This window comes from Nuphar pumila, chromosome 8 (genome assembly GCF_984573655.1).
Source record: "Nuphar pumila chromosome 8, dmNupPumi1.hap1.1, whole genome shotgun sequence".
Classification (NCBI taxonomy): domain Eukaryota; kingdom Viridiplantae; phylum Streptophyta; class Magnoliopsida; order Nymphaeales; family Nymphaeaceae; genus Nuphar; species Nuphar pumila.
The window spans coordinates 19445910-19734267 of record NC_143256.1 but is presented as its reverse complement, the minus strand read 5'-3'; the positions used below and the strand labels follow the sequence as shown (position 1 = coordinate 19734267).

The following is a 288358-nucleotide window of genomic DNA, read 5'->3' as shown; positions in this document are numbered from 1 at the left end:
AACCCTCTGCGTAGGGTTAACATTTGATGTAATAGATCGCTCCCTTCAGGAAAAGCACATCATAGCTATTCCCACCCAGGCCAACGGGAGCTAGAAAGACTACCTCATTTACAGAGAGAGTTTACGACAAACTCTTTTTCCTCTTTTTAAAGCTAACACCGAGGTTTTGACGCTCTTACCTGACTGACCTTTCTTTGCATTGCGAAGCTAGTGACTGTTTTCCTGTTTCGCTTGCTCTTTCCGTTCCAGTTTCACTCACCTTTTCTTTGATGAGCCGATCCTGAAAACAAACAAGGAACCGACTCGAGACAGACCTGACATGCCGATAAAGAAAGCCAAGATCGATTAGAAAGGCTCAACCCTCTTCATTGCCCTTTTTACGCCCAAAAAGGACAGGTACCCCTCAAAGGTATAATCACTCAAGAGGTACCTTTCCCTCGGTTTTCTGTTCTCGAGTTTGTCAGGCACCTTTCAGGCACATCTATAAGCCAATCATCCCACGGCGGTAGCTAACGCGCCATTTTGTTGGAGGAACTGCGCCTTGAGTTCCCTCTTGAGGTCATCCCAATAGCTAACAGAGACCCTTCTGAATATCTTCCTAACGAGTCCTCCACCAACGCTTGGCAAAACCCGTGAGGTACATGGTGGCGGTATTTACAATCGCATCATCCGACCCCTCAAAGCTCGTCAGTCTTTGTAGAAATCCCAAAGGACATTCTCTAGTCCCTTTGCATCCCGGGTTGGTGCCATTGTAGCACCATGGCTCGGGGACTCTCACTCGTGAAGAGTCTCCTTGACTAGTCGCCCCACTAGCCACTGCCCTCTTTAGGACAGTTCACTCAGCCACAATCTTTTTGATCTGGGCCTTCCTCAATGGGCGCTCTTCGTGTCGCTGCCCAATGGAATTCGTCCGCCAAGTCTTGGATAGCCTTCTCAGAGGCATCCATTCTTGCTCCCAAGCCATCACTGATCCGAAGACTCGATTTCCTCCACTCGAGCCTCTAAGCGGGTGACTCTTTCCCGAGTACCGCTGTGAGAAGTGTGCTCTCCAACAGTACACCTTCCGATGCCATATCTCGTATCTTAGGGACTCTAAACTCAAGCTCTGATACCTCAGTTGGTCATATGAGCTCGGTCTTTCCAAGGCGCCTCAAGCCTTCTTTTTTCTCACCGCCGAGCAGACCAGACCCTTTTGAATCCCAAATGAAGACTGCTCTCTGACGCCTACCGAGCACCTCAAAAGGTACCAATCGATTTTGGTCAAGTGATCACCGAGGAGAGGTCAAGGATCAATTCCAATGTTAAAGAAAAAAAAGCACTAAACGATGATTTTCCATCTTCCTTTACCTTTAGACGTAGGGATTTATCCTTCTACGTTCCAGTCGTGCTTCACCATAAGGAATAAAGCATGCAGTAGGCTTTAGGCTCCGCCCTAGTTGAGGCCAATCATTCAGATTGATGGGGGTAAACCAATGAGTTCGTATATCAATGAACTTTATAGAAGAGTTATCTATCGGAACTTCACTCTTACCGATCTATTAACAACAAGTAGATCTACGCCAGGTCCATTAGTACTGTGTCAGGAAAAGTTGGTACAAGAAGCTGTAGATACACTTCTTGATAATGGGATCCGCGGACAACCAATGAGGGACGGTCACACTTATAGTGTTTACAAGTCGTTTTCAGATGTAATTGAAGGCAAAGAGGGAAGATTTCGCGAGACTCTACTTGGTAAACGGGTCGATTATTCGGGTTGTTCCGTCATTGTGGTGGGCCCTTCGCTTTCATTGCATCGATGTGGATTACCTCGAGAAATAGCAATAGAGCTTTTGATGATGTAATTCGTGGTCTAATCAGACAACATCTTGCTTCCAACATAGGGCTTGCTAAAAGTCAAATTCGGGAAAAAAAACCAGCAGCAGCAGCTATTAGGTAGGGGGTGAGTGGGAAAGACTTCAAGAAGTTATGCAGGGGCATCCTGTATTGCTAAATAGAGCACCTACTTTGCATAGATTAGGCATACAGGCGTTCCAACCTTTTCTTAATAGTGGAGGGACTTTCTATTTGTTTACATCCATTGGTTTGTAAGGGATTCAATGCAGACTTCGATGGAGATCAAATGGCTGTTCATGTACCTTTCTCTTTGGAAGCTCAAGCAGAAGCTCGTTTACTTATGTTTTCTCATACGAATCTCTTGTCTCCAGCCATTGGGGATCCCATTTCCGTACCAACTCAAGATATGCTTATGGGGATCTATGTATTAACGATGGGGAATCGTAGAGGTATTTGTGCAAATAGGTATAATCCATGTAACCCCAGAAACTACCAAAATGAAAGAATTGATCAACCACTATAAAGGCGTTAAGTATAGGAAAGGGAAATAACCCTATTTTAGTAGTTCCTACGATGCACTTGGGGCTTATCGGCAGAAAGGGATCGATTTATAGAGTACTTTATGGCTACGGTGGCGACTAGATCAACGTGTCATTGCCTCATCTAACGTAGAGAAGTTCCCATCGAAGTTCAATATGAATCTTTGGGCACTTATCATGAGATTTATGATCACTATCGAGTAGTCAGAAGTGTAAAAAAAGGAATGCTTTGTATATACATTCGAACCACTGTTGGTCATATTTCCTTTTATCGAGAAATAGAAGAAGCCGTACAGGGGTTTTGTCGGTCCTATTCCTATTCATACGGTACCTGATATGTGATATCCCTCGGAATAACGTCCGGTCTGGTTCAACCGGTATCAACATTCCTTCATTTGTAAGTGAATCAAGATCGAGGAAAGGAAGTCTTAGTATCACTGACTCAAACCCATTGTCGAATCCTACTCATCAGAATATGGAGGTACTTATGGCAGAACGGGCCGATCTGGTCTTTCCCAAGAAAGTGATAGATGGAACTGCCATGAAACGGCTTATTAGCAGATTAAGAGATCATTTCGGAATAGCCTATACATCACACATTCTGGATCAAGTAAAAACTCTGGGTTTTCAGCAAGCCACCGCTACATCCATTTCATTAGGAATTGATGATCTTTTAACAACACCTTCGACGGGATGGTTAGTCCAAGATGCTGAACAACAAAGTTTGATTTTTGAAAAGCACCATCATTATGGGAATGTACACGCGGTAGAAAAATGACGTCAATCAATTGAGATATGGTATGCTACAAGTGAATATTTGAGACAAGAAATGAAGACCTACGACAGGAAGATACTGATCCTTCTAATCCAGTCCCGTTCCCTGAGATCGACCCAAACTCCACTACTCGTGCGAGCCGGTTTTTATTTTTGGTGTCTGACTTTCACGCTGTTTTATACAAAAATATATCTTTTCAAAAATCATTTTCTTAAAAAGAGACATCATTAGTCTTCAAATTAGGCATGTTTCAAAAATCATTTCTAAAACCCTGGTTTTTAATACTGTTTTTGTAATTAGTCTAAATTTCTAAGGGTATTTTGGTCCTTTTGCATTCAATTATGTAATTTTTATTTTATAATAAGTTTAGCTTTATAGTCTATTAAATCATGCACTTTCATTTAGATTATTTAGGGATTCTATTTTATGAATGCATGAAAAGGCTTATTTTGGATAATATCCTTCAATTTCTAGATATTGTTGGATAAATCCTGAAAAGCCTACATATTTCTACTAACCTGTTTGTTGATTTTGCAGAAAAGTTCAAGACTTTATTTTGCTCGTTTCTTTCTCTATTTTATTATTCAATTTCTCAATATAAATTATAATCAAATACCAAAAATAGTGAAAATTTTCTTTATTCATGCATAGCTTAGGATTGCATAAGCATATAGTTTATTTTCTTATTATTAATTGCTATTGTTTGTCATGCATATGCACATTTCAAATTCTACAATGGTGAAACACGAATGGCATATGCACATTCTTTTAAGAAATTAATAAACTTAGTGGAATTTGTATTTGTAGTTATAGTCAATATACGAATGAAATTCAAGTTTTATTAATCTCTTTTAAGTTACAAAAGCCTAAACACTTAGGTTATTTTCAAAATCATTGCATACTTTCAAAATCTTTTTCCAAAATCTTCCTCTTAGGATTTAAATAAAGTATATTTAAAACATATTTATGGCCATAGTCATGAATATGTGGCAATTTTTTCTCATCTAAATTCTATAAGGCACAAAAAACCCCTTTTCCATCAAAAGAATTTTATAAAATAAGGGAATTTATCAAGGATTTTCTCAAATCTTTCAAAAGAGAATTTTATAAATTGCATCCATGCATCATTTAGACTTAGGTTGAATTATGCATGGACCCACAAGACCACACAACCAATCATTTGATCCTTTTTCAGAATATCTCAAATTATTTTCTCTAAATTTCCTTTTAAAGTGTTTCTCAACAATTTCAGGCATGCATCATGTTTTCATTAACTCTCTTTCAAAATCATATTATATGTGTGTTTGATTCTTTCTGCATTCTAGGACTTAGAATAATCTCTTAGGCATTTAAATAAAACAAGGCATATCATTCAATTCTTGGTTCGATTACCCCTAGTTAAGGCGCCAGGAACGGTTGAACCTCGTACCGACAGGAGGGTCCCTTCTCTCAAGTTTTCCTGCATTTTTCAAAATGGAGGCAAGTTTTCTAAAAACTTTTTCAAAAGGTCAGTTGAATTGCAAAAGTAAAATTTTGCATGATAACATGTCTAAATGGGACATGATGTCATTGATCCTCATTCTTATCATAGAAATTTTTGACGTTTAGGGGATTGATTTTATGAGACTGTTTCCACCTTCGTTCGAGAATGTCTATGTTGCAGTGGATTACGTCTCTAAATGGGTAGAGGCCATCGCCACTAAAACTAATGATCATAAGGTAGTGCTTAAGTTTATTAAGCACAACATTTTTAGTCAGTTTGGTGTGCCACAAGCTCTCATTAGTGATGGGAGAAAGCACTTCAAGAATGTGCAGATTGCTTCCCTTCTAAGGAAGTACGCTATCACCCATAAGATACCCACCCCCTACCACCCACAAATGAGTGACCAAGTGGAAGTCTCAAATAGGGAGATCAAGTGTATTCTTGAGAAGAGGGTTAGGCCAAATTGCAAGGATTGGTCCCAACAATTAGATGATGCCTTGTGGTTCTATCACACTACATTCAAGACTCTCATTGGCATGTCGATCTATAGGTTGGTGTCTGAAAAGCCATGTCATTTGTCAGTCAAGCTAGAGCATCGTGCATACTGGGCCATTAAGAAATTTAATTTTGATATGGCTCAAGCAAGAGTAGAGTGTCGGCTACAACTCAACAAACTGAAGGAACTACGAAATGAGGCATATGAAAATGCCAAGATCTATAAGGCTCGGACGAAAGCATTTCACGATAAGCATATTCAGAGAAAATTGTTCAAGGTAGGTCAAAAGGTTTGGCTTTTCAACTCGTGACTCCAGTTATTCCCTGGCAAGCTTAGATCTAGATGGGACAAACCTTTTGTGGTTTAGGAAGTGTTTCCATATGGTGAAGTGTTGATACATGATCCTCGTATGATGGCCTCATTCAAGGTTAATGGGCAAAAGCTAAAGCCCTACTTTTTGAATGCCTCGATGGAGCATAAAGCTGAGGAGACAAATCTCATCGAGTGCCAGGACTAAGGCAAGTGATCTTATCGAGTGCCAGATTTCATCATAGCTTAGGAATAAGTGGTTTGTATCTTGTTCTTTCTTTTCTAGATAGGTTTGTAATAAAGTCATGTATTTATTGCATGGATTTAATGTGCTTTTTATTTTCTATGAGTCTTCAGGTTATAGGATAGCATAGAGCCATGATGAAGCAATTTCAAGGCCAACTATGCAGGAAAACCCTGCATCTGAGCATGCAGGGTAGTGGTGCAATGATGAGGTGTTTATCAGCTTGCAAGGGTTTTAGAGCTTTCACGATCAGGTCATATCCTTCCGTCACTTTATTCTTTTAGTTATTCAGTAGTGCATTTATTCAATCTGCATATATGCATGAGGGAGTGCCACTGAGAACAGTGACATTCAAGCATGGGGGAGGGTGTGTTTCAACCTGTTAAAAATTTTTGATCTTGTGGACATTGCTTATAGTAGAATTAGAATTTGAGAAAGCATGCATAGTCAATAATTAGTAGTTGTTGAGGGTCAAAGTGTCTAGTTGATAATTCCATAGCAACATGTTGAGAATTTTCATGGTAGACCTGAATGAGTGAGTTATTTGCATGTATTTTTGAAGCCAACTTTTGTATATAATTGTCTTAGGTCCACCAGTATTCACTTATTTTCTTATGCACATATTTTAGTATAAAAATCTTACACCATCAAAAAAATTTAAGTGAAAAAGAAGAATAAAAGAATATATGTTAATTAGCTTATTTATTTACTCTAATAAGGGAACAACCTGTACTAAGTAGCTAGGATTCAGCAACTTAGAAACTGTTTAAGTTCACGCAAAAAGTGCAAGTGTGGACCTATTAGACTTTGTGGTCTAGTTTGTATTCATAGCCTATGAGGTTCGAGTAAGTAAGCCCGAAGGGTGTTTTACACCTGGTGCCCTAAGGCCATCTGATATGAGCCATCGGCCCAAAGCTCGCTATAAAGACCCCATAGAAAGCCCAAGGGGTGCAGACATTGCACATGGCCATGAAGAAAATGAATAAGAGTAAGTTTATCCTGATTCGAAGCTTTATTGATTCAAGTGATTAAGTCTGAGGTGTACTCTGTATCTAGTACCCTAAGGTCATCTGGTCTGAGAGTCACTGACCTAAAGCTCGCTACAAGGGTCAATAAGAAAGCCCAGTGGGTTAAGGTAACAGTCACTTTGGCTTTAAATTATGTTGGTGCATTGCTTGAAAATAATTATTCGTGTGCATGAGAAAATATGTGAAGAAAAGGGAACTTGGGCAAGGATGTGTTTTGAGTTGTTTGGATAAGGTACATGTAAGTATTTGCTTGTTTTAGGAATATTTGTGAACTTTTTATATTGTGTGGTGAAGAATTGATATTAGACACTCAGACAATGCATAATACTGATTTATTGCTATAGCAAGCCTCTTGAAATTCTAAGATCACTAAAAAATATTGATATACATGACAAAGATGTTTATGGGTAGCATCACTGAAAACCCTCACCAGACCTCACTTGTTCACTGAGGTAACCAAGGGGTTTAAAGGGATTGTTGCATATGCTAAATGCAACAGTGATTCCTACAAAAGTGAGTCAAACTAGTTAGGTGTTGTATATTAGTTTTTTTTTATTTATGATTATGATTTAGTATGCAAGTCCTATTTTGTTTCTAGCTTAGAATTAGTTTGCTTGAGGACTAGCAAATAAGCAAGAATGGAGGTATTTAATAATGCATAAAATACATATCATTTTTAATCATGAATTTATACATTTATATTTTAAAAAGTAGTTTAGAACCCATGTTTGTGGTTTCAAGGTGTGAGGGAGCGGTGGTTCAAATTTCATCCAAATCGGGTAAAAAACAAGCTCGGTAGAGCCATTTTAAGGTATTTGGAGTGAATCTCAAGAAGATTTGAGTTAAGATCTGACCCAAACCTCTAATAATGGATCTTGGATCAGATTCATAGACTATCCAACCCATGATATGGCCGTCCTTAGTGCAAAAAGTCCAAAAAGCCCTCTTAGGTGGCGTCAACCTTGTTTTTAAAAATAGTTTTAGTTTTAGGTATTTTTTTAATATTATTTTTTTATAATGTAGTATTTTAATAAATTGGAACTGATTTTTAGTATAAATAGGAGAATTGGGGTTAAGGCCTAGCATCTTTTGTTCAGGAAAACCCGCCCCCTTCTTTCTTCTACTCCTCTTCAAGATTTTCCACCATAGTTATCTTTTTCTACCGTCTTTCTTCTTTTTCTTCTTTATTCTTCCCCGTGGCATCATCCTTCTTCCTTGTATACCCATGTATCTCTTCTCTCACGCATGGAGCAACCTTAGAAGGGCATGGAGAGCTGCACATAGCAAGACGAGATCGCTCTAGCCTCCCCAATCTGTTCGCAAACTAGCCACAGGTAAGTTCCTTCTTCTACCTCTTCTTTAGTTTTTTTAGGATTTTTTTTTGCATATAGATCAAATTTTTATTTAATTTTTCTTGCATATCTGGATCTACTTTCTATGATTTTTGTGTATTAAGATTGTTTAGGGTCATTTAGATTAATTATTTTATGTTTTAAAATTTTTATGTTAGCAGAAAAACTCTTTTCTTCACCAGTCGAATTTTCGGTGTCAAACCTGAATTTTTTAGTCTAATAAACAGATTGTTTTTGGCCAATCCAGAAAGTGTTTAAGGCTGAAATTTTAGTATGTGTTAGTTGCACGTGTCTAGAGTATACCCTTCAAAATTCAGCTCAATCTGATCAGAAGTTGGGATTTTACAACCATTTTATCCAAGCCGGTTTTTCTGGTTTTGCAGAAATCCGACTTCTGTTTTCAGTTTTGGTTGGAGCAATTTTTGGAATTTAATTTTTATTTATTTTATTTTTTGTAATTTAGTAATTTAAGTTAGTTTATTTCTATTCATTAGTTGGTTAAATTAATTTCTAGCAAGTTATTTCAATGTTTTAGGAATTAATTAGTTTAGGGTTTTATTGTTAATCGGGTAGGACAATTTAGTAATTCTTCTTAGTTCTAAGTATAGTTTAGTGTTTACTTTTATATTTTAGTTTAATTAATATAATTAGGATAGGTTATACTTTGTTTTTTATCAAAAAAATAGAGGATTTGATTTGTTTGAATTTAGTTTAATTAAGTCCTTTTTCAAGCATAGTTAGTAGCATAGTTTCAATTGTTTTTAGTTTGAGTTTAAAGTAGTTTAAATTATATTGTTTATTATATTTATTTATTGTTACTTTCTTGCTTTTTAATTGAATTAAATCAGTAATTTGTTACTTTCTTTTTAAGCTTCTTTTAGTTTGATTTGAGTTGACTAACAAGGTGTTTGCATAGTTCGGTTGGTTCCCGTTCTTAGTTTTTACAGGTGTTGACTGGCGACGCGACCCTTGGTGGGAAGCGAAAAGGCTATTTCAGGTAAAGTAAGTGAAGATATTTCAAGCTAAGGGTTGAAGCTAGGTGAGCTCGAGCATTAGAAGATTGTTTTTGTTTTCTTTAGAATAGGGCATTAGGCCAAATTTATTTTATTTTGGGTTGTATAATTGTTATTTCTGCTCGAACCATTGTAATAGGTTTTTACGTGGTTGTTTACAGTTCTTTTATTTTATTTGAGGCAATAAAGGTATTCTTTTGTTTAGAGTACAAAAGTTTTTTTTATCTCATTTCCTATGTTCGACCCGGACTTCACCACTAGTGTGAATTAGTATTTATAATTTGGTGCACAGTTTACACTGACATTTTCATTAAAAATATCTTTGAAAAATGCATTTAAGAAAAGTGGTACCACCTACCATACTCGTCACCTGAGGTTAGAGTTTTTGAATTTTTTGAGGAATGACCTGATGAGCTAGTCATTTCATGCATAATAGTACTTTTGAGTGGCCGAGACCCTAGAGGAAGACAAAGTATAGGTGGCCTAGAAGATGAGGTGATACACTAATACCACTAGTTTGCGAGGACGAACGAGACTCAAGACTAGAGGATGTCTCAAAAGCATTAACAATGCACTTTTGGTCATCCACCTTTGTGAACCCTGATGTGACCCTCTCGAAGCTGAGGTAGACAGAGACAATAGTATAGTGTCAGGCATAGTTTGAGAGGCACAGTTTGATGGTGGTGGACTAGCCAGAAACTGCACTGATAGGTACTTTCATAACCAACCTGAAGTGGGAAGTTCATACTGAGGTGCAAGCAAGACATTTGGTTAGCCTCTACCAGGTATTCGAGTTGGCTCGTTTGGTAGAAGAGAAATTGCAAAGAACAATATCGTCGTGTGTATTGCATTTTAGCCCAGACCCAAGTACCGATGTGATACTTAGTTGTCTGTACTTGTAAGTACATGGACATGATGTGATTGTGTCTCATACCTAAAAGGTATTAGAGTTTTAGTTGTGAGAGCTAATAACGAGAGGGTACAATGTATGATGGTTGTATGTCATGTGTTTTGTGGTGGTAGTTGTCTTGGCCAAAATACTGGTACCGTGATGGTACGATACATAAAACGTTAGCTTGAGGTACCTTGACCATGAGAATAAAATGCATTGATGCATGTTATGCTATAGTTGTAAGCTTGTGCTAATTGATTGCCATCATCAAATAAAATAAACCTTTATAGGTTTATCTTCACCTAAATTGAAATGAATTGCACTCCTCTTTATGACCTAAGTTAAAAATTCAAGTTGAAACTATCTTAGAGTTAGCAGAATTAGAGTGGCACAGTAGACGCATGATTATTGCTCTGAAATTTTTTGGCACCATTACCTTTATGGTGAGAAATTTGAGGTCTCCTCTGATAATAAGAACTTTGAATTTATATTTTCTCAAAAGGAATTAAAATTGAGATAGAAAAGATAGCAATAATTTTTGAAAGATTGTAATACATGAGATACAAGAAAAATATCCCTATATATTTGGTTGAGCGTATAGTTAAATTTCGAGGATGTTTTTTTTTTAAAGGGGGTAGAATATAACATTTGAAAATTTTTGATGTTAAATAAATTCTAAAAATCAAGTCTTTATGAATCCTGATCCAATATGGATATTACTCAAAGTCTAAAAAATCCTTATTTGAATAATTATTGGATCCAAACACTGATTTGAACTCATATATGAATCTTTGATGAATCCAAATAGAGAGTTTTCAAAGTCCGCAATTCAAAGACATATTCATAAATAATTAAATTATCAAGGACAAAATGATAATTTGTCACTCTAGTGGCATATTCAGGTAAATTTTCCAACTATAAAGGGGTAAAAAAGTATTTTTTATATAAGAGGTATTTTTAGAGAATTAATAAAATTATCAGGGGTAAAATGGTAATTTTCTACCCTAGTGAAATGTTTAGGTAAATTCCTAAACGATTGAAGGGTAAAATAATATTTTTTCCTACCCAAGTGGTAATTTGGTAATATGGGATCTAAATAAGGACAATTTAGGTATAAAATTAAAGTATTATAATATGATTTAATATTTTATTAATATTTTTAAATGATAGAACATGGTTTTCTGAAATCCATGTTCTTAAAACCATGAGAAAACATGGTTTTTCGATACCATGTGCTCTAGAGACAGTGCCACTCGCCCTCTCCCTCTTGCTAACACTTCTAAAAAAAATGACACCTACGAGGGCGTGGGCCCCACAAGGTGGGGCACCACCTCCTCTGGCGTTATAAGTAGCCCCCCACACCATCTCTCTCTACATCAAAATCCCTCTCTCACTTTTGTCTCTAGCCCCTTTTCTCTCATATTCTCCTCCTTCTCTCTCTAACCCCAACCCGTTCTCTCTAAAAATTCTAACCTAAACCTTTGTTGAATTTCTGATATCTTCCATCAAAAGTCTTTGATCCCCTTGCATCTACCCAACTACGGTCTTCAATTCTTCGAAGAAGTGCTGACAGCACAGAATCGACTTTTTAAGTCCAATTATCGGAGGTTCTGCTCAATTCAACAGAAATTCTAAAATCCTACCACGGAAGCGCTCCCTGAATTTCTATAAATAAGGTAAGTGCTCATATAGACCCTAGCATGTACTCGTAGGACCTTCTATCCCTTCCCTAAACCCTTAGAATTTTTTTTATTTAAATTAAGGCAATTTTGCCAAAATTTAATCAAATTTTGCCTCTATACAGGAAAGGTTCTATTAAAATGTTTATAATATTTTTAAACATTCAGAACTATTATAGTAGTAGCTTTGGCAAAAAATTTATAAATATTTTTTAAATTCAAAATAATTATAGCAGTAGTTCTGGCTAAATTTTTATAAACATTTCTGAAATTTTGAATTATTAAAATCAGAGTTCTTGCAAAAAATTTATAAACATTTCAGAAATTTTGAATTATTTTAGTAGTTATGTCAAAAATCTTGTAAATATTTTAGAAAATTCAAATTTCTATAAAGATAATTCTGTTGAAAATTTCAGAACCCTTTCTAGACATTTGAGCCATTTTTCAGAAAAATCTCAATTAATTTTTTTATGACAAAAAGTCATGTTAAAATTTTTATAACTCGAAATCGAGTTTAGGATATTTTTTTAATATTCGAGTCATTACAAAGGAAACTCTGTAAAAAAATTATAACAAATAAGGTCATTTTAAAACAGCCTTTAGATTTTTCGTATAAATACAATCGGGGTTCTTAAAATGATTTTTTTAGGACAAGTGCTACCTGCAAAATTGTAAAAAAACATAATATAATACAATTTTTACCAAAATACTACCAACAGTTGTCATTTTGTCCCACCTTGATACACCAGTTATTACATAAAAATCAAGTAAGTTATTGTACCAAAAGCTTGTAATTTTAAATGTCAAATATATTCTAGATACTTGTATGAGAATTATAGATGTGAATTTATGTTAGCATGAATAGTTGCATACCCTTTAATCCATGTTTGCATGCTTTGAACCATGTTTATCTACATTAAATCCTATTTGCATGCATTGATTCATGTTAGTATGTTTGAATGCTTGTTATAAAGATTGTTGTTTGATAATAAAATTAGGGTTTAATGAAACCCCACAAGCTTTGAATTAAAATGATGAAATTGTTGTTTATGAAATAATTTATTTGGTTAGGCTATAGCTAAGGTTCAAGTAACATTTATTGCCATGCAGCATATTGATGAATGTATAGCATGTGATTATTGTTCAAAAATATCATTGTACTAAAATTTCTCTTATATACAAGTTGTTAAATAAATCATTCTTACATATAAACTAAAAATATTTTTCTGCTTTCATAGGCGAAGTGCTTGTATATATAGAGCAATATTGAATGTGTTGAAAAACCTAATGAAAATACATGGAATAATACAGTTTTGGCTTACCTTAGAGAGGGTAGGTGATACAAGCCTCTAGTGACATATGAAAATATTTTTGGGAGCAAAACATTTTCATGGGTCTCTAGTCACTCACAGGTTTTGGAAACCAGGGTAAGTGATCACCCTAACTTCTGCAGAAGTTAAGGATGCATCTGAATCAACGTTTTAGTGGCCCTTGGAGGATTTCTTCCAATTGCAAACCGTTCTCCTTGGGATTCATACACTAGTCATTTGGGGCAATTAAAATACATATGACATAATAAACCCTCATATGGTCTTGGTTGTATGACGATTAGTGGTATGCGAGTACCCGCAGGGTTAATAAATATTGAAACAAAATCTCTAATATTTGAATAACTAGCAAAAAAAAAACAGACAATGTCATTGTTATTAAATGTATGAATTGTTGTTTATATTAAATGTATGAGTGGTTATTTGCATGATATTGAATACATTTGTACTTGTTTTTGCAATATAATCTGAATCTGAATTGCATAAGTATAGTTAAATTATGATTCCTGAATATGTTTTGATATTTTAAGTTACCTGAAATTGGTATTTACTTACCATGCTATCACAAGTCTGCCCCCATGTTATGGAAAAATACAGGTTCAGTTACAGGACATCTTACATGATAGTGAATATTGGATGAGAATGACATCAAAGAATCCGAATTTCTAAGATCCTGAGAAAACTTTAGAATTTTTATTTTTCAATCATAAATGCTTAATTGTCCAAACTTTTATGAAGGACTTTGTATATAATGCATGTTTGAATTAAATCATGCATTTATTTATACTTTGGTTCTTAGAATGTAACATACTCAAGGTTTTAAATCGAAGTTTAAAATCGATTTCGTTGTTTATTTTAAAAGATTTTTATTTTATTTTTATGTATTGTTCAAAGGTTAAAAATCTTGGGACATTACATAAGGTCACATACAAATGTATATAAAGGTCTAGAATATGTTCTAAACACTGAAAAAGACTATTGATGATAAGGGGTTATCATTTTAGGGAATTTGGGTATTTGGGATACCCGGTAGGATGCAGTTTTGGGTTTCAGGGTCTAGAAAACCAATAAAAGTTATTCTAAGGCTAAGAAAAAGTTGTAGAAGTACCTTAGAGGTTTGCAACAAGTTGTGATAGAGTTCTCCATGTTCTGAAACTTAGACACATGATTTGCAATGTAGAAACACCACTTGGCTTGTTATAATAACAAAAATGCACGATCCAGGACACTGGGAGAGTTTGTGCTCAAGAGAAGGATTGGACGTCTAGCCCTAGGAGGCCTGATATGCTGATAACCATGGGGACCAGAGAAGTCGTAAGAGAGGGTAGTGAAAATAGAGAGGGAAACATGAAAGAGAGAAGAGAGAGAGAAAGATATTAGAGAGCGAGAGAGAACGACTAGAGAGAGGTTATGAGAACTTTAAATAAATTCATCAATGCTCAATAAAGCTCTCCAAGACCTCCTTATATAGAAAGAGTTGATAACGAGTCCTAATTATACAACCTTCATCTAATTAGAAAAGCTAAGAAACCAACTAAGTTAAGACTCCTACTTAACTATAAATTCTACGCTAATTAACCAAATCAAATAAGGATTCTTAAAAATAATTAACTAATTAACTTCTAGAAGAGCAGAAGTCCCCTAGGACTCTTCTAGATTCACGCCCTCCTCGTGTGAGCCCCTTTGCTAATTGGCGTGCCTCTTGGTGATGCCATGTGTCCAAATCCTCTTTCTGGCTAAGACTCTGAACAATTAAATTTTTCTTAATTAGAGAAGCCATATTAGTTGCCATGTCATCAACTTGAGACCCACACAGTGTTGGTCGACCCTCATAGGGCTCTAGAGGTAGCGTATGCATCCTAGAGGTTGTAACAATTACCTTTGGTGGAATGATCCTACAACATGAGCCACCACTCGACCATCCAAATGACCCAGTTCCAGACAATCTATGGCATGATTCCTTCTACCATCACAGCTGATGTGGGAGGGGTTGCGTGAGATACCACAGTAGAGCGAGAGATGATGTTACGTGATGAGCCTCTATGGATCCTCTGATAGCTTATGACCATAACCCAAAATCGCATGAAACAAGCACATGATAGGTGACACAGACCGAGGGTACTTGAGGTAGGTGACTTGGTCTTACTCAATCTTTCTCCCTTCAGTCAAATGAAAGTTCATCAGGCTTGACAACACAAGCTCGCCCATGGGTTCATGGGCCGTACTCAGTGCTAGAGCGCATCAACCAGGTAGCGTACTGACTCAACTTGCCAGAGGGGATGTATGACTCGTGACGAAGGTACTAATCCAATGGATCAAGAGCAGAGTGGATGAGGAGACCTAGGTGGTTGAGGAAGAATTTTTGCAGTGTTACCCAGACTTCACGCCCTGAGGACAAGGCGGTTTTTCAGGGGTAAAAAATTGCTACAGATCGAACTGGATCCCATTATTTTTGTTTGGATCAATCAGATTCAGTTCTTATCTTTTGGACCCGTGTGTATCTGAGTCATGTATTTGCTTTAGTTTTAGACTTGTTTGCTTTGGTTTGGTTGTTTATGTGAGATCGGATCCACCTTGGACTGATCCATATTTGCTTTGGTTTAAATTTATTTATACTAGATCATATCGACATTGAACCTGATCCACCCTTGAACTATATATTGGGGACTTAGCCCCATAATGAAGCTTCTTGGATGTTTTGGGGGAATTTTTCTTATCTGAGATCATCTTTTCCATTTCTGCAACTTTTTCATTTCTTGAGGGTACAATATAGGCCACTGATCCCAAGATCGATGCCCTATCACACTGCATAACACTGTATCCAAAACAATTGTTTTTTCAGAAAATGACTTCTCCTAATGCAAAAAAAAGTATTCATTGCACAGAAGGCGATAGTGCTATTTTAAAAAAATATGCATGTAGGCACAAAAATGCATTTGTGGGAGGTACTTGCATTCTAAAGATTGGTATGGGTTTGATCAACGATGAGAGTGCATATAACTTTTATAATTTATATCCATAAAATCAAGGTTTAAGTGTTCTAAGGCAGAACCAAGGTTGTTAAATGCGATGAGGTGAAGCGAGGCGTTGAGTCTGCGCTTCGCCTCTGAGGCGAGGCGTACGCCTCTCACAACTGGAATAGAAGTGAAGCGGTGGGAGGGGAGGCAGTAAGAGAAGGACCACCCGCCCAGCTGGTACGGAAGCGAGGGATATGCCGGTCGTCCGGTGGTCGGAGAAGACCGAGCAGCAGCTGCAGCACAGCAACTCCGGTGGTCGGTGGTTACAACTGGTCGGAGGTTGATGAGGGGGCGCATCACAGCAACACCTCAGTACCTTGAGCGTGCGCCTCACCTCTGAGGCGTACGCTTCAGGTACTGAGGCGTACGCCTCTCACAACACTGGGCAGAACTTTTATAAGAACGAGAACGTTGTAGTGACGTATAAGGAATTCAGGCATAAACATATTTCAAAGTCGCATAACAAGTATTTACAGCTATCACAAATAAAATTGGAGTTAGTCGTAGTAACAAGTATCCATGATATTCTTAAAATACCATGATTATATTGAGACATTTCCATAAACCATCATCCCCAAAAGGTCTATCATATTTTTAAAATATCAAAATTTCATTAAGGTATTGCTGCTCTCATAAAAAAAGTGAAGATAATTTCAAATGTATTCACATTTTTATGCACTTTTTATATTTTTATTTTTATATATGCGAATATTTTATAGAGGTGTCACCTGAAAACCTTTTTTAAGTGATTGCATAATTTTCCCTCAGAAAAAATATGAAAACCCGTTGTGTACAACTTTTATTGCCCATTATTGTTATGATTCTCCTTCAACTAAGTAGATATTTGAATTTTTATTCACCTGTAATTTATACAAAACTTCATATAATTAATAGAATGCCACTTAGTTGCTTAACAAATTCACCCATACATCTTGATGCATCCATTTAGAAACAATAAAAAAATGTCAACAATGTTGAAACTTTGACCTATTGAAGATAGAATAAAAAGAACAAAAAAGAAAATTCACAAAAAATAAAAAAAAAACTTCTGATATTGCACCTACAATGCTGAAAGGAAAGAAAATCAGGAAGATCTAAAACCATGTCTTTGATCCCTCGATCTCTGATTGAAATATTATGATGGAGCCCTCTTTCGAGTTCTGGTGCTGCAATGATAACGTCGATGGAGGAAGGAGGAGTTATGGTGTTGGCATCCGAAAGAGGAGGAGGAGGACCTCTGATGATTGTGGACGGTAATGATGCAGAAAAGGGAAGAAGACGAACCCTAATAGAGAGAGAGAGAGATGAGCTGCGGTAATGATGCAGCAAAAGGGAAGAAGACGAACCCTAATGGAGAGAAAGAGATGAGCTGCGGTAATGATGCAGCAAAAGGGAGAAGACAAGCCCTAATGGCAAGAGAAAAAGAGAGGTGAAAACCCCAAAGGACTTCCATCTTTTGGGCATAGTGACAAACGTTTTTATCAGCCAAATCTCGTTTTGCAAAAACTCGCGAGAAATTGAAAAAATTTCATAAATCTCGCATTTTTTCGGCAAAATCATGGCAATAAAAAAATAAAATAAAAAAATAAAAATTAGTTTTATAAGAAAATATTAATGAAATTTATTTAAAAATAAAATACATGGTTTTCTCGCGATAAATAACTGTTTAAAATGTAAATATCGCATTTAAATCATGGTATTTATGTTTTTCATAAATCTCGCGATATTTTGAAAATCTCACGAGAAATTGCAGTTTTAAACTTTCAGGCAATTTCTCGCGATGTTTGTCACTATGCTTTTGGGCTCCAAGTTTTTTTTTATAAGTTTTTGAAATGCTGTTAACGCCGCTAATGACTGGCTGGACAGGACACGTGGCATGCATCAAGGAAAGCAGCCAATGGTTATGATCATTCGAAGAATTACCTTATCTGTTTCTGTGCCATTAGGGCATTATATAGAAAATAAAGAGGGGGTCCTCCTCTTCACCCCCTTCGATATGTGACTATTCGTCCTTTGAAAACGCACATTCTGTTTAAGTGAAATTATTACCCTATGTCAAATAACTCGTCTTCCACTGCACTTTGTTTTATGAAGGCATGTATGGGTTACTTTGTTTTTTGTTTAAATATTTTGAACTAAATATATACACTTTCATATAATAAATTTATAATTTTAATATTTTAATTAACCTGAGATTTTCCTAAGATTTTTTGAGAGAACAATTTTTTTAAAAATATTTCACGATTTTCCCATGGCAAGAAAATCCGGAGAACAAAATTTGTGACTATGCTCAAAACCACACCTAAGTTCATCTACTACTTGGATTATACATATTCAACCCGATCATAGTGACAAATATCACGAGATTTATGAAAATCTCGTGATAATGTCGCGAGAAATTGCCTGAAAGTTTAAAACATCAATTTCTTGCGAGATTTATGAAAAAAATAAATAAATATCATGATTTAAATGAGATATTTACTTTTTAAACTGCTATTTATCATGAGAAAACTGTGTATCTTTATTTTTAAATAATTTTTATTAATATTTTCTTATAGAAATAATTTTTAATTTATTTTTTATTGCCAAGATTTTGCCAAAAACCGCATGAGATTTAGGAAAATGTTTCAATTTCTTGCAAGTTTTTGAAAAACGAGATTTTGCTAATAAAAACGTTTGTCACTATGAAGCCGATTAGCTAATCAGACCTACTTCGACAAGTCCAAGCCTAATGTTATCTAGACAACAATATGTTTAGTTATCTAAAGGGCACTAGACCAAGTTGCTACAGGATTTGAGTTGAATCTGTCTATCATCGCCTGGATTCAGGCAATCATTGCCTATCGTAAGTAAGGTTGTCAATGGGTCGGGTTTGGTTCAGACCCAGGTGGATCCAGACTTGAACCAGATTTTCAGGTATGGTATTAGGTCCAGACCAGGTCTAATCGGGTTCACTATAAGAAAAATCATACCTGGACTGATAAGAAATACATGAACCCCGGCGATACCCACTAAAACCATATTTTTTATCATTTTTACATTGAAAAAATGCAGATTTTTAGCGAAACTTGGGTTGGGTTCGGGTTTGGTATAAAATTTTACAAACTATACTCGGGTCCATGTATTAATCAGACCTTTAGTTTCAGACTCGGGTCTTAATCAGGTCTTATTATTTATCACCATACCATAACGCTATAGGGTTTGGTTCAAGTCAGAGTAAACTAGGCCCGTTTACACCCTTAATCGTAAGGTTGGAAAATCAGTTGAAAGAAACAAGGTTGATGTGTTCGAGCTCGCTTATTCTTGGGGCGAGTGAGCCAAGCAAAACAAACCCTCAAGTTGGTTCATTTAAAAATAATAATAACAATAAAAGATAAAAATCACTTGTTTTAAACTCTAAACTTATTAAGCTAAATCCAACAATACCTAGGCCACGTTTGCAATGCCATTCATTGTACTTTCTGAATCTTTTTGCCAATGATTCAGACGTACCGATATGTGAATCATTTTGAATCAGTCAAAAATAATAATAAAATTATTAAGTGTCAATCATATTATGACAGATGTTAAAGCTATTAAAATAATATTAAAAAATAATTATATGTATTTTTTTTTATTCATTAAAGTTTTTACTTGGGTTAATCAAATTGCCCTAATCATGAATTAACTTTGGGTTGTTCATAAGCTAACACTAATTCATGTTTTGAAATTATCATTTTACCTTTATATGTAAGATAAAAATTACTAATTTATCCTTATTTTAGAGGTTTGACCATAAGACTTAAAATGACACTTGAATTCATGACCTCTTTAACATAAAAGAAAGTGTTAACCATACCAAATACACAAATTATGACAAATAAAAAAAAATTATATAACTATGTTTAAATTCTAGCAAACCAATTAACCCACTAATGACCCAACCTATTAATAGTACAGCCCGTGTTTAGGATGCATAAAGTTTTAAGTTTTGGTTGTGTTATTAGTGGGTTATGTTAACAGGTTTTAAGGAGAGGGTTGTGTATGTTCACCCCCGATGATTCACTGAATCCCACGTCTGTGTTCGGGGGGTCGAATGAGTGCCACGTATTTATGCACATGGGGCTTGTATGCCCGTGTATGTTGACATACCTTTGCATCGGACTCTGGTGCTGTTGCAAAGACTTAATCACCCTTACTTGCTTTTCTTGCCCTGAAATGACGGTTCGATGAAATGACAAAAATATCCTCCATTCAAAAGCTGTGAAACGATCGTTCGAGAAAAGGACAAAAAAGTCCTCCATCCAGAAAGTTTGATGTTAACTATTTAAAGTGGAGATGTTCCCTATTCATTAAACTCATGCGCCATCTGCTGTAACAGTAGCTCCCATTATCAACCCAAACTTTGCCTTCGTCTCCAGTCGAGTTTTCCGCCTTGTTTTTTATCTTGTTTTACAACACATTGTCGCCTTCTCGTGCTTGCCTTGTGTTGCAAAACATTCATGTGTCTTCTCTTTATTTTTGCTGTCGTTAGGCATCATGGAAGAAAGCAATGATGCACAAACATTCCAACAAGTGTCAGTAAGGCAGCGTGAGTATCTTTTCATCTCATCATGCTATCGATGAAGAAGGCATGTCGTATGGTGTGCCATTAAGGCATTGTTTGGTTATTGCAGGTAGATCATGTTCTTACGATGGTTGGAAACTTATCGATATTTGTAAGACGCTGGGACCTGTTGACAAGAATGCTTGTTTACAAATGCTAGGAAGGGTCTCTACCCCATCAGGTATCCTACATGAACTCATTATATGCATTGTATCGATTTGTTTGCTATTATGCTCAATTTCTTTCTTATCGATTTGTAATTTATTGTGTGATATATTTATCGACCTTTTAGATAGTATGATTTTGATTGTCGAGTTGTAAGTTATTATGTTGAACTGCCGTATCGATTTTCAATATCTTACAAATCGATATACATGTATTATATGTACTTCTAAGATATTTGTACACAGACTTTGAAAACGTGTGCTTGCAGAAACACATCTTTACTTGCATGTGGGGGGGAGGAAGGGGGGCGATTTTCGCAGGCATGTCGTTGCTCTCTCAGCGACTTCGATTGGACTCGCTTTTGAGCCTAGTGGATGTAATGAGAGCGTTATCGTCAACACACATGTACGACATGTGTATTACAATTGGCATGGTAAGCGACAACTCGATGCTCAGTATAAGCAAACATCAAACCGCACTTGCTTTGATACTGTCATTCATTAAATTGTTGCTTTGACTTGCTTAACCTTATCGGTATCCGTTGTTATATGCATCCTGATTAAATCGTAGTAAACGTATACGCTTGCTAACGCAAATTGATATATTGCTTACAAAACATTTCACTATCTTCTCTTCTTTTTCGTTGCTTGTAGGCATTATGGAAGAAAGCAATGATTCACAAACATTCCAACCAGTGCCATTAAGGCAGCGTGAGTAGCTTTTCATCTCATCATGCTATCGATGAAGAAGGCATGTCGTCTGGTGTGCCATTAAGGCATTGTTTGGTTATTGCAGGTAGATCATGTTCTTACGATGGTTGGAAACTTATTGATATTTGTAAGACGCTGGGACCTGTTGACAAGAATGCTTGTTTACAAATGCTAGGAAGGGCCTCTACCCCATCAGGTATCCTACATGAACTCACTATATGCATTGTATCGAAAAACCCTTGTTTTAGTAACATACTTCCGTTTTTGTGAGATACATTTTTGTTAGTTAATATCGATTTGTTTGCTATTTTGATGCAAACACATATTGATATATTGCTTAAAACATTGTAGAGCTTATCATCAGGTTGTAATAAAGATGATGTAGCTCAATCAATCGAAAGATCTGGAGAATTGAATATCTATACTATTGACGCAACCGAAGAATTGAACATTTGCACTAATGATGCACATGAAAAGAAGGGTGCAGTCATTAGACCCACGCTTGACTTGAATGTTCCAGTAGAAGAAATGCAATTCAATAATGAGGTAGACTACCATGACAGTACGCATAATAAAAGTGTAGGCACCGGGAATGTACATAGAAGTACACTTGACTTGAATGTTACAGTAGAAGAAATGCAAGTCAATAATGAGGCAGATTTTGATGTCAGTACACACAATAAAATCATCGAAACTGGGAATGTACATGGAATTACACTTGACTTTGTTCCTGTAGAAGGAATGCAGTTTAATAATGAGGAAGCTTCATATAAATTTTACAATGATTATGCCTTAAAAGTTGGCTTCAGTGTGAGAAGGTTTTCCTGGTCAAAAAATGCACAGGGTGTCGTGGTTAGAAAGACATATGTTTGTTCCAAACAAGGTTCGAAGAAATCAATGGGAAATCCAACAAGGAGCATGCCAGAATCAAGATGTGGATGTCAAGCGAGAATGGTTTTGAGAAGACATCCGAATGGAAAATTTATCGTGCGTACTTTAATCAGTGATCATAATCATGAGTTATATGCATCATGTATGACTCCTATGCTAAGGTCACATCGTAAAGTAATTGTAGCGCATGCGGCAATGACTGAAATAGCCGATAGCGTCGACATTGCACCAAGGAAGACATACAATTTGTTTACCCGCATGGATGGTGGTCGCGAAAATGTGTCATTCACACCTTTGGATCTAAGAAACCACTTGAGAAGGGAGAAGACAGAAAACATGAAGAACGGAGAAATATGTTCTTTGGTTCATTACTTACAGAATAAATCAAGCAATGAACATGGTTTCTTTAGTGCAATGCAAGTGGACGAAAATGGATATGCTCTAAATATGTTTTGGGCAGATTCAAAGTCAAGAGTGGATTATGAATGCTTCAATGATGTGCTTGTGTTTGATACTACAATAAAGATTAATACTGAACAGTGGCCATTTGTGCAGTTTGTCGGAGTGAACCATCACGCACAGAGTTGTATATTAGGTGGGGCGTTTTTGTATGATCAGACCAAGGAAAGCTCTGAGTGGTTGTTCAGAGTATTCACACAAGCAATGAACGGGAAGCATCCTGAAACTGTACTTACAGATGGTGATCACGCAATTGCGGGTGCAGTGCTTCATGTGTGGTCAGATGCACATCATCGCCTATATTTGCGGCATATATTTCAAAATGCAGCAAGGAACATAGGACACATATTTAATCAGAATACAGGGTTTGACAAAAAGTTTACAAGGTGTGTACTTCATAGCGTAGACGAGGTCACCTTTAAGTCAGATTGGGAGCAAATGATTAAGACATACGACCTTATTGACAGTCTGTGGTTACAAAATTTATATGCAGAAAAAGAGAAGTTGGCATTGGCATATGAAAGACAATACTTTTGTGCAGGTATGATAAGCACACAAAGAGTTGAATCTATGCATGTCACGCTGAAGAAGACCCTGTATTCATGTTTAACAATATTTTATTTCATGGAACAATATGATTTATTTGTAGACGGTCTAAGACAAAGTGAGCTTGAACAAGACGTGAAATGCTTCAATACAGGACCTCTAACTCTTGGCATGAAAATATCGATGCGACCTGCAGGTATGTATACACTTACTGTATTTGAATGGATCAAGAAAGAGGTGTTACATGTCATGAATTGCAAAATAGAAGGACTCGTGCAAACCGAGAATATGCACAAATACCATATTTTATGGCAGGGCGAAAACCATCACGAAAGGCAAGAAGCACATGTCACGTACAATGTTGACAACAGAAGAGTTGAATGTTCGTGCAAAATGTATGAATTCAAAGGTATTCTATGTTGTCATGCATTAAAGGCACTCAATCAAGAGAAGATACAAGAAATACTTGAGTCTTATGTAATGCGAAGATGGAAGAGACGCGCAAAGATTAAAATGCTCGTTATGGACAATGCGAGTAAATCTGGTGTTGACCAGAAGTGCCACATAGCCTCTCGTTACCAACAACTGTGTAGGTCATTCATGCATGTTGCTGATTTGGCATCGAGAAATGAAGAATGCTATGTATCTGTGAGAAAAGCTGCAATGGAGTTACTTGAAAACGTGGAGTCAATTCACCTTAAGTCTGTTGCAGCGAATGAATACCAGTCGAAGATAATGGGATCGAACAGCGTAGGTGAAAATCATGTTTCGCTTGACACTCCCGAGAAGTTGCACCGAAGCGTAAACATTATCTTCAACAAGTCAGTAGTGAACGTTGTTGATTATGATGGACATATTCATGAAGCGAAGGGTATCAAAAGAAAACCTGTCTCTAATCGCAGTCGTCGGAGGTCAAAGGGTGCACTAGAATTGGTTGACAAGAAAAGGACTAAGAAACAACCAACCTGTAATAAAAAACAACAAAGCCCTTCGAATGAACAGGTATGTAAGACATTATATTGCTTCTCATTACGTGAAGGTTGTCAATATCTAACTCGTGTAATGTCCAACATGCAGCAATACCCTACAGAAGTACCAGCAAACGTTGAAACCTTCATTCCTCCTGACCAGATTTTCGGCAAGGATCGCTTTAGTTTTACAAGTCTATTGGTATGTAATCAATGTGGTGAGGAGGTATGTATTTCTTGTGAAACTTAATGCAGTGTCTTATATTTTGTCTATCATGACAGACTCTGATGCATTCGACAGATGGGTATGGGACACATGAATCTCGTGTGGGCTATTAGTGTAGTTATCATGCCTCTTTGCATGACCCGATTTCAACATTGTCGGATTTGTTACGAGTTTATAGTGATTTGTCATCGACGACTTGCGGTCCGTGCTTGTGTTTTTGCTTAAATCGATAAATAGCGATTTGTAGCTTCTGTTGGAAGTCGATTCATGACATCACTGAATGGCGATTTGTGGTTATCGTTGAATAGCGATATGTGTCATCGCAGCATAGTGATATGTGGGTATTGTTCGAATGTCAATCTAAGCGGGCTGAGAAAGGTTGTTCAAGTAAGTTTTTATGGGGCATTGATCAAGGTTGCGATTCATTTTATGATCTGAGTAAGCTATCACCACGCAAATGAAATCTTACTTAGATCATGAAATGAAACGCAACCTTCATCAATGCCCCAAAAAAACTTACTTGAACAACCCTTCGCATCCCGCTTAGATTGACAGTCGAACAATACCCCCAAATCATTATGCTGCGGTGCCAAATATCGTTATTCGACGATAACCGAAAAATCGTCATGAATCGACTTCCAGCAGAAGCCACAAATCGCTATTTATCGATTTAAGCAAAAATACAAGCACGGACCACAAGTCATCGATGACAAATCACTATAAACTTGTAACAAATCCGATAATGTTGAAATCGGGTCATGCAAAGAGGTATGACAACTAAACTAATAGCCCACACGAGATTCCTGTCTAGCTGACACCACAATCGCTTTCCCGCGATAACCACAACTGGCTATGCAGCGATTACGAAGTCTACTTACGCAGCTCCAAGCGATTGCGAGAAATCGAACCTTGCATTTCAACGGCGCCATTCCTGGACGAAGAAAGATCAACCATGGAACAAAGAAGGAATTCCGGTCAATTTACCAACGTTAGTTGGTAAAGCTATGATTGTAAATAAAAGGCGTCGATTCAACTTCTTATGCAGCAATTCTTTCGTGTTCCCAACACCTCCAATTGTTATCTTGTGAAAACTTTTAGCCATATGTTGTAAATAAAAGGCTAATCAATGTGTCGTTTCTCTTCCTCACTTCATTTCTTAATAGGTAAGTAAACCTCTTTGTTTGTTACAGGGTGAACTTTGTTCGCTTTAACAGTGGAAGTGCAAGTGTGAGTGGTACTCCATAATTTCTCACAATCGCTTTGGAGTTTTTAACCTGGGATCAATCAGATCCCTGTGGTTTTTATCAACAAACGTTCATTATCGCTTTATACTAGTATCGTTTAACACCGCAACTCGGTGTTGACTAACACCGTTTACAAAGGCCGAGTATTACAGCACAAATCGCTTTTCGCGATAACCACAACTCGCTATGCAGCGAATATGTAGTTGAATTACGCAATTCCAACCTATGACCATAAATTTTGGATTTGTTGTACATTATTCATTGATCATGTTGGTTGAGCAGTAGATCTTTTGGGTCATAAATAGTCGCACAAGTACTCGACGGTGTGATTATCTTCAACTTCGTGAACCAGCAACAATCAAACCGACGGTTACTTCATAAACCTGGACTCCCCCCCCCCCCCCCCAACGTAGAAAATTGTGGTTGGTGAGGCAGACGAAGACAACTACACGACCAACAATGGCGAATCATGCGTATATTGTCTTCACATCGTCTCCATTTTCAGCAAAATCCGTCTCTTTCAAGCCGTTATTTGCAATTTGTGTTATATACTATGTAATGTAATTTACATATCGTTCATTGCAATGTCCTTATTCATTTCAGTAGAACATCCACCGACGAAGTTGGGCAAAAACTTAGTCAATCACTCGTGGAGGACATCAAACGAATGCGCAAAGAATTCTCAGAATGCAACATGATCAGTAATTTTGTTCGTATGAAACTAGTAGGAGTTGTCTATATACGTAAGTCATGTGTACGTGCGTTAACAACACCATATTTGCTGCAAACAGACTATATCCGATTTCATCAGTTATATTAAAAGCAACGCACCAAGCCAGACTATAAGCATCGTCAGCCCGTATTTCATGGTATATCAGTTGTATTTTATGTTGCTTTTGGTTATTGATTAAGTCTGATTGATTCGTATGTTAACGTTGTTGTTAGCAATGTTTCGGTATGCAGACGATCTTACGCCGTTTTCCATACTCCAGTGGATTTAAAGACGACCTACCTTATTGGGTTAACGGTAATCATTGCAGAGACCTTTTGTCAAGTGAAAAGGTAAGCAAACAAACCTAGAGTGCAAGGTTACAACATGACAGTGCTAACAACATTTTTTCGATCCATTTGCAGATATTGATTCCTACACTCTGGCAATCAGAAAAGCATTGGGTCTTATATGTGATGGATTTACACGAAAAACAACTTTGGTGTTACAATTCGTTGGAAGTTGACAGTGGTTTACGGCTAGACATTTCCCATCTCGTAAGATTCCATCTATATGAGTATCGTGTCCTGTACTGGGGTCATGAATTTACTTTGGGTCGTATTATTCTCAGATCGGTTTCGTCCAAGCCATTTTGAGAGTCGATGTTAGCGAGTGGATCTATCGCACGGCATACCATGCTCCATTACAAGATAATGGTGTTGATTGCGGCGTATTTGTAATAAAGTACATTGAAGCGATATACAATGATGCAGAACCCTGTTTTGACATTGTATGTCATTTCTTGTCCTCTGTTATTAGTGATTAAATTCATGTCTATTGATTCCACATTATAATTTGTTTTTGCAGGTTGATATACCTGGATTCCGCGAAGAACTTTGCCAAATATTGACGTCCTTCCTAATTGTGGAGGCGAAACAAATAGAGCTGTCACGAGGATGTAAAAGGCAGCGACCAGCGGTGCCCAACACGCATGATTGACAGTCTTAGAATTAGATTATGATGTATGCAATGAACGAAGCCTTGTAATGTTCGAAATGATAATAGTCAACATCGTTATGAAATGTTTGATGTGTAAACATCGCCTTATTGCTGACACGCACAAAATGAAAATCGCAGAAAAGACTCCAGATGAATGCGATGAACAAGAGCCAATAATGTCGATTTCGTAATTACAAATAGTACACAGCGATAAGACGGGTTTGCTGTTCAGAAACGGTCGTCTAACGTCAGCTTCACTACTACTACCATGAAATGTTGTGTAAGAATTTGTAAATTTTTTTAATTTCAAACGACTATTTACTTTAATTATGATATTGCATACATATGAAAAAAGTCTACATCGATACAACAACCGCGTCGAAGCGACTATACACTCGATTCAAGAACAAGTCGCTTTTGCAGGAATTGTCGGTTTGTCGGTTCCTTATTCGCAAAGCAAAATGGAACACATCCTTAACCTGTGTAATATGTCATTCAAATATTAATGAAACGTCCTATCACCCTCTGTCAGTTTTCAAATTAATACGACAGTTTTAATAAACAAAGAGCAAATCTCACATAAAATACCCTCCGCATTAATGAATTTGAACAATGGCATGTCAGAGAGCTATTCTCAAAACTAATCAATGTGATGGGATCTAGTAGTTCAAATCACGGTAGCACGTAGCGGGTGGGTTTTATTGTAGAAATATTTTTTGGTCTTATATAAAACCACAACTTTGTTCAAAGCGAACATTACGTGCCTTTGTTACTAGGAATCGCGGTAATCCATTTCCACACTTTTCGTTCACGGATTGCGAGTTATACAATGATTTCAGAACAACAACAAAATATCTTTCGTTGTACAATATTTTAAATTACCGAAGACCAACATTACCAAGATTGGTTAAGCGCATACAACACAAAACTATGTCTCTATACGATTTAGTTTTCGTAGATGTAGCAGTACAACGATTTACATGAGTATGTTGTAATGTTCAAATTATATTTCAACGGAGATAGATTTACAATATTTGTAGTCCTACAAAATTTGCCTACCGGAAGATGAACCCCCGTCAACGTAACCGGGTTAGATGAACCCCCTTCACCGGAACGACCGCTACTCTGAAACCTCCTCCTTGCGAGAGGAAAAGGGCGCGGTGGAGCTCCTGATGGTCACCCTCGGCGTGGAGACCGCGTCCCTCGTCACCGCTGACGACCGCAAATTAAGTGCTCGCGACTGCACCGCCGGCAGCTCCATGTCAGCCAACTCCACCTCTGTCGACTGCTCCTCACCATGTTGCGACTGCACAGCCGTAGTTGGGCGAGAACGGTGATGGTGGAGCTCGTTAGGTTGTAAAGAGAGAGCAATAGATAGGTTTCACATTACATATTTTGTCTCCTGTTCTTTTTGAACTCAATCAAATTTCCGCATATTTCCTCGCATAAATCTGGTATATCTTCCTGCAACAAAAATATGTAATGTGAAACCAATATATAACAGGAATCCCCAATATTAGCGGATGCAAAGTTCATACAGCGATGAAAACAACTTCTTCTCCTTTGTATATTGCTTCAATGTGCTTCATTACAAATATGTCACAATCGAACCCATTAGTTTGTACAGGAGCATCGTTGGCACAAAGCAACATCCACTCGGCAATGTCGACACCCAAATAGTCCTTCAGGAATCCCGCCTGTAATAAAGGGAAAATATAGTATAGTCCGGTCCACCACAAATAGCTACGCTTCACCTATGAGCAGAAGCTTACCAAATGCATAGTGTCACGTTCTACGCCACTGTGGCAGTCCAATGAGTTGTAGCACCATAGTTGTTTTTCCACAAAATTCATCTCGTATAAGACCCAATGTTCTGGAGTTTGCCACAGCGTAGGAAGTAAAATCTGTGAATCAATACAATAATTTATAATTTCATAGACAGATCCTGATGGGGATGTAACGACTAAACCTTGGAGAAGAGGTTTGCTAACTTACCTTATCAAAATTCGCAAAGTCTACGAACTTTTCACCATTGTTTCAACAAGGTAGTGCATCTGCGAATCCACTGGTGTATGGTTTTCGCCGGACGTACATCTATTGCACGAAATAGTAAGGTTTAACCACCAAGAAAAGTGAGTAAGTCATAAAAGCAAATAAAACAATGACAGACCAGACATACCATGGAATAAGGGGTGATGATGCGTACTATATTGCTAGTTGTGTTGCTTTGAATATAATTGACAAAATCATACATTGTCTGGTTGCAAAAATTTACAAACTTCAAAACATACAAACCGAAGACCTAGTAAATGATAGTGGTTGCGTACGTACAAAATTACTGATAGTGTTCCCGTCTGCAAATTCATCTTGCATCTGCTCGATGTCATCTAGGACCTCGTTAGGGAGTTGCCGCCCACCTTTATTTGTGGATGTTGCACTGAGTGCACCATGAGCGTAGTATTCAGAATTCGCCATTCAAATTATTTTCTACAGTAAACAACAAAAGACGAAATACGACATGAAAAGGCAAAATTATACGTCTTAAGCGCTAAAGCTGGTACTGTGGGAGTGGTTGTCTTCTTCGTCAGCGTCGTGGCTGGTCGTATTGCTCCCATCGTGCTCTCCTTTGGCGCCATGACTGGTCGTATTGCTCCAATCGTCCTCTTATTTGGCGTCATGCCTGGTCGTACTGCCCCCATCGTCCTTTTTTTTGGCGCCATGCATGGTCGTATTGCTGCCATAGTCCTCTTCTTCGGCGCCATGCCTAGACGACGATATCGATGTCACCTTTGCAACGCAGATACGGAATCGACGTCGTCAGTCAAATATAAAGGAAACGACCTTTAACATGCCGCCCTTTTTCGAAAACCGCCCGCAAACTAGATGATTGTGTTTTAAATAATTAATAATACATCATTTCACATGTCGCCTTTGCTCGATAAATGCCTGCAAATTAAATGATTGCGTTTTAAATAATACAAAATACGTCTTTTCCCATGTCGCCCTTTTTCGAAAAAACCCGCTAATTAAATTATTTCGTTTTAAATAATTAAAAATCGTTGTTTTGAATACCACCCTTTATCGAAGACAACCCGCAACTTAAATGATTGGGTTTTAAATAATTAAAAAACCGTCGTTTCGACTTCATATTATAACAATGGTTGAATGGGAGATTGACCCGACCCGAACAAACCCGTTTTCCAGGTATGAATAATCTTTGACGATTACTCAATTGATTAACAAACATGGATACAGCGATATATTCATGCCAAATATCGTAGCCGTTGTCAGCTTTTTAACAACGTTCATTGTCGCTTTATACTAGTATCATTTAACACTGCAAATCCTTGTTGACTTACAACGTTTACAAAGGGACAAGTCATTGCTGTTTGCGTTGTTGACCTCATGAATTGAAATCCTCGCAAATGAGCAACTTCTGACAGAGAACAATATCGTACCGATTTTGGTTGGCCGGCATCCTATTGCGTGATTGCAATCTACTTACAGTTTACTTATGATCATCAGTAGCGATTTCGTCGCATCAATCTTCTCTGATAGCTATTCACTGATGTCAATTAAAATGTCAGAACTCGTTAAATTATTGTTCACGGCCTACATCACAAATCCTTTTTGCGATGTATTTTCGAAGGGGAGACAAATATAGCGATTGCTGGGCAGAAATGCTCTATCATAACGATGACGACCTTATTTAATTCAATGCCACGCATTCTGAAGAACAGACATCTATTTCTGATTAAAATTTATTTATTTACGAGATCCATAGACGAAACGTGTCTGTTACATGTAATAATAAAGAATTAAACAATAAAAGAATGTCAAGTTACGACAATTAATTATACAATTACAACAAATAGTTATTGTGATAAAAAAGAATGCCCAGGGTTTATTACTAGGCACTTGACGAATCAGATGAAATATCATACACTTGTCTCTCTGTTTTTATTGGTGGACCCTCTATCCTGGGTGGCCTCTGGATTGCGTGCATCTTACTAAAAAAGCTGGTCATCATCTCCACAACTGAGTTCAATTGTATCACCATATTGCTAACTGCTGTCCTTAATTTCTTATTCTCCCTCTTCATAAGATTGAACCTTGAGGTAGAGACAATGTGCTCTTTTGTAGCAATTGTTCGCTCCTCATCGCGCTTTGTTGCTGAGGGAATCGTTGTTGTAACAAAAGAGAGACGATATTTTGGTTGTAGAGGTTGGGCTGCAACATAAGAGGGGGCAGTAGGGATGCATGGGTTCCCAATTTTATCAATCGACAGATTTCGGCGCATTGGTTCCCAATAGCGTTCAAAATAGAAGGGATCAAATTGTCGTCCGTTACAATCATACGATACGGCAGAGACACCACCCAAGTTCCAAATGAATAATTCATCCATGTAGAGTTCGCGCCAATTCACGTTCCTGCACCCACCACTATTTAACTTTCTTCTCACTTCCAAATGCATATTTGGGATGGACTGGCCTAAGCCAAATTGTAGGAGAACTCAACTATCATGCTGCAACTCGGCTTCATAATTGCAAAACAGCCACAAATTGCGGTCAGACAATCTAGCAACCTCTGCAACAACGTCTTGGTCATCGGCCTCCCCATCTCCATAAGGTCTCCACAAAACCTGTACATTGCTAATTCTTTTTAATAACGAGTGACAAATATATTACAATTTACTTAAGCATGATATGACGACAACAATATGTACTTCGAAAAACATTCTTGTAACGATGATTACTTAATAATGCTAAACATTACAACGATTTATAATACTCAATGATAAGTAAACAATTTTAGAATGTTTACCTCATTCAGTTGCAACCCATCTAAAATAGACTTAGCATTATGCACTGTGACGTTTATTCTAGCCCACCGACTGATTTTTGGAAAACCACAACTTGCAGGGGCAGCACGTGGATGCAATGAGATAATATGTTCACACGCTCAAGCCTAACAAAAATAATATTATTAGTAACACTACAACCTTCAATGAAATTAGTCTACAATTACTAACTATGCAATCAACAAATACCTGAACAAATGGCCAGAATCCCCCAACTGTTTTCGTACCATTACTCGCACGGTAGAGTTGATTGTACAAGTGTGCGAGCATAGCGGCACCCCAGACATAGTTGTCGACTTCGTCTAAGTCTGTCAGGTACTGCAGCCACATGGAACTTATTCTCGAACCAGAACAATCGGAAAATAATGTAAGAGCAAAAAAATAAAGAAGGAAGCTGCGCAACTCTTGGTCAGCTGTTTCATATGCACAAGTAGCACAACGACCTTCCCATTTATTACGGATAAATGACACTTTCATTGATGTGGACTTCATTCCACCAGAAATACATTGACTCCATTCGTCTATCGACATTCCCAAAAGGGCCGTGCATTCTTCCCTTGCATTATAGTTTGAATGTCGTAATAGGACATCATTGTCATCTCACTTAAGGTCAGTGATCCTCGCCACATCTTCTAGAGTCATGGTCATCTCAAAAAGAATCAAACTGAAATGTGTTAGTCTTATCATTCCACTTATTTACCAGGTGGGTCATGATATTCCAGCAAGTTTCAAAATATTGTTGGTCCAAAAGGGCACCGAAGTGCATATTTCGTAATCGGTCCTTCTGATATGCACTCAGCTGACCATACCATGACAGAACTACAGGCCATTGACACCGGCCTCCGAGCTTTTCACCTGGTGCTCTCCTTCTCTTGTGACCTCCCTGTAACAAAAAATAACATATTATTTATACCAATTGTCAATTAGTTTCATTTGTACTTATAAATATTATTCTACTAACGCTATAAATAATATTGGTTGCACACAGACTATCGCAGTAATCGCTATAGATATTAATACCTAACACAGTAATCGTTGTACCAAAATCGCTAAACATATTATTAAATCTTCAAAAAGAGGCCGAATTTATTTACCTTGGTCACTCTGTTCTCCTGTTCTCCCTCCAACCTAGGCCTTTCTGGTGGGTCCACAGTCTCTAACTGCCTTTCAATCTCCATCTCTACCGGCTCCACCATCGCCTGTCTTTCTCTAGCCTTCCTTTTCTCGTACTTCTTCTCCTTCATTATTCTTTCCTTCTTCTTCCTTTCGCTCTCCTTCCTTTCCTCGTCCTCCTTCTCCTTCCTTTTCTCGTGCTCCCTCTCCTTCCTTTCTCTCTCCTTCCTTTCCTCGTCCTCCATCTCCTTCCTTTCTCTCTGTTTTCGCTCCTCCTCCCTCTCCTTCTTTTCTCTCTACTTTCTCTCCTCCTCCTTCTCCTTCCTTTCTCTCGCCTTTCTCGCCTCCTCCTTCTCCTTCCTTTCTCTCGCCTTCTGTGCCTTCTCCTTTCTTTCTCTCTCCTTTTTCGCCTCCTCCTTCCTCTCTCTCTCCTTTTTCTCGTCCTCCTTCTTCTGTCACACTTCCTCCTCCTGCTTCTTCCTCTCTCTTTCCTTTTCTTCCTCCTCCTTCTCCTTCCGCCGCCTTTCTTCCTCCTCCTCCTTCTCCTTCCAGTGCCTTTCTTCCTCCTGCCGCCTTTCTTCCACCTGCTTCTTCTTTTCACTTTCCTTTTCTTCCTCCTTCTCCTTCTCCTTCCGCCGTCTTTCTTCCGCCTGCTTCTTCCTTTCCTTTTCCTTTCGTTCCTCCTTCTCCTTCCGTCGCCTTTCTTCCTCTTCCTCCTTGAAATTTCACTAGAGGGGGGGTGAATAGTGAAATACGATAAAGATCGATAAAATAAAATAATCAGGCAATAAGGCACAACACATAAAACACAAAATTTATACTGGTTCGGTCAGTACCCAGACCTACATCTAGTCCCCAAGCAAACCACTTGAGCTTTCCACTATAACATCCGAGTCACCGCATAAATAGTACAACACCCTCTTCCTCAGAGGTCTTCTTCTCTCAACAGGGAAGGACAACACCTTCTTTCACAGAGGTCTTCTTCTCTCAACAGAGAAGGACAACACCCTCTTTCACAGAGGTCTTCTTCTCTCAACAGAGAAGGGCAACACCCTCTTTCACAGAGGTCTACTTCTTTCAACAAAGAAGGAAAACAGTGAATAACTGCGTTACAATACTTCCTATAGAACCTTCAGAATGATATGAATGCACGAATGAAGGATTCTCAGAATGTTCTGTTTGTCACTCAGAGGATACTCTTTGTCAAAGAGCTGGACTTGACTTTTTCTATTTTCTTTCTTTTCTTTTTTTCTTTCTTTTTCAAGGCTCTCTTTTCAAATAATTAATAGAATTTTTCTCGTTGTAAGCTCACACGTCTATTCCATTCCATTGTTGAATAGTTTATTTTAGTGTGTTTATATAGCTTTAAAAAAGTAGTAGTTACATTTTGAAATCGTAGCCTTTTTGAAATGTGAAATGTTATGTCATTTCAAAAACATCTTTTAGAGAAATTCGAGAATGCCTTTTTCCATAAAAGTAAAATATAGGGTACATTAGTCGTTGTAATATTTTAGGTAATACATATTTTATGTAAAAAGTCTATTTCTTACAATAGTACATTGAATGTTGGATTGTAGTTTTGTCTTTATTCTAATTAATGATTTGAGGTACATAAGTACTTCTTTACTTTAAATGAGTGTAAGTACAATGAGTGCTTTGAGATATTTATTTGTACATAGTCATGTCAAGTGTTTTCTTTATGTTGTGTTTTTCAAAGTCTTTAGAGAGAATGAGGACTACAAGAAGGTCAACATTCTTGAGAAGGATATTAAACAAGGATTTCTTACAGGAGGTATTTAATGCTTGTACAAAAAAAATGATGACTTCAAGTAAGTCGACATTCTATGGGTTTGTAAAAAGGTAACTAGAGTCTTTTCAAAAACCTTTATTATATTTGTTTTCTTTGTGTAGCCGATTTTCATGTTTTGTCTTTTACCCATATTTGAAATCATTTCTTTAAAGAAGGTAACTAGAGTCTTTTCAAAAACATATTATATTTGTTTTCTTTGTGTAACCGATTTTTATGTTTTGTCTTTTACCCATATTTGAAATCATTTCTTTAAAGAAGGTAACTAAAGTCTTTTCAAAAACATATTATATTTGTTTTCTTTGTGTAGCCGATTTTCATGTTTTGTCTTTTTCCTACATTTCTTTTCATGTTGTCTTGTATATAATGTAAGGTACAATTATTACATGTCAAAATACCTTTTTCATAAAGGGTTGTAAGAAGGTACAATTATTAGTTTTCAAAAAGGAGCTTTTTGAAACTATCGTATACTTTTATGATATAGTTTTTATGAATGAGTATGTAATATGCAATATGCATGTTCCTGAAGGTTCTGTTACATATGACTCTAAAGAAGAAAAAAATCTTCATCTTGAGGTAGCCGATTTCTTAAGTTGATCTTTAGGAATGCATGGCTCATCAAGCTTTTTCTTCAAGGAGTATGATTGGACTAGTTGTACTTGAACAGGAAGTCTCCATCCTTTTTGGGTGAGATATCCTTGCATCAAATACTCGTTAGATTTATGGCAAAACATATTCAGTCATAATATAACATTTTTCAAGAGGACATATTATCATATCTTATAAAATCAAATACGACAGTGTATCATATTATGTGACATCAAAACAGAATTTCTCAACATTCTCCCCCTTTTTTATGATGACAAAATATGCTCCCCCTGTCAAAAAGACATTATGCATAGAAATAATAATATGATAAAATATTGAAAAATGTTTAAAGAGAGTATTTCTCCAATAATGGAGACAGGATTTCTCCCCCTTTGTCATAGACAAAAAGGAAGGGATCAGAGTAAGAGAATTATTACAGACCAAAAGTAATTAAAAGTTATTACAGACCAAAAAAAATAAGTTTTATCCTGAAGGTGGAGGATGTTGATGTGTTCGGTTGACTTGATCCGACTGGAGGGTTCGTAGAGTTTGCTGCAACAAGGCTTGATGGCGAAGAATACGATCCTGAGAGCGTTGGACATCCATCAGAGCAGGGAAGTAATTGAAGGTGGATGTTGGATCTTCTTCATCAGAGCCGGGCATGTGCAGGGACCTTAGATTGAAGGTGGTAGCATCGAGGACCTGAGAGGGATGGAGGATAACTTCGTTGTGAAGGGGTACTTTGAAGTATTTGAGAATGGGAGTTATGAAACACCCGAAAAGAAGAGGCTTGAATTTTTGATAACGAATAAAAAGGTCGAAAAGAATGGAGGACCAGTTTATTGGAGTAGAAGAAAAAATTACGTAGATAAGAAGAGAGATTTTTCGTGGAACTAATCCCTTGCGAGGAAGCTTGGGATAGATGTTGTGGAGAAGAATCTGGGCAAGTAATTGAGCATGAGGTTGGAGATTCCTCATGTGCCAGAGAAGTTGGTAGTAGTTGGTGCAGAGAAGAATTTTTCGAAGTACCGATCGTTCGATTGGTACTATGTTGTTGAGGTCGGTGGCGGTGGAAGGTAGGTTTAGAATTCTACCGAGGTCGGAAGCATCGAAAAACATCAGCTTTCCTCGAACTTTACTGGTGATTGTAGTTTGTTCATGATCAGTAGAAAAGTTTGTATAGAATAGTCGAACTAGTTCAGGATAATAGGCAGCGTGGGATGAAGATCCTAGTAGATGTTTGAGTTCGGGGAGATAGTTGTCTAGGTCAAATAACATGAAGTCTTCATAGTGAACTAATTTTCCTTCATGAATGGGTCGAGAGCAAAGTAAGTTGTAGTCATGAAAAAGATCGAGATACCTTAGATCTGCAGCAGTGATTGTAGAGTTTGAGGAAGAAGCCATTGTAAAAGGATGTTGAGAGGGACGAGTTTGAAGGAATGTATGAAGATAGTGAGCTACGAGTGAGATTGGTGAGGAATGAACCAAACGGTTAAATAGAATAGAAAAAATAATTGTGACAATAATTGAATGACAATGAAAGTGAATGATTTTTGGATTGTAGTTTGAATAAGGAAATTCGTGAGTTGTAAGTGAAGGGGTTTGTGAATGACAAATCAAATCAATGGTGGAAGATAGTGTATCATATTGGTATGTAAGTTAAAAAAAGACATAGATTTGAACAAATATACTATGGGAGAGTGTATCGAGTAGTGAGAAATGTCATGAATTGAGTATGGAGTGTCATATTAAGGAGAGTGAAGAAAATAATGGCCTAATAAAACAAACAACTTTTTCTATATGATCTTACTTGATGTGGAAGCATTCCAAATTCGTGAAGAGTGATTTTGGAATAAGACAAACATAAAAGAGAGTGAGAGGCAATAATGTGTTAATTAATAAGTATATATTTTGATATGTGTGGAAAAAGAATGACTAGACATAAAGTTATGATTGATATAAATTATTGTTTATTTGATAACCATATTTTTAAAGAAACTCGAGTTGAGGAAGTTCATAGAGAATAGAGTTAAGTTTTAAATGAGTCACAAACTCGGTTTGACAAGAATGGAGAATCAATTTGTATAAGAGAGGGAAAGTACTAAGGGTACTTAAGAGAATAAAAGTAAAGGACACGGTTTTAATGAGTCTCTATAGGATGAGAGAGTGATGGTCACAGATAAAAAGGAGCTTTGTATAATGTAGAGAGAGAGAAAAAAAATGATACGAATATGTAGAGAAATGAGAAAGGACAACTATTACTTGATTTAGATATGACATAAAGTGGAGTTAAAGTTTTGCTTGAGGACAAGACTTTAATGAGTCTCGATTTTAGAGAGATATAAAATATATGAAAGAGTCATGGTCACGGATGGAAGGTCACTTCATATGAGATAAAGAGAGAAAGAGGTAATAAAAAGGTGGTACAAGTAGTATTAAAAACAATAGAGGACAAGTTGTCGAAAAAGGAGAGTGACTAGTATTATTTCATAAAAGATGCGAAGGATGAAAAGGATGATAATAGATTATACTTAAGCTATGAAATAACTGATGATATAGTAAAAAAAATTATGTGAAATATAATCACTTAAAAAAATAATAAAAAGGTTTTTAAGATTTTTAGAGAAGTATATTGATAAGAGGTTTTGAAAGGGAATATATCACATGAATATAGTCAATGAAGGATAATAATTAAAGTTATGAGGAATATAATATCACATTTGGAGGTCGACTAGCTTATCGTATGAGAGGTTGTCACAAGAAGACAAAAGAGATGAAAGATGTGAACAATGTTATGATAGCTTTTAATATAATTAGTTTTTATGGATATGAGTGAAAGGAGATAGGACAAGAAGTCATTATGAGAGTGTACTTGAAAGATGACAAGTTCAAAGACATAAAGAATGTGTCATGATGAATGTGTTTCTATGAGTATTGAGAGTATACGAAAATATGGAAACATAGTTTGACTTTGAATAACAAAAAATCGATAAGAGGAAAATCCTTTTAAAATAAGATTTTAACAAAACTTATAAGAAGTAATAATCTTAATAAGTGTGATTAATTTATAAGTCACTTAGTTTGCATATTCCGAGTTCTCTTCTAATTCGTGTAAAGTCTTCATGTTTTAATGGTATAGTGAATATGTCTGCTAACTGTTGATTAGTGGGTATGAATTCGAGTTTAATAATGTTGTTTAAGACTTGTTCTCTTAAGAAGTGATGTCTTATTTGAATGTGCTTAGTTCGTGAGTGCAAGATAGGATTTTTAGATAGGTTTATAGCACTAGTATTATCACAGAAAATAGTTGTGTTTTCAAAATTTAAACCAAAATCTTTTAAGGTTTGTTTCATCCAGATGACTTGTGTACAGGCTAGGCTAGCAGCAATGTATTCGGCTTCAGTAGTTGATAAGGATACACAATTTTGTTTCTTACTGAACCATGAAACTAGTGAGTGCCCTAGCATGTGACATGTTCCACTTGTGCTTTTTCTGTCAGATTTACTTCCAGCAAAGTCAGCATCATTGTATGAGATTAAATCAAATGTAGAGGATTTTGAATAGAATAATCCAAAATCAACTGTGTCTTTTAAATATCTCATAATTCTTTTTGCAGCTTTAAGATGTGATTCTTTTGGATTTGACTGAAATCTAGCACACAAGCAAACACTGAACATAATATCTGGACGGCTAGCAGTTAAATAGAAAAGTGATCCTATCATACCTCGGTATACCTTTGTATCAACAGACTTACCATCTTCATCTTTGTCCAAAACAGTAGTAGTGCTCATAGGAGTAGATTTTGAAGCAGTTGAGTTCATGTTGAACCTCTTTAGAAGTTCACGAGCATACTTAGACTGATTGATGAAAACTCCATCCTTGGTTTGCTTAATATGCAGTCCAAGAAAGTAGGTGAGTTCTCCCATCATACTCATTTCAAATTCTTTCTGCATGGACTTAGAAAATCCTTCACAAAGAGTGTTGTTAGATGATCCAAAGATGATATCGTCTACATATATTTGAACAATTAGGGTATGATCATTCACTATTTTTACAAATAATGTAGAGTTTGTTTTGCCTATAGAAAAACCAGTTTTTAATAAGAAGGTTTTAAGTCTATCATACCAAGCACGAGGTGCTTGTTTTAAACCATACAAAGCACGTTTGAGTTTGAAAACATGATCTGGATATTGTTCATTTTCAAATCCTGGAGGTTGTTTTACATAAACTTCTTCATTTGTAAAACTATTTAAAAAAGCACTTTTAACATCCATTTGATATAATTTGAAATCCATATAGCTAGCATATGCTAAAAACATTCTAATAGATTCAAGTCTAGCAACAGGAGCAAATGTTTCATCAAAATCAATACCTTCCTCCTGGTTGTATCCTTGAGCTACTAGTCTTGCCTTATTTCTTATAACATTACCTGTTTCGTCTAGCTTGTTTTTGAAGATCCATCTTGTCCCAATGATTGGATGATCCTTTGGTCTTGGTACAAGATCCCAAACTTCGTTCCTTTGGAATTGATTCAGTTCTTTAGTCATGGCTAGCATCCAGAACTCATCGATGATGGCTTCATCAATCTTCTTTGGTTCAAGTTGAGAACTGAATGTCATATTTGCAATCCGTTCTAGCTGAGCTCTAGTCTGAACCCCCTTTGTCAGTTCTCCCAAAATCTGCTTTTGAGGATGATCTTTGATATCGACAAATGTTCTTTGATGATCATCTTCATTAGACTTAGCTGTGTTATCTAAAAATAAATCTGTACCTTCAACATCATCATCGTTAGTTTGCTTATGAACAGATTGATCAATAGATTCACAGAAACTAACATGCATAGATTCTTCAATAGACTTAGAACTCTTATTGAAAACCATGTATGCTTTACTATGACTTGAATATCCTAAAAATATGCCTTCAATAGATTTAGCATCAAATTTATCTAGGCTATCTTTTGTATTTAGGATAAAGCATTTACAACCAAAGACTTTGAAATAGTCTATCCTTGGAGTTCTGTCATAGAATAGTTCATCGGGAGTTTTGTTTAATAAGGGTCTAATGAGAACTCTATTTGTTATGTAGCATGCAATATTAACAACTTCTGCCCAAAAAGATTTAGCAAGATTATTGTGTTAGAGCATAGTTCTAGCAGATTCGTGAAGGGTTCTATTCTTTCTTTCTACTACACCATTTTGAGGTGCAGCTCTAGGAAAGGCAAAGTTATGAAAAATACCATGCAAGTTACAAAAATTTTCAAAAAGTTCATTTTCAAATTCTCCTCCATGGTCACTACGGATTTTAACAATAGAACAAGATTTTTCATTTTGTAATTTTTTACATAAAATTTCAAATTGACAAAACGTATCACTTTTGTTTTTCAAAAATATTACCCAAGTAAATCTTGAGTAGTCATCTACAATGACAAAAACATATTTATTGTGATTATGACTAGCTACCCTAGAAGGACCAAAAAGATCCAGGTGGAGAAGCTCTAAAGGTCTTTTACTTGAAATGATATTTTTTTATTTGAAAGATGATTTTGACAGTTTTCCTAATTGACATGCATCACAAAAGTAATCCTTTTTAAAAGATAATTTGGGTAACCCACGTACTAACTTATCTTTAGCTAATTTAGACATGTATTTAGAATTGACATGACCCATTCTCATGTGCCATAGATGTTGAGAGTCATTATTAGCTATGAGGCAATGTTCTGTGATGTTTTCTAGGTACAGTTCATATATGTTATTCTTTCTTATACCTTTTAAGATAATATTTTCGTTGGTGTCTGCTATAAGACAAGCATTATGATTAAAGCTAACATTATAACCTGTATCACACATTTGACTAATACTTAGAAGGTTATGTTTTAAGCCTTTAACCAGGAGAACGTCTTTGATAAGAGGTTTATCTATATTTCCAATATTACCAATACCTATTATCAAACCTTTGTTGTTATCTCCAAAGGTGACGGTTCCTCCTTCTTTTTTATGAAGAACAACAAAGAGGTCTGAATGTCCAGTCATGTGTTTTGAACATCCACTGTCTAGAATCCATCTGTTCTTCTTGTTTGGAGCCTGCAAATCATTAAGTAAAATTTCTTTTTGGTACCCAATCGGGTCCTTTTTTGTTAGACTTTGGAACCCATATCCATTTGGATTTGGGTTTGTCTATAGCATTAGAGGAGTTCAAAAAATTAGAATTATAATACTCCTTATTTGGTTCAGAAGAACTTTTCACAAAAGTGGTCTTTTGATTCATACAAGAAGGCTTGTTGAAATGGGAGTAGCCAATACCATTCTTGTAGAAAGAGACTTTTTGAGAGGATAGGAGTTTATCCAAGTTCTCTTTTCCTTTAGTAAACTTGAAAACCGTTTTCATAAGGTTCTCAGTTTTACTTTTTAATTCTGAAATTTCTACTTGCAGATTTTTAGTCTTGGAGCTAGTAGAAGAGATTTCAGAAGTAATAAGAAGATTTTTCTTTTGCAACTCAGAATTTTCAATACTGAGTTTTTCATTTTTCAAGAGAAGCTCTAGATTCTCAGATTTTAACTGTTTATTTTTTAGAATCGTTTTCCTTGATTCTTCAAAAAGTTCCTGAAAAGCATTTTGAAGATCTTCAAAGGAGAAATCAAGAGATTCACTTACAGAGCTTTCTGCCATGAAGCACATGTTGGCGGTTTCTGCTTCATCATCATTTGACTCTTCACTGGTGGATGGTTCTGAATCATCCCATTGAGCATGCAAAGCCTTTTTCTTGAAGAACCTTTTCTTTGGTTCCTCAGTCTTGGATTTTTTTTAAGAAGAGGGCAGTCACGTCTCAGGTGACCTGGCTTATTACACTGGTAGCACATAGAATCTTCTTTTGGGTCTTTTCTTTCTTTGTGCTTATTTGGAAGTCGGTTCCTTCTCATAAAGCGCTGAAATTTTCTGGTAAGTAGCGCAATCTCAGTTTCTTTTTCTGAGTCTTCATCCTCAGAGAGGGCTGGGAAGGCTAGAGTTTTCTTCAAGGGTTGTTCTTCTTCCCTTCTTTGTTTCATGTGGACTTCATAGGCCATAAGATTGCCTATTAAGTCGTCCAGAGTAAGCTTAGATAAATCTTGAGCTTCTTCAATAGCTGTAGTCTTTTTCTCCCAATCAGTTGTGAGAGATCTCAAGATTTTCTTCACCTTTTCTGTCTGGGAATATGTTACACCCAGAGATTTCAGATCATTGGTGATGTTGGTGAATCTGATAAACATCTCTGTGATGGGTTCATCTTTGTTCATTTTGAACAACTCATATTTTTTGACAAAAGATGAGATTTTGGCTTCTTTCACTTTGTTGGTTCCTTCATAAATAACCTCTAAAGAATGCCAAATATCATATGCAGATTCACATATAGATATTCTATTGAATTCGTTCTGATCAATGGCACAATATAAGGCATTCATAGCCTTTGCATTTAGGTTTGCCATTTTTTTTCTTCATCAGACCATAAGTTATAGTCTGCGGATGGAGATGTGTATGAATGCTCAACAATTTTCCATACAGCAAAATCTATGGACTTGAGAAATATAGCCATTCTGCACTTTCAGTATCCATAGTTGGAGTCGTTGAAGAAAGGAGGACGAGATGCGTGTTGACCTTCAATATCACAAGCATAAGAGGTAGATGTCATTTGTGCTGGAAGACTTGTTATGTCGAAACCAGCAAACCTGCTCTGATACCAAATGAAATTCCACTAGAGGGGGGGTGAATAGTGAAATACGATAAAGATCGATAAAATAAAATAATCAAGCAATAAGGCACAACACATAAAACACAGAATTTATACTGGTTCGGTCAGTACCCAGACCTACATCCAGTCCCCAAGCAAACCACTTGAGCTTTCCACTATAACATCCGAGTCACCGGATAAATAGTACAACACCCTCTTCCTCAGAGGTCTTCTTCTATCAACAGAGAATGACAACACCCTCTTTCACAGAGGTCTTCTTCTCTCAACAGAGAAGGGCAACACCCTCTTTCACAGAGGTCTACTTCTTTCAACAAAGAAGAAAAACAGTGAATAACAACGTTACAATACTTCCTATAGAACCTTCAGAATGATATGAATGCACGAATGAAGGATTCTCAGAATGTTCTGTTTGTCACTCAGAGGATACTCTTTGTCAAAGAGCTGGACTTGACTTTATCTCTTTTCTTTCTTTTCTTTTTCTCTTTCTTTTTCAAGGCTCTCTTTTCAAATAATGAATATAATTTTTCTCGTTGTAAGCTCACACGTCTATTCCATTCCATTGTTGAATAGTTTATTTTAGTGTGTTTATATAGCTTTAAAAAAGTAGTCGTTACATTTTAAAATCGTAGCCTTTTTGAAATGTGAAATGTTATGTCATTTCAAAAACATCTTTTAGAGAAATTCGAGAATGCCTTTTTCCATAAAAGTAAAATATAGAGTACACTAGTCGTTGTAATATTTTAGGTAATACATATTTTATGTAAAAAGTCTATTTCTTACAATAGTACATTGAACGTTGGATTGTAGTTTTGTCTTTATTCTAATTAATGATTTGAGGTACATAAGTATTTCTTTACTTTAAATGAGTGTAAGTACAATGAGTGCTTTGAGATATTTATTTGTACATAGTCATGTCAAGTGTTTTCTTTATGTTGTGTTTTTCAAAGTCTTTAGAGAGAATGAGGACTACAAGAAGGTCGACATTCTTGAGAAGGATATTAAACAAGGATTTCTTACAGGAGGTATTTAATGCTTGTACAAAGAGAATGATGACTTCAAGTAAGTCGACATTCTATGGGTTTGTAAAAAGGTAACTAGAGTCTTTTCAAAAACCTTTATTATATTTGTTTTCTTTGTGTAGCCGATTTTCATGTTTTGTCTTTTACCCATATTTGAAATCATTTCTTTAAAGAAGGTAACTAGAGTCTTTTCAAAAACATATTATATTTGTTTTCTTTGTGTAGCCGATTTTTATGTTTTGTCTTTTACCCATATTTGAAATCATTTCTTTAAAGAAGGTAACTAGAGTCTTTTCAAAAACATATTATATTTGTTTTTTTTATGTAGCCGATTTTCATGTTTTGTCTTTTTCCTACATTTCGTTTCATGTTGTCTTGTATATAATGTAAGGTACAATTATTACATGTCAAAATACCTTTTTCATAAAGGGTTATAAGAAGGTACAATTATTAGTTTTCAAAAAGGAGCTTTTTGAAACTATCGTATACTTTTATGATATAGTTTTTATGAATGAGTATGTAATATGCAATATGCATGTTCCTGAAGGTTCTGTTACATATGACTCTAAAGAAGAAAAAAATCTTTATCTTGAGGTAGCCGATTTCTTCAGTTGATCTTTAGGAATGCATGGTTCATCAAGCTTTTTCTTCAAGGAGTATGATTGCACTAGTTGTACTTGAACAGGAAGTCTCCATCCTTTTTGGGTGAGATATCCTTGCATCAAATACTCGTTAGATTTATGGCAAAACATATTCAGTCATAATATAACATTTTTCAAGAGGACATATTATCATATCATATAAAATCAAATACGACAGTGTATCATATTATGTGACATCAAAACAGAATTTCTCAACACTTCTCCTTCTGGCGCCTTTCTTCCTCCTGCCGCCTTTCTTTCACCTGCTTCTTCCTTTCACTTTCCTTTTCTTCCTCCTCCTCCTTCTCCTTCCGCCGCCTTTCTTCCACCTGCCGCCTTTCTTCCGCCTGCCGCCTTTCTTCTTCCTGCTTCTTCCTTTCCCTTTCCTTCTGTTCCTCCTCCTTCTCCTTCCGCCCTCTTTCTTCCTCTTCCAAATAGTGTTTCCTTCTTTCCAGCACTTCCTCCTCCTGCTTCTTCCTTTCTTTTTTCTTTTGTTCCTCCTCCTCCTTCTCCTTCCGTTGCGTTTCTTTCTTCTTCTCATCCTCCTTCTCCTTCCATTGAAATTCCTCCTTATTCATTTGCCTTTGCCTCTCTTCGGCCTCCTTCGGTAGCTTTGCCTTGTTTCACCTTGCTTTATTCTCCAAGATCCCCTTATCCAATTATGCCCTAGCCTCCATCATTACATGGTTAAAATACCTTTCCCTCTCCTCCTCATTCTTTCTTTGCCTTTCCCTAAGCTCTGCCATCTTCCTCCGCCTTCTCTTTTCATTCTCCTCCGTATTTCTTTGCTTTGCCTTCTCTTCGTCATCCTTCTTCTGCATCTTTCGTTCTTCAATATTCTTCCTTTGGTCAGCAACCTCAATATCTGAGGGACAATCCTCCGCATAATACAATTCCAAGGCTTTCTCCCTGTCTTCGCCGTTCTCAATGTTAAGTATATTTTGGTACCTCTCAAGAACCTTGGATAGATGAGACTGGCGGATCACTTCTCTAATACAGAAACCATAGAACGACAGGGCATATCTTCTCTGATGAGGCGCAGACATTGCTAACCTGCACAACAAATTAAACGATCATTATGATTACAAATCATCGCAACATTTGGGTTTATAAGTACACATCTTTGTAAGATTTCTCAAACTTACAAGTCGTTGTATAAGAAGAAACCTACAGATTGAATAACGAAACCTTACACGAAACTCACCGAAATGATAGGAATTTGGATATTTCAACTATAGAGTAAGCAACAGTAACGACTAATACGCAACACAAGGTGGCAACGATGCTACGACTGCGCGTAAGACGGAAACGGATGCTCTGGAACAAAGGAAATGATGCTCCATTGTACACAGATGAAAGCAAAGAATGCTCCGGTAGAGTTTTCTGCTTTGGGCGATAATGAATTGTTTTGAACTATTTAAATCCTACAACATACAACTTGCTGCATACGCAAACTTTGCGGAACGTTTTGGCGCGATAACGATGAATGACATTTTTGTCCTTTTCAAGAACCGACGATTCGGTTTTCTAGAAGAAGGGCATTTATGTCCGTTCGAGGAAGAGGAAGCGAATGGCGGTAAAGGGTACTTAAGTCTTTGCTCCGGCACTAAATTACGATGCAATATGATGCGGACACACATGGGGATACATGCCGGTCTGCATCTTATACGTGGCGCTATTTTGGAACCCCCGAACATGAGATCTCAGTACCGGCCCTGTTCGGGGGGGGGGGGGACATATAACCTGCTTCGGGTTTTAAGGCTATCAATGGGTCGGACCATCAAAATCTACCCAAATCCTATAAATTAATAAATTGTTGGGTTCAGATTTTGCCAAGTCATGATCATGCATGGTAAACACGAACTTGAATGTACTATCCATGGTTTAGGTAATTATTGTTTGATTGGCTTGCTGAAATTTATACATGGTTATATAAACTTCTTTAACAAATAATATTTGGTTTAGCGACTAACATCATGTTTCATGTTACAGAGGTGATGAGTTCAAGTATCATTGCAAACATTAATTTTTTTACATTAACTATATTCTTTTGACAGTTTTAACATCAAACTTATAAAAAATAAGGGTAAATTAATAATTTTTTTTATGAGTTATAAGAGTAAAATGATAACTTTAAAACTGGAGTTAGTCTTAAGCTAGGAACAACCCAATATTAATTCATGATTGAGGCAATTTGGTTAATCCAAGTAAAAACTTTAACTTTAGTGTGCAAGGTTTCAAACTTTTGATGTGCTCATGAATTGGACTGAAAAGTTTAGGTATTTCTCTATTTGGTTTTGCTTTTTAATAACATTTCAACAAAAAGTTAAAAGTTAAAGTAAAAAAAAGTTTTTTTATTAACTGTTCCTCGTGTCCCATGTTTGAAATTTTTTTCAAACTTGCAGCTTAGAGTAAAACCCGCACCCGTGTCCTCGAGTCAACATATCCCCGATCAGCCGATCTGGATGTTAAAAAACAAAAATAAAAAAAAAAGAGGAGAAAAGAGGAAAGATGATCTGGATCCGGATCCGGATCGGGTGCCCCAATACTGAGGTGTGTGGCAGTCACGAGTCCGATCCGTTTAGAGCCCCGTATAATTTGGAGGGAATCGGCGCTGCTGCTGCTAGCACGCTTCGCTGTCGGCCATGGCGAACGCTCCCAAGGCTTCCTACCCAGATGTCGAGGGCTCCCACCTCCTTCCTCCGGCCGGTGATATCTTTACGGTCTTCGTCGACAGCAGCCTCGACACGCACCTGGCGCTCCCTGTCTCCCCTCACGACACCGTCGCCGATCTCAAGAGTACAGCCCCAACACCCCACTCCTCCCTCGATCCTTGCTCCATTCTTCGATTTCATTGTTCTTTTCCATTGCTAAGTATTTGATGAAATCATTGATCGGTGACGGATGGTGCTCGGAGGAAACTCGAGTTCTCGACGTGAAACATTGCGTTCTGGGACGTTTTTCTGAACCCCTGACCCTGATTTCGTGTTTGTATGCATTTTCTCTCAAGTTTTTTGGACTCTTTTTTTTTTTTGGTTCCTTGGTTGATTTCTCCTGCCCCTTTTTGTTTTTTGGGCGAGTTTCCGTTTTCTGCTGCTTTTCAGTTTGTGCTGTCTTTCTCAGGTTGACGAAAGTCTGTTTTTTTCTTTTTATTTTTTCCCGAATAAGGAAACATTCCGCTTCTCTTATCCAATCCATTCGGTTCTCTGCTCTCTGTTTATGTACTCGGGTTTTCTGCAGTGTGTGTTGTTGTTTGAATTGGAAGAGAAATATTTTCTTTGCCTTTAAAGGTACAAGGAACGTCGCAATGAGTTAGTTGCTTGATAGCTATAGAGTTATTGCGCAAATGCTCGGATTGGTTAATCTTGATGCATGTCTCGAATGGTTGAGGCATGTTTAGGTGAAACAGATGTGGAAGCGGAAATGTTAAGGCTAGAACGAAAGCGTATCTTTATTGCATTGGACTGCATAGGGTTTCAATTTAGGTTCTGTTTGGACGGCTTGAATCAGAGCTGCGTTGTGGTTTCTGCCGGTATTCTCATGCTCTCTGTTGTTTGGGAGCAGTGGTGTTGCCAAAACACTGCATTGGGAATGGAGTTAGCATCCCAGCACCACATTTTGATACCATTCACAAAAGGTTGTTTTTGGCAACTCCGTCCTCAACACCACATGGAAACAGTGTTTCCATCTCAATTCAAGGTTCCCAAACAGAGCCTTAGAATTTCTTTCACACAGGACAAATTTATCACATTTACTTGACCAGATCCTGGTAGCAATCCAATTCCCAGTGTCCGAATTGGCATTGCTTGCTGATCAGGGGAAGATGCATTTCTGGAATACCCTCCATGAAAAAGAATCTTGTGGTTTACCTTACTGAGAAAATCTATCTGTGACTACGGGAATACAAAGTCCAGACATTGACTTATGAGATACCTCAGGAGGTTGCCAAAACAGAAAAACAGAATGGGTTTGATATTCAACCTGAAAACTTACTTGTTAACATCTGCTCCCACTATTGGCATCAAACATGTCAATTTTGACTACAATACCATAATCTGTGGCATGACAACCTATTTTCCGGAGGTACTGATCATGAAACATTTGTTCAACAGAGAAATGACGTCACCAAGTAAACAAGCCACAATTTGTTAGATGTTACTTGAGTAGTTCTCATTAAAATAGTGTTTCAAAAGTTTGTGGTTATTGTTACTTGTTATATAGCTATGTGTGTAGAAGGTGCCTCCGATGTGCTTGGTGAAAGGTCTGTGGTCTATATTTGATTATTCTTCAAACTAAGTGGGTATGCATGTTCTGATCCTATTGATAGGGAACTATCTCCTTGTATATCTTATTATTTCTTTTTCGTTCATAGAAATGTCACTTAACAAATTTGGCTACATTACTTGAGATTTTAAAGTTGAGTAAAAGGATGATCCATGAAGGTATATATTTGAACAAAAGAAAATTTTCTCTTGATTCCCATACTTGTAACTTCCATTAGGACTTCCCTTATTCGTTTCCTTGTGGTGTACCTATATTGGGATGGATTCCAACTCTTTCAATCTGGTGTTTCTTCTTTTCAAGTGCAAGGGACACTGTGATGTCTAGCTCATTTAGTTCTTCTATATAAACATCTCCAGTCTTATCTTACATTTGCTATTTTCTCATTATCCTTCCAAATTCGAAAATTGTTAATGAAGCTTAGGCTCATCTATATTGATGACCAATGCCAAGAGCATGACAAAACTCTTGAGTTAAACCAAACTTGAAAAGTAAGTGAAACTTATCTACCCAAGAGTCAGAGAGTAGTAAAGGTTTATTCATACCATGAAACAAAATTGGATATGCCTGGTGAGATGCATATGGGTTTATTTGTTGCTCAGGATTACAATCAAAACCACATGATCAACTATGAAGAATGCAGCATGCCCATGGTAAAAACTTGCTCTAATTTGAATGGATCTCTCACCTTTCTCATTCTTGAAATGTTCTTCATTGATATATAAATGAAGAAGTATGTTTTTTTCACTAAGATAATATAGGCAAGTTGGAGGAGCAAATGTGCGGTTTGAAGCATTCCTCAAGCGGATGGTCTGACAGATTTCACATTGTTGCAAATTTTGGCTGTAAATGAAGCATAGATAGTCACATGGTATTTGTGAAAAAGATTGTTATGGGTTTGTTAATGACGTCAGAGGCATGGTAGATCATTATAATCTTTCAAGTAAACAAGAAAGGAAGAGATGATTTAATGATAAATCTCTTGGCTTATACTTGTATTGATACCTAGGCCGTGTTTGGAAGAAATAAAAACTCTCATAGGAAAAGAAAATTTATCCTATGAGAAGTTTTGATATGATAAGTTTTCTAAAAGAAACATTTTCTCTTGTTTGTGTAGCATGAGAAGATTTGGGCTGGAAATGAAAGAGAAACATTTTCGCTTGTTTGTTTGTGCATGAAAACATTTTCTCATACTACAAAAAAAAAATAATTGAATCCTATTGAGAACTTGCAATATCTAAAATAGTGAAAATCAACCACCCATCCATCACAAATTACAACAATATGAACGCAAATAATTGAATCATTGCAATTTGCAAAATGTTCAAATAGTGACAATGAATCTTCCATCCATAAAAAGCATGAATTTATATCTAGATAATAGAAGAAAATAATTCCAGCGAATATCAAACTACCCAAATCAAAGATGAAGGCCAATCTAAGAACCTGAACCACAAATTTCAGCAAAAAAAAAAGATAGGTACAAAGAGATGTAATGAAATACGTGAAAGTACAAAATACAAGCCACTAAGAACTTACAAGATCACAATCATACAAGTGCATATGCACAAGTCCACTATAAGACAATACAAAAGCCAACAAGGCAACAACAATAAGAACACAATATAAAACATATAATTCTTTTATTGATCAAATGCTTGACACAAGCATTAAAGAAACAAGAGGGGTTGACCCCCTATATATACACATAACACCACTTAAAGGAGAGGCCATTGGGAGCTGCAAAGATGGTCATAAATATGATCGTTGGACAGCCTCCCAACAACTCTTCGGTACAATGACCAAAGAGTCCTTTGTCTTTTTGGTAAAGCACAGAAGGAAAAAATAAAAAGATAAAAACCTAAACAAGCTGTCCCTAGTTGGTATTTTATTATAGGGGAAAATGACCAAAATACCCTTGTCTCAAAATATAAATTACAGATATACCATTCATGTTATATATAATATATATTTTTAACACCCCCTTCAAACTTACAGTGTAAACACTGAAAGCTTATTGAGAAGAAACAAAAAATGTGGAGCAGCAAGTGCTTTAGTAAAGAAGTCCGCAAACTGAAATTCTGAAGTGACAAAAAGTAACTCAATAGTTCCTTTCAAGAATTCATCGCGAACATAATGACTATCTATTTCGATGTGCTTGGGCACTCATGAAAGGTGTGGTTGCTGGCAATGTAAATTACACTTTTATTATCGTAACACATTTTCGAAGGCTTGGAGATGTCAATAATAATATCTCTAAGAAGATTTCTTAACTATACAAGTTTCATAGTTGTAGTTGTCATAACTCTGTATTCGACTTCAGTAAAAGATAATGATACCTTCTGTGGCTTCTTACGTCTCCAAGCAATCAGAAAATCTCATAGAAAAACACAAAAACCAGTAGTTGAGATTTTATCATTGGGATTTCCTCCCCAATCAACATCAGTACAAGCAAGTAAATCTAAAGATGCAGATGATAATAGAAATAGCCCTTTGGTTATGGTGTTCTTGATATATCTGACGATTCTTAGTACAACACTCATGTGCACAGTTGTTGGAGTATGTGAAAACTAATTGGCAGAGTGAACTGTATGTGTTATATCTGGTTTGGTGATAGATAGATAAATGAGAGACCCAATTAGCTGCTTGTACGGTGTGAGATCTTAAAAAAGGGTCCATTATTCAAGTCTTAATTTAGCATTCACCATTTTAGGAGTTTTCATTTTCTTATCTTCTGAAATACTAGATTTAGCACATATATATGCAGCAAGTTTTATTTGAAAAAGTGTGTACCCTTTGGGGGAATATGCAACTTCAATTTCTAAAAATATCTTAAGAATCCTAGGTCAGACATATCAAAATTTTATTTTAAAACATTTTTAACCTTACTAACTCCCTTTTTGTCATTTTCTATTATTATAAAATCATCTATGTAAAGTAGAAGAATAACGATGTCGGTACCTGTACTTTTCACAAAAAAAAAACAGTGTCAATATAACAGGAATGAAAATACAAATTAATCATAACATTATTGAATCTATTATACTGTGCCTTAGGAGTCTGTTTAAGACCATACAAAGCTTTTAAAAGTTTAAGAGATTGTTCTTTTTTAATATCAAATCCCGGCAGGGGATCTGTATAAACTTTTTCATTTAGTTCTCCATTAAGAAAGATATTTTTAACATCTAATTGATATATAGGTTATTTTTTAGTTGAGGCAATGACTATTAGGGTCCTAACACTAGTCATTCTAGTTATGGGTGCAAAGGTTTCCTCGTAGTCAATTTTGTATTCTTGTGAGTATGTTATTGCTACTAACTTAGTTTTATATCTTTCTAGAGTTCCATTATTCTTGGTTTTAACCTTAAAGACTCATCTACATCCAATGGTTTTCTTGTTTGAAGGTAACACAAGTAATTCTCAAGTTTTTGCTTTGCTAAGGGCATCTAGTTCTATGTTCATAGCTTCAATTCAATGAGACACATTTTTAGCTTTATTATAACAGGAAAGCTCATGGTATGAATGTAATGCTATTTGGCAAGACATATAATTAGTAGATAATGGCTCATAAGAGACAAACCTATTTGGTGGAATAGATTCTCTACTAGATCTTCTACGAGAAGTTTTTTCTATAGGGTCACTATATTGAGATTTTTTTTCTAAGGCACTAGTAGGATTATTTTGCTCACGTCAGGCATAAATTTGAATATTTTTAGGGGATCTATTAATGATGTTGTTACTATTCGGTGATGTCCCAATATTAGGGTATTCATGATTGATATCATCTATAATTTCATGATAATTCAAAGAGTCATCATTAGTATGAATATCTTCTCTTGAAGAGAGATCATACAAAAACATATAATTTATTTCTTCTTTTTTATCATTCTCTTCAAAACTGTTTTTATCTTCTAAGAATGTCAGATCTTTGGAAATATAATACTTATTATTTTTTAAATCAAAGCATCTATATCCTTTTTTATTTTCACCATATCCAATGAAAACACGTTCAATTGCTTTTGGTGGTAACTTAGCTCTTTTATATAAAAGCACAATGCATTTACAAAAAAAATTTGTGAACAATTGAAATTGAGTGTCATTTTGAGTAATTTTTCATAACGAAAAATATTTTTTAAAGTGGATGATGGCATTCTATTTATCAAATTGGTGGAAGTTAAAACGACTTTGGGAATATTTTTTGAAATAAATAGTTTTGGAGGTTTCTATTATCTGCATATGTTTTCTTTCCGCTAGTCCATTTTATTGATGTGACTTAGGGCAAGATCTTTGATGGCAAATCCCATTTTGTTTTAGATAGTTTTGAAATTCATTGGATAGATATTCCCCACCCGAATCCGATTTAAGGATAAATATATTGCTTTGAAATTTATTTTTAACTTTCATGTGAAATTCTTTAAAGAAGAAAAAGACTTCCGATTTAAAATTAAGAAAGTAAACCCACAATATCTAGTAAAGGCATCAATAAAAGTAACATAATACGAGTAACCACTTTAGATATGATCGGAAGACCCCATACATCTAAGTGCACAAATTCAAAAGGTCTTGTGGAAACAAAGGTTTTATTTGAAAACGGGATAAATTTCATTTTTCTAATGATACAATCTTTGCAAGTCATATATTTTTCATTACAAAATTTTTCTCCAAAAGAAAAAGGATCATTTTATAATAACTTGGATGTCCTAGTCTTTTATGCCAAATTTCAATACCCTTGTCTTGGACGTAGTTACAAAAGGATTTTAAAGAAAGAAACGATGAGTCCATAAAGTAAAGATCTCCCTTCCTATGGTGTTGCCCAATCCACTTTCCGGACCAGAGATCCTGCACAAAGCAACCCTTAGATGAAAAAGATATTTCACATCCATGGTCAGCAATTTGAGAAACCGAAAAAAATATTTAAATTTAATTTGAGAACAACTTCAACCTTTGAGACAATTTTTTTTGAAGATTTTTATAGTCTAATTTTTCTATACTTTTAATTTTCAAAGTGGTTTCATCGGCTATAGAAACACAAGACAAGTTTGAGTTGGTGCATATATTGGATAAGGCATTCTCATGAGGGGTCATATAGAAAGATGCTCCTGAATCTAGAATCCAAGAATACATGTTGGGTCAAGATGAGGAGGCGATGGCAGCATTCGATGTAGATGAAGTTGCTTTAAGAATTTATTGAAATGCCATGAATATTTGACCAAGAGTGTCTTTAATATCGCCTCTACTTTTGCGTTCTTCCTTCTTGAGGGTAAATTCTTAAACAGAAACAACCTTATACTTAAAGGTTTCATTTAACTTAGGACAAATGGGTTTAATGTAACCCGACTCATTACAATGATGATAAATAATTAATTTGCTTCTACCACTTTTGTTATTATTATTACTATAGTTATTTTGCTTCTCAAAGTATGGAGGCTTATAAGTCTTAACATTGTTGTTGGGTTTAGATACCGCCAACATTTCATCACAACTTTTATTCATACCAAGACAAGTTTTTTCTTGAACAATTTCAAGAGAAAGAGGAGTAAATCTATGTAGTAGAGAATATCTAACTTGCTCAAATTCTGGACGGAGCCCCATATAAGAATTGAAAAAGTCTTTCTTGTTCCATTTGTTTTTGTCTAAGTTCCACATCTTCAATGAAAACTCACTTAGGCTCAAAAAGTGCTAGTTCATTCTATAGGAGATTCAAAGCACTATAAAAGTCTTGGACACTTAAGTCCTCTTGCTTAATGGTTCTAACTTTTTCTTGCAAGAAATATGCTCTTGTAAGATCTTTTGGGTATACATACCTTCATGAAAAACCAAACTTCATTGGATTTTCGAAATTTAGCAATATTTGCACATACCTTAAACTCGACATTGTTCATGAACCATGCAAGAATTTTCACATAGTTGCTTTCTCAATCTTTCACTTGCTTGTGATGATCCTCAATGGCCTTCTAGTTTTGTGAGCTTGAGTTGAGGTTCGGCGATAGTGCCCATCACATACCCCCAAAACTTCTTACCTTTGAGATTATTCTCCATGGCGGGGCCCACATCATGTAGTTTTTTTCATTGAGCTTGAAGGAGAGGTCAATTTTGGTCTCCATTAAGTGAGCAAGAAAGGAAGAGGAAGATAGTGGAAATGAGAGGAGCAGAGCACGATTCCTTAGAAAACTTTGTCACGAACACAATCACTTGATTGCAACCTTCCAGAAGTCCAAGAGCACTATGGCTCTTATACCATGTAATGAAATACACGGAAGCGCAAAACATAAGCCACTAAGGGCTTACAAGATCACAATTGTTCATGCACAAGTCCACTATTGGACAATACAAACGCCAATAAAGCAACAACAATAAGAACAAAATATAAAAAATATAATTCTTTTATTGATCAAATGCTTAACACAAGCATTAAAGAAACAAGAGGGGTTGGCCCCCTATATATACACATAACACCACTTAAAGGAGAGGCCATTGAGAGCTCCAAAGAGCTGTTGGGAGCTCCCAACGGTCATAAATATGACCGTTGGGCAGCCTCCCAACAGCTCTTTGGTCCAATGACCAAAGAGTCCTTGGTCTTTTTGGTAAACGACAAAAGGGAAACATAAAAAGACAAAAACCTAAACAAGCTGTCCCTAGTAGATATTTTATTACAAATAGAAATGACCAAAATACCCTTGAATTAAAAGCAAATTACAAACATACCATATATATATATACTATCTTAACAAGAGAAACCCATAATCAACATCAACAGAACTAATACAATGGATCCGAAAATCGTTCCAACAACAAAACCAATTGGAGATATGAAGAAAAGAGGCACCTAAATGAATCATTCATGCAGAAAAGACCGAATGGGTATTGAAAAAATAAGAGGGCCATACGTCATGTCTGAACTGAAGCGCACAAAGAGGAGAGGAAAGCGAGAACGACAAGTACAATCGATTGGTGGGTTCTATCTGAAAACCCTTGAGATTAAAAGGCAAACATTTACAGAAGGAGAAAGGAGTTGAAACAGAAGTGTGTGTGTGTGTGTGTGTGAGAGAGAGAGAGAGAGAGAGAGAGAGAGAGAGAGAGAGAGAGAGAGAGAGAGAGAGAGAGAGAGAGAGACGGTTGCTGCCTGCAGGGGGAGGATGAGAGACGGAAGAGAGGTTGAAAATAAAAAACGGAAGAGGGACAGGGTCAAACGAAAGAGGAGGGGCGAGAAAGGGGGTAGGAAAGACTCCTCCACTCCCTGGCGGAGTCTTTCCTATAAAAAGTGTACCTTTTTCAAAATGTTTCTCAGCGAAACATTTTTGCTCGTTTGGAAAGGTCAGAAAAACCGTACGGTTTTCCAACCTCGGTTCACTTTTCTTAGATGTTTCCCGCTTCCAAACGTGCTCCTAGTGTGAGGGGAAACACTCTTAACCCTTTTTTATATAAATACAAATAGTTACAGTAGGTAAAATCATATTAGAACATGATTATAGCTGATTACAGTGACACTAGATAACAAACAATCACATTAGCTACAATCCTCTCATGCTTGAGGTATCTAATTTAGGGCACAATGAAGTCAATGGTGGAAAGAGGTTGGATGAAGTTAACTTTGTTCCCACCTTAGGAAAAGACAGGTTTGGCAAATTGGGAGCTGTGCTTGAAGAAAAGGTCCATTGCAGACTTAAAATAACTCAGTGGAAGGGACTGGCTGCATCTAGGGAGGACATTAAAACCAAGGAAAAAACAGTGAGTACACGGAAAAGATGAGATCAACACTGAACAGATGACATCAGCAATTACAATCTGCAGGAAAAGAACAGAATGGAGAAGCGAAGAATAAAGGAGAAATGAAGAAAGAAAAAAGAAGGAAAGAAGAAAAAAGAAATGGGAGAAAGAGAAAGGAAAGGAAAATGAGGAGAAAGAAGAATAGACTGAAAGTAAGATGAAAAGAGAGAAGATGATGGGAAGACAAGGAGAAATCAGGAGAATCCAGCAATCAAACGGAGATTTAATAGTGGAAAGAGTTTTTTGAAAAGGTAAAAGGGAGAAGATAGAAAGATTAGGAAAAGAATGTGGTGTTTAACGGATCCAAAACCTGAGAATAGGCTCCAATAGCATGAAAATGTGTGTACAACTTTGAAAATCTGTATACGACCACTGATTTCCTCCAGAAAGGGGCTCCTCTTTGAAGTGAGGAGGAGATATACCTGTAGTATTTTATTTATATAAGGAAACCTTGAAGGGTATACGACAATCAGGAGTCAGGACTCAGTGGTATGACAAAAATAAAGCAATGACAACAAAATACTATAAATCAGCCGCACGTAGGTGGCAGCAAGAACGAAAGGACAAAAATGCGCTTGATGATCCCACTATTACGATAGTGCCATTGCTGGCAACATGCTGCATCTTAATGCTTTTCACATATATTCTTCATTGCCGGTCGTTGATACTGATTTCTTATTGGTTCAGGCAGCTTCCTAATTCATTACCTTGTTCTTCGTTAGTTAAAGACTTAAAAGTATGACTTTCATCTTGAATTTCCTATTTGTTTGTTTGTATGTCAAGATCTTGGTGACCATCATTACATAGTTCAAATTCTTCCTCAAGATTATCTTGTATCATATTCGGAGCCTCATTATCGCCATCAATTCTATTATATGTCTCCTGTAATGGAAGCTTCACTTAAGCTAGGAGCTTTGTTATGAGATCATATTTCAGATGGCATAAAAAACTTTTGGAAGTTGATGCATTGATACCTCATCAAAAATTGTGTAGTGAAATGTTCCCTTCAGGAGGTGTAGGATAATAGCACCTGTTATCCTTCCAATGAAGATGCATGGGATTGATTTGGTATCAACCTTAGATCTCTAATTATTGTCAATATGAACATTGAGATCAAGTTGCAGTCGCATGAGATGGAAGTCCATTGATTACATACAGTGTATTGTGGAATCCATAAAATTCTTTGGCACAAAATTACTATACGCCCATTAATGAGACTGTTTAATTTGCCACTATTTTGCTCAAAAGCATAACTAGGGCTGTCAATGGGTCGGGTATTGGGTTCATGTTTTGTCAGGTCATGAAAATAGAATCCCAAACTCAGACCTGCATAATTTTATTAATTAATTTTTATTAAAAAATATATATAATACTTGGATCGAGTTGGGTACCTGGCAAAAATCATGATCCACACTCGGCCTGCATATTGCTTGGGTCGGATTCGGTTTGACCCAAATATTATTTGGTTCAACACTTTCCATGCCCATACCCAAGAATTTGGGTTTGGGTTGCATTGGGTAGCCATTACGAACTGGGCCCCTTGACAGCCCTAAGCATAACGACAAGAAACTTGTATTGTACTCTATTGCATTGTCCCACAAGTAGCTAATAAAATAATGGAATAGGTATTCTCCCTTGCATCATTTCTGAATTATTGGGTAACTTAAAATGTTTCTCGACATTTTATTGGCTTTGTTGGATGACCACCTCTTCCTATTGGGCTTGTTGAGTAGCCAACACCCACTCGCACCTATTAGCTTTCTTTTAAGTAGTGGATTTGTGCCTATATATACCCACACTTATCAATTCTCTTCCTCACTTCCACTTGAGTTCTCTCCTCCCTCTCTTTGCCATCACTCTTAGCTGGAGTTCTCTCCTTCATACACTCTTAGCTTACACCACTCTCCTAATGTTTGGTGTAAGAGAGGGGGATGTCCCTCTATTTGTTGGCATGGAGAGGTCTTGTATTTGTAGGCGCTTCTCTTCCTCTTTTGTGTGTTTACATTGGCATAGAGTCCAGTCATGTGTTTTAATCATGAGTATGTGAGTCAAGAAGCTATCCGAGGTAATCAATCTCACCAAATGCAAAGTGTGGACTCATTGCATGCGAAAGCAAAGCTCAGTTGTATTCTGGCAACTTTCAAAAGTATTGCCCAAAACGTGTCATCTTTGTGTCAAAAAATTCTCAAGTATACCTCTTGTAATCATCAACAAATATGGCATAATATCTAGAACACAACAATGATTCAACTGGTGCAAGGCCCCATACATCAGAAATTCCAAAGGATGTGTTAGGAAATAACAAAATGATAGACAAGAATGTTTTCTAACTATGAACATCAGAATTAACACAACTGGATCACATAAAGACAAGAGTTCCAGCACTACAATGATCCAGGAGTTGGTATGAAACATTGACAATTTGCAGAGGACAAAATGAACTTATTTGCAACCCAATCCAAGACATAAAGATCTCCATAAATAAATAAATCCTTTTTGAGATTGTATGATTTAAACTTGGCATTGTTTCTCATTTTACATCTAGTACCTTTTACTTTATTTGTGGATTTTGAATGACTTGAGAATGTAAATCACATTTTTTCTGTAGTACTAAAGAACAATTAAATGGATGCATGTATAGTATGCATGCTAATATTTCTCTTTTTGTCTATTTTTTATGTGACATTCTTGAAAGATGCTGTAGCTGCTTTTCCTATTTTTGCAGCCATGTATGGAGAACTCAATAATATTTCTTCTTTAGTGATTAAGTTGACAACCATAGTGTAGTACTTTTATTCCTTTTTCCTTCTGCTTCTTGTCACTTTGATTATTTACTCTACTATTCTATATAAGGGATGTACTGGCTACAGCTGATCATTAATGTTGGGAATGCTTCAAAATGCTTATGCTATTTTGCAGGAAAAATTAGAAGTGAGCACCCTTTGTGTTTTCCTGCTTTTGGGGAGATTGTTGTTCATGCAGTGAAGGTATGTGTGGTTTTTAATATTGTTTATATTAAGTTCTGCTCTAGTTCTGAGGCAATCTATGGATGATGAAGTACTTACATGCTATGTCACATGGACACTTAGCATGTGTATCCCGTGTTGACATGACACAAGACACTCAGAAACACTAGGATACTTTACGGACACATTTAAACCAGTGTCAGACTTAGTCCACATTGTATCATTAAAATATTTTTTAATGATCTTGATTGCTTATTTTTCATTCACGTGCATTCTTCTTCTTTTAAAACCTGTCATCAATTACTTATGTTCAATTCCAACTTAGTTTTATCATTTGAGTCTAGTTATATATAATTGTTGTGCAAGTGTTTGCACTTGAGATGATATTCACACACACGTGTGTGTGTGTCCCCATGCCTAACTTTAAGAAATGTCGTGACATACCAAGTGTATCCACATCGTGTCTTGTTCTCGCATCTGTATCATGTGACGTAGCTTACATGCAGTTTTCATGGTGGAGGTGCAATTCTTAGAGGACCTTGAACTCGTGAAACATACCCAATAGGTGAATCTACTCATACTTTTAAGAGAATTCATGGGAATCAATGGAATAGGAGCTCAGCATAATCCTGGGGATACTTGTTTTATTAGTTGAGTTATGGGACTGTCCAATGAGGCATGTCCTCCTTGCTTAACTTTAAGCAAATCTCTGTGGACATGTCTGGAAGTGGGAAAATGATAGGAAAAATCACTACTATATGATCTGGCTCAGGTGATCTAAATCACTGTCTATAAGCAATTCAATTCATTAATTCAAGTCACCCATGTGTTAAAACAAAAATAGAATTATGTTTGTGGCATGTGTTCTAAGAGCTCTGTGTGAATGATGTTGGAGTTCAAAGGGAGGATAAAGTGAAGAAAGAAGAGGGAGAAATATGTATCTCTCTCTCTCTCTATATATATATATTGGAGAGGATGGATAGTGATATGAGAATACTAGTGTAATGTGACCTGTAAATGTCATTTTGAGTTGGTGATTTACCTTGACTGGGCTCTGATCCACATGATTTATGAGAAATATGAATATGAGAAGTCTCACTGGGTCAGCAGTTCTATTTTTTAGGTATAATAGCTTTTTCTAAAGAAATTCTCTTTACCACCTTCCTAGGTGGTAATTTAAATAATTAAATCATAGTCACAAATATCGGTCTCGGCTTTATCTCGACAAGGCAATTTCTTGTGATAATATAGGTTTAGTTGATAAATCTTGGGAAAAAATTGGGGCTTAAAAAGTTTTAAAAAATATAAAAATAACAGAAATAAGAAAGAAAATAACATGTTTAGATAGTAAAATACACATGTAAATAACATGTTTGATGTGATATTGTGTATTTTTTCATGCTTTTTTAAAATCGAAAAATATAATTTTAAATTATATATTTATTTAAATTGATAAAATCATGGGAAAATATATTAAAATATAGGTGACATCAGCAGGGACTGGGTGTGGCCCAGATCCCTCAGACATAAACTATTTGAGTTATTTATGATTTCAGAAAATTTCAGTTTTTAACCTTTAAATTTGAGCGAAAATTGAGTGAAATACAAGTTAAATTCAGCGAAATTCAGGTGTGACCATCGTTAGATCCGCCTCGGAATGCAGTTGCGTTGACGACCTGTTTTTTCGAAATTGGATTATGGTGGCCCAAAAAAAAGAAATAAGTAAAAAATATAAAAGAAGAAAAACATACTTAAGATATAGAAATTAAGTAAAAAGGTAAGAAGTAATTGACAATAATGTGATGTTATCATGATATTATCACAATAATATATATATATATATATATATATATATATATATATATATATTCATGCATCGGAAGCAAATGCTCCAAGAACTGATTCATATAAAAACAAGCATATAAATCACATCTGTATGGTCAGAATTTTGAAAAAACTCCCAAAATCCAATAGAAGAGGAGAGTAAGAGGTTAGCAACATATGGACGTTTTCCAAGTGAGCTATGGGAGTCTAGGTTTTGCGAGCTAGCCCATAAAAGAAGCAAGCCTATATAAAGGTTTAGGTCCCATCATTCTCCCCATAACGCGGTCTCATGCTCCTTGGCATAATCTGGATCTGCTCCCCCTTACCCTTCCATTTGTATGTGCTTCCTACATGTTGGGGTCTGCTTCCAATTATCTTAAGGCAACTCGCCACCTGTAACGGAAAGTGTCTGCATCATATAGCACCATGCCCATTTAGTAGGTTCCCATTTTTTTTGTGTGTGTATATATATATATATATATATAAAGTCCAAAAGTTGGACATAAATGACCCTGGGTGTGTTGACTGCACCCAGGGTCTGGTTGACCGCATCGGGTGCGACGCGGGTGCGGCACCTAGTTGGAGAGTCCCTGTGACATAGATTCAGACTGAATCAAACTTGGGTCCAAACCTGGTCTCATGTAGTTGAATCAGACCTTGGTCAACACCCTGGCCTGGTTTTGCCTGAACCAGTCTGTCTTAAAGTATACCCAACACCTTGAAATGAAACAATACAAATATAATAGAATGCCACTAAGTGCTACAAGAGAGGACAATTACAATAGGGCCACTAATGGGCAAATCACAGTCTCAACAAAGGAGATAATCACCAAACACAAATCACAACACAAAGAAAACACAATGTAAAAGTATAAAATGTATTGAACCACAACAATGCTTAGAAAAAGATATATTCATACAAGGGAGAGCTCTATTTATAGTGTCAAAGAGGAGAGAAAAAGGGAGGCAGTCCAGCTAGTAGTTGGACTGCCTCCAACTGTCATAAATATGACTGTTGGGAACAGTCCAACAGCTAGTTGGACTGTTCCAATAGCCATATTGACTGTAACAGTCAAAAAGTAAAAATAGACAAAATAAAGACCCTAAAAGGTCTATACAGCCCCTACTAGGCTGTCCCTATTACATGATGTAAAATGACCAAAAAGCCCCTGATATATATATATATATATATATATATATATTGTTGAGAGAAGCACCAAACCCTAGGTAAAGAGATAGAGATAGAGAGAGAGTGAGAGGGAGAGACGGCTGCACAGAGAAAAACACTTCTTCCCTTCATTAGGGCTTCTCTCTATGTTAAATAGAGAGAGGCTAAAAAGACTAATTACATCTAAGCCCTTTATGACAAAATAATTCCAAATAGCCTCTAATATAAAAAGATAATATAAAAAGACTTAACTTAAAACCACCTATTCTCAACACTCCCCCTCAAGCTGGAGCATAGATATCAATCATGCTCAGCTTGTCACAACATTTTGAGAAATTAGGTCTCGCCAGAGCTTTGGTAAAAACATCCGCTACTTGATCTTCGGAAGATACATGATCGGTGCAGATAAACCCAGCTTGAACCAGGTCACGAACATAGTGACAGTCAACTTCAATATGTTTAGTCCTTTCATGAAACACTGGGTTGTTGTCTATATATGTAGCAGCCCTATTGTCACACATCATCAACATAGGCAGGGATACTTTCTCCTGAAGCTCGGTCAAGACTGATTTTACCCACATAATCTCAGTTGCTGTCTGGGCCATTGCCCGATATTCAGATTCATCACTCGACCTGGCTATAACGGTTTGTTTCTTACTCCTCCAGGTAACAAGATTTCCTCCCACAAACACACAAAATCCAGATGTTGACTTCCTATCTTCGACAGATCCTGCGTAATTTGCGTCAGTGTAGGCAACCACATCCAACGATGGATTTCGTTTAAACAACAGACCTTTACCAGGAGATGACTTTAAATACCGAAGAACCATCATAGCTGCATCCCAGTGAACTTTTGTAGGTTTGTTCATGAACTGACTGATTTTACTCACGGCTAATTAAATGTCAGGTCTAGTAACAGTCATATATAGCAACTTACCCACCAAGGATCTAAAGCTCGCACTATCCACATAGTCAGATTTCTCATCGAACATGTGAGTTTTGGGATCCATTGGAATATTAGCTGGCTTAGCTCCTAGCATTCCAGTCTCTTTTAATAAGTCCAACACATACTTTCTTTGAGACAACACTAAGCCCTCTTTGTTTCTTGCAACCTCGATACTCAGAAAATATCGAAGGTGACCAAGATCTTTAGTAACAAAGTGCTTTTGAAGATGATCTTTTGTTGCAGAAATATCCTGGGCACTGCTCCCTGTTAATATGATGTCATCGACGTATACCACCATAACAACAATTCCAGTACTGGTTTTCTTGATAAACAAAGAATGATCTGAAGCTGACCTGACAAATCCAAAGCTCGACATTACCTCAAATAATTTGTGAAACCATGCCCGCGGACTCTGCTTCAGGCCATAAATAGCCTTCTTCAACTTGCACACCTTCTGACACTCTCCCTGAACCTCAAACCCTGGAGGTTGTTGCATGTAGACAGTTTCATGCAAATCCCCATACAAAAAGGCATTCTTGACATCCAACTGAAAGAAGGGCCATCCATGGTGCACAACAACAGAAAGAACAAGACGAATAGTGCCAAGACGAGCAACTGGGGAGGAAGTTTCAAAAAAGTCAACCCCATAAGTCTGAGTGTAGCCTTTTGCAACCAACCTGGCTTTGTACCGTTCAATCGACCCATCCGAGTTATACTTAATGCTATATACCCATTTACAGCCTACAATATCTGCATCTGTGGGAGGATCAACCAAGTCCCAAGTGTCTCGAGACCATAAGGCATCCATCTCATCACGCATAGCCTGCATCCAGTTGGAGTCGACTAGAGCTTGACTGTGATGAAGCGGAACAGAAGAGGCAGACAAAGCATAAATAAAATTCTTCATAGATGCCCCAAGATTAGCTTCTGATACAAATTGCGTGATGGAGTAAAGAGTGCACTGTCTCTTTCCCTTGCGCAAAGCAATGGGAAGATCAACATCAGATGTAGGGGCAACAATTTGCTCAGAATTACTTACCTGAGGAGAAGGAGGTGATGGCGGCATGGAGGTAGGAGGCACCCTGTGCGTGTATACTATGGGAGGGTTTCGGAAGCGAGACACACCTGACACTGGAACCAAGGACTGAGGAGGAAGCGACTCTAACGGAAAGGGAGGAATCGGCAGAGGAAGGATATCACCAAGACTCTCCTGTAGTCTGGGAGTAGTGCTTGAAAAATAAGGAATAGACTCAAAGAAGGTAACGTCTGCACTAATATACTCTTTATGAGATATAGGGTCGTAGCAACGATATCCTTTTTGGTTCTTAGGATACCCAAGGAAAACACATTTAATAGACTGCACAACAAGTTTATCTCGATCTGGACCCAGCTTATGCACAAAACACACACATCCAAAAACTTTAGGAGGGATAGGGAAGAGAGGAGCCTCTGGATGGAGAATTTGAATAGGGATCTGGTCTTCTACAGAGCTTGACGGCATGCGATTTATCAGAAAACCAGCTGTCAGAACCACATCACCCCAGTATGAAGCAGGCATATTGGATTGAATCATAAGGCACCGAGCAACATTAAGGATTTGTCTATGTTTCCTCTCAGCCACGCCATTTTGCTGGGAGGTATGGGGGCATGTAAATTGAGGTTGAATCTCATTACTAGAATAGAATTGAAGTCTTTGGATTTGAACTCAAGAGCATTATCAGTGCGAACAATTTTAACACATACATCAAATTGAGTTTTTATCTCGGCAATTAAAGATTTAAGAATGACAGGACCTTGAGACCGATCTTTTAACATGAACACCCACGATAACCTTGAGAAGTCATCAACAATAACTAGATAATAACGACATTGAGACCTATTCGGAATCCTACTCGGACCCCACACATCGACATGAAGAAGATCAAACAATCCTTGACTTGACAGACTCTGACTAGTAGGGAAAGAGCTTCGACAATGTTTTCCCAATTGACATGTTTCACACAGAAAAGACACTGAGGGAGGTATATGAGGGATGACACGACGAAGTTTTGTCACTGGAAGGTGACCCAAACGATGATGCCACAAAAGAGGACTTGAGGATGATGTAACAACAGAATTGGCCGAAACCTCTGGTTGGTGTAGGTAATACAGACCACCTTCCTCATAGCCACCACCAATCTTTCTCCCCGTCAGCAAGTCCTGAAAGGCGCATCCCATAGGATAAAAAATCACTCTACAATTCAACTCTTTTGTCAATCGACTGACGGATAATAAATTCTGTGGAAACGAAGGAGCATGAAGAACATGCGACAATTGAAGAGTAGGGGTAATAGACATGTTTCCTTGCCCTACAATTGGGGAAGAGCTACCATCAGCAAGACGTACCCCTTTTTGACCTGTCACAAGTTTTAAACTCACAAAGTTGCTCGAGTTTCCGCACAAGTGACCAGAGGCTCCAGAATCAATGACCCACCTACCACCTTGAGCAGATAGGCCATCACCTGCCGAGCACACAACCTCTGCAACAGAAGGCTTCGAAGTGGATGATCGTAAAGCAAGGAGCTCGTCATATTCAGCCCTGCTAAGTGTTACACAATCCTTGGAGGAATTTGCATCTGATTTAACCACTTGAGCCATACTATAAACTAATTGGCTAGATTCACAAAATCAAGGAGCAACCACACGCGCACACCCACAATCAACTACGAACCCGACTATATCAAGTTTTGATTTCACCAATGAAATCTGAGAAAAGCGACTTGCTACTATTCAGATCCAAACTTAAAACAAATTTAAAGAAACTTGACCAGCACCTTCCACCTCAACCGCGGATGGCTATTGGTTGCAAATCAAGATCACACATCCAACACGATAAAGATGTGTCTGGTTTTCAGACTATCACGCATCAATTTTCCGCGACTACACAATTTTCCACACCAGAGATAAAATCTGGACAGGCTTCAAGTAACACAAGGAATAGCGTGTGTTATCATCACGCATCAGCCACTAAGACAACCAGTAGCAGAACTCAACATAGAATCCCTCGACAAAAACCAATTCCCACAAACAAACTAATTTTCCCACACTGCAGGGAATCACGCCTGCTGCTTAAAAAAAATTCTGCAATAAGTTAACATGCTACTTTCACAGCACACACTTTCCAGCCAAACAGATCACGACACAGCAAGGAACACGGCTGCTAATATTCATCTTCTGAAATCTAACAACAAAATAGAATCTGAGATAAACTTACCATCCCGATTCACAACTAGCGATAACTTGAGCACGCAGAAACATAGGCCTTCAAAGAACTCGGCAACACTACAGTGCAGGAACCACGATACTCCCAACCACATACTCATAGAAACCACGACAATAAACAAACTCGGCAACAATACAACGAAGGAAATTACAGCATCACGGCAGAGATAAACACCACGAGGACTCACGGCAGGGGATCACGGCATCACAGCAGAAAATCAGGGCAGAAAACCACGATCCCCCCCGCCACAATCAACTTCCACGTCAATCTTCAGCAGACCCGATCTCCACTTGATGGGTAGCAGCTGGCGACTTCAACCATGACAGAAAATCGAAGACTTGATTTTCTTTCCCAAGCCTTCCTTGATCATACCCAGATCTGAGTAAGATCTGATTCCACCCCCTTTTTTCAGATCTTCACACTGTACACGACGAGTTCTGGCACCCTCGACCATTGGGTCTTCATCCACCTTCCAGATCTGGCTTCAGATGTGAGTCATGACCTCCAGTCAGATCTTCATTGTCGTGACTAGGTCTGACTACAAATCTGTTGCCAGATCTGATCTTCACCAAGAGGCGCTGATCACTGATCAGCAGAGGAGCGATATCCACCAAGAGGTTTTATGCAGATGCTGATATTGCTTGAAGGAAACTGAGATTGGAGTTCAGGCACCCAAGATCGCACGTCGCTCTGATACCATGTTGAGAGAGAGAAGCACCAAACCCTAGGTAAAGAGAGAGAGATAGAGGGAAAGATAGAGGAGAGAGAGAGTGAGAGGGAGAGACGACTGCACAGAGAAAAACACTTCTTCCCTTCATTAGGGCTTCTCTCTATGTTAAATAGAGAGAGGGTAAAAAGACTAATTACATCTAAGCCCTTTATGACAAAATAATTCCAAATAGCCTCTAATATAAAAAGATAATATAAAAAGACTTAACTTAAAACCACCTATTCTCAACATATATATGTATATATATATATATATATATATCCTACTTAGGCTCTAGCATAGCTAATTCATCTCATATAGGAGATAAGAGACCATAAAAATCTCTTACACTTTTATCTCCTTGTTTGGTAGTACGTACTTTATCTTAGAGATAATATAACCGAACCATGTCCTTTTGAATGAACATGCTCTTTAAAAACACCCATGCATCACATGCTTTCTTGAATTTGATAATATTGGTAGAGATCTTGAACTCCATTTTATTCATGAACCATAAGAGTATTTGAGCATTGTTAGCCTCCCAATCCTCCACTCCTTTTTGATATTCTTGTAGCGCCTTATCCTTTTCTTCCTCGGAAAGAGTTTTAATTTGATTTCCATCTTTCCTTGTTAGTTTTAGTTGGGGTTTGGTAATGGTTCCACTTACAAAACCCCAAAACTTTTTTCCTTTGATGTGGGTTTCCATGGCGGTAGCCTACATCAAGTAGTTGCTTTCATTAAACTTGTAGGAGATGACGGAGATTCGCCCATGATGACATTCACGGTGAGGAATAAAACTTGAAGATGATCACCACCACAAGGAGAGCACGATAAAGGTGTTTCAAAACACAAGAGCCCTAGTCTCTGAGACCATGAGATGAAACAATACAAATACAATAGAATGTCACTAAGGGCTACAAGAGAGCACAATTACAATAGGGCCACTAATGGGCCAATCACAATATCAACAAATGAGATAATCACCAAACACAAGTCACAAAGAAAACACAATGTTAAAGTATAAAATGTATTGAACGACAACAATGCTTAGAAAATCATATATTCATACAAGGGAGAGCTCTATTTATAGAGCCAAAGAGGAGAGAAAAAGTGAGGCAGACCAGCTAGTAGTTGGACTGCCTTCAACGGTCATAAATATGACTCTTGGGAACAATCCAAGAGCTAGTTGGACTGCTCCAACACTCAATATGACTGTTTGGAACAATCCAACAGCTAGTTGGACTGCTCCAACAATCATATTGACTGTAAAAGTCAAAAAATAAAAAATACAGAAAATAAAGAGCCTAAAAAGTCTATACAGCCCTACTAGGCTGTCCCTATTACATGATGTGAAATGACTAAAAAGCCCCTGATGTACATATACATATCCATACGACATATTTTAACACTCCTGTCCCTACAGGGCTAGGTGTGTGTCAACACCTGGCCTTATAGGGCGAGGCATTAAGAGAGAGAGAGAGAGCCTCGCTGGATGGGGATCTCATCTCTATCATGGGTGGAGGAGCACGGTAGAGGGGAGGGGCCGAAATGTGCCTTGACTCTCTTTATGTCTTTTTTTTTTTGTTTTCTTTTCATGTTATACTTTTCAACAGAAGAACAAAAATAGACTTTGTCAGTGTTGTCTGAGTCCAGTTTTGGACCTTTATAACCTTGGGTGCGGTTGACCACACCCAAAAAATGTTGACCACACCCGGTGCGGTTGGACTCGATCCAGCTGCACCCGGTGCCACACCTGCGTTGTGTCGATGCGGGTGCATATGGTCTCTTTGGCAAGTCCATGTGACAGTTTATAGGGGTCTCAAGTTTGAATTCCACTGGGAGCAGTGCCCAATTTGGCTATCCAAAAGAAAAAAAAAGCAAAATGGATTTAAGAGCCTAGACAATAAAATTTCAAAAGGTCTCTCTCTCTCTCAAAAAGGAAAAAAAAACTATTCAGTGCATTTTCATGCTTGATTGAGAGTATGCAGTTTGAATGACTGAAGCATCTTCAGTTGCAATGCTAACAATTTATTCAACACATTACACAGGTGAAACGCAAAAGATTCCTTTACAATCTATCAGATTCTATGCTTGTTAAGAGTGCTTTTGATGGACAGATGAAGACTTGGTTTCTTCACATGGATGCTTTGACTCTCTGTATGATTAAACATCAAGAAGATCCAGGTCGGGACTTTTCTACACCACAATTTGATGATGCCCAGGTTCCGCAACCTGAAAGCTTGGAGGCAGTTATTTGTAAACAAATTGATCAGACCTCAGGGAGGTTGGGTGGTTCTGCCATTCATGAACCTAAGGATATGGAAGGTGCCTCCAAGCTGGCTCTTTGCTCAACTGGTATAGGTGGCTTCTGCAAGAGCCACTTGCTTGAACATGTACCCAATGAGTCAAGTCGCCCTGATAATGAACCACCATGTGCTGAAAGTTCTGACTTAGTGAATGCAAAATTTATTCTTACTGAACAAAATTTTCAAGGTGGTATTGAAGGAGAAGCTTCAAAAGCATCTCACTTGGTTGGAGAATATCCAACTTCAGATCACAAAGCATCAATATCTGGCAACAAAAATGTTGTAAACTTCAATCAGCCACAAAATCGTGATACTGATTTGAACCTGAAAGTGTATAGCAGATGTGATGGACAAGAAGTCAACTGCCAAGATTTGAACGAGAGGACCATATCTTCAGTTGTAGCACGACCCAAGTCTAAGAAACGGAACAGAGATCGCCTCGAGCCACATGATGATAGCATATTGGAAGGGCTATTAATACCTATCTCTGGTACCAAAAAAGAGGGAAGGAGAAAGAGAAAATATGGCTCTGTCATACAATTGGATAAGGGACCTTTCAAAGAGGATGAAGCAGTCAATGGTTTCCAAACTATGGAAAAATCTGAATTAGAAAAGGTTGCCCGTTGGAACCCTGAAGAGGATGACAAGTCAAACTGCACTCCTTTTGAGGATCTCAACAGGGAATGCACATCATCTGGGGATTTAGTCAAGGTGAAAAAGAAGAAAAAGAGTGTTTTGAAGGTTTATGAAGCAGGGCATGATATTTTGAGTTCAAGTTTTGAAGTTGTCGAGGGTAGATGTAGTGAAAAAGGTTCTCAGGCTTCATTGAGGAAAAGTGTTGATGTGACTAATCTGGCTAATGGAAATAAAAATATTTCACAAGATGGAGAATCAAAACTTTCTGATTCAGAGAGAATGAATGATGAGAAGGGGTTAAAACCCTTGCAAACTGTTCAGCCCTCAGGAAACACTGAATCTGCAACAGAGGAAAAAAGGAAGAAGCCAAAAGCAACTAGGAATCGCCAAAAGCATTCTTTGGGTGATGATCCTTCAATCTGTGATCACCAAAATATTATTGATAATAATCACAATATTACAAGTCAGAGCATTGAAAGGAAACAATTGGAAAAAAACAATTTGTCTGCAAAATCTAATAAGGCTGATATGAGAAACACAAAATCCGACAGTGAAACATTGACATCTACAAAGGGAGTAGATATAGACGGACATGAATTGGCCGCCCCAGAAAAGCTTCATGCTGTTGGCGCTGAGGTTGATTTGGTTTCTAAAGATAATAAAAGGAAGAAATCAAAGACGACTGAAGCTGCTGTGGCAGAAAGACTTACTGTTTCTCAAGTTGAGGTTGACAGCATTGTTGTCCCAAATGTCTCATTATCGGGGTATGGGCATACTGAACCAACAAATGACAGGAGAACACGTATTGATGGCACTAAGAAAAAAGAGAAAAGATTTCATGGAAAGAGTAAGAATGTGGATTTAGAAGTATCCATGTCAAATAGTCAATTATTATCTTCTTCGATCAGAAATGCAAAATACAGCCACACTGAACAAGCATCTTCAAAGATGCATGACAGCACTCATTGTGCTTTAACTTCTATGGCAACTCAAGAGAAGGGCATAAACTCTAATGTGGAATCTGTCTATGACGCTACTACTAAAGATGATGAAGGTTGTTCTGATTTATCTGTTAAAGGGAAAGAAATTTGTCACCTTCAAAAGGATTCTTTGAACTTCATTGATTACTTTGCGCCAGGATTGAGCAATGATAAACATGTGCATCCTGATGAAAATCTTGCATCAGGGAAAAGAACCAAGAAAGTACGTGCAAAACAAGTTGCTAATAGCAAGCAGGATTTCTTGGTTCAATCCAATGGAGTGGATTCTTTGGGTAAAGTACATCATGATCATCATGGCAAGGAAAAGGATGTTGATTTCACTAATTCAGACCCAGGCATGCTGCACGAACAGGTATCGGCAAGAGAGCGTGAAACACAAGGAGGTGATTTCTCTGACAAGAAGGCACCAGGGGAGACCTTTGATATTATTGTCAAGCCACATGGTGATTCTTTATTGTGTGCTGCAAGTTTATGCAATCTCTAAAAGCAATAAAGAAAAACTTACTATTTTCTGTTCATTTGCAGACCAGGATCCTTCTGGAGCTGGTCCTGATCACAGTCCTGTTAAAGAAGCACAGCGACCTGTATCTGATCGTGGTAATATAACTGAATTTCATGATCAGCTTGAAACCAGTAAAATAAATAAATGGGTTGTTTCTGATTCTGACACTTGTCATAGGACACTAAATAAGGACTCAAATGAAAACCAGAGCTTTGTTTCAGGTGCAGGCAACTATGAAATGAGTTCTAAAGCCAGAGATAATGGAATGGATACGGATGCTACTACAGATGCCTCTTCAAATAACTTGTCTGCATCAGCTTGTTCAGATCAAGACTTGGACTCAACAGGTTCAGAGACCCTGTCACCAAATCCGTGGTCAGATGATTGTGAACGTGGAAGTGGTACTCTGTTATTAACCTTTTGTAAAACATTTGTTTAACCCCTTGTGATTAGTTTATAGTTATTTCTTCCAGGGTTTATAAACTCTGGAAGCTTGTTGGTAGTATGTCCGAACTCGTGATATATTTCTTTGTAGAGAATGATAATCTCTTGTGCTTGAGCTTGTGAATACTTCCTGCTCAGAGAACAAGATATACTCATGCTTCAGAGATACTTCCTTGTTGGAACCACTTGGTTAATATTTCTAATCAAACTAACTAGGGTTGTAAGTATTGTATTGTAACCCATATCGGTCGGGCCAAAATAAGATACATATCGCTTAAAGTCCGCGAATTTTCTGGATTTTCAGAAATAATAAGGGATTATTCTCGGTACTTTTTATGAGAAATTCATCCATAGTTATTCTTCGATGAACTTTTGAATGTTTATCAAGTTATTTAACTTATACGAGCTTTTTAGACACTTTTGGATCTAGATCTCGATGGGGGATCCATGAAGATCGACCCTCATGAAACCCAGTTCAAGTCATACATTTGACATAGGTAGTATCCATTGAATCTCCTAATTAAATTATGTTTGGAACTTTGGATCCGGTATATGATCTGAAATTATGAAACATCATAACAAGGACTCATTCAATGGACTCGGTCCGCGCTTAGAATTATTTCAAGTTGGGTCTCGGAGGAGATCCAGATTACTCAAAGTCTTAAGGCTTAGGATTGGATCCATTAGATAGATCCAATCTCAAAACAAGTTGAATTCGAAAGAGATCCAAATTTATGAATACTCCAGGTCTAGAATTGGATCCAAAAAGATAAATCAATTCTCAAAACATGTGAAAACCTTATTATATATGTATATATACATGATTGCTTATGTTTGGATCCGAGATTCAAACACGACCCAAGATGGATCTCACATAAGACAATAAGGCTTTTGGGTCCATTTAGACCCAAACCAACTCAGAACTCAAAGACCGCTTCATTGGATTGGAAATTGGAATCCGAATATGGATCCAATCCAATCTAAATTCAATGCATATAACCTAGACATAAGTTTTGGAAATGGATTTGGATTTTTATTCAAATCCAAACCACACTCCATGCAATTATATATATGTATATATATGTAATAGATATATATAATTAGGATTGAGTTGGATCCAAATGGACCTAGCCCAATCCGAATCAAAACACCTTATATATATATATATATATATATATATATATATATATATATATATATATATATATATATTGAGTTGGGTCCCAATGGACCCAACCCAATCCCTTGAACAACCCCCATAAATCGCCCCTTTTTAAGAGATGGAGGTTTGGATCAAGGTTGGATCCAACTCAGATCTAAACCACCTAGCCGACACCCCACCATCGCCATACGCACTCTATGTAAACCTGCCACCCATGGTTTTTGATGAAAAACTTTATACGCCCCCCCTCTCACCGACTCTCACTCCCTATGCATCCTCTTCTTCCCCACCCCGTGTCTCCCTTTCAGCCAAAGGCGACCTAGGTGGGCCATCCCACCTCCATACCCCATCTCCCTCCTCTTTGCAATCTCCGGTGAAGAAATAGGTTGGAGGCCTGCCCACCTCCCCAACCACCTCCTTAGTTCCCTCAGTAGGAGGATCGTGTCTCGATTGGGGGTCCAGACCCGGCTCATCCTGACAATCGAACCCTCTTCCCCCGTCCCCTTTGTTGCGCTCGAGCAACAACAACTTCTAGTGTTGTTGCTGTTTCGAGTTTGGTCGAGCCAAGCTAAGCTCAGATATCATTGAGCTCAGCCCGATTCAGCCCAGTACCCCAGACCGGCTCGGGTGCATTGAGTTTGACTCGGCTTCACCGAGTCAGCCCGATCGGTCCTACTTGCCCTCCCCTTGACCTGCTTGGTCAGGCGCAACCAAGTTGAGCTCGGCTAGCACCGAGCCTAGCTTGGTTCACCCTTGTCCCGAGCTTGGCTCGGTTTTCTTAAATTGATTCTGGCTTGGTCAAGAGGAAGCCTCGGGCTGCCTCTTACTTGGCTCAGCCAAGCTGGGTTCAACAAGATCCATTTTTGTGGTACCGAGCCTAGCTTGGTCAAACCTAGTCAACTTGGTTCTCTACCGAACCAAACTGATGCTTTTTATGCCTTGTTGCGCCTGACTCGACTTATATTGGTCCCGACTCAAACTGGGTTCAAGTTCGATCCCTGTGACACAATCATCGCCTCTTCTGCTAATATAAGATTTTAACATCATTTTTTACGTAGTACGCTAAAATCCTTTTAGCGCACCACATCGCCGGAATGAACGGAACATGCTTATCGAGGCATGAGCTTTTAAAAACCTATGCTCAGAATCGTTAGAAATACGAACCATCTTCAAGGTAGGAGAAAGTTTTATACAATGATGACAGCGAAATATTTCTGATATATATGTATTATATTTACATCAAATATATATATATATATATATATACACACACACACACATATTTTTAACCTAAGGATGCAGTTTTGCGTATTCTTGTCCCATTTAAATTACATTATTTATTTTGTCGTCATGCTATTACGTGCACATGCTCCTGTTTACGCAATTTACTTGACTCGATGTGCGATTTCATACACCAGACTCTGCTTACGCAATTTACTTAACTCGATGCATAGTTTCACACACTGAGCCCTGCTCTATGCTATTTACTTGTCGTCGCGCTGTTATGTGCACATACTTCTGCTTTAATATATATATGTATCCTATATGCATATATAATTATTCAGACTACGTAGTTTTGCATACTCTTGGTCTATTTCAATTATGCACACATTTATTTATGGTACGCAATTTTGCGTACTCTTGCTTACTTTAAATTACGCTATTATTTATTTAAAGACGCATATTTATGCATCCCTGCTTTAACTCAATTTCAACAAAGTCTTCGTGCGAGATTTCAAGTTTGCATGCCCCAATATCTCGTAAAATAAAACAAGTATTTTATGTTCGCATGTTCATGATATTCAGCGTACACATGCGTTGCTTATCCTACGAACAAAATAAGGCTTCCATGCTCCCATGAATCAAGGTTGTTGCATCCGTTCTTACTGGACAATTCTCAAGTGTTGGAATGTTCTTCAAAATACCTTTCCAACCTAGCTCGAACTTTAAAATAAGTTGAGATTGGCATGACTCTGGCATTCACAACTAAGTCTTCTCTTCGAACTAATATAACACAAAGATTTTGACTACATAGACTTCGGTCATTCATGCGTCAGGTCCTTTCTTTCTACATCTGGAATGACACTGGTGTCATACTAGGCACCAACACAATCGAGAACTCGATTTCCCTGTGAGGTGACAAACCCGGTAAGTCTTCTGGGAAGACATTCGAAAACTCACAGACCTTGTCCAGCTGCTTCAAGGGTGTCTCTTGACTGTCCGTGGTGGACACACTGGCCAAGAACACCACACATCCCTACTTGTGGCACTTCGAGATCTTCATAACCGAGACGATCTTCACCTCACTCACAGGCTTAGACGCCTGAAACACCAACGCAGACAAGTCAGGACGCTCCAACAAAACCTTCTTACCTCGACACAAAAGAGTCGCGTTATGTATGGACAACCAGTCCATACCCAGAATGATGTCATAAAAAGTCATGTTTTGTATGACTAGGTCGGCAAACAATTCATGCCCCTCGATAACTACTTGAACTACAAGAAGATACTTCCTATATCGAGTAGACACGCCCATCCGAGACATCACGTCAAGAGTCTTCTCCAAACTAGATGGTACGAGGTCAAACAGTCTAGCAAAAGACAAAGATATAAATGAATGGGTTTTCCCCGAATCAAATATAACATGAGCAAGATGATCAATGACTACGAGAATACCTTCGATCAGGTTGGCCTGATCACCCTGCTTGGTGACCGTGGCAGTGTAGACTCTCTCGTTGGTCTTCCTCTACGCTTATTGCTGTTGTTGACTGCCCTGAGCTGTCAGCTTGCTTGGACAGTACTACGCTACGTGACCCGACTGCTGGCACTGGTAGCGCACCCCCTTGAACACTGTTGTTGCCGTTATCTCCGTACTTCTGCAATCCACCCTTGAATTGCTCCGACTCCTTGTTCAGGATGGATGCAAACTCGATCACATAATTAAACGTAGTAGGACAACTCTGTTAAAATGTAAAACTGTACATATATGTATATATAATAATATTATATTATTATATATATATAAATACATTTTTAATTTCTTTCTTTTCTGTATTTTTTTCCTTTATTTTTATTTTTTGTTTTTATGTCATCTAGTTCAGTTTGAACTAGAATGACTGTTGCTAGTCAAGTCCTGTCCAGACTTGACTAGCAATAGAGCTGTTGGACTGACACAGTCCAACAGCTCTTAATAGAGCTGTTGGACTGTGCCCAACAGCTCTATTGAGTCCTCTTTCAGCTGTGTATATAAAGGGGTGCAGCCCCTCTTGTATTTTACTCCAATGCTTCTTAAGCAATTGGTTTTTCATATCAATAAAGAATACATTTTTATTTTTATTTTGTTTCCAGTTATACCCTTTTTAAGGGTTATGCTTTAGTGTCATTCTTGACACTTGCTCTTGTTAATCAAAGCTCGTGTTTCGAAGATCCCCATTTCATTTCATGGTATCAGAGTCGCGGAAGTACTAAATCTTGAGGAAAAGCTGCCTCGGTTTTCGTGCCCGTTTGCAAAAGTGTTCGCCACTTGAAGAGAAGTGTTTTATCACTTCATTGGAGAAGATTTCACATCTTGTTGTATTGTTTTTTTTTTCTTTCTTTCTCATTTTTCTTCTTGTTTCTCTTCTATCCCTATTCTTTCTCTCCTTGTAATCGATGGATGACAATGATAAAGTCACCATCATGCCTATGAAACTAAGCGATACGAACTATGTAACATGGGCTTCAATCATGAAGCACCATATATGGGGAAAAGGCTTATGGGGGATTGTGGATGGTTCCGATTCGGAACCTAAGCTATCTCTTACTAAAAAGGAGGGAGATAAAGAGGTCCCTCTATCGGAAGAAGAGAAAATCAAGGCTATTGCCTCATACGAGAAGAAATGGAAAGAATGGAGAATATCTCATGCGAAGATAATGTCATGGCTTATCAATAGCGTTGACATTAAAAAATGCTCAAGTCTTGCCAAATTTGATCATGCCGATAAGGCATGGGAATACCTTAAGAATATGTATTCCCTTAAAGATATTGCACACGTGTGCAACCTCCAAGAAAAAGTTCGAATGATGACACAAGGAGACAAAACTATTCGTGAATATTACAATGGGTTGTCCGAACTTTGGGAAGAACTTTCCCTTTTAGAACCAAAGTGGCATTGTGCCGAAGACATCGAGCTTCGTCAGAAACAACTCGATGCTGAACATTTTTACCAGTTTATCACTGGATTAAGGCCGGAATTTGAAACCACTAAATCGGCCCTACTTCACCGGGGAAAAATTCCTTCTATTGTTGAAACTATTGAAGAGTTAACAATGGAAGAAAATCGTTTCCGGAAAGGTTCTTTAAAAATTGAAGATGATTCCGTTTTAGCCGTGTCTAGACCAGGGAATCATGTTCGATCATATAGGCCTCCTCACTTTAACCGACAAAATGGTGACTATGATAAGAAGAAAGTTATTTGTCATCACTGTCATGAACCAGGACACTACAGGCCACAATGTCCCAAACTTAAGGAGCTGAGAGAAAAAAGAGCTGCAATTGCTGGATCGGAGCCTAAAGATCAGGATGCACCAGTTTCCCTGGCCCAACTAATGGAGATTCTTCAGCCTCTCATCAAAGGTGCCTCTTCCTCATCTGAAGCTTCAACCGGCGCAGCAGCCTCATCTTTTTCTGATTTAGGTAAAATTTCTTGGCTTCTTGACTCTGGTGCATCTTTTCATATGACCCCAAATAATCAAAGTCTATCCAAATGTGTTAAAAATAAAACAAGTGTGTCAAAGGTCTTTACTGCTGATGGGACTTCTCTTGAAATAGAAGGAATAGGAAATTTTGAAAAAATTTATAAAACAAAAAATTTTTTTATTCCAGAAATTAGACATGTTCCCAAATTAAATTTAAATCTTTTATCTGTATCTCAAATTTCTGATTATGGGTGTAATATTTCTTTTTCTTCTCATGGTTGTTGGGTACAGGATCGCCAGTCAGGCAAGCTGATTGGGGAAGGCCATAGAGAAGGAGGGCTCTATTACATGGATTTTTTGGAAATGCCGAAGAAAGCTTTTTGTTATAATATTCAAAAAATAGAGTTGGAACTGTGGCATAAGAGACTTGGTCACCCACATATAGCCAAAATCCAACATTTTCCAAATCTAGGGAAATTTTGTAACTCTGAATCATTTGATTGTAAAGATTGTATTCTCGGCAAAATGAAAAGATTACCATTTTAGAACAGAACCTTTTTCTCTTCAAGACCACTTGAATTAATACACTCGGATGTTTGGGGTCCTGCACCAGTAATTTCTAAAGGAGGATTTGTTTACTATGTTATTTTTGTCGATGATTTCTCCCGACATACGTGGATGTACTTTCTCAAACATAAGTCTGAAGTATTTTCATACTTTCAAACTTTTCATAATATGGTTAAAAACAAGTTTCAAAATGATATTACTATTTTTCGCATAGATTCAGGGGGAGAGTTTTTATCCACAGATTTTCAAAATTATCTTAAATTGCATGGCATCACACATCAAAGATCTTGTCCTTATACACCTCAACAAAATGGACTGGCAGAACGAAAACATCGCCATATTATAGAAACCACTAGAACTTTATTAATAGCAAATCAAGTCCCTAAAGACTTTTGGGCAGAAGCTGCCTTAACTGCCACCTATCTCATTAATAGGATGCCATCTTCTTCGTTACAAAATATCACTCCCATTGAAAAACTTATGAACATTTCTCCAGACTACTCTAGATTAAGAATATTTGGGTGCAAATGTTTCATATTTACTGACAAAAATGATAAACTTTCCCCTCGTGCGATTCCCTGTGCCTTTTTAGGATATGCTGAAAACCAGAAAGGTTATAGATGTTTTGACTTCAAAAATAATAAACTATATGTGTCTAGAAATGTTTCCTTTCTTGAAAAGGAGAGCTTCTTTGATTTTAGAAAATTAAAAGACGTCACTGAGTACTCCTTTTTGCTAGATCTAACATCAACATCTGATGAATATGACCTTGATTGTAACTTTGATGATGATCACAAAATTATTGATCTTAATGTTGAAAATGAAGAAGTTCATAGAGATACTAGTATTCAATATTCCAGGCGACAAGAGTCTAATACTCCATGTGCACTTGAGAAATATTCTAACATTCCAACTAGACAATCATCCCGAATCTCGAGGCCTCCAGAAAAGTTTGTATCATACGAGTCTTTCTCACCCACATATAGGGCAGTTATTGCATTAATTCACTCATATGAAGAACCATCCACATATTTTCAAGCAAAAAATGATATCAAATGGATAGAAGCCATGAAAGCTGAATTAGATGCACTTGAAAAGGCTTCTACATGGAATATTCAAGATCTTCCTCCAGGGAAGAAAACTATAGGATGTCGATGGGTTTATAAAATTAAAACCAAGAGTGATGGTACTCTTGAAAGATATAAAGCCCGTTTAGTAGCCAAAGGTTATGCCCAAGAATATGGGATTGATTATGAAGAAACCTTTGCTCCGGTGACTCGTATGACTACTGTCCGAACCTTAATTGCCTTAGCTTCTATCAAAAAATGGTCTATTTTTCAAATGGATGTCAAAAATGCTTTTTTAAATGGAAAGCTAGTTGAAGAAGTATATATGGAACCCCCTCCTGGTTTAAGTATTCCTAAGGGTAAAGTCCTTCGCTTAGAAAAAGCTCTTTATGGACTTAAACAAGCACCAAAAGCTTGGTATGATAGGTTTAGTCGTGTTATGATTGATATTGGTTTTCAATTCTGTTTAACTGACACTGCTTTGTTTATTAAGAATTCTGATGCAGGGATCATTGTGCTTCTTCTCTATGTGGATGATATGATCATCACCGGAAGCGATAAACAGGGAGTTGCAACAATCAAAACACTTCTTAAATCTCATTTTGAAATGACTGATTTGGGCTTGTTGAGATATTTTTTAGGCATTGAAGTTGCTTATTCTCCTAGAGGATATTTATTATCTCAGACTAAATTTGCTTTTGATATTGTTTTCAGGTCTGGTATTACTGATGATAAGAAAGTTGACACTCCAGAAGTTGTTAATGTTAAAATGAAGATTGATGATGGAGAACTTCTTGCAGACCCTACTCCTTACAGACAGCTTGTCGGGGCACTTTCCTATCTATCCATTACCAGACCAGATATAGCACATGCTGTTCATACAACAAGTCAATTTCAACATGCTCCTACTTCTGTTCATATGGGAGCAGTCATGCGTATTATCAGATACATCAAGTCCTTTCTTTCACGAGGACTTTTCTTATCTTCCTCCTCTTCTCTTGATTTAATTGCATATACTGATGCTGATTGGGGAGGTGATCCCAATAACAGACACTCAACCACTGGCTTTTGTGTCTTTTTAGGGGAATCATTAATCTCGTGGAGGTGTAAAAAGCAGCAGAAGGTATCTCTCTCATCCACCGAAGCTGAATACAGAGCCATGGCAACCACGACCATGGAAGTAGTTTGGCTCCGACGACTGCTTGCTGACATGGGAGTTGAAGCAACAAAGGCTTCACAAATGTGTTGTGACAACAAAAGTGCGATCTACATTGCCAGTAACAGAACATTCCATGAACGCACCAAACACATCGAAATGGATTGTCACTACGTCAGAGAGGAATATCTACACGGGATAATTGATCTGCCATATGTCACTTCAGAATATCAGTTAGCAGACTTCTTTACAAAGCCTCTCGCTGCTCCCCGATTTCACTTTCTCTTAGACAAACTTTCGCTCATTGTACCGTAAGTTTGAGGGGGAGTGTTAAAATGTAAAACTGTACATATATGTATATATAATAATATTATATTATTATATATATATAAATACATTTTTAATTTCTTTCTTTTCTGTATTTTTTTCCTTTATTTTTATTTTTTGTTTTTATGTCATCTAGTTCAGTTTGAACTAGAATGACTGTTGCTAGTCAAGTCCTGTCCAGACTTGACTAGCAATAGAGCTGTTGGACTGACACAGTCCAACAACTCTTAATAGAGCTGTTGGACTGTGCCCAACAGCTCTATTGAGTCCTCTTTCAGCTGTGTATATAAAGGGGTGCAGCCCCTCTTGTATTTTACTCCAATGCTTCTTAAGCAATTGGTTTTTCATATCAATAAAGAATACATTTTTATTTTTATTTTGTTTCCAGTTATACCCTTTTTAAGGGTTATGCTTTAGTGTCATTCTTGACACTTGCTCTTGTTAATCAAAGCTCGTGTTTCGAAGATCCCCATTTCATTTCAAACTCGTCATGACACGAACCTGAAGACCGTCCTTCAACCCGCTTACGTACTTTGCAGCCCTCGCCTTGTCGTCTGCGAATAGGTTTGAGCAGTATTGCTCTAAGCTTCAGAATTTGGTAGCGTAGTCACCAAACTCATGTTCCCTTGCACGAACTCGGGGAACTGGTGCTGCATGCGCTCCCGAGCATAGGATGGAAAATACGCCTCCAAGAAGTCCCCTCCGAATGTCTCTCAAGGAATACTCTCAACTCTATCAAACTTCACCCGACGTAGGGTGTCTCACCACTTTTTGGCATCGCCTTTCAGTCGATACATGCAAAAATTCGTCTGCCTGTCCTCCAGCACAAGGAGGACACGAAACACCCTCTCTATCTCCTCGACCCAACTCTTGGCTGCCTTTCTTGAAAAAGTTGGCAGGTCCAGCTTCAAGAATTTCTCGTACGTGATCGCACTAGTATTCACAGTAACTGATGCGAGGTAGACACATGTCGTCGGCTGCGCCGTCTGCGCCTGAACATGTGTAGGTCACACCGCCAAAGTATTGACATTCATAAGAAAGTCTCTCCACTCTTGTCTCAGTTGGAGTGTTGGAAGAAGCACGAGTATGCGCATACATCTATAATACAAATTAAATAAAATTTATTAGTAATTTCGTATCCCTGATCAAGCGTACCCCCTTAGGATTGATATAAAAGTCATAACAAGCAAAAAAATTTAAATCACACATTGATTTAAATATATTTATCCCTGCAGTTAAAATTCACAAGATAACTCCTACCAGTGACGAAGAGACCACTTCTAGAGTACGAGTTTGTGACTTTCTGGTGATGGTTCTAACAATTTCAAGTAATTCAATGCATGACTCTGGTACCAACTTTTTAACGACCCCAACTAACCCTTGTAAAAATACTAGATTTTTTTTTAAAATAATTGTGGAAACTCGCACAAGGATCGAAAGCATCACTAATTTAATATACCAAACCACAAACCATATCGTGCATTGAATCAACTGAAGAAATAAATCAAACTTTATTAATTGAATAAATTATAAATCAAAATCGTCTATGCCAATTTGAGCCATCCTGTCAGAATCCAGAACACCAGTCACAACTCTTGAAGTCTCCAGCTAGCTGGTCTGAGACATCACTGAGCATCTGTGCTTGTAAAACAGTTTTAAGAAAACAGGTAAGAACCTAAGTCTTCGTATAAATTTCTCTAAAAATTCAAACAGTAAAGAAAATAACATAAACAAATTCATGCATAAATTTCAGAGGAATATCACAAGCAATTAACTTACCACAACTACTTTACTATTCAAGCATTCAACCAAATATCATGCAAAAACAAATATGCATAATGCATAAACTAATGCTGAACAATAAAATATGCATGAATAACTTATTAAGTTATTTATCAGAATTGCTTTTGCATGTATGTTCCTATTTAAATGCACATAATTTTAATTTACAATTCACAAATTTTTGAAGTCCAAGTTAGGTTTCTAGTTATAGCTTAACACAGTTTGTATTTTATTACTAGGTTCTACACTTATTCCTCGACTGACGTCAGAAATGCTCACCTTCCATCGGAAAATTAGAAATCCTCACCTGATGCTGAGACATCTATGAAAATCTTTAACCATTGATGCCACTTTCTTGGTATATCAAAAACTACACTTGAGTCAACAACACCACCCCCAGGCAAAGTGGTTGGAATCTCCCTAAAACCGTGGTCGGGAGGTGAACCACCATATCAGGTTCAGGAGCATAATCACACATTGAGTTTTAGTATCCTCACGGTCCCTCAAGACTGCCATCCAAGATTCTCACACTGTATAAAGGACATCATAAAAGTGATTAATTATACTGTTTGGTCTTTTTTACTATTTTAAATAAATTTCAATTTGTTTGCACAAGAACCGATTTGCAAATCAACATGCAAAACCAACAAATTTTGTGCTCTGACCCTCACAATTTAACAATATAATTAAATTTGAAAAACCAATAATTTTCAGAAATAAATTTTGCAATGCATAAATAGAATCAACATCAATTAGAGCAGCACGTGCTCTTGGCCTACATGGTCCATAGTAGTTTATATCTGGCCACAAACACATCTAGAAAATAATTTATGCAACTTGCAAAATTTCAATGAACAAACATGCTCACAATGCATATTCAAAACAAACAAAATGAATGCACATTAAGTGAAGCACATACGCATGTGAATATAATGCTTGAATAACATACTATTCATGATCAATTTTATGCATAATCAACCAAACATGCATATGATCATAGTCATGCAAACATCAAATAAATTTCAGATTCATGTGTATGATATGCACAATTGTAAACTGATTAAATCAGGATCAGGTTTATGTATTAATTCAGAAAATACATAATCCAATCACAATCATGTACGTGTATCTGCCATGGCAAAACCATACAAAGTTGGTCCAATTGTTAAGCCACAGTTGGAGTTGATCCATGTACATGATCAAAATCATGTACATGAGTCGACTAAGCTGAAGAATACATATCAACAACATGCTAGCTGATCCATGTACATGGGTCGGCCAGACCAAAACAATCATATACTATGTACATGATCTTAATCATGTACATGGGTCTGCCAGACCTGTACCGCATGGACAATATTCTGGTTGATCCATGTACATGATCGTAATCATGTACGTAGGTCGGCCAGTCCTATTGTTAAAATGTAAACTGTAATATATATATATTATTTAATATTATTATATTTTCTTTTATTATTTTCTTTTTCTATTTTTCTTTATTTCCTTTTTTAGCATCTAGTTCAATAGAAACTAGATATTTGATTGTGCAAATAGCTGTTGGACTGTAGTCCAACAACTATAATAAATGTTGTTGGACTATAGTCCAACAACTATAATAATAAATGTTGTTGGACTGTAGTCCAACAGCTATATTAAGAGACGTTGGAATCCAAAGTCTCTTTTGGAGAGCTCAAAATGAGCTCTCCTCTCTCCCACTTTTTTGTATATATAGGGGTGAACCCCTTCAATGTAAATAACCATGCTTCTTAAGCATTTTGTTCATGAATAAATTATTATTATTTATTTTTCAAGTGTTCTTCCTTTTATACCCTTTCAAGGGTCATGCTTGTAGTGTCTCCAATAGACACTTGTTTGTGAGTTATTTGTGCATTTGTTGAAGACCACCATTTCATTACATGGTATCAGAGCTACGAAATCCTTAGATCTTGAAGTGCTTCCGCTTCGATTTCCGTGCCACATTTACAAACGGTGTTTCTTCACCTTGTTCTTGGCTCAAGAAGATTTGTTTGAAGAAAGGCGAACTTGTGCTACAAAAAATTTTGGTTTTGTATCCTCTCTTATTCCTTTGTCTACTCTTTTTCTTTTCTTTTTATTTTTCTCTCTCTCTCCTCCTATTTATTCCTCTCTTACCCTTGTAAAAGATGGATGACAATGATAAGATCACCATCATTCCTATGAAGCTAAATGATACTAACTATGTAATGTGGGCTTCGATTATGAAGCACCACATTTGGGGAAAAGGTTTATGGGGTATTGTGGATGGTTCCGATTTGGAACCTAAACTATCTCTTACCAAGAAAGAGGGTGATAAAGAGGTTCCTCTAACGGAAGAAGAGAAGAGTAAGGCGTTAGCCACTTATGAAAATAAATGGAAAGAATGGAGGATAGGGCATGCAAAAATTATGTCATGGCTCATCAATAGCATAGACATTAAAAAATGCTCTAGTCTAGCTAAGTTTGAGCATGCCGATAAGGCTTGGGAATACCTCAAAAACATGTATTCCCTTAAAGATATTACACATGTATGCAATTTACAAGATAAAGTTCGGACAATGACTCAAAAAGATAAAACTATTCGAGAATATTATAATGAGTTGTCCGAACTTTGGGAAGAGTTGGCTCTTCTTGAGCCCAAATGGCATTGTGCCAAAGACATCGAGCTTCGCCAAAAGCAACTCGATATGGAACATTTCTATCAATTTGTGAATGGTCTAAGGCCGGAGTTTGAATCCACCAAATCGGCCCTTTTACATCGTGGAAAAATTTCTTCTATTGTTGATACTATAGAAGAGCTCACTATGGAGGAAAATAGACTTAGAAAAAGTACTCCAAAAGTTGATGATGACTCCGTTTAGCTGTATTTAGACCGGGGAATCATACTCGTACTTACAAGCCGCCTCATTTTGGAAGGCAAAACGGCGACTTTGATAAAAGAAAAGTTATTTGTCATCATTGTCATGAACCGGGGCACTATAGGCCTCAATGTCCAAAGTTAAAAAGAAGAGAAGAAAAAAGAGTTGCATCTGTTGAATCTGAGTCAAAAGATCAAGATGCACCTGTGTCTATGGCTCAACTGATGGAAATCCTTCAACCTCTTCTCAAAGGGGTATCCTCCTCAATCGAAGCCTCAACTGGAGCGGCAGTTGCATCTTTCTCCGGTCCAGGTAACTTGGCTTTTAGATTCTGGTGCTTCTTTTCATATGACCCCAAATGTTAATAGTCTATCCGAATGTCTTAAAAATAACTCAAGTGTGTCAAAGGTTTTTACAGCCGATGGCACATCTCTCGAAGTAAAAGGAATAGGATGTTTTGAAAATCTTCAAAAATCCAAAAGATTTTTTATCCCAGAAGTTAGATATATCCCTAAACTTAATTTGAATCTCTTATCTGTCTCACAAATATCTGATTATGGATGTAATATCTCCTTCTCTTCTCATGGTTGTTGGGTACAAGATCGCCAGTCAGGGAAGCTGATTGGGGAAGGCCATAGAGAAGGAGGACTTTATTACATGGACTTTTTGGAATTACCCAAGAATGCATTTTGTTATAATATTCAGAAATTAGAATTGGATTTATGGCACAAAAGGCTTGGCCATCCTCATATGTCTAAAATTCAATATTTTCCAAGTTTGGAAAAATTTGTAATTCTGAAAATTTTTCTTGTAAAGACTGCATTCTTGGCAAAATGAAAAGGTTATCATTTCTTAGTAGAACTTTTGTTTCCTCATGACCACTTGAGTTAATACATTCGGATGTTTGGGGACCCGCACCAGTTATTTCCAAAGGTGGTTATACATATTATGTCATTTTTTGTTGATGACTTTTCTAGACATACTTGGATTTATTTTCTTAAACATAAATCTGATGTCTTTGCTAACTTCCAAATATTTCATAAAATGGTTAAAAATAAGTTTCAAAATGATATTTCTGTTTTTCGCACTGATTCAGGGGGAGAATTTATGTCCAACGAATTCAAAGACTATCTCAATTTACATGGTATTACACATCAAAGATCATGTCCACACACTCCACAACAGAATGGCCTAGCCGAACGCAAACATCAGCACATTATGGAAACTACTAGGACATTGCTAATTGCAAATCAAGTTCCAAAAAGTTTTTGGGCTGAAGCGGTCCTAACTGCCACCTACCTCATTAATAGGATGCCATCTTCCTCATTAAAGAATACAACTCCAATAGAAAAACTTGTTAATTTAACTCCAGATTATTCTAGATTAAGAGTCTTTGGATGCAAATGTTTTGTTTTCACCAACAGAAATGACAAACTCTCTCCTCGTGCAATCTCATGTGCCTTTTTAGGATATGCTGATAATAAAAAAGGCTACAGGTGTTTCGATTTTCAAAATGACAAATTATATGTGTCAAGAAATGTATCTTTTTTGGAAAAAGAAAGCTTCTTTGAATTTGAAAAATCCAAGGATGTCACTAAATACTCATTTTTAATTGATCCAACTTCAAAATCCAATGAATGTGATGTTGGATGTGACCTTGACAATGATCAAAGTCCTATTGTTGTTGAAAATGATGATAATGAAGACCAAATCCATAGGGATGTTAGTCTACAATATTCCAGACGTAGAGAGCAAAATCTTCCATGTGCATTACAAAAATACTCTGAAGTATCACCTAGAAGAACGTCTAGAATCTCTAAACCTCCAGAAAAATTTGTGTCTTATGAATCTTTTTCACCCACGTATAGGGCCGCCATTACATTAATACAATCATATGTTGAACCATCATCCTATTCTCAAGCAAAAAATCATATAGAATGGATAGAAGCCATGAAAATAGAATTGGATGCACTAGAAAAGGCCAATACTTGGACGATACAAGATATTCCTCCGGGTAAGAAACCTATAGGTTGTAGGTGGGTATACAAAGTCAAAACCAAAAGTGATGGGACCCTGAAAAGATATAAGGCCCGTTTAGTAGCAAAAGGATATGCCCAAGAGTATGGCATCGATTATGAAGAACCATTTGCTCCTGTGGCCCGTATGACCACTGTTAGAACTTTAATAGCCTTGGCCTCCATTAGAACATGGCTTATCTTTCAATTAGATGTCAAAAATGCTTTCTTGAATGGGAATCTCGTTGAAGAAGTATACATAGAAGCCCCACCTGGTATTAGTATCCCTAAGGGTAAAGCTCTTCGTCTAGAAAAAGCTCTTTATGGTCTTAAACAGGCTCCAAAAGCCTGGTATGACCGATTTAGTCATGTTATGCATGATATTGGTTTTCAACCTTGTTTAACTGACACTGCTTTGTTTGTTAAGAAATCTGATGCAGGAATTATTATTCTTCTTCTCTATGTGGACGATATGATCATCATCGGAGGCGACAAACAGGGAGTTGCAAATATCAAATCTCTTCTTAAAACTCACTTTGAAATGACTGACTTAGGTTTATTAAGATATTTTTTAGGCATTGAAGTTGCTTATTCCCCTCGGGGGTATTTGATATCTCAATATAAATTTGCTCTTGATATCGTTTCCAGGTCTGGAATTACAGATGATAAGAAAGTAGACACTCCAGAAGTTGTCAATGTTAAAATGAAAATTGATGATGGAGAACTTCTTGATGATCCTACTCCTTATAGACAGCTTGTTGGAGCTCTTTCTTATCTTTCCATTACTAGGCCAGATATAACTCATGCGGTTCATACAGTCAGTCAGTTTCAGCATGCTCCCACCTCCGTGCACATGGGAGCGATTTTGCGTATTATTAGATACTTAAAATCCTCTCTTTCACGAGGACTCTTCTTGTCTGCTTTATCTTCATTAAATTTAATTGCATATACTGATGCTGACTGGGGAGGTTATCCCAATAATAGACACTCAACTACTGGTTTTTGTGTGTTCCTATGTGAAACCTTAATTTCATGGAGGTGCAAGAAGCAGCAGAAAGTCTCTCTTTCCTCCACCGAAGCTAAATACAGAGCCATGACAACCACCACTATGGAGGTTGTTTGGCTCAGACGATTGCTAGCGGATATGGGAGCTAAAGCAACGCAAGCTTCAAAGATGTGCTGTGACAACAAAAGTGCGATCTACATTGCAAGCAACCAGACATTCCATGAGCGCACTAAACACATTGAGATGGACTGTCACTATGTCAGAGAGGAATACTTACATGGAACCATTGATCTGCCATATGTTACATCAGAATATCAATTAGCAGACTTCTTCACCAAGCCTCTCGCTGCTCCCAGATTTCACTTCCTCTTAGACAAACTTTCGCTCATTGTACCGTAAGTTTGAGGGGGAGTGTTAAAATGTAAACTGTAATATATATATTATTTAATATTATTATATTTTCTTTTATTATTTTCTTTTTCTATTTTTCTTTATTTTCTTTTTTAGCATCTAGTTCAATAGAAACTAGATATTTGATCCAGTCAAGTTCCTGTTGGAACTTGACTGTGCAAATAGCGGTTGGACTGTAGTCCAACAACTATAATAAATGTTGTTGGACTATAGTCCAACAGCTATAATAATAAATGTTGTTGGACCGTAGTCCAACAGCTATATTAAGAGACGTTGGAATCCAACGTCTCTTTTGGAGAGCTCAAAATGAGCTCTCTGTGAAAATCTCTACAAAAAGAGATTGTGTGTGACACCACAATACAAGAAATACAAAGAGTGCACAAAGGCACAAAGGAGAACACTCACAAGTGCACTAAGGCACGGATACACATGCACAACAACATGAAACAAAATGAACTTCAATTCATAAGTTCCCAAGAGGGGCTTTACAATATTGCATATGCACTCACAAAAAAGAATATGTTTACAAGGGCCACTAAGGCCTATTTATAATGCAAAAAGAAGCCACAGGTGCAGCTCAATATGACTGTTGGAGCTGCACCCAACGGTCACATTTGTGACTGTTGGGGCAGCTCCAACAGCTATATGGAGTTGTCCCTTTCACAACAGTCAAAAAGAAAAAAAGTGTAAAAAGCAAAAGTAAATAAAAAAAGAAAAAGTAAAAATGTTAGCTAATTAGGGTGGCTGACACCTATTGAGTAAAAGGACTGAAATACCCCTGATGGGTATTTCAGTTTACAGTTAAAAGAGACATAATATTTTAACACTCTCCCTCAAACTTAGGGTGTCACGACCGAAAGTTTGCCAAGAAGGAAGTTAAATCTTGGAGAACACAACGGCTTAGTGAAGAAGTCTGCCAGTTGATATTCTGATGTAACATAAGGAAGGTCAATGGTTTTTCTTAAATATTCTTCACGAACATAGTGGCAGTCCATCTCGATATGCTTCGTGCGCTCATGAAATGTGTGATTTTTGGCAATGTAGATTGCACTTTTATTATCACAACATAATTTTGTGGGCCCTTGAACTTGAATATTCATATCTTCCAACAAGTTGCGAATCCAAACAATCTCCATGGTAGTAGATGCCATGGCTCTATACTCAGCTTCGGTGGATGAAAGCGATACTTTTTGTTGCTTCTTGCATCTCCAAGAGATTAATGATTTACCTAAAAAAATACAGAAACCAGTGGTGGAGTGACGGTTATTTGTGTCACCTCCCCAATCAGAGTCAGTATAAGCAATTAAACTTAATTCAGACGTAGAAGATAGAAATACTCCCTTGTTTACTGTACCCTTTATGTATCTGATGATGCGAAGGATGACGCTCATATGGACTGTAGTAGGTGCATGTTGAAATTGACTAGCAACATGTACTGCATGAGAAATATCAGGCCTGGCAATGCTGAGATACGTTAGGGATCCAACCAGTTGCCGGTAAGGTGTGGGATTTTTTAAGAGAATCCCATCATCAATCTTCATCTTCGAACCTACTATTTCAGGAGTTTCGCAGACCTTGTCATCTGTGATTCCTGATCTATCAAGAATCTCACAAGCAAGTTTAGTTTGAGACAAAAAATAGCCTCTCTGAGAATAGGCAACCTCAATTCCCAAAAAATATGTCAGAAATCCTAAGTCTGACATTTCAAATTTTGAAGTCAAAATAGATTTAATGCTCTTGATTCCTTTGATATCATCACCTGTTATTAACATATCATCAACATATAACAATAATATAACAATCCCTGCATCAGATTTCTTAACAAACAATGCAGTGTCATTATAGCATGAAGTGAAACCATTTTCAGTCATTACATTGTTAAACCTATCGTGCCAAGCCTTGGGTGCTTGTTTCAGTCCATAAAGAGCTTTACGAAGACGAAGAACTTTATTTTTAGGGATTTCCATACCAGGTGGAGCATCCATGTAAACTTCTTCATTAAGATCTCCATTTAAAAAGACATTTTTGACATCCATTTGGTAAATATTCCATTTTCGAATTGAAGCAATGGTGATAAGACATCTGACAGTAACCATACGAGCTACTGGAGCAAATGTCTCTTCATAGTCAATCCCATATTCTTGATTGTACCCTTTAGCTACAAGACGAGCCTTATACCTTTCAAGAGAACCATCACTCTTAGTCTTGACCTTGAACACCCATCGACATCCTATAGTTTTCTTGTCATTGGGAAGAGATTGAAATTCCCAAGTGTTAGCTTTCTTAAGAGCTTTGAGTTCACTCTCCATGGCTTCTCTCCATTCAGTACATTGTTTGGCTTCTCCAAAATTTTTTGGTTCAAAATAAGAGTGAATGACACTCAAACAAGCTCGATATTTAGGAGAGAAAGAATCAAAAGATACCAATCTAGAGGGAGTCCTTCTAGTTCTTTCAGTTCTCCTAGGATGAGAATCATGAGTGAAAATAGTCTCACTAGGTTCACTATATAGTTCAATAGCACTCTTAAAGGTGCTTCTATCTTTATGCGAATAAGTGATGGGTTCTCTAGATACATTTTCTTCTTGAGGGGTAGAAGGGTTAGAGTTATTGTTGATCACAACCATTTCATTTTCACTATTATATGTCGATTCATCATCACTAGAGATATCATCATCCTTAGATAAAAGGTAAAAAAGAAAGGAGTAATCGGCATTTTCTAAATGAGATTCATTTTTTTCAAAACCACTATCATTTTCCAAAAAAGTTACATTCCTTGAAACATATAATTTATCATTCTTAGAGTCATAACATCGAAATCCTTTTTGAGTTTCCGAATAGCTAAGGAAAGCACAAGGAATGGCTTTTGGTGAGAGTTTATCATTTTTATCGGTAAGAACAAAGCACTTACAACAAAAAACTCTCAACCTATTATAATCAGGTTCTTTTTCATATAGAATCTCAAAGGGAGAAATTTTATCTAAATTTTTGGATGGAAGTCGGTTGATAAGATAGACGGAAGCAAGAGCCGCTTCGGCCCAAATTTTTTTAGGAATATTTTGGGAAATGAGAAGGGTTCTAGTGGTTTCAATGATATGCCTATGCTTTCTTTCGGCCAAACCATTTTGTTGTGGGGTCTTAGGACACGATCTTTGATGGACAATGCCACAATCCTCAAGATATTTCTTAAACTCATTAGAGAGATATTCACCTCCGGAATCGGTCCTAAATATCTTTAAATTACTATTAAATTGATTTTTAATCATCATATGATATGTTTTAAAACATGAACAAACTTCATGCTTATGTTTGAGAAAATGTATCCAACAATATCGTGAGAAATCATCTACAAAAATCACATAGTAAGCAAAACCACCTTTGGATATGACAGGTGCCGGTCCCCAAACATCCGAGTGAATAATTTCAAAAGGTTTAGTACTAAACATAGCTCTTGGTTCAAAAGGTGTACTTCTCATTTTTCTTAGAATACAATCATTACAAGATAAAGTATTTTTACAAAGATCTTTAACAAAATGTAGATAGGATAACTTGGTAATGTTGGGATGACCAAGTCTCTTGTGCCAAACATTTATGTCTTTATGTTGGGCCACATTACAAAAGGTGTTTTTAGGAATTTGAAGAAAGTCCACATAGTACAAGTCTCCTTTCCTAGAGCCTTCCCCAATCAATCTCCCGGACCGGTGATCCTGTATTAAACATTTATTAGATGAGAATTGAATGTTACACCCAAGGTCCGTGAGTTGAGAAACGGAAAGCAAGTTTAAATTTAATTTTGGTATAAGTCTAATTTTTGGAATAAAGAAGTTTTGGGTTTTAAAATTTCCAATTCCCTTAATTTCTAGAGAAGTACCATCCGCGGTCGAAACAAAAGAAGGTGACACATTTTTAGAATACTCGGAAAGAGATGAAATGTTTGGGGTCATATGAAAGGATGCACCCGAATCTAAGAGCCAAGAAGTTTTACCTGGAGGAGAAGAGGTGGATACGGCGATGTCGGAAATAGCTCCCTTTAGAAGAGGTTGAAGAGCCTCCACAATTTGATTGAGAGATAGAGCTTCTTTTGAAGATTCCTCTTTGGATGGTTGAGATGTAGTTGTCATTGCTAGAAGTTTCTTCCATTTTGGGCAAACCGGTTTGATATGACCCGGTTCTTTGCAAAAGTGACACGAGATTTTGCTATAATCTCTTCTTCCTCATTGATTTTGATTCTTAAAATGAGGAGGTCTATATGTTCTTAAATTGTTACCGGGTCTAGAAACGGCATTAACACCATCACATTCTTCTTGATTTGTGGACATTGCAAGCACACTAGGATTTTACTTGCTAATGCTCATACGGGTTTCCTCTCCACTTAATTTAGTTAAGACATCTTCAAGAGAAGGAGAGGTAAAGGAGGATAGGAGAGAAGATCTTATTTGCTCAAACTCGGGCCTTAGCCCATTTAAAAAATTGAAGAATCGGCCTTCTTCTAATTGCTTATGACGAAGCTCTATGGCTTCTCCACTCCACTTGGGTTCAAGCATGGCAAGCTCATCCCAAATTGAAGAGAGTTCCGCAAAATACTCTCTTATAGACATATCACCTTGAACAAGAGTTAACACTCTCTTTTGAAGATAATACTTATGGGACAAGTCCCTAGAAGTATACATCTTCTCAAGATACTCCCACGCTTGAGAAGCCTTTTTAAATTTTATAATGTTGGCATTAATCCTTGTCTCAACGGAAGAGAAAATCCAAGACAAGATCTTAAAATTCTTCATTTCCCATTGCTCATGTTTCCTACTATATTCCTCAAGAGCATTAGTTCTTTCATCTCTCTCAAGGATTTTGATTTCTCCTTCTTTAACCAAAGTAATTTTAGGCTCGGGTTCCGAAATCGAGCCTTGAATGTAACCCCAAAGCCCTTTCCCTTTGATGTGAGCTTCCATATTTCCGGCCCACACATGATAATTTGAGCCATTTAGCTTGAAACCAAGAGAAAAATGGGAGTCTTTCTCACCCATTAGAGAGGAAAGAAGAAAGAAAAGAATACGTACCACAATAAGATTTTAAATCTTTCTTGTTGTAGTAATCTTCTAAAATATTGAATGAAGAAGAGTCTCCACTCCAATCACCAAAAAGTTGAAGGCACGTTTTTCGAGGCACTTGATATTGAGAAGAATCACACCAATTTCTTTCTCCAAACAACCTTGCTCTGATACCATGTGAAAATCTCTACAAAAAGAGATTGTGTGTAACACCACAATACAAGAAATACAAAGAGTGTACAAAGGCACAAAGGAGAACACTCACAAGTGCACGAAGGCACGGATACACATGCACAACAACATGAAACAAAATGAACTTCAATTCATAAGTTCCCAAGAGGGGCTTTACAAAAGCATTGTTATTGCATATGCACTCACAAAAAAGAATATGTTTACAAGGGCCACTAAGGCCTATTTATAATGCAAAAAGAAGCCACAGGTGCATCTCAATATGACTGTTGGAGCTGCACGCAACGGTCACATTTGTGACTGTTGGGGCAGCTCCAACAGCTATATGGAGTTGTCCCTTTCACAACAGTCAAAAAGAAAAAAAGTGTAAAAAGCAAAAGTAAATAAAAAAAGAAAAAGTAAAAATGTTAGCTAATTAGGGTGGCTGACACCTATTGAGTAAAAGGACTGAAATACCCCTGATGGGTATTTCAGTTTACAGTTAAAAGAGACATAATATTTTAACACTCTCCTCTCTCCCACTTTTTTGTATATATAGGGGTGAACTCCTTCAATGTAAATAACCATGCTTCTTAAGCATTTTGTTCATGAATAAAGTATTATTTATTTTTCAAGTGTTCTTTCTTTTATACCCTTTCAAGGGTCATGCTTGTAGTGTCTCCAATAAACACTTGTTTGTGAGTTATTTGTGCATTTGTTGAAGACCACCATTTCATTACACCTATATACTCACATGGACAACACACTGGTTGATCCATGTACATGGGTCGATCAGACCAAAAAGAGTCATTTGTACAACATGCTGGCTGCACATATACATGAGTATAAGCTCGATAAGACTGAAACATATAATTATATGTAGATGCATGAGCATGTAATTCGACTAAATCTGAATCAAAATAATATGAGCATGTAGTCAGCAGATCTGAACCAAAACAATATATGCATGTACTCGGCATATTTGAACCAAAACTACGTGTACGTGTACTCGACAGATCTGAACCAAAACTACATATACATGTACTCGGCAGATCTGAACCAAAACATATTTTATTTTAGTTTTTTGATGCATGTATATGCCACTTGATAAATTTGAATAAATATTTAGATGCACGGTTATGTGCATAACTCAACAAATCTGAATAAGAAAGATTCAAATGCATGGTTATGTACATAACTCGGAAAATCTGAATCAAAGATTTGGATGCATGAGCCAAACTCGTTAAGTTTGAAAGAGTAAAATATATTCAGCTGTATGCACATGAAACTCGACAATCTGAATCAAGAATATATTTTCATGTGCATATTTTCAGATGCATGTGTATGCAACTCATTAAGTCTAAAACAATAAAGCATATTTTCGGATGCATGTGTATACTACTCGTTAAATCTGAATCAAAGAAATAAGTACTCAGATGCATGATCGACACATCTAAATCATAAAAAAAATATTCATATGCATGATCTTAAATCTAAATCACAAAACATATTCAGATTTATAAGAATCGACAAACTTGAAACTCGACTATCTTTTTTTATTATTTATTATTTTATTTAATTTTCTAAAGAACATTTCAGAGGGTGTCGCCCCCCTCTAGAAAGCTTTATGGGGTAGAGTTCTACCTCATCACTTCATCATATCTTTAATTTAAAAGTTGATTTTAAAGTTTTAAAATGGTCATTGCCGGATTTCGAATCCAGATCTGGATTCAAGAACCAAATCCACATGGATCCTACCTGGACTAGAACCCAGTCAATATGAATACTGGACTGGGTTCAGATCCATATTAATTTGGATCAAACAGAGTGGATCCATCCGATTCGATCCAATCTAGAAAAATATAAAAAAATAGAGGCCAATTATGTTTGAAAAATTTCTCATTGTCTTTTGCCTGAACTATCATTTTCAACTCTTAAAAATGATTGATTGTTAAAATTTCAAAATTTTTCTAAAATTTACAAATTCGGGATTTTGGGGCATTACGTATTGTATCGTATCGTAAAAAATCATAAAATTTGAAAAAAAAATTAAAAAATTCTAAAAAAATAGAAAAACAGAAAAAATAGAAAAAATTCTAAAAAATCATAACACACGAAACAATGATGAAATGCACAAAATGCAACCATAAAATTACATATTACATTTCAAAACAATTATGTGCTATGAATGACAAGCATAAGACATCGAACCAGGATTAGCGGAAGCGCCATAGGACTTGGGGAAGCACATTTCAAAAGCGCGAAGCGTAGCACTTTCAAAACGTGTTGAGAAGCACCAAAAAAATTTGGGAAGCGCGCACTTCCCCATTAATGGGAAATTTGCTTCTTTTTTTGTTTTTTCCTTGTTTTTCTTTCTTTTTCTCTTTTTTTTTGCTTCTCCCTCTCTTTTGCCTCGCTTTCTAGGTCGCTTTCTTGTTCGCTTCTCTTCTCACTTCTAAGACGATTCCTGGTTCGCTTGTAAGTCTTCCCGTGCTTCTCACTTCCTAAAATTTTGGAAGTGCCTCGCTTCTCACTTCCCACTTTCGCTTCCCAAATCACTTCTCCGACTGGCAACTCTGCATTGAACATTAAATAATCAAGATAATATGCTATAAATGGCAATCTCACAAGAAAAATGCAAACTTTGAAATAATATACATATTAAATTTCAATTCTAAGCTAATAAGTCATAGGATTCATAATAATGTGTGTTTACATAAACAAAAAAAAGTTTTTTTGATGCTTAAAAATTTTACATAGCTAATTTTTTTAAAATTTCAAACAAAAATGAATTAGATAACGTCAATCATTGAGTATCGTCAACATCATCTTTTTCTTGGAAAAAAATCTCTCTAGATCACTCTTAGGCTCCTTAGGGATGAATATGAACTAGCCCCAAGGAGCCCTGTATGTTATCGAAAAAATTGAAATAAGAGCATTTAAACTGCATTTATAGCGTATCTTAAGATATGCCCCGTATCGTAGTGTATCGTAAGATACAGGGGCTTATCGTAAGATACGATGGTGTATCGTACGAGTGTGTATCGTATCGGAATACCCCATAGTAACGATACATATTGTACCGAATCGTACGATTTGGTACGATACGTACAACATTGAAAGTAACAATGAAGAATTACCTAGAATCTCATTTAGTTTCTAGGTTGAGTAAAAGGCAAGGAACTGTTGCAAGATCCAGTATAGAAGTTGAGTATCAGTTGATGGCTGCAATCATGGTTGAAGCTCTAAGGATACATTACTTGTTAGAGAGGTCCCTATTATATTGTGAAAATTGAAGTTACTAATGCAATGCAACATCGAAAATGAAGCATGTGGAATTAGATCAACACTTTGTTCATGAGAAAGCTGAAATTGTTTGCCAAACTACTAATAGTTACCAGAATTGGTTTTTAAAGAGCAAATTATCCATGGTTCTCACCCATGTACAATTTGAGTGTGTGTGTGTGTGTGTGTGTGTCGGGGGGGGGGGTGAGGTTGTATTAACTATTAAGAATAGGCTGTGTAAAGGGCTTATAGTATGTTTGGAGTCTAAGGGTATTTTTGTTTTTCAAGTTAGATCAAGATATATGTATGTTATATAAATGAACAAGAAGCCTTCTTGTAAATCGAATTGCATCCTATTATTAGTAGAAGACACCAGCTCTAATGGGTGCCCTGAATGTCCTTTGCATGTTATTCCCAAAATTTACCTATATATCGTCTTCTTTATTGATCTTATGCTGTATAATCACACAGATTGCAATCTTTTATGATCACATCATATGATATCACAGGCCCAGGAATCACATGTTTTTCCAGTGAACAGCAACACATGTTTAATGTGTATTCATAGTCACAGATATAGGCATTATTTTGAAAATATACCGATAATATAGCTATAAGTTCATAAAATGATATTAAAGGCAAAATCTTGCGATATTTTGAAAATATCAGAAATGTATATATCACAATATATCATGATATTAGCGGTTACTTTTTCCTTCTGTTACTTCTTTTTCTATATCTTAAATATATTTTTTCTTTTATATTTTTTACTTATCTCTTTTATTACATGTGTACTTAAGTACCTAAACTGTTATTTTCTTATTTTTATGTTTTTCAAACATTAGATTTATCAGCTAAACCTATATTATCATGGGAAATTGCGTTCCTGAGATATAGCGGAGACCAATATTTGTGACTGCATTTGGGATCTTATTTTCCGTGCTTGGTCATATGCGGATGTCAGGTTGAGGCAACCAATTAACAGTCTTGCCATACTAGGAGTGCCTTCCTGTGTCTCAACTTGGCAGGCAAGCTGAGTCAACTAAAGGCATTCATTTTTCTGTTGAAAATACAACTGAATTAACTGCAAGAATGCATCATTTGCCCCTCCTGAGATGCTTTTTTGATACATTGCTTCATGATGAATGAGAACCTTAATGCCCATGAAGCAGTTAATAAAACCTGTGCTGTCTGACATCAGTGGATGCAGATTCAAGGTTACAGATCGTTCATGATTGAACAACTTGGTATTTTTTTTTTCAGTAACTGTTGGGGGTGATCCTTTAAAGACCATTATATTGTTTATTCTTTTCCTGTAGTTTTATGTTGATGTATTGGATGCATATCCTTGCTTTCTGACTTTTCTGTCTTTTATGGTAGGACATTTGCTAACTGCTGCTTCAAGAAATAATGTGGGAAGTATTGGAAGAAAATTGATGCAGACAAAGTAAGTAACTCTCTAGAAACTTATAATCTGGTATAGCAGGGATTCTCTTTTTTTCTCTTTTCTTTTGCCTTTCATACATGTGATTGCAGGTCTTCTGGAACTGAGTGCTAGCTCCATTTGTTTTCTATGTTTTTTGGTGGAGTCAGAGATTAGTTTGGATCTTAGCTTCAGAGTAGGTTTGGTGGGGGGGGTGGGGGGTGGGAGTGCTGAATGCTGTTAATTATTCTTTTCCTTTTTTTTTCTTTTTGTTTTAATTTTGTTTAATTACTCTTTCTCCAGTGACTCATGGTCACCTTTTTAATTGGAAGTCTTCCCTTCATGAAAAAAGGGACCTGCTTTTCACTCTGTGTACATGTCCATTTAAGTCTCTATCTAAGCATGTGCCTGTATGTCACATAGGTGCGGATGTGGCGATGTGGTACTTTATAAAAACTTGGGTGTGGGGGTGCGGCGGTGCAGGAGGGTATATATATATGTATATATAATTTTTAACAGTTAACAGTAACACTAATGAAATAAAAAAAATTTATCATAATATCATCAAATAAATTCATCATCATGCATGCAATAAATCAAATTAACAATCTACAATTTTATTCTTCATCATAAAAACTAACACCACAATTAAATCAAGGCATGATTTGCAAGCGAATAATATGTTAATGCCATTGTAGAGCTCAAAATTTAATTTTGAAGTTTGCACAGTTGTTGAATATATTATAACTTTGAGCTCAAATGTGAAATTCTTATGCACGGTTTTGAATGAACACTGAAGTTCAATCAAAATTGGGTTATTTGGGCATATAGGTTGTGTTTGAAGTTTAAGTTGCAACTGATTCATAAGTTTGTTGAGCCTTTGTGCTGATTAATTTTCATTGTTGGGTTTGAGTTCCTTCTCCCAACAGGCATCGATTTCATGGTCTTTCTGATCTTATTGGTTTCTTGGTGTTTCTGATCTTAACTTTCTTATCATGGTAGGAAAACCCAGTTTCCTTCCACATGAGATCTCCAAAAAGACAATTCTTATACCTTTAGATCTTGTATTAGGAAGATACTGAATTTTTGTAAGTATTTTGAGATTTTCAGTCTATGTTTGATAGGGGAACATTGGGGATCACCAGCAAATAAAGGAGCTGAGCTCATTGGGAATCCAGGGGAGTCCCAATTCCAATAGTAAAATCTCCAGTTCTACACAGTTTCATGTTGACAGCAATGCACCTCTGGTCAGTGCATTAAAGGTTTCTGCCAGGTGCAATGCTGCTGGATTTCACTTTCCAGGACACAACAGGGGCAGGGCTGCACCACCAGTACTGGCTCAACTTATTGGCAAGAGGCCTTTTATGATTTGCCTGAGCTACCTGAGCTTGATAATTTGTTCTCTCCAGACGGCGTTATCCTCGATGCCCAGAAGCAAGCTACAGAACTGTTTGGAGCAGCAGAGACATGGTTTCTTGTGGGAGGAACGACATGTGGGGTTCAAGCCTCGATCATGGCTACATGTTCACCAGGGAAAACACTTGTTCTTCCTAGGAATTCCCATATATCAGCAATATCTGGCATGGTTTTATATGTCTCTTTGCCTAAGTACATAATTCCAGAGTATAATTCCTTGTGGGATATTGCTGGTGGGATCAAAGTGTTAGTTTTCTCCAAAATCTATAATCAAGAAGCTCTAGAGAGGAAAGAGAAAGTGAGGCTGCAACTAGTCACATTTTTCATAATAGAAAAACTGTGACCTCTTCCTTTTAATATATAAAACAAAACCTAATACATGACTTTTACAAGTAACCTTAATAAGTTACATGTATTTACAAATATGTCCAATATATCCTGGACATGTTACACAAAAGTAGTTTAGATCGAGATCTGGATCCAGATCCAAACTTAATTACAAATACAAGTATACTATATTTGTCCTGTCTAATAGTCTCCCTCAAGTTGTGCATGATTTTGGATCATGGACAACTTGCTCTTTAGGAACCAAAAACGGCACTTTGTGAGTTCCTTAGTGAACAAATCAGTCACTTGGTCTTCTGTTCTAACATAATGAGGCTCAATCTCTTTTTCCTCAATCTTCTGCCTGATAAAATGCTGATCAATTTCAATGTGCTTGGTCTTGCTATGATGAATAAGATTAAGAGATATTTGAATAGCACTTTGGTTGTCACAAAAGAGAAAGCAACTAGCAATCGGCTCCTTTAACTCTGTTAACAAATGTTTAGTCCATATTACTTCTGCTGTAGAAGCAACCATCGCCCTGTATTCAACTTCCGTGCTAGATCTAGCCACTGCCTTTTGTTTTCTACTACTCCAGGAAATAAGATTGGCACCAATGAAAAGACCATACCCTGAAACTGACTTTCGATCATCAGGATCTCCGGCCCAGTCTTCATCTGAATAAACAATGATGTCATGAGCAATATTTATGGATATGCTTTTGGTGTACAAAAGTCCATCTCCAACGGTACTCTTCAAGTATCTCAGTATCCTTTTTACTGCATCCATGTGTTCCGTCCTTGGCTCATGCATGAATTGAGAAACTTGATTGACTGAATATGTGATATCGGGCCTGGTAAATGTAAGATACTGAAGCATCCCCACTAAACTCCGATATTTGGTGGGATCATGGTACAAGTCTCCGTCTTGCGCACTTAATTTCTGGTTAAGCACACTAGGAGTTGCAAAAGAGGTTTGCAATTTTTCATTCCAGCCTTTTCTAACAGATCCAGGGTGTATTTATGCTGGGTCAAAGTAAGCTTATTTCCTTGATTATCCACCTCTACTCCAAGAAAGTATCGAAGGTTTCCAAGGTCCTTCATTTTGAATCTTTGGCTCAGTAAATCTTTAGTCTCTTGAACATGGTTCTCACTACTTCATGTAATAATTATATCATCAACATATATCAACAAGAAGGTAGTAAACTCCTTACCTCGAAGAATAAAAAGAGAATGATCCAATTGTGATCGATAAAAACCATGCCTTTGAATTTCTAGGGAGAAACTCTCAAATCAAGATCGAGACGCTTGTTTTAGGCCATAGAGTGCTCGATTTAATTTGCATACATACTCCTTTGAATCTCATTCTGTATATCCTGGTAGTTGTTCCATGTATACTTCTTCCTTCAAATCCCCACGAAGAAAATCATTCTTCACATCTAACTGACCTATTCTCCAACCATAATCTACAACCAATGAAAGAACAATGTGAATTGCGCCCATTTTCACGACTAGACTAAAAGTTTCATCATAATCCTGTACAAATTCTTGGGTGAATCCCTTTGCTACGAGACGAGCTTTGTATCACTCAACACTCCCATCCAGTTTGTATTTGATCTTGTAGACCCATCGTGACCCAACAACATTCTCATCTGGAGGTCGAGGAACAACTTTCCAAGTTTGACATTGGTAGAAAGCTTTCATCTCTTCGTTAATGGCTCGAATCCATTTTTTGGAGTTAATAGCTTGATGAAAGTATCTAAGCTCGGTTTCTTTCTCAATCTGTGACAGAAATAACTGAAAATCCATGGTGAAATTCTAATAACTAACCCACCTTTCAATAGGATGCCAGGCTCTTTCAGATCATCTGATCAGGAGTGCTATTGTATTAGAGACTGGAGAAGTGTCATTGGGCGAATGAGATGTAAGAGCTTTTTGTTCAATATCGTTCGGGGTCAAGAGAGAGTCCCTCTCTCTTCTCCTATAAACCTGCTGTGATCATCACAAAATTTTTCCTCTCTTTGTACCTTTCTCTCTCTTCCTTTTCTTTTCCTTTTCTAGTCTCTATTTTCCTCCTTTTTGAGGAGAGAAAAAGACAGAAAAAAAAGAGAGAAGAGAAAAGAAAAGAAAAGAAAGAGAAGAGAGAATAACTCTTTTATGGGGTCTCACTTGACCTTGATTTGAAAATATTTAGAAAATTACTTGCCTCCGTTTTAAAAATATTTGCGGGAAAAATGGAGAGACGGGGCTCGCTCGTCGGTACGAGGTTCGACCGTTCTTGGCGCTTTTACCAAGGGTAATCGAACCAAGGATCGAATTTATGCCTTTTTGCTTTGCCTAAATATTATCCAAGAATTTATCCTAAATCTAAAATGCACAAAGAATCATGCTTGTGCAATGTAAGGATGTATGCTCTTTTCAAAAAAATGGTTTTGGAAATCTCCAAAGTGTTCTGAGATGAACTTGATAATGGAGTGAAGAAATGATTTCTGAATGATAGAATCTAACTTAGAACTTGGGATAGATCAAAAAGGATATTTTTGAAGTTCTAAGTCTTTGAAATGATCAGATTTGGGAAAATAAATCTTGGGATTTGAAAAGAATGATTTGAAGCTGAGATAAAAAAGAAATGAAGCTTCAAAGTCAGAGATGGACTTTTGAATTGGAATTTTAAGCTTGGATTTAGGAGAGAAAATGAATATTTAAAGTGGAATTGAATTTCAGATTTAAGGTTGGAAATCAGGATGGAATTTGGACTTGAGCAATCAAAATGGAATTTAAAAATAGATTTAAGAAATCCAGATGGGATTTGAAAGTGGAATCGGATTTGAAATCCGGAAATCAGGATAGAATTTGAATCCAGTCTGAGATCCAAAGTGGGATTGAATTCTGGATTCTAAAATGGAATTGGATCTAAAGTCTGAGATCCAAAAGTGAAGATTGTACTTGGAAATCTGGATCCAAGTTAGGATTGGGTTCTAATTTTGGATTTGGATTTTGAAAATCCAAAATGGGACTTTTGAAGATGGATCTGGGTTTTGAAAACCCATATTGAATTTAAAACTTAGAAAATGCTTGAATTTTGAGATTCAGAATCAATCTCAAAACTTTGATTCTCGAGATGTTGATTTGAATTCGAATTTTGGAAGTGAGTTTTGGAATCTCAAAGTTGATTTGAACTTTGAAGTTTTGATTTATATTGGAATTTTTGAAGTTTTGAAATGAATTTGAAATTTCAAAGTCAAATTGGACTTTGAAATCGAATTTTGAATCTTGAAAATGAGATAGAATTGGATTTGACTCTATAAAATAGAATTGATTTTTGAAATGAAGAAGATACTCAAAATCACTTGGAGTTTTGAAAAGAAATTTTGAAAATATGATGCAATTCTATCCTAAATGATGAATGAATTTAAAGAATTTTGAAATTGAATTTGAAAATCATATCTCATTCTTTAAATGAATTTAAAATAAGATTGAAAATATAATATATCCTTGACTATGGTCATTGAATGTATTATATAATAATCATATCTAAATTCAAAATGAAGAATAAAATACATTTTGGTGCTTTTATAGAGTTTAAGATGAAATTAATTCTCAATATATCCTGACTATGGCCATTGATATATGTATTGAATCAATTTTTAGACTAAACTCTGATAAAAGAGGAAAATATTTAAAGAAAATATGATGAATTTTGAAAAGGATCCAATGTGGATCTAGTGTTTATTTTATAAAAGATAAAAATCCTAAGTTTTGTTTACATCCTGACTATGGCCATTGATGTAAATCATCAATTTAGGATTAATTACCTCTTACAAAATGGTGCACGTGCCATTCGTGTTTCACCATTGTGAGACTTTGGAAAATAAAAGTAAAAAGCATGAAAACAAGCAATTTACGACATTTACAATGCTCATTCATTCTATCTAGAACATGAAATGTATATTCTCATTAATAGCTAGCTTATTACAATGAGAATTGACATGATAGAATCCTAATTTAAGAGGGAAATCAACATTTTCCAGAGATTCCTGCAAAAACACTTGGTTAGTATGAAAGCAGAAGAGAATACCACCTTGCTTTCAAAGATGCAAAATGAGATGCTCCTATGCTACGATTTTTATGATTCAAGATGTGAGAAGTGATATTTATATATATCCATATATATATATATATACATGTTTATATACATATATATATATATATATATATAGATATGAGTATATATATATATATATTACATATGATATACATGCAACATAGGTGGATGAGAGTGATGTTGATGAAGTGGACAAGTATACAAGTAAAATATGCTGAATATGGATGAAACAAATTAATATACAGGTAATGCTTTCATACTGCTTGCTTATGACCAAAATTCAAATGTGACAGATCAAACCTTAATGCTCGGTGGATCATAAAAATCTATATCTCAGCTAATGTTCCAAAATGATTCTGATAGATGTGAACAAATTTTTAGTAATGCACAATGATCCCAAAGGACTAGACCCTCCAGCTACATCCACTAAGTGAAAACTTAAGCTAATCATATGTTGTTGAGGCAAATGGGACGGCTAACATCAGAGACTCTGATGTGAAAACAGGGAATCTATTGAAATTTTCCAACATGTGTAATATTTCATGTGAACTATACACCTATGGAATTCTGCTGTTACAGATGTGCAGCAGTGAATGTGTGCACAGTGATGTGCACATGCTAAAAATGAAGTGCAGTGGGTGTGTGTAACTGCTGTAGGGTGCTGTGAAAGAGATGATGGTGGAGTATATGTGACTGTGAAGGATGTGATTTTCAGAATCACGCCATCTAAAAAAAAAATTCTTGAAGATACTGATCTGGGTTTCAAGAAGCAATATTCTGCAACAAATGAGACAACAACTCTTACAATAGCATCTCTTTTGTCCAAAAAGATTTTGTAATACCGGTAGGGATCCTTCCATCTGACTAACATCAGGAGGCTTGCTTCCAGGTGTAGGAGAGCTTGACCTGAAGATAATAGTCCTCAGAATGTTAAGTGCTCCTTCTGTTACATCTTCATCTATGGACCTAATTTGTGAAAATAAGACATTCAGTATCTGTGGGCCCCTTTCAGATATTGCAAGTTTCACGATTTGCACTATCCAAGTGACCCAGAGCTAAAAACTTTCTAGTGTCAACAGAACTGCTCCTTTCATCAGTCTGTTCTTCGTAACCATCTTGCACATAGCCTCAAGATATTGGCCCAGCATATCCTTGAAATTTTGAAGAGATTGTGTTGTCCTCCAGGCGCAGAAGCTTTACATAGTATTTCCAACAAGAGGCAAGCAAGGACATGATCTGTCTTAATTAATAATTCATCGGACTTATCTGTTAGTTTTGAATCATGGATCCGACCCGCACCACACATCCCAAGATGGATCCTTGGAATGTGGTGCGGGTCGGAAAATATTGTTGTTTTCTTTCCCTTTTTCTGGTTCACACGTTACTATTCTCTGTGTAACGTGTGTGCTGATATCATTTTCAGCACACAGCAGCATTGCTGCTTCCTTTTCTTTCCCTTTTTCTGGTTCGCACGTTACTATTCTCTGTGTAACGTGTGTGCTGATATCATTTTCAGCACACAGCAGCATTGTTGCTTCCTTTTCTCTGTGTAACGTGTGTGCTGATATCATTTTCAGCACACAGCAACATTGTTGTTTTCTTTTTCTCTGTATAACGTGTGTGCTGATATTATTTTCAGCACACAGCATTGCTGTCTCCTCTTCAATACACTGTTAGAACAGTTTGGCTTCTCATTCTTCATATAATCCATGGATTCCAAGTTGAACCCTAGTTTTCTTACTCACCTCATGACCCACAAGTTATCTCATGATAACTACTTACTTTGGAAACATCAGATTGTGCCTTTTATTCGCAGTCATGGTCTTTATGGGCATCTAGATGGGCGATCACCCGCCCCACCTACACATATCATGCAAGAAATAACAGGTGAAGATGGGAAGGTGAGTTAACTTCGAACCATCAATCCTGCTTATGACATATGGGTACAGCGGGATCAGACATTAGTTGCTTACATAACTTCCACACTTTCTGATCGTGTTTTACAAACTATTTCTGATGATCAATCTGCTGCCGAGTTGTGGAATGAACTAGCTTATTCCTTTTCTCAGGTTTCTGAATCTCGGGCTTTGCAACTCAAGTGGAAATTCCAATCCATGCGAAAAGGAAACAAATCTATTATAGAGTTCATGGGGGATGTCAGGGTTATTACAGATCAGTTAGCTGCCATTGGAAGTCCTGTATCAGATAAGGACATGGTACAACAGGTATTAGGTAGCCTTGGACCTGAATATCGCATGTTTTGCACAACACTCCAGGTTGTCTCAGTTCTTCCATGTTTTGATGATCTTCAATCTAAGCTTTTGCAATATGAGGTCAGTTTAAATCAGGAACACGGGTCAGATGATACTCATCCTGTGAAGATGGCACATACGCCTATTCAAACATGAGCCTTATTTTCTCCTCCTCGTCCAAATGGAACAACTATAAACAAAGGAGGATTACTACCTACACCAGCTGGAGGAGGCCTTGGCTCAGGCAGTGTACCACGAGGGGGATGTGTTCCTACTTATTTTCTATGCAACAAGCGGGGACATGTTAAAGCAAATTGCTGGTACAATCCTCAGAACCGGAACAAAACAGGGAAGCCAGGGCAGAGGGCAACTCAGACATTTGCACGCACTCCTCAGGGACAGGTTCTTCCTCAGGACGTACAAAATATCCTTATGACTACTTTCAATCAGATGAACTTGCGTCAAAATGATGATGGTATATGGTATATTGATTCAGGGGCACCAACACATGTTACTTCTGATGCAGGTAAATTTTCTCACTTGACTCCTTACACTGGAAATGTCACTATAGTCATAGGAGATGGATCTCACCACCCCATCTCTCACACTGGAAATGTCTCCCTTTCTTTGTCTGAATCTCAATTACCCTCGTCAAATGTCTTACTCACACCTGCTATTCAAAAGAATATTCTATCTGTGTCTAAATTAGTTGATGAAACAAATTCTTCCGTTGAATTTACTCCTTCTGTTTATCTTAAAGATCTTCACACCAAGAAGACGCTCGCTAAAGGTGAACGGCGCGGGAACATTTACGTCTTTGAAGAATCTCATGTGCCTTTGAAGACGTCGTCTTCCGTAGCCGTGGCTTCTTCAGCTCCTTCCTTTCCAACATTTTTGAGTCGATCCACAAATCATAGTTCTTCATCTAGAGTCTTGAAACTTAATAAGCAAGACTTATGGCATCTTCGTTTGGGTCATTGTAGTCAAGTTTTTCTTGACAAGTCTGCTAATGGTCTAATACCCGCAGTCAGTTTAGAGTCAAAATGTCCAAGTTGTCATTTATGCAAAAGTCATGTACTTCCTTTTCATAGTATCAATAAAAGAGCAACAAAGCCTTTTGAGATTATATGCTCAGATGTTTGGGGTCCTGCACCCACTGCCTCTCTTTCTGGATCTCGATACTATGTACTCTTTCTTGATTCTTACACTCGATTTAGTTGGATTTACTTCATGAAAAACAAACATGAAGTTTTCAAGTTGTTCAAACAGTTTCATGCACTAGTCCAAAACCAATTCAATATCAATGTTGTATATTTCCAGTGTGATGGGGGGGGAGAATACATATCCCATGATTTTAGTGAATATTTGAAGGAGCATGGCATTACACGTAACATTTCTTGCCCTCATACCCCTCAACAAAATGGAGAGAGAAAACACAGGCATATTGTTGAGACAGCCTTGAGCATGATGCACACTGTGGGTATTTTCTTCTCTCTTTGGACCGAGGCTTTCCATACAACTGTTTACGTTATCAACAGGTTGCCCATGACCATCCTTGAAGATAATTCTCCATATTTTGTTCTTTATAATTGTCATCCATCATACGAAGAACTACATCCTTTTGGTTGTGTATGTTATGTTCACATTGATCATTCATTGAGAAATAAGTTTCAAGACAGAGCTGTACAGTGCAAGTTTCTTGGGTATGCAAATGACTATAAGGGATACAAGTGTTATGATCCTCATACAGGCAAAATTCGGGTATCTAGAAATGTTGTTTTTTATGATGAAAATTTTGACACTCTGGGTTCGTCTTCCACAGATACACATGACAGTTATGATCCTTGGCTCAGTGACTCACTTTTATATGACTCATTGCCTTATGAGGATTCATCTTTATTGACAGACAATGAACCCTATACTTTCGATGTGGAACCGCATATGGAAGACATTCCTCCTACAACAACATCCTCACGTTTTTCTGGTCTTGTTTATTCTCGTAGAGCTCATCCAGTCAATGATGAGACTCCTCTACGACGTTCCACTCGGATTAGACATCCTATAGATCGCTTGGTAAGTTATAACAATTTCTCTTTGGATTTTCAAACATTTCTAACCAGAGTGTCCAAGGAAACAGAACCTTTCTCCTTTCATGATGCTGTATATTCCCGTGTCTGGGTAGAGGCGATGAATGAGGAAATGGAAGCATTGCATGAATGCAATACATGGGAAATTGTACCAAGGCCAGATAACAAGAATGTTGTAGGGTCCAAATGGGTGTACAAGATCAAGCACAAACTGAATGGCAGTGTTGAGCGCTATAAAGCTCGTCTGGTCGCACGAGGCTTCACACAGCAGTATGGGCAGGACTACGATGAAACGTTCAGCCCAGTAGTAAAATTGGGCACCGTCAGGATTATCATTGCATTGGCGTTACAACATGGATGGTCACTCAGTCAACTTGATGTTAAAAATGCTTTTCTGCATGGTGAACTAAAGGAAGAAGTTTGCATGGAGCAGCCACCTGGTTATAGTATGCATGATTCATCCAATTGGGTATGTAAACTTCGACGCTCTCTTTATGGCTTGAAACAAGCTTCTCGATCTTGGTTTGAGAGTTTTTCCACGGAGATCCAGCATCATGGGTTCACTAAAAGTGTTCTAGATCATTCATTGTTCATATTCAAAAGTGATTCAGCTATTGTTTGAGTGCTTATATATGTTGATGACATCATTATTACCGGGAGTGATGAGGTTCACATATCTTGGGTTAAGTCTATGCTGATGGCTAAATTCAAGATGAAAGACTTGGGTCCCTTGCGATATTTTTTGGGTGTGGAAGTTGATAGTCGACATGAGACTATTACATTGAGCCAACATAAGTACACCATTGATATTTTACTTGCTACAGGGATGGAGAATTGTAAACCAATTAGCACACCTTGCCTTCTAAATCATAAGCTAAGTGCTAAAGAAGGCACTACTTATCATGATCCTACTTTGTATCGTCGAGTTGTAGGGATGTTACAATACTTAACATTCACTAGGCCTGACATAGCATACTCTGTCAATCAGGCTTCACAGTTTATGCATGCTCTTACAGATGTACATATGGAAGAAGTGAAAAGGATCCTTTGGTATTTAAAGGGTACGATTGGAGATGGCTTGATGTACACCAAGGACACAACTTATATGTCAGGGCACGACTATTCACATACACAGACGCGGACTGGGCTGGTGATCCTGACGAGCGCAGATCAGTTTTGGGGTATTGCATTCTTATCGGAAATAATATTGTAACATGGAGTAGCAAGAAGCAAAAGGCAGTGGCGCGATCTAGTACTGAAGTAGAATATCGTGCAATAGCAGCAGAAACAACCGATGTTACATGGGTGAGACATCTACTGCAAGAATTACAAGAACCGATCTCGTCCTCTATGTTTCTTTGCAATAATCAGAGTGCTATTAATATTGCCTTCAATCCCATCCTTCATTGTCGCACGAAGCATATCGAGATCGATCAACATTTTGTTAGGCAAAAGGTGGAAGAAAAAGAAATTGAACCTGCATATGTTCGGTCAGATATGCAAGTTGCTGACATCTTTACCAAGGGATTATCCACTCATCAGTTTTGGGCACTCAAAGGCAAGTTGAGCATGATCAAAGACCATACTCAACTTGAGGGAGGCTGTTAGTTTTGAATCATGGATCCGACCCGCACCACATTCCAAGGATCCATCTTGGGATGCGTAGGCGGTGGCATGTTTGTAATTTATCTTTATTACTTGCGTAATGTTATACCCTGTACAACACTTATAAATAATAAGGAAAAGAGGGAAAACCCTATTGCCGCCGACTCCTCTCTTCTCTCTTTACCTCATCTCTAACCCTTGCAGGTGGATATTTCTGACATCATCTTGAGAATTTCCTCTTAAAAAAACTAGCAACCACTTCAGCACTTATGCCAACCCTTTTGCATGTAAGGACCTGTTTTTTTTTGTTCCAAGCTTGAAATTTCTGAACAAGGAAAATGATTTCATCCAAATGATCCCACAATAACAACTTCATTTCGATGAATTTCTGAACAATATGAAGAACTTACAACACTCCCAGCCTCGCTGGTAGCAGAAGGCAACATGATGACCAGCTGGTGCTTTGTATTCAGCCGAGACTTTGGAGGTTGATGACTTGAAGCATTGGGAATCATTTGTTTCTCAGTAAAAGCTTCAGTAAGGACAGGAATGCAAACAGTTATTTCTGGTAATTTGCTTGCAGCAAACACGTGAGAGACCAGGCTACGAATTAGGATGCACCACCCAAATGGAATATAGTGGTCTAATTTCCTTATAATAATCTCCACAAGGTCACTTTTGAACCTCTGGACTTCACTATGCTTTCGATCATCGGGACGAGACAATAATCTAAAGGCTTGTTCCTCTCAACATAATCCTTTACACATTTACACAAAAGAAAGGATACACCTAACTAATATTCAGTTTCAGAGATAACAGATCGATGCAACGAAAAATGATGCAAATGAATGATGCAAGAGTATGATGAAGCTATGGGGGAACAGCAATAACAACTCCTGAGATAATAGGAGGATGAAAGCGTACCCCTACGATTCCATAACACTCATTTGAAGATAGCAATCATGTAAATCTCCCTGATTCTAAAGTATACTTTCAATAAATTTCAAACAAACATCGAGTCTGAGTTATAAACATGCATTGGCTATAAATTGACAAGCATTATTAAAAAAAAAATAAGAACTCAGATGATACATTATAAAATGGGCTAATGATAGTATAACTTATTTACCCAATGGTAATTTCAAGCTGTAGGGGTTTGCACAGATTACGTCGTTCGTTGACCATAATATTATATTTACGAGCTGAAAGAAACCAAACAGACATAGGTTAGCAAAATTCTGTAGAAAATAAAAGAATAGATAAGACATCTGTAGTATGAAACCATTCAAATAGATCTTTTGTCAGAATGTTCCAGAAAATTTACTCCAGTCGGTGGCATCATCAACTGTAGGTTTGCTTGAATCGCCTGCTAGAAGTTTTTTTTTTTTAAAAAAGGTAACCAAAAGAAATGCTGCCAAAGGTTTTATCTCCTGCACTTAACCTCAAATGAAAGAAGGAGAACCTCAATTTTCGTGACCTGCAATAAGGTTTTCTCTAGTAAAACAGCAGACTTAAGGCAAATCTTTTATCCTCTGTTTCATAGATTTCGCAGTTATATTTTGAAAGAATTTGAAGGAATTCAGGGAGAATCTGGATTTTTGCCTCTAGATCACTAATGGATCTACATGTAGCCCTCCAATGCTTCATGTCCGCAAGTTTCAAATATGGTTGGTCCTTGGAAGCCACCTGCTGTGAATGTCAAGCAAAGGGCGTCTTTCAAACCAGATCGCAGATCACTTCCCTTTTATCTTGGGCCCATGGTGGTTAGAGTTTTATCAGAATTGTTTAGCAATTTAAATTTTAACACCTGATCTCCATTGGAAAGGCATTCAGAAGTATATACGACAACAACAAGCTTATCCTTATGGCTGGAAGTAGTTACCACTGGTCCATTAACGCGGAGAGCATATTTCTTCAGCAACTTCATCAATATTCACTCTTTTGGCTTACCTCTTGGGTGAATGACATTCTCTCTGGAGCATGCCTTGGTCATTGCACACACTCACAAACCATTTTCTTACCTGAATAAGCATCATACAGCCACACCATTGCACCTGTGCAAACTTGAATAATAATGTGCCGATTCTACCTTTTCCTCTACTAGATGGACATTCATGTCAATGGTCCATTAGCACGTCTGGTGTTTTATCAAGTTTGCCATGATGTACCCATACAAAGAAGTTCCTCAACGTTCATGTATCAATTTGCTGTCATATACGTGTTGTTAATCAAAGGCACATGGCGTATGATGTTTGGAGAGAAATATATATATAATTTGACAACATGCAGTAAAACAAAATGTGAAAGGTATCGAGATAAATGCATACAGAGGTAAATCCTCACCACTACCAAATGGAGCTAGAGGATCAGAATCCGAACACCATGTTAGTAAAGGGAGGGTGCCAAACAATATATATTAGACAAGAGATAAAATCAAAACACAAAAGACATACAATGGACCCTCATAATAGAAACCCGAAGGTGATATGATATGAAATGGAGTCGATATATCAGAACAAAGAACAGACTATATGACACATTGCAGAGATTAGGGGATATATACAGTAATGCAAATAAGCAAAGACATGTTAATTGATGAACCAGTGAGCTAATTAACATACTAAAAATGCATGATGCAGGATGTCATATGGTAGATCTAATCACCAAGTGCCATGGAATGCAATGTATGAAACAAGAAATACAGATCGAGGAGTGCCAAACGTTGTACTGCATTGTGGTGAAGCAGACTGATGCAAATGGATCAAGATGACTATAGGCAATGAAATTCAATAACGAAAGCAATAGATGGTTGATGGAACCAATTTAGATTTACATGGATAAGAATGCAGAGAATGTAGATATACGAATCCATGAACATTCAATACTCAGAAGCAGGGATATGACAAAATGAAATAAAAGTTAAACCAAATTGGACGACATGGTGCAAGTGTGTGTGTGGGGGGGGGTATGAAATGGAGCATCGGGGATAAAGTAGACTTTGATCCCCTGGTGTGGCACAAACTCAAATCATGATAAAAACATATTTACATTATGTTTAGGTACAATCAGACACCATGGCAGGAGCTTGAAGAACCCAAGAGCACAGGTTAATGTTATGGAAAAACATGAATCTATGCTATAATGATGCTAGAGAAACTCATTTCAGGTCAAAATTTAATGAAAAGAAAAAAAAAGTCATAAATGATCTGAACAAACATATGATCCGGACAGGACTTCTTTCTTAGTCCCTTCAGAATGGGCTTAACACTAACTGATGGAAATCACCATTTTATCGTGAATTAGTCTTCACGATGGCTCTGCTCTTATCAGAAATCAGTGCCTGACTCTAGAGGTTTTTATCCAAAAGGATGATAGAAAGAGACATTGGTGCTGACTTAACAAGTAAAATAATGAAAAAGAAAAGAAAAGAGATAACTGAGATAGAGCGATGATAGAAACAAACAATCTTAGGGAAATAAAGTAAAAAGAAAAGAACACCACACTAACAGGAAATCCAGATGCAAGGTGAATCGGCATATAAACAAGAGGAGACCATGAATCAAAAACGAGAATCAAATAGATTATATAAAGGTATTGAATCTGAACCATAAACAGTACGAAAAATAAACAAACTGTGAAGCAGCAGGAAGAGAGAAAAAAAATTTTGTCGGAACATATCTGCTCCTCTCGATATTGCTTACCTACAACCTGATTTGCTATATGCAAATCGGGATTGCAGGATATGCATCAATGGATAATACAAAATAAAGCAGAAGAAAACAGAAAAAAAAAGAAAGAAAAGAGAAAAGAAAAAAAAACAAATAGAGGGAAAGGCGAATATGACCAAAAGGGGAAACGACTTCAACAATGGAAAGGGAAATACAAAGAACTTTGCAGAACGATCAAAATTCAGGAGAGATGAGAGATAAGTACATGTTTGTAGCTTAGCTGATGTTCAATCGATCCTCCACTGGTCGAAGAGGGAGCGCCAGAGGGGGTAAAGTGCCGATGGGTGTTGTTTAGAGTGAAGTCCGCCCCAGAGAAGCCGACATTGATGGGTAGTGATCCTTGATGTGAAATGAATCATAAATAGAAATGGATATCCTTCAAGGAAGGTTGATCATGAAGCGATGGACGCGAGAGGCAGAGAGCGCTGCGTGAGGGTGGATGGGATCGATAGATAAAAAAAATGGATGCCGAGTGTGAGGAATGACTACCCTTTTAAAGAAGAAGGAGAAAACTCCAGAAGAGCTTCTGTTAGAGATGAAGGGTTTGGAGAAAGGGGAAGGCCTGTGAGGCCGTTGGCCATTGACGGTTCTGGAGCCATGGTTATGGAGGGTGTGCGATGGGCGGTAGAGGTCGCACATGGGGGGTTCAGGCGAGAGCTTCCTGAAGGAAAGAGGGTGAGAGCTTCGTGAAGGAGAGAGGGCGATGGACCGACTCTAAAACCATAACTCGACCTTTTTTTTTTAGAACACTGAGGGTAAGATTTTCCAAAAAGGGGCCTCTTAAAGAGTGTTTTCTAAAAACGGTTTTTTAGAAAACCATTTTTTTGTAATTTCCTTCATTATTTTGATTTTTTTGTTCTTTTCTCGGTATTTTTTGATGATTTTTTTTGTTATTTTTTGTTATTTTAAAAACCCTAAAATCTAAGAAAATATGAGGGACAAAGCTATTTTTTGGTAAAATTTTACAAAAATAGGGGTTTTCTAAAAGTTTGGGTTTGATTTCTTAAAAAAAATGAGTTTGGATTCAAAATTTGAGAAGATTTTCGAGTTTTTAAACTCGAATTGAGAAATATAGAGCCATGAATCCGAACGGATGCCAGACAGACTATCCGAGCCATTCAAAACTATTTTTGGTATTTTATAATTTCAATTTTGAAAATTAGACAACGAGGCTCAGATTCGGATCTTTTACCTGGATCTGGATCCGAAACCGAGTCAGATGTATAAAAATGAACTTAATTTCAATAAAATCTGAGAAATAACTGGAGTTTGAATTTAAAACTGACTCAATTACTCAGGAAATGGAATTAGGGGCAAAAAAGGGGATATTTACAACATTTTGAAAAATTTGGGGTGTTTACACCTGCCCAACAAACTTATTAATTTCTAGAGGATTTTCTATTTCAAGTTCCTGTATTCCACTGTTTCCATCTTGACAGGATATCCCTTGAGCACAGGAGGAAGAACACTCGTCGTTTGTTTCGGAAAAAAGCTTTGTACTGAGCCATGGATCATAAAAGGGCGCATTCATATTGGTTTGGGCAGAAACATATTCTCCATCTCCAAAATCATTTTCATCAAAAACTACATTTCTAGATATCTTGATTCGTCTGCTGTCAGGATCATAAAATCTGTACCCTTTGTGATCATCTACATATCCAACAAATCTGCACTTTGATGCCTTAGCCTGAAATTTGTTTCGCAAAGAAGAGCCAATATGAACATAACAGATGCAGCAAAAAAAATTTAGTTCATCATAATTAGGATGCTTCCCAAATAGGACGAAATAAGGTGATTTATTTTCTAAAAGCTTCATGGGCATGTGATTAATAATGTGAAAAGCCTCTGTCCATAATCCTATGGGAACACGACTTCCGTGCATCATGCTCATAGCACTCTCCACAATGTGACAGTGTTTCCGTTCAGCAACTCCATTCTGTTGAGGTGTATGCGGGCAAGATACTCTACGATTTATTCCACTATCTTGGAGGTAATTGATAAATTCTCTGGAGGCGTATTCCCCCCACCATCACATTAGAAATGTAAAATATTACAAGAAAAATGAGTTTTGATAGACGCATGAAAGGTACGGAAAATAGAGAAAACTTTCAATTTATTCTTCATGAAGTATATCCAAGTGAAATGAGAGAAATTATCAATAAAGATAACATAATATCTACCTCCAGAATTAGAGGAGTCAGGGGCTGGTCCCCACACATCAGAACAACCGATTTCAAAAGGCTTTGAAGTTCTCTCATTTATTGAATGAAAAGGATGAACATGACTCTTACACAGTTGACAACTGGAACATATTTTATCATCTGATCTAGGATTCAAGCTAGATTCAGGAATAAGCCCATTAGATACCAGTCGCTCAACAAAGAGTGACCACAATGACCAAGACGTGAATGCCAAACATCAGGCTTATTACGTTTATTTGAAGGTTGCAAACTAAACACATGAATACTCTTTGACGACATAGACTGAAGAGAGGACTTCAAGGTAGGTCGAACACAAGTAGAAGGATCCTTCTGGAAGACATACATATTTCTCTGGCGTTCCCCTCTAGCGAACATCTCCTTCGTTTGTAGATCCTTGACATAAACAAAAGACAGTAAATTCAACGAAAGAATTGGTACGATCAACAAGCTTAGAAACAAAAATAATATTTTTTTTAATATCTAGGGCATGAAGAACATTGGGAAGATGAAGTGGGGATTTAGGCAAAGGAATAAAAACATTTCCAATGTGCGTGATGGGATGGTGTGACCCATCTCTAGTGATGATGTTACTTTTTCCAAAATAGGGGGTTAAAGTAGAGAATTTACCCGCATTATCTATGACATGAGTAGCTGCCCCTGAATCAATGTACCACGCTCCTTTATCATCGCGCTTCAGATCAAGTTCAGACAACGTGGCCAAGAGAAGCTCTTTCACATCTCCACCAAACTTTGAAGGGTTCTCCTTTCGTCCTGACGAGCTCTCACCCTTTTGGAACTTTTCTTTGTTATGTGGATTGTGCCAACAATTGACTTTGATGTGACCCCTCTTGTTACAGAGGTAACATGTGGGTACATTTTTCACATTATAAAGAGGTGAAGCACTCGAGGTGGGCAGTAACCCACGCCCCCTGGAGTACCTCGTCCTCTGCCGCCACCAAAATTACTATCACCACGTCCCTGACCAAAAGAAACACCAGTAGCAAGAACTTGTCCACCAGTGTCATGTGACATCCCCTTCAAAGTCATCTCATATTAAAGTAGTTTTGCTTGCAAGTCTTCAAACGACGGTAAGCTGGGTAGACATAACAGTGAGATCGAAAGAACATGAAATTCCGGCCCCAATCCATTCAAGGCTTGCCTAACTTTGTCGTTGTCTATCACTTCATACCCTACAACGGCTAGTTGATCACTGATGTTTTTAACCTTGTTCAAGTACTCCATGACAGACATGAAACCCTCAGTAAGGAATTGAAATTCACGCTGAAGGAAGCATATTCTAGCCTCTGAAATCTGAGAATATGTTTTCACTAGCCTGTCCCATAATTCTTTTGCTGAACACTCATCTGGAATTCCCACCAATACTTTCTGAGAGATAGTAGAGATAAGAAAAGCAATTGTAGCTTGATCACGCTTCATCCAATTCTCATATTGGGGATTTGGTATTTGTTGTATAAAATCAACCTTATTTCCATCTTTAGTTTCTTTTTTGCTAAATTTTGGAGGGGCTGAAATTGATCCATTTAGATGTCCAGAAAGACCTTGACTTTTAATGAATGGAAGAATTTGTCTTTTCCAGATCAAGAAATTGGAATTGATAAGTTTTTCAGAAATGAGTTGGCCAAGAAAATTGGATGAGAGAAATGATTGAGAAGAAGAATCCATGATTTAGAATAGAAAAATATTATTGGCGTGTGCAATCAGTATATAAATTTTACAGATCACGATGCAACAAATTTTCACAGATTACGATGCAACAAATAAGACTCTCCTCTTTTTCTTTTTTTTAACTAGGAGAGAGTCGAATATTCAGCGTGAATGTGAAATGTCAGATCTGATACCCAGATTATCATATCTAATCTGATTTCATCAAAAACTATGATTCCCCTTTCCAAATCGCACACAACAATAATAAAAACAAATGAGTGATGGGTCTACGAAAACAAATGGAAAGGAGAGAATATAATCGAACGACATATCTGATGTACAAATCTGGAAAAGACTATGAAAACTCGAATAGGAATATCGTGAAACTGATTTGGAAATAGGAAAATCGTGAAAACTCATTTGGCGCAAATCCAAATCAGTTTCAGAGATCAACTGATTTGATGCGAACTCAAAGCGGTTATAAATTTGATGCAAAAACAAGACAGAGAAGAATAGGAGAGGCCAGATGTCAGATTTGGTACACAGATCAGATCTAAGTGAAAAGGTTGTATGAATAAGAATCTAGAAAAGAAAGGGTTCAAAGATGGAAGAGTAACAATGAACAGAGGAAGACAAGGCACGGCTGAGTAACGAATAAGTTGCAGAAAAGAAGATTAGAAAAGGAATAAGAAAAGAGAAGAAGTAAGATCTCTTAGAGACGCACCTGTATAGAAAACTTTCAGCCCTCAGATCAGACTTGCTCTGATACCATGTTAGTTTTCTCCAAAATCTATAATCAAGAAGCTGTAGAGAGGAAAGAGAAAGTGAGGCTGCAACTAGTCACGTTTTTCATAATAGAAAAAATTGTGACCTCTTCCTTTTAATATATAAAACAAAACCTAATACATGGCTTTTACAAGTAACCCTAATAAGTTATAGGTATTTACAAGTGTGTCCAATATATGCTGGACATGTTACATAAAAGTAGTTTGGATTTGGATCCGGATCCAAACTTAATTACAAATACAAGCATACTATATTTGTCCTGTCTAATACAAAGCACATCTGGTTGGGAAGACAATTGATGAATTGAATGAAGAAGGTAAAGAATCAGGTGCAGTGGTCACCTCACGTACCTACCATGGGATCAGGAAATCACTGATCTATGTCATGCACGGGGCATTCTAGTAATCATTGATGAAGCTCATGGTTCACAGTTTAGGTTTGATCCTCGTCTTCCGAGAATTGCATTGGAGCAAGGAGCCGATAAGAGTGAGAGAGCGAAAGAGGGGGGGTGGGGGTTTAGCTGAGAAGAGCGAGAGAGACGAGGGGAGAGAGATTGAGAGAGAAATTGAAGGAGAGAATGGAGACATACCTCCTCGCCATGCCAGAATCGCCACGCCGGACCGGTTGCATTGCCGATGCTGGGTTGGAGACGGAGAAGAGGAGGTGTCGGGGTCGGGAGGAGGGGGCAAATTGTTTTTGCCCTAATCCCTCTCCCAGCCCATTTCATCGGGCAAATTTTTTTTAAGTCCAAAAATTGGACACTTAAGACCCTGGGTGCGTTGACCGCACCGGGTGCCGCACCCGTGTCGCATCGACGCGGGTGTGGCACCTGACTGGCCGAATCCCTGTGACATAGATGAGCCTTTATTGCAAATTATTTGTTGTACTACTTTCCTTAAGTGCGAAAGTTCCTTCATCTTCTCTTTCTTAATCTTGGGTGAACAAGGATATTAAGGGTGTGTTTGGATACTTTGGAGGAGAATTATCATAGAAAGTGAATTCTCGCTCCAAAGAAATATCAAGAATGAGAATTCTCAGTTTCTAGATTTCCATTGTTTGGATAACTCAGGTGTAAATAATTCTTTTTTTATGTCTTCTCTCTCTTTTTACTTTTCCTTTTTCTTTCTTCCTCTTTCTCCTTTTCCTACGCAGTAGAGAGGGGCAATGGTTCTGGTGTGGCTGAAGGATGCCACCAGCCACTATGCTGATGCCAAATTTCAGCATGTAGATCTGCCGGCATGAATGGTCGATCACTGGCAAGGAGGTGCACTGGCTGGATCGCCAACAATTAGACCTCCCTCATCTGGAGCCGTTAGGAGTTGATGGTTAGAGAGGAAGAGGGAGGAGGAGCAGGGAAAGAGGAAGAGATGCTGAGGAGGAGGAGAAGGGGGAGAAGAAGAGGAAGAGCGGTGGAAGAGGAGGAAAAGGAGGAGGAGGAGCGGCGGAAGAAGAGGTGGAGGAGGAGATAGGAGGAAAAGAGGAGGAGAGGAGGGAAGAGGTGAAGAGGAGAGGATGGAAGAGGCGGAGGAGGAGTACGGACCCTAGAGAAATCCAGGATGATAAGAGAAATCGGGAAGCACCCTCGATATCTCTAATTATCTGAGAATTAGAGTTCTCACATGGAGAGATGGAAACTCTAATAAGAGATTTTGGCAGATTTGGAATTCTAATTACCAAACCCACAAATAGATCCAAACAAGAGAATCTTATGTGGTAGGTAATTAGAATTCTAATTCTCACAAATTCTTATGTCCAGATTTACCCTTTACCTTTCTTTCTGAAAGAAAACTTTAAACCTGACAATCTTCTATAATTTTTTCCCATTTTTGACCTTTTGTTTTTGCATACCAAGTCTTAAATCATCTTCAAAATCTCTCTCTCAATTGTAGCTAGAGAAACTCCTTGTGCATATGCTAATGAATGCAATGAGTAAGCCAGCAAAGTAATAGTTGAATTAATGTTGAAAGTACATCCTTTTTGATAGGCAAGCTGAGGGATAAGCAATTTATTATAGGGTCTGATGACTATGACACTTTTTCTGTTACATGTAAGTCTTAATTAGTATCAACACAAAATTCTCTCAAAGTGAGTCCAAGTGGCAAGACTTTGGCTTGTTAGGAGCTGCCAGTATGATCTGGTACATATTGTAAGCATAAGATTTGCTGTTAAGTGAACCAATGGAAACACACATTCTTTAGGAAATAGCAAATCGTGCCCTTTTTCCTGTTTATTGAAACATAACTGTTAGAAATTGTTGTTAATGCCCCTTTTTTTGTTCATATGTCTGTAATCATGATTCTTTTATTTTCAGAAGATCCATGACCACTGGAAGTCTGAGTGAGATCTTTAAAAGTGCAACTAGCTGCCGTAAGGCTGGGCTTCAAGCTTCAAAATCCAAGCTTCAGAAGTTGAATGTCGAGGATACAGATAGTCCAGCTGTTGATGCTGTTATGGAGACCCAAGACAGTCAGGCTAATCTTTGATTTCCAGTAATGAGTGGGGAGGGTGGATGATGCTCAGAGCTTAATTACACTGGTTTTGTTTTATGGATTATATCATACCATATCTATTCTAAATGGATGCACAGGACTAGTGAATGCGCGAGCTGGATGTATTTGTTTGGTAGTATTACAAATAGAAGATAAAATTAACCAGAGGTTTGAAAACATTTCCTGTGCAATGGTTATCAAACTTTGATTGTCTTTGAAATTTTCCAGTGGTTTTTTCAATTGATTGTAATACAATTGTTCATTTCAAAGAAGCTGCTATCTTGATGTGACGTCTTTTCTGGGTGTTTTTGCAGGTAATGTTTTTGAAATCGCAAAATTCGGGTGTACTCATGAAGCGCCTGCATCTCATGCCTGCAGGATCTTTTTGGAAGAGGTTGTAGAAACCTATGCACCAAACCTGCATTTCTATAATGCAAACTGTACGATTCTTTCAAGGAGTAATCAAAAGATGGATCGAGATTTTGGGAAATAATTTCATGCTTGCTTGGATTTAATTTTTCAAAACTAGAAGTCAGGAAATGAGAGCTTCCTTTTCCCTAATCTGTGATAGATGATTCATTATGTTTTTCACTTTGAACTAACGTTGATCTTTGACCAACAGGGGTGGGTGGGTCTCCAATCGTCTGGTAGGAGCAGTTTGTGCAAGTCACCATGTGATGGGACATTGCAAGTTCAAACCCCACTGGTATATGAATAACTGCCTAGTAGTATGAACATGCCTCTTGCCTGTCGGTTGGCTAAGTGCTATTTGTAAAAAGGAGGGGGACCTAATTCCCCCAGCTCTGGTATAAAAAAAAAGGAACTAACATTGATCTTTTCGTATTAGTTAAAGGAAATAGCTAAACGGATTTTCAACTTTTCACGAATGATAAAATTGTTCTTTAGTGTCAGGTTTGAACCAGACTACGCTTGCACCAACTTTAATAATCAGGGTGTGTATGTAGGGCTGCACAATGAGCTGAGCTTGCTAGAGCTTGGCTTGGGTTCGATCTGTTTAAGCTTGTCTTGAGCTCGTCCGAAAGAAGCTGAGCTTGAACAGTCCATCTTGATTAGCCTAATTAAGCACGATTCATATAGGTTTAGAACGCCTTAGAGATTGTATATGCATAATTTTTGCTTATCCCAACGGGTGAGATGGTGGGCTCTAAATGGGGAGCACTGGGATTGAATCCCAATAATCCTTTGTTGATTTTCAAAATTCAAATCTTTTTGTTACCTCATAGGAAAGAGCCCTGATACAAACGCCTCCCAAGAAAATGGTGATTTCTATTAGATGGCACATTTCGTCAACTTGAATATTTTTGTCCCTGTTCATATTGTGTCAATAAGTTCAATCTCACCTACTCATGCATTTTCAAGTAGATCAGTCCACATGGATGGATTTAGCATGATTCATTGCACATCATTTTTTTAATCTTTTTTATTGTCATATTTAGGTGGAATCTGGCCATTTATTTTTACTTTTATTTTAAAATATATTTTGATGTTTAAAATTTATTTATGTGCTAAATGCAAATAAACCATGATCAATCAATTTGTATGGTCAGATTTACTTAACAATGCAACGAACAATGAGGTACCACTGGTTCGTACTACATTTGCAGTGTGCACATCTATGGACTTACGACTTTATGTGTTCAAGTCATTTCATTTTTATTCTTACATACAGTCCCATATGCACACACATTGTCAAGCATACACCTACACTTATTATTCCATACCTATGCCCTTTTGGATTTATGGTCTATATCGATCCCTGACTTCAAACCTGAGCCGGCATAGATCCCAAGAACCATACCCAGCTCATTTATTTAAATGGCCTTATAATGTAAATTTTGCCCCATACCATACCCTGTGATGTAGATATGGGCATGAGCTAAAAGCATGCCTGACCTAAGCTCATTCATGGGTTATCCTCTGACATTTTGCTTCATTTTTTTGGCTAGGAAGGAAAAAACCCCATCCACCGCAAAGTGAGAGACCATCGGTAAAACCCCATTGAGGTTCCCTTTACTCACTAGCAACTATACCCAGCTTTGACCATATGGCAATGGATGCCTCCTGGGAGACTTCTTATTCATAACATCCTTTTGGGCTTGGCGACTTTCTCAGAGCCCTTTCTGACAACATTTCATGAACCAAACACATTTTTGTTATTGCAAATGATCCCCAAGTGTACCACACGTGAAATCACGTTTGTTTCTGGCCTCGAGCATTTCTCACATAGGGCACGTTTGGAAGCGAGAAAGATGTAGGAAAAGTGATGCAAAATAGAAAATCCGTTTGGATTTTTTGTTCCTTCCAAACAATAGACTTTTTCACTGAGTTTTTTAAAAAAAAAATCACTTTTTGATAGGAAACATTCCTCCATGGAGGAATGTCTACCAAGAGAAATTTTATTTTTATACTCTCCACCACCCATCTCACCACCACCACCACCATCCATCTCACCATCACCCACCAGCATCACCACCAACTTCCTCCTCTCTCTCACTTTTTCACATTTTCCATGCTGTTTTTTTCATACTACACAAACAAACGAAAAACTTTCTTTTTGAAAACTTCTCATATCAAAAACTCTCATAGGCAAAACTTTCTTTTCGTATGAGAGTTTTTCTCTCTTCCAATGTGCCCTTAAACTGCATGCACACCAACCTATAATAAGTAAAGCTATTAGCAAAAGAAAGAAGCAAAGAAGAATAGGGAAACAAAAGAAGAGACACAGGGCTCGAGCCAAGCTGAGGCTTAAGAAGCTCGAAAGAAAAATATACTGCTGAGACTTAGCTCAAGCTGAGCAGTCAAGCCAAGCTTCTTGAGCCTCAGCTCGGCTCGTGTGCACCCCTAGAACATCTTGGGAGGGGAGATGTGTGTTGGAATGGGAGACGACATTAAAAAAAAGCTGATTTCAATGTCGTCTCTGCAAGGATGTTGTTGCCAAATCCACCGATTTGGTCACCCCTGTCATCACCTCTCCCAAAACAGAGACTAATTGTTTTAAGAAAAACAATAAGGGTGTGTTTGAGTGGGGTCTGCATTCGAGTGTTGTGAGTCCCACGAAATGCTGCCATGTGATTGATCATTATGATATTTTGCTCGTCTGCTGAGTTTCAGACTAAAAGGCACAAGGACCAGAAATCGAGCCGAACATGTTCCAGTAGTAGGAACATAAAATATTTTGGTGAGTAAAAACAAGGTAATCCCTTTGGGTGTAAAATGAATCCAAAATAGAGCGTGGAATAATGAGCAACAGACAGAAGAAATGTTCACCTCTCTAAATCTTTTAGCAGAAAATGCGTCCAACGGAGGATGGTTGGAACTGGATCGTCATCCGTGAGAAGCGCCTTCAGCAGAGGCATCATGTGTTTCTTGTGGACACAAAAATCCCATTGATTTTCAGTTCTCTCAACATTAACTTCATGATAAGTGATAATACACTATAGCAATTTGAATTTGAGAAGTAAACGTGATTTTTTTACTATAAAAAACCATGTATTTAAAAAAAACATTGCTTCTAACAATATTTTGGTCATTTTAATCAATCAGACGCTGCAGTAGGAGTCAAGGTGGATCTCTAAAGTGTGAGTCTGGTCATCTTTTGTTAAATAATTAATAGCAGTACTGACTGTAATCACCCAAGCCAAAAATTCAGTGGGAAATTAAAATGTCAAAACACTGGTATGCTATGAATTACAAGAAAACATTGGTGGGTATCTGAAAAGTCCCATACAGGAAAGAAATAATATCATTGGAAGCAATTGAAGTCCTATAGTACAGTGCAATTTCTACCCCTTTTACACTTTCATATCAAGGAAAGAATAGCACACGAATATTCTAATCAAACTGCTTTGGAGCTACTTGTTACAGCTGGATTGCCTTCAAAGGATCTATGATTTTATAATACACTTGAATTGATTCTTCATCCAAAAGTTGATTGTGCCTTATAAATTGGCAGAATCACCAGGAAAGGAGTTCAGTACATCCTCAAATCTGCGCCGAAACGTGGGAAACCTTGATACCAACTTTGCAATTCCTTGCAGCCTGATCCCATAAAAGCATATGATGTTAAACAAATAAATATGGATCATTAACAATAGAAAATTGTAGCTTGGGGTGTGAAAACCTTCTGGCTAATGCATCAGCCGCGGCACGTTTCAGATCAGATGCAGGTGGGGAACCAATATTCCATTCTTTCATACGCTCAGGATTGCTGCCTAGAAGAACCAACTTGCGTAGGTAGTTTTCTTCATCCTCTGAAAGATCCATGGCCTTTAGTTGGTCCTTAATTGTCATCAAGGGGTCAAAGAACCGATCAAAAAAAATTTCTCTAGGCCTGTTCAAGGAGGTTATTTCAGTAACATTATCACCTGCATCCGACAAAATCCACATTATACAGGGATGTCATCAAGCATCCTTATAGCGAATCACTTTTTATTGAAATAGAAAGTCATGATATAACACCAAGAAATATATCTATCCAAGTGGAGCTGCAAAAAAGGATGGGTTACATGCATTAGCTAGCTTCCATTGCTAATCAGTACAATGCCTCACATGTAAAGATACAGCAACATGAAGTGTCTTGACATCTAAACCAATGCAACTGACATGCACATACTTCATCTGCTGAACACCAGTCCACACATGTAACATCTTATATAATCTTTAATGATGGTCAATTTTGAACATCAAACTATGTTTTCAGTACCCTACATGCCAGGAGCTGGTTGAGCTGCATTTTGCTTGTTCCCCAAAACTGAGATAAAATTCACCACCAAAACATCTAAGGAAGCAGGCAAAACCCTAGCAAATCACTTCCAAGGGTGTTTCAATGCCTCAAATCTGAGATCCAAGGATGGATCTCAGAATGGGCATACAAGAGATCACTTGTTTATTCAAATACAGGATCACAATCCCCTCAATGACCATCCTTATATAATTGATACTGCACAATTTCTGTCCCTCTAGCCTCCCATATGGGATCTTCCACACTATCCTCGATCATGTTTGCAGCAACTATACATCTACACACAGTAGAGTGACACAAAATGGCAACGAATAATATAAGACTTCAAAAGATTAATAAGGGCAAAAGCAAAATATACAGATATCAAATAAGATTACAAGATAAAAGATTACAAATTGCATTTCACATACTCAACAGAAAGCCACTAGAATTGGCCTTTGCAGAGCGCAAAAGTCCTTGCAGTATACAGTATGCTGGCAAGCCAACGGTCAGCAATTGGTTTGCACTTCTCTTTGACCTCCACTCTTCAATATCTTTCAGTGTAATTGGTCCTTCGCGAATTAGGCTTTCTCCATGGCACTTAGTGGCCGCAAACAAGTGATCAAGTAACTGGAAAAAGACAGCCAGGAATAAGAAGACATTTCCACGTAAAAATATTTTCTGATTTGCAATGTGAAGAACATACTTCAAGTGGTTTGGTTTCTATAACAGAAGTCTTGAGAGACACGGTACGAGAGGGAGGATGCCTTCCACTAGTCCTTTCTTTGTTAAATGAGGCTGGCCTCGAGATGGAACCTGAATGATATGCTTTTTTCTTTCTGTATGGGAGCCTGCACTTATCAATTGGGAGTTGCAGAAAATGACTCTGGAGGGTGTAAAACCATAACAACATAAAGTAGAAGAAACATTTAGAGGATAGGCACCTTGGAAAACAAGAACCTTCAGGCATGTCAAGCATGTCATTACAATACTCGTCAAAGATAGATATAGAGGAGACAATATAAGAAAGTCCAAAGAATAATGATGTTTCCTGTGCAAAACAAAACGAAATTTGGATCTGTTATGAATGAATTAGACGTTCAAGGTCTGATTTGAATATTCAAATACTACAGAACATTCCATTAACCATGTGTGGCCTACAGCAAGTGGCTAAAACAAGGGTAGAAGTGAACATGCACCCAACTTAAGTTTGACTGCCCTTGGACCTGAACTGACCCAAGAGCATATGCGCTCCTATCTAAGTCATCACAAATAGAGGCCTAGGTTTTTCCAACATTTATGATATATGATCTCCTATGCAACTAAATCCTGAAAATATATACTGGTCTCCTGTTTCTTGTGAAAAATAAAAATGATTTCAACCCATTCTATCAAAAAATTGTAACAAATGTTCACATGGTACATGCACATGCTTTACATGAATGATCTGCAATTATCACATGTATGGCCACATACAACTGTAAGCATGACATTTTACTAATGAAGGAATAATGTTGAAATTTAATACATTTTTAATCTACAGAAAACTATATAAAGGAATATTAACATGTACATCACATCAAAAAGTAGTAAAAAGCATGTTACCTTCATTGAAACAGCTGACCATACCAGACTCATGTCAACAAACAAGATCTTGACGAGTCTAAAGTTGGGCAGATTTTAGAAAGATGTTTACTGTTTCTGAGGGACAAAGTACCTCTTATAGTGGGACAGTTGCACTGTCTCAAAATGATGGGTAGATGGCACAACCATGAAATGTCAAACTCGATAGAAGATAAATACTGATAGTCATTTGCATGGATTACAGATCAAACGTGTGTTTGAGATAGTCACTGATATTGGCGATATTTTGAAAATATTCCAATAATATCAGGAAAATCTCGTGATATTTTCAAAATATCACTAAAATGTAAATATCGCGATATTATCACAATATTTTTGCAAAATACAAAAAGAAACTTATTTTTGTATATTTTAAGTTCAGTTTTTCTATTTTTTTTGTATTTTAAAAACTTGTTTTTGTATATTTTTTGTAAGAAAAATAATAGAAAAACTATTGTTTCTTACTATTATTTATATTTTTATCAAATTTTTAAGCTTCCAAGATTTTTCTACCTTTTAAAAATATCTCCAACAAAAACTCTTGCCGAGAAATTACCTTGAACGATATAGGTAACTATGGTTTGACAAGTAGCTTTTAGGATTGAAAACATGTTTTCTATTTTGCTCAAGAGGAAGAGTAGCTGTAATGAGCAAACAACTCTAGGCATGCATCATAGAACAGATTCTGCACTAAGGCAACGCAAAATTTGCATTTAAAAATAGCAACACAGGCAAGACAATATTCCTAGAGAAGTGTATAATAAGCGGTAATTATGCATCATTAGTTGTCCAACTTTATCGAGGAAGAAACAAGGACAGTTTAATAGCATTCATGAAAGAAAGCCGGATCAGCCCCACAACAATTCATATTTGTTCTCCTACAAATGAATGGACAAGAACTAGAGCTTATCAAAGGAGTTCTTTCATGACCATTAATATTTGTACCCAAATTACATGCAGAAAATGCAGTAAGGGTTGATTGATCAGAGCAAATTACTTAAGCATAAGCTTTACACCAAATAATTTGTTTCCTTGTGCAGGCTACAGTATGGTTTCAGATGCATTTCACAGAAAACAACAATTAGCAACTTATCTCTTTCAAGCATAAAACAATTATAAGTGAACTATAGTAGCTCAGAAAATACAATGATTTGATTTCTTGAAATACAATAAAAGCAAGTTGAAATAGCACATGTGCAACAGCAAAGGAAACTTAATTTTTTTTACCATGAAATTGGTCAATACCTGGTATGCAACAACAAAAGCATATGCTCCTAAGAAAATGCTTGATATCAGTGAAGCAAGTACAGCTCCAATCACTAACAGTGGCCATAGGAGAATCGCTAGTCCAGCAAAAGGCACACATGCAGTCTCCAAGAATGGACCCTCTCGACCTACTAGGTCATGAATTAGCCGATGCCAGCCCTTGATAAGCATGAAAGGGCTTTTGCATAGAGCTATCAGGAAAATAACTGGCACATCAACAATTACACCAAGCAGGCCAACTATGAGAGCCCCAGGCAGACTAAACAACCTATAAAGAAAAAAATAATTCAACAGGACAGGAATTCATCAACAAAACTTGAACAGAATTAATTTTACAAAGCCTGAAAGATAAAAGAGAAATTCTGAAAGCATAAGTTGACATGTTGAAATAATATGCTTTCCAGTATTAACAAGAAAAGAGCACAAAAACAGATTGCAGTAAAACTGAAAAAGGTGCAGGAGACAACTAGAAAGAAAACAAGATGATGACAAAAACATAAGAGAAAAGTATTGCAATCAACCGTACAATCATTTATGCTTCTAGTCCAATTTTCAGTATATACATTGACATCTTTATAATCATATATGGATAAAGACTCACAGAATAACTTTCATGAAATCCAGTGGAAAAATTATCGTTCAAGATTAAGCATAAAAAATGCAATCAGCCCCATGGGGATAGCAGTTAGAAACAATACATATGTGACATGTAATATTCAGTGAATAATCACATTGATTGTTCAAAATTCATACGGGCATGCATCCAGAAACAGAGAGAAGTGAAGTGGGGCTATATCATGCCTATTTATTATGAGGCCACATATTGTCTTTGTGGTAAACAGGTTTCAAAATTCATGCAGGCACTAACTACGCTCAGATGCATAGAAGGAATTTGTGATGATGGTTTAACATATGTTGATCCTTCTACTCTTTATATAGAAAGACTGTTAATTGTTGCACATTCTCATGTGGGTTATGTACCCAGCTATTTGTCAGTCTACAGCTAGGTATTGCTTGTAGCTGGGACTACATTTGGTTTCTTGGAATAATAAAAAAGCAACACACAATTGCAAGGTGTGGCACCGAAGTTCATTATAGTGCCACTATCACCACAGAGGTTTCTTGGTTGTGATGTTTGTTCACCAATCCTGGTCAACCCATAACTCATTTTATCCTATGTTGCGATAACAAGAGTACAATTGCTATATCAGTCAACCCAATCCAGCATAATAAGACAAAGCACATAGAATTGGATAAGCAATTTGCTTGCAACAAATTCAAGACCAAAGGTCCAAAACAACTAAATTTATATTTGGCATACATCATGTAGTTGATTTACTTAATGCTTTGTCCATGCCCCAGCATTGGAACCCAAAAAACAAATCGTAGATGGTGCATACCAATCAATAGCTTGATGGGGCTTCTAGTTCCGATGTTGTGATAATATGACCAGAAGGAGACTGATTGAATGGTTTTGCTCCCCTACTATTGTTTCCCCTCTTCTTGTCATCTCTTCTCTCTTCATTCTTTTCTTCTATGGTTCACAGCTGAGGAGGGGCATACTGGAGCCAATCTAATCATCTATGGTTTTGCAAGAAATAGCAGCCATTAGGACTTTTCTAGCTAACAGGATTTTGAAGTATTTTTTTCATGTTTTCCTTAAATCTGACCATAGACATGGTCAACTTACTACGGAACGATACTTGGATCATGTTTTTTAGATAAAAAAAAAACATGATTTTTTAAGCATTGAATATAAGATTGATATTTTATGTCTTCAAGAGACCAAATGGGTAGGTGAGAAAGCTAAAGTGATAGAACCTTGGGGATATAAGATTTGGTATACAGGAATAAATAGAAAAAGGAATGGAGTAGGGATTGTTATGAGTCGTCAGTTTATAGATAATGTAGTTGAGGTCCGTAGGAAGGGTGATAGAATTTTACTTATTAAATTAGTATTAGGTACGGATATTATTAATATTATTAGTGTTTATGCACCTCAAGTAGGTTTAGATGATTCCATTAAGCATCAATTTTGGGAAGATTTAGATGGAGTAGTACAAGGGATATCTTATGGAGAAAAGCTTTTCATCGGCGGTGACCTTAATGGACATGTAGGCATTAGTAGGGATGGATTTGAGAGTATCCATGGAGGCTATGGTATAGGAGAAAGAAATGAAAGTGGAGAAAGGATTTTAGATTTTTGTTTGTCCTATGATATGATCTTAGCAAACACTTGGTTTAGGAAGAGGGAGTCTCACTTAGTAACATTTAAAAATGGGGTTAATACGAGTCAGATAGATTTTTTCCTACTTAGAAAGAGAGATAGGGGTTGTTGCATCGATTGTAAGGTTATACCGGGAGAAAGTGTAGCTACACAACATAGAGTCTTAATTTTAGATCTTAGAATTAGACAATGCCGCAAAAGAGATAGACATAGGATAGATCCTAGAATTAAGTGGTGGGCACTGAAAGGAGCTAAACAAGGAATGTTTGTAGAGCAGGTAGTTAAAGAAGTTGATTGGTGTCTCGAGGAGGATTCAGAATCAATGTGGAATAAGATAGCGGGTGGCATGAGGAAAGTGGCTAAGGAGGTATTGGGTGAGTCTAAAGGCGGTGCACCACTAGGTAAGGATACATCATGGTGGAACGAGGATGTCAAATTAGCTATTAAGGTTAAAAGAGAGTGTTATAGAAATCTAAGTAAGAGTCGTGATAATGAGAATTTGGAGAAGTATATGATAGCAAAGAAGGAAGCTAAAAAAGTTGTTCGAAACGCGAGGGCTAAGGTATATAAGGAGGTTTATGACAAGTTGGATACCAAAGAAGGCGAGAAGGATATTTATAGGCTTGCAAAGATGAGAGATAGGAAATCGAAGGATTTGGGTATGGTTAGATGTATCAAAGATGAAACACAAAGGGTTTTAGTCAAAGATGAGGAGATTAAGGAGAGATGGAAAGATTATTTTGATAAGCTTTTTAATGATAGTCATGCTCAAGATCTTGGAGACTTCTCCATTCCTTTTCATGAGATAAATCGTGACTTCATGCGCAAGATTCAAAAGAAAGAAATTGCAGAGGCTTTGAAGAAAATGAAATCAAGAAGGGCAGTTGGCTCAGATGGTATACCTATCGAGGCTTGGAAATGCTTGGGAGAGAAAGGTTTAGAATGGTTGACAAATCTTTTTAACTTGATTTGGCGAACTAATAAGATGCCTAATGAGTGGAGGAAGAGTACTTTGGTGCCTTTATATAAGAATAAGGGTGATATACAAGATTGCACAAACTATCGTGGTATAAAACTCATGAGTCATACTATGAAACTTTGGGAGAGGGTGATTGAGTCTAGGTTGAGGAAGATTGTCATGATATCGGAGAATCAATTTGGTTTTATGCCTGGAAGATCAACTATGGAAGCTATACATCTTCTTAGACAACTTATTGAGAGAAATAGAGAGAGGAACAAAGATTTGCATATGGTTTTTATTGATTTGGAGAAGGCTTACGATAGAGTACCTAGGGACGTTCTCTGGTGGACAATGATGAAGAAAAGTGTTTCTCTCAAGTACATTAGTATAATTAAAGATATGTATGAAGGAGTAGTAACCAATGTCCGCACTTGTGGAGGGGTGACAACCAATTTTCCTATAACGGTTGGGTTACATCAAGGATCTGCTTTAAGCCCTTTCCTATTTGCTATAGTGATGGATGAGCTTACGAGATCAATTCAAGAAAATGTGTCGTGATGTATGTTGTTTGTTGATGATATTGTTTTGATTGATGAGTCTAGAGCTGGGGTTAATGCTAAGTTAGAATTATGGAGACAGACATTGGAAGCAAGAGGTTTTAAGTTGAGTAAGAGTAAGACAGAATACATGGAATGTCGATTTAGTAAGCAACGAAATAGTGATGGGAGTGTAGTGAAGCTTGGTGAGCACGAAATACCGGTGGATGATCCTTTCAAATATTTGGGATCTATCATTCAAAAGTATGGAGAAATTGATGGAGATGTAAATCATAGGATAAAGGTTGGGTGGATGAAATGGAAGAGTGCAACTGGAGTGCTGTGCGATCGTAGAATGCCATTGCGGTTGAAGGGAAAGTTTTATAGGACGATTATTAGACCCGCTTTACTATATGGTACGGAATGTTGGGCTGCCAAGAGACATCATATTCAAAAAATGAGTGTAGCTGAGATGCTTAGATGGATGTGCGGATGCTTAGATGGATGTGCGGAAATACAATAAAAGATAAGATTCGGAACGAGGAGATACGTAAGAAGGTAGGTGTTGCACCCATTGAAAATAAGATGCGAGAGAATCGTTTACGGTGGTTTGGACATATTCAGCGAAGGCCTAATGATGCTCCAGTTAGAAGGTTGGAGAAATGGGAAAATATATTAGTTAAAAGAGGTCGGGGTAGGCCTAGGAAGACTTGGATGGAGATGATAGGAAAGGATATGAATGCTTTGAACCTCACCGAGGACATGGCATTGGATAGAAATGATTGGAGGAAAAGGATTCATGTGGAAGACCCAAAATGAATTTCTTTTTTGGTTCATATCGCTGACCCCAATTGTTTTGGGATGAAGGCGTAGTTGTTGTTGTTGTTGTTGTTTAAGCATTGAATATTTATGAAAATCTTAGACCATCAATTTTTAAACCTTATGAAAGGCTTCCTGCATATCAGAATCGAATGATCCAAGAGTCGATTCCTATAAAATCAAGCATGTAGAACACATGTACGGTCAGATTTAAGGTAAACATGGAAAAAACCTTCAAAAGCTCGGTTAGCTGGCAGTTAGCTAGAAAAGTAGTAATATATATTATTTATTTATATACGACACACAAACACTTCACTTAGCATGCGTATCTAGAGCTGTCAATGGGTCAGACTTGTACCGAGTACCTAACCCAACCCAAACTTGAATCCCCGGGTATGGGCATGAAAAGTGCTGACCCGAATAATATTTGGGTTGACCCAAACCCGACCGAGCAATATTCGAGCCCGGTTTGGGTTATGATTTTTGTTAGGTACCCGACCCAACTTGACCCGACCCGAACTGAGCATTTTATATAAATTATCATTAAAAGTAAATTCCTAAAATTATGCGGGTTTGGCTTTGGGATTCCATTTTCGTGACCCAGAAAAAACTGACCCGGAACCCGAACCCAACAATTTGTTATATGGGCGGGTTTGGGTATACCCTGCTGGGTTAGGTACCCAACCCGTTGACAGCCCTATGTGTATCCCGTATTGACACAATATGACACCCAAACACTACATGGACATGACACGACACTTCATGAGTACAGTCAAACCAGTTTCACACTGTGTCATTAACTTTATCTATTTTCTTTTATGATCTTATTTACTTATTTCATATTCACTTGAATTCTTTTTGTTTTAAAATTTGCCATTAATTACATTACAGTTTAATTTCAATATACTTTCATTATATGATGTTCCTACCATAGCAATGTGTATAGTCGTGTCCCCATATCCTAATTACTGAAAAATATCAAATTATACCAAGTGAATCCACGTCATGTCCTACGCCTGCATCTGAATCCATGTGACATATAACCTGATCGAGAAGGGTGTAATGTTGAACACTCTTCTCGTCGAACAAAGGTCAGACGCTTTTGCCCCGCTGATCATGCGCGGTGAATCGAACCTGTTGAAGATAACTAGGGTTTTGCGCAGTTCAGAAAAGAGAGAGAGAGAGAGAGAGAATTGTTATATTCTCATTAGGTCTAATCTCACTTAAATAGAGAGATTAGAAACACACATGTACAAAAATACCCTTTGCTACAATGAAGAAATACGATATACCCAACCTATTTAAATAAATACAAGAGTACCCTGTACCGTGACTGTTTCTCAACACTCCCCCTCAAGCTGGAGCATATATATCAATGATGTTCAACTTGTCACAACACTTTGAAAAACTTGAACTAGCTAGGGGTTTTGTGAAAACATCAACAATTTGGTCTTCTGAAGATACGTGCTTGGTACAAATGTTCCCAGTTTGTACCAAGTCACGTATATAGTGGCAATCCACTTCAATGTGCTTTGTCCACTCATGAAACACTGGGTTATTAGCAATATAAGTAGCAGCTCTATTATCACATATCATCTCCATAGGTAATGAGACTTTTACATGGGGATCAGTCAACACAGATTTAACCCACATCATCTCTGCAGTGGTCTGAGCCATAGCCCGATACTCTGACTCAGCACTCGACCTAGCAACAACAGTTTGTTTCTTACTTCTCCAAGTAATCAGATTTCCTCCAACAAACACACAGAATCCCGTTGTTGACTTTCTATCAACAACCGACCCTGCATAATCCGCATCTGAGTAGGCAATAACATCTAGAGAGGGATTTTGTCTAAACCATAGTCTTTTTCCAAGGGGTAACTTTAGATATTTGAGGATCATCATTGCAGCCTCCCAGTGAGCCTTTGTACATTTGTCCATAAACTGACTGATCTTGCTCACGGCTAAAGATATATCAAGTCTAGTTACAGTCACGTATAATAGCTTGCCAACTAAGAAACAATAACTGCTATTGTCCACATACTCTTATTTTTCATCAAATAGGTGAGCCTTAGGATCCATAGGAATCCTTGCAGGTTTGGTACCTAACATCCCTGTCTCCTTTAACAAGTCCAAGACATATTTCCGTTGGGACAAAACCAAACCTTCTTTACTCCTTGCAACCTCTATGCCCAAGAAATATCTGAGTGGTCCCAGATCCTTAGTTACAAAGTGTTTCTGCAGGTGGGACTTGGTTTCAGAGATATCTTTTTCACTACTACCTGTGATTATAATATCATCAACATATACTACCATGACCACAATCCCTGTACAAGTCTTTTTAATAAAAAGAGAGTGGTCTGAGGCAGATCGAACAAACTCAAATGCTGACATGACCTTAGCCAGCTTGGAGAACCACGTACCAGGACTCTGCTTGAGACCATAGATTGCCTTGTTCAACTTGCAAACCTTCTGACACTCCCCCTGAACTTCGAATCCCAGGGGTTGTTGCATGTAAACTGTCTCCTCCAAGTCTCCATATAGAAAGGCATTTTTCACATCGATCTGACAGAGACACCAACCATGGTGCACAACGACTGACAAGACAAGACGAATAGTCCCAAGACGAGCAACAGGAGAAAATGTTTCAAAGAAGTCCACCTCATAAGTTTGAGTATAGCCTTTTGCAACCAGACGAGTTTTAAACCTTTCAATCGATCCATCTGAGTGATACTTAATAGTATAGACCCATTTACAACCGACAATAGCAGCCTCAGGTGGAGGATCAATTAAGTCCCATGTTCTCCGAGAAAGCAATGCATCCATTTCATCCTGCATGGCCTTCTCCCATTTGGGATCCAGAAGAGCTTGATGATGATTTAAAGGAATTGATGTAGCAGATAGTGCTAATACAAAATTCTTCATATTTCCACCGAGTCTGGCCTCAGAAACAAACTGAGAAATAGGATGAAGTGTGCACTGCCTTTGTCCTTTTCGAAGAGCAATAGGTAAATCATCATCAACAATAGGCTCGTCAGTAGGGTCAGGAACACTTACCTCTGGAGGAGCCGATGGCAAAGGCACAGAGTTGAGTGGAGCTCGATGTGTGTACACCACAGGAGGATTTTTTGTAACGTGACGGAACCGGGCTTGGAACGAGAGGCTCAAGACTGACAGACTCCAATGGAAATGGAGGGACGGGAAGAGGAAAGGAGTCACCTTGGCTAGCATGTAATCTTGGAGAAGTACTAGAAAAATATGGGATAGACTCAAAAAATGAAACATCCGCACTGACATACTCTCTCTGGAAAATGAGATCATAAGAATGATATCCTTTTTTGTGTTTGGGATACCCAACGAAAACACATTTTATAGATTGGGGTGACAGTTTATCTCGGGTGGGACCAAGTTTATGAACAAAGCACACACAACCAAACACCTTTGGAGAGATAGAAATCAGTGGAGCTTCAGGTTTAAGAATTTGAATGGGAATGTGATCCCCCACAGAGGTTGAAAGTATATGATTTATTAGGTATCCCGCAGTTAGCACCGCATCTCCCCAGTAAGACGCGGTCATATTAGACTGAATCATGAGGCAACGGGCGACATTTAAAATGTGTCTATGCCTGCGCTCCGCTACTCCATTTTGTTGAGAGGTATGAGGACAGGAAGTTTGAAGTTGGATTCCAAGATTTTTGTAAAATTGTAATAATTCAGAGGATTTGAATTCAAAAGCATTGTCAGTGCGAACAACTTTGACGCAAGAATTAAACTGAGTTTTTATTTCAATAATCAAAGATTTAAGAATAATGGGGGCTTCAGCCCTATCTTTTAACAAGAATACCCAAGACAATATGGAAAAATCATCTACAATGACTAAATAATAACGACACTTAGAACGACTAGGAATTCTACTTGGACCCCAAACATCAACATGAAGAAGATCAAACAAATTTTGACTTGAAGGACTCTGACTAGACGGAAATGAACTCTTATGAAGCTTCCCAAGCTGACATGCTTCACACAGTAGAGTAGAGGACGACGAGATATGAGGAATGACTCTACGCAATTTAAGCAACGGAAGATGACCAAGACGATGATGCCAAAGCAACGAACTAGAGGATGACTCAACTGCCGAATGAACAGAGCCAACAGGTTAGTGTAGATAATAGACTCCACCTTCCTCGTAGCCTCCACCAATCGTCTTCCCCGTCAACAAGTCCTGAAAAGTGCAACAAGTAGGATCAAATATTACTTTACAATTCAATTCTTTTGCAACACGACTAACATATAACAAATTTTGAGGGAATGAAGGGGCATAAAGAACATTTGATAACTGTAGAGTAGGGGAAATAGAGATATTTCCCTGGCCAATAATGGGAGAGGAGCTCCCATCGGCAAGAACTACCTTTTTATGGTTAGCAACACTATTCAAAAATGAAAAATCACATTCATTTCCACACAAATGTCTAGATGCCCCTGAATCAATAAACCACCGACTACCTTGGGAAGATAATCCATCACCTGCAGAACATGCAACATCAGTCACAGAGGAATGATGTGCCATCAAATCATCATACACATCACGAGTAAGAGTCACTGAATCACTAGGAGGAACAACGGGAGACGAACAACTTTAGCTGAAGATGCAGGAGGTCTTCCATGTTTGTCAAAGCATCTATCTTCTAAATGCCCAAATCTCCCGCAGTAGGTACACTGGAGCTTGCCTCGTCCTCCTATACCTCGACCACGTCCACGTCCACGTCCTCAAGTATTAGGAATGAAACCTCGGCCTCGATCATAGGAAACAGACAGAGCAGAATTTTGTGATTCCAATTGGGATGAAAGAAGGGATATGACAAGCCTACTTAGTCGATTATATGCCTCAGCAAGAGTGGGAACATCTGAGCCTGTCAACATCTGAACTTTAGTAACTGAAAATTCAGATGACAAGCCAGTAAGGAACCGTGCAACCATGGTGTGCTCCTGATGTAGTTTCTGTTTGTCACAGCACAGTGGTCTATGTGTGTTTAGTCTCTCAAAGGCTGCCTTCACAGAGGCATAATACTGGGCTAAAGTTTGCTCTCCTTGTTGCAATTTATAGATCACTTGCTCTACTTGAAGAATCCGACTAACATTAGTTTCTTGAGAGTAAGTATCTTGTAAATTATCCCACATTTGTTTTGCGAAGGTGTAATAAATAAGCCCATCGGCTATGTGAGGTTGCACGCTATTCATAATCCATGACATAACAATATCATTGTCATCTTCCCATGTAGCATACTTTCCAGTTTTATCTTTGGGCTCATTTTCCAACAAAATATGTTTTCTACGATGCCCTAAGACATACATCATGAATGTTCGAGACCATCTAGCATAGTTGGTCTCATCCAATTTTACTGATGATCCATACGAAAATGGGCTTGCAAAGGCTTTAGAATCAGCCACTGCTTTATATCTGACCTCTGAGTTTCAGCCATGGGATATAATAATGGGCTTGATTCAAAATGTAGGTACACAACCTGCTGAAAGTCAGCCACTGCTTTATATCTGACCTCTGAGTTTCACACACGTGCGCACACAACCTGCTGAAAGTCCGGATTTGGTGCACACCAACAACCAACTATAAAACAGACTATATCAAGTTTTAATTTCACAGATAAAATTTGAGATCCACGACCACCAATTGTAACACAACGATTGTTCAGATCCAAACTTTCACATATAATTTTTAATGAAAATTTACCTAACCATCCACCTTAACAAGGGACTGTGATAGGCTGCATACCACGACTACGACAGGTTGCATACCACGACCACACATCCAACACGATAGGGATGCGTCAGGTTCATGCCCGAAACTGTAGACTTATTCAACATCCACTCTACCACCATTGGCACACTTTGAAGCCAGATCCAACACAATCAGACAGTTGGATCACAATAGGGAGGACACGATCCAAATTGCACACGTACACCAGTCGTTGTAGATGTTGTCAACGATAACCATCTGGTCTGCGTTTCTGCTGGAGAAGGAACGTCGGATCAGATCCTGTACATGCTGGCTTCAAATCTACGTTTCTGTTGTACACACGAGACCCTAAGAGAAGGACGACAGATTAAATCAGATGCTACGCATGCTGGAACCAATCCACAGGTGGGTCGATACAGTCAGATGCTCAGAACTACGTCCAACTCTGACACTATGTTGAAGATAACTAGGGTTTTGCGCAGTTCAAAAAAGAGAGAGAGAGAGTAAAGGAGAGAGAGAGAGAGAGAGAGAGAGAGAGAGAGAGAGAGAGAATCGTTATATTCTCATTAGGTCTAATCTCACTTAAATAGAGAGATTAGAAACACACATATACAAAAATACCCTTTGCTACAATGAAGAAATATGATATACCCAACCTATTTAAATAAATACAAGAATACCATGTACCGTGACAGTTTCTCAAGAGAACCCTTGCTCGATGAGAAGAGTGTTCGACAACCATTTCTTGGAAACTTAACGTTCTCAAAACTCTACAAAGGATTGACTTCATCATTTTAACATTAGTGCTAATAAAGTTTCACAAATGCTCTTATACATGTTCTTAGTGATGTTTGTTAGTGCTTTCACCTTGTGTAAGTCAAGGTCAAATATGTTAAAATATGATTATATATCAGGGGTATTTTGGTCATTTTGTATATTGTAAGAGGGACAACTTAGTAAAGTTTTTTTGCTGTTTTCTATTTTTTATTTTGTATTTTCAGTCATATTTATGACCGTTGGACTGCCTCCCTTTGTTGTTGCTTGGCTCTATAAATAGGGTCATTTTCTCTATTGTAAAGAATGTCTGTCTAAGCATTTTGTGAATTAATGCAATCATATTCTTTACTTTTGGCTCTCTTGTGAAGTGTTATTGTGTATCTCCTTTGTGCGAATCTATTTGGTCCATTAGTGACCACTTTGTGTTTGTGATTTCTTGTAGCCCTTAGTGGCCATCTATTGTAGTTTTGCTTATTTCATTTCATGGTATCTGAGCCTCGGGCTCTTGTAATTTGAATTTTTAATATCAAGCTTCTTTCTTGGTGGTGATCATCTTCTTGCTAGAAGACTTATCTCTTTGATCGTGAACATGAGTGAAAGAGAGTTTTCAGTCATCTACTTCAAGTTTAATGAGAACAACTATTTGATGTGGTCAACCGCCATGAAAAATCACATCAAAGAGAATAAGTTATAGGGTTTTGTTAGTAGATCCACTTTCAAACCTCAATTGAAGCTCACAAGGAAAGAAGAAGATCAAGTGAAAGCACTCTCCCTTGAGGAAAAGGAAAAAGCTTTGAAAGATTATCAAGATAAGTTAGAGGATTGGGACAAATCCCTTTATGGATTATGAATACCATGGAACTCAATATCACCTTTGTAACGACCCCAAGACCCTCGAAAAATGCAAAAAAAATAATTTTATGAATAAATGATTTTAAAATATTGCAGAAAAATATCCCAAGGATCCGGAGCACATTACAGATTTAATATCAATAACCCATCGTTCATTCCAAACATAGAATTATGCAAACCATAAATTTAATTTAATTTAATTTAATTGCATAGTCCCCATTTAGGGTTTAACAAGCTCTCCAAAAACCATAATTACTAAAACAGTCAGAATTCAGTCCATCAAATCATAAACCATCACTCCCTCCAGCAAGTCGGTCCCACCATTACTAAGCCTGAGTGCATGAAAAGGGTTTTTAAAAACGAGGTAAGAACTGAAGTTCTTGTACGAGACCCTCTCAAAATCCAACAGTAAGGAAGATAGCATAAATCAAATCAAACATACGCTTAAGAGGACTCTAACAAACAATTCTTATTTAAAACATGCTTACAAAAATAAACCAGTTTAATTTAAGGCAATTAAAAATTATATGCCATATAAACATTTAAGCATGCATGAACCAATGTAACTAGCATGAATGACTTTTTAATTTAATTATCAAGTATTGCTTTTGAATGCATGTCCCTACTTAATGCAACACATTAAGTTTCATCTTGTATAAAACCTGCAAATACTCAAAACGGGCCAAAGTCTCGAGGTCCAAGGCAGTCCCCTAGTGGTATCTTATCACATAATTGTATTTTATTCACTACGTATCACACAAGTCCATCGACCGACGTTGGGAATCAACACCCTCAATCGAAACACTAGGAATCATCACCTAATGTCGGGACGACAAGGGTATCATCATCCATTGACACCACTTTTCTTGGTATACCAATAACTGCAGCTGAGTCAAACACCACCACTTTCAGGCTAAGTGGTGGAAGTTTCCTATAACCGTGGCAGAGAACACGAACCACTCATCGGGTTCTTGAGAAAAACAATGCACACGGCGTTCAGTATCCTCACGGTCCCCTATAACCGCTATCCAAGGATCCCACCATTTTAGAGGACAACCAAGAAAGAACAATTATTACACTATTCAGTCTCTTATACTATTCTTAATTAATTAAGAGTTCTTCACACAAGAACAATTATACAAATCAACATTCATTATCTAATTGGGCCATTGCCCTGTTAATTCCAACAATATAATACATATGCCATTTCTAAATTAACTCAGAAGCATAATTAAACAAACATAGCAATGCATTCAAGGCTTCTTATTTCAAGAATAACACACAAGCATCTGGCCTCTAAAAGCCCGCAAGTGGTCAAACCCAAAACCACTATGCAAATCTAATATGCTTAAATAACATTGCAAATTCAGGTGAACAACAATCGCACATAAATAGAGGAATACCAATTCGTATTCACGGTAGTTTCACCTGAGACATAACACCGATGCATATTCATGGCTAAAAACCAAATTTTTATAACCGACTAGATCCAACTTTTTACTTCAATTAAATTCAAATTCAACTAAATAACCAAAACCTGTCAAATTTAACAAAGATAGATAAATTCATATTTTAGTTAAATCCTATGTCACATGGGTGCGGGTGCGGCGCAATTTTAAAAATTTTGGACACGGGGACTTGGCTATATATATATATATAAGTGCACAATGACTGTGCACACAGCACAGTGCAGCTGTGACTGTGCACAGCACAGTCTCTTTATATATATATATATATATATATATATATATATATATATATATATATATATATATATATAAAAAAATACATAAAAAATATTTTTTTTGGTTTTTTCAGCCTAAAAATGAACGAATATGGACTCGGTCAACGTTGACCGAGTCCAAAACGAGGACGCACTCAGCCTCGATTCATTGACCGAGTCTGACTCGTCGTTGGCCGAGTCCGGACCGTGTCCTAAGCCGCACCTATGTCGGGGCGTGTCGACTTGGGTGCGGCACCTCCCTAGCCGAGTCCGTGTGACTTAGGTTTATCTAAAAATCGCCGGTTTGCATGTCTAGTAAAAGCCCAGGTTTGTTCTGGTTAAATTCAGATTTCGTATCAAATTCCAAAACCAGATTTTAAACACATAATTTGCAGCTTAGTTTATTAAATTCAAGAAAAAAAACACATTTGGATTTGTCAGCAAAACAAAACACGGTTTTATCTCTTCAAAAGCTCCAGATTTATTAAACCCCAACTAACCGTCATCAATTCAGTTTTTATATGGATCAAAGTTTAACCAACACAATGTAAATTCAGGACAGGCATGAAGAACATAGAATAAGCCTGGCGCGGTATGACAAATCAGAATGTACACCCATCCCAGCATCAGTAAATCACGATCAACATACACAGAAATCAACATGTCCAATTTTTGTTTGTTTTTGAAAGGGTACTATACATAACTGAAAGTTTGGATCATGGGATGGCTGAGATCAAAAGTGATTTCAGATCTCATGGTGCCTAAAGAAAAATCTGATTATAGTGAGGAAGTTCTAACTAAACAAATTTAGACCACACAGTGAATGCGATACATGTATTATGAAATCACAACATGAACCCGATAAAAATTTATATCCCAATTAGTAAGACTGGATGTGTTAACATAGAGATATATTTCAAATCATAAGAAGGCATATCATACAAGATAAATATCCAGATCCTATGCTAACAGAATCATCTTGATGTGATACAGGACTGTCACTAATTCCCTCAAATTCCAAACCAGACAAATCTAAATAAACAGGTCCGAGATGCACGAACCAATAGGAATCAAACAGTGTAGTGAACCTGTTTGTGAATACATATATACTGGTTTTTGAGGCCTGACATTATCTATGAAAATTCCCCATTCAGATTTCCTTTTCTCAAACTGAAAAGAAAATTGACGTTGGAAACAGTCATGCAGATTCAATCACCACATCAGCATCGATTTTGACTGTGTATTAAAATCAGTTTTATGAACTCAAACACAACATAAGAATCAGTTAAATAGATCGCACTACATCCAACCTGAACTCGATTCAAGAAAAAAAGATGCAGATTTAAAAGATAAGCCAAATAAATCTGATCCAAACCCAAATAATCACATCAACTTTTCTTAGTATTATGACTGCGATAAATTTAGATGCTTAGACCCATCAAAACCTAATCAAGAATCGATATTCGCATTGGCCAAAAAAAATTCAGGTTTGATAAAATAAAAAATCTATACATAGACATACAGATTTGATTCTTTTCTCAACCCATGCTTGATACGATTTAGGTTAAAACCCCATGCCTATCAAATCTCAAGAGGAAAGACCCGTACCTTGTTTGTGATTCGAACAATGAAGAAAGAAGAGGAAGAAGAAGTTGAAGAAGAGGAAGGGAGTGATGAAGGTGAACACACTGCCTGCTGGCTTCTTCCCTTTACTCTCTCTCTCCCTCAATATCGTGATTGAGAGAGAGGGCTTACACCCCTTTTTATAAAACGAATGAGACTCCTCTAAGGAGGAGACGCCAACTCTGAAATAGAAAAACTTCTATTTCTTTCTAGAAATAGACATCCCTCCTTAACCAAACTACTAAATATGTATATATTATATTAATACTATAGTTATTATTTTTATCATTATTATAATTACTTATTTATCTTATTACAGATGGATCATGGATCTCGACCAGATGGATCATGGATCTCGACCAGCAAGTCCAAGATCCATATCAGGATCCAAAGTTGTGCCAACTCTATTATACATATATTATATATTATTTTAATCCAAGACATCAAAAAACATAAATAAAAATTTATATTTATTAAATTTAAAATAGGTACAAATTTTACAAGGTATTTCGGTCACCAACATTATCAAATTCAAGAAAGTATGTGACATATGGGTCTCAAGAGTATATTCATTCAAAGAGATATGGCCCGTCTATACTTTCTCCAAGAAAAGGTACGTAGTACCAAACAAGGAGATAAAAGTGTTAGAGACTACTATAGCCTCCTATCTCCTATATGGGATGAAATAGCCATACTTGAACCCAAGTGAGGACTGACAATAGAAATGAAAAAAAAACAACTTGAAAGAGAAAATTTTTCTTTCTTGTATACCCTTAGACTAGAATTTGAGCAAGTACGGCTATCTCTATTTTTATAGAACTACACCTGCTCCTATATGTGAGGCTCTTACCGAAGTATGTCAAGATGAGACAAGATTTGGCATGCACAAGTCAAATGAAGAGTTTTTTGTCATCTCAAGTCCCAAAAACCATGTGAGGATGTATAAACCTCACTTTAAGAAAATAGAAGATTTTGAGAAAAAATATTGTTCAAGAAGAGAAGAGATGCCCCGAACCCTAGGTAGAGAGAGAGAGAGACGGCTGCAAGAATAGAACTCGTTAACCCTTGATTAGGGCTTCTCTCTATATTAAATAGAGAGAGGCAAAAAGAGAAATTACATCTAAGTCCTTATGAGGACAAAAATTTAAAAACACCTCTAACATAAAAGAACTTAAACAAAGAACCACCTATTCTCAACACTCCCCCTCAAGCTGGAGCATAGATATCAATCATGCTCAGCTTGTCACAACATTTTGAAAAATTTGGCCTAGAAAGAGGCTTTGTAAACATATCTGCAACTTGGTCTTCCGACTTTAGGTATTTGGTAGTGATATGACCAGCTTGAATCATATCTCTTACATAGTGGCAATCAACCTCAATGTGCTTTGTTCTCTCATGAAAGACATGATTGTTTGCTATATATGTTGCCGCTTTGTTATCGCACATCATGGTCATTGGAGAGTGAACCTTCACCTGGAGATCATGAAGAACAGTGCGAACCCACATCAATTCAGCAGTTGTTTGAGCCATAGCCCGATATTCTGATTCTGCACTCGACCTGGAAAACACATTTTGTTTCTTACTTCTCCATGAAATCAAGTTGTCTCCCAAAAACACACAGAATCCTGTGGTAGATTTTCTATCTACTACAGATCCAGCATAGTCAGCATCAGAATAGGCTACTATCTCCAGAGTTCCACCTTTCCTGAACAATAACCCTTTTCCAGGGGATGATTTTAGATATCTGAGAATCATTACGACTGCATTCCAGTGTACCTCAATTGGTTTGTCCATAAACTGGCTAACTTTGCTTACTGCTAAAGCAATATCCGGCGTGGTCACAGTAACATATATAATAACTTCCCTACTAGGGAGCGATAGCTTTTGCTATCAACTGGTTTTGACCCTTCTTCAAACAACTGAACTTTATGGTCTATGGGAATATTTGCTGGTTTAGCTCCCAATATGCCTGTTTCCTTTAATAAGTCAAGAACATACTTCCGTTGAGACAAAACCATCCCTTCACGGCTCCTAACAACTTCTATACCCAGAAAATACCTGAGTGAACCAAGGTCTTTTGTAACAAAGTGTTTTTGAAGATGAGCCTTTGTGGCTTCAATAGCTTTCACATCATCTCCTGTAAGAATGATGTCATTCACATATACCACCATAACAACTATGTCAGAGCTAGTTTTCTTTATAAAAAGTGTATGATTTGTTGCTGATCTATTAAAGCCAAAGCTTGACATCACTTCAAACAACTTTTGAAACCATGCACGAGGACTTTGTTTCAAGCCATAAATCGCCTTTCTCAATCTACACACCTTCTGACACTCCCCCTCAACCTCGAATCCTGGAGGTTGTTGCATGTAAACGGTCTCAGATAGATCCCCATATAGAAATGCATTTTTCACATCTAATTGGCACAAGCTCCAACCATGCTGAACAACTACTGAGAGAACAAGACGGATGGTACCCATTCGTGCAACAGGAGAAAAAGTTTCAAAGAAGTCAATTTCATATGTCTGAGTATACCCTTTCGCGACTAATCTGGCCTTGTACCTTTCAATAGAACCATCAGATTTGTACTTTATTGTATATACCCATTTACATCCAACAATGTCAGCATCTGCTGGGGAATCAACTAGATCCCAGGTATGCTGAGATACTAAAGCTGTCATTTCTTCTTGCATAGCCAGCTTCCAGCGATTATCAAGTTCTGCCTGTTGATAGTTCAGAGGAATAGTTTCAACAGATGAGGTTGAAATAAAAGACTTCATCTGATGTCCAATTCTGGCATGGGAGACAAAATGAGATATGGGATATAAGGTACATTGTCTTGTCCCCTTTCGTAGAGCAATAGGCCTGTTATCATCACCCTGAAGATCACTATTGTCAGTCGAACTTACCTCAGAAGAAGAAGAAGATGAAGGCTCTTGCAAAAGTGGAGCTCTACGCACATATACCAATGGAGGATTATTAAATCTGGAAGAGGATGAAGTTTGGTTCGGTAATGAGGGCACAAATTCCAAAGGAAAAGGAGGTATGGGTAATGGAAAAGACTCAGCTGGATCAACCTGCCGCGGGGAACCGAAACTAGAGTAATATGGAGAGGATTCTAGGAAAGATACATCCGCACTGACATACTCTCGGCGAGAAATAGGATCATAACATCGATAGCCCTTTTGATTTTTTGGATAACCGATAAATATGCATTTTGTAGCTTGAGCGGCTAATTTATCATGGTCAGGGCCAAGTTTGTGTACAAAACAAACACATCCAAATATTTTTGGTAAGAAAGAAAAAAGCGGGGCATTCGGTTTTAGGATATGTACTGGAATTTGATCACCCACAGAAGACGAAGGCATGCGGTTGATCAGATAGCAAGCAGTGGCAATCACATCACCCCAGTATAACGCAGGAACATTGGATTGAATCATAATGGTCCTGGCAACATCAAGGAGGTGCCGATGTTTTCGCTCAGCCACCCCATTTTGTTGAGATGAATAGGCACAGGAAGTTTGGAGTTGGATGCCATGATCTTGGTAAAATTGTAACAAACCTTTTGATTTAAACTCGAGAGCATTATCAGTGCAAACAATCTTGACAATAGATTCAAACTGAGTTTTTATTTCAAGAATTAGGGATTTGATAATACTTGGAACTTCAGATCGTTCTTTTATTAAAAATACCCATGATAACTTAGAGAAATCATCAACAATAACAAGATAATAACGACACTGAGTCCTAGTAGGAATCTTACTAGGACCCCATACATCTGCATGAAGAAGTTCAAAAACTTTATTACTAGACTGACTCTGACTCGAAGGGAACGAATTGCGATGATGCTTGCCCAACTGACATGCTTCACACTGAAATGATGTGGTGGAAGGAATTTGAGGAAAGACCGACCGAAGCTTTGACAATGAAGGATGACCAAGACGACGATGCCACTGAACAGGACTGAATGAATGTTCCACTACAGCATGAACAATACCCATTGGATGATGTAGGTAGTAAATTTCATTTTCTTCATAGCCTCCACCAATCTTCTTCCACGTCTGCAAATCCTGAAAATGACAACCCATTGGATCAAATATTACTCTAAAGTTTTGTTCTTTTATAAGGCAACTAACAGAGAGTAAACTTTGAGGAAAGTTTGGAGCATGAAGAGCATTTTTCAACTGTAATGAGGAGGATATAGACATATTTCTCTGACCAACAACCGGGGAGGAGCTCCCATCGGCTAATGAGACTCCAAGCTGAGCCTTAATATCCTTTAGATCTGAAAAAATACGTGAATTTCCACACAAATGTCTGGATGCACCAGAGTCAATAACCCACTTATTATCAGTCGGATGAAGATGATTTCCGGTTGAATAGGCAACACCATCTACAAGAGGGGTGAAACTCAAAGGTCGAAGAGCTATCAACTCATCATATTCCGCACGACTAAGGGTGATACTACTTTCATTTGCAGCGATATTCTCTTGTACATTTATTGCCTCGATAGTAGTAACATTTGCTTTAGGAGCATATGACTTTGATGAAGAGGAGGTTGGACGACCATGTTTATCCCAGCAACGATCTTCTAAATGTCTAGATTTTCCACAGAATGTACATTGAAGCTTTCCTCTACCTCCAATACCTCGTCCACGACCTCGTCCTCTGATATTCTGAAGATTTCCACGCCCATAACCAGATGAGACAACTAGAGCAGATGACTGAGTCACAAACTGAGATTGTGGAAGAGAGATCGCTAGTCTACTCAGACGATTGTATGCATCAACAAGAGTAGGAACATCTGATCCAGTCAACATTTGAACTTTTGCAACAGAAAAATCTGAAGAGAGACCTGTAAGAAAACGAGCAACCATGGTTTGTTCTTGATGATCCTTCTGCTTCGAGCAACACAGAGGCCTGTGAGCATTAAGTCGTTCAAACGCAGCTTTGACAAAGGCATAGTACTGGGCTAAGGTCTGTTCTCCCTACTGCAAATTATATATCTCACGTTCGACTTGCAGGACACGACTCACATTCGTTTCTTGTGAGTATGTATCACGAAGATTGTCCCACATCAGTTTGGCTGTATTATAGTAGATCAATCCATCTGCAATATGGGGTTCGACACTATTCATGATCCATGACATAACTATGTCATTATCTTCATCCCAAGTAACATATTTTCCCAATTTTTCAGTGGGTCCATCTTCCAACAAAATATGTTTTCGACGATGTCCAGATACAGACATCATAAACGTTCTGGACCATCTGGCATAGTTGGTTTCATTCAACCTTACAGAAGAGCCGTACGAAAAAGGATTGGCAAATGTTTTATATTCTCCAATATGTTCCAATTTGGAATCACATTTTGAAGTTTCGGCCATACTAAAAAAATATTTCTGTTTCAGCAGAGATAAAAAATCTGGACAAATTTCAAGCAACCCAGCAGTTGTTCACAAAAAGAAACCACGACAATAACAACAGGTCACAAAAAGAGTATTTTCCCAGCACCGCAGGAATCAAGCCTGCAATTTCCACTACAGTAGTGGACAGCAGCCCACACACATGAATCTTGAACAACAGCCCACACACATGACAATCACGCATCAGCCAGAACCAACGACCAACATCTATACTCAACACAGAATCCCTCGACAAAAAAAACTTGCATATAAACATGATAATTTTCAACACAGCAGAGAAAACAAGCTTGTTGTTTCCACTACAGAACTTCTGATGCTGAAACTAATCACGTCAGCATGAAAAACCAATAACGACAGCATGAAGAATCACGACAGATACTGAAATCACGATAGATGCTGAAGTCATGACAACAGTTGCAATCACGACAGCAAAAAAAAAACAAATAACGACAGCATGAAGAATCACGGCAGATGTTGAAATCACGACAGAGGCTGAAATCACGACAGCAGTTGCTGAAATCATATTGACAAATGCTGTAAATCACGACAGCCACAAACAGAAAGTTCATTTCTTCAAAGGACAAAAGCAATCACGACAGGGACACGATAAACAAATCATGGCAGCAGATCTCGATCACACATAGCCATACGAAGTTAGGATCTGTTATCAGCTACCACACCCAGAAGTCACGGCATGTGAAACTCAAGAGAAAAGGGTTACGACTGCCAGACCTGAGGGTTCACTCCCACGATGCTCTTTAGGTCTGATAACATATCTAGGCCAGATCTGTCATCAGATCTCAAAAAAAAAATTAATCCACACCTGGTTCGAGTACTTGATGTTTGGTGTAGATCACGCTCCTAAGATCGTTACAGATCGATCACGCTCCTGAGATCGTTGGCTTTGATACCATGTTCAAGAAGAGAAGAGATGCCCCGAACCCTAGGTAGAGAGAGAGAGAGAGGAAGAGAGAGAGAGAGAAAAGAGAGAGAGAGACGGTTGCAAGAATAGAACTCGTTAACCCTTGATTAGGGCTTCTCTCTATATTAAATAGAGAGAGGCAAAAAGAGAAATTACATCTAAGTCCTTATGAGGACAAAAATTCAAAAACACCTCTAATATAAAAGAACTTAAACAAAGAACCACCTATTCTCAACAAATACAATAGAGGAAGGAGAATTATTTATTATTTTTGTAACGAACCAAGGCAAATAAGACCAGAATGCCCTGAAGTTCTAAACTCAAAAAGAAAGTTCCTGCAATAAGTGAATAAACTCCCAAACGAGAATAGACAAGCAAAAGAGGAAGTGATATCAAAGACTTGTCCATTGCTCAACTTGTGGAGGCTATTCAACAATATCTAAAAGCTACCCCATCTACTTACAGTGCGGTCGTGTCTACATCTTCTCCTCCAGGTAGGACTTCTTGGATTTTGGATTAGGGAGCTTTATTTCATATGACACCCAGTGAATCCCTACTTTCTGATTGCATCAATTCTTATTTTTCATGTGTCCACCGCCGATAGAACCTCTCTTGATGTTATAAGTATAGGAAATTTAAAAACCATTTCAAAAGATTCCAAATAATTTTTTGTTCCAAGAGTATCATTCTAAAACTTAACTTTAACCTTTTTTTAGTTTCTCAAATTTTCGATTATGGGTGTAAGGTCTTATTCTCATCTAAGGCTTGTTGGGTGCAGGATCTCCACTCAAGGAAGTTGATTGGGCAAGGCCATAAGAGAGGAGATCTTTATTATATGAACTATTTATGTATTCTTAAAGACTCTTTGTAACTACGCTGAAAAATGATTTAGATCTTTAACATAAAAGATTAGGACACTCAAGTACATCAAAATTATCACTTTTTCTGTTTTTTGAAAAATATTGTAAGGAAAAAGAATTCATTTGTAATGATTGTATACTTGGTAAAATGAAAATGCTCCATTTTGAATCTAAAACGTCTTTGACTAATTAATCATTTGAATTTGTGCATTCGGATGTAAGGAGTCTGGCTCTCATTATGTCAAAAGGCGGATTCTCATGTTATGCTGCTTTTATAGATGACTATAGTAGATACACTTGGATTTACTTCCTTAGATTCAAATCCGATGTATTCTCATGTTTTAAAAATTTTCATAACCTTGTTAAAAACTAATTTAAGACCAACATCAAAACCTTCGGCTCCAATTTAGGGGGAGAATTCATCTCAAATGAATTTTAAAACTATTTGAAAACCCATGGCATTGTACACCAAACCTCTTGTCCTAGAACCCCTCAACAAAATGTAGTTGTCGAAAGAAAGCATCAACATATTATTAAAACAACTAGAACCTTGCTTATTTCAAAAGAAGTTCCAAAAAAAATTGGGCCGAAGTCGCTCTCACCGCGGTGTATTTAATAAATCGAATGCCTTCTCAAATTTTAGAAAAGGAAATCTCTAATTAAAAAACTTTTTAAAGTAAACTCAGATTTAGAAAGATTAAGGTTTTTTATGCGACTTAAAGGGCACGTTTGGAAGCGAGAAAGATGTAGAAAAAGTGATGCAAAATGGAATATCCGTACGGATTTTCTGACCCTTCCAAACGAGACTTTTTTGCTAAGAGAGTTTTTCTAAAAAGTACACTTTTTGATAGGAAACAATCTTCCATGGGAGGGGGTGTGTAGAGGAATGTTTCCTACCAAGAGAAAATTTATTTTTACACTACTTACCACCCACCTCACCACCACCACCACTACCCACCATCTCATCATCACCACCACCCTTCCGTTAAAATATATGTGTATATGTATATATATATACTTATGTATATATACATATATATTTATTTATTTATTTGTATTGTAATAGTTAAATACCCTATAGGGGCATTTTTGTCTTTTCATATGTAATAAATATTGTTTATTAAAAACAATATTTTTCTTCTTTTATTATTTTCTTTATATTTTTTCCTTTTTTATAATCAGGGAGTTCCTTAAGGGGCTCTATGGTCTTTTAGACCATAGTCGTTGGGAGCTCCCCAAGGTCACTCCCTCTCCTCCTTTTTTGTATATAAATAAGGGGTTCTCTTCCCCTTATTCTCCCAATATGCTTTTCCAAGCATATTATCAATAAACCTCTTATTCTTTTATTTGTTTGTGTTGCCCTTTGTTGGCACTTTGTATTGTCCCATAGTGGACTTGTGCTTTTGTACTCTTGGGTTTGTGTTGTGTTTTTGTATTGTCCACTCTTAGTCTTGTATATGCCTTTGCACTTTGCACTTTATTCTTGTAATTCCGCTTACTTCATTAGATGGTATCAGAACCATAATGCTCTTGGTCCTTTGGGAAAGTGTTTGTGGTTGGTGGTGCTTGCGGAACTCAAGGTGGAGGAGTTTTTTTTATGGTCTTCCATATTTTCTCTTCCTTCTTCTATCAAGTCAAGATGGAGAATGAACTAAAAATAGATCTCTTCTTCAAATTAAATGGTTCCAACTACGTGATGTGGGCGTCCGCTATAAAAAATAACATCAAAACCAAGAAGCTTTGGGGATACGTGATGGGCTCTATTCTAGAGCCTCAACTCAAACACACTAAGTTGAAAGCAAATCAAGAAAAAGCATTGAAAGGAGATGCACAAATCAAAGCCAGTGAAGATCATCAATCTAAGTTAGAGGATTTGGAAAGCAAACATGCAAAAAAATCTTGCATGGTTCATGAACAATGATAAGCTCAAAATATGTGCCAACATTGCTAAATTATGCAAAGCTAACGAGGCATGGTTCTTTATAAAGGGTATGTATACCCGAAAAGACCTTGGCAAGGTAATTTTTTCAAGAAAAAATGTATACCATTAAACAAGAGGACATAAATATCCGTGACTACTTTAGTACTCTTGGTCCTCTATGGGATGAGCCTTCTTGAATCCAAACGTGTTGCTAGCGAGGATGTTGAGCTAAGAAAGAAACAAATGGAAAAAGAGCATTTTTTTCAATTTTTACATGGGCTTAGGCCCGAATTTGAACAAGATCTTCTCTCCTCCATCGATCTAAACTTCTTCCGTTGGAAGATGTCGTTGCCGAAATATGCCAAGAAGAAATTCGTCTTGGTATAATTAAGGGAGAGGATGAAGTATTGGCCGTTTCTAAACGCAACAATCATGTGAAATCTTATAAGCCTCCACATTTATGAAGGCAAAATAGCTATAATGGTAACTATAAAAAGGCTATTTGTCATCATTGCCATGAACCGGGGCATATAAGACGTAATGGACCTAAGTTGAATGACTCTTCAAAGAATAAGGTAACTTCCGTTGAAGAATCCACACCAAAGAAGGATGAACCAAGGGAAGAGACTCTTTTAAACTTGTGCAACTATCGAAGGCATTTTCAACAATTACTCAAATCTCCATCTACATCGGGTGTCGCAATAGCCTCATCTTTTCCTTCATGTATATCTTCTTAGATCCTTGATTCGGGAGTCTATATTCATATGACACCTCATGAGAATGGTCTATCCGATTTATGCAGTAGTTTAAAAACTACCTATGTTTTCACTGCCGATAGAACCTCTTTGCAAATTAAAAATATTGGAACCTTAGACTATTTTCAGAATTTTTGTGTACCAAATGTTAGGGTTATTTCATAACTAAATTTAAATCTCTTTTTCGTTTATCAAATTTTCAATCATGGATGTGAAATCTCTTTCTCATCTAAGGGTTGCTCAGTGCAAGACCTCTGGTCCAGGAAACAGATTGGGCAAGGCCATAAGAAGGGAGATCTCTACTTCATAAATTATCTAAATTTTCTTCCAAATTCTTTTTTTAATTATGTCCCAGATAAGGATATTGAAACTTACCATAAAAGACTTGGACATCCAAGCTACTCAAAGATGGATCTTCTTCCTTTTCGGAAAGAATTTTGTAATGAAAAATATTTAATTTGCAAAGATTGTATCATTGGAAAGATGAAATTCATCCATTTACCTAATAGAACTTTTGTCTCTAAGTGACCTTTTGAATTAGTGCATTCGGATGTTTAGGGACCTTCTACTGTAATATCAAAAGGAGGATATTCATATTATGTTACTTTTATCAATGATTTCACTAGATATGTGTGGATCTACTTCCTTAACTTCAAATCCAATGTGTTCTCTTTCTTTAAAAAAATTTATATGATTATCAAAAATCAATTTCAAAGCAACATCTATATTCTTAGATCCGATTCGGGTGGTGAATACTTATCTCCTTATAAAAAAATATTTGAAAGAACACTTGACTTCAAGCAATTGCGAATTTTTTGTTGTAAGTGTTCTGTACTTTTACATAAAAGAGATAAATTGTCTCTAAAAGCCATTGAATGTATATTCATGGGTTACGAAGAAAACCAAAAAGAATATAGATGTTTTGACTCTAAGAGTAACTATATGTTTCTAAAGATGAACCTTTTTGAAAAATGAAAATGGTTTTGAGAGAACCAAAGAAAATAATGAAATAGATTATAATTTTCTATTTGACCTCTTGCCACAAGAACAAATGACTTCTTGTAATTATTCTTTGAATGATAACAATGATAATGAAAATGGTGATGATAATATGCATTCAAATGATGAGAATGTGGAATCATCTATAAGAAATAATTGTATTGTTGATAAACCCATACAAATATATACCCGGCATGAGCAAAGGAATCCTCTAAATGCTTTAGAAAAATATTCACAAAATTCGTCTTTAGAATAAACTTTTTTTAGAATTATGTTTCTAACCCACCAAATAGGTTTGCATCTTATCACATTGACACCAAATTATAGAACATGTCTAATAGCTTTGCATTCATATAATCCAGTGTTTTAAAACTCGCTGAGTCAACTCATTGACTTGGCTGACTCGGCTCGACTCGGCTCGCCCCTCCAGCGAGTCAACCCGGCAAGGAAAACTCGGTTTGCCAAAACTCGGGCTTGACTCCGCTTGACTCGGCCTGACTCGGGCGAGTTTTGGGATGTTTGAAATTTGTTTTTTGAGTTTCAAATTACACTTTCGAAATATATAAGTACATATATTTTAACAAGGGTTACCCCAGATTTTGTATAAAAAAGAAAATAAAAATCATTTAAAGATAAAAAAGCATTTAAATCCATAGAATAAAATCGTCATGTTGTTCGAACTACTGTTCACCCTGTGTTATCAACTTATTCTAGCAAAATATTTTAAAGAAATGATTCTCACTATATACAGCGGGTCAATTGTGCCTATGGGAAGTCACATTTAGGTTTCATCATCCATTTGTTATGTGAACAAGCATTGTACATATTCAAATATTAGTAGTTTTTTTATAGTTGTGCCATTAATATATTTCCTGCATAGTTTTATACATGAGAAAATTGCTTATTTATGTTGATATTGAGCATTCTGTAAACTTTCAATATGCACATATATCCTTGTTTTACATTTATGGATTTGTTAGAGAGGGAATTAAAACTTTTAAAACAAGCTAGCATATATGATTGGCCATTTTAGGAACCTTAGGTAGTAGCAGACTGAACTCATGGTGACCAAATCCTCTAATTCAAGTCATGAATTAGTCAAAGTGCTTGTATAGATATCAAATTCAATTATTCAAGCAAACCTCTATAGCTCTTTGCAGTTGTTTTTATATTCTTACAGACATTTGGAGACTATGTTTACTCAAAAACATGGTTTTAGACATTATATATTGTTTTTCTTTTAAAATCAAAAGTTAACAAAACCCGGTCCGAGTCACCGAGTTGACCCGCCGAGTCACGAGTCAATAAAGAACGAGTCGAGTTTCGAGTCACGGGTTTTAAAACCTTGATATAATCATCTATAATGGCAATGAATATAGGACTTAAAGACCTTGAAAAAGCTAAAACATGAGAAATAACTTCATTAAAATCAAGAGTGATGAAACTTTAGAAAGATATAACGCTAGGTTAGTGGCCAAAGGGCGCTCTCATGAATATGGAATTGACTATGAAAAAACCTTTGTCTCAGTAGCTAGAATGACTAGTGTTAGGACACTCATAGCCGTTGCATCTATTACAAATTGGTGTCAGAAATTGATGTGACACCACAGATCTATTCAGCAAGAGAATATGAGAAAGGAGAGAAAGAGAAACAGGAACTTGACGGCAGCCTCACATGGGTTTGGTGTGCCCTAAACATCTTATATTAATTTATGTTACAAAAGACATAAAAGCCCTTTAGCAAAAAGGTTGAATTACAAACATATCCTACACCTACGCAGTACATAAGCTTGCATATAAACATGGATCTGGATTTATTTTAGACCTGATCCAATACAAGAATAAATCACGTGTTTTCACCCTCCCTCAAGTTGTGCATGGTTTTGAACCATGGACAACTTGTTCTTTAAGAACCAATAATGATGTTTTGTTAGACCTTTTGTAAACAAGTCAGCCACTTGATTTTCAATCCTAACGTGATGAGGCATGATTTCTTTATCTTCCACCTTTTGCCGAATAAAATGATGATCAATTTCAATGTGCTTCATGCGACTGTGGTGAATCGGATTAAAAGAGATATTGATGGCACTCTGGTTGTCACATAACAATAATGAACTTGTGATAATTTCTCCTAGATCATGTAGCAAGTGCCTCACCTAAGTTGCTTCTATTGTCCCAGCTGCCATGGACCGATACTCTGCTTTTGTGCTAGATCTAGCAACAATCTTTTGTTTCTTACTACTCCATGATACTAGGTTATTTTCTATGAAGATGCAATAACCAGAAACAGACCTTTCATCTGGATCACCTGCCCAGTCTGCATCAGTGTAAGTAAGTATTTCATGACCCTTCTTGCTTGACCAACTTCTTTGATAAGCAAGTCCATCTCCAATGGTTCCCTTCAAGTATCTCAACATTCTCTTCATAGCTTCAACATGTCCAGTTCCCGGCTCATGCATGAACTAAGATACTTGATTCACAACATACACAATGTCTGGTTTGGTGAACGTTAGGTATTGTAACATTCCAACAATGCTTTGATATCTAGTGGGATCATGATATATTTCTCTATCCTATGAACTTAACCTTTGGTTTAGAGCACTGGGAGTAGTCAAGGGTTTGCAATTTGTCATCCCGGCTTTACTCAATAAGTCTAGAGTGTACTTGTGTTGTATAAGAGTCAAAACATCGCCTTTCTTATCCACTTCAACACCAAGAAAATATCTCAATTTCCCAAGGTCTTTCATCTTAAAATCATGCATTAGCAAACCTTTCACCACCTGTATGTGATCGTCAGAATTCCCAGTGATGACTATATCATCAACATATATGAGCAACAAAGTAGTCACATCTTCATTTCTGTAAATGAACAAGGAATGGTCAAGAAAGCACCTACGAAAACCATAATTCTGCATTTTGAATGAGAAGCTTTCAAACCAAGATCTGGATGCTTGTTTTAACCCATAGAGAGTTCTCTTCAACCTGCACACTGTTGGGGCAGCTCCAATAACTATATGGAGTTGTCCCTTTCACAAGGGTCAAAAAGAAAAAAAGTGTAAAAAGAAAAAGGTGTAAAAGGCAAAAGTAAATAAAAAAAAGAAAAAGTAAAAATGTTAGCCCATTAGGGTGGTTGACGCCTATTCAGTAAAAGGACTGAAATACCCCTGATGGGTATTTCAGTTTACAGTTAAAAGAGACATAATATTTTAACACTCCCCCTCAAACTTAGGGTGTTACAACCGAAAGTTTGCCAAGAAGGAAGTTAAATCTTGGAGAACACAGCGCCTTGGTGAAGAAGTCTGTCAGTTGATATTCTGATGTAACATAAGGAAGGTCAATGGTTTTTCTTAAATATTCTTCGCAAACATAGTGGCAGTCCATCTCGATATGCTTTGTGCGCTCATGAAATGTGTGATTTTTGGCAATGTAGATTGCACTTTTATTATCACAACATAATTTTGTGGGCCCTTGAACTTGAATATTCATATCTTCCAACAAGTTGTGAATTCAAACAATCTCCATGGTAGTAGATGTCATGGCTCTATACTCAGCTTCGGTGGATGAAAACGATACTTTTTGTTGCTTCTTGCATCTCCAAGAGATTAATGATTCACCTAAAAAAATACAGAAACCAGTAGTGGAGTGACGGTTATTTGTGTCACATCCCCAATCAGAGTCAGTATAAGCAATTAAACTTAATTCAGACGTAGAAGATAGAAATACTCCCTTGTTTATTGTACCCTTTATGTATCTGCTGATGCGAAGGATGACGCTCATATGGACTGTAGTAGGTGCATGTTGAAATTGACTAGCAACATGTACTGCATGAGAAACATCAAGCCTGGTAATGTTGAGATACGTTAGGGATCCAACCAGTTGCCGGTAAGGTGTGAGATCTTTTAGGAGAATCCTATCATCAGTCTTCATCTTTGAACCTACTATTTCAGGAGTTTCGCAGACCTTGTCATCTGTGATTTCTGATCTATCAAGAATCTCACAAGCAAGTTTAGTTTGAGACAGAAAATAGCCTCTCTGAGAACAGGCAACCTCAATTCCTAAAAAATATGTCAGAAATACTAAGTCTTACATTTCAATTCTTGAAGTCAAAATAGATTTAATGCTCTTGATTACTTTGGTATCATCACCTGTTATTAACATATCATCAACATATAACAATAATATAACAATTCCTGCATCAGATTTCTTAACAAACAATGCAGTGTCAGTATAGCATGAAGTGAAACCATTTTCAGTCATTACATTGTTAAACCTATCGTGCCAAGCCTTGGGTGCTTGTTTCAGTCCATAAAGAGCTTTACGAAGACGAAAGAACTTTATTTTTAGGGATTTTCATACCAGGTGGAGCACCCATGTAAACTTCTTCATTAAGATCTCCATTTAAAAAGACAATTTTGACATCCATTTGGTAAATATTCCATTTTCGAATTGAAGCAATGATGATAAGACATCTGACAGTAACCATACGAGCTACTGGAACAAATGTCTCTTCATAGTCAATCTCATATTCTTGACTGTACCCTTTAGCTACAAGACGAGCCTTATACCTTTCAAGAGAACCATCACTCTTAGTCTTGACCTTGAACACCCATCGACATCCTATAGTTTTCTTGCCATTGGGAAGCGATTGAAATTCTCAAGTGTTAGCTTTCTTAAGAGCTTTGAGTTCACTCTCCATGGCTTCTCTCCATTCAGTACATTGTTTGGCTTCTCCAAAATTTGTTGGTTCAAAATAAGAGTGAATGGCACTCAAACAAGCTCGATATTTAGGAGAGAAAGAATCAAAAGATACGAATCTAGCGGGAATCCTTCTAGTTCTTTCAGTTCTCCTAGGATGAGAATCATGAGTGGAAATAGTCTCACTAGGTTCACTATATAGTTCAATAGCACTCCTAAAGGTGCTTCTATCTCTATGAGAATAAGTGATGGGTTCTCTAGATACATTTTCTTCATACATTTTCTTGTTGAGGGGTAGAAGGGTTAGAGTTATTATTGATCTCAACCATTTCATTTTCACTATTATATGTTGATTCATCATCACTAGAGATATCATCATCCTTAGATAAAAGGTCAAAAAGAAAGGAGTAATCGGCATTCTCTAAATGAGATTCATTTTTTTTTTCAAAACCACTATCATTTTCCAAAAAAGTTATATTCCTTGAAACATATAATTTATCATTCTTAGAGTCATAACATCGAAATCCTTTTTGAGTTTCCGAATAGCCAAGGAAAGCACAAGGAATGACTTTTGGTGAGAGTTTATCATTTTTATCGGTAAGAACAAAGCACTTAGAACCAAAAACTCTCAATCTATTATAATCGGGTTCTTTTTCATATAGAATCTCAAAGGGAGAAATTTTATCTAAATTTTTGGATGGAAGTCTAACTCCGCCTGTGTATAACTGTTTAGTTATACACTGCTGGTCCCAAACCCGGATAAAGGAGGAGGGTTGCTGTAGGCCTGTGACAGCCAGCATAAAAACTTAGTCATACCCTATGAATATGAACCAATATGAGAATTTCGTTGGGGCGTTCCCTACTGAGCGACGCGCTGTACTCTATAGGCCCGGAGGCAGTGATAAATGGGCAAGGGTTGCTAGGTCGTCGCCCGGAAGCAACGCGTCACACCGGCGCCCGGGTGTGGTGTCAAATAGGCAAGGGTTCCCTCACTTTGTTGGACGGGTGGGGGTAAAGAAGTTAGTCCAAGACCATAAAATTAGGTTAGCCACTTGGAACATAGGATCTTTAACTGGTAAGTTGGTAGAGTTAGTAGATATTATGTGTAGGAGAAAGATTGATATTTTATGTCTACAAGAGACCAAATGGGTAGGTGAGAAAGCAAAAGTGATAGAACCTTGGGGATATAAGATTTGGTATACAGGAATAAATAAGAATAGGAATGGAGTAGGGATTGTTATGAGTCGTGAGTTTATAGATAATGTAGTTGAGGTCCGTAGAAAGGGTGATATGATTTTAATTATTAAATTAGTATTAGGTACGAATATTATTAATATTATTAGTGTTTATGCACCTCAAGTAGGTTTAAATGATTCCATTAAGCGTCAATTTTGAGAAGATTTAGATGGAGTAGTACAAGGGATATCTTATAGAGAAAGGCTTTTCATCGGCAGTGACCTTAATGGGCATGTACGCATTAGTAGGGATGGATTTGAGAGTATCCATGGAGGCTATGGTATAGGAAAAAGAAACGAAAGTGGAGAAAGGATTTTAGATTTTGGTTTGTCCTATGATATGATCTTAGCAAACACTTGGTTTAGGAAGAGGGAGTCTCACCTAGTAACATTTAAAAGTGGGGTTAATACGAGTCAGATAGATTTTTTCCTACTTAGAAAGAGAGATAGGTGTTGCATCGATTGTAAGGTTATACCGGGAGAAAGTGTAGCTACACAACATAGAGTCTTAATTTTAGATCTTAGAATTAGACAATACCACAAAAGGGATAGACATATGATAAATCCTAGAATTAAGTGGTGGGCACTGAAAGAAGCTAAACAAGGAATGTTTGTAGAGCGGGTAGTTAAGGAAGTTGATTGGTGTCTCGAGGAGGATTCAGAATCTATGTGGATTAAGATAGCGGGTGGCATGAGAAAGGTGGCTAAGGAGGTATTGGGTGAGTCTAAAGGCGGTGCACCGCTAGGTAAGGATACATTGTGGTGGAACGAGGATGTCAAATTAGCTATTAAGGTTAAAAGAGAGTGTTATAGAAATCTAAGTAAAAATCGTGATAATGAGAATTTGGAGAAGTATATGATAGCAAAGAAGGAAGCTAAAAATGTAGTTCGGAACGCAAGGGATAAGGTATATAAGGAGGTTTATGACAAGTTGGATACCAAAGAGGGTGAGAAGGATATTTATAGGCTTGCAAAGATGAGAGATAGGAAATCGAGGGATCTGGGTATGGTTAGATGTATCAAAGATGAAACGCAAAGGGTTTTAGTCAAAGATAAGGAGATTAAGGAGAGATGGAAAGATTATTTTGATAAGTTATTTAATGAAAGTCATGCTCAGGATCTTGGAGACTTTTCAATTCCTTTTAATGAGATGGATCGTGACTTCATGCGCAAGATTCAAAAGAAAGAAATTGCAGAGGCTTTGAAGAAAATGAAATCAAGAAGGGCAGTTGGCCCAGATGGTATACCTATCGAGGCTTGGAAATGCTTGGGAGAGAAAGGTTTAGAATGGTTGACAAATCTTTTTAATAAGATTTGGCGGACAAATAAGATGCCTAATGAGTGAAGGAAGAGTACTTTGGTGCCTTTATATAAGAATAAGGGTGATATACAAGATTGCACAAACTATCGTGGTATAAAACTCATGAGTCATACTATGAAACTTTGGGAGAGGGTGATTGAGTCTAGGTTGAGGAAGATTGTCATGATATCGGAGAATCAATTTGGTTTTATGCCTGGAAGATCAACTATGGAAGCTATACATCTTCTTAGACAACTTATTGAGAGAAATAGAGAGAGGAACAAAGATTTGCATATGGTTTTTATTGATTTGGAGAAGGCTTACGATAGAGTACCTAGGGACGTTCTCTGGTGGACAATGATGAAGAAAAGTGTTTCTCTCAAGTACATTAGTATAATTAAAGATATGTATGAAGGAGTAGTAACCAATGTCCGCACTTGTGGAGGGGTGACAACCAATTTTCCTATAACGGTTGGGTTACATCAAGGATCTGCTTTAAGCCCTTTCCTATTTGCTATAGTGATGGATGAGCTTACGAGATCAATTCAAGAAAATGTGTCGTGATGTATGTTGTTTGTTGATGATATTGTTTTGATTGATGAGTCTAGAGCTGGGGTTAATGCTAAGTTAGAATTATGGAGACAGACATTGGAAGCAAGAGGTTTTAAGTTGAGTAAGAGTAAGACAGAATACATGGAATGTCGATTTAGTAAGCAACGAAATAGTGATGGGAGTGTAGTGAAGCTTGGTGAGCACGAAATACCGGTGGATGATCCTTTCAAATATTTGGGATCTATCATTCAAAAGTATGGAGAAATTGATGGAGATGTAAATCATAGGATAAAGGTTGGGTGGATGAAATGGAAGAGTGCAACTGGAGTGTTGTACGATCGTAGAATGCCATTGCGGTTGAAGGGAAAGTTTTATAAGACGACTATTAGGCCCGCTTTACTATATAGTATGGAATGTTGGGCTGCCAAGAGACATCATATTCAAAAAATGAGTGTAGCTGAGATGCGTATGCTAAGATGGATGTGTGGAAATACAATAAAAGATAAGATTCGGAATGAGGAGATACATAAGAAGGTAGGCGTTGCACCCATTGAAAATAAGATGAGAGAGAATCGTTTACGGTGGTTTGGACATATTCGACGAAGGCCTAATGATGCTCCAGTTAGAAGGATGGAGAAATGGGAAAATATATTAGTTAAAAGAGGTCGGGGTAGGCCTAGGAAGACATGGATGGAGGTGATAAGAAAGGATATGAATGCTTTGAACCTCACCGAGGACATGGCATTGGATAGAAATGAATGGAGGAGAAGGATTCATGTGGAAGACCCATAATGATTTTCTTTGTTGGTTCATATCGCCGACCCCAATTGTTTTGGGATGAAGGCGTAGTTGTTGTTGTTGTTGTTGCTGTTTTGGATGGAAGTCGGTTGATAAGATACACGGAAGCAAGAGCCGCTTCGGCCCAAAAATTTTTAGGAATATTTTGGGAAATGAGAAGGGTTCTAGTGGTTTCAATGATATGCCTATGCTTTCTTTCGGGCAAACCATTTTGTTGTGGGGTCTTAGGATACGATCTATGATGGACAATGCCACAATCCTCAAGATATTTTTTAAACTCATTAGAGAGATATTCACCTCCGAAATCGGTCCTAAATATCTTAAAATTACTATTAAATTGATTTTTGATCATCAAATGATATGTTTTAAAACATGAAAAAACTTCATGCTTATATTTGAGAAAATATATCCAACAATATCGTGAGAAATCATACACAAAAATCACATAGTAAGCAAAACCACCTTTGGATATGACAGGTGCCGGTCCCCAAACATCCGAATGAATAATTCCAAAAGGTTTAGTACTAAACATAGTTCTTGGTTCAAAAGGTATACTTCTCATTTTTCCAAGAATACAATCATTATAAGAGAAAGTATTTTTAAAAAGATCTTTAATAAAATGTAGATAGGATAACTTGGTAATGTTGGGATGACCAAGTCTCTTGTGCCAAACATTTATGTCTTTATGTTAGGCCATATTACAAAAGGTGTTTTTAGGAATTTGAAGAAAGTCCACATAGTACAAGTCTCCTTTCCTAGAGCCTTCCCCAATCAATCTCCCGGACCGGTGATCATGTATTAAACATTTATTAGATGAGAATTGAATGTTACACCCAAGGTCCGTGAGTTGAGAAACGGAAAGCAAGTTTAAATTTAATGTTGGTATAAGTCTAATTTTTGGAATAAAGAAGTTTTTGGTTTTAAAATTTCCAATTCCCTTAATTTTGAGAGAAGTACCATCCGCGGTCGAAACAAAAGAAGGTGACACATTTTTAGAATACTCGGAAAGAGATGAAATGTTTGGGGTCATATGAAAGGATGCACCCGAATCTAAGAGCCAAGAAGTTTTACCTGGAGGAGAAGAGGTGGATACGGCGATGTCGAAAATAGCTCCCTTTAGAAGAGGTTGAAGAGCCTCCACAATTTGATTGAGAGATAGAGCTTCTTTTGAAGATTCCTCTTTGGATGGTTGAGATGTAGTTGTCATTGCTAGAAGTTTATTCCATTTTGGGCAAACCGGTTTGATATGACCCGGTTATTTGCAAAAGTGACACAAGATTTTGCTATAATCTCTTCTCCCTCCTTGATTTCCTTGATTTTGATTCTTAAAATGAGGAGGTCTATATGTTCTTAAATTGTTACCGGGTCTAGAAACAACATTAACACCATCACATTCTTCTTGATTTGTGGACATTGCAAGCACACTAGGATTTTGCTTGCTAATGCCCATACGGGTTTCCTCTCCACTTAATTTAGTTAAGACATCTTCAAGAGAGGAAGAGGTAAAAGAGGATAGGAGAGAAGATCTTATTTGCTCAAACTCGAGCCGTAGCCCATTCAAAAAATTGAAGAATCGGTCTTCTTCTAATTGCTTATGACGAAGCTCTATGGCTTCTCCACTCCACTTGGGTTCAAGCATGGCAAGCTCATCCCAAATGAAAGAGAGTTCCGCAAAATACTCTCTTATAGACATATCACCTTGAACAAGAGTTAACGCTCTCTTTTGAAGATAATACTTATGGGACAAGTCCCTAAAAATATACATCTTCTCAAGATACTCCCACGCTTGAGAAGCCTTTTTAAACTTTATAATGTCGGCATTAATCCTTGTCTCAACGAAAGAGAAAATCCAAGACAAGATCTTGAAATTCTTCATTTCTCATTCCTCATGTTTCCTACTATATTCCTCAAGAGCATTAGTTCTTTCATCTCCCTCAAGGATTTTGATTTCCCTTTCTTTAACCAAAGTAATTTTAGGCTCTGGTTCCAGAATCGAGCCTTAAATGTAACCCCAAAGCCCTTTCCCTCTTTGACGTGAGCTTCCATATTTCCGGCCCACACGTGATAATTTGAGTCATTTAGCTTGAAACCAAGAGAAAAATTGAAGTCTTTATCACCCATTAGAGAGGAAAGAAGAAAGAAAAGAATACGTACCACAATAAGATTTTAAATCTTTCTTGTTGTAGTAATCTTCTAAAATATTGAATGAAGAAGAGTCTCCACTCCAATCACCAAAAAGTTGAAGGCACATTTTCCGAGGCACTTGATATTGAGAAGAATCACACCAATTTCTTTCTCCAAACAACCTTGCTCTGATACCATGTGAAAATCTCTATAAAAAAGAGATTCTGTGTAACACCACAATACAAGAAATACAAAGAGTGCACAAAGGCACAAAGGAGAATACTCACAAGTGCACGAAGGCACGGATACACATGCACAAAAGCATGAAACAAAATGAGCTTCAATTCATAAGTTCCCAAGAGGGGCTTTACAAAAGCATTGTTATTGCATATGCACTCACAAAAAATGACGTGTTTACAAGGGCCATTAAGGCCTATTTATAATGCAAAAAGAAGCCACAGGGTGCAACTCAATATGACTGTTGGAGCTGCACCCAACGGTCACATTTGTGACTGTTGGCGCAGCTCCAACAACTATATGGAGTTGTCCCTTTCACAACAGTCAAAAAGAAAAAAAGTGTAAAAAGAAAAAGGTGTAAAAGGCAAAAGTAAATAAAAAAAAAGTAAAAATGTTAGCCCATTAGGGTGGCTGACGCCTATTGAGTAAAAGGACTGAAATACCCCTGATGGGTATTTCAGTTTACAGTTAAAAGAGACATAATATTTTAACAAGTCGGGGGGTTGCTCCATATATACCTCTTCCTTCAAATCTCCATGCAAAAAAGCATTCTTTACATCCAACTGACTCAACGTCCATCCATGCTCAACTGCTAGTGAAAGGATGATACGAATAGTTCTCATATTAACATCAGGACTAAAGGTCTCATCATAGTCTTGTCCATACTCTTGGGTAAAACCTCAAGCAGCGAGCCTTGCTTTATGACGTTCTATACTTCAACATTTTTGCCTTCAGGTCTAGGAACAATCACCCAAGTTTAGCATTCATGCAGAGCTTTCATTTCTTCATTCATTGCCTCAATCCACTTACGTGACTTGATGGCTTGATGAAATGCAATAGGCTCATCTTGTCTCTCAACCTGTGACATGAATAACTGAAAATCCAGAGAAAAATTGTCATAGCTAACTCATCTCTGAATTGGATGATTTCTTACAGACCTCCTTACAGTGGGTTGATTTATGCTCTCTTCTGCATTGTCAGAAGAAGGATCCTTATCTCTTCTAGCATATACTTGGCCTGAATTTTTTTTAAAACCTTCAGATGCAGCAGGTTCCGCTTCTTCTGACATGAGCTGATCTTGATGATCTTCCTCCCTTATCTCAGTTTTGTCACAAGAAGATTGACTAAACTGCCTTTCACTGGCAAACAAGTTTGCACTCATCCACGGATCGTAGACTTCTATATTGCAAGGCTGACTTTGCTGAGATGAAAGCTCACCTTCAAAATTCTATTCATCAAAACATTTCTGGAGATTTTAACACGTTTGGTAATGGGATCATAGCATCTATAGCCCTTGTAGTCTTTTGCATACCCCATAAATCTACATTTAGAGGCCTTATCCTGGAACTTATTTCTTAGAGATTTATCAATATGCACGGGTGATGTTCAAAAAGAACAAAATAAAGAGATTTATCTACAAGAAGTGGGAACATTGCTGTCATAGAGCATGCTCATGGCACTCTCAACAATATGGTGATGTTTCCGTTCAATCACTCTATTTTATTGAGGTGTATGGGGGCAAGATACTCGCCGACTTATCTCATTATTTTGAAGAAAATCAATAAAGTCGGTTGAGGAATATTCACCTCCCCCATCGCATTGGAAATGCACGACATTGGTGGAAATTTGATTTCTAACCATTGCACAAAATTTTTGAGACAACTCAAAGACTTCAGATTTGTGTTTCATGAAGTGTATCCAGGTATAGCGGGAATAACTATCTATAAAAAAAACATAATATCGACTTCCAAAAGAGGAACATACAAGAGCAGGTCCTCATACATCAGAATACACAATTTCAAAAGGTCTTGAAGCTCTTTTATTTATGAATAAAAATGGAAGAACACGACTCTTGCATAACTGACAACTGAAATACTTCTTAACATTAGACTCAGAAAGGAAACCAGACTCTGGAACAAGATTATTCGACACAAGCTTTTCAATGAAAGTACGACTAGAGTGACCAAGGCGACCATGCCATATATATGGCTTATTGCATTGACTCATACTCAAAACATTAGAAGAACTTGACTCTAGAAGTTGTGATGACAACTTCGAGACAAAAGATGGTTTCAAGACAGCAGTAGAAAGATCCTTGTTGAAGACGTACATATTCCCTCGTCACTCCCCTCTAGCGAACGTCTCATTCGTTTGAAGATCCTTGACATACACAGATGGGGTAAATTCGACTGAAGAATTTGTATCATCAACAAGCTTAGATACAGAAATAATATTCTTTTTTATATTAGGAGCAAGAAAAACACGAAACAAATTAAGACTAGAAGATGACAGTGAAATTTATGTATTTTTAGTGTGAGTAATAGGGTGGTATGTTCTATCGCCAGTAATAATACTGTCTTTTCCGAAATAAGGAGATAAGTTAGTGAGTTTAACCGAATTACCTGTCACGTGAGTGGTTGCTCTATAGTCTATATACCACTCTCCCTGATCATTTTGCTTAATATTCATCTGTGATAAAGCTGCAAGTAAGAGTTGTTGTACATCTCCAGAAGACTTTGATCCCTCAGTTTCCCTTTTTCCCTCTACTTTGTTACTTCTGCTTTTGTTTTGAGGGTTGAACCAACAATTTGCTTTGATATGTCCCTTTTTATTGCACAGAAAGCATGTAGGAATATTTTGATTTCCCACAATAGAGTTTCCTGATATATTCGGAGTGGGAAGAAGCCCACGACCTCCTTGTCCATGATGCCCATGTGCTCTTCCACCTCGAAAATTGTTTCCACCATGAGCACCACCTTGATATATATATATATATATATATATATATATATATATGTAACCAAAACATTTTGTGTATTGGACTGTTCATTTTTAGTGGCCAAAATGAAAAGAATGTGCAAGGAATATGACTACGTCTAGTTTAAAATCAAAATGGAGAATTGAAAAAGGTTTAAAAAGATGAAAAGACAGAGTCCTGATCCAACTAGGACTGTGAGATTTTTGAGAAATTTGATAAATGAAAGAATCCAGAAGTGACACCACCTAGCTGGGTCTCATCTGAGGATTGAAATCAGTTAAAAATTGGCTTTAAAACAAACCCAGATTGTTTTTCTGAAGAAAAGAAGATCCTGGGGGTTAACAAATAAAAAAATGTTGATTCAAAACCTAGGTTTTGAAATTGATTTCGAAAGAAAAGTTTTAAAACTCGAATCTGGATTCAATATTTTGAAAATATAAGTGCTGGATCTCGATAATGAGATGTAATGACATGCAATGTCATGCAATGCAATGAAGCGATATGCCAAATGCATGCAGTGATATGCAATGATACATGAAATGTAAACCCTGGATGAGGGACTTGAAATCCCGGACCCCTGGCAGAGACAAAGAATTTGGAGATTCTCATCCGAGGATGAGAACTGACAATTGAAATTGAGCCAAAATAAGGATTGAATCTTGATTGTAGGATGGAGTATTGAAATTTTTGTAAAATTTGGGCTATGAATATCCCTGACTCAAATATCAACCAATTGGCTCCCTGAAGACTACAGAGAGTGGGTCCCAGTGACAGGAGGTAAGTGTTTGTGAATGAGGGTGAAAATTTGGGGTGTTTACAGAACCACAGTTCTAAATCACTGTCAAATTATGTAGGTCCCGCGGCTAGAGTAACCCAAAACCACACAACTAAAACATGTTTTGCCAAATCACCATGCAATCAACATGTTCATTTACATCTTCCACATGTTTTGCAAATAAGATCACGCTCATGCTCAATTTATCAAAAAAATAAATACCCTTAAGCTGTCATAAATGGATTTAATCATGAATATCAAATGCAAATTTGTGTAGGAGCTTATTTCTCAAAAGCATGGCATCCTTACACCGAAACCATAACTTATTATGATCGAACTCACATTTATCTCTATCATAAATATTTATATCAGATCTGATATAATTCAAAACTGAATTTATAAAATTTTTAAAGAAAACATCTAAACATAATTAGAACCACAAACCCCGACTTTCCTGATAAGAGCTCCCAAAAACCCTTATCGAGTAATTAACATGACTCTGATTAATGTCTTGATTTTACAGTAAATCAAATTATATCAGACTGGATTAAAATAGATTGAATCAATTAATCTACTATAACTAACCCATAACCAAAAACACACAAGTCGAAAACACATAAAACTTAGAAAAATCACATCTCAATAACATATTCATTTATAAGAATCGAATTTCAAAAAAGAGCGAAAACCTTAAATCGATTTCTGAGAAATTTAGGGGTTTAATTCTCTTAAATGCAACCCATTCAATTATCATTAAGTCCAGTATGAACTCAGATATTTAACATGCTAAATATGTTGAACACAATCACATAAATAAAAATACTCTTCTTTGGAATCAACCAAAACAGTTAAGTTCCATAATAATCAAGCTTTGACAATATCTTTCAATTACAACTTGCATAAATTCAAATTCAGTTCTTTCTCAATGGTTTGCCCTTTGTTTATGATTCAATAAGGTGCCTTAACACTGATAATATGCAAACTATATCAGAAAAATAGTAAAACAATAAGATCCAAACATGGTACTATCTAATCACAAGTACAAGTCTTTAGGAAAATTTGGATCCTTGATAACATGTTTTTACAAAATCTACCAGAAATAGCAGATCGAGTATAAAATCACCATATTTTTACTATGGCTACTTGTACCTATCAAGAATACAATCCAACAAGTCGATCTTAAAAATAATGAGTAGAAAAATAATTAAAAATCTTTTATGAAATCCTATTATGAAAGAATTTCAATCCAGAATTTGTAAACTGCAAGATTTTTATCAGATTAGTGTTTTTCTTTAAATTTATATAAAACGTTTTTGACAAAACTCATTTTACAGAGTCTTCTATTATATGTTAGACTTCACCCAAAATTTTTATAAAATATTCGGAATGATTTTGCTTGAGCATTTATACCTTCCATCAGAGGTAGGTCGAAACAATCCTCTAACTAGAGCCTGAAACTAGAGCTCTGTTAGGACAAACGTTTCTTTCTCAATACGAATCCAAATTAGGTAAAAAAAGATTCTAAAATCAAGCCCAAGATGAGTAGATTAATCCAGTATTTTTATTTAGATTTTTTGGACTAATATTCGAAGAGATATCGAATTATTTCTAAAACTGGTTAAGAATAATTTATCAGTTATCTCAAACTTAGGTTTCGCAAAAAATGTTTTTGCTAAAAAATTTCTTGAGACCATAAAACCTTTGAAATCTCACTATTTTGGATTTAACCGGATCTAATAAGAGTTAACTTATGAATATTATAAAAAATAAACACGTTATGACTGAATCTAACTCGAATCAACAAATAAACCCCATTTAGACATGCTTTTCACAATCGTTTTGATGAAAAACCCATGATTCACCCTTTGCAAATCCAAATAATGTTTTCTTTATACAAGAAAACGTGTATAACAGATCTAGACATGTAAATATACTTCTGAAATAATATATTATTCATCAATGCACGCTTAATGTATATACCAAACATCTACTACGTAAATCTTACCTGAAAATTCGATAGTTTCTTTAAACAAAAAGGAAATCAGGTAATCTGATCTCTACACCACCACAACCACCAAAGGTTTTGTAGGTTTAATGGCTAGGTGTTTTTAGGAGAAGAGGAAGAAGAGGAACAAAAAGGAAAAGAAAAGAGAGAGAGAGAATTCTTCTGAAAAAATGAAAGGGGCGTGTGGGAGGGGGTATAAATAACCCTCTTACCAAGCCCTAGCCTAATTGATGAAGGACTCTCCCCTCAAAAATCGTGTGGAGGGGGAGAGGAGTCCTTTTTGAGAAGAACCCTATCTTCTAGAGTCCTTCCTCATTTATTATTTGATTTTTCTAAAAATTTTATTTAATTAGGATTCTTAAGTTTGACTATTCTACTGTAATGTCGCATATTTTTTGTACTTAAGTCGGAGAAAAATCATTTGAGCGTCGATCTTAGACAGATGCTTTTGAGTCTGGGCTTGGCCCAGATCTCATCGATAAGGTCGAGACGAGCCAATCGAAGCGTGAGAAAGAGATTTATTTTCGACCTTTAAATTCAAGCAAAATTCGAGTGAAATTCGGGTTATTTTTGGACGAATTTCAGAAGCGAAATTCAAGTTATATATCGTTAGATGCGTCTCGAAATACTGAGCGCAACGATATTTTATTTTTCTTGATTCGGGCTACGGTTGGCCTGAAAATCGCATTTTTTCAAAAATTGAGCAGTTTGTTGATTCGGATCCGGAACTGGATCAGACCGGATTTAAGGGATTTGATTCAAATTAATATGGATTTGATTCAAATTAATATGGATTTGGACACTATCCAAGACCCATATTAATCTGGATTTAATTCAGCTCAAGACCCATTTGGGTTTCTGAGATGGATTTAGATTTTGGATCCAGATCCAAATCAATGCCTTTAAATTCATCAAAAACCTTTAAATTGGGGTTTATTAATATTAAGAAGCCTCCTAAGTTAATTTGGTAATTTTTGGAAGCCTCTGAAAATTTATTTAATAATTAACATCAAATAATTAATTAATTAAATATAACTCCGAAAATTTATTTTGACATTTGTTTAGGACTCTTATAAGAGCCCTTGAACACTTCTAGAAAGATCTAAGAAGGTTTGAGAAGCAAGGAGTTCCAAATAAAATAAAGTTTTGAAAAGTCAACTTAAGAGTTCCGAAATTTTCGGAAAACCCTTAGAAGAGGAGTTTTTAGAAGAGAGAACTCTCTCTTCTCCAGCCCATTTAGAATGAGCTTCTCCAGCCCATTTAGAATGGGCTGGAGAAGGGGGGGCGTTCCCCCCCCCCCCACTTATTAGCTTATAAATACAAAAAAAAATAGAGAAAGAAAAAGGAAAAAGAGAGGAAGAGAGAGAAAAAGGGAGAGGGAAAAGGAGAGGAAAAGAGAGGAAGAAGAAGAAGAGGGCTTTCTTCTTCAATTATTCGTAGTTTCCACCATTGATTTTGTTCTTTTTCTCGATTCACGCAAAGGTACAGGTCTCCTCTTTTAGATTCAAGTGAGAAATCGAATGCCTGTTCGATTTTATGCAATATCTTGGATGGTAATACATGGAAAAACGTCTATATGGCTGATTTCTCAAAAACGCATCCATGGATCTTCCTCCATGGCTGAATTCTTGTTTTTCTTTCATCTTTTTCATGGAAAAAAATTGTACATGTTATAACAAAATTTTTATTGATGAAGGAGTGGTTCTTTTAGAACCCTCTTTGATGAATATCGATTTCTATGGATGGATCATGGTATGGACTAAGTATATGCATGATAATATATGTTGAAATCATGTTGTATGTAATTATTGAAAACATTGAATATATATGCATTCTTGAATGAGTATTTTCAAGTAAGCTTATGGCTCATATGATATTTCTGGACATGTATAGGTTTTAATTTGTTTTGGTAAGCATATGTGAACATGAACATGTTTACAACATTTTTTTATTATTATTCATGTAACTATGCATAGTTCACGCATAGCTCAAAGAAAGAAATTCATATATGTGTTGTTGTGGGGCAGTTGGCCCAAGCCGGCTGGGCTAGGGCTGACCCAGCCGACTGTACAAAAAAAAAACAGTTATGAAAATGTTGGGCCCAGCCGACCTGCAGTCGGCTGAGCCGTGGGCAATCAGCCCCGGCCGATTGGGTTGGTTGGGCTAGGAAACTGACCCAGCCGATTGGGTCGGCTGGGTGGGTTTGGCAGCGTGCCAAACCCAGCCGACTAGGTCGGCTGGGTCACGTATATAAAAAAAATATATGTGGGTGCTGGATTCTTGTTTTACAAAAAAAAAATTTATTATATGTTGTGTCTTTGTAAATTTCCAGATTTCGCCCGTGGTGAATGCTTCGGCTATGTGCATGCTAGAAACTGATTGTGCATGCTTATGATTGATTAATTTTGGGTGACTAATATTTAAATGCAATGTTAATTACATGTGTATTTTCGTGAGCATGTGCAAATCTGAAATTTTAGATTTATGTTGCATATGTATAATTGCATAAGTAGCCACATGTTTAAGTGAAGAGATTCATGAATGAAACCTTGCATGTGACGTGACCATGTGAATTAAAGCATGCATTTGACATAAATATACGCATTAAATGAAATTATGCATTGACATGAATTTGGGTATTGAGTGAGAGCATGCAATGAATATGTACATTCAATGAAATCATGCAATTGACATGAATGTGCGAATCGAATGAAAGCATGCAATGAATATGAAGTTGTGAACTTATGCACATGCATATGCATATTATGATTTTATGCACATCTTTAAATGGTATATATGAATGTGCATTATGAAGCATTCAAAAGTAATACATTGTGGTATATTATTCACGATTTTTGCATATGATGCATCGATGATCGAAATGAGTCATCGCAGGCCTCGAGAGTCTCGAGTTTTGGTTTGCTCCTTTGTTATTTATCTAAATGCATCGCAAAAATCACATTAATGTTGTTGCATTGTATTGCACTGTTCTATGTTTTTCCGAGGGCGGTGGTCTCGTGATGGTTTTCGCAGGGGAATATACGGATCTTGTGCCTTTGCTTTTGCATGCGAAATTGCAAATTAAATAATTGACCTTTAATATCAAGCTAAAGATAAAAGAACAGTATAATATACGTTCTGAGATCTCCCGTAGTTAGAATGAGAATCTTAGAGTTTCGGTTTTGGGAGACCACGAGGATACAAAAACTCCATGTGCATTATTGATTACCTCTGAACACGATATTGAAGTTCTTTCTCCTGACCACGGTTTTAGGGAGTCCACCACTATAACTGGGGGTGGTGAGTAGACACAGTTGTTGTTTTGGTATACCAAGAAAGTGACACTATTGGATGTAGAGGTCCTTAGTGTCTCGACATTAGATGAGGAGGTCTAATATTCCGAAGGTGATTTGATCGAGAGCTAAGTTTGAAACCTAATAATAAAATACAACTTGTGTGTTAAGTTACCCTGGGAACCCTACTTGACCTCGAAAAATTTTACTTGTTTGGTATATCAACGGGCAACGGTAATAAAAAGAACTTAAATTGTGTGCATTCTAATAGGGGCATGCATATAATAGGAGAACTTGATCAAAGATAATAAAGTATTCATGCATTGCATTGAAATCATACATATCTCTGTTATGCATTAGATCATGAATATTTACTTGTTTCTCTACTTGACCTGTATGATTGAATGCATGATATTATATCTTGTTGCATGCTGAATGTTCTAAATGCTTATTTAAACCATGTTCTTATTGCAATAGTATTCCTCTAAGTTATTGAATGAATCTTATTTGTATTCTTTATACTCATTTATTTCATTAGAGAGATTCGTACACAGAATTACTCGAATTTCTGACACAATATTTTTTTTGTTTTTCATAGCTTCAGAGGATCAGTGAAGTGACTCGCTTCTGAGAGAGCTACGAGTGTTACACGTTTACTAGACAACTTCATAGGTGGACAACGTGACTCTGTTTTTCTTTCCTTTGCACTCTGATTTTTCTTATGCACTTGTCTCGAGACTACTTTTCTTACTTAATTAATAAAATTTGGCTTGCTATGGGCGGATGATGAATGTAAGATCCCTGGTAGTTTGTTTAGTTATCCAATTGTGAATGGAATTGTAAAGGCTCCGGGTGTCTGAAAAGATTTCCGCAAAGTTTAAAAAAAACGCATTTTTAAGGGGTATGAGTTGAGGTCGTTACATCTACAACTAACCACTAACAATTCTAACTAAATTTTTATCTATTCAAGAGGTGTGGGATGTCCCACCCTCTTTAATATCTTGATTAATAATTTAATTAAATTTTCTAATTAAAATCTTAATTGTTTTTTTATTTATTCATTTATTTATCTAAATTAAAACTAGATAAGATTTTAACTCATATGGACTCTGGGATCCAAATGGAGTCCACATAGGACGTCCCCTATGAGGGTCCAATCCATTACCATTGGATCCAATTAATATTCTAAATTAGATTCAATCCAAATACCACCTCAGATCCAATACCACCTCAGATCCATATTGGATCCAAATGCCAAATTTAGATCCAAAACCAAGGTTTAAGATCTAACACCACTCTTGTTTAGTCCTCATACTTTAGCTTTTACAATTATTTTTGCAATATTCTTCATAATTGGAGACAAAAATTAATAATTAATTGAAATCAAGAAAATTAAGAATTCGGAATATTGTTATAGATGCACCAATAATTCATCATTTATTTACTTTAATTACCAAAGAAAAAATCTCGGGTTTTACACATTCTCTCTATTGTAAAGAATGTCTAAGAATTTTGTGAATTAATACAATCATATTTTTTACTTTTGGCTCTCTTGTGAAGTGTTATTATGTATCTCCTTTGTGGGATTGTATTTGGTTCCATTAGTGACCACTTTGTGTTTGTGATTTCTTGTAGCCCTTAGTGGCCATCTATTGTAATTTTGTTTATTTCATTTCAGAATACCCCACCCTGATGGTTTGAGCAACTAGGTTTCAAGAAACAAATAATAGTCCTGTGAGCATAAGGTCCACAATCCTCAAAGAAGCAGAAAATTAATAAGAATTACATCAATACAGGAAAAATTCAACCAATTCTGAAAGAGACACCAGGATGATTTAATATTTATTGATAACTGAGCACAAAGCCATGCAGAACTAGATTTGGATTTTGCTGTTAATGAGTTATTGAATCATCCAATGCTTTTCCAATGATGGATGAACATGATATAAATATAACTCTTTTAATTAAATCCAAGAAGGTACTGCTAATGAAATCTCTAGATCTAATCCAAGCTGGCATCCAGCTGAAAGCAGTAGTCTCTATCTAGCCAATGACAGCAGACCACGGCTTGAGAAAAAAATTGCATGTTCAAGAAAAAAGTCCCTAATTTGAAGGTAAGCAGGAAAAATGCCCCACAATTGTCTAACCAAGATGATATGACAGATATACAATTATGCAAGTACATGCTGCTAAGAAAAACAAAATTACCCGTATCAGGCCATGATTTCATCCCATTTGATTTCAAGAAATATGTTCACACTTTTAGATAACTTCCCTTAAATACATTTGCTTTCACTACTAAGCATCTATGAGGCACTCTTGCTCATGAATTACTAACAGAAACATCAACTAGATCATAATGAGCGCCTTCCTGATGTTTTCCAGTGCCAAAGATTTGACTAATAGGTTGAATAAGATAGATGGGCTGGTTAGAGTTGTTGCACTATCCCTACCAAGGGATCTCCAATGCAAGCCCCCTCGGGGACTGTCCCCCAGCCATAGTGACAAATCTCATGAGATTTATGAAAATCTCATGAAAATATCACGAGAAATTACCTGAAAGTTAAAAATGGTAATTTCTTGTGATATTTTCATTTTCTCATGAGTTTTTCGTCAAAACATAAATATTGCATTTAAAAATGCGATATTTATGTTTGTATTGGCTATTTATCATGAAAAAACCATGTGATTTTATTTTTAAATATTTGCATTTATATTTCATTATAAAAAAATTTATTTTTTATTGCCGAGATTTTACCAAAAAATGCAAGTTTTTCAAAAAAAATCAAATTCTCGCTAGTTTTTGGCTGTCGATATTTTGCCATTTTTAACTTTTGTCACTATGCCCCCAGCTTGACCATTGAGAAGAAAAAGGGATTCATGAATAAAGACTTGACTTCGGGCATGTTTGTAATGCCCTGTCATTCTTTGATTCTCTTAAGATGTGATTTTAAATCACAATCACCACACTTTCTCAAGGTTAGTGAAGCATGAAAAAAGTACATGTGATTGTAATTGTCAGTTGTGATTGTTTTTGCCTTGAATCTTGTGAAAGTTGGTCATGAGATTGACCTTGTGACCAACAATCCCAGCTTGTACCTTCTCAGTTGTGATTATTCATCCTCACCTGTGACCAAAGCAAACATGCCCAACCAAATTTCTTCGAGAATTTGCCATTTACCACTACATTGTTAATGCAGAAAACAAATTCATGATGACACCCATTGCAGAAATCTATACTGAATCATGATTTTCCGGCACAAAAACACCTTTTGAGTCAAAATTTTGGGTACATTGTTGGCCGTTGATATTTTAAACCACTAAAAAGCCTTCTTGCATGTTACAAAAATGCAATCCAAAAGCCCTTTTCTACCAAACAAACTATGTACACCAATATGTAGGGTATGATTTATGAAAAAAGTTCAAAGAAAATGAAAAAATGGTGATTTCAACTCAATACTATGGTACCTTCAATAGCAACAAATACTTACCACATACGCACATATATGTATGTATGAATGTCAGTCACTGGAGATTAAGGGATCAACTTATTATGCCCAAAAATCATGGTGGATCCATACGCAACATGTTCAAAAGCTATTGGAAATCAAGATGCTTGAAATAAACCGACCTTATATCTAGTGGCTTCCCATCTGGAGGTTCGTGAGTAATCAAGTCATCCATGATTGAGAAGTAGGAGTGGAAGCATACGTCCGCAAAATCCCGCACCACAGTAAAGCTCCCTTTCACCGAACTGCATGTACCATCCTACAAACCTCTGAAAATCGTAAAAATTTCCAAACAAGAAAAGAAAAGAAAGAACACATGGGGGGCACATGAGTACAAAGAAGAAAAAAGATTGCCTACATACAATCAGACAGTGGATGAATTCATCATTTTTCCCTTGCCCAACAGCCTCAAATGTAGCTACCAACGGAGATAAAAAGCCGTACCCGGCACCAGCCAGAACACTACCAATTATACCTGCTAATGGCCAAAGAACCCATAGAACAATCATGCAGAGGCACAATCCTGTCTTCAGAACTGGTCCTAGCAGTTTGCTTCTGCATTAATAGAAAAACCAAAGTTATATCTACTTTAATTCTTTTCTTCTTCTTTCTCTGCACATGCATACCATTTATAAAGACATGTATGCACATATATGGAAAGGATTACCTAATTGTGCAGTAGCAAGTCCAAAAGGCATGAGCAGGCCATAGGCCCAAGATGATCCCGGAGTTACCAATTGTCATGATAAGGCATATTACCGGGCAAAAGATCACACCTGAGGAGCAAACTCCATCTCAAATCGCATTCGTGAAAAATAAAGGAAACCATGAAGAAAGGAAGATGAGTATTCACCTTTTATCACGCCAAGAAGAAGCAAACCCACAAAGAATGGCAAGAAGTACAAGAGGCTACACAGACCAGACCAAAAACCCGTTGGGGGATCCATATCTTCACCGAAGCACTCGAAGGGAGGGAGCTATCAAATACCCATCTCTTGATTTTGTTGGTTTCTTGGTTTTCTTTTGCGCATACTCTTCTTCTTCTGCTGCTTCTTATTACTGTTCAGATCTGAAGAGTATTTGTGTTGGTTTTGGTTTTGGTTTTACTGCCAGGGATGGGAGGCTTCAAAAGGAGAGAAAAAGTGTGGCGAAGTGAAGGGGAATGAGTGGGGCCTACGATTTCTTCTGAATTGGGCTGGCAAAGTTGAACCAACGAGAGAGAGAGAGAGAGAGAGAGAGAGAGAGGAATATATGCGACAGACCAGAAGAATGGGAAGGGCGTGTTGCGGTGTTGGTGGGGTAGCGTGGTCTCTGGAGGAGTGTGACGGCTGATAAAACTGTTCCCTCTCTTTATTTTTTAGTCTTTCAAAGACCATTAGTGGTAACTTTCTAAGGCGAGGGAAAGTCTTAAGAGTTTTACGTTGTTATGAGGTGGTTTTTTTCGGAGTAAAAATTAAAAGAGAGAGAAAAAAGAACGCCTGGTTGATAAAATAGGTGCCCACCAGAAAGTATGTCGAGCTTTGACCACATGACAAGGTATGACCTCCTTGAGTTTCGAACCATGATCATCTTGTATCAGACGACGAACCCTGGTCGCCCTTAACCTAAAAGGCGAAGCCCTTGTGGACTAACAAGATAGAATGTGTGTCATTCATTTTTTTAGATAATGTCATGTGTTCTGTGTTTCTGAAAAAGTATGAAAATTTTCTGATATATAAAATTAGGAGATATTAAAATAAAAATAAAAGACAAAAACACACTTTAAAGCAAGGTAAATATAAAGAACGTTTTGTAATCATGGTAAAACAATACATTAAGGTGGTTTTTTGAAATTATCACATTGTTTATCAAGATGTTAGCATTTTACGTAGGGCTCATTCGTTTCATTCAGTTTTCATGACAAAACACAGATTTGACATCTCTGTCTTACTTTTCACAGTAGGTGAGATAAACATCCAAACATCATGGTACGAAAGACAAGGATCAAGTTGGCACTTGCAAAATCTCGGCAATGGAACATGAATAGGTTAAATCTTGAAATTAACCTGCCTTGGTGAAATTGATATTCAATTGTTGCAGAAAAAATGTTTGTTCTAGAAAGAGCAGAGTAACTGGTCGTTTGCAGACCTGATTAAAAGACACCATTCACAAAAAAAAAGGAATGTGTACTACCACTGAGCTGTGGTGGGGAAGGATTTTTTGTCCTGGTTTTGAATCGTTCAGTATAACAACTTAACTCGAATTAAAGCCAATTAGTTATATATTTGGTCTAAACCCTGCTAGGAACAACTTGGACTCGATCCGATGAACTTCTGAGTGAATAACTTTTTCCTTGATTATTAAAAAAAATTGAAACAAAGATAAAGTTGGGTCGTTTGGAAGGAAAAGTGGGGGTGGGGTTTGGTACTTTGCCAGTTTTGGATTGCATTTATTAGCTGTGTGACTGTCTTACGGCCTGTTTGGAATCTCGGCACCTGGACGGGCGATCATGCATTTGGTGTTCCCGAGGCAAAATCTTGGTCAAACGCTTATGATGGTCCCGTTTGGAATCTCCATTTATGCATTTGGCATGGGAAGTGAGGCCCCTTCCTCCTTTGTATTTAAAGGATGAATTTGGCAGCTGGCAAAGCAGCTGCTGCATAAACTCCATAAACGCCCATCCCAGCTACCTATCCCAAACAGGCCTTTAAATTTGCTGGACGAGAAACACAAAAGAACAGCCAAAAAGTGCTACCCTCCTGAGCTGGACCTGTCAAGAGGCCAATAATACTTGGGCCTGAGGGGCCCCTGGGCCAAAAAAAAATTTAGAGACCCATTTTTAATAGGGATTTCATTTTCAATAGGAGCTCAAAAAAATTGGAGGCGAGATATTGCCCTCGGACTTCTACTATTAATAGGAGGCCTATTTTTAGGGAGTTCATTTTTAATAGAGGCTCAAAAAAATTTGAAGCCCTGCCCCAGAAGGGAGCCCATTTTTTCCCTCCACCTCAGGCCCCATAAAACACAGGTACGGCCCTGCTACCCTCTGTGTGGATTTAATCCTCAAACCAGCTTTCATGTTTGATCCGGGGAAGGTAAGTTGTCTAGTTTAAGGCATTTTATTTCTTTCCTGCTTTAACTTGCCTAGTTTAAGGCATACTTGTTTGCTGTACTCTTTCTCTTTTCTGCTTCAAATGACAAGAACGCCTTTTGCTTTCAACTGCACTTGCCTTTTGCTTGCAGTCTCACAAGGGTTCTGGATATCATGAATTTCTTTTTTGAAATACAGGTCTAACCTAAAATCTAGTCGACTAATAATTGGATCGATAGAGGTGCACAATCTTGACCTAAGGTTCTGAGCTTTGAATTACACTAAAACGCTTCTGAGACCAAATTTGGCAAAACGTTTAATACAGAAACAACACTTGTGCCTTGGCTTGGATTCTGCCCCTGTTTGGCGACTGCTTTAAGTACCAAACAAAACAGGTGTTACATTTTGTGTTGGTGTTTTACTTTGACATTGTAACCCACCATTTTACCTTATCTACTCTCAATGGGAAACTGGTCTTCAAGGGAAATGAATTTCAAAGGAGTTGTGTGCTCCCTCTATTGTTTGGAAGCATAAGTAGCGGATTCAGGATTTCACCCCTTGCGCAAGCCGGAGCTTTATGCTGCTAGGACAGCGATCATAACTACGTCTGTCAGAGCTGTCCCCACTAGGTCTCTGATCCTGGGGGTGGTTTCTTCTTGTAAATATCAAAAATAAAAAAACTACTGGTTCCTCACCATGTTTGGAGTATGTATTTTAAAAATTGAGTAACAAAAAATGAAGAGAAAAGTTAAATCAGATGTAAATGCATCATTGACACTTAAATTTCTTTGACAGATAAGTCACATTTAAATTAAACATAAATATTAATTAAACCCGCTCATTCTCAAGTATTCTAAAATAAGCATGAAAGTATGAACATAAAAATAAAAGTTCATTACAATGAAGTATCACTTTATTTAAAAAGTCTATCTTAAAAAAAAAATCATATAATTTAGTCTTCATTTATTTCCATCATTCTAAGGATCTATCTGTGCTTCATGCCTGTAGGCAAAGATAGGAATACATTTGCCAAGTGTTTATTTTCAAAAATAAAAAAAATATCATAAAACACTGTCTTCTCAAGACTTAATGTGCATAATTACTTTATCACATTTTATTGCAGAGTAAATTTAACATTGTTGGCAATTGCTTTTGACGAACTCTGAATAGATGAAGATAATGGAGTTAACCCATACTTTGGATTCTTCCTTATCTTACTTTTTTTATTTCTTACCATTTTACTTTGAAAAATTGGCTGAAAAGATCTAGTTCAAGGGGAGTTATCCACAATAGGCATGGATTTTTCGAGTGTAACAATCAATGTTCAAATTTTGAATGGGTGACTGCCTTAAATTAGTGAAACCATTGCCAAAGGATATAACAGTTTTCCTACAATGATGCAAAGTCGTGTGTGGTTGGCAATACTCTTGTCAGGAAGATATTGCACTTCAGGTTTAGTTTGTGTTCATGTATTAAATATTAATTGAATCATACAATTACATTGAGAAACTCAATAAGGTAATATTGATGTACCTTTATATGTGTAGGACTGAAATCCTACCGATCTTTTATTTGAAGAGATTTTAGAAAAATATTTCTTTAGAAAACTAACTTCTTTTCAAAGAGATGTGGGTTTAGCATTGATATAAGGTCAAACAGTTCATCTCCAAATGGTGAGGGATAATTGGACCCAGGTTGAGATTTTTCTGAGAAAGTGATCTTCCGAAGCTTCTTTGAGTGGTAGACCCACCCATCTGGATCCAAAGTGGCCCAATCTGTATCTAAATCCAAATCAGAGCTAAACCTCTTATCTGGCACCAATCTAAGTGGGTCAGGACTTGGTTCAAATCCAAATTTGACACAATCCAGACCCAAAACCAGTAGATCGAAGCTAGACCTCTTATATGTCACCGATCTAAATGGATTTAGATATGATCTTACTTAGATTCGACCCGATTCAGATCTAGATCCAGTAAATTGAAGCTAGATCTCTCACTTGGTGTCGATCTATATGGGTTTGGATCCAATTTAGATCTGGTCTTAATCCAAATCTGATCCATTATGAATCTACACCAGACCCATGGTCTAGAGCTGGTTTGGATTAGTGTCAGACCCATGGTCTAGAGTTGATATGAATCAGTGCCATATTAAAGAAATGGACTTGATCCGATCATGACCATACCTTAGATTTAGCACTCATCTCTTGGATCAGATCCAGACTTCGATCAAGAACTGATCCAAGTCTGATTTGACCTAGCTGGATCAGTGCTATATAGTGGATCTTGTGTCGATTGATCAGTCCCAATGCTCTTGTATGGCATTGATCCCGATCAACCCAAATCTTCGATCTTGAGCAGAGTATGGGCGAGAAACCTATAAATACACTCCCCACTTCATTTTAAAAACATCTTGAGATCCTTTCTACTTGAATATGTGTGCTTTGATGGAGAATTGGGAGCATCCACCTTCTTCCTTCTCTTCCTTCACATCTAGGAGTGGCCCCTCCAGGTAACTTTTTTTCTAAGCTAGATATCTTATCTAGGTAGCTTTCCTTGGTAGTTTTCCTAGGTTTTGGACTCGATTTCCCACTTGGTTGACCACCAAGCTTGTAAAATATGAAAGAGTGTTTAACACTCTTCCTACCTAGGATAGTTTACTTCTTTGCTTCTTTCTTGCTTTCTAAAGTAGTTTTTCTATGAGGAATGACATTCTTGCATAGGAATCTCGACAAGAGCAAGGAGACTTTGTTGGCTCATAGAGCAAGGGCTAGGGCTCGCTAGAAGCCCGAGTAAGTATTCTCTCTCCTCTTATTCTTTAATGTTATTTTTCCTATGATTTTTTTTCTTACACACTTTACTAACTTGCACACACTTGTTTTTTGTTTGTTTGAACCTTGGTGGGTTTATCACTATAGGCTTACTTCATAGGTGCTTGAAGAAGCTTTGGAGGATTACCTTCTTAGAAAAATCTCAACCTTGGTTAGATTATCCATCAGCACTTGGGGAGGAGCGGTCTAACCTCATACTAGTGCGGACCCCATATCTCTTTGAAAAGAACTCAGTTTTCTAAAGAAATATTTTTCTATAATCTCTTTTCAAATAAAAGATTTTCAAAGGTAGGATTTTAGTCATACGATTCATTTTTGGCATGCTCGGTAGGACCCACTATTTTATTGTTGAGATTTTCTTAGGAATTTGACTTTTTTGAGCTTTTCTTTGAGCATCAACACATTGTTGGGGCATTGCATTGCATGGCATGTAGATCATAGAAAAATATTTGTCTGCCCCCGACGATCTTTCAAAAACTTGTTTGAAGACAATATGTGCATTGTGTTTGCGCTCTTTCCTCTTTTATCCTACTTCCTAGGTTAAGGCCATTTCATTTTCTTTTGTTCTTGTTTTCAAAATCCCTTGTCCTATTTCTTGGATTGGAAGATCTCCTTCCTTGTACTAGGAGCATTAGTTTAGGTATATTGGCAGGTGACCAAGGAGTTGGAATTGTTTCACACATACTAGAAGCATTAGCTTGGGTATATAGTGGACATCTGATAGGTCGCCTCTTTACCTATAAAACCCCAAAGTGAGCCTGCATGAAAGCCTATTAACTAAGATACCCTGGTTTTTGAAGTTGTGTGCAAGGTGATATTGTTTGCCATCGTAAACCATGGGCAGATCTAAGAAAGGGGTTATCGGAGAATCGACTAGTGATGTCAAGTTCTTAGTTGAAGAGCCTAGGATGGATGAACAAGTCTAAGATCCAATGTCATATAGGGTACTCACAATAGCTCAAAAAGCCTTAGTTTTGAGATATGAAATTCATGAGGTCCAAGAGGAAGAAAGGGACCCGAATGACCAGGATACGGGGGGAATCTCCAAATGAGAAAGAGGATGGCAATACCTAGGAAAGTGAGGGAGAGAAAATACATGAGAAAAAAATCTCAGGAAAAGGAAATCAAGAAAAAGAAAAGAAAATCCTAGAAAAGAAGAGGGAAGATTCATCTTACGACTCTCTGGTGAAAGTTAAGAGGAGATTATGAGAAAATCAAAATCTCATAGATCCGAGAAAAGAAAGGAAAATAAAAGAATGAGGAAAAATGTGAGAAAACCTAAGAAGAAGAAAAGGGGTTCATTTTATGACTCTTCTAGTGAGGAAGAAGAGGAAATTTGTGGGAAAAAGATACAAACAAGCAAGAAAAGGACAAGGAGGCTGAAAAGGAAGAAAGAAAATTAAAAAAAATATCCAAGAAGAGATATTCCTCAAATGAGGATGATTCCTTCAGTGAAAGTGATTAGGAGAATTACATTAAACCAAAATCCCACATGTCCAAAAGAAGAGAACCTAAGAAAGATAAGATGAGAAAGAAGAAAATGACATAGAAGGTTTATGATTCATCTAACGATGAAAGTCCGTCCAATGATGAGAAAGAAGCCTATATTCCTAAGAAAAGCAATTCTCATTCCAAATCTCATAGAAAAATCTATGACTTAGATAGGGACATAAAGGGATAGCAAGGAAATGAGAAAATCTCAAAAGACCAATGTCAGGTGATGAAGAAACTGACTGTGTCCCAAGAAAATCCAAATATCAGAGGAAAAGCTATAAGTCTGACAAGGACATTAAGAAATTCAAAAAAAGAAAAGAAGGTGGACAAGAAATACTGATCAAAGTGAGCCCAAGGCATCCATTCCCAAGGTCAATGTCACCTATCGCCAAAATAACAAATGACAATAATCAGTTTAACCGTGAAAATCAAAATGGTGCAATAACAATCAATATCGCGACTGAGGAGGAGGTTGCAATGGTCATAACAATTGGAACAACAAAAATCAACAGCAACAATCAAATAACCAACCACCACTTTCTCCCTTGACATGCCAAGCCTGTGGTAAAGTTGGCCACAACGCCCTTCAATGCCGCTCTTATCGATTCCAAAAGGAACCCACGACAACAGAAGTTTATCACACTACCCCATCTCAGATCTTTAATGATGGAGCATGGTACCTAGGTTCTAGAGCTTCACACCATGTTACGGCCAATCTCAATAACTTGTTCATTCAGTCAGACTATCAAGGTAGTGATTCAGTTCACATGGGTAATGGTACAGGTTTGGATATTCATCATATTGGGAGTTCTTTTGTTAATTTTGGTAAATTCAACTTTATGATGCATGATGTTCTACATGTTCCAGACATTACTAAGAATCTTTTATCTTCATCGTTTTTTCAAGAATAATGATGTCTACTTTGAATTTCACCTAGATTTTTACTATGTGAAGGATTGCATGCTGAGAATGCTAGTGGCTCAGGGAACAAGTAATAATGGACTTTACAAAATCAAATTTTTACAGTCCAATCTGGGCAATAAGGAAGTGAATGTTGGAGAATGCACCACCATAGATCAGTGACATGAATGCATTGGTCATCTGGTCATGCGAGTAGTACTTCATCTTGTCAAGAAGTTTGGTCTTCCTTTTAGTGATGTTCTAGAAGTAGTGTTTGTGAAGCATGTCAACAAGGCAAAAGTCACACTTTGCCATTTGAGTCTTCTTCTTATAAAGTGTTTGGACCTCTTGATTTAATTTTCTTAAATGTGTGGGGACCTGCCCCAATCACTTCTTCTAGAGGTTTTAGGTATTATGTGCACTTTATTGATACTTATTCCAAATTTAAGTGGATTTATGTGTTATAAAAAAATTTGATGTGCTAGATGTTTTTTGAGTTTTTCAAAACTCTTGTTGAGAATATTTGTGGTTGATCCATCAAGTCACTTCAAAGCGATTGGGGTGGTGAATATCACTCAGTGTTTGTGTACTTACAGTCATGACATGAGCAGAATGGTTTCGTTGAACTCAAACATAAGTATATTATGGAAACTGGATTAACCCTTCTTACTCAATCTGGAGTTCCTCTGCAATTTTGGGACTATGCCTTCATTTCAGTTGCATATTTGATAAACTGACTTCCCTCGTCTGTCATAAATATGAAATCAGCTTATTTTCTACTTTTTAACCGTGACCCAGGGTATACATTTCTCAAAGTTTTGGGGTGTGCCTGTTACCCGTGCTTGCGCCCTTATAACCAACATAAACTTGATTTTTGTAGCACTTGGTGTATCCTTCTTGGTTATAGCAACCAACATAAAGGTTACGTGTGTCTTGACCAGCGTAGTGGTAAGACCTTGATTGCTAGAAATGTGATTTTTTATACATTTTTCTTCCCATTTAAAGAAGCTTCTATGCCAGCCTTTTCACTCAACTTATCACCTTCGCCCCTTAGCATTCCTACGATTGTCTTTCTTCTCACTATTTCTCTTCCTATCATGCCGCAACATCCGATTGCTCAGCCCCCTCCCAATCAATCTACTTGATCCACGCAGGCCTCGGTGGGTGCAACACATCCAGCCTAGTCTCCCCATCCCACTTCTCCTACAACACCAGCCTCTGCTCCTTCCCCTACTTTAAGTTTTGATTCTAATTCCCAAGAATTCGAGTCTATTCCTCCACCACCTCAAACTCACCACATGGTTACTTGGTCCCAAACTGGCTCCCTTAAACTGAAAGCCTTTTGTGTTACCAAGTATCCCATATCTTCCATTTTCCTTACTGCGCTTCATCGTAATCATGAACCCACTTGTTTTTTGCAAGCTTACAAGGACCCACACTACTATGCTCCAAGAATTTAATGCTCTAATACAAAATGGGGCATGGACACTAAAGCCTCCATCTCCTAGTCACAATGTTATTGGGTGCAAGTGGATATTCAAAATCAAGTGACACTCAAATGACTCTATTGAAAGGTACAAGGCTTGCTTGGTTGCCAAAGAATATATGCAAGAAGCAAGGGTTGATTATTTTGAGACATTTAGCCCTGTAGTTAAGCCCACTAGCATATGTGTGATCATTGTCATTGTAGTTCACTTTGGTTGAGACATTCGTTAACTTGATGTTCATAATGCTTTTCTCCATGGGTGCCTGATAGAGGAGGTCTATATGATTCAACCTCCAGGATTTTCAGATCCTCATTATCCAAATCATGTATGCAAGTTACACAGGGAACTTTGTGGTCTCAAGCAAGCTCTACGAACCTGGTTTCACTGTCTAAGCATTTTTCTTCAAGAACTTGGTTTTGTTGCCCCTCGTGCAAATACATCTTTATTTATTTATCATCATGACTTTGTTCTTGCATACATCCTTATCTATGTGGATGATATCCTAATTATCAATAACTCTACATTGTTTGTTACTAACCTCATCTCAGTGTTGAACAAGGAGTTTGCATTAAAAGATTTAGGCTCCTTACACTATTTTTTAGGCATTGAAGCTATACACGTGCAAGGCAACATTGTTCTCTCTTAGTTGAAGTATGTCATTGATCTCCTTCATCAGTTAGGCATGGATGCTGCCAAACTCATTTCTACTCCTCTCGCACCTGGTTGCAAGTTGTCTCTCAATGATGGTAATCCATATCCAAACCCGACCTCATATAAACAAATTGTTGGTGCACTTCAATACCTCACTCTCACTCGCCCTGATCTTGCTTTTGTTGTTAATAAAGTTTGTCATTTCCCACCACAGTCCATTGGAGTGTTGTTAAACGCATCCTTCACAATGTTAAATCTACTCTCAATTATGGGCTATCATTCTCTCACGGATCTCAACTTCACGTATTCACCTATTCTGATGCAGACTAGGCAAGATGTTTAGATGATAAAAAATCAAGAGGGGGTTATGCAGTTTTTCTCTATAATTCACTTATTTTTTGGAAGGCTAGGAAGCAATCTACTATTTCTCGGTCCAACATTGAGGCTAAATACCATGTGTTGGAATCTGCTACCTTAGAATTATTATGGCTACACCAACTTCTTGTTGAACTCAAACTCCCACCTATGGCAACACCTGCCCTATGGTGTGACAATATCGGCGTCACCTATATGGCTGCAAATCCTATGTTTCATAATCACACCTATGGCAACACCTGTCCTCTGGTGTGACAACATCGGCGCCACCTATATGGCTATAAATCCTATGTTTCATAATCACAGTAAACACAAAGAGATTGATCTTCACTTTGTTTGCGATCATGTTGCAACACAAGAACTTTAGATCAGATACATATCCACCATTGATCAATTGGCACACATCATGACTAAAGCACTCAATTCTTCTCGTCTTGCTATGCTTATGTCCAAGCTCCACATCCTGCCCAAGCCATTGAACTTGCTGGGGTGTGTTAAGGAAAGCTCAACAACGTCAAATGTGGTTCCCACTAAAGTCAAGCCTCAAGATAGAAGCCATGCCATGAGTCTCATTGAGATGGAGACAATCCCTCTCCAAATCAACCTTTCCTCATTTTCCAAGAGCCCAAGAGAAAACGAATTCTGTTATGAATCCAATGTAAATAGCTTTCTAAATAGTGTAGCAACCTCTTTTAAATTGACGGAGATAAGATTGGCAAGTAGTTCAAATGATGTAATTTAACAATATAAAAGAAAAACCACTCAATAAACTCGGTGAAGAGAGTGTTGAGAAACTCTGTTTTGATGTCACATAATATGATACACTGTCGTATTTGATTTTATATTATATGATAATATGTCCTCTTGAAAAATGTTATATTATGACTGAATATGTTTTGCCATAAATCTAACGAGTATTTGATGCAAGGATATCTCACCCAAAAAGGATGGGGACTTCCTGTTCAAGTACAATTATGGTGCAATCATACTCCTTGAAGAAAAAACTTGATGAGCCATGCATTCCTAAAGATCAACTGAAGAGATCGGCTACCTCAAGATGAAGATTTTTTTCTTCTTTAGAGTCATATGTAACAGAACCTTCAAGAACATGCATATTGCATATTACATACTCATTCATAAAAGTTATTTCATAAAAGTATACGACAGTTTCAAAAAGCTCCTTTTTGAAAACAAATAATTGTACCTTCTTACAACCATTTATGAAAAAGGTATTTTGACATGATTTCAAAATGTAATAATTGTACCTTATATCATATACAAGACAACTTGAAAAGTAATGATTTTAAATATAGGAAAAAGACAAAACATGAAATCGGCTACATAAAGAAAAACAAATATAATATGTTTTGAAAAGACTCTAGTTACCTTCTTTAAAGAAATGATTTTAAATATAGGAAAAAGACAAAACATGAAATCGGCTACATAAAGAAAAACAAATATAATATGTTTTGAAAAGACTCTAGTTACCTTCTTTAAAGAAATGATTTCAAATATAGGAAAAAGACAAAACATGAAAATCGGCTACACAAAGAAAAACAAATATAATATGTTTTGAAAAGACTCTAGTTACCTTTTTACAAAACCATAGAATGTCGACTTACTTGAAGTCATCATTCTCTTTGTATAGCATTAAATACCTCCTGTAAGAAATCCTTGTTAAATATCCTTCTCAAGAATGTCGACTTTCTTGTAGTCTTCATTCTCTCTGAAGACTTTGAAAAACACAACATAAAGAAAACACTTGACATGACTATGTACAAATAAATATCTCAAAGCACTCATTGTACTTACACTCATTTAAAGTAAAGAAGTACTTATGTACCTCAAATTATTAATTAGAATAAAGACAAAACTTCATAATAATCTATAATCCAACGTTCAATGTACTATTGTAAGAAATAGACTTTTTACATAAAATATATATTACCTAAACATTTACAATGACTAGTGTACCCTACATTTCACTTTTATGGAAAGAAGACTCTCTCGAATTTCTCTAAAGATATTTTTAAAATGACATAACATTTCACATCTCAAAAAGCTACGATTTCAAAAAGTAACGACTACTTTTTTAAAGCTATATAAACACACTCAAATAAACTATTCAACATGGAATGGACATGTGAGCTTACAACGAGAGAAATTCCTATTCGATATTTGAAAAGAGAGCCTTGAAAAAGAAAGAGAAAAAAAAAGAAAGAAAAGAGAAAAAGTCAAGTATAGCTTTTTGACAAAGAGTATCCTCTGAGTGACAAACAGAACATTCTGAGAATCCTTCATTCGTGCATTCATATCATTCTGAAGGTTCTATAAGAAGTATTGTAACTTTCTGTTATTCATTGTTTTCCTTCTTTGTTGAAAGAAGTAGACCTCTGTGAAAGAGGGTGTTGCCCTTCTCTATTGAGAGAAGAAGACCTCTGTGAAAGAGGGTGTTGTCCTTCTCTGTTGAGAGAAGAAGACCTCTGTGGAAGAGGGTGTGCCCCTTCTCTGTTGAGAGAAGAAGACCTATGAGGAAGAGGGTGTTGTACTATTTATCCGGTGACTCGGATGTTATAGTGGAAAGCTCAAGTGGTTTGCTTGGGGACTGGATGTAGATCTGGGTTTTGACCGAACCAGTATAAATTCTGTGTTTTATGTGTTGTGCCTTATTGCCTGATTATTTTATTTTATCGATCTGTATCGTATTTCACTATTCACCCCCCCTCTAGTGGAATTTCATTTGGTATAAGAGCAGGTTTGCTGGTTTCGACATAACAAGTCTTCCAGCACAAATGGCATCTACCTCTTATGCTCGTGATATTGAAGGTCAACACGCATCTCGTCCTCCTTTCTTCAACGGCTCCAACTATGGATACTGGAAGTGCAGAATGGCTATATTTCTCAAATCCATAGATTTTGCTGTATGGAAAATTGTTGAGCATCCATACACATCTCCATCCGCAGACTATAACTTATGGTCTGATGAAGAAAAGAAAATGGCAAACCTAAATGCAAAGGCTATGAATGCCTTATATTGTGCCATTGATCAGAACGAATTCAATAGAATATCTATATGTGAATCTGCATATGATATTTAGCATTCTTTAGAGGTTATTCATGAAGGAACCAACAAAGTGAAAGAAGCCAAAATCTCATCTCTTGTCAGAAAATATGAGTTGTTCAAAATGAACAAAGATGAACCCATCACAGAGATGTTTACCAGATTCACCAACATCACCAACGATCTGAAATCTTTGGGTGTAACATATTCCCAGACAGAAAAGGTGAATAAAATCTTGAGATCTCTAACAACTGATTGGGAGAAAAAGACTACAGCTATTGAAGAAGCTCAAGATTTATCTAAGCTTACTCTGAACGACTTAATAGGCAATCTTATGGCCTATGAAGTCCACATGAAAGAAAGAAGAGAAGAGGAACAACTGGTAAAGAAAACTCTAGCTTTCCCAGCTCTATCTGAGAATGAAGACTCAGATAAAGAATCCGAAATTGCGCTACTAACCAGAAAATTCCAGCGCTTCATGAGAAGGAACAGACTTCCAAACAAGCACAAGGAGAGAAAAGATCCTAAGGAAGATCCCATGTGCTATCAGTGTAATAAGCCAGGTCACTTGAGGCGTGACTGTCCCCTTCTCAAAAGAAATTCCAAGACCGAGGAACCAAAGAAGAGGTTCTTCAAGAAAAAGGCTCTGCATGCTTAATGGGATGACTCAGAACCATCCACCAGTGAAGAGTCAAGTGATGATGAAGCCAAAACTGCAAACATGTGCTTCATGGCAAACGAAAGCTCTGTAAGTGAAATTTCTGATTTTTCCTTTGAAGAACTTCTAGATGCTTTTCAAGAACTATTTGAAGAATCTAGAAAATTAAGCTTTAAAAATAAAACTTTAAAATCTGAAAATTTAGAGCTTTCCTAGAAAAATGAAAAACTCAGCAGTGAAAACTCTGAGTTGAAAAAGAAAAATTTTATGCTTACTTCTGAAATGTCTTCTACTAGCTCCAAAATTAAAAATCTGCAAGTAGAAATTTCAGAATTAAAAAGTAAAACTGAAAACCTCATGAAAACGGTTTTTAAGTTTACTAAAGGAAAAGAGAACTTGGATAAACTTTTATCCTCTCAGAAAGTCTCTTTCTACAAGAATTGTATTGGGTACTCTCATTTCAACAAGCCTTCTTGTATGAATCAAAAGACCACTTTTGTGAAAGGTTCTTCTGAACCTAAAAATGAGTACTATAATTTTAATTCCTTGAACTCCTCTAAAGCTGTAGACAAACCCAAATCAAAATGGATATGGGTTCCAAAGTCTAACAAAAAAGGACCCGATTGGATACCAAAAAAAAGATTTACTTAATATTTTGCAGGCTCCAAAGAAGAAGAACAGATAGATACTAGATAGTGGATGTTCAAAGCACATGACAAGACATCCAAACCTTTTTGCTGTTCTTCATCATAAAGAAGGAGGAACCATCACCTTTGGAGACAACATAGATAAACCTCTTATCAAAGACGTTCTCCTTGTTAAAGGCTTAAATCATAACCTACTAAGTATCAGTCAATTGTGTGACACACGTTATAATGTTAGCTTTAATCATGATGCATGCCTCATAACAGACACCAACGAAAACATCATCTTAAAAGGTATAAGAAAGAATAATATATATGAACTATACCTAGAAAACATCACAAAACATTGCCTCATAGCTAATAATGACTCACAACATTTATGGCACATGAGAATGGGTCATGTCAACTCTAAGTACATGTCTAAATTAGCTAAAGATAAGTTAGTACGTGGGTTACCCAAAATATCTTTTAAAAAATTTTATTTTTGTGATGCATGTCAATTAGGAAAACTGTCAAAATCATCTTTCAAATCAAAAAATATCATTTCAAGCAAAAGACCTTTAGAGCTTCTCCACCTGGATCTTTTTGGTCCTTCTAGAGTAGCTAGTCATAATCACAATAAATACATTTTTGTTATAGTAGATGACTACTCAAGATTTACTTGGGTAATATTTTTGAAAAACAAAGGTGACACGTTTTGTCAATTTGAAATCTTATGTAAAAAATTACAAAATGAAAAATCTTGTTCTATTGTGAAAATCCGTAGTGATCATGGAGGAGAATTTGAAAATGAACTCTTTGTAAATGTTTGTAACTTGCATGGCATTTCTCATAACTTTGCCTTTCCTAGAGCTGCACCACAAAATGGTGTAGTAGAAAGAAAGAATAGAACCCTTCAGGAATATGCTAGAACCATGCTCCAACACAATAATATTGCTAAATCTTTTTGGGCAGAAGCTGTTAATACTGCATGCTACATAACAAATAGAGTTCTCATTAGACCCTTATTAAATAAAACTCCCTATGAATTATTCTATGGCAGGACTCCAAGAATAGGCTATTTCAAAGTCTTTGGATGTAAATGCTTTATCCTAAACACAAAAGATAGCCTGGATAAATTTGATGCTAAATCTGTTGAAGGCATATTCTTAGGATATTCAAGTCATAGTAAAGCATACAGAGTTTTCAATAAGAGTTCTAATACTATTGAAGAATCTATGCATGTTAGTTTTTGTGAATCTATTGATCAATCTGTTCATAAGCGAACTAATGATGTTGATGTTGAAAGTACAGATTTATTTTTAGATAACACAGCTAAGTCTATTGAAGATGATCATCAAAGAACATTTGTCGATATCAAAGATCATCCTCAAAAGCAGATTTTGGGAGACCTGACGAAGGGGGTTCAAACTAGAGCTCAGCTAGAACGGATTGCAAACATGGCTTTCATTTCTCAACTTGAACCAAAGAAGATTGATGAAGCCATCATTGATGAGTTCTGGATGCTAGCCACGACTGAAGAACTGAATCAATTCCAAAGGAATGAAGTTTGGAATCTTGTACCAAGACCAAAGGATCATCAAATCATTGGTACAAGATGGATCTTCAGAAACAAGCTAGATAAAACAGGTAATGTTATAAGAAACAAGGCAAGACTAGTAGCTCAAGGATACAACCAGGAGGAAGGTATTGATTTTGATGAAACTTTTGCTCCTGTTGCTAGACTTGAATCTATTAGGATGTTTTTAGCATATGCAAGCTATATGGATTTTAAACTATATCAAATGGATGTTAAAAGTGCTTTTCTAAATGGTTTTATAAATGAGAAAGTTTATGTAAAACAACCTCTAGGATTTGAAAATGAACAATATCCGGATCATGTTTTCAAACTCAAACGTGCTTTATATGGATTAAAACAAGCACCTCGTGCTTGGTATGATAGACTTAAAACCTTTTTATTAAAAACTGGTTTTTCTGTAGGCAAAGCAAACTCTACTTTATTTGTGAAAATAGTGAATAATCATACCCTAATTGTTCAAATATATGTAGACGATATCATCTTTGGATCTACTAACAGCACTCTTTGTGAAGAATTTTCTAAGTCCATGCAGAAAAAATTTGAAATGAGTATGATGGGAGAACTCACCTACTTTCTTGGACAGCATATTAAGCAAACCAAGGATGAAGTTTTCATCAATCAATCTAAGTATGCTCGTGAACTTCTGAAGAGGTTCAACATGAACTCAACTGCTTCAAAAACTACTCCTATGAGCACTACTGCTGTTTTGGACAAAGATGAAGATGGTAAGTCTGTTGATACAAAGGTATACCGAGGTATGATAGGATCACTTCTCTATTTAACTGCTAGCCGCCCAGATATCATGTTCAGTGTTTGCTTGTGTGCTAGATTTCAGTCAAATCCAAAAGAATCACATCTTAAAGCTGTAAAAAGAATAATGAGATATTTAAAAGACACAGTTGATTTTGGATTATTCTATTCAAAATCCTCTACATTTGATTTAATCTCTTACAACGATGCTGACTTTGCTGGAAGTAAATCTGAAAGAAAAAGCACAAGTGGAACATGTCATATGCTAGGACACTCACTTGTATCATGGTTCAGTAAGAAACAAAACTGTGTATCCTTATCAACTACTGAAGCCGAATACATTGCTGCTAGCCTAGCCTGCACACAAGTTATCTAGATGAAACAAACCTTAAAAGATTTTGGTTTAAATTTTGAAAATACAACTATTTTCTGTGATAATACTAGTGCCATAAACTTATCTAAGAATCCTATTTTACACTCACGAACTAAGCACATTCAAATAAGACACCACTTCTTAAGAGAACAAGTCTTAAACAACATAATTAAACTCGAATTCATACCCACCAATCAACAGTTAGCAGACATATTCACTAAACCATTGAAACTTGAAGACTTTACACGAATTAGAAGAGAACTAGGAATATGCAAACTAAGTGACTTATAAATTAATCACACTTATTATAATACTTCTTATAAGTTTTGTTAAAATCTTATTTTAAAAGTTTTTTTTTCTCTTATCGATTTTTTGTTAGTCAAAATAGGTTTCCATATTCACGTATACTCTAAACTCTTATAAGACACATTCTTTATGTCTTTCAACTTGTCATCTTTCAAGTACACATCCATTATGACTCCTTGTCCTATCTTCTTTCACTCATATCCATAAGAACTAATTATATTAAAAGCTATCATGACATTGTTCATATCACTCATCTCACAACTCCTTTATTATTTTTGTCCTTTTGTGAAAACTTCTCTTACGATAAGTTGATTCACCTTCAAGATGATAACGTATTAGTTTATGAGAAATCTTGCTTTTCAAATCTTTAGTCAAAATCAAATGATTATTTTTTGATTCTTTAACCTTCTTCTAAAGATCTAGTTGCTATATCATTTGATATATCATATATTACGTACACTCTATTATATCTCACGTAAATTTTGTTTACTATATCATCTTTTATATCATAGCCTAAGAACAATCTATTATCATCTCTTCATGCTTTACATCTTTTACAAAAAGTATTATAAAATTCTCTTTTTAAAAACTTGTACTTCACTCATTAGTACGTTTTGTATCACCTTTTTATCTCTCTCTCTCTCTCTCTACATTATATGAAGTTCCTTTTCATCCGTGATTTTGACTCCCTTAATAGTTTAAAACTTAACTTTATTCTCTAAAAACTATGAACTTCCTCCAATCGAGTTTCTTTAAAAAATATGTTTATCAAATGAACATTAATTCATGTCAATTATAACTTTATTTTATGTCTTTTGTCTCATATCAATCATGAATTTTTTCTTCCTTGTTTTATTTTCCTATCCTACTCAAAAATCCATATATGTCATCTCACTTTTCTCTATGACTACTCTTACTCCTTCCACGCATATCCATAAAAATATTTCTTATATAAGCAATTACTACTCTTCACTCATGAATATCTTTTTGTCTCATCATCTCTCTTACCACTATTCAAAGTCAAAGTGTGTCCTTCTCATATTTACATATACTCATAAAAATTACAAATGTGAAAACACATTAATCATGACACATTTTTTAAATCATTCTTTTCTTTCAAAAATGTCATATCTTTCAAAGTACACATCACATAATCACCCTATAACCTATTTCCTTTCACGTATATCAAAATATACACTTCTTAAATAAGAAATTATTGCCTCTCACTCACTTATCTTTGTTTATCTTATTCCAAAATCACTCTTCACGAATTTGGAATGCTTCCACATAAAGTAATATCTTGTAGAAAAAGTTGTTTGTTTTATTAGGCCATTATTTTCTTCACTCTATTCTTACGTGATCTTCACGAAGTCTTTTATTTTTACTCATTCACTCTCTTCAATATGACACTCCATACTCAATTCATGACACTTCTCACTACTCGATAAACTCTCCCATAGTATATTTGTTCAAAACTATGTCCTTCTTAACATACATACCAATATAATACACTATCTTCCACCATTGATTTGATTTGTCATTCACAAGCCCCTTAACTTACAACTCACGAATTTCCTTATTCAAACTACAATCCAAAAATCATTCACTTCCATTGTCATTCAATTCTTATCACAAATATTTTCTCTCTTCTATTTAATCGATTGGTTGATTCCTCACCAATACCACTCGTATCTCACTATCTTCATACATACTTTCAAACTCGTTCCTCCTCTCTCAACTCCCTTTTGCAATGGCTTCCTCCTCAAACAAGGTAATCACTGCCGCCGATCTAAGGTATCCAGATCTTTTTCACGACTACAACTTACTTTGCTCTAGCCCTATACATGAAGGTAAGTTGGTTCACTATGAAGACTTCATGTTATTTGACCTAGACAGATCTCTCCCCGAACTCAAACACCTACTAGGATCTTCATCCCAAGCTGCCTACTATCCTGAACTCGTTCGACTATTCTACACAAATTTTTCGTCTGATCATGAACAAACTACCATCACCACCAAAGTACGCGGATGCCTGATGTTCTTCGATGCTTCCGACCTTGGTAGAATTCTAAACCTTCCTTCCACCGGCACAGACCTCAACAACATCGTACCACTCGACCGCTCAGTACTTCGAAAAATTCTTCTCTGCACCAACTGCTCACAACTTCCCTGACACATGAGGAATCTCCAACCTCATGCTCAATTACTTGCCCAGATTCTTCTCCACAATATTTATCCCAAGCCTCCACGCAAGGGATTAGTACCAAGAAAAATCTCTCTCCTTATCTATGCAATTTTTTCCTCTACTCAGATAAATTGGTCCTCCATTATTTTCAACCTCTTCATTCATTATAAAAAATTCCAGCCTCTTCTTTTCGGGTGTTTTATAACTCCCATTTTAAAATACTTCAAAGTTCCCCTTTAAAATGAAGATATTCTCTATCCCTCTCAGGTCCTCGATGCTACTTCCTTCAATCTAAGGTCCCTGCACCTGCCTGGCTCTAATGAAGATGCTCCAACATCCAACAACTTATCTTTTAGACTGTACTAGCTGTATTTTTTTTTGGGACTGTAATAACTTTAATCACTTTTGGTCTGTAATAACTCTCTTACTCTGATCTCTTCCTTTTTGTCTATGACAAAGGGGGAGAAAACCTGTCTCCATTATTGGAGAAATACTCTCTTTAAACAATTTTCAATATTTTATAATATTATTATTTCTACGCATAATGTCTTTTTGACAGGGGGAACATATTTTGTCATCATCAAAAAGGGGGAGAATGTTGAGAAACTCTGTTTTGATGTCACATAATATGATACACTATCGTATTTGATTTGATATGATATGATAATATGTCCTCTTGAAAAATGTTATATTATGACTGAATATGTTTTGCCATAAATCTAACGAGTATTCGATGCAAAGATATCTCACCCAAAAAGGATGGAGACTTCCTGTTCAAGTACAACTATGGTGCAATCATACTTCTTGAAGAAAAAGCTTGATGAGCCATGCATTCTTAAAGATCAACTGAAGAGATCGGCTACCTCAAGATGAAGATTTTTTTCTTCTTTAGAGTCATATGTAACAGAACCTTCAGGAACATGCATATTGCATATTACATACTCATTCATAAAAGCTATTTCATAAAAGTATACGATAGTTTCAAAAAGCTCCTTTTTGAAAACAAATAATTGTACCTTCTTACAACCATTTATGAAAAAGGTATTTTGACATGATTTCAAAATGTAATAATTGTACCTTATATCATATACAAGACAACTTGAAAAGTAATGATTTTAAATATAGGAAAAAGACAAAACATGAAATCGGCTACATAAAGAAAAACAAATATAATATGTTTTGAAAAGACTCTAGTTACCTTCTTTAAAGAAATGATTTTAAATATAGGAAAAAGACAAAACATGAAATCGGCTACATAAAGAAAAACAAATATAATATGTTTTGAAAAGACTCTAGTTACCTTCTTTAAAGAAATGATTTCAAATATAGGAAAAAGACAAAACATGAAAATCGGCTACACAAAGAAAAACAAATATAATATGTTTTGAAAAGACTCTAGTTACCTTTTTACAAAACCATAGAATGTCGACTTACTTGAAGTCATCATTCTCTTTGTATAGCATTAAATACCTCCTGTAAGAAATCCTTGTTAAATATCCTTCTCAAGAATGTCGACTTTCTTGTAGTCTTCATTCTCTCTGAAGACTTTGAAAAACACAACATAAAGAAAACACTTGACATGACTATGTACAAATAAATATCTCAAAGCACTCATTGTACTTACACTCATTTAAAGTAAAGAAGTACTTATGTACCTCAAATTATTAATTAGAATAAAGACAAAACTTCATAATAATCTATAATCCAACGTTCAATGTACTATTGTAAGAAATAGACTTTTTACATAAAATATATATTACCTAAACATTTACAATGACTAGTGTACCCTACATTTCACTTTTATGGAAAGAAGACTCTCTCGAATTTCTCTAAAGATATTTTTAAAATGACATAACATTTCACATCTCAAAAAGCTACGATTTCAAAAAGTAACGACTACTTTTTTAAAGCTATATAAACACACTCAAATAAACTATTCAACATGGAATGGACATGTGAGCTTACAACGAGAGAAATTCCTATTCGATATTTGAAAAGAGAGCCTTGAAAAAGAAAGAGAAAAAGAAAAGAAAGAAAAGAGAAAATGTCAAGTATAGCTTTTTGACAAAGAGTATCCTCTGAGTGACAAACAGAACATTCTGAGAATCCTTCATTCGTGCATTCATATCATTCTGAAGGTTCTATAGGAAGTATTGTAACTTTCTGTTATTCACTGTTTTCCTTCTTTGTTGAAAGAAGTAGACCTCTGTGAAAGAGGGTGTTGTCCTTCTCTGTTGAGAGAAGAAGACCTCTGTGGAAGAGGGTGTGCCCCTTCTTTGTTGAGAGAAGAAGACCTCTGAGGAAGAGGGTGTTGTACTATTTATCCGGTGACTCAGATGTTATAGTGGAAAGCTCAAGTGGTTTGCTTGGGGACTGGATGTAGATCTGGGTTTTGACCGAACCAGTATAAATTCTGTGTTTTATGTGTTGTGCCTTATTGCCTGATTATTTTATTTTATCGATCTGTATCGTATTTCACTATTCACCCCCCCTCTAGTGGAATTTCAGAGAGAAGAGAGGATTAGTAGACGTAGGCTACATTGTAACCAAACCAGGTTAAACTGGGTGTGATTCTGTGTAGTTTTTAGATTCCTTTGCACATCTATATTGCTCGTTTACCGAGCGATAATCAACCTTTGGATCATAATAAGTTGTTGGGTAATTTAGCTAACAGAGATTTTGATGTCCCCATCTTCGGGCATCACTATCAAACGTCTGCAACAATGTCTATCAATGGTGACTCTCCAACTGCCCCTGTACTTGAAGACCTTTGCCAGAATTCAGCAACCCAACCTAGTCTAAAATGGGAGATTGATGGCGTCCATCCCCATGATGGCTTGGCAACCCACATATCCCATCTATATATGTGCCTGTGCTACCCTCCTTGCCAACAGTTCCTTAACCGACCTTTGCTTCCCTCTTAAGATGGCTCTATTTTCCAAACGTCCACCATGTTAGAATTTTCATTAAGGTGGCATAAAATAAAGCAAAAATAATATTAGAACTATTTTCATTTAGACCCAACCTTTGAGAGCATTTTACAATTCAAGTCGGGTAAAGAAATGGATTTCCTTTTTGGGTCTTGATGGGTAGACCCAATATAAAGAGGAGGAGTCTTAGTCCCTCTGGGTTGTCTAATATTTCTTGAAGAGACCCATGATCATCAAGAATAAGAAGGAGAAAAGACATCATAGAGAAGGCTTTATACTCACACGATCTATCATGGATCATGATTTTTCTACTGTGTGAATCTTGGTCGTATGAACTGGATTATTGTCTCTCACATACAAGGCAGCACATCGTGATCATCAACATGGATTCAGGTACACTTTCACTGCTCGAAATCTAACAAATGATATCAGATCCACAGGTTAGTATCTTGGCTCATGTTGATGATCTTCTTGTTTAAGATGATCGAATGATTATAGCCATTGACTATAATAAATTAAAGCTGATTGTTTTTTATTTTAATCGTATTTACTGTGAATCAATCTTGTTGAATGAAATATTCACAGTTCATTACAAATATTAATGAAATATTTACAGTTTATTTACAATAAAGCATATTTTTTTTTAGTATGCTAGCCTTGTTGAATCAGCTGCAAGGGTTGTATTTAAGTTATTTAAATATCAATATACAACCATTAGAGTTGCCATCGTTCTGCTCAATTGATCCCAGGAGCGATGTTGTCGTGATCTAAATTAGATCCAGAGGGATGTATTGGGCTTGAAACCCATTCTGACCTCTTTGTGACCGCCATTAAAGAACCTTCACCATGGTCATGTAAAGAGGGTCAGATGATGGCTGCCATCCATTGATGTTAACTGCATTGTTGCAGTTACAAATGATGACATCAGCCAGTTGGACATTTTTTTTTCTTCCACTCCCTCAATTACTGTATACATGTAGAGAGAGAAATAAAGAGAAAACTGCATGGCCCTACTTTATTGGGATTAACTGTTTTGCCTCCTCATGATTGACTATTTTGCCATCATGTCTTTATGACTTTCCTACTTACCATTGCTAACCGTATTCATGAAATGTTGTGTTATGAGGTGGATCCGGGTCATGTTTTAATTGGATATGTACATTAATCTTAACATGAATGGAAATGGTATCCAATTAAAGACTTAAAGTCATAATTAATGGATCTAATAATTGGATCAAGATTTGGAATAAATATTCATGCTTCTATTTTATTTAAAAGTGCATGAAATATTTATGAATAATAATTGTTGGCAATTTTATATTTACCAATCCTATTTTATTTTCACTATTCTAGTTGCCCTGAAGGGTCTAGAACGTGTTAATATATAGGGTTGTTAATTATGGAGAGAATTTTGGATATTTCTCTTGAAATGAAAATTGCATTAGAGTGTATTGAATTGTAGTTTTGCCCAAAGGTAACTATAATTCGATGTATCACTTGAAATTTAATAATCGATTGAAAAATGCTTAACATAGTGTTATTTCTCTTCGCCTTTAAGTATTTTAATTGATTATTAAATATTAATGACATTATCATAGTGTTATTAACATTGTTCGTAATTTATATTCATGTAATTATGAATGATTAGCTGTGATTATATTAATGATTATTGGAATTACACATAATGATTTATCTGCATCATGACAGTAATGTGAGCTTAACTTTGATTATTCAGCTATGACTTTGGCTTCCCTGCATTCTCATTTATCTCATGTTCCTGCATTGAATGGATCAAAGTATAATGATTGGCATGAGCAACTCCTTATCACATTGGGTTGTTTAGATCTTGATTTAGCTCTACAAACTAAAAAACCTAATGACACTAGTGATAACAGTACAGATGAAGTCAAATTTGAAAGGTGTGAGCGTTCTAATAGATTGTCCTTAATGATAATCAAGAGTTTGATAGCAAAGAATATCAGGGGTTGTTTCTGATAATGAGAATGCTAAAGAATATCTTGATTCCATTAAACAACAGTTTAGCAGATCGGACAAAGCAATGGCAGGAATTCTCACTAATAAATTGACCTCCGTGAAATATGACGATACCAGTGGAGTGCGAAAGCACATTATAGAGTTGTCTGACATAGCTGAGAAACCTAAAGTATTGGGGATGACAAGCTCTAGATCTTTTCTAGTTATGTTTGTACTCAACTCTCTTCCATCACAATTTTCATAATTTAAAATATCTTATAACACACATAAGGAAACATGGACATTGAATGAATTGATATCCATGTGTGTGCAAGAGGAAGAGAGATTGAAATAGAAAGGATCACCGGTTGTCAATTTAGCTTCATCATCAAAGCACTACAAGTCTCGAAAAGGAAAAGGAAAGAAATTCCAACCAAATAAAGGTCAAGAGGAAAGAAAGCTGGATGACAGGTGTCACTTTTGTCATAAGAAGAGACACTTTACGGTAGACTGTCTAAAGCTCAAAAATTGGTTTGAGAAAAGAGGTAATTCTCATTTGTGTATTTGTTTTGAAACCAATTTTATGAATGTATCCTCTGACTCTTGGTGGATTGATTCTGGTGCTACTATTCGTGTTACAAATTCTTTGCAGGCATTTCTTTCCAACAGAAAACAAAACAAGAGTGAATCCTCCATCTTAATGGGCAATCTGACCAAATCTAAAGTCAAGGTTGTAGGGACTTGTAGGCTTTGTCTTGATACTGGATATTATTTAGATCTTTATAATGTTTTTTATGTTTCATCAGTATCTAGGAGTTTAATTTCTTTATCAAAACTTGATGTAATGGGTTATTCAGTCAGTTTTGGGAACTTAAAGTTTAGTTTATTTAAGAATTCTGTTTTAGTAGGTACTGAAACTTTATGTGATGGTCTTTATAAATTAAATGCAGATTGCTCATTCTCTAATAATGTTTCTACTTTGAGTGTGAATATTGGTGTTAAGTGTTGCTTGATTGATGAAAGTTCCTCTATGCTATGGCATAAAAGATTAGGTCACATATCGAAAGCAAAAATGTTAAGATTGGTGAAAGATGGAATATTACATAATCTTGATTTCACTGATTTTGACACTTGCATTGATTGTATAAAAAGAAAACAGACCAAGGCCCAAAATAAACAAGGTTGTAGACGTGAAGAACTCTTAGAATTGGCTCACAGTGACATTTGTGGTCCATTTCCACAATGTATAAGTGGAGAGTAGTACTTTATCACATTCATTGATGATTTTTCACGTTATGGTTTTGTTTTCTTATTGCATGAAAAATGTGAGTATTTGAAAATGTTTAAAATTTATAAAGACTTGGTAGAAAATAAATTGAATAAGAAAATCGAAATTGTAAGATCTGATAGGAGTGGAGAATATTATGGTAGACATGGTCAATTGGGTCATATTTCTTGACCTTTTGCTAGATTCCTTGAAGAGAAGGGCATAGAACCTCAATACACTATGCCAGAAAAACCTCAACAAAATGGTGTGGCTGAAAGGCGAAATCGTACTCTTATGGACATGGTGAGGAGTATGATGAGCAATTCATCTTTACCCTTAAATTTGTGGAATGAAGCCTTAAAAACTGCTATGTATATTCTAAATCGAGTTCCTAGTAAGGCTGTTACCAAAAATCCTTTTGAGTTATGGACAAGAAGGAAACTAAGCTCAAGGCATATGCATATTTGGGGTTGTCAAGCAGAGGCTAGATTATATAATCCACAAGAAAAGAAATTGGACCCAAGAACTATTACTTGTTATTTTATTGGGTATCCAGAATGGTCAAAAGGGTATAGATTTTATAGTCCATCACACACCATTAAGATTGTTGAAACTGGCACTGCTAAGTTTATTGAGAATGATAAAAATAGTGGGAGTATGTGTAGCATTTCACGCAATGTAAAATTTGAGGAAGTTAGGGATCCTTTACCTACTACCTCTATGACAGATGTAAGGTTTGAACCCATTGATTATGATATGATAGATCAACAGTCAGACCATATCACATTACCCACCGTAGAGGTTGATGTTGATCATGTACCACTGCAAGATAACACACATGATGATATTGATAATATAGTTCATACTCCTGCACCTAGAAGGTCTCAAAGGGTTAGGAGACCTACTATTTCAGATGACTATATTATATATTTATAAGAGCGTGATTATGATGTCGGTACTGATAATGATCAATTCTCATTCATAGAAGCCACTAAAAGTGAAAAATCTGATTTATGGTTGAATGCCATGAATGGGGAGGTTGAATCCATGCAAAAGAATGAAGTTTGGGAACTTGTTACATTACCTAATGGATATAAACCAGTTGGTTGTAAATGGATTTTCAAGACCAAACGTGATCCCAAAGGTAATATAGAAAGGTACAAGGCTAGACTTGTAGCAAAAGGATTCACTCAAAAAGAAAGCATTGATTATAGAGAAACATTTTCTCCTGTTTCTAGAAAGGATTCATTCAGAATTATTATGGCACTAGTGACCTACTATGATTTATAGTTACATCAAATGTATGTAAAAACAACTTTTTGAATGGGAATCTAGATGAAGAAGTATACATGGTGCAACATGAAGGTTTTGAAATAAAAGGAAATGAAAATTTAGTATGCAAATTAAAGAAATCCATATATGGGCTTAAACAGGCTTCCCGTCAGTGGTACTTAAAATTTAATGAAGTCGTTTTGTCCTTTGGGTTTAGTGAGAACATTGTTGATCAATGTATATACCTAAAGGTCAGTGAAAGCAAGTTTATATTTCTGATTCTATATGTAGATGATATATTACTTGCTACAAATGATTTGAGTCTTCTAAGTGAAACTAAGAACTTTCCTTTCAATCATTTCGATATGAAAGATATGGGGAGTGCATCATGTGTTATTAGCATTGAAATTCATCGTGATAGAACTAAAAGACTGTTTGGTTTATCTCAAAGAGGCTATATTGCTAAGATCCTAGAAAGGTTTAACATGTTGAGCTGCTCATCATGTGAAGTGCCAATCTTTAAAGGTCATAAATTTAGTTTCCATCAGTGTCCACAAAATGAGATTGAGAAGCAGAAAATGAAGACTATTTCATATGTTGCCGCCCTTGGGAGCATAATGTATGTTCAAGTTTGCACACATCCTGATATTAGTTTTGCTATGGGATTACTTGTGATATATCAAAGCAATCCAGAAATAGAATATTGAAAAGCAGTAAAGAAAATAATGAGATACCCTTAAGGAACTAAATATTTCAAGCTCACTTATGGCAATACCGATCACTTGGAAGTGATTGGTTATACAGATGTAGACTTTGCTGGTTGTTTGGATAGTAGGAAATCCACATTGGGATATGTTTTTTTGCTTGTGGGTGGGGCAGTTTCATGGAAAAGCTCTAAACAACATATTGTGGCTACCTCTACTATGAAAGCCGAATTTATTGGTTGTCATGAATCATCCTCTCATGCATTATGGTTAAAGAAGCTTATCATTGCACTTAAAGTTGTGGATTCCATCTCCAAACCATTAAGTTTACATTGTGACAATTCTTCTGCAGTATTTTTCTCTAATTATAGTAAGTCTACTAGTGCTAACAAGCACATTGATATTAAATATCTTTCTATACAAGAAAGGATTCACAATCATCTTGTGTCAATTAGTTTTGTCAGTGGTTCTCACATGATTGTTGACCCCATGACTAAAGCCTTGACAACTAAAGTCTTCTCAGAACATGTAGTAAGTATGGATCTTATTTCATGGGATAATTGATGATATAATTGATACATTTGAGATCTCATAATGGATGATTGTTTATCTTCTTCTATTTTATTTGTTAACATTCATGTGTGAAATAGAAGATTTTAGCGTATTGACATTTAAGTGGGACAGTTTATATTCTTTACCATATAAGACTTATTTAATTGAATTTGTTGATAGTATGATGCATGGAAGGAAATATATCATTTGATGTATATAACCGCCATGATCTATATCAATAAGTTTTCTTAAAGTAAGTATGAATGATGAATTGTAAATACATATTGTTGGGTATGTTTATTAGAGTGCATTCGAATGAAACTTCTTTTATGATCCAATGTTGTATTTTAGATATACTTACAAATAATTTATTTTACATTATGCCAAGTGAGAGATTACTAGAATTTTCATTAAGGTGGCATAAAATAAAGTAAAACTAATATTGGATCTATTTTCATTTAGACTCAACCTTTGAGAGTATTTTACAATTCAAGTCGGGTAAAGAAATGGATTTCCTTTTTGGATCTTGATGGGTAGGCCCAATATAAAGAGGAGTCTTAGTTCCTTTGGGTTGTCTAATATTTCTTGAAGAGACCCATCATCATCAAGAATAAGAGGAAGAAAAGACAACGTAGAGAAGGCTTTGTACTCACACGATCTATCGTGGATCGTGATTTTCCTACTGTGTACATCTTGGTCGTATGAACTGGATTATCGTCTGTCACATACAAGGCAGCACATCGTGATCATCGACATGGATTCAGGTACGCTTCCGCTGCCCAAAATCTAACACTCCAACCTTCACCTCAGATCCGATCCAATTATGGACACTCTCTACCACTTACCCCCATCCTCCCCACCTCCCCCACAATCCCTTCCCTCCACTGCAGACATACATGACCAAACCATCGAATCACTCATCGACTCATCCATCCCTCAAGCTCTTTCCAACATGGGCATCTCCCTGCCTTCAAGGGATGTGAAGTCTATTGAAAATTGTCTTAAAGAGAAGCTCTCCAAGCTGCAGTCTTCCTCACTGGCTACAAAAAGCCCTTGGCTATCCAATCTGAAATGGGAGATTAGGAATTTGTTGCTCCCAAGCTCTCCCCCAATACTGGACTTCCCTAGACGTTGTCAGGGACGGAAGCAATAAATCTATTCTCAATGCAAATAAAGCTTGGTGCCTGGAATGCACGTGGTCTGAACTCATTCGATTAGCAATTGTTCATGCCCAACTGGAGAAAGCAATATTCTTTGGACATCCTTGAAGTTGTGGAGACTTAAGATGGAGGATGTAAATTCTGCTACAGTTAATGGCAAGTCGAAGCCTCAAGATTCATGCGCTCTTTTCAGACTTTCATCAAAAAGTGGTAGCTATATGATATTCCTCTTGGTGGTGCTCTGTATTTTCGGTCGAACAAACGTCAGTCCCCATGTTTAAGAAAGCTTGGTAGGGGCTCTTGTTTCTATGGACTTCTTTAGTTCCTTCCATGACCTTATAGGAATCATTGGCACCAGAATAGCATCCGACCATGGGCCTATTATTCTGGGGTTTGGTGGTCATTCAAAGTTTAAGAAACAGTTTCATTTTGAGGATTGGTGGCTTAGGCTGCCCAAATTCAGAGATTATCTTCAGCTTGCCTTCAAAATCAAACTTGTTAGCCGGAAGATGAGATCTTACGTCGGTGCATGGAAATTTTATAGAAACAGAAAAGATGGAAACTCAATTGTCTCATCTCCAATCAAATGCAGACATCTCAACCGTATCCAGCACCAATGAGCCTAGTGATTACCCTTTGATAATCAATGCCCTTTCCCAAGACATAAATGATTGGTGTGTAAGAGAAGAAATCAAAATGGAGGCAACATAAGTAGAATTCAATGGCTAATGTGGGGGTGACCAAAACTTTAAATTTTTTCACTTGCGATCCTTCCACCAGCATCGTGTCAATTATATATCCATAGTTCCTATTGGGTAGCAGTTGTACTCAGGGGCTGATATCCTTCCCACTGCAACACAACACTTTAAATGGCTATTCTCAAATACCAAATTAGCGAGGAGTACTGCTTTCTATCTTCCCTAGCTTTACCAAACTGCAGGAAGGCGCATCATTAGGGATGGCAGTGGACCGGGGGACAAGGTCTCCACCCCCGCCCCGTCTCAAAATCCTGCCCTCTATCCATGCACGGGTCTTGATTTCAACCTCCATCGGGTCCACGAGGCGGGGATTGGAGACGGGGATGGGGCGAAGCGGGGAAAAGTGTAAGTCCATCCCCGCCTCCATCCCCCACGAGTTTTGATTTTAACCTCCATCCCAGTTTCATATCCTTCTTCCCCGATCCAAACGGGGTGAGGCGGGGCCCCATTTCCCCCCAGTCCACTGCCATCCCTATGCATCATCATTTGTCTCGCATCCTTTCGCTATATCAGAGATTAAGTAAGCATTGTGGTCACTGCCACTGGGGAAGGCGTGGGCCGGGATGGTATCCCCACTCACTTTTATAAGGAATTTTGGGATGAATGCAAATCATATTTGTGAAACAGTGTTCGACTTCTTCTCTAATGGGGTCCTACTTAATGAACTTTATCCTCAAGCTTGACATATCCAAAGCATTTGGCATCGTCCAGTGACCCTTTCTCAGCTTTGTCCTCTCGCAACTTGCCATTGGAGATAAAATTGTGGGTTCTCCATTAATGGGGGTAATCGAGGATTTTTTCAAATTGGAAAGGGGGCTCTATCAAGGCTGTCCACTAGTCTCCCTAGAGATGGCAGTGGACCGCGAGGGTGAGGGACAAGGTCCTTAAACCTGCCCCGTCTCAAAATCCTGCCATCCCCACCTCTATCCTGCATGGGTTTTGATTTTAACCTCCATCCCTATTTCATGTCCTTCATCCCCGGTCCAAATGGGGTGGGGCAGGGACTTGTTTCCCCTCGTTCCACTGCCATCTTTAAAGAAGGATTGGAGACGGGGCGTGGCGAGGCAAGGATCGAGGGTGGGGATGGGGCGGGGCGGGGCAGGAGAAAGCGTAAGTCCATCCCTACCTCCATCCCCGCACGGGTTTTGATTTTAACCTCCATCCTTGGCTCCATCCCCATTTCACGTTCTCCATCCCCGATCCAAACGGGGCGAGGTGGGGCGGGGCCCGTTTCCCCCCAGTCCACTACCATCCCTATGTCTACCCCTATCCTTTTCAACATCGAATGTCTAAATTCTCTTTTTCCCGAAAAGCCATCATTTCTGGATTTATTGAAGACCTCAACCTAGCGGGTCTCGAGGAGTTGTCGATGATTCAATATGTGGATGGTGTGCTGCTGATTTTGGGGCATGCATTTCAATCACAAAATGCTCAAGTATGGTTACTACTCAAGGTGTTTGAAAACATCTTAGACCTATCTATTAATGAGAAAAAAATGCAAGTTGGTTATACTGAACACCTCAACACAACTCTCGTTTTGCTGAATCTTTGCTCAAAGTGTCAAGAGGGGTCGTGCCTCGGCAGATTTATGGAACAATATTGAAAGCAAACTTACTAGCAAAACACAACGATGGAATGTGAGGTACCTCTCTAAGTCGGGTCGGGCCACACTTATCAAGCATGTCCTCGTCATTATCCCTCTCTATCCGAAAGATGGAAAAAAGACTGAACTCACACCTCTGCTCTTTCTTATGAGGCAGCACGAGCTCAAGCAAAGCATCAGTGGCTTGGGATTCGGTCACTCTCCCCAAAGATAGGGGGGTTATTTTCTTTGTTGACATGCACTAACTGCTCCTACCAGACGAGCATTTTCTTTGTTGCAACAACATCATGGCCTCACACGGATTGGGAATGGATCGGAATACCCAGATTTGGGCCTTTTATCAAATGTAAAGATGTATCTCTTGCGATTTCTTTTGTGCTACCCTCTTGGTGTGGGCACTTCCTCCTCCCATACAGAGAGATGCTGCTTGAAAATTTTATGAAAAATAGGACACAGGGACATGGATCTTTTAAAATTTTAATCAATAAAAAATAAATTTTGATATTTAATAAAGTATTATTAAAATTATTTTAAAACTATTAAAATATATTAAAATAAAGTCCATATGTGTTCGAGTTGTGTCAGTGTGTCCAACTCGTGTCACCTATGGGTTTGGGTTTGGGCTAGAGATACATAAATCTGATATTCATGCTTCTCACTTCCGCTGTTTGATTCCCTTGGATCTCATATCCAAGTAATTTGTGGTCCATGTATTATAGGTCTTAAAATTTCTAATAGACAAATCATTATCCCAAAGGTGGTTTTGAGGACATCAAACCAAAAAGACTTAACATAGGTTCCACATCAAATTAGACTCTCAGATATGAGATCCGGGCAATCAACACATGCTTACTTTTATGGAAAAATGATTGCCCTTTGTGACAAAAATGACGTGTTTCTCCAAAAGCCCTACAATTTTTGAAAATCTGCTCAATGTCTAAAACAAAAATTGTTTGGCATTAAAATAATTATTTTAACATTAGCATGAGCAAATTTTTTCTAGATATACAAATTTTCTCTCAAATATGTGCCAAAGTATTGCATTCAAGATCTACGACAGACTTTGTCATTGATTTTCGATCTAGAAAAAGAAGGATTTTGATGCAGAGATTATTTGGATATTAGCAAGGAGCAGAAGAGTGATACGTCTTTGAAGACCCAATTCAGGAAGTCTTACCCCAGAAGATTCAAGCTTAATTTGATCAGTTTGGGTCGAAAGGGATCTTAGGGGCATTTTGGTTATTTTTTATTATTTAGTTTTCTGAGAATTTTGTTTCATCCATCTCAAAAAAATCTTTTTGATATGTGGTTTCATTTTTTTGTGACTTTGGAATCACTTAAAATTATTTATTTATTTTTTGTTTTATTTTTTTCATAAGTGTCGGATTCTACATATTCGGATAGTTTTAGTGCCCATTATGATCTATTTGTGGCACTAGAGGGTGTAAGGGGTAAAAAGGTAATTTTATATTTTGTTTCAGCTATGGATCCGTATATTGGATCTAATTTTGTCTTGGATATTGAAGGTCCAATTCATCTAGGTTGGAGCCCTCTTATTGGCCAACTCTTTTAGAGTGCCATTGGCTAAAGTGTGAGGTTGCCACTTAGGGTCTAATCTAATCCAGTCACCTCACCGCCCATTCTCATTGGGCCTCTAGGAGGTGCTTCCCAAAGAAGACTATCCTCTAACTCTTGGTGACTCTCCATTAGAAAGCCAAGAGGAGAGTAAGACAAAATTTTCAAAAGAAAACCCTTTATTAACCTCTTGGGAGGTGGCCTCCTAACAAACCAATGGGAGCCACAACCACTTTCATTTCTCTTTAAAAGAGCTCCAAAAAAATCTGGAAAAAGTTTAGAGAAGAAACTTGGAAAAAGAATGAACGATTTTGATGTTTTGAGTTGAACTTGGAGTATTCGAGCTTGGAAGAGCCGAGTAGGATGCTCTCCATCCTCGTGGTATCGTGCTGGTGGTGAAGGCCATCCACTATTGCTGTTTGAAGTACATCATCACTGTTGTTTGTGACCCATAGTGCTGCATGTATTCCTTGGTGGCAGTTTTAGACTGCACTTCTTATCTTGTGACCATTAGAGTTGAAGGATCGTGCTTGTGGCTTAAACAAGCCAATTTTCATCTCCATAGGTTTGGCTAGAACCCAATTGCTTTATTAAACTTGTGTTGTGGATGTTGTTATTACTTTTTGAACCTGTCATCTCATTCTTATAGTTGAATTGTATTGCACCATATTTGAAACCTGTATGCCTTTTGAACGAATTTGGATTTGTGAAGTTATTTTCTTGAAGCTTGTGTGGTTAATCATCTTTCGTGTTTGAGTTAAGTGTTGTCTAACCAGAATTGGGTTTCAGAGGAAGGGTTGTTGGAAATTGGGGAAATCACCATTAAAAATATATTTTCTATGCAGGTCAAATTTTAATCACCCAAAACTTAAAATCGAAAATAAAAACTTGTGTGTTTGTGTTTGTTGTGTATTTCTGCATTCTGGTCTGTCTGACCCAGTCCCGGTAATCCGAATGTATCTGCTTAGATATAGGTATGTTTTGTGTGTGCTTAGATTCATTGGAAATCTAACGAACTCCCGTACATTTTTAGTGTACAGTCCACTAACAGATTCTATATTTATAATCACTTAAAATGGATCCGAATAGAGAATACAATCATTTGAGTGACTATATTTCTGGTGTGTCAGTCAGATCTGTTATTCGTATCATATCTTAGCACCCCAATATTGCAAAATTATGATTTTTGATTTGTTGGAAAGATATTCTTGTTATCTATGTTTTTTCTACTAATCATTTTTTCAAATTCAATGATCTACTATGGCAAATTCCAGTAGTATCAGTCACTATCATATTCTTAAAATTTTACTTTGACTTCTTCCACAATAGAAATTTGTTTCGGTGTCTTGGTCGTGAACCGACACGTTGTCGGTCTGCACCATTGTTGGTATTAAAGCTAGTATAGGGACTTTGCTGATTCTAGTGTGTTCATGGGTGCATTCTCCATGGTTGGGCGAATGGGAGGTTGTGGTCGAGGCAACTACAACTTCGACAATGAAGCATGTGATCTTAGATACGAAAATCATGACTTGTGGTGACAAGTTAAAGAGTTGACCCAGAGAATAAATGACTTTACTAGGAAGAGAGAGCTTCAATCCGAGCATAGTGCTCATGGATCCCGAGGGTCTTATGATGCAAGTCAGTATGACTCCAATAGTGGGTTTGATCCCCATATATGTTCGCATTGAGGTAGGAACATGGATCTGCCTAGGAGATCTAATTGAGAGTCCGATCTTAAATTCAAAATCCCTAAGTTTAAGGGATCAAGCACTCCTAAAGAATTCTTAGATTGGTTAGGTGAGTTCAAGGAGGTTCCTGAGGAAAAAAGAGTGGAATTGGTCGCCCTTAGATTGAAGGGTAAGGTTGCTGCTTGGTGGAGGCAGCTCAAGCAAACCTGCATGCATCAAAGAAGATTGTCTATCATATGTTGGGAGCATATGGAACAAAAGCTTTGATCTCAGTTCCTACCTCTCAATTACCATAGGAAGTTATATCAAAGGTACCAAAACCTCAAATAGGGTACAGAGTTTATCGATTAGTATACAGAAGAGTTCCATGATTTTGGAGCTAGGAATGATATTTGTGAGAGCAAAGAATAGATGGTGTCTAAGTATATTGGTGGTTTGAACTTTCATTTACAAGATATACTTAATTTTGTTGAATATTGGATTGTGTTGGAAGCTCATCAATGAGCGAGACAATGGAAAACGTCTTTGCAGAAGAAGATTTTGGCTAGAGTCGGTCAGCCTATGAAGACTGTTGGTCATGCACCTACTGCACCGATTAGTAAGTTTGTTGCCCCATATAGGCATCTTAATGCCAGTTCCTAACCTAGGACAACGAATCAGGGAGTTTTAGGTTCATCCCAGTCTAGGCCTGCTAGTTTGGGTGCCCTCATTAAGTGTTACACTTGTGGGAAGTCATGTCATATGTCAACGAAGTGTAGGGGTAAGGCCTTATTCACTGAGGGTATACATGAGGAGGAGATCTCAAACTTTGATCCAAATTCTAAGTCTCGTTATGATATGGAGAATGAGGAAGTTGAGGATTCATTGTTACCTGACAGAGGAAAGGTGCTCATTTCAAGGAGAGTGAGTCTAGCACCTCTACAGGATATGAGTGACAGATGGCTTAGGACCCACATTTTTTAGTCTGCATGTATTATTGAGGATAAGGTCTGTAGGTTCATCATAGATTTGGGTTGTTGTAAGAATGTTATTTCTGTTGAGGTAGTGTCTGAGTTAAAGTTGAACACTAGGTCTCACCCTCGCTCATATAAGATGTCATGGCTCAAGACGAGCATTGATGTCTGTGTTGAGCGGCAGTGCCTGGCCAAGTTTTCTATAGGGAATACATATTTTGATCAGGTATGGTGTGTTGTGCTCTTCATGAATGCTAGCCATTTAATCTTAAGGACACCTTGGCAATATGATAGGTCTGTCATGCATAATGGTAAGACTAACACCTACTCATTCATATATGAGGGCAAGAAGATCCATTTATTGTCTTCTAATGATTTGCCACCGATGTCATCATCATCTGCATCATCTTATTCTACATTTACATCTCCATCTACCACCCCCAAACCCCACCCTACTTCATCTAAGACTGCAGTCTCTAAGGTTAAATTGTCTAATACATTCATCCCGAGACATGAGCTTCATGAAGCATTATAACAGACCAAGGTCTATTATTTTATATTGTTTGTGGATGCCCCTTCGAGTGAGTCCAGTTTTTCACCAGTCAATCCTAGAGTCACCATTGTCGGAGAAATTCAAGGACATCTTCCCTGAAGAGCTTTTGGTTTACCCCTGCTTAGAGATGTGCAACACCATATAGATTTTCATCTAGGTGTAAAATTGTCATATGCCTCATATTATAGGATGAGTCCTATAGAGTATAAAGAAGTTCATAGGCACGTAGAAGAGCTGTTAGCAAAGGGTCATGTTAGAGAGAGTCTTAGCCCTTATACAATTTCTGCATTACAAGTACCAAAGAAAATGATACTTGATGGATATGTATTGATAGTTGTGCAATTAATAAAATTATCATCAAATATAGGTTCTCCATCTCTAGGTTAGATGACCTATTAGATCAGTTGACAGGGTCAAACTTTTTTTCTAAGTTAAATTTGAGGAGTGGATATCACCATATTAGAGTTAGGTCTGGTGATGAGTGGAAGTCTGCATTTAAGACTCACGATAAACTGTATGAGTGACTTGTGATGTCCTTCGAGTTATCCAATGCCCTATCTACTTTCATGAGAATCAAGAACCATATTTTTAGACCAAATATAGTATAACGACCCCAACACATACCCATTAAAAAAGTGGTATTTTTTTTAACATTTGTGGAAACATTCCCAAAGACCCGGGGCCTTTACATACATAACCAATCCACAACCACAAGGGATCTTACACTACCATCATCCAAACCAAACCAACTTTATTAGTTAAAAACATAAAGTCTGAGAACATATGCAAGTAAATATAAATAGTCCAAAAAAGTGGTCATTCTATTCCAAAGTAAAGTTGTCAAGCAGTCATGTAGCCCTTGTAAATCTACGTAATTGCAAATCCCCTCACCGGACTTCAAAGGCTGTGAAAAACACAAAAGTAAGGCTAACAAAATCACAGATCTTGTGTACGATACCCTCTAATAAATCAAATAAGTAAAAAGAACATAAATAAGATTCATGTAATATTTTAGAGGGCTATAATTATAATAAAATTATTATTCAATTAATTATTCATGAAATAGAGAATAATTATTAAGCAAGAGAAAATAATTATTGAACAATAGAGATCACTATTAAGCAATAGGAAACATTTATCATGCATTAAGAAGCAAATATCATGCAATCATTAATTTAGCATGAGTAAAAAAAATAAGTAAATATGCATGATCTAATGTATAACAGGAATATGCATAATTTTAGTGCACATGTATGAATAAATTATTATCTTTTATCAGGATTTTCTTTCATATACATGCCCCTATTAAATGCATATAATCTTTAGTTCCTCTTTTTATTACTGTTACCCACGGATACTCAAAACGGGTAAAAATTTCCCGAGGTCAAGTTAGGTCCCCAATTGTAGCTCAACATATAACTTGTATTTTATTACTGGGTTCCACACTTAGCCCTCGACCGACATCAGAAATCAATACCATCCATCGGAACATTAGAAATCAATATCTAATGCCTGAACATTATGGAAATGAACATCTACTAATGTCATTTTCTTGGTATACCAAAATTAATTTTTTTTGTCTACACACTACTCTAAAAAAAAAGTGGCAAAAATTTTCTAAAACCGTAGCCGAGAGGTGAACCACCTAGTAGGGTTCAAGGGCACAACATGCACACAGAGTTTTACTATCATCACGGTCTCACAAAACTATAAGTCCAAGATTTCCACACTAAAGAAGGGACATCCAAGAAGCGTGAATTACATTATTTTCTTCTTTTTATCTTTTTATTATTTTATTATTTCAATTTCTTTAGTTTGCAATTCAACATTTAAAACCAACATCATACGTTTCGCAAATCAACATGTGAAACTCATCACGGGACCATAGCCCGTGGCACAAGAAACAGTGTAATTAATTCAACAAATATTAAGTTGATTTTTGCGATGCATAAGAAAACTAAACATGAAGCAACACACGCTCAAAGCCCACACAACCGACGATGATCCACTTTTGACCATTGATGCATCTATGCAAAAACCATAATGAATATGCCACTTATGCATTTATTTCACATGCTTTTAAATGCACATTCACACATGTTAAACAAGAATATACATGAATAACAAATTTCACATGTATATGATCACATGATTGCAAAAATACATCTTTATTTTCATGATTCATCTCATGCTCAATATGCAAACATATGTGTGATTATGCGAATACAACAACAAACATAAATTTCAGGGTTCACATTTTCATTTTATGCATATGTATGTAAGCATTATATTTTAAATATCATAATCATGCATAACCAACAACTTCGTTGCCATTTTGGCAAGCTCGGGGTACAACACACATAGCCATCCAGTCCAACCCATACTTCTCGTACACGGTCAGCATTGGTAGTCTCATATGAATAGTCCAATGTACATATGCAAGAATGCATAACAATTTATTTATAAGCATGAAAGAGTTGAACAAGTATAAACATGCAATTCTGCATAAAACACATGCACAAGTCTATACATTCACATGCATAAAAGCTAAACTTTTAACATAAGTAAATATGAAAATAACATAAGCATTTTACATATGTAAATCTGATCATAACAATAACATTTGACATATTAAATTCTGAGCCCAATCACGGTCCTTTAACATGCACACAAACACATGTAAATTCAAGTATATATATAATTTTGGTCATATAGCAAAGTGTGTAAGAATCGGCATGTGTGACATGTAAAGTCTGCACATTCATTATATATAAATCTAAACATACTTTCATGTAATTCTGAACATTCATTATATGTAAATATGCAATCATATATAAATCTGCACACGTGTAAATCTACATATGCATGTGGTTCTGGTCATGAACATGAGCACTTAACGTGGGTGATTCTGGACTTTTAACATGCATAGGCATGAGTATTTAACCTGAGCATACATGTCACTATGCATATTCGTTGTTTATTTTGTAAACTGCCCAGTCTTTTCTTTTTAATTTATGTTTTTATGTGATTCTTGAACTTGTCATAATTATTTTTTTATATTTTTCTGTGTGATTCCTGACAGAATATGAATATGTTTACCCTGTACCAGTGCTGCAGATCTGCCCAACCATTATATTTGAATATTGAATATGCCTAGCCAGACAACATATACATCAGCCAAGAAGTTTTTTTTTCAAAACCTAAGTCTTCCCTGAAACTTTTTCTGTTTTTATTATTTTTATTCTGTTTCGGTTCTATCCTTTTTTATGGTGTTATTGAGTCAACAGTCGGCTGGGCTTATCATACAAGTGGTTGCCCAGTCAAGAGTTGGTTGGGTCCACTAACTATAGACATTTTTTTTTGTATGCTCCCACCCAACCATTAGTGGTTGGGGGTTTATTGATAGGGAGGCTGGGGTTAAGCAGACCCCTACCAGTTATACCGGCTTACCATTTGGGATTTGAACTTGCAACATCCTAACACAAGGTGACGTGCACTAGTTGAACTTACCAGACAAGCAAATCCCCCATTGGTTTCTCTTTTATTTCCGACAGGTACTCAGCTCAGCCGAACCAATCGGCTGAGACTGATCAATATGCAGCCCTGCCCAGCCGACTATTTCAGCTGGGCTTAGCCACAACCTAATTGGCCCATATGTTAAATATATTTTTGTTTTTTTAGCTTCAGCCTCAGCGAAACCAATCGGCTGGGACTGAACAATGCACTTTTCTGCCTTGCCGATTGAGTCAACTGGGGCTGAACAGTCACCTGTTGTATCCCAAAAAAAATTAGACATCAAGATTTTTTTTCTTTGTTTCCTTAAGTCCTCCAATGCCTTGCCTAAAAAATTTGTTTTTTTTTTCCTTTGACAGTTAGCCCAGTGCAGCCGACTCAGTCGGCTGGAGACTCACTGTATGTATATATATATATATATATATATATATATATATATATATATATATATATATATATATATATATATATATATATATATATATTACACCCCTTTTTTTTGTAACAAGGGTTGCATCGGCTGGGACTAGATAAAATTCTATCTGGTCCTCAAACAAGCAAACTTAAACATATTATATATATGTTTTTTTATTCTATTCACATTAAATATATATATATATATATATATATATATATATATATATATATATATATATATATATATATATATATATATATATATATATATATATATATATATATATATATATATATATTTTAAAACAGGGGCCCAGTCTCAGCCTAGACAGACGGCTGGGACTGGACAGCAGACTATCCTATCCCAGCCGACTGTTTAGGTTGGGACTGGACAGTTGTTCGTCCTATCCCGAATAAAAAGGCACCAAAACTAAATTTTTTTCTTTTCTTTAAGCATATTTATACAATTTTTTTTTTGCATATACAGATTCAAGTTTCAAGCATCGTTGTCCCTTGTCCACCTATCCATAATCGTCCACTTGTCCAGCGGATAGATCTATCCAGGATGGACAGAACAGACAGAGGTTCAGATTTGGCCAAATTTGCCCATCATCACGTTGGCTAGATCTCTCCGCTAAACACATGGGACAAATCTGTCCATGGTGTCCATGGACACACACACACACACACACACACACACACACACACACACACACACACACACACACACACACACACACACACATATATATATATATATATATATATATAGGAAAACACAAAATACATGCAAAAATAATATGGAGTAAAAATACACATATTCTAGAATTGCCTAAATTAATTTTCATGGATTAAAAGATGAAAAACTAACAAAGAATCCATGGATCCTATCAAAAATATTGCCTAAGGCATATTTAGGCAATTTTTCTCATCCGAAACAAGAGAGAACACTCGTACCTTATTGACGTTCAAAAAAGGAGATGGATGAAATGTCAGATGGTTGGAGATGAAGATGATCTCCTCTTCTTCTTCGCCTTCTTTTCCTTCTTCCCTTCTCTCTTTCTCTCTTTTACACTTGCTTTTTCTCTCTTTTTTTTTATGCTTTTATAGAGGAATATGGCCTTATCCTGCTAGCCCCTTCTAATGTGGGATGGAGAGAGGACTTCCCATTTGGGAGTCCTTCTCTCCCATCTTTTCAATATTTTTAAAATTCTATTAAGTTTGACTTTTTCACCTACTTTTCTAAATCAAGTAGTCTTTCTAGGCTTCTCTATCTTTCTTAAACCATTTAAAGACTCTCTTAGGAACTCCTGATTAGTTAACCAAAACTGAAATTCAAAATTAATTTTAATTTAATAATAAATGAATTAATTATTAATAATTAAATATCCAGAAACTTTTAGAGGGTACCTTATCCCTTAGGGAGTGTTTTTAACTCTAGTTAACTTTAATTTAAACCTATATATTGAATTTAAAGTTATATTTTAATTAGATCTGGATCTAGAGCCAAGATCCAAATCCATATCCAAAATTCATTTGGATCCTAAGTTGGATCAATTCTTATTAATATGGGTCTTGGAGTGAGTCTAGATCCATATTATTTTGGATCATAGGTATTAGATCCAATCCGATCCAAATCCAGACCCAGCCTGTCGAGGCGATCCTTTTTAGAAAAAAATATAATTTTCAAGCCAACCGTAGCCCAAATTCAAAAAAGTAAAATACTATTATACTCATAAATTTGAGACGCATCTAACGATATATAACTCGAATTTCACCTCTAAAATTCGCCCGAATTCAACCCAAATTTTGCTCAAATTTTGCTTGAATTTAAAGATAAAAAATAATTTTTTTATCACCTTTTAATTGGCTCATTTAGGTCTTGTTGATGAGACCTGGGCCACGCCCGAACTCAAATATTACACCCTAACATTGAGGGTTCTACTTATATTTCTACAACACTTATCCAAATTTTCAATAGTATATGAATTTAACTAAGTATGAAAATATACGATATTACACCTCTACCACCTTAAAAAAATTTCATCCACAAAATTAGGACATACTGAAAAAATGTGTGTATATATCTAAAATATAAAAAATTATTAAAATTTTATACCCAGATCAAACCTACCTTTTCGGATTGATCATATATATATATATATATATACAATGAGTCTCTATTAAACTGAGACTGCTCAGTCCTAGTCGACTGATTCGGTTGGACTGGGCTAACTGTCAAAGAAAAAAAAACAAAATTTTTGGGCTAGGCGTTGGAGGACTTAAGGAAACAAAGAAAAAAAATCTTGATGTCTAATTTTTTGGGACACAACAGGGAACTGTTCAGCCCCAGTTGACTCAGTCGGCAAGGCAAAAAAGTGCATTGTTCAGTCCCACCCGATTGGTTCGGCTGAGGCTGAAGCTAAAAAAATAAAATATATTTAACATATGGGCCGATTAGGTTGTGGCTAAGCCCAGCTGAAACAGTCGACTGGGTAGGGTTGCTTATTGATCAATCCCAGCCGACTGGTTCAGCTGGGCTGAGTACCTGTCAGAAATAAAAAAGAAACCAATGAGGGATTTGCTTGTCTGGTAAGTTCAGCTAGTGCACGTCACCTTGTGTTAGGATGTTGCTAGTTCAAATCCCAAATGGTATGCTGGTATAACTGGTAGGGGTTTGTTTAACCCCAACCTCCCTATCAATAAACCCCCAACCACTAATGGTTGCGCAGGAACATAAAAAAAAATGTGTATAGTTAGTGGACCCAACCAACTCTTGACTGGGCAACCACTTGTATGATAAGCCCAACCGACTGTTGACTCAATAACACCATAAAAAGAGTTAGAACTGAAACAGAATAAAAATAATAAAACAGAAAAAGTTTCTGGGAAGACTTAGGTTTTGAAAAAAAAAACTTCTTGGCTGATGTATATGTTGTCTGGCTGGGCATATTCAATATTCAAATATGTTGGTTGGGAAAATCTGCAACACTGGTACAGGCTGGACACATTCACATTATGTCAGAAATGACACAGAAACATATAAAAATTTTTTTATGGCAGGTTCAAGAATCACATAGAAACAGAAATTAAAAAGAAAAGACTGGGCAGTTTATAAAATAAATAGCGAATATGCATGGTGACATGTATGCTCAGGTTAAATATGCATTCCTATGCATGTTAGAAGTCCAGAATCACCCACGTTAAGTGCTCATGTTCATGACCAGAACCATATGCATATGTAGATTTACACATGTGTGCAGATTTATATATGATTGCATATTTACATATAATGAATGTTCAGAATTACATGAAAGTATGTTTAGATTCATATGTAATGAATGTACAAACTTTACATGTCACGCATGTTGATTCTTACACGCTTTGCTATATGACCAAAATTATATCTATACTTGAATTTACATGTGTTTGTGTGCGTGTTAAAGGATCGTGATCGAGCTCAGAATTTTATATGTCAAATGTTCTTGTTATGTTCAGATTTACATGTGTAAAATGCATATGTTATTTTTAGATTTACTTATGTTAAAAGTTTAGCTTTTATGCATGTGAATGTATAGACTTGTGCACATGTTTTATGCGAAATTGCATGTATATACTTGCTACACTTTTGCATGCTTATAAATGGACTGTTATGCATGCTTGCATATGAGCATTGGACTATTCATATGAGACTACCAATGCTGACCATGTACGGGAAGCAAGAGTTGGACTCGATGGGTATGTGTGTTGTATATCGAGATTGCCAAAATGGTAAAAGAGTTGTTGGTTGTGCATGATTATGATATTTAAAATATAATGCTTACATACATATGCATGAAATGAAAATGTGAACCCTGAAATTTGTGTTTGTTGTTGCATTCGCATGATCACACATATGTTTGCATATTGAGCATGAGATGAATCATGAAAATAAAGATGTATTTTTGCGATCATGTGATCATATACATATGAAATTTGTTATTCATATATACTATTATGTAACATGTGCGAATATGCATTTGAAAGCATGTAAAATAAATGCATAAGTGGCATATTCATTATGGTTTTTGCATAGATGCATCGATGGTCAAAAGTGGGTCATCATAGGCCATGTGGGCTTTGAGCAGGTGTTGCTCCATGTTTAGTTTTCTTATGCATCGCAAAAATCAACTTAATGTTTATTGAATTAATTACACTCTTTCTTGTGCCACGAGTTGTGGTCCTGTGATGAGTTTTGCATGTTGATTTATGAAACGTATGATGTTGGTTTTGCGTGTTGAATTATAAACTAAAGAAATTAAAATAATAAAAAGATAAAAAAAAGAGAACAATGTAATTCATGCTTTCTGGATTTCCCTTCTTTAGTGTGAGAATCCTAGACTTGCGATTTTGGGGTCTGTGAGGATACTAAAACTTTATGTGCATGTTATGCCCCTGAACTCAACTAGGCGGTTCAACTCCCAGTCACAATTTTATAGAGATTCTCTCACTTTGCCTAATGGTGGTGTGTAGACACATTAGTTGTTTTTGGTATACCAAGAAAATGACATTAGTAGATATTTATTTTCATAATGTCTCAACATTATATGTTGATTTCTAATGTTCTGATGTATGGTGTTGATTACTGATGTCGGTCGAGGGCTAAATATCAAGTACAATAATAAAATACAAGTTGTTTGTTAAGCTATAACTCAGAACCTAACTTGACCTCGGGAAATTTTTACCCATTTTGAGTATCCACGGGCAACAGTAATAAAAAGAGTAACTAAAGTTTGTATGCATTTAATAGAGACATGCATATAAAAGAGAACTCTGATAAAAAATATAATTTATTCATTCATGTGCACTGAAATCATGCATATTTCTGTTATGCATTAGATTATACATATTTACTTGTTCCCTTACTCATGCTAAATTAATGATTGCATGATATTTGCTTCTTAATGCATGATAAATATTCTCTATTGCTTAATAGTGATCCCTATTGTTTAATAATTATTTTTTTTGCTTAATAATTATTCCCTATTGCATGAATAATTAATTGAATAATAATTTTGTTGTAATTATAGCCCTCTAAAATATTACATGAATCTTATTTATATTCTTTTTACTTATTTGATTCATTAGAGGGACTCGTACACAGGATCTTTGATTCTGATACCCTTACTTTTAATTTTTTCACGGCCTCTGGAGCCCAGTGAGGGGACTTACGATTACGAGGGCTACACGATTGATTGACAACTTTACTTGGGGAAAGAGCGGCTCCACTATTTTGAACTACTTATATTTTTTTGCATATGTTCTCAAACTTTATGTTTTTAATTAATAAAGTTAGTTTGGTTTATATGATGATAGTGTAAGATCCCTTATAGTTGTGGATTGGTTATGACAGTAAAGGCCTCGGGTCGCTGGGAATGTTTCTGCAAATGTTAAAAAAAAATTGCCACTTTTTTAACGGGTATAAGTTTGGGTCGTTACATATAGGAAAATTTTTGGTTGTCTATCTTGATGATATACTCATTTATAGCAAGAGTGAGTATGAACATTTGCATCATTTGATATTAATTTTTGACATGCTTAGGAAAGAATAGTTGTGTGCATCTTATAATAAGTGCTTGTTCTTGACTATTGAGGTTTTGTTTTTAGGGTATATTATGTCTACGACGAGATTTTTTTTTATCTATCAACGGTAGAGTCCATTAGAGATTGGCCCATGCCAAACTCTATTATGACTGTTAGGAGCTTTCATAAGTTAGCATCATTTTATAGAAGATTTATTCTGTATTTTAGTAGCATTGTTGCTCCATTGACTGATTGCATAAAGGAGAACATTTTTCAGTGGAACCCTAAGGCCCAAAAATCTTTTGAATTATTGAAAGCACATTTGTATTTTACTTTTGTTTTGGCTTTGCCTAGCTTTGATCTTGCATTTGATTTGTCATGTGATGCATCTGGTGTTGGTATAGGTGTTGTCTTAAGTCAAGAAGGAAAACTCATTGCCTAATTCAGTGAAAAGTTGAATGAAGCCAAATCGAAATACAATACTTATGATAAAGAGTTTTATGATATTATTAGAGCTCTCATGCGTTAGCATTATCTTGTACATAGAAAATTCATTTTGCATACTGATCATGAGGCATTGAAATATATTAGTGGTCAACATAAATTAAATGCACATAGAGCTAAATGGGTTGAATATTTACAAGAGTTTAATTTTGTTTTGAAGCATAAAGCAGGTAAAGACAATGTTGTGGCTGATGCATTAAATAGGAAAAGTTTTTTACTCTCTACCATGAAAATATATGTTTGGGGTTTTGAAGAGTTTGCTTCTTTATATGCTAGTGATTGTTATTTTTCAAAAATTGTTAATAAAGTGAATGAGAATACGCATGCTGAATTTTTTTGGTTGATGATTTTTTGCTTAAGAAAAATTTGCTTTGTATACTTGATTGTTCCCTTAGAATTAGGCTCATTTCTAATTTGCATAATAAAGGCCATTTTGGTAGAGATAAAACCATGAAGTTAGTGTTTTCAACATATTTTTGGCCACATATGAGAAGATATGTGACTAGATTTATAGCAAAATGTCATGCATGTCGTATAGCTAAGGGTAGTGTCACCAATGCTGGATTATATTTACCCTTACCCATTCTTGAAAAACCATTGCAAAACATCATGATTTTGTATTAAGTCTACCCAAAATGTCTCAAGTACTAGATTCTATTTTTGTTGTGGTAGATAGATATGCAAAGATGGTTAGATTTATACCCTGTAAGAAAACCATGGATGTGTCTCACGTAGCTGATTTGTTTTTCAAGAAAGTCTATAAATTGCATGGTATTCCTAAAACTATAATTTCAGACAGGGATGTTAAATTTGTTGGGCATTTTTTGGAGACAATTGTGGAAGAATTTAGGAACTTCATTGCATTTTAGTACTCTTCAATATCCACAAATTAAGGTTGTGAATAGATCCTTAGGTAACCTATTGAGAGCATTAGTTAGTGATAAACCTAAGTCTTGACCACATATAATTGCTCAAGCTGAATTTGCATATAAAAAGTCTGTCGATAGATCTATTGGTTTTAGTCCTTTTTTTATGGATCTAACCCATATTCTCCTGTAAATTTAACTCATATTTTTGTTGTTGGTATTGTTTTAAATTCTATCTAGGATCATGTTTCTTTCTTGCAAGATATTCATGAACAGATATATCAAAAATTATAAGAGAGTATTGGTAAGTACAAAGCTAATTATGATAAAAAGTGTCACATGATAGTCTTTCAAACCAGTGATCTTGTTTGGGCTACTTTAACCAAGGAAAGAATGCCTCATGATATACACAAAAAATTAGCATCTTGGTGCATTGGTCTATGCGAGGTTATTAATGTTAATTATGAAAATGCTAAAAAGGTTAAAGTACTAGATCATTTCTAGACTTCAGATGTATTCAATGTCAAGCATTTGGAGCGGTACCATAGAGAATCGCTTGAGGAGGACTCAGCTCTGTGGATGAAGCCTTCCAAACCTAGGGGTATGATGTAGAGCATCCAGAGCATTTGGATATTAGCAAGGAGCAACAGAGTGATCCATCTTTGAATACCCGATCTAGGAAGTCTTATCCCAGAAGATCCAAGCCTAATTTGACCTATTTGGGTCCAAATGGAACTTAGGGGCATTTTGGTCATTTTTATGATTTAATTTTTTGAGATTTTTGTTTCGTCCATCTCAAAAAATTATTTTTGATATGTGGTTCCATTTTTTTGTGACTTCAGAATCACTCAAAAATATTGATATTTTTTTTTGTTTTATTTTATTTTTTTATAGGTGTTGGATTCTACGAATTTGGATAATTCTAGTGCTCGTTAGGATCTATTTGTAGCACTAGATGGTGTAAGTGGTCAAAGAATAGTTTTATATTTTGTTTCAGCTATGGATCCGTATATTTGATCCAATTTTGTCTTGAATATTGAAGGTCTCGTCCATCTAGGTTGGAGCCCTCCTATTGGCCAACTCTTTTAGAGTGCCATTAGCCAAAGTGTGAGGGGGAACTTTAGGGTCCAATAAAATCCAGATACCTCACTACCCATTCTCATTGTGCCTCTTAGAGGTGCCGCCCAAAAGAGACCATCCTCTCACTCTTGGTGGCTCTCCATTGGCCAACCAAGAGGAGAGTAAAACAAAAATTTCAAAAGATGGCCCTTTATTAGCCTCTTGGGAGGTAACCTCCCAAAGAACCAATGGGAGACACAACCACTTTCTTTCCTCTTTAAAAGAGCTCCATAAAATTTTAGAGGGGTCTTTTTGGATCTTTGAAGAATTTTGCAAAAGTTTTGAGAAGAAACTTGGAGAAAGAATGACAATTTTTGTGTTTTGAGCCAAACTTGGAGTATTCGAGCTTGGAGGAACCGAGTAGGATGCCTTCCATCCTCATGGTATCGTGATGGACATGAAGGGCATCCACTATTGTTGTTTTAAGTGCATCTCTGCTACTGTTCGTGACCCATAATGTTGCATGTGTTCCTTGGTGGCAATTTTAGATTACACTTCTTATCTTGTGACCACTAGGATTGAAGAAACATGTTTGTGGCTTGAACTGGCCAATTTTTGTCTCCATCAGTTTGGCTAAAACCCAATTGCTCTATTAAATTTGTGTTGTGGATGTTGTTATTGCTTCTTAAATCTGTCATCTCATTGTTAGAGTTGGATTGTGTTGCACCATATTTAAAACATGCATGTCTTTTGAATGAATACAGATTTGTTAAGTTATTTTCTTGAAAGCTTGTGTGGTTGATTATCTTTCGTGTTTGAGTTGAGCATTGTCTAACCGGAGTTGGGTTTCAGAGAAAGGGTAGTTGAAAATTTGATAAATCACCATTGGAAGTATATTTTTTGTGCAGGTCAAATTTTAACCACCAAAAAATTAAAATCGAAAATCAAAACTTGTGCATTTGTGCTTGATGTGTGTTTATGCATTTTGGTTTGTCTGACCCAGTCCTGATAATCAGAGTGTATCTTCGTAGATATAGGTCTATTTTGTGCTTACTTAGATTTGTTGAAAATCTAATGAACTCTCCTATATTTCCAGTGTTCAGTCCGCTGACAGATTTTGTATTTGCAGTCACCAAAAATAGATCTGAACAAAGAGTACAGTCATTCGAGTGACTGTATTTCTGGTGCATCATTCAGACCGGTTATTCATACCATATCATGGCACCCCGATATCAAAAAATTACAATTATTGATTCGTTGGAAAGATATTTTTGTTTTCTGTGTTTTCTCTGTTAATCAGTTTTTTCAAATTTAGTGACCTACTAAGTCAAATTCTAGTAGTATCAGTCATTGTCATATTCCATAAAATTTCACTTTGACTGCTTTTGCAATAGAATTTTATTTCGATGTCTTGATCACGAACTGACTTATTGTCGGTGTGCACCATATTCCATAAAACTAAATAAAAGGATAAAGAAACTACACAAAAATACCTTTTCAACGATACCTGATTTGCAGAAAAACTACGAACGAGATACAACCCTGACAACATTCTTAAAACAAGAGCTGAACAAGCATGGTTATTCCTATCCCAATTATTCTATACTATTTTTTAGCCATTTATACTAGAAACCCAAAAACATAATAAAAAGAATAGAGGCATATCGAGGTGTTATATTTCCAATGCCACCAAGGTTACCATGATCTAATGAGTGGTTGGAGAGAAACATCCTTTAAAAGTTAGACTATTTGGTTGTTCCAGTCTACAAAGCATGTTTCGTTTCCAATTTTGTAACTCCAACGAGAACCTTAGAGGGGTTTTCAGTTCTGACTCAAAATAGAAAACTTATTGACATGTATCTTAACTTTCCAACAACTTAAAAATATATGTTTTCAACGTTGAATCAGAGAGATACATATCTGAGAACAATGAATGTTCAACAAAAATTTGTAAATATGCGAATATGCGAATTTTCTCCTAAATACACGATCTTCCTCTTAAATATGCAAAATTCCTCCTGAATATGTGATTTTTCTCTCAAATATTTAAATTTTCTCTTAAATATGTGTCTAAGTATTGCATCCAAGATTTGCTACAGACTTTACCACTTATTTTTTACCCAAAAAATGAAAGATTATGAAAAAATATAAAGAAGAACAAACAAACTAGGCATAAATACATTACCAACGATACTTGATTTGCTAGAAAATGATAAACGGATGCAGGGATACAACCCTGATAACATTTTTAAAATAAAAGATGAACAAATGTGATTGTGCCTATCCTGATTATTCTATGCTATTTTCTAGCCACGTGCCAAAAATCTAAAAAAATAATAAAAAGTGCAGAGAGATCATGCTGTTCGCTTTTTAATGCCACTAAGATCAGCTTGATCAGATTAGTGGTGGGGAAGAAACATTCTTTGAAAGATAGATTGTTCAATTATTCTAGTTTGTAGGGCATATTTCTGTTCTATTTTTTAAACTCAAAAACATAAACCTTAGAAGGGTTTTCAGTTCTTACTAAAAACATGAAAGTTACAGGCCTATATCTTCTTCTAACGACTATAAAAATATAGGTTATCATTATTAGATCAGAGAGATACAGATATGAAAAAAAAATGGTTTTGCAGAAAATACGTGAATATGCAAATTTCTCTTAAACATGTGAATTTTCTCCTATATATGTATTTTTTTCTCTCAAATATGAAAATATTCTCCTAAATATGTGAATTTCTTCTTAAATATGAGAAATTTCTCTTAAATATGTGAATTTTCTCTTATATATGCAATTTTTTTTCCAAATATATAAATTTTTTCCTAAATATTTATTTTTTCTCTCAAATATATGAATTTCTTCCTAAATATGCAAATTTCCTACCAAATATGTGAATGTCCTCTCAAATATATGATTTTCCTCCTAAATATGTGAATTTCTTCATAAATATGTGGGTTTCTTTCAAATATGCGATTTTTTGCTTAAATATATGTTTTTCTTCTCAAATATTTAGGAGAAATCACATATTTAAGAGAAAATTCACATATTTGGAAAAAAATTTGTATATTTGAGAAAAATTGCATATATTTGGAAGAAAATTTATATATTTAGAAGGAAATTTGTATATTTAAGAGAAAAATATCATATATATAAGAGGAAATTCATATGTTTAGAAGGAAATTTACATATTTAGGATGAAATTCGCATATTCACATATTTTTTGCAGAATAATTTTTGTTCTCAAATCTTTATTTCTCATATCCGAAGTTGAAAACCTATATTTTTATAATAGTTGGAAAGCGGAAACACAAGACTGTAACTTTTCTGTTTTAAGTCAGAACCGAAAAGCCCTTTAGGGTTCCCCTTTCTCAGTTTCAAAATCAGAACAGAAATATATTCTGCAGACTGAAACAACCAAACAATCTATCTTCTAGTGGATATTTTTCTCCAACCTTTCATCAGATTAAGGTGATCTTGGTGGTGTTGGAAAGCTAAGGCCTCAATCTGTCTCTTTTCTTTTTATTATTTTTTTGGATTTTTGATGCAGGTGGGCAGAAAATAATATAGAATAATCTGGATAAACACAATCACACCTATTCATCTCTTATTTTAGGAATCATGTCAGGGTTGTTTCTCAATGCTTGTTCATTGTTTTTTAGCGAATTAGGAATCGTTGAAAATGTGTTTTGTCAAGTTTCTTTGTTTTTTTATGTATTTTTCAAAAATCCTTCATTCTTTAAGTAAAAAATTAATGGCAAATTCTAACACATATCTTAAATGCAATACTTTGACACATATTTAGAAAAAAAATCACATATGTAGGAGAAAATCACATATTTAGGAGGAAATTCATATATTTGGGAGAAAATTCACATATTTTAAAGAAAATTTGCATATTTTTTGCATGACAGTCTTTGTTCTCTGATATGCATCTCTCTGATATTGAAAATTTACATTTTTATAGTTGTTGAAAATGTGATACATGCATGTAACTTTCTTGTTTTGTGTAACAACTAAAAACCCCTTTAGGATTCTCGTTTTTGAGTTCTAAAACTGAAACAAAAACATGCTCTGCAGACTAGAATAACCAAACAGTCTATCTTTCAAAGGATATTTCTCCCCAACCACTCATTAGATTAAGGTGATCTTTATGGTATTGGAAAGTTAATGCCTCGATTTGTCTTTGTCCCTTTTGTTGTTTTTTCAGATTTCTACTGCAGGTGGTCATTAGCATAGAATAATAAGGATAACCACAGTCGTGCCTTTTCATCTCCTGTTTAGAAATGTTGTAAGGGTTGTATCTCAACATTTGTTCACAATTTTTCAGCGAATTAGGTATCGTTGAAATGGTATTTATGTCTAATTTCTTTGTTCTTTTGTGTGTGTTTTTGAAATCATTTATTTTTTAGGTAAAAAATCAGTGATAAGGTCTGTCATAAATCTTTGATGCAATACTTGGGAACATATTTGGGGGAAAATTTGCATATCTGAAAGAAAACCACTCATGCAAAGGTTAAAATGGTCTTTTTAATGACAGATATTTGCAATTTTGGACATCAAACAAATTTTTGAAAATTATAAGGTTTTTCGTGAAATGCATCATTTTTGTCGTACAATACTTATGATAATTTTTCATACTTTTATTATCTCCCTTTCTGCCCCTCTTAAAACATATTGGCATCAATGCACTCTTAAAAAGTGTTTGCCATGTAGAACATTTGTCGGTCGAACAAGCAAAGCGACAAATGTTCTGGCTATAAGAATCTTGAGTGAGAGACAAATGTTTTGGACTTTTGCATCCCCTCAATTAAATTGAGCACAGAACACACATGATAGGTGAATCAAATGCGGGACAACACCTCAGCAGGGAGTGTGGTGTCCCTCCAAGAGATTCTTCGGTGAATCAAACACCCCCTTAACATGATTGCACATCCACAAAATCATTTTTCGAGTTGCTGGTCCATAATAATTCTACATCCACACACAAGGGCTAGTACCAAGATCTAATCAGTCACCAGCAAGGCACAATCTAATCGGTCAAACCCACCATTAGGTGTAAAAAAACTAATAAAAATATGTAAGTGTGCACAAGTCTCTTTGAGTTTGAGATTAAAGGAGCAGCTAACAACCATGACTATATGACACTAGCCAATCACACGACAGCATTGCATGGGGCCCACAACTACAAAGTTTAGACCCCACGTGAAATGTTGTCATGTGTTTCCTGTGTCAAATAGCCATGGCACTTAGCCATTCTTTGAAATACTGCTCTAACATCTTATGAAATTGGGATCCTCAAAGGATTTTTAGCTTGACCCCCTTGCCAAAAAGCCTTGCATTTTTTGGCAGTTTTGAAGATTTTAGATCCACGGATTTGAGATCTCTCATTTTAGTAATTGGAGGATTTGGCATGAGTTACCAATGGGGCTCGACGTGGTTGGTAAGAGCTATCAGTGTACGTCTCCTTGTGGTGGGATGTTGCAGGTTAAAAAACCTTAGTGGTACATTGAACAATAACTGGTGGGGTTATGCCTAACCCCATCTTGCCTTTCTAAAAAAAAGGATTTGGCATCTGTCGAATTTGACTTCAATCCAGAGATTTGTAACAAACCAAACTCATCCCTATTGAAAAGTGGATTTTTTTTTTTATAATTGTGGAAACTCTACCCAGAGATCCGGAGCCTTACAGATATAACACAATCCAAACCACAAGGGATCTTACATTAACCCAACAATCGACTAATTAACTTTATTCATCAATAATTAAAGTTTAAGAACATAATCAAATAAATGTCCTTAATTATAGAGCCACACTGTCCCAAACAAAATATCAGAAAGTAGTCATGAAGCCTCATAAGCCCCATATAGTAGATGTCCTCATCATTGGGCTTCAGGACCTATGAAAAACATAAAGAGCACAGGGTCAAAATTAAAGATCCTGTGTACGAATTTTTCTAAAGATACAAATAGGCAAGAGAAGTATAAATCAATTCATATAACATTTTTAGAGGAACATGACTACAACTATCTCATAATCCAAACAACCAATCATGCATTTAATAACAATTAGCATGCAACAACAATATCTCACATGAAATGAAAATAGGTAAAGGTGCATAAACTAATTTCAGAATAGTAAATATGCATGATATCAATGCACATGCATGAATAGCTTATTAAATTCTTGTCAGAGTTTTCTTTTGTATGCATGTCGCTATTAAATGTACACAATTTTAGTTTCACTTTTCATTAAAACCTGCGGATATGAAAAAATGGGCACAACAATTCCCGAAGTTCAAGATATCCTAGTTATAGCTTAACACATAATTTGTGTTTTATTAATGGGTTTCAGATTTGGCCCTCGACCGATATCAAAAATCAATGTCATACATCAGAACATTAGAAATCAACATTTAATGTCGGAACACCAGGAAAATCAACATCTACTGATATCACTTTCTTGGTATACCAATAATAACTATGTCTGCACACCACCCTCAGGCAAAGTGACAGAAACTCCCTAAATCGTGGCTGAGAGGTGAACCACCATATCATATTTAGGAGCACAATCGCACACAGAGTTTTAGTATCCTTACGGTTCTCCAAAACCGCCATCTAGGATTCCCATAATGTAAAAGGAACATTCAAGAAGAAACATTAATTACACTATTTTATCTTTTTTATCTTTTATCAAAAGACATTCTTTTCAAAAGATTTATTTTACAAATCAACATGCAAAATACAACATGTGACCTTGGCCCGTTACAAAATTTAACAGTGCAATTAATTCAGAAATCAATAGTTTCAAATGGATTTTTGCAATGCATAGAATAAACTTAGAGCAACACCTGCTCATGGTCCACATGGCCTACAGTGGATCACATCTGACCACTGGTGCATCTTATGCAAAGTGAACATGTGATCACATAATTATCCAAACATGTTCACAAATGCACATTCATTCACACACAATACGAATGTGCATGAATAAACAATTTACATATGCATATGAACACATGCTTTCAATATACATTTTTATTTTCATGATTCATCTCATGCATAATATACAGACGTACACATGATCATGCTGATGCAACAACAATGTAATTTCAGAATTCACGTGTTCACTATATGCATATTTAAGCCAACACAAAACTCAAGTTCATGAGCATATGTAAACAACCACATCTTTACCAAATTCGAGTATGCTCGGGTTACCAATCAAAACATACTGAGCCCGAAGGTATGTTAATCATACACGGCATAACACTAAGACCTCATTGGCAATCGGTTAGGCTTAGGCAAAACCATCACAGCCTCAACCGATAACCATATGCAGTCTCATATTAATTTCTCCACGTATGTGGTGTCTCTTTACGACACAACCATATAAAAATTTTGTGACATTTTTTGATACAAGAACAGTCACATAAAAGCATGCATAATCAGTCACATAACATATTTTTAGTAATATTCATAAGGCATGACAATCCTGTAAAAGTGTGCATAACAGTCATATAGAAGCACACATTATGTAACGTTTTATAAAGCATGAACAGTCTTATCATGACATACATGAACAGTCACATGATTATGTATTTAACCAGTCCGATAATTTGTCATGTAACCAGCTGAAAATCAACTATATGACAGGCTGAAATTTTTGTTATGAAACAGTCCATAAACTGACTATATAATAGGTTGAAATTTTTATTATGTAACAGGCCATAAATTGGCTATATGACAGGCCATAAATTGGCTATATGACAGGCCAAGAATTCGGTAATGTACATGCAAAAAATCAACTATATAATAGGCAAAAAAAAATCAGACTTACTACAGTTCATGTGGCAGCAACAAAACAAGCCATATTCAATCTAACAGTGGCAGCATACCTGATCTTAACTTAGAGTTCAAGATGAAACTTTAAAGGTTGTTTTGATGCTGGCCTAAATGGCAGCATCAAACAAAGTTGGATATGGGTCCTAGACGATGATAATCGACTGGGCTAAAACCCACTGACATCAGCTCCATTTCATCATTTTTTTTGTTTGAGTCTATCCCAGCTGACTGCAGTCAGCTGGAGTGTAACACATGAAATCTGCTCAGCTGACTACAGTCAGTTGGGCTTGACAGGCTTAGAAACTGCTCAGCCGACTACAGTTGGCTGGGCATGACAGATTATAAAATATGATCAGCCAACTGTAGTTGGTTGGGCACAGAAGTGTTTGAATTATACTTAGTCGACTGCAGTTGGTTGGGCATATTAGTGTCTCGTATTATTTTTTGAACCCTGCTCAGCTAACAACACTTGGATGGGCCTGTGTACTAGAGAAACTTCTCAGCCGACTTTTGTCAGCTAGGTTGTTCACAGTTCATAAAAAAAATGAAATAAATTTGAAAATCAATCCTAAAACCATAATTTACGAAATTTGGGTTTTGGTGACATAATGTAAAACATGAACAGTCTTATATAATGCATTAAACAATTATATTAGTATGTTACATGACCAGTCTGAACACTTATCATGCCACAGGCCGAGAACTGATCATGTACAGACCAAGAACTAGCCATATAATAGACCAATATCTTAATCATGTAACAGACCAAAAATCTAGTTATGTAACATGCTGAAAATCTATCGCATAACAGGCCCAAAAAAAAAAAAACAATCATTGACATCCGTAGATCCGGACCAAATTTGCACGTTTATGAGGCTTGTCAGATCTGTCCACCATTACAATAGGCAGATCTATCCACATTTGTCCATACACAAGGTAGGACAGATTTATCCTTGTGAACAGTGGAACAAATCTAACTATATGCACCGAAAATCGAAACAGCATGCATAGGCTAAAAGAATAAAATTTATGGATGGTTATAATATATATATATATATATATATATAAAACTAATGTAATGTTATCTATCAATCTCTCTCTATATATATATATACCTAGTAAAATCATATTCTCATTTTTTTCTTCTTTTTTCATTCCACCAAAAACATTACATAAACCTCATCTGTGCTATTTCTCTGCATTTGAATCAAGAAGGAAGCCTGTACCTTTTTTTGAAGCTCAAAAGAGACCAGGAGAAAGATCGAATGATCGGAGAGAAAAAGAGCCTTCTTCTCCTTCTTCTTTTCTTCTTATTTTTTCTTCTCTTTCTTTCTCTCCCACGGTTTCTCTCTCTCTCTCTCTTTGTTTCTTCTTTCTTTCTTTTTCAAGTTTTATATCAGAGGGAGCCTCTAGAGGGTGACACCCCTCTAGGGCTTCCTCACATGGACAGGAGATAGAATTTTCCATATGGGATTCTATCTCCAACCTCCTTTCCTAATCTTTCTAGATTTTTTTTGTTGACTTTTCCAACTCCTTCCTCTTTCTAATTACTTACTTTTTTTTTAAAGCAACCAAAGGGGCTCTTATAGAGACCCCACTATTTGGTAACTACCATATCTAACTGAAATTTCAAATTAATTAATTTTTAATAATTAATTAATTAATTAATAATTAATAATTATCCAAAAAATCTAGAGGGTGTCTTATCCCTCTAGGAGTCTTTTTAACCTTAAATTTTCTTAAATTAAACCTTTATACTAAATTTAAAGCTTTGATTTCGTTGGACCTAGATTTTGGATCTGAATTTGGATCCAAGATCCAAATCCATATTCAATATTCATATAGATCTTGAATTGAATCAGATCCTAATTAATATAGGTCTTCGACTGAGTATAGATCTATATTAACTTGGATCATGCGGATCGGATCTAGTCTGATCCAACCCGAACCCGATCCTATCGAGATGGGCACTTTTTAAAAAAATGTAATTTTTGGGCGAACTATAGTTCGAATTCAGGAAAATAAAATATCATTGAATTCAATATTTCAAGGTGCATCCAATGATGTATAACTTGAATTTTGCCTCCGATTTTCACATGAATTTAACTCAAATTTTGCTTAAATTTTACTTGATTTTAAAGGTAAAAAATAAAAGTTTTTATCATATCTTGTTTAGCTCGTTCAGGTCTTGTCAATGAGACTTGAGCCAAACCCAAACTCAATTGACACCACCTAAAATTAAGGATTTATCAATTTTTCTGCAACACAACCAAAATCTTTGAATTTGACTGTGTAAAAACACACGATATTACATCCCTACCTTCTTAAAAGAATTTCATTCACAAAATTAGAACGTACTGAATAGGTGTGGGTAGTGCTCACGCATATCGACCTTGGGCTCCCAAGTGCACTCGTCCAATCTGTGATGTTGCCAACACACCTTCACGAATAGAATCGTCCTACTGTGCAGTGTCCTCTCCTGGCGATCCACAATTTTCATCAGCTTCTCCTATGTCATCAAGTCAGGTTGTACATCAACCGCCTCATAGTGGATCACATGTGAGGGGTCAGTCACATACTTCTTCAAGATCGAGACGTGAAAGACATTATGAATCTAAGAAAACTAAGGGAGAAGTGTCACACGGTATGCGGTCTACCCAACACTCTCAAGGATCTCTAAGGGTCCAACATATTGAGGACTCAACTTCCCCTTCTTCTCGAACCGGAAGACACTCTTCGTGGGCGAGATCTGTACAAACACGTGGTCACCCATGGCAAAGTTGAGCTTCCTACGCCGCTGATTGGCATAGCTCTTCTGCCTGCTTTGTGCTGCGACCAACCTCTGTCGGATCAACCGTACCTGGTCTGAGTAGTGCTTGATGGCCTCTGGTGACTCCACTGCTCTCACTTCAACCTTATTTCAGCACACTGGGGATCTACATGGTCTGCCATACAGAGCTTCGTATGAGGCCATACCAATGCTGGCAGGGTAACTATTGTTGTATGAAAACTCTACAAGCTTTACAGCCTATCTCACTCTCCTGCCCAATCTAACGCGCATGCTCTAAGCATATCCTCTAGTGTTTGTATCATGCGCTTTGTCTGACCATCAGTTTGTGGGTGAAAAGTCGTGTTGAACTTCAATGTGGCACCAAGGGCCTTCTACAACTGGTGCCAAAAACGAGACATAAAATGAGGGTATCGATCTGACATGATCGAATGTGGCACCCCGTGAAGCCAGACTATCTCATCCACATAGAGGTCTGCTAGACTCTCCAAGCTTTGACTGATCCTGATCGGTAGAAAGTGGGCACTCTTCGTTAACATGTTCACTATCACCTAGATGGCATCGTGTTGACAATGGGTCCACGACAACCCTATGATGAAGTCCATTAAGTTGTCATCCCACTTTCACTCTGGAATGTTTAATGACTGAGGAAGTCCACCAGGTCTCTAATGCTTGATCTTCACCTACTGGTAGGTAGACACCGAGACACAAACTCTGCTACGTCCTGCTTTATCTTGTTCCACCAATACATCCGTTGGAGGTCCTTGAACATCTTAGTAGAACTTGGGTGAACAAAATACCTCGACCGGTATGCCTCACTCATCAGCTCCTCCTGCAGTGCCTTTGGAACCCACCATCTGTCTTTGAACATGATGGTTTCATCCTCCTCACGACAAAACTATGCATCATGCTTCTGGGCACTCATGCACAACCTCTCAAACTCTAGATCGATTGACTGAAGCTCCTCAATGCGGTCTATAATCTTAGGTTACGCCTGCATCCCCGCATAAAGGATGCATCCAGAATCATCTGCAAATGGTTGTCATCTCACAAACTCTTTGATCATATCCCAAATATGCCCTATTAAGCTAAGTATCATGACTAAAGCCTTCTGCTAAGCGTGTCTGCCACTACATTTGCCTTACCAGGGTGGTAGGTGATGGAGAACTTGTAGTCCTTCAGGAACTCCAAACACTTGTGTTGCCTCAAATTAAAATCACATTGTGTGAATATGTACTTGAGGCTCTTATGATCAGAGAGGACCTCAAACTATTTCGCATACATGTAGTGACACAAGATCTTCAGTGCAAAGACAATTGCCGCTAACTCCAAGTCATACGTGGGGTAATTCTTCTCATGCACCTTTAGTTGTCGAGAAGCGTACGCGATCACCTTTCTGTGCTGCATCAAGACACAGTCCAGTCCGGTCCCTGAAGCATCATTGTACACAATGAATCTACCTGTCCCAAAAGGTAAAGTTAATATTGGGGCCGTGGTCAACCTCCTCTTCAGCTTCTGAAAGCTCTCCTCACATCGAGGTGACCAAACCAACTTTATCTTCTTCTATAAAAGTCGAGTCATTGGAGCCGCTATACGAGAGAAGTTCTCAATGAATTGACAGTAGTAGCTCACCAATCCCAAGAAACTCTTGATCTCTAAAATTGTCTTCGGTTGCTTCCAAGACAACATTGCCTCCACCTTGGCTGGATCGACCTCAATGCCCTTCTTAGAGATCACGTGGCTGAGAAACATCACCCTGTGGAGCCAAAACTCACACTTCAAGAACTTAACATAAAGTTGATGTTCTCTCAGTGTCTGCAACACAATCCACAAATGCTCTCAGTGCTCCTCCACGCTCTCAGAGTAGATAAGAATGCCATCGGTGAATATAATGACAAAAGGATCCAACCATAAACTGAAGACCCAATTCATCAGGTCCATGAATGTTGCAGGGGCATTGGTAAGTCTAAAAGACATCACCAAAAACTTATAGTCCCCGTATCTGGACCTGAATGTGGTCTTTAGAACATCCTCTGCCCTGATTCACAACTGATGGTACCCGAAACAAAGATCTATCTTACAGAACCAGCTCCTTCTTCAACTCAACCAGCTCTGCAAGTGCCATGTGATACGGTATTCAGGAAACCGGTGTCATGCCAGGCATTAGCTCGATTGAGAACTTGATCTTCCTGTGAGGTAGCAAACCTGGCAAGTCCTCGAAAAAGACGTTCAAAAACTCATGAACCGCGTCCAACTGCTCCAAATGTGTCACCTAACTGTCTGTCGCAGACACACTGGCCAAGAACACCATACAACCTTGCTTATGGTACTTGGAGATCTTCAATGTCGAGACAATCTTCACCTCGCTCGTTGATCAAATCGCCTAAAACACCAATACAGACAAATCAGGGCGCTCTAACGGAACCTCATTTCTCCAACACTAAAGAGTAGCATTGTATTTAGACAACCAGTCTATACCCAAAATGACATCATAGAAAGTCATGTTCAGTATGATCAGGTCAGCAAACAACTCATGCCCCTCGATGATCACTCAGACTGTAGGAAAATATTTCTCGCAAGAAGAAGATGTACCCTTCGGAGACATCGCGTAAAAAGCCTTCTCGAGGCTAGATGTAACAAGATCAAGCAAACTCGCAAAGGAGGAGGATATAAAGAATGGGTAGCACCCAAATCAAACATCACACGAGCATAGTGTTCAAAGACTACGAAAATACCTTCGAGCAGGTCATTTTGATTACCCTGTGTGGCAGTTGTTGCAGCGTACACTCTCCTGTTGGTCCTCTGTTGCGCCTATTGTTGAGGCCTATGTTGCTACTATTGTTGTCCTCCATGAGTCGTTGGCTTGTTCGGACAATAGATAACGATATGTTCGGGCTGTTGGCACTAGTAGCAGACTCCCTTAAAGAGTGGACAAGAGCCCTAATGATGACTCTTGTTGCACCTTTGACACATGAACAAAGTCTTCCCTATTGCTTCCTCTGTTGGGGTCGACCCTTCTGATGCCCTTGTTGTGTCCTCTGCCTCTTTACCTTACCCCCTGCCACCCACAGGTGAGTTCTTCCTCGCTTCGCCACTGGTGATGCCCTGGTTACCCCCCACTCTTCTGTGATTCATCCTTGAACCTCTTCCACTCCTCGTTCAAGATGGATGCAGACTTGATCACATCACTGAATATAGTAGGACAACTCGTCATCACACGAACCTGGAGTCCGTCTTTCAGCCCACGAACATACTTCGTTGCCCTTGCCTTATCATTATTAAAAAGGTTCAAGTAGTAGCGCTCCAAACTCCTGAATTTGGTGGTATAGTTCACCAAACTCATGTTCCCCTGAACAAACCCAAAAAAATATTGCTACATACGTTCTCGTGCATAAGCAGGGAACTAAGCATCTAAGAAATTCTCATTGAAAGTCACTCAAGGAATTACCTCCACTCTGTCGTATTTCACTCATCACAGGGTGTCCCACAATTTCTTGGCATCACCCTTCAATTGGAACATGCCAAAATTAGTCTGCCTATCCTCAGGCACAGGCAGGATACAAAACGCCCTTTTAGTCTCCTCAACCCAACTCTCAGCTGCCTCTGGGTCGGCCTTCACTGATAAGGTTGGAGATTCAACCTAAGAAACTTCTTGAACATCACCATGGTGGGGTTTGGAGTGACCTCGGCAAGATAGACACACATGATCTGTTGCGCCACCTGTGCCTGGACGTATGTGGTCACTATCGTTGTCAAGGTGTTCAGGGCATTCAACATGAAGTCCCTTTGCTCCTGTCAATCAGCGGGAGCACCAGAAGTCAAAGCTCGGGAGCGGGTATACATCTAAAACATGAAAAATAGTTAAAAAATTTGCACCCTTATCAAACCTACCCCCTTAGGATTGATCCCCTCAACAATCATAATTGCATATTCACATCAAATTCCTAATTCACATAAAAAGGAATTAAATTAAGCCATTCTCACAGTCTATCATATGAAATTTAAATAAATTGATATTAGTAAAAAAAAATACCAGGTAGCCCTTACTAGTGATGGAGACTGCTCTAGAATACAAGTCATGACTTTCTGATAAAATTTGGACATGGCTTGATTATCAAAAGAAAATTCTGGTACCCAAAAATGATTAAAATATAATATTTTATGGTCGACTCTGATACCAAACCTGTAGCGACCCCAACTCATCCCTATTGAAAAGTAATTTTTTTTTAAAGCAATCAAAGGGACTCTTTTAGAGACCTCACTTTTTGGTAACTACCATATATAACTAAAATTTGGAATTAATTAATTAATTAATAATTAATAAATATCTAGAAAATTTCATAGAGTGCCTTATCCATCTTGGAGTCTTTTTAACCTTAAATTTCCTTAAATTAAACCTTTATACCGAATTGAAAGCTTTAATTTCGTTGGACCTAGATTTTAGATCTGGGTCCAGATCCAAGATGCAAATTCATATCCAATATTTATATGGATCTTGAACTGGATCAGATCCTAATTAATATGGGTTTTGGATTGAGTTCAGATCCATATTAACTTGGATCATACAGATTGGATTCAGTTTGATCCAATCTGGACCCGGTCCCATCGAGACAGACCCTTTTTTAAAAAATATGATTTTCGAGCAGACCATAGCCTGAGTTCAGAAAAATAAAATATAGTTGAATTCAACATTTTGAGGTACATCTAATGATGTATAACTTGAATTTAACCTGAATTTTGCTCAAATTTTGCTTGATTTTAAAGGTCAAAAATAAAAGTTTTTATCATATCTTGTTTGGCTCATTTAGGTCTTATCAATGACCCATGGGTCAAACCCAAACTCAATTGACGCTACCTAAAATCGAGGATTTATCGATTTTTTTATGGCACTTAGCCAAAACCTCAAATATCTCTAAATTTAATACACGATATTACAAGATCTCGGCACTCAAGCACACCCTCATAATTGTTAGGGAAAAGTAATATGTTTGACTCTATATAATTAGGGGTGTCAACGGGTTGGGTTTACTTCGACCAAACCCTATAGGGTTCGGGTTTGGTGACAAAAAAGAATACCCGATTAAGACTCATGTCCCGACTTGAAAAACCGATTAATATATGGACCCGAGTATAGTTTGTGAAATTTTATACCAGACCCAAGCTTGACTCAAGCTTTGATTAAGACCATAAATTTTCAATGTAAAAATGATAAAAAATTATTATTTTATCAGGTATGATCTGGGTCTGGTTCATGTAGTTCTTATTGGATCTAGGTATGATTTATCTTATAGTAGGCTCGATTAGACCTGGGTCTAGACCCGGTATCCTACCCAAAAATCTGATCCAAGTTTGGTTCCACCTAGGTCGAACCAAAGCCGACCTATTGACACCCTTACATACAATGTCGTAAGCTTAAAGTAAAAACAACCACGATCTAACATTAATGTAAAAGGCTGACATGATTCCTGAATGAGTAGATGCATCATTACGAAGGGCAATATAAGATGGGGAAAGCATTTGACCCTCTAATTGGAACTCACAGGAGAAGGTTGGTTTGAGCAAATGTATTCAACATGGTCGAATTCGTAAGAATGAACACTTAGATCATATTTTTTTATGTAAAAATATTATTTTTTGAAGGTTGAAAGTTTGGTACATTGTAGGCCGTTGATTTTTTAACCCTGAAAAAATCTCACATGCATGTTATAATAACATGTTTCAAAGGTCCTTTTCTACTAAACTAAACATGTAGATCGTGTCAAATGTGCAAAAAATAATAAAAATATTACAGTTTTTCACTGAGGGGTTCCTTACCCACGAGGGGTAGCAAATATTGTCCCATAAAACGGTCCTGGTTTTTTTGTGAGCAAACTTTCTTGGATGACATCCAATCACTAAAGTGTCAGAGTGAGTTTCCACTTTCTCAGTAGGATAGAGTGTGCGCTTAATTGTTGGGTAGTTCTGGGGTAGGACCTTGTCTCTGTGTGCTGGAACAGGTCGCTAAGGACAAATTTCACCATTGTGCGCTCAAAAAGTGACTATTTAGAAAATATTTAAAAAATTTTAATGTTTAATTCTTTAGGATAATGACGACATCTATTTTACAATTTAACAATATTTTAATCTAAACTTTATTTTTTAATGACAAGAAAACCCGTATCGAAGACCAGGTCGCTTAATGGGCTCGGCCCACTGCGATATAAGACCCTCAAAGATTAAGACACAACCACCCTATTTTGTGGATTCTGATCGGGTGCAATCACATAGCACAAAATTTGTGCATTATGCACTTGACTGCCCTCCATCAGGCCCTGGGCCCCACAACTGACAGGCTGTCCTCAAGATGGAGGGTGATCAGGTGCTTAATGTTGGTGCAATTATATTGTATCTGATATTTTCATTGTTTTTATGTCCCCTGTACACCTGACGCCCGAACCGGATAAGCAATTCAAATCTTGTGCAGGCCCCTGTCAATTCCTCTGAGTTTCGATCTCGCGACCCTATCGTTGAAGTAAACTTTTCAGTTCAAACTTGATAACTGACAAAATCAATATGCTTCCCAGAAAGTGAATCAACTCACCATGTCAACCAGCCATTAGAATAATTTGGCAATCAAATACTTAAATTGTAAACCATTTTAGATCTCGAATAATTTGGCAATCAAGTACTTAAATTGTAAACCATTTTAGATCTCTCTCTCTCTCTCTCTTGTAGGGGAGCAATTCTCGTGGTCAAATATGAGGTCTCGCCCTTGCTTGCGGATACTTGATCGCGTTTTTCTCTCCCCAGAACTATTTCACGCAGTTCCGGATGTCAGTGCTTGTCTGCTGCCACGGACCATGTCCGATCATAGACAAATGACTGTTTCGTGGGGCGCAGGCTTCAAGGCATGTCGTAGGTTCTTCTTTGAGGAATGGTGGCTTCGGGTGCCAGACTTTCAGCAGTTGGTAGGTCAATCGTGGGCTCAACCTGCTACGAGATCTTGGGTGGCCATCCGCATCCATGTTAAGCTTCTTCGTCTTCGGAAACGTATTAAGGAATGGCTAAGTTTTAATAACCTGAACAAGTTTAGGTTCATCGGCCAGTGGGAAGCTGAGCTCTCCGATTTGGCCCAACGTCAGGTCGATCTTGTTGGTGTACCGAAGGGTCAAGTGCTTCAATTGCAGGAGCGTATCGTCGTACTCTCTACTCTCGTTGCAGAATAGAGAGCACGAGATGAGCTTAGATGGAAGTTGAGGGCTAGAGTTGCATGGTTGGCTAATAGCGATGATAATACACAATTTTTTCATATGAACGCATCAAATAAATACAGTAAGAACTGTATACTCTCGATCGAGATCGATGGATGCCAGTTTGGTCCGCACAATTGCCTGCCAGCTATTACTTCTTATTTCTCCAGGTTGTATTCGGCCGACTTAGGCGTCAGGGGGGTCATCGGCGATATGGGCTATAAGCAGTTGGCGGCAAACCAATTTGTTTCTTTGCAGGTTAGATTCACTGAAGTGGAGATTTCGAATGCTATTAGCGAACTATCGGGATGGAAGGCACCAGGCCTTAATGGTTTTCACATTGACTTCTTTAAAGCATTTTGGTCAACTGTAAAAACTGACCTGCTCCACTTGTTCGATGAATTCTATCGTAATGCGAGGCTGCCTAAACCATATCATGTGGCAGTCATCTCTTTGATTTCTAAGAGGCAAGGGGCATCAGACATATCCAACTTTAGGCCGATTTCGGTGATGGGTGCTCTGTATCGCATTATATCTAAGGTGTTGGCTAATCGGTTGCGCGCTGTCATTGATCAACTTGTTTTGTCCGAACCAGGGTGCTTTTATTCCAGGTCGAAGTTTGCAAGGATCCTTTATTTGTGCAACTGAGCTTCTTCACTCTTTACAGTCGACTGGATCACCGCACTTCATGCTAAAACTGGATTTTCACAAGACTTATGACAGAATGGCATGGGATTTTCTGATTGAATCTCTAATAAATATGGGGCTTGGCAGCCAATTTATAGCATGGGTTAAGGAGTTGGTCACAAAATCCGTATCATCAGTTTGCATCAATGGAATGAGAGGGGAAGAATTCAAGTTGGCTAGAGGTGTACGACAGGGTTGTCCTCTAGCACCTATCATTTTTAATATCGCGGTAGATGGTTTACCTATTCTCATGAAAAGGGCAGAAGAAACAGGCTTCTTGGAATCCTTGGGCATTCCTGGTTTTGTTGGTCACACAATTCAATATGCAGACGATACTTTAATATTTGGACATGCGAATGTTAATCAAATGTCTAGGTTGTACTTCATTATTAAAGTCTTTGCTGCAATTTCAGACCTTCGCCTGAACGAGAGTAAGTGCGCTCTGGTCTTACTCAATGCTGACCCTCTTCTCCAATCGGCTGCTGCAAGGATCTTCAACTGCCCAATATCCGACTTCCTGTCAATTTCTTGGGTCCATCGTTGCACTCTCTACAATCAGCGGGAACTTCTACTTGGATGTCTACCATAGAGCGGGTGCAAGGAAGATTGCAGGCTTGGAAGGCTCAATATTTATCTTTTGCGGGACGAGTGATGCTCATTCGCCATGTTTTAGCCCGATTACCAGAGTTTCGAATGAGCATGTCTATTATATCGACGACAGTAGAGCAGACGATCAATCGTTTGCTTTCGCACTTCCTTTGGTCTGGGAATGTGTCGCACAAAAAGTACCTGCTTGTTTCTTGTCAACAGATCGTGCTTCCGAGGCACCAAGGTGGCTTAGAGATTCCAACTATGAGAAAGAGGAGCATCGTTTTAGTCTTGAAGTGGGCTTGGGAAGCTTCCACATCTCAATCTTCTTGGGCTATGATTGTTAGGCAAAAATATGGTAGTCTACATGAATCCCTTCTTTCCACGCCCAGTTCAGTGTGTCATTCGTCCCTCTGGCTAGAGTGGCGGAAGACACTTCGATCCTTCAGTGGCAGAGATTTTAGGCCTGTCCATGGCATGACATGGCTTCACTGGGCCATGGCGAGCGGAGATAGGTTCTCCATTAAGCAAGTTTACCATTCCTTGTTGCCATCCGGGATGAACTGGTTTCCCAGTGATTGTATGTGGGGTAAGGGGCCAGCTCCAAGGGCAAAAGCTTTGGCGTGACTTGTGGCTCTGGATCGTGTTCAAACCCAAATTAATGTCAGGAAACGGGGGATTCAATTTCCAAGCATGTGTGTTCTTTACGAGAAGGTTGTAGAGGACACGACTCACCTATTTTGGCTCTGCCCGGTCATTCTAGACTTATTTTTTCAAACTTGGGGTGCGCCACTTGTTCAAACTCGTTCGTGCTCCGTTATTCGGGACCTCTTGCTTGGTCCCAGGATTGTACGACACAAAAAAAATGGAGATTACTGTGGCGGGTTTGGTTGCTTTCAGCATGGTGGGTCATATGGACTGAAAGAAACGACATCTTCTTCAGAGGCATCAAATTCGATTTCGGAAGGCTTCGACAATGGGTCATGTCTGATGTGTATCTGGCTCTTAAATTACATAGTAGGGGGGAGGGGCTGATCGGCTTGTACTCTGAACTATGTACAATCGCCATCTAGATTGTGGCTGTTTTGCTGTTATGTTTCTCTTTTGTCTCTCCCATCCAATATTCTGTTGGATGTATTTTGGTAATGTTGAATGGTGAATGTTCTCTCTCTCTCTCTCTTGTACATGCACTACAGAGTTTGTAACCCAAACTGAAACTACAACACCACACGTATATTTGTGCGGATGCATAAACATGAAATTTTGCCCATCCAAATGGATGGGTTTCATAGATTTAGGCGATGTTTGGAAACTAGTTGTCAGAAGTAGCCAGAGTGGGAATACCAACACCAGAATTGTTGGTGATGGATGGAGTTGTAAGAAATGATGCAAGTGAGATGGTATTTGACACGTCCAATTCCACATTTTACATCCCACTTACATGAGGTGGTAGTTACCAAATACTACACCAGATCTCACACAGGTGACTGCTTCAACAACCTTCCTAACGTTCTTTCAGTATTATTTCCAACTTTTTAGTTGCATTCCAAACAGATGCACATGTGGAAGTGGTAAATCTCCCGTAAAATCAAAGTGGGCGATAAAGTAGTCGGAAGTCATAGGAAAAAAGGTTTCATTTCAAAAAAATTGCCTAGACCGGATATGTCTTATTTGCAAAATGGGACACCAGTTGATATGGCATTCAATCCATTAAGAGTACCTTCACGAACGAATGTGGGACAAATATTTGAATGCTCACTCGAGTTAGCGGGAGACCTGTTGGGCAGATATTATAGAAAAACACCCTTTGATGAGATATATGTTGGGTTTCCCTCCTTTGTGGGATCCATTGGTTCGATGCACATTCAGTATCACTGCAGAATTTCAAGCACGATGCTTGATCTTTTCGAAGATGATTTGGAGTATTTGCTGGATAGCGATTTGTAGAAGTCCTCTCAGCTAAATGACTATTCAACTGTTCAGAGTTTGAGGTTCAGCGAGTTGTCGATGACGATTTGTGGTGAGTGCCTTCAGTTGCATAGCGATTTGTGGTTAGCGTTATGTGTTTCAGTCGGATGACGATTTGTGGTTATCGTTGGATAGCGATTTGTGGTATCGCTGGATAGCGATTTGTGATAAGGCGCATCGTAAGTTATGCAAGATATTTAGTCTTCCGCATTTAATGTGAGTCTTGTCTTCTATTTAAGGGATGGATGAGAGAGCAAAAGCAATGGGAGAGAGCAAAAAAGGCAGAATATTAGGGAGAGAGTGTGAGAAACACTTTTAGGGCACCGAAAGGGTGCGGAGGAAAAAAAAACAAGAAGTGTTGCGACACTTCTTTCAAGACAGCTTCGTCAAGCTAGTTCTTCAAATCATTCGTTTTTTGTTCCTTAGTGAGGCATATCTTCTTGTTCATTTCGTTACACCTTGTGTGTTTGTAAGGCTTATGCCTTTTGGCCACTTTGTAATCTTTGTTTGAAGATAGTGGAAGTTGTTGACCTATTGGTCGTCGTGGACATACCTCAGTTGAGAGGGAACCACGTAAATCGTTGTGTGCTATTTTTATTTTCGCAGCTAGTTTGTTTTGGTTTATTTTTCTACCACTATCATCATCGTATTGTTTTCATCAATTCACACTTGTGGGGAGACCCGGTACGTCCATTTTAACCCCAACATATGGTATCAGAGATTTGGTTAGTCTATTTGTGTGTGAAGTCATGGAGAATAACATTGGGCGTATGATCAGTTTGAATGGCACAAACTGGATGGCATAGAAAACTAAAATAGAAGACCTCTTGGGTTATAAAGATTTGGATGGACCCATAGACGGTGTGAGAGGCAAACAAGAAGAGATGAAAGATGTCGAATGAAAAAAACTAGACCGAAAGGCGATCAGTTTCATTCGACAATGGATAGATGATAGTGTCTTTCATCATGTATCCATAGAAACTTTGACGCATGGTCTTTGAACCAAACTAGAGAGCCTTTATGATAGAAAGGCAGCAGTGAATAAGGCCTTTCTATTTCGAAAGCTTGTGAACCTCAAGTATAAAGAGGGTGGCTCTATTGCAGAGCATTTGAATGAGATCAAAAGCATTGTAAATCAGTTGGCCACAATGAAAATCACTTTTGATGATGAGTTACAAACTTTGTTGCTCTTATTTCCCTTCCTGAGAGTTGGGAAACCTTGGTGGTCACAGTCAGTAACTCTGCACCTGATGGAATGGTAACGATGAGCCAAGTTACCAGCAGTCTGTTGAATGAAGAGTCCAGGAGAAAGTCATTAGGTCCTTCTACCTCAAAGGCGCTTGTGATTGAAAACAGGGGGAGAAGCAGAAGTAAGAGCAGGGCTCTGCACTACCATGGCAAATCCAGAGGCCACTCACACTCGAGCTCAAAGAAAGACGTCGAGTATTATTATTGCCACAAGAAGGGGCATATGAAGCGACAGTGCAGGAAGCTCAAGCTTAAGAAGTAGAACAGAGAGAAGAGCTCAGAAGAAAAATAAGGTGCCACAGTCACAGATGGAGAGCTCATGGTTGTCTGTGATGGCACTAGCATAAATTTGATCGATCAGGAGACCGATTGGGTGATTGACTCTGGAGCTTCATTTCATGTTACCTCACGGGTTGATTTCTTCACTTCCTACTCGCAAGGTGATTTCGGTAATGTCTGAATGGGAAATGAAGATGTGTCAATGATTGTTGGCATGGACGACATTTGCTTGGAAACAAGTGTTGGCTGTAAGTTGTTGCTGAAAAATGTGAGGCATGTACCAGACATCCGACTGAATCTGATCTATGCTGGAAAGTTAGATGATGAGGGCTATAACAACACCTAAAGTGATGGAAGGTGGAAGCTAACCAAAGGCTCATTGGTGATAGCCAGAGGAACAAAGGCTCGTTCCCTTTACACTTTGTAAGCGAAGATCTGGAAGAGTGTTGTGAATGTTGTGGAGACTGGCTCGTCCACAAAATTATGGCATAGAAGGCTTGGGCATATGAGCAAGAAGGGGCTGCAAGTCGTAGTTAAGAAAGAGTTCCTGACAGGTGCAGCAGGTACATCTTTGGAACCTTGTGTTCATTGCTTCCATGGTAAACAAAATAGAGTTTCTTTCCATAGATGCATTGCATCTAGAAAATCTCATGTTCTAAATCTTGTACATTCTGATGTGTGTGGACCTTTAAAGGTCAAGACACTTGGTGGTGCATTGTACTTTATGACTTTCATTGATGATCACTCTAGGAAAGTCTGGGCTTATACACTGAGGACTAAAGACCAAGTTCTAGATGTATTCAAGCACTTTCAGGCCATGGCTAAATAAGAAACTGGCAGGCAGTTGAAGTGTGTTCGCTCGGATAATGGTGGCAAATACATTGGGCCATTTAATCAGTATTGCACCAATCATGGCATCAAGCATGAAAGAACTATAAGGATGACACCTCAACAGAATGGGGTTGCTGAGAGGATGAAGCACATCATTCTTAAGAGAGTCAGATGTTTGCTGTCACACTCTAAATTGCCAAGATCTTTCTGGGGTGAGACAATGAGGACAACAATTGATCTTATCAACTTGTCTCCTTTTATTCCCTTGAAGGGAGATGTTCCAGAGAAAGTTTGGATAGGAAAAGAACCTTTCTATGGACACTTAAGAGTGTTCGGCTGTAGAGCATTTATTCACATTCCGAAGGAAGAGAGGTCCAAGCTTGATCCAAAAGTCAAGCAATGCATATTCATTGGCTATGGACATGAAGAATTTGGCTACAGACTGTATGACCCTATTGATAAAAAGGTGGTCAGAAGTCAAGATGTTGTCTTATTGGAAGATTAGACCATTGAAGACATTGGTGAGTCTGAGCCATCAGAGTCCAGTACAGGTGATCTTATTGATTTAGATCCCCTAGATGCGCCGATTGTTCATGATTTCGTGGAGGAGATTCCACCTCCTCGCAATGATGCAAAGGAAGGAAGTGTTGAGTCAGAAATTGAGGGGGAGCCAACACCCCAAGAGTCACTTCCTCAGACTCCGATAAGGAGATCCACTAGAGAAAAACAGTCATCCAGAAAATACTCATCAAATGAGTATGTGATGATTACAGATCAAGGTGAGCCAGAAACTTTTGAAGAAGTTTTGGAGGATGAAAACAAGTCTGAGTGGTTTAAGGCAATGAAAGAAGAAATGGATTCATTGCATGCGAATCACACCTTTGATCTGGTAAAGACAACTAAAGGGAAGAAGGTGTTAAAGAACAAATGGGTCTTCAAGTAGAAGACTGATGAAAACAACTCTCAACCTAGATACAAGGCATGTCTTGTTGTGAAAGGTTTTGCTCAGAAGAAAAGAGTTGACTTTGATGAGATCTTCTCACCACTTGTGAAGATGCCCTCCATCTGAACTGTGCTCGATATAGCTGCAAGCATGAATTTGGAAGTTGAGCAGCTTGATGTGAAGATTGCATTTCTATATGGTGACTTGGAAGAAGAAATTTATATGGAGCAACCTGAGAGTTTCATTGACAAGGGTAAAAAGCACCTAGTTTGCAAGTTGAAGAAGAGCTTGTATGGATTGAAGCAAGACCAAGGCAGTGGTATAAGAATTTTGATTTCTTTATGAAGGAGCATGGATACTCAAGAACCTCCACAGACCATTGTGTGTTTGTGAAGAAATTTCCAGATGGTAATTTTATCATTCTCTTGCTTTATATGGATGATATACTGATTGCGAGCCAAGACATCAGCAAGATTTTGTAAACCCATCGACATCCTATAGTTTTCTTCCCTGAAGGAAGATCTTGAATATTCCATGTAGAAGCCTTTTCAAGTGCATCTAATTCAGCTTTCATGGCTTCTATCCATTTGATATCATTTTTTGCTTGAAAATATGTGGATGGTTCTTCATATGAGTGAATTAATGCAATAACTGCCCTATATGTGGGTGAGAAAGACTCGTATGATACAAACCAGTGGCGTAGCTAGGATTGACGTGGGGGATGGGCAAACAGGGGTGTAGCAAAAAAAAAAATGGCGTGATAGTCGGGGGCTCGGGGGCAGCGCCCCCGAAAAAAAAAAGTTGAGATAAAATAAAAAATAGCTACAATTATTAATAAAAATCTATTTTATATGGACAAATCAAACTATTTGCTGCAGTCAGGGCTGAGCTGGGCTAGGACTGGGCTTTTAAAAAAAAAAAAAATTAACTGTTTCGAGAGGCAGGACTGGGCTACAGCCCATTCCTGCCCCCGCCCCCCCAGCTCCGCCTCTGACCACCAAGATTGGCCGTAGAACCCCGAAAAAGCTTTAAGCTTAAAAATGAATACATTTTTTATGACACCGATGATGACCAACATGCACCATATGCAGAATTCAAGCAAAAAGAGTATAAAAATGCTTGTTAGACAAAAAATACAGACGCCCAATTATTAAAATCTGTCAATGGCCATAGTTACTCACTACAAGAATCCTAGACAATCGAGAACAAGCAATTCACTCACCAACTATCTGGTAGATAAAGATACGCTATCCGTTGCCTTCGTTACATTGATAGACATCCATACCTTGTTTTAGCAGCAGGCACAAAAGGAGAGTCCTATGCACGCACGATGACCAAGAAAGGATAGCAAGATTGACTCTTCCAATGAGGTTGCGCCCAAAAAGGAGGAAAGAAACTAGACCCACGTTCAGTTGTGCCCCAAAAAGAAAGGATCAAGAACCAAATTGAAGGATTGGCCTGTATTGCTCCTGTAGAATGGATAACTGGATACTGTATCACCAGAGCCACTGAACATGAACAAAACCCACCCTCAAATTTAGGAGATAAGAGGGTCTTCTTCAAACTGCTAGCGATGGTTGCCGGAGATTGGCAAAGGTCCGACTGACTGCGACACCGGTGCCTCGCGTCACCGGAGATTGCAGCCGAGAGGGAGAAGCTCGGAGGGGGGCACCGCCACCGCGGGTTCACCGAAGGGAAGCCGGCGGCACTGCAGAGCACAAGGGTTGCCGGTGAATGGGGTTGCCGTCTTGCCTGTGACTGAAGGGGAACGCTGGAACGGAGGGGCAGAGCTTTAGAAAACTGGCTAGGGTTTTACCCCTCGCCTCTTTTGGCAGGCTCTAGACTCATCGAGAGCCCGGGTCTCGGTCGACTCGGTTTCACGAGTCCTGATTCGACTCGGTTTTCCGAGTCATGAGTCGACTCGGTTTCAAATTTTAGGGTGGGCGGCCGCCCACCCATGCCCACCCCTGGCTCCGCCACTGATATAAACTTTCCTGGAGGCCTCGAGATTCAGGATGATTGTCTAGTTGGAATGTTAGAATATTTTTCAAGTGCACATGGAGGATTAGACTCTTGTCGCCTGGAATATTGAATACTAGTATCTCTATGAACTTCTTCATTTTCAACATTAAGATCAATAATTCTTTGATCATCATCAAAGTTACAATCAAGGTCATATTCATCAGATGTTGATATTAGATCTAGCAAAAAGGAGTACTCAGTGACGTCTTTTAATTTTCTAAAATCAAAGAAGCTCTCCTTTTCAAGAAAGGAAACATTTCTAGACACATATAGTTTATTATTTTTGAAGTCAAAACATCTATAACCTTTCTGGTTTTCAGCATATCCTAAAAAGGCACAGGGAATCACACGAGGAGAAAGTTTATCATTTTTGTCAGTAAATATGAAACATTTGCACAGTTTTACATTTTAACAGAGCAGTCATCTGGAATTGCCACAAGCACTTCTTGTGACAATGTAGAAGTGATATAGGCAACCAACGCCTGATCTCACTTTATCCAGGATACATACTCAGGATTTCTAACATAGGTAATAGAAAGATCTTTCTCACCATTCTTTTCTTCTTGTGGTATGAATTCTGGAGGAACAGGAACAGAACCATCCAGATGTCCAGAAAGGTCCTGACTTCTTATGAATGGTATGATTTGTTGCTTCCAAGTTAGGAAATTGGAATTGTTCAGTTTCTCAGACACGAGTTGGCTGAGAAAGTTTGAGGAAAGACCAGACTGAGAATGAGGGAATGAGTCCATATTCTTTTGAAGCAAAAAACAAGAAGGAATAAGATCCAACCAAGAGAAGGAATAAAAAATAAGAAATGGCCTTACGACAAAGACCCAACCACAATTGAATTCTAGTATAATTCAGAACATAAATTTTAATATCAGAGAAGTCTAAAGACCAGACTAGTTTTTTTTTTTTAACTGATGAACACGAGGCAGAAAAACAGGACTGCACAGTAAAGAATCTGTTCTGAAAAAAATTCAATCAGTAATAGGTACGTTATTTTGAAAATAATGTGTTTTCCTTTTAGAATAATGAGAAAACAGGCAAAACAGAGATGAAAATGAATTCAAAGATGAAATTATTTTAATCAAGATAGATCTGGGCGTGCAGATCACAATCTGATCTGACGTCAATATGCAAATGAGTTTGGAGTGATCCTTTTCAACTCTTGTAATCACACATAGATCAAAAAAATTGATCTTGCTTGATTATTTTGCTTATGGATGGGTAAGATCACGTGCAGCAATGTGAAAGAAGTAGTAGATATGACAGAAGAACAACTGGGAATGAAAGAAGGAGGAAATATGCCAACGTGACCAAATTTCAGTTTTGGATTTTGAAAATAAGAGAAACACGTTGGCTTAAATAAAAAAGGGGAATCAAAAGGAGGTACTTGAAGAAGACAATAAGCAGATTAATGATGTATTTCAAAAGAGCAAAAAGAAAGAGGAGAGTACGAAGAAGAGATTTCAGTCCGGACTGCAGATTTAAATACAAGAGAAATCGATAGGAAAAACGAGAAAACAGGTACCTTAGAAGGAGACAAATCAGTCATAGAAGGAACCGATCTTCAATATTGAACCTGCTGCTCTGATACCATGATAGAAATCATGGGTTCCTTTCTTCATCTACAAGCAACAACACAGCATGGGGAGAGAGAACGAGGCTGCAGCAAAAATCCCTAATCAGGGTATTCATTTTTGCTTCTCTGATTAAATACACACAGATACAATAGCTAGGGTACGAAAATACCCATTACATGTTATGATAAAATTATAGCATGTCATTAATGAAACATTAATGAGCATGTGTTTAAAATGAAAGGAATTGGGTCTGGATCCTGAGATCCAGACTTTATACTAAATGACAGTATCTTTTCACGCCTAACCCGTTTATTAAACGGGTCGGGTTCGTGTTAGGGGTATGCCAACCCAGCTGACCCGTTTAATAAATGGGTTAGGCGGGCGGGTCAACCTGCTAACCTGCCAATTCGTTTACCCGACCCAACCCATTTATAAACGGGTTGGCGGGTCGTGTCGGGTTACCCGTTTAATAAACGGGTCGGGTTCGTGTTTGCCACAGCCGACCCGTTTAATAAACGGGTCGGGTTGAGGTATGCTGACCAGCCAACCCGCCGAGTCGACCTGCCAACCCGACCCGATTGCCACCCCTAATTGAGATAGGCAACAATGCTCCATCTTGAGGTGTTGCAAAGATATCTATCGAATTGATTTATGAAGTCAAGCCTTGAACTCTCTTGGAGAATTTGTAATTCTGTTCAGAAAATTTGAAGTGCTAAACATCTTGAATGCAACTCTTTCTTATTAAAGTGGCAAGTCACCAATATATGGTTGCTTCTTTTCATAGATATTATTTATCACCATAAAGCTTCCTAGAAGTTTCACCTGAATCTCTGCCTTTTGTAATATTGCTTTTACATGAATTCTTTTCAAATGGCCCAAAAGACATGGCTTTATAATTTGGCTTCAACATTTAAGTTTATGATCATTTGTCTCTTTTCTATTCAATGGTACGGAATTCACTCTCAAAGAAAATAAAACCAGAGGCGGTTCTTTTATGCACAAACATGCAGGTCATCTATTTTGTACTTCAAAGGAATTGGCATAGAAGATTCCTTTTTGATGAGTAGCCTTCAATTTTTTGAATATTCATGGCCCATCTCAGTATCATTTCATTGTGCATGAATTGATTAATCAGGCTAATCGGATAACAGATATGTTAGTTAATTCACAAGGCTCCAAACTGACTAATAACAGTATCTTCCAACATATTCTCTCTAAAAGATAAATATACTCTTTGTTGTTCTTGTAACTTCAATCTCTAAGAGGTACGTAAATGAGACCAATTTCTTGATGTCAAATTCTTGAATTAGAAACTTAAATAGCCTTTGAAATTCTATATAATATTCCATTGAAATAGTTTGACCAAAATATGCAAGTAATATCATTTTCAATACTCCTTGAGAAGAAATAAAAAATGAATTGAGATTTGTTCACGCCCATGCTTGAAATGAGCAGTACTACATCTTTTAAGCAAGTAATTCAACTTTATGTTCATGTGGTGAAGACGAAGAATAGAGAAGAGATAACAGGAGGTACCACAGGGCTGTAAAGTGCCTCATATGGTGGGTGATGTCGCAGTCAACTCTCTTGTATGTTATGTCTAACTTTAGGTTAACCTAATTACACATATACCTTTTGAAAGGTACACCTTGCCATGTAATGATATAATATGACGAGCAGTGCTTCATTGGCCTAATCATAGCACTATGGATATTGTTTTGTTCTGACATTGTTACCGTGACAGTTGTAATTTTGACATATAAAATGTCATGAGCAGAAATTCTCTTGATCCAATGTTCACAACATAAGGAATTGATTTGTATGTGACAGTTGACACTATTTGTTATTCATTATGTAAGTTGTACAAGTGGAATTTGATTTTCGCACGTGCATGGTATAGTCAACCTCTCTCACGCTCTCTATAAACAGGCAACTAACTACAATTTTTATTCATACATGTGCATATATGTATTGGATAAACTGGGAGCTATGTCACATAGGTACGGGTGCAGATGCGGGGGCGGCGATGCGGCACTTTAAAAGAACTTGGGTGTGGGGGTGCGGGAGGGTATATATATATAAAAATAAAAACACATATTGAAGAAATGCCACGTATCCTTACATCTTGTCCTTAAGAGTTAATTAAACAGAAAGATGAGCATTGTCAGGGATAGAATGGGCATGTTACAAGCTGTCTGAAATTACAGAACACAAAAAATTTGACATGAAGCAAGTTGAAGGAACTGGGAAAAGGAGGAGCCCAGTAAAGATTGGAGATCAGCAATAAGCAGGAATATTACTATTGGGGACCATAAGTTTAGCTTTAAGCAACAATGGGATTACAAAGCAAATTGTGGTGCATAAGACAAATACCAGTTTTGATAATAATGGTGTACTTTGCTATTAATTGCATGTTCTGGATTTTCATGAGAAGGTGACAAAGCAATCAAGACTTAGAATGAATTGATTCGGCGCAATATCCCTGTTATGAAAAATGTAGTAGACATTCATTCTATTGTATGTCAATGGCATTCTAGATCCAAAAACCTTGAAAATTCTTAAGCATTTATGGCCTTGTGTGCGGTATTATAATTACCCTTGTTTTCCTAGACTACAAAATGCCTATGTCACACGGACTCGGCTAGGGAGGTGCCGCACCCGAGTCGACACGCCCCGACACGGGTGCAGACACGGGTGCGGCTTCGGACTCGGTCAACGCCGAGTCGGACTCGGTCAACGAGTCCAGGCCGCGTCCGTCCACATTTTGGACTCGGTCAACTTTGACTGAGTCCAAAAATGTCCATTTTTAAGACAAAAAACAAAAAAAAACAATTTTTATATATCTTTTTTTTTTAATGTATAACCAGACTGTGCAACTGCAACTGCACAGTCATTGCACACAGTCTGTGTGACTGTGCACAGTCTGCACAGTCACAGACTGCATTGCACAGACTGTGTGCACAGTTTGTGTGACTGTTTCACAAGTCACAACTTATGTAAAAATATGTATAAAACACGATAAAAGGTAACCCAACCATTTGAGATAGCTAAATAAATGCTTTTCCAGTTTAAAAAAATACTAGTTTCACAAGTATTAGAAAAGCTAGCTTAAGAACTACCATAAAGAAATGAGAATGCCAAATTGAAACTTTCGAAAAAATTAAGGTCATAGTTTTGGCTACTTAATTTTAATTGTTTACTAGAATTATATATATATATAGCCGAGTCCCCGTGTCCAAAATTTTTGAAATTGCGCCGCACCCGTGTCGCACCCGCACCCGCACCCATGTGACATAGCAAAATGCCATGGTTCAATTTATCAGGCACAATGTAAATCCTATATGGTTTTTTAATTTTCTTTTTGTTTCCTAAATTCTTTTTACACACATTAAAGTAGTGGAAGGCTGTCATGCTTCATCCATGTTTTTTTTTTTCTTTATTTTTGATAGATTTTGTCACTATATTTAAGTTGTTCATACTTCTAACTTTTTGGTTCCCATTTGCATAGTCCATCTCTCTTTCTTCCTTTCCCTTCCGCATTAATCCTTTTTAGAAATGTAATGTTAATTACCAAGGTTTGATTTTTAACTTCCTGAACATTTGTCTCACTAACCAGTTGACTATCTTCTGCAGGTTAAGCTTAAGAACATGTTGTACCATACTGCTCGTATAAATTGTGTGGCTTGGTCTCCTGATAGCACAATGGTTGCTACGGGATCTCTAGACACAAGCATAATTATATATGAAGTTGATAAGCCAGCTTCAAGTCGTATAACCATAAAGGGTGCTCACTTGGGAGGTGTTTATGGATTAGTTTTCAATGATGATTGCACTGTTGTAAGCTCTGGTGAAGATGCATGCATTCGTGTGTGGAGATTAGTGCAGCAGTAACGGGATCGTAACTGCAATTGATGGTTGATTTGGTTTTGGAAGCAAGTTGTGTGGCCTTACATTTCTTGCTCTGTGCAGTCTTCGTCAAAAGAATTCTCTGTTTTGTTTGTAGGAAAACCCTTTCCAGTTTGTCTTTGATTGAAGACTAGAAGAACATAGCAGAATGGCTCGTGTTTTGATATGATTTTGCTGATGTGAGTTTTTCGCCTTTTTTGGGTTATATTGGGTGTTTTTTTCCTTCTCCTTTTGTCGGTCTGATCAGCCATGCATACACCTAAATATTTTCCATGATCATATTTGTGTATGCAATGTTCATTGCTGGAATTGTGATGAAATAATAGAATGCTTAATCCCTTGGCCTATTCGCACTCTCTTCTTTGTTCAAGCATGGATATTGCTTTCTTTTCGGGGGGGGGGGGGGGGGATGAAAGAGACACTCTTTCGTAGGAAAGAGAACTTTTACTAAGGGAGGTGAAACAAACATCTCCATGGAAAACATGTGGTGGTGTTTACATAATAAAGGAAAACAAGCATCTTTCCTGTCAAAATGGGTTCACACCACTGTTGTCTGTATCGGAATCGGACTTGTATCGTTTGGCCCAATGATTCAGGTGAATCCTCCAATATCCATTCTCAAGTGAATTATTCTGAATTGGCCAAAAAATAATTAAAAAATATTGTGTCAATCAGAACGTGACACATGTTAAAGCCATTAAAATAATATAAAAAATTAATTTTAATCTATTTTTTACATTTTATTAAAAAATAGCCAATTCAGGTCAGTATTTTCTGGTGCATCGACATTCAGGCCAATATCGACAACACTGGTTCACACCTTCCCCCCATGGGAAAGAACTTTTTCTCATGCGTCCCTTCAAGAAGTGGCTTCCCTTGGGTGGGGATGCAATAAATGCCCTCTTGATGATATTTCGATCTTAAGAATGTGAAATAAGTCTCCATATGAGAACTGGTAGTTGGAGGGAGTTTATGCATTTGACAAAGTGGCAGCAGTCCATTTCTGGATTTGGCATCTACCATTTTATGAGGTGGTAGTTGCTAAATCCAGTTTTCAATGAAATACAAAGGCCGTCTCACCTCCTTTCTCAAATGCATAAAGTGCCTTAACATCATTCTCTGGCACAACTGCCACTCAGTGAATCATATTTTTGATCCTATATCCGACCAAATTTGATTGTTCAGTTGCATTTGATAAGCTAAAACTATTCGAGTATAATTCGATTCTGATTTTGCTATCAAATCTGATAAATATCCAAATTTGAAGGATATCTGAATCTGTTTATATGTAACATATAGCGATTACGTAATGATTTATTGTGATAGGTATTATTATGTACAGTGATTACTGTGATAGCGATTACTATGTATAGTGATTATTGTGACCTATGTATAGCGATTAGTACGTATAGCGATTACTTTGATATTGATTATTGTGTATATGATTACAGTGATAGCGAGTGTGCAACGATTATTATATATAGGAATTACTGTGTATAGCGACATGTAAAAGTACAAATGAGAGTAATTTTGATTTGATACAAATAATATGTTATTTTGTGCTACACAGAGGTCAGAAGATAAGTAGAGCGTCAGGTGAAAAGCTCAAAGGGTGGTGTCAGTGGCCTGCAGTTCTGTCGTAATATGGACATCTGAGTGAATATCAGAATGATCAATTATAAAATATGCACTTCAGTGGCTTTCTCGTGTTGGAACACTATGACCCACCTGGTCAATAAGTGAAATCATAAGATGAACACATTCCAGTTTGATTCTTTTGAGATCACCATGACCCTAGAAGATGTGCCACAAATTACGGGTCTTAAGTGCCATAGAATTGTTGTCCTAGCATGAGATTCAAACTATAATGCAAGGGACAAGTGCACGACCCTTCTAGGAATGTCGATGGAGGATTGGGGTCAATGTATTTTTGGTGAAAGCAATTTCACATTAATGAAAGTTTCTTCTTTTCGTAATAAATGGGAAGGCCGGTCTGCTACATGTGCATCTGAAAGAGCTGACCAAGAGTTGCGCAGCTTCCTTCTTTATTTTTTTGGACTTACTCTATTTTCGGATTTGTCTGGTTCGAGGTTAAGTTACCTGTGGCTGCAGTTCTTGAAAGACTTCGATGAAGTAGACAACTATGCATGGGGTGCTACTATTCTTGCATTCTTATGCAGTCAACTTTACCGTGTGAGTAAGGGTACAAAAATCGTCGAAGGGTTTTAGCCATTTGTTAAGGTAATTATTTATTACATATTTGGTAGTTATAGACTAATGTCGTTGAAGGTTATAGTCTTACTAATATATTATTTTTGTAGGCCTGAGCATGAGAGCATATTGTCGCCTTTTGTCCTCAGTGTGGCATTGCGATTTATGGTTTTTCCAAGATCGACCGATAGGCTACAATAAATGTCAAGGAGGATAATGCTAAGTTCATTTTAGATGGTCTGCAATTAAATGAGGTAAATGGTTTAAAATCGTTTATAATCGTTTCAGCATTTATCATTCATTAGTATAAATTGTTGAAATGTTTAGCATTCTTAAGTAATCATCGCTGCAAGAATTTGTCTTCGTTAGTACAAATCATTATCGCATTAGCATTTAGCATTCATTAGTATAAATCGTTCTAATGTTTAACATTCTAAAGTAATGATTGCTTATAAGATTTTGTATTCCTTAGTACAAATCGTTATTGCTTTAGCATTTAACTTTTATTAGTGTAAATCTTTGAAATGTTTAGCATTTTTAAGTAATCATCGCTGTAGGATTTTGTCTTCGTTAGTACAAATCATTATCGTATTAGCATTTGGCATTCATTAGTATAAATCGTTCTAATGTTTAACATTATTAAGTAATGATCGTTGCAAGATTTTGTATTCCTTAGTATAAATCGTTATCGCTTTAGCATTTAACTTTTATTAGTGTAAATCGTTATAATCTTTAGCATTCTTAAGTAATGATCGTTGAATGATTTTGTCTTCGTTAGTACAAAGCGGTATCGTTTTAGCATTCATTATTGTAAATTGTTGTAATATGTAGCATTCATTAGTGTAAATCATTTTAATACAAAACATTCATTAGCAACAATCGTTGTAATATATTTAGCACTCGTTATTATAAATCATTTTAATATTTAGCATTCATTAGCATGAATAATTATGCCTATACCTAAACCATAATCTCCAATGTACAGGTTGTGTGGAGACTGTATGAAGATGGGGAGGACGAGGACCAAGAGGTTATTGCTGAGGCTGCGAGACTGTCTGGCTGCAATATTTGGCTATTTAGCAAATCTGAAGCCAAGTTGCAGCATGGTAGTCAAGTTCTCCTGTAAGCTGGCTTGGGACAGTCTACCCCAAAGCAGCTTGTGGAAGTGAGAAGGAAGATGAATAGTGGTGGGGTCAGGAACGAGAATTAGCACGAACGCTTTAGGAAACAATTGGATAGCTGGAACAAATGAGGTGTTTGTAACATAGCATATGATTATAAAGAACGACAATATGACCTCAACTATTTTAAAAAATATTAGGAACCCATGCATCAAAATCTGGAGATTGAGAAGAAGCAACGTGAAAATATTGGGAACCCATGCATCCCTCCCGTCCCCCAACATGTCATCTCCCAGCATAGAAAAAATGTTCATCGTGTCCCTCTGCCTACAACAACGATTCCCTCAGTTGTAGTACACGGTGAGGAGCAAACACAACTCACAAAAAAGAAGGTAGTCTCTGTCACAAGGTTAGAGATGTTGGAGAGAGAGAATAAGGAGTTACAGAAGTAGGTGCAGAATTTGGAGAGATAAATGCGATCACAATATGGTACACTGGTAGAGATGATTACCAGTGGTTTGAATAAGTTCGAGGAAACCAAGAGGCCACCGAGAAAAGAGAGTCCACCAAGGAAAAGAAAGAGACAATTTGTATATCATAGTCCATCTGAGTCGTCAAGTGCTACTGAATAAACATTATGTGATTTTTGTATCCCGATAATTATTTATTGTAATTCTATAATTCTTTGTTGTAATTCTATAATTCTTTTTTGTAATGTGACATTCTATAAATATATAATTCTTTTTTTAATAAGTTCAACACACAAGTGCTACTGAATAAATTGTTGTAATGTTCGGCCTTCATAAAAAAAAATTGAAGAAGCATTTAGCGTTGTGTACTACAGAAATTATGATTTACTTTTACGACCTTTCTTCCTATCGTGATTTACACAAAAAATGATAAAAGGCTGAAAGGATTTGTACGTATAAAGGCTACATGTTATCGCGATTTGCTTGATACCGATTGGCTTGCAATCAGTTCTATAAGAGATCGCGATTTGTTTTTTATAGAAGAAGTGTTCTATCACGATCTGTACACCCATGAACATAAAGCAAAAATGATTTGTCCTATCGTGATTTGTGTTTACGAGCTTTGTCTATAAGAATGATATGCCCTATCACGATTAGGGTTTAGGTTTTTGTGTTTTAAGGGTTTAGGGTTTTAGAATTTAAGGTTTAGGGTTTAGGGTCTAGGGTTTAGGGTTTGGTGTTTAGTGTTTTAAGGTTTAGGGTTTTAGGTTTTAGGGTTTGTAGTTTAGGCTTTAGGGTTTGGGGTTTGGGGTTTGGGGTTTAGGGTTTAAGTTTTGGATCTATCTATATTTCAATTGGATCATCTTAAATAAAAAAAATTTGGGTTTATTTGATACCCAAATAAATTTAATTAAAAAATATATATGTAAATGTGTATATATATATATATATATATATATATATATATATATATATATATATATATATATATATATATATATAATAGTTTAGATTGGGTTTGCCTTTACGAGCTTTGTCTAAGTGAACGACACGTCATATCGCGATTTACACAATGACTGATTCATAAAAGGTAAAAAAAGAAAAACAATAAACAAATCGAGACGATGTTTAGACTTAGTAAAGAACAAATCGAGTTAACTTCAATGATACAAATCAATGTAACTTTATAAATACAAATTGATTTCGTTCACAAAGACATATCATTGTCGCGGTAACTTCATAACTACAAATCGATGTGATTTACAACCACATTCATTTACAAAAAATATGAGTATTTAGTTATAATACATCATAATCAATGGTTTGGCTTAGATACAATACATGACCATCATAGATATGGAAATAGTTTAGACTCAGATCAGGGTTTGGACTGGACCTATAAGAGATTTGGATCCGTTTAAGACCCAAATAAATCTAATCTAATGTAAAAGTATTTTAGATCCATTTAGAGACCAAATTGGATCCTACTAAGAAAATAAGATATCGAATCTACTTAAAGACTCAATTTGATCTCATTATGTATATTAACATTTAGACCCATTTGGAGATCCAATTGGATTCCAGTAAGTAAATAAGGCTTTTGGATCTACCTGAGACCTAAATGGTTCTCATGAAGGTAAAATGAATTTGTTTAAATCTGAATTCAATTCGAGGTCCAAATAACTCCTACTTAAGAAAAAAAGAATTGGATTCACTTATGATCTAAATGAATCATTTTAGTGTACTGTGAATTTTACTAAAATATAATAAGTTTTTGATCTATTTAAATTCCAAATGGATCATACTTAAATATAATAACTTTTGGGTTCATTTGAGACCCAAATAAATTTAATTAAAATATATATATGTAAATTTGTATCTCTCTCTATATATAATAGTTTAGATTGGGTTTAAATTTGATGAGAGCTAAATAGGTCTCACATCCAACCCAATCCAATCACTCCCCTACCTAAACCCATCTGACAATCAAATACATCTCATCCCACCAAATCCATTTGAATATCCTATTACGATTTGCCTTTACGAGCTTTGTCTATATGAATGATATGTCCTATCGCGATTTACAAAATGACTGATTCATAAAAGGCAGAAAAGAAAAACAACAAACAAATCGACACAATGTTTAGACTTAGTAAAGTATAAATTGAGGTAACTTCAGCGATACAAATCGAGGTAACTTCATAAATACAAATCGATTTCATTGAGAAAGACAAACAAAGGCATATTGTTGCTTGATATTGATTGACTTGCAATCAATTATAATTCATTTTTGCAAAAGGCAAATGAAATGATGTTTTTGAATTAATGTGCAATGCAATTTATTTGTGTGCGCTTTTTTAAAATGAGCGGTATGTGAAACGATGTTTCCTTTATAAATGAATGACAGGTCGCACAAGTTTAGGAGGGTGTCGCTTCGCTTTGCTTTGTCAGTAAAGAATAGACGAAGTGGCATTTCCTTTATAAATGATGAGTTTGTGGTTTGAACATATAACAGACAAATTATGTAAATCTCTCTGGGTTGAAATAAAAATTAATTTTACTAAACACGTCAATAAGTTGGACTGTTATTTGTAGCAAAGGTAAATCATTGTCTCCGACATAGATGTCATTGTGTAAATCACTTAAGGACATTATCTGGTATAACGATTCAAATACAATATATGTACAACAATTTGAAGAATTTTGCAAAAGTTTTGAGAAGAAACTTGGAGAAAGAATAACAATTTTTGTGTTTTGAGCCAAACTTGGAGTATTCGAGCTTGGAGGAACCGAGTAGGATGCCTTTCATCCTCATGGTATCGTGATGGACATGAAGGGCATCCACCATTGTTGTTTGAAGTGCATCTCTGCTACTGTTCGTGACCCATAATGTTGCATGTGTTCCTTGGTGGCAATTTTAGATTACACTTCTTATCTTGTGACCACTAGGATTGAAGAAACATGTTTGTGGCTTGAACTGGCCAATTTTTGTCTCCATCAGTTTGGCTAAAACCCAATTGCTCTATTAAATTTGTGTTGTGGATGTTGTTATTGCTTCTTAAATCTGTCATCTCATTGTTAGAGTTGGATTGTGTTGCACCATATTTGAAACATGCATGTCTTTTGAATGAATACAGATTTGTTAAGTTATTTTCTTGAAAGCTTGTGTGGTTGATTATCTTTCGTGTTTGAGTTGAGCATTGTCTAACCGGAGTTGGGTTTCAGAGAAAGGGCAGTTGAAAATTTGATAAATCACCATTGGAAGTATATTTTTTGTGCAGGTCAAATTTTAACCACCAAAAAATTAAAATCGAAAATCAAAACTTGTGCATTTGTGCTTGATGTGTGTTTATGCATTTTGGTTTGTCTGACCCAGTCCTGATAATCAGAGTGTATCTTCGTAGATATAGGTCTATTTTGTGCTTACTTAGATTTGTTGAAAATCTAATGAACTCTCCTATATTTCCAGTGTTCAGTCCGCTGATAGATTTTGTATTTGCAGTCACCAAAAATAGATCTGAACAAAGAGTACAGTCATTCGAGTGACTGTATTTCTGGTGCATCATTCAGACCGGTTATTCATACCATATCATGGCACCCCGATATCAAAAAATTATAATTATTGATTCGTTGGAAAGATATTTTTGTTTTCTGTGTTTTCTCTGTTAATCAGTTTTTTCAAATTTAGTGACCTACTAAGTCAAATTCTAGTAGTATCAGTCATTGTCATATTCCATAAAATTTCACTTTGACTGCTTTTGCAATAGAATTTTATTTCGATGTCTTGATCACGAACTGACTTATTGTCGGTGTGCACCATATTCCATAAAACTAAATAAAAGGATAAAGAAACTACACAAAAATACCTTTTCAACGATACCTGATTTGCAGAAAAACTACGAACGAGATACAACCCTGACAACATTCTTAAAACAAGAGCTGAACAAGCATGGTTATTCCTATCCCAATTATTCTATACTATTTTTTAGCCATTTATACTAGAAACCCAAAAACATAATAAAAAGAATAGAGGCATATCGAGGTGTTATATTTCCAATGCCACCAAGGTTACCAGGATCTAATGAGTGGTTGGAGAGAAACATCCTTTAAAAGTTAGACTATTTGGTTGTTCCAGTCTATAAAGCATGTTTCGTTTCCAATTTTGTAACTCCAACGAGAACCTTAGAGGGGTTTTCAGTTCTGACTCAAAATAGAAAACTTATTGACATGTATCTTAACTTTCCAACAACTTAAAAATATATGTTTTCAACGTTGAATCAGAGAGATACATATCTGAGAACAATGAATGTTCAACAAAAATTTGTAAATATGCGAATATGCGAATATGCGAATTTTCTCCTAAATACACGATCTTCCTCTTAAATATGCAAAATTCCTCCTGAATATGTGATTTTTCTCTCAAATATTTAAATTTTCTCTTAAATATGTGTCTAAGTATTGCATCCAAGATTTGCTACAGACTTTACCACTTATTTTTTACCCAAAAAATGAAAGATTATGAAAAAATATAAAGAAGAACAAACAAACTAGGCATAAATACATTACCAACGATACTTGATTTGCTAGAAAATGATAAACGGATGCAGGGATACAACCCTGATAACATTTTTAAAATAAAAGATCAACAAGTGTGATTGTGCCTATCCTGATTATTCTATGCTATTTTCTAGCCACGTGCCAAAAATCTAAAAAAATAATAAAAAGTGCAGAGAGATCATGTTGTTCGCTTTTTAATGCCACTAAGATCAGCTTGATCAGATTAGTGGTGGGGAAGAAACATTCTTTGAAAGATAGATTGTTCAATTATTCTAGTTTGTAGGGCATATTTCTGTTCTATTTTTTAAACTCAAAAACATAAACCTTAGAAGGGTTTTCAGTTCTTACTAAAAACAGGAAAGTTACAGGCCTATATCTTCTTCTAACGACTATAAAAATATAGGTTTTCATTATTAGATCAGAGAGATACAGATATGAACAAAAAATGGTTTTGCAGAAAATACGTGAATATGCAAATTTCTCTTAAACATGTGAATTTTCTCCTATATATGTATTTTTTTCTCTCAAATATGAAAATATTCTCCTAAATATGTGAATTTCTTCTTAAATATGAGAAATTTCTCTTAAATATGTGAATTTTCTCTTATATATGCAAATTTTTTTCCAAATATATAAATTTTTTCCTAAATATTTATTTTTTCTCTCAAATATATGAATTTCTTCCTAAATATGCAAATTTCCTACCAAATATGTGAATGTCCTCTCAAATATATGATTTTCCTCCTAAATATGTGAATTTCTTTATAAATATGTGGGTTTCTTTCAAATATGCGATTTTTTGCTTAAATATATGTTTTTCTTCTCAAATATTTAGGAGAAATCACATATTTAAGAGAAAATTCACATATTTGGAAAAAAAATTGTATATTTGAGAAAAAATGCATATATTTGGAAGAAAATTTATATATTTAGAAGGAAATTTGTATATTTAAGAGAAAAATATCATATATATAAGAGGAAATTCATATGTTTAGAAGGAAATTTACATATTTAGGATGAAATTCGCATATTCACATATTTTTTGCAGAATAATTTTTGTTCTCAAATCTTTATTTCTCATATCCGAAGTTGAAAACCTATATTTTTATAATAGTTGGAAAGCGGAAACACAAGACTGTAACTTTTCTGTTTTAAGTCAGAACCGAAAAGCCCTTTAGGGTTCCCCTTTCTCAGTTTCAAAATCAGAACAGAAATATATTCTGCAGACTGAAATAACCAAACAATCTATCTTCTAGTGGATATTTTTCTCCAACCTTTCATCAGATTAAGGTGATCTTGGTGGTGTTGGAAAGCTAAGGCCTCAATCTGTCTCTTTTCTTTTTATTATTTTTTTGGATTTTTGATGCAGGTGGGCAGAAAATAATATAGAATAATCTGGATAAACACAATCACACCTATTCATCTCTTATTTTAGGAATCATGTCAGGGTTGTTTCTCAATGCTTGTTCATTGTTTTTTAGCGAATTAGGAATCGTTGAAAATGTGTTTTGTCAAGTTTCTTTGTTTTTTTATGTATTTTTCAAAAATCCTTCATTTTCTAAGTAAAAAATTAATGGCAAATTCTAACACATATCTTAAATGCAATACTTTGACACATATTTAGAAAAAAAATCACATATGTAGGAGAAAATCACATATTTAGGAGGAAATTCATATATTTGGGAGAAAATTCACATATTTTAAAGAAAATTTGCATATTTTTTGCATGACAGTCTTTGTTCTCTGATATGTATCTCTCTGATATGATGTTGAAAATTTACATTTTTATAGTTGTTGAAAATGTGATACATGCATGTAACGTTCTTGTTTTGTGTAACAACTAAAAACCCCTTTAGGATTCTCGTTTTTGAGTTCTAAAACTGAAACAAAAACATGCTCTGCAGACTAGAATAACCAAACAGTCTATCTTTCAAAGGATATTTCTCCCCAACCACTCATTAGATTAAGGTGATCTTTATGGTATTGGAAAGTTAATGCCTCGATTTGTCTTTGTCCCTTTTGTTGTTTTTTCAGATTTCTACTGCAGGTGGTCATTAGCATAGAATAATAAGGATAACCACAGTCGTGCCTTTTCATCTCCTGTTTAGAAATGTTGTAAGGGTTGTATCTCAACATTTGTTCACAATTTTTCAGCGAATTAGGTATCGTTGAAATGGTATTTATGTCTAATTTCTTTGTTCTTTTGTGTGTGTTTTTTAAATCATTTATTTTTTAGGTAAAAAATCAGTGATAAGGTCTGTCATAAATCTTTGATGCAATACTTGGGAACATGTTTGGGGGAAAATTTGCATATCTGAAAGAAAACCACTCATGCAAAGGTTAAAATGGTCTTTTTAATGACAAATATTTGCAATTTTGGACATCAAACAAATTTTTGAAAATTATAAGGTTTTTCGTGAAATGCATCATTTTTGTCGTACAATACTTATGATAATTTTTCATACTTTTATTATCACCCTTTCTGCCCCTCTTAAAACATATTGGCATCAATGCACTCTTAAAAAGTGTTTGCCATGTAGAACATTTGTCGGTCGAACAAGCAAAGCGACAAATGTTCTGGATATAAGAATCTTGAGTGAGAGACAAATGTTTTGGACTTTTGCATCCCCTCAATTAAATTGAGCACAGAACACACATGATAGGTGAATCAAATGCGGGACAACACCTCAGCAGGGAGTGTGGTGTCCCTCCAAGAGATTCTTCGGTGAATCAAACACCCCCTTAACATGATTGCACATCCACAAAATCATTTTTCGAGTTGCTGGTCCATAATAATTCTACATCCACACACAAGGGCTAGTACCAAGATCTAATCAGTCACCAGCAAGGCACAATCTAATCGGTCAAACCCACCATTAGGTGTAAAAAAACTAATAAAAATATGTAAGTGTGCACAAGTCTCTTTGAGTTTGAGATTAAAGGAGCAGCTAACAACCATGACTATATGACACTAGCCAATCACACGACAGCATTGCATGGGGCCCACAACTACAAAGTTTAGACCCCACGTGAAATGTTGTCATGTGTTTGCCTGTGTCAAATAGCCATGGCACTTAGCCATTCTTTGAAATACTGCTCTAACATCTTATGAAATTGGGATCCTCAAAGGATTTTTAGCTTGACCCCCTTGCCAAAAAGCCTTGCATTTTTGGCAGTTTTGAAGATTTTAGATCCACGGATTTGAGATCTCTCATTTTAGTAATTGGAGGATTTGGCATGAGTTACCAATGGGGCTCGACGTGGTTGGTAAGAGCTATCAGTGTACGTCTCCTTGTGGTGGGATGTTGCAGGTTAAAAAACCTTAGTGGTACATTGAACAATAACTGGTGGGGTTATGCCTAACCCCATCTTGCCTTTCTAAAAAAAAGGATTTGGCATCTGTCGAATTTGACTTCAATCCAGAGATCTGTAACAAACCAAACTCATCCCTATTGAAAAGTGGATTTTTTTTTTTATAATTGTGGAAACTCTACCCAGAGATCCGGAGCCTTACAGATATAACACAATCCAAACCACAAGGGATCTTACATTAACCCAACAATCGACTAATTAACTTTATTCATCAATAATTAAAGTTTAAGAACATAATCAAATAAATGTCCTTAATTATAGAGCCACACTGTCCCAAACAAAATATCAGAAAGTAGTCATGAAGCCTCATAAGCCCCATATAGTAGATGTCCTCATCATTGGGCTTCAGGACCTATGAAAAACATAAAGAGCACAGGGTCAAAATTAAAGATCCTGTGTACGAATTTTTCTAAAGATACAAATAGGCAAGAGAAGTATAAATCAATTCATATAACATTTTTAGAGGAACATGACTACAACTATCTCATAATCCAAACAACCAATCATGCATTTAATAACAATTAGCATGCAACAACAATATCTCACATGAAATGAAAATAGGTAAAGGTGCATAAACTAATTTCAGAATAGTAAATATGCATGATATCAATGCACATGCATGAATAGCTTATTAAATTCTTGTCAGAGTTTTCTTTTGTATGCATGTCGCTATTAAATGTACACAATTTTAGTTTCACTTTTCATTAAAACCTGCGGATATGAAAAAATGGGCACAACAATTCCCGAAGTTCAAGATATCCTAGTTATAGCTTAACACATAATTTGTGTTTTATTAATGGGTTTCAGATTTGGCCCTCGACCGATATCAAAAATCAATGTCATACATCAGAACATTAGAAATCAACATTTAATGTCGGAACACCAGGAAAATCAACATCTACTGATATCACTTTCTTGGTATACCAATAATAACTATGTCTGCACACCACCCTCAGGCAAAGTGACAGAAACTCCCTAAATCGTGGCTGAGAGGTGAACCACCATATCATATTTAGGAGCACAATCGCACACAGAGTTTTAGTATCCTTACGGTTCTCCAAAACCGCCATCTAGGATTCCCATAATGTAAAAGGAACATTCAAGAAGAAACATTAATTACACTATTTTATCTTTTTTATCTTTTATCAAAAGACATTCTTTTCAAAAGATTTATTTTACAAATCAACATGCAAAATACAACATGTGACCTTGGCCCGTTACAAAATTTAACAGTGCAATTAATTCAGAAATCAATAGTTTCAAATGGATTTTTGCAATGCATAGAATAAACTTAGAGCAACACCTGCTCATGGTCCACATGGCCTACAGTAGATCACATCTGACCACTGGTGCATCTTATGCAAAGTGAACATGTGATCACATAATTATCCAAACATGTTCACAAATGCACATTCATTCACACACAATACGAATGTGCATGAATAAACAATTTACATATGCATATGAACACATGCTTTCAATATACATTTTTATTTTCATGATTCATCTCATGCATAATATACAGACGTACACATGATCATGCTGATGCAACAACAATGTAATTTCAGAATTCATGTGTTCACTATTGATGTCTTCTTTTAATCGTTGTAAATTTTGAAAAGATTTTTATATGAAAAACATGTGAAAACCAGACATCAAATAATAAAAACCGGTTCTCACTAGTGGATGAGACCGGGTCGAACTCAGGGAACGGGAATATTTCGTATTCAAGTACACAAATCTAAACTAATCTTTATTGCCGAATTATTTGAAATGTAAAATATTCAAGAAAAGTAAAAACAACTAACTATTACAACAAATGAATACCCTTCGCAGAGGGCGTAAAGTGCAATATTTACAAACCCAATTAAATTCCTAATTCTAACTGAAAAGTAAAAATCTTCTATCTTCATGTGCTTTGTGTCATAGGTGCACTTCAACTTCACTCCTTTGCGATCCTGCATAAATCCAACGAAACACAAGCAGTACACAATACAAGAATAAAACTAGAATGATGCTTTCTAAACTGCACGAAATGAATGTTGAAAATTATATTGATATAAGCAATGATAATACTACACGAGTGTAAGTATGACTAGGCATGCATTATTTACTAAATGAAATTTTTATGCTAAATTAAACATATACTAATGAAATCAAATACTCTTAACCTAACTGCTAAACACTAATATAATTGGTTGAAAACTATACACTAACAAATCATTTTAACAACTAATCAATTCAATTAGCAAATCAATTACTAGAAATTAACTAATAGCTAAGCAGAAAACTCAGTAGATGATACCCGAACACCTAATTTTTTTATAATGCTCAAAATCCACTAGTACTCAATCCACAAAACTCCTTCAACGATCAGTATTTTGTTACTCAAACCAAATCCAAAATTCCTGTGAATCTGTCGATCAATATTCACCAAATATCTTGGTAGGTAATAATTGATCAAGCTGGAAACTCAATAGATCTATGATCAATCAAGCCAAAACAAATAAAAAATTGATCAACACTTTCATTAGTTTTCACACAGCATAGTTTTTAATCACCAGAAATCATCAACTTTTATTCCACCGTGAAATAGAATTTCCCGGTTAACAATTACTCCAGCAAAGCAAAGTGGATTTCCACGGCATCACAAATGATTTCTGATCAGTCTTGCTTCACGGTGAATAGTTCCCACCAGAGATCGGCAATCAAACAATCATTGAAAAAGAAGAAAACACCGGCGATCAGAAATCAAGAACCTCACCAGAAAACAGGAATCCCATTAAAAATTGTTATCCGATATTCAGATTGTCGTCGGATTCTCAGTCACGATGATAGCTCTGAATTTTAATGGAAGAAACTCAATCCAGAACACCAATCAACATCAGATCTCAATAGATCAATTGATCGTGCTGATTTTTCACACAAACAAACACTAGTCCGATACTCAAATTATCGCTGGATTCTTTCACAGAAATTTTTTCTCTTTTTATGTTTTATTCTCTTTTTTTTTTATTTTCCAATTTGAAATTCAACATTATGCAGATTATCATTCAGAAAGAAAGAAATAATACGAAGAAAGAGAAGAATAATTGGAAGAAGAAGAAGAAGAAGAAGAAGAAGAAGAAGAAGAAGAAGAAGAAGTTTCGATACTTACCAAACCAGACGGGTTAGAGAAGAAATGGCCTCCACCGTGCACTGTTGCCCGACTGAAATGCCTCCACCGGCGAGAAGATTAGGGAAAGAGAGAGAAGGGGAAGAAGGAGGAAAGAATGGCCGGTGGTGGAGAAGGGGAAAAGAGAGGGAAAAGAGGGGAAAGGGAAAGACTTGGCGTAAATGGTGAGAGACGCCCTTCCGCTCCCTGTTTTTGGGGTTTTTAAGAGCAACAAACCGACTGGAACCGGTTTGAAACAAATGCAAACCGGTTCAAGCCGGTTTGTTTATTATTATTATTTTTTTTAAATTCAAACCGGTTCAGCCAGTTTATTTATGATTTTCTCAATTTTTTTTTTTCAAGAAACCCAAACTGTGTAAACCGGTTGGTTATTTTATATATACTTTTTTTTTTCAATTTTGTAAAAACAAAAACTATGTAAACTAGTTTATTATAAAGTTTTCAAAAATTAAAATCAAAACTAAAAAAAACTATTCTAGCTATTTATATTTATATTTTTTTTCTTATCTAAAAAACAAACATTTAAAATGATTTTAAAAACTATTTTTTCTATTTTTTTATTTTATTTTTAATTGAAAACTAACACTATACTACTATGAATATAACAAAAACTAAAATATGTATAAAAATGTAAAATAAAACTATTTTTCATGCATTTTCTATTTTTAAATCATTTTAGCACATTTACTCAAAAACTAACATAAAATTGGGTTTTTAAAATATTATTTTATAAAATCATGCATATTTTAATGTTAATAAACCCTGAATTATATGCATGATCAACTATATGCATATTTAAGCCAACACAAAACTCAAGTTCATGAGCATATGTAAACAACCACATCTTTACCAAATTCGAGTATGCTCGGGTTACCAATCAAAACATACTGAGCCCGAAGGTATGTTAATCATACACGGCATAACACTAAGACCTCATTGGCAATCGGTTAGGCTTAGGCAAAACCATCACAGCCTCAACCGTTAACCATATGCAGTCTCATATTAATTTCTCCACGTATGTGGTGTCTCTTTACGACACAACCATATAAAAATTTTGTGACATTTTTTGATACAAGAACAGTCACATAAAAGCATGCATAATCAGTCACATAACATATTTTTAGTAATATTCATAAGGCATGACAATCCTGTAAAAGTGTGCATAACAGTCATATAGAAGCACACATTATGTAACGTTTTATAAAGCATCAACAGTCTTATCATGACATACATGAACAGTCACATGATTATGTATTTAACCAGTCCGATAATTTGTCATGTAACCAACTGAAAATCAACTATATGACAGGCTGAAATTTTTGTTATGAAACAGGCCATAAACTGACTATATAATAGGTTGAAATTTTTATTATGTAACAGGCCATAAATTGGATATATGACAGGCTGAAAATATGTCATATATCAGGCCAAGAATTCGGTAATGTACATGCAAAAAATCAACTATATAATAGGCCAAAAAAAATCAGACTTACTACCGTTCATGTGGCAGCAACAAAACAAGCCATATTCAATCTAACAGTGGCAGCATACCTGATCTTAACTTAGAGTTCAAGATGAAACTGTAAAGGTTGTTTTGATGCTGGCCTAAATGGCAGCATCAAACAAAGTTGGATATGGGTCCTAGACGATGATAATCGACTGGGCTAAAACCCACTGACATCAGCTCCATTTCATCATTTTTTTTGTTTGAGTCTATCCCAGCTGACTGCAGTCAGCTGGACTGTAACACATGAGATCTGCTCAGCTGACTACAGTCAGTTGGGCTTGACAGGCTTAGAAACTGCTCAGCCGACTACAGTTGGCTGGGCATGACAGATTATAAAATATGATCAGCCAACTGTAGTTGGTTGGGCACAGAAGTGTTTGAATTATACTTAGTCGACTGCAGTTGGTTGGGCATATTAGTGTCTCGTATTATTTTTTGAACCCTGCTCAGCTAACAACACTTGGATGGGCCTGTGTACTAGAGAAACTGCTCAGCCGACTTTTGTCAGCTAGGTTGTTCACAGTTCATAAAAAAAATGAAATAAATTTGAAAATCAATCCTAAAACCATAATTTACGAAATTTGGGTTTTGGTGACATAATGTAAAACATGAACAGTCTTATATAATGCATTAAACAATTATATTAGTATGTTATATGACCAGTCTGAACACTTATCATGCCACAGGCCGAGAACTGATCATGTACAGACCAAGAACCAGCCATATAATAGACCAATATCTTAATCATGTAACAGACCAAAAATCTAGTTATGTAACATGCTGAAAATCTATCGCATAACAGGCCAAAAAAAAAAAACAATCATTGACATCCGTAGATCTGGACCAAATTTGCACGTTTATGAGGCTTGTCAGATCTGTCCACCATTACAATAGGCAGATCTATCCACATTTGTCCATACCCATGGTAGGACAGATTTATCCTTGTGAACAGTGGAACAAATCTAACTATATGCACCGAAAATCGAAACAGCATGCATAGGGTAAAAGAATAAAATTTATGGATGGTTATAATATATATATATATATATTATAACCATATATATATATATATATATATAGATATATATAAAAAACTAATGTAATGTTATCTATCAATCTCTCTCTCTATATATATACCTAGTAAAATCATATTCTCATTTTTTTCTTCTTTTTTCATTCCACCAAAAACATTACATAAACCTCATCTGTGCTATTTCTCTGCATTTGAATCAAGAAGGAAGCTTGTACCTTTTTTTGAAGCTCAAAAGAGACCAGGAGAAAGATCAAATGATCGGAGAGAAAAAGAGCCTTCTTCTCCTTCTTCTTTTCTTCTTATTTTTTCTTCTCTTTCTTTCTCTCCCACGGTTTCTCTCTCTCTCTCTCTTTGTTTCTTCTTTCTTTCTTTTTCAAGTTTTATATCAGAGGGGGCCTCTAGAGGGTGACGCCCCTCTAGGGCTTCCTCACATGGACAGGAGATAGAATTTTCCATATGGGATTCTATCTCCAACCTCCTTTCCTAATCTTTCTAGATTTTTTTTGTTGACTTTTCCAACTCCTTCCTCTTTCTAATTACTTACTTTTTTTTTAAAGCAACCAAAGGGGCTCTTATAGAGACCCCACTATTTGGTAACTACCATATCTAACTGAAATTTCAAATTAATTAATTTTTAATAATTAATTAATTAATTAATAATTAATAATTATTCAAAAAATCTAGAGGGTGTCTTATCCCTCTAGGAGTCTTTTTAACCTTAAATTTTCTTAAATTAAACCTTTATACTAAATTTAAAGCTTTGATTTCGTTGGACCTAGATTTTGGATCTGAATTTGGATCCAAGATCCAAATCCATATTCAATATTCATATGGATCTTGAATTGAATCAGATCCTAATTAATATAGGTCTTCGACTGAGTCTAGATCTATATTAACTTGGATCATGCGGATCGGATCTAGTCTGATCCAACCCGAACCCGATCCTATCGAGATGGGCACTTTTTTAAAAAATGTAATTTTTGGGCGAACTATAGTTCGAATTCAGGAAAATAAAATATCATTGAATTCAATATTTCAAGGTGCATCCAATGATGTATAACTTGAATTTTGCCTCCGATTTTCACATGAATTTAACTCAAATTTTGCTTAAATTTTACTTGATTTTAAAGGTAAAAAATAAAAGTTTTTATCATATCTTGTTTAGCTCGTTCAGGTCTTGTCAATGAGACTTGAGCCAAACCCAAACTCAATTGACACCACCTAAAATTGAGGATTTATCATTTTTTCTGCAACACAACCAAAATCTTTGAATTTGACTATGTAAAAACACACGATATTACATCCCTACCTTCTTAAAAGAATTTCATTCACAAAATTAGAACGTACTGAATAGGTGTGGGTAGTGCTCACGCATATCGACCTTGGGCTCCCGAGTGCACTCGTCCAATCTGTGATGTTGCCAACACACGTTCACGAATAGAATCGTCCTACTGTGCAGTGTCCTCTCCTGGCGATCCACAATTTTCATCAGCTTCTCCTATGTCATCAAGTCAGGTTGTACATCAACCGCCTCATAGTGGATCACATGTGAGGGGTCAGTCACATACTTCTTCAAGATCGAGACGTGAAAGACATTATGAATCTAAGAAAACTAAGGGAGAAGTGTCACACGGTATGCGGTCTACCCAACACTCTCAAGGATCTCTAAGGGTCCAACATATTGAGGACTCAACTTCCCCTTCTTCCCGAACCGGAAGACACTCTTCGTGGGCGAGATCTGTACAAACACGTGGTCACCCATGGCAAAGTTGAGCTTCCTACGCCGTTGATTGGCATAGCTCTTTTGCCTGCTTTGTGCTACGACCAACCTCTGTCGGATCAACCGTACCTGGTCTGAGTAGTGCTTGATGGCCTCTGGTGACTCCACTGCTCTCACTCCAACCTTATTTCAGCACACTGGGGATCTACATGGTCTGCCATACAGAGCTTCGTATGAGGCCATACCAATGCTGGCAGGGTAAATATTGTTGTATGAAAACTCTACAAGCTTTACAGCCTATCTCACTCTCCTGCCCAATCTAATGCGCATGCTCTAAGCATATCCTCTAGTGTTTGTATCATGCGCTTTGTCTGACCATCAGTTTGTGGGTGAAAAGTCGTGTTGAACTTCAATGTGGCACCAAGGGCCTTCTACAACTGGTGCCAAAAATGAGACATAAAATGAGGGTATCGATCTGACATGATCGAATGTGGCACCCCGTGAAGCCAGACTATCTCATCCACATAGAGGTCTGCTAGACTCTCCAAGCTTTGACTGATCCTGATCGGTAGAAAGTGGGCACTCTTCGTTAACATGTTCACTATCACCTAGATGGCATCGTGTTGACAATGGGTCCACGGCAACCCTATGATGAAGTCCATTAAGTTGTCATCCCACTTTCACTCTGGAATGTTTAATGACTGAGGAAGTCCACCAGGTCTCTAATGCTTGATCTTCACCTACTGGTAGGTAGACACCGAGACACAAACTCTGCTACGTCCTGCTTTATCTTGTTCCACCAATACATCCGTTGGAGGTCCTTGAACATCTTAGTAGAACTTGGGTCAACAAAATACCTCGACCGGTATGCCTCACTCACCAGCTCCTCCTGTAGTGCCTTTGGAACCCACCATCTGTCTTTGAACATGATGGTTTTATCCACCTCACGACAAAACTATGCATCATGCTTCTGGGCACTCATGCACAACCTCTCAAACTCTAGATCGATTGACTGAAGCTCCTCAATGTGGTCTATAATCTTAGGTTACGCCTGCATCCCCGCATAAAGGATGCATCCAGAATCATCTGCAAATGGTTGTCATCTCACAAACTCTTTGATCATATCCCAAATATGCCCTATTAAGCTAAGTATCATGACTAAAGCCTTCTGCTAAGCGTGTCTGCCACTACATTTGCCTTACCAGGGTGGTAGGTGATGGAGAACTTGTAGTCCTTCAGGAACTCCAAACACTTGTGTTGCCTCAAATTAAAATCACATTGTGTGAATATGTACTTGAGGCTCTTATGATCAGAGAGGACCTCAAACTATTTCGCATACATGTAGTGACACAAGATCTTCAGTGCAAAGACAATTGCCGCTAACTCCAAGTCATACGTGGGGTAATTCTTCTCATGCACCTTTAGTTGTCGAGAAGCGTACGCGATCACCTTTCTGTGCTGCATCAAGACACAGTCCAGTCCGGTCCCTGAAGCATCATTGTACACAATGAATCTACCTGTCCCAAAAGGTAAAGTTAATAGTGGGGCCGTGGTCAACCTCCTCTTCAGCTTCTGAAAGCTCTCCTCACATCGAGGTGACCAAACCAACTTTATCTTCTTCTATAAAAGTCGAGTCATTGGAGCCGCTATACGAGAGAAGTTCTCAATGAATTGACAGTAGTAGCTCACCAATCCCAAGAAACTCTTGATCTCTAAAATTGTCTTCGGTTGCTTCCAAGACAACATTGCCTCCACCTTGGCTGGATCGACCTCAATGCCCTTCTTAGAGATCACGTGGCTGAGAAACATCACCCTGTGGAGCCAAAACTCACACTTTAAGAACTTAACATAAAGTTGATGTTCTCTCAGTGTCTGCAACACAATCCACAGATGCTCTCAGTGCTCCTCCACGCTCTCAGAGTAGATAAGAATGCCATCGGTGAATATAATGACAAAAGAATCCAACCATAAACTGAAGACCCGATTCATCAGGTCCATGAATGTTGCAGGGGCATTGGTAAGTCTAAAAGACATCACCAAAAACTTATAGTCCCCGTATCTTGACCTGAATGTGGTCTTTAGAACATCCTCTGCCCTGATTCACAACTGATGGTACCCGAAACAAAGATCTATCTTACAGAACCAGCTCCTTCTTCACCTCAACCAGCTCTGCAAGTGCCATGTGATACGGTATTCAGGAAACTGGTGTCATGCCAGGCATTAGCTCGATTGAGAACTTGATCTTCCTGTGAGGTAGCAAACCTGGCAAGTCCTCGGGAAAGACGTTCAAAAACTCATGAACCGCATCCAACTGCTCCAAATGTGTCACCTAACTGTCTGTCGCAGACACACTGGCCAAGAACATCATACAACCTTGCTTATGGTACTTGGAGATCTTCAATGTCGAGACAATCTTCACCTCGCTCGTTGATCAAATCGTCTAAAACACCAATACAGACAAATCAGGGCGCTCTAACGGAACCTCATTTCTCCAACACTAAAGAGTAGCATTGTATTTAGACAACCAGTCTATACCCAAAATGACATCATAGAAAGTCATGTTCAGTATGATCAGGTCAGCAAACAACTCATGCCCCTCGATGATCACTCAGACTGTAGGAAAATATTTCTCGCAAGAAGAAGATGTACCCATCGGTGACATCACGTAAAAAGCCTTCTCGAGGCTAGATGTAACAAGATCAAGCAAACTCGCAAAGGAGGAGGATATAAAGAATGGGTAGCACCCAAATCAAACATCACACGAGCATAGTGTTCAAAGACTACGAAAATACCTTCGAGCAGGTCATTTTGATTACCCTGTGTGGCAGTTGTTGCAGCGTACACTCTCCTGTTGGTCCTCTGTTGCGCCTATTGTTGAGGTCTATGTTGCTACTATTGTTGTCCTCCATGAGTCGTTGGCTTGTTCGGACAATAGATAACGATATGTTCGGGCTGTTGGCACTAGTAGCAGACTCCCTTAAAGAGTGGACAAGAGCCCTAATGATGACTCTTGTTGCACCTTTGACACATGAACAAAGTCTTCCCCTATTGCTTTCTCTGTTGGGGTCGACCCTTCTGATGCCCTTGTTGTGTCCTCTGCCTCTTTACCTTACCCCCTGCCACCCACAGGTGGGTTCTTCCTCGCTTCGCCACTGGTGATGCCCTGGTTACCCCCCACTCTTCTGTGATTCATCCTTGAACCTCTTCCACTCCTCATTCAAGATGGATGCAGACTTGATCACATCACTGAATATAGTAGGACAACTCATCATCACACGAACCTGGAGTCCGTCTTTCAGCCCACGAACATACTTCGTTGCCCTTGCCTTATCATTAGTAAAAAGGTTCAAGTAGTAGCGCTCCAAACTCCTGAATTTGGTGGTATAGTTCACCAAACTCATGTTCCCCTGAACAAACCCAAAAAAATATTGCTACATACGTTCTCGTGCATAAGCAGGGAACTAAGCATCTAAGAAATTCTCATTGAAAGTCACTCAAGGAATTACCTCCACTCTGTCGTATTTCACTCATCACAGGGTGTCCCACAATTTCTTGGCATCACCCTTCAATTGGAACATGCCAAAATTAGTCTGCCTATCCTCAGGCACAGGCAGGATACAAAACGCCCTTTTAGTCTCCTCAACCCAACTCTCAGCTGCCTCTGGGTCGGCCTTCACTGAGAAGGTTGGAGATTCAACCTAAGAAACTTCTTGAACATCACCACGGTGGGGTTTGGAGTGACCTCGGCAAGATAGACACACATGATCTGTTGCGCCACCTGTGCCTGGACGTATGTGGTCACTATCGTTGTCAAGGTGTTCAGGGCATTCAACATGAAGTCCCTTTGCTTTTGTCAATCAGCGGGAGCACCAGAAGTCAAAGCTCAGGAGCGGGTATACATCTAAAACATGAAAAATAGTTAAAAAATTTGCACCCTTATCAAACCTACCCCCTTAGGATTGATCCCCTCAACAATCATAATTGCATATTCACATCAAATTCCTAATTCACATAAAAAGGAATTAAATTAAGCCATTCTCACAGTCTATCATATGAAATTTAAATAAATTGATATTAGTAAAAAAAATACCAGGTAGCCCTTACTAGTGATGGAGACTGCTCTAGAATACAAGTCATGACTTTCTGATAAAATTTGGACATGGCTTGATTATCAAAAGAAAATTCTGGTACACAAAAATGATTAAAATATAATATTTTATGGTCGACTCTGATACCAAACCTGTAGCGACCCCAACTCATCCCTATTGAAAAGTAATTTTTTTTTAAAGCAATCAAAGGGACTCTTTTAGAGACCTCACTATTTGGTAACTACCATATATAACTAAAATTTGGAATTAATTAATTAATTAATAATTAATAAATATCTAGAAAATTTCATAGAGTGCCTTATCCATCTTGGAGTCTTTTTAACCTTAAATTTCCTTAAATTAAACCTTTATACCGAATTGAAAGCTTTAATTTCGTTGGACCAAGATTTTAGATCTGGGTCCAGATCCAAGATGCAAATTCATATCCAATATTTATATGGATCTTGAACTGGATCACATCCTAATTAATATGGGTTTTGGATTGAGTTCAGATCCATATTAACTTGGATCATACAGATTGGATTCAGTTTGATCCAATCTGGACCCGGTCCCATCGAGACAGACCCTTTTTTAAAAAATATGATTTTCGAGCAGACCATAGCCTGAGTTCAGAAAAATAAAATATAGTTGAATTCAACATTTTGAGGTACATCTAATGATGTATAACTTGAATTTAACCTGAATTTTGCTCAAATTTTGCTTGATTTTAAAGGTCAAAAATAAAAGTTTTTATCATATCTTGTTTGGCTCATTTAGGTCTTATCAATGACCCATGGGTCAAACCCAAACTCAATTGACGCTACCTAAAATCGAGGATTTATCGATTTTTTTATGGCACTTAGCCAAAACCTCAAATATCTCTAAATTTAATACACGATATTACAAGATCTCGGCACTCAAGCACACCCTCATAATTGTTAGGGAAAAGTAATATGTTTGACTCTATATAATTAGGGGTGTCAACGGGTTGGGTTTACTTCGACCAAACCCTATAGGGTTCGGGTTTGGTGACAAAAAAGAATACCCGATTAAGACTCATGTCCCGACTTGAAGAACCGATTAATATATGGACCCGAGTATAGTTTGTGAAATTTTATACCAGACCCAAGCTTGACTCAAGCTTTGATTAAGACCATAAATTTTCAATGTAAAAATGATAAAAAATTATTATTTTATCAGGTATGATCTGGGTCTGGTTCATGTAGTTCTTATTGGATCTAGGTATGATTTATCTTATAGTAGGCTCGATTAGACCTGGGTCTAGACCCGGTATCCTACCCAAAAATCTGATCCAAGTTTGGTTCCACCTAGGTCGAACCAAAGCCGACCTATTGACACCCTTACATACAATGTCGTAAGCTTAAAGTAAAAACAACCACGATCTAACATTAATGTAAAAGGCTGACATGATTCCTGAATGAGTAGATGCATCATTACAAAGGGCAATATAAGATGGGGAAAGCATTTGACCCTCTAATTGGAACTCACAGGAGAAGGTTGGTTTGGGCAAATGTATTAAACATGGTCGAATTCGTAAGAATGAACACTTAGATCATATTTTTTTATGTAAAAATATTGTTTTTTGAAGGTTGAAAGTTTGGTACATTGTAGGCCGTTGATTTTTTAACCCTGAAAAAATCTCACATGCATGTTATAATAACATGTTTCAAAGGTCCTTTTCTACTAAACTAAACATGTAGATCGTGTCAAATGTGCAAAAAATAATAAAAATATTACAGTTTTTCACTGAGGGGTTCCTTACCCACGAGGGGTAGCAAATATTGTCCCATAAAACGGTCCTGGTTTTTTTGTGAGCAAACTTTCTTGGATGACATCCAATCACTAAAGTGTCATAGTGAGTTTCCACTTTCTCAGTAGGATAGAGTGTGCGCTTAATTGTTGGGTAGTTCTGGGGTAGGACCTTGTCTCTGTGTGCTGGAACAGGTCGCTAAGGACAAATTTCACCATTGTGCGCTCAAAAAGTGACTATTTAGAAAATATTTAAAAAATTTTAATGTTTAATTCTTTAGGATAATGACAGCATCTATTTTACAATTTAACAATATTTTAATCTAAACTTTATTTTTTAATGACAAGAAAACCCGTATCGAAGACCAGGTCGCTTAATGGGCTCGGCCCACTGCGATATAAGACCCTGAAAGATTAAGACACAACCACCCTATTTTGTGGATTCTGATCGGGTGCAATCACATGGCACAAAATTTGTGCATTATGCACTTGACTGCCCTCCATCAGGCCCTGAGCCCCACAACTGACAGGCTGTCCTCAAGATGGAGGATGATCAGGTGCTTAATGTTGGTGCAATTATATTGTATCTGATATTTTCATTGTTTTTATGTCCCCCGTACACCTGACGCCCGAACCGGATAAGCAATTCAAATCTTGTGCAGGCCCCTGTCAATTCCTCTGAGTTTCGATCTCGCGACCCTATCGTTGAAGTAAACTTTTCAGTTCAAACTTGATAACTGACAAAATCAATATGCTTCCCAGAAAGTGAATCAACTCACCATGTCAACCAGCCATTAGAATAATTTGGCAATCAAATACTTAAATTGTAAACCATTTTAGATCTTGAATAATTTGGCAATCAAGTACTTAAATTGTAAACCATTTTAGATCTCTCTCTCTCTCTCTTGTAGGGGAGCAATTCTCGTGGTCAAATATGAGGTCTCGCCCTTGCTTGCGGATACTTGATCGCGTTTTTCTCTCCCCAGAACTATTTCACGCAGTTCCGGATGTCACTGCTTGTCTGCTGCCACGGACCATGTCCGATCATGGACAAATGACTGTTTCGTGGGGCGCAGGCTTCAAGGCATGTCGTAGGTTCTTCTTTGAGGAATGGTGGCTTCGGGTGCCAGACTTTCAGCAGTTGGTAGGTCAATTGTGGGCTCAACCTGCTACGGGATCTTGGGTGGCCATCCGCATCCATGTTAAGCTTCTTCGTCTTCGAAAACGTATTAAGGAATGGCTAAGTTTTAATAACCTGAACAAGTTTAGGTTCATCGGCCAGTGGGAAGCTGAGCTCTCCGATTTGGCCCAACGTCAGGTCGATCTTGTTGGTGTACCGAAGGGTCAAGTGCTTCAATTGCAGGAGCGTATCGTCGTACTCTCTACTCTCGTTGCAGAATGGAGAGCACGAGATGAGCTTAGATGGAAGTTGAGGGCTAGAGTTGCATGGTTGGCTAATAGCGATGATAATACACAATTTTTTCATATGAACGCATCAAATAAATACAATAAGAACTGTATACTCTCGATCGAGATCGATGGATGCCAGTTTGGTCCGCACAATTGCCTGCCAGCTATTACTTCTTATTTCTCCAGGTTGTATTCGGCCGACTTAGGCGTCAGGGGGGTCATCGGCGATATGGGCTATAAGCAGTTGGCGGCAAACCAATTTGTTTCTTTGCAGGTTAGATTCACTGAAGTGGAGATTTCGAATGCTATTAGCGAACTATCGGGATGGAAGGCACCAGGCCTTAATGGTTTTCACATTGACTTCTTTAAAGCATTTTGGTCAACTGTAAAAACTGACCTGCTCCACTTGTTCGATGAATTCTATCGTAATGCGAGGCTGGCTAAACCATATCATGTGGCAGTCATCTCTTTGATTTCTAAGAGGCAAGGGGCATCAGACATATCCAACTTTAGGCCGATTTCGGTGATGGGTGCTCTGTATCGCATTATATCTAAGGTGTTGGCTAATTGGTTGCACGCTGTCATTGATCAACTTGTTTTGTCCGAACCAGGGTGCTTTTATTCCAGGTCGAAGTTTGCAAGGATCCTTTATTTGTGCAACTGAGCTTCTTCACTCTTTACAGTCGACTGGATCACCGCACTTCATGCTAAAATTGGATTTTCACAAGACTTATGACAGAATGGCATGGGATTTTCTGATTGAATCTCTAACAAATATGGGGCTTGGCAGCCGATTTATAGCATGGGTTAAGGAGTTGGTCACAAAATCCGTATCATCAGTTTGCATCAATGGAATGAGAGGGGAAGAATTCAAGTTGGCTAGAGGTGCACGACAGGGTTGTCCTCTAGCACCTATCATTTTTAATATCGCGGTAGATGGTTTACCTATTCTCATGAAAAGGGCAGAAGAAACAGGCTTCTTGGAATCCTTGGGCATTCC

The 288358-nt window shown here is 36.9% G+C and overlaps 3 protein-coding genes across 4 annotated transcripts; 1 reads left to right on the top strand and 2 right to left on the bottom strand.

The window, feature by feature from the left end:
* The first annotated feature begins 47876 nt into the window (after window positions 1-47876).
* On the top strand, window positions 47877-123424 carry LOC149829726 (uncharacterized). Its single transcript, XM_090016071.1, has 8 exons — window positions 47877-48041; window positions 60210-60277; window positions 70214-72551; window positions 72634-72705; window positions 72832-73011; window positions 99976-100042; window positions 122498-122843; window positions 122990-123424. The coding sequence occupies exons 1-7, from the start codon at window positions 47888-47890 to the stop codon at window positions 122667-122669; spliced, it is 3051 nt and encodes a 1016-aa protein (XP_089872197.1). The 5' UTR covers window positions 47877-47887; the 3' UTR covers window positions 122670-122843; window positions 122990-123424.
* Window positions 123425-126333: 2909 nt separating this feature from the next.
* LOC149829725 (putative membrane protein At3g27390) lies at window positions 126334-180945 on the bottom strand. 2 transcript variants are annotated; one of them, XM_090016069.1, is made up of 10 exons: window positions 180593-180945; window positions 180407-180515; window positions 180102-180294; window positions 179862-179998; window positions 130285-130573; window positions 128361-128467; window positions 128123-128267; window positions 127848-128046; window positions 126817-127060; window positions 126334-126734 (listed from the first exon to the last, which is right to left on the bottom strand). In XM_090016069.1, exons 1-10 carry the CDS (start codon window positions 180684-180686, stop codon window positions 126635-126637), a joined length of 1617 nt encoding a protein of 538 aa, XP_089872195.1. In that variant the 5' UTR covers window positions 180687-180945; the 3' UTR covers window positions 126334-126634. The 2 variants fall into 2 exon arrangements, with proteins under 2 accessions (XP_089872195.1, XP_089872196.1); XM_090016070.1 differs by lacking the exon at window positions 126334-126734 and having other exon boundaries at window positions 126882-127026.
* A 58557-nt stretch (window positions 180946-239502) lies between these two features.
* On the bottom strand, window positions 239503-282272 carry LOC149829724 (uncharacterized). Its single transcript, XM_090015280.1, has 11 exons — window positions 282229-282272; window positions 281840-281903; window positions 281510-281710; window positions 281293-281416; window positions 243358-243429; window positions 243114-243255; window positions 242751-242948; window positions 241330-241393; window positions 241000-241200; window positions 240778-240906; window positions 239503-239763 (listed from the first exon to the last, which is right to left on the bottom strand). Exons 1-11 carry the CDS (start codon window positions 282270-282272, stop codon window positions 239503-239505), a joined length of 1500 nt encoding a protein of 499 aa, XP_089871406.1.
* Between the last annotated feature and the right edge of the window lie 6086 nt (window positions 282273-288358).

What these genes read in the sequence shown, in the direction of transcription:
- LOC149829725 (XM_090016069.1), bottom strand. Translation starts at nt 180,686, where the DNA reads ATGGATCCCCCAACGGGTTTTTGGTCTGGTCTGTGTAGCCTCTTGTAC. An exon ending in ACTTGCTACTGCACAATTAG is followed by an intron (nt 180,295 to 180,406) that starts GTAATCCTTTCC and finishes CTATTAATGCAG; the next exon opens with AAGCAAACTGCTAGGACCAG. An exon ending in TAGAAACCAAACCACTTGAA is followed by an intron (nt 128,047 to 128,122) that starts GTATGTTCTTCA and finishes GTCTTTTTCCAG; the next exon opens with TTACTTGATCACTTGTTTGC.
- LOC149829726 (XM_090016071.1), top strand. Translation starts at nt 47,888, where the DNA reads ATGGCGAACGCTCCCAAGGCTTCCTACCCAGATGTCGAGGGCTCCCAC. An exon ending in CACCGTCGCCGATCTCAAGA is followed by an intron (nt 48,042 to 60,209) that starts GTACAGCCCCAA and finishes GCTATTTTGCAG; the next exon opens with GAAAAATTAGAAGTGAGCAC. An exon ending in GCGACCTGTATCTGATCGTG is followed by an intron (nt 72,706 to 72,831) that starts GTAATATAACTG and finishes GCTTTGTTTCAG; the next exon opens with GTGCAGGCAACTATGAAATG.
- LOC149829724 (XM_090015280.1), bottom strand. Translation starts at nt 282,272, where the DNA reads ATGGCACTTGCAGAGCTGGTTGAGGTGAAGAAGGAGCTGGTTCT. An exon ending in TCGATCCAGCCAAGGTGGAG is followed by an intron (nt 281,711 to 281,839) that starts GCAATGTTGTCT and finishes CGACTTTTATAG; the next exon opens with AAGAAGATAAAGTTGGTTTG. An exon ending in TCACCTACCACCCTGGTAAG is followed by an intron (nt 239,764 to 240,777) that starts GCAAATGTAGTG and finishes TGCTGAAATAAG; the next exon opens with GTTGAAGTGAGAGCAGTGGA.